Source organism: Castor canadensis, chromosome 12 (genome assembly GCF_047511655.1).
Source record: "Castor canadensis chromosome 12, mCasCan1.hap1v2, whole genome shotgun sequence".
In the NCBI taxonomy this organism is placed as follows: domain Eukaryota; kingdom Metazoa; phylum Chordata; class Mammalia; order Rodentia; family Castoridae; genus Castor; species Castor canadensis.
In genome coordinates this window covers 60,205,376-60,493,733 of record NC_133397.1, presented here as the reverse complement: position 1 = coordinate 60,493,733, position 288,358 = coordinate 60,205,376, and the positions used below count along the sequence as shown (strand labels likewise).

The following is a 288,358-nucleotide window of genomic DNA, read 5'->3' as shown; positions in this document are numbered from 1 at the left end:
GCCAACAGCACTAACCCCAGTTGTGCAAGAGTATCTCCAGACATTGCCAAAGATGTCCTGGGGGTGGGGCAACAAGATCTCCCATTGAGAACCATTGCTCTATGCTATTCCCTACTCTCATGATCATTATTTTAAAAATAATTTGTCAGAGGCAAATGTGGTGATGCATGCCTGCAATCCCAGTCCTCAGGAGGCAGAGACAAGAGGATCTTGAGTTCAAGGACAGCCTAAGAAACATAGTGAAACCCTGTCTCAATAAATAAATAAATAAATAAACATCAAATAATCAGGAATAAATCAATGGAAGTTGTTCAAGACAACTATTTGACAGCTGTAAAACATTGAAGGAAATAAAGAGGATCTAATTAAATGGAGGGATATACTATGATCATAACTGGAAATTTAATATTATAAATGAGTAATGCTCCCAAATTGATCCATAAACTCAACACAATCCAAGTCATCTCACCAGAGTTTGTATGTATGTGGAAACTGACAAACTGATCCTAAAATATTGACCAAAATGCAAAGGACCCAAGATGTCCAAGTCTATCTCAAGGAAAAAGATCAATCTACAGATAAAAAAAAAACTGTCAAGACTTAATACTATGGTGCTTGAGTCATATCTCATATCATTTGTGTGAGTCATATCTCATATCATTTGTGTGAGTCATATCATTTGTGTGATATCTACACAAAGACTGACTAGAGTAGACAAATGGAACAGAAGACAGAAGGCAGAGACAAACCCTCACTTACATGGTAACCTGATTTATAAGTGGGCAAACAAACTGAACAGACAGTTCTCAAAAGAAGTACAAATGGCAATAAACACATGAAGAAATGTCCAACCTCCTTCGCTACAAAGGAACTCCAAATCAAAATGACATTGAGATTCCACCTCACCTCTGTCAGAATGGCTATTGTCAACAACACAAACAACAACAAATGCTGGAGAGGATGTGAGGGAAAGAAACACTTTTATACTGTTGGTGGGAATGTAAATCAATGCAACTACTACAGAAAGCAGTACAGAGGTTCCGCAAAAAAAAAATAAATAAAATTACCATACAATCATGCTGTACTACTCCTGGGCATTTATCTGAAGAAATGTGAGTCAACACATAGTCAAGATACCTGAACACCCACGTTTATTTTAGCACTATTCACAATAGCCAAGTTATGTAATCAGCCTAGGTGCCCTTCAGATGGATGGATAAGGATAATGTTGTGTATGTACATAATGGAGTATTATTCAGCCATAAAGAAGAATGAAATTATGCCGTTTGCAGGAGAACGATGGATGGAACTGGAAATCATCATGTTGAGTCAAATTAGGCCGACTTATAAAGATAAAAGCAGCGTGTTCTCTCTCATATGTGGATTCTAGATCCTTAAATATAAACAAACCAACAAACAAAAAGGCATGAACCTAAATGGAGGACTATTATGGGAGGCACAGAGGACAAGGGTCAATTACGTGGACATGAATAAGATCAATGTACACCACATGCCTGTGTGGAAATGTCACAATGAAAGACATAGGTAAATAGCTTCATGACCTTGTAGTGGGTCTTTCTTCTCCTCCTTCTCTTCCTCCTCCTCCTCTTCCTCCTCTTCTTCCTTCTCCTCCTCCTCCCCCTCCTTCTTCTTCTTCTTCTTCTTCTGACAAGTTCTCATGATGTGCCTAGGCTGGCTTCAAACTCGTGATCCTCCTGCCTCAGCCTTCCCAGTGCTGGGATCACAGGCTTGTGCCACTAACCTAACTTAGGTGAAGATTTCTTAAACAGGACACAAAACATAGTAGCCACATGTAAATTTAATTATATTAAGCTTAACTACTTCAGTTCATCAAAAGACATGAAGAGAAGTGAAAAGCAAGACCTAGAATGGAGAAGATATTTAAAATACATGTATCAAAAAGGACTAACAATAAGGATATATAAAGAATCCTATAAATTAAAAACATAGCTCAAGCCAGCCACCAATGGCTCACACCTGTAATTCTAGCTAGCTACTCAAGAGGCAGCAATCAGGAGGATCGAGGTTGGAGGCCAGCCCAGGCAAACAGTTTGCAAGACCCTGTCTTGAAAATACCCAACACACACACACACACATGGCTGGCAGAGTGGCTCAGTGGTAGAGTGCCTGCCTAGCAAGTGTGGGACCCTGAGTTCAAAACCCAGTACCAGAAAAAAGCAAAACAAAATAAAACAAACAAAAAAACATAGCTCAGTAGTAGAAGGCTTGCTTAGCACGCACAAGGTCCTGGGTTCCATCAGCAATGCTAAAAAACAAAAATAAAACAACAACAACAAAAGCCACTGTAGAGCAAAGTATGATGAGAAACAGGTATTTATGTACTGCTGTTTGTATTTATTAACTACAAAGAGCAACTTCACAGTGGAGACAGAACCTTAAACCGAGTGATCAAACCAGTCACCACTGACACGACAGTATGGTCATATTCCCTCCGGCACCATGCACTGAGAAGGACACTTCTTGAAAAGATGTATTTAGTCTTGAGCGTTTCCTTTAGATAAAACCAAATTGAAGGCATGTTACAAAATAACTGGTGTGCTCGCTTCTGCAACACGTACAAAAATTGGAACAATACAGAGATTTGCATGGCCCTTGAGTAAGGATGGCATGCAAATTTGTGAAGTGTTCCATAACTTTCTCAATCGTAAAGAAGAATGAAATTTTGTCCTTTGCAGGTAAATGGGTGGAACTGAAATCATTATCTTAAGTGAAGTTAGCCAGGTGCAGAAAGTCAAAGGCCACATGTTCTCTCTTATATGTGGAATATAGGCCCAATACAAATGCAAGCAATATTATGAAAAGCAGACCACATTAAGGGGAGTCACAAATGGAAAAAGGAGGGTAAAAGAAGGAAGTTAAGGGGTGAATATGGAGCCGCTGCCAGTGGCTCATGCCTATAATCCTAGACTCAGGAGGCAGAGATCAGGAGGATTGCAGTTTGAAGCCAGCCCTGGGGAACAGTTCAAGAGACCCTATCTCAAAAAACACCATAAGAAGGAGACTAAGGTAGAAAGGAGAAAAATAGAAATGAACCAACTCGGGGTATAATACATAATATACATGGAAATGTCTCAATGAAACACTCTGCATAGCTATCTTAAACAAACAAAAGTGTTGTTTTATTTATTTTTTTTAAAAAACCTGAGAATAGGAAGGCAAAACAAGTACTGTCTGGGGGGAGGTACCAGTGGGAAGAGGGAAGATGTAGGAAGGGGTGTGGGAGTGTGAATATAGTGGAAATACTATGTACACATGTGTGTAAATGGAAAAATGAGACCTGTTGAAACTATTCCAGGAATGGGGTAAGGGGAATAAAAGAGAGTGATAGAGGCGGTGAATTCAGCTATGATACATTGTAAGAATTTTTGTAAATGTCACAATGTAACCTCAGTACAACAATAATAAAAATAAACTTAAAAGACATTAAAAAATAACTGATAGTACTCTTTAAAAGTGTTAAGGTTACAAAAGACAGACTGCAGAACTATCTCAGGTTAGTGGACACTGAAGAGACGACATGACAATTAAATACAATGTGTGATTGGAATTGAATCCTGGTCCAGAAAAAGACATCGGTGAGACACTGGTGGAATTTTAGTAAGATCTGCAAATGAGCATCAGTGATTTCTTTTCTGTTTTTTTCTTTCATTTGGCAGCAGTGGGGTTTGAACTCAGGACGTGCGCCTGCTAGGCAGATGTTCTGCTGCTTGAGCCACAGTCCTAGCCCTCAGTGACAATTTCTTGATTTTAAAAATTAGATGACAATTATGTAAGATATCAAAATGGGTAAAGAGAATATGGGATTTTTTTGTATTCTGTTTGTTAAAGTCTGAGTTATTTCAAAATGAAAAGTTAAAGAGAAAAAAAGATAAATTTTTATTAACTGCAGTAATTTAAGTAGTTTGCAGAGAATAAGCAAAGGGCATGAATAGGCATGCTGTAAAAGAAGATTTAGAGATAGCCAAAACAGTATGTGAAAAATGCACAACTTTATTATCACCAGGGAAATGCAAGTTAAAGCACTTCCAGTAAGATAGCAGTGCACACCCCAGGATGTCTACAGTGAAAAAGAACAGTTCCTCATTAAGGCAACGCTACTTTCACACACTGCTGGTGGGAGTGAAAATGGGTACACCATCCTGGGAAAGAGTTTGGCAGCATCAATTTAAGCTAAACAATCACATGTCCCATGACCCAGTAGTGTATGTAATATTCCTCAAAATACATTCGCAAGCTGGGTGTGTTGACCCACTCTTGTAATCCCAACACTCAGGAGGCTGAGGCATGAGGATCTTGAGTTCCAAGCCAGTGTGGGCTACCTAGTGAGATCCTGTCTCAAAATATAATACTTTTTTTCAAAAATTTTATAGCAGCATTATTTGTAATAGCCAATAACTAGAAACAATTTATATGTCCACTAAAGCCAAGCGTGGTAGTGCACACCTGTAATCAGGGTTACTTGGGAAGCTGAAGGAGAAGCACTTGAATACAGGAGTTCAAGGCCAATTTGAGCAACATAGTGAGAGCCTGTCTTCTTAAAAAAAGTTCATACTAGCATTATAACTAGAAACAATTTATGTGTCCATCCACAAGACAATAAATAAATTATATAGTTATATGCTAGAAAACTGCATGGTGAGACACATTTAAACTACAAGTACAGAACATGATGTCTTTTCCAAATAAAACATTGGACAATGGAAGCCAGGCACAAAATAGTTCCTGTTACGTAATTTTATTTACAGACTGTGAAATTAATCTATGCTTTGAAAGGTCAAGATAATGGTTACCTTGGAGCAAATTGAGGGTTTCTGGGGGTGCTGGTGACATTCTGTTATCTGACACCTGGCACTGGTTACTAGGATGTCACTGTGCTCTTCCCTGACTCTGTGTTAGGCTGCTGTAAGACTTTCCTTTAAAGCTGGGCATGGTGGTGCACACCTCTAATCCCAGCACTCTGGAGACTCTTGAGGAACCTGTGTTCTAGGCCAGCTCAACATACATAGTGAGAACCCACCTCAAAGCAAACAAACAAACAAATCTTTTCATTAAGCAACTCATTTCTTAGCAGAAATCTGTGTTTCTCTAGTGCAGTAATGCAGAGCTAGAGCAAGCTGACAATTGGATCCAGCTCCTGGGTTGAAGAATGCTTGGGTCTTCAGGAAGAATTATTTTCAAAACAAATAGCTGGTCTTACTGAACAGTTTGGATCCTTTTGAGCCTCACTGCATAGGAAAAGAACCTCGTTAGAGTCAAACCAGGAAGCCCCACGAAGCAGATTTCAATGTGTGGAGGTCAACGATTCTACTAAAATGCTAGGTCAAATGAACTGATTCTTAAAACACCATTTCTTTCTTCCTTCCTTCCTTTCTTTCTTTTTTTTTTTTTTGCAGTACTGGGATTTGAACTCAGGGCTTACACCTTGAGCCACTCTGTCAGCCTTTTTTTGTGTTGGGTATTTTCAAGATAGAGTCTTGAGAACTATTTGCCTGGGCTGGCTTCAAGTTGTGATCCTCCTGATCTCTGCCTCCTGAGTAGCTAGGAATACAGGCATAAGCCACTGGTGCCTGGCTGCCATTTCTTTCTTTACAAGAAATGATTGCTTGGTTTTACCGGTAAAATGCAAAGCATAAGGCTTGAATAAGTAAGGGTTGAATTCGGCCTTTTGTAGTACATGTTATCCTTTTGGCCTTGTTCTGTGTCCTGCCCACCCCCTCTCCTCTGGCTTCCAGCCTCTTCTGGTCATCGGAAGTGACTCTGAAGGTGGACAAGATGGTACAGATGTGATGGAAACTGTCTGTGTTCTAATTGGGGTGGTGGTTGTATTGACAGCACGGTGGAGTCTGTGATCAAAAGACTTCCAAATTCCTTGCGTCTGGAGGAGAAGAATCCATCGCAGGACACCTGGGTGTAAATGGAGTTTATTAAAAGTTAGGGAAGGGAAATACAAAGGGGAGGATGGTGGGGCCCAGGTGGAATCTGGAGGCAGAGGGGCCGTGCTTCTCTTCTGCAGGTGCTTTGAAAACCTACACTAACCTATGGGAAGGTGGGACCCAGGTAATTCCCATCCAACAATTAATAAATGGGGAGGGGCATGGGTGGTCACCAGGTCAGGTGAGGGCAGTCCCTGAGCCAGGGCATGGTCAATCTGAGATGTAATATTAAGTTTCTATGAGTCCCGAACTTTCCCTAATTTTAGCCTGCCTGTTATACCCTTGTATACATTTATTAAAACTCACTGATCTGTACTCTAAAAATCTGTGACTCTAAATGTTCCTCCAATTATGCTCTTATTTAAAACAAAAAAAAAAAAAAGAGGAAGAGTGGGATACTGGTGACTCACGTGTATAATCCTAGCCACTCAGAAGGCAGAGATCAGGAGGATCAGGGTTCAAGGCTAGCCTGAGCGAATAGTTTTCCAGCCCCTCCATCTTCAAAATAACCAGAGCAAAATGAATTGGAGATGTGGTTTAAGCGTTAGAGCTCCTCCGTCACACGCATAAGGTCCTGAGTTCGAACTCCAGTCCTACAGAATAGTAAGAGAAAGAATGCTAAAATAATTAATGGGTATCTGTCACCTGGAATCAGATTCATATAAGCGGCATCCATCATGTCATCAGTAAGGCCTTCTAGCATTTCCCAGACGGAGTCTCTTGCCGTGGGTCTCCTGGTGTAGACACTGGCAGAAGCCCTGCCTGCACTGGATGAGTGCTGAGAAGTGTGGTGGCGGGATGACAAGCACCTCCAAATCCCATAGCACTCAACTCTGCAAACCCCCACCCCAACCTCCTCTGCCGGGTTCAGCCTTAGTAAATTGCAACCAGCACCGGGGCGACGCTGCCATCTAGTGGCCGGAGAGGTAACCACAGGTTGAGAGCCGCGTGGAGGAAAGCTCTTCGCCTTTTTTGCAGAACTCGGGGCTGCGAGAACCAGAGCCCTGCAGATGTGCATCGCCCTGCGGCTAGTTACCGTCAAAGGACTTGAGGTGGTCTTTGAAAAGATGCTTTGAAACTGAAGAGGAATGAGCCAGTTCCCTCCAAGTCAACTTCCTCACGCATTTGTGCCAATTAGAGAACAATCGTTCCCGTGGGTGGCTGAAGTACATCTTGGTAGCTAACACAGGCTGAATTTCAGCTCCCTTCCCCCAACTCTGCCGGAAGAAGATACTGTTGCTGCATCAACACATTTTGAGGGTACAATTCAATGACATTAATCAAATCCACAATGTTGTACCACTATTTCCAAAGTTTTTCAGCGTCCCAAATAGAAACTATATAGCCATTAAGCGGTAAATCCCCAGTCCTGCCTCCCAGCAGCTGGGACCCACTAATCTACTTTCCGTCTCTATGAATTTGCCTATTCTAGATATTTCATACAATTAGAATCACACAATATTTGTCCTTTTGGATATGGCTTATTTCACCCAGCATGTTTTAAAGGTCCGTCCATGCATATGTTAAAATCGTATTCCCTTGCATGGCTAAGTAATATTTCTCTGCATGTGCATACCATACTTTAAATGTCCATCTATCTGTTGATAGACCCTTGGATTTTTCCACTTTTGGGCTGCTGTGAATAACACTGCTGTGAGCAGAGACAGACAAGCATGTGTTGAATCTGTGGTTTTAATTATTTCAGGTATGTGTCTATAATTACTCCTTTACATCACTACTGCTTCTGGCAGACCATAGACCACTAGGGGCTCCCCTTCTTCTCCTTTCCCCTGCCCTCTTTCCTCTCTTCTCCTCCTCCTCCTTCTTCATCTTTTCTTCTCCTCTTCCTCATTCTTCTCCTTCTTTGACAGGTCCTGCCATGTAGCCCAGGCTAGCCTCAAACTTTTAATCTTCTGCCTCAGCCTCTTGAGTGGTGGGATTACCATGTACCGCCATACGTGGTCATTTCCTTCTTTTTTTTATATCTCCAAGCTTAGCACAGGCCAAACACACAGTAGGAATATGAATTTGGTAAGTTAATACATAAGGATCTTTTGCATCTATGAGCCACTTTGCAGTTTATAAAGCATTGATTGTATCCTTTTTTGGGGGGGGTACTGGGAATTTGAAATCAGGGCCTTGAAATTGCTAGGTAGGTGCTCTACCACTTAAGCATCCCCAGTGCAGTCATATGCTCTTATTTGATCTTCACCTGTGAGGTACTTGAAAGAGTGACATTATTTCAGACAAAGGTAAAGGGACCACTTTCAAAGTCCCTTAGGACTCAAATCACAATCTTTCACCTTATAGTTCAGTTCAATTTTTATCCTATCTTGCTGTTTCTCCTCTTATTTCTGACAAATTATTGGTGAAAATAGCCATTCTAAGTGAAAATGGATTATAGGAAATGCAATAAAGATTTTCCTGAGAAAGAGCTGGAGGAGGTTGGAGAGGGGGTCTTGATTTGGCCTCCTTATTTAGTAAAATAGTTCCTGTACTTGGAATTTAAACAATGCAGTGATCCTTTTCTTTTTTCTTTTCTTTCTGCTTCTTCTTCTTCTTCTTTTTTTTTTTTTTTTGTGGAACTCTGCTTCACACTTGAGCCACACCTCCAGCCCACTTTCCTATTCTTTTTTCTTTCCTCCCTCCCTCCCTTCCTTCCTTCCTCCCTTTCTTCCTCCTTCCCTCCCTCCCTTGCATTGTGAGTCAGGGGTCTCACTAAGTTGTCCAGGCTGGCCTTTACCTCCTGGGTTCAAGTGATCCTTCTGCCTGGCACAGAGATTTTTTTAACGTCACAGATTGATCATATTACTTATATGTGAAACCTTCCAATGGCATTGGAGTGTTCCCAGGATAAAAAGAAAATCCCACAGGTTGCGTTGTAGGGGCAGGCAGCCCACAGGACCCAGCAGTGTCTGTCCACCCAACGCGCACTCCCCCCACGGGGTTCGCAGAGAACACTCGTGGAGATTCCTATGTCTTGTGGTTTCCCTGATTTCCTTCCAGGGGAGGCAGCCTTAAAACCACAATTCACTTTTCCTTTCTCCCCTCCCCCCTTCTCCCTTCTCTCTTCTCCCTCTCTGACCCCCAGACCCATGTAGCCATGTGGCCCAGGAAGGCCATCAGGACCACCCTAGGGCCCTGGGCCATGCTAGCCACACTGGCACCAGCCATGGCAGCCGTCTTCCCAGGCACTCAGGCTGGATTCCTCTCTGCTCATCCCTCACCTCCTAACCTGTCCCATGCTATGGGCCGCAGGCAGGGTCCTGGAGGGTGAGTGAGGGGCACGACCCTCCTGACCTGTCCTAGGCCTTAAACTGCCTTAAGAGGTGCTACAAGAAAAATAGCCTTAAAAATTGACCTGGTTCTTGCATCCAGCAGAAGATTCAGTGAAAGTAATAGAAAAGTTTATTAGAAAAAGAACAGGCATTCAACAGGCTGAAAGAAAGCTGGTTGTCTCTAGAGTGAGAACAATGGGGTAAGGTTTTAAGGTTGAAATATTACTAAGAAACTCTTAACTTTGGGTCCTTTTGGCCCCTTGGGTAATTTCTTGGATTTAGGTCATTGTCTTGTTAAGAGAGACATTAAGTAACCCACTAGTTCCTTCTCTAATTGATAATTTCTGTTTGACATTCCTAACTTTTGCTCTGTGTGACTCCTAGGTCTGTGTATTTGTATTGTTACATTCACCTGTGAAAGTCTCCCTGCTACAGAGCTAGCTGACCTTTAGGATGGGGATTAGTCTTGGATAGAGAGTGAATTAAGCTTTAGCGTAGTGGCTAACTTAATCCTGAGATAGCCTCTGGGCTCTGGCTACCTGATCTTACATAGAGATTAGTAGAGTTGGAAAGTGAAATTAAAAGGATTTCTTCCTGTCTTCTCATATCCACCACTTATGCCTACCTGCTACCTATCAAAGGGACTGGAGACATGTGCCGGCGTCTGCCTGTCAGCACCAGCCTGAGAACATCAGTTCAGTGGCCAGGACGCTTGCAGTGCCTGGAGCAGGCAGGAAGGGCTTGGAGGCTGGGATGCTTGTGGCACTAGGGGTGAGGAGACTGATAGCCCGGATCCCACCAGCAGCAGCAGCAACAGCACCCATGCACCTGCACCAAGGTAAGCCTGGGAGCTCCTGCCACTGTTGGGAACCACGCACCCTAGCAGGTGCAAACAAAAAGCAGCACCAGCACTGGGTGCACCCCAAGACCTGCCACCCACATAGCCCAGGCTCCATGGCCGCTATTTTACCTCTGCCTCCGCAAGCACCCGGGGAAGCTAATAAAGACACCAGCTCTGGTGGTTTCAGGCCTTAGGTCGAAAACAGTTTTCCTGCGGCTGCCTTGTGTCCACACCATTGCTCCCCTGACGCATACCATTGCTGTCTTGCCTGCCATACCTCTGTTTGCCCTGGGCGCACCATCCCAACTATCACTCATGCTCTCCTTGTCCCATGGCCTGCAGGGGTCACGGAAGCACTCACCCTGAAGTCACGTTCCCCTGTCCCAGGGACGCATGCCCCAGGTCCACAAGGAAGCAGCTGGTGCCTTTCACTGATGGGATTAATGGGATTATTTGCCAGATTCTAAAGATAGTTTCTACATTTCCTTTCTTTAGGGAAGCTAACAAGGACTCACAGAATTGCTCAAGTGGTAAAATGCCTACCTAGCAAGTGTGAGGTCATGAGTTCAAATCCCACCTTAGTTTGCTTCGATTATTTGGTTAGCACTCAGGATCAGCATCCCATTTAGGAACCTTCATGCAGGCATATAAGACACTGATCCTTTGGAGAATGGTGGGAAGTCAGAATACCCTGCCATCTGTTCACACAGAGACGTTTGCTGAGGGCTTTTAGGGCAAGCCAGGTCAGAGGGAACTGCAACTGAGACTTCCTTGATATAAGAGGGATGCCTTGAGGATCTTGGAAAGATCTCATTCTCTCACAAAGGTCAATTTTCCTTCTTCCCTTTCCTTTTCTCTCTTTCTCTACCAGACAGTACAGGGAATTCCACTCAGAAGCCCTCATGCAATGGTTGAGGGATTACCCTTAGAACATTTCTCTCTCTTCAAGGGTAGTCTCCCCCTTCCCTTCCCTCTCTCTTTCTCCACCAGCCAGCATAAGGGAAGCCAACATATTCACTTGGCTGTATCCTTAAATACTGGGAGTGCTTTGATCCTGTTAGTCTAAAAAAGATGACTAACTGACATGGGCAGTAACACCTGTCTCTCAGGGGGAGCTGTATCTTATTCCTATAACAGATTGCTATTTTGAGCCTCTGTGTTGCATGTAACATATCTTTGTGCTCCCTTTGAGAGGCCCTTTGGAGAGACCATATGGTCACAGAGAATGATCCCACCATGATGAAGCCACCATGTGTGTCCAGCACCATTTTGCCACTCCCTAGGGATAGGAAACCTATGAGTAACACCATCTTGCCATTCTCTAGAAAATTTTTAAGTAACTTGTGATTAAAATTCTCTAAATTAATATAATTACTAGTACATTAATCTGTTAAGCATTGAACAAAGAATAGGGTATTTGTGTTAAAGATCTATTTTAAACTAAGAATCTACCTGGCTAACCTACTAAAAATAATGACAAGAAATGATTTGTGTAAGAGTGCACTCTAAATTAATGCGATTGTTTTGTGTGTCAATGTGTACGTTTCCTGTATATGTCTTTGTCTCCTACCAATTGTGGCCACTGAATTTTTACTTTTTTGAGCTCATACATGCACATTTTTTGGCATGCCTAGGTCAAAACATCTGTATGTGTGTGTGTAGATGTCTTTGGGATGGTTCTTAAGGTACTTTTATAAAGTTAATATGTAAAACTTGCTTAAAAGTTTATCTAAAGTTCTAATTCCAATTAGGTTAGTCAGACCTAGAAAGAAAATTTATGGACAATAGTCAGTTTCATTCTATTGTAAGTATAATTTATATTTAACTCTTTTATAATTAGGTTTATTAACCTATATGTTCTTCTAGATTACTATTACAAAAAATAGTTTAGTTTTCTTCCTGAGTCTTTCAAGATATAAGGTTGCTAAAAGTTTTATTAAAAACAGTGTTATCCTAGAAGGTAACACCCACGCACAGGAAATCAATGTGAGTCAATGCCCTGTATAGCTATCCTTATCTCAACCAGCAAAAACCCTTGTCCCTTCCTGTTATTGCTTATACTCTCTCTACAACAAAATTAGAGATAAGGGCAAAATAGTTTCTGCTGGGTATTGGGGGGGGAGAGGGAGGGGGCGGAGTGGGTGGTAAATGAGGGGGTGGGGGCCGGGGGGAGAAATGAACCAAGCCTTGTATGCACATATGAATAATAAAAGAAAAAGGAAAAACAAAAACAGTGTTATCTAAATTGAATTTTACAAAGGTTGTTTCAAGATACAAGTTAAGGTCTTAAAACTTACAAGGTGGCTATAGTTTAAAGTTTGCCTAAAAAGTTTTCTGAGGTTAAAATTTAAGGTACTAATGCATATTTAAGAATGGATTTCTATTCTATCAAAATGAATGTCAGGGATTTTTGGTGTTATAGGCTGATATAAAATTTTACCAAAACCATATAAAGGCTCGCCCTCCTGATAGGATGATGAAACCTAAAGTTTTTATTGGGGTCTACAAAAAGATGATTAATCCTAAAATACTGGGTTGTACATGTCATTAGCTCTCCATGACTGAGCCTGTTGGAATCTAGGGGTTACATTCAGGTCAACAACAGCCCTGCTGTGTGTCCCAAGCCATTCTGCTAACATCAGCCATCTAGGATGTGATTTCTAATCAATATCCAAGCCACTACTCTCAGTCATTGGGTTTCCTAACTTTATGATTACTCCTTTATCTCTGTTTCTGTATCTAACCACTTGAGACATTAATCTTGTTGGTTTATTGTCTTTTTAAAAAATGTTCTTGTTCCCTCAAAAGGATTTTCTATTATTACTTGTACTAATGCTCCAAAACTATTCAGTTTTTTTACACTGAGAAACTGTTTCCCCATTATTGACTTCTAACTTCCATCAGCCAAACTTACTTGGTATAATTTGGATATGATAATTAATTCTGTGCTCGTTACAAAAGTTCATATTAAGATGTATCCTTTTCAACACTCAACAGATTGTCTTCCTTTATGTGGCTATCTTTTTCATTTTACGGGTTGTTTTTGGTATCAGCCTCTTTGCCCAGTATATGCTACTTTTGATGTTTTATTGTTCATTAGTAAACATACCTTAAAAGTTTTTTTCTTTTAAAAATCATCAAACCCAATGAGTAAGTTCTCTTCATAGCCCATTTCAAATTATTTATATTTTTTGCATCCTGCCTATATTAGTCTCTTGCCAGTTTTTTTCTGATAAAACTGAGGAAACTAAGTTTAAACTAATTAAAAATTCTTCTAAATGGTTCTAATACTACTAGTGCCTAGAATGTGTATTTAAATGTTTTAAATCATTTATAAAGTTAAAAGTGTATACATGTAAACAACTAAGGTACATTCTATCTAATAAGGTTATTGACATTTCTGCTGTTTATGACAAATGCTAAAAGTTCTGCCATTTAGGCCTGACATCTGTTTGTCAGATTAACATTGATTTATCTGACATTGGCTAGATAAACATTGTTTTATCTATAGAATATGCAAATGAGCATCAAAACAGGAGCTATTTGAAATTACTGACACTGCCTTCCCCTAACCATTGGAAAATTTAGTTGTTGTTTTTTTTTTTTTAATTGTCAGTACTGTATTGACAGTACTGAGAACCACTAACTTGCTACTTTACCTAACCAAAATTCAAGCTTTAACTGTGATTCTGCTACCAGGTCCTTTATATGTTAGATGTCTTTATGTTCTTCAAGTATAAGCCCTCTAAAGTAGAGTTATAAAAAGACATTATACCCAGCTAGTGTCTTAGTCTCTTTTCCAAATCATAATAAGAGGTATAATAATACTATATACAATTGTAAGTAATTAAACTATTATCTTAATTGCTAAACTGTTAATCATTGTTACTTTAAGTTTTGTTATTACAGTTCTTATCCTTCTAAAATATTTACAGACAAGCCCATGAAAAATGACTCTGACAAGTGCTTATCTGTCCACGAGGACAGACATTCTTAAGTACTGGAGTCATTTTACATTTTCTTTATAAAAACTATAGCTGTTGTCTGCTGATACTTCATAGCAATTTAAGGTGTCAGTACATCTCCGATGGGACAATTAGACTTAGTGAAGCCCAGCCCAAGAGTCATTTTTAAATAAATCTCTGTTGCTTAATTTGGTCAAAAAGGTTGTATTGGCACTGACTTCTGATCTGTTTGATGCATTACCCTTTCCCCGCCTCTGTGGGACAAATCTGACTTTCTGCAAGAAACTATCACTTTCCAGGAGAAGATAATCCTGGCTCTAGGGGACAAAACTGCCTAATTGACAGAATCTTCAGAGATGGCTGGTCTCGAAGCAGTCTGAGAGGATGTGAGCCTCAAGTGGTCTGCATCCTCCAACTTCTTAGAGGGACAAGTGGCATTCAGCCACCTGAGACGGTTCAAAAAGAGACTACACAAATGAGGGGACTTCTCCAGATCTAGATGGAGTCAATTATGCCAGACCTCTAAAAGGAACCAAAGCCAAGAGATTTCAGAAAAGAGGCTCTTACACATGTGCTCTAATAGTTAAGCCTTCCTGGCTTTGGCAAAAGACAAAGTCAAAGTCATGTCTGTGGCCAATGCCCTTTGTTTAAGCAAAGGCAATATAACTTTCAATGGTATCTAACTTCTGCTTAGGGACATTGTGAGTTTTCTTTCTGTACAGAACTGACTCATTGATGTTTACTCTCTAATCAGACTGGCACTTGCTTCCTGGTACACATATCTACAATATGTAGATGTTGCCCCAAACAATCAGTCCTTATCTGCCCATTACAGTGGCAGTCCAAATACAGGGCCATCTAAGGTTTAAAAGTAGCTATAGATATAAATACCTGTGGACAAAGTAACCATGGGATTCTCTGTCACTCTTCAAAATGAAAAGTTAGATTCGTTATCTTTCTTGCTACACCTGACAGGGCCTCTTGGGATTCTTCTATCATTGTTAATATACAGGTCAGGCCTTCTAAACCAGATTTATCTCTTCCAGAATAAAACCTTTAGGACCCAAATCATGAGGTAACAGGGCTACTGATCTCTCAGATGAATGAGATCTCCAAGAGCAACCCAGGCCTCCATGAGGAACCTTAGTTGTATTGGAGAATAACTCAGACACCTTGTGTCTAAATGAGCCCCAGGAGAGCCCCAGTAGGAGGGACAATTTCCCCTTGTAGGTAGGGTCTGCTGCCCATTGCCAACTCAAAGCAGATTCAGAAGGAAAGGGAACTCCAGCTCCTCAGTAACCTCAAAAAGATTTTTTTGGAATTTTATCTCTTGGGGGAACCTGAGGCAGGCTAAAATTAGGGAAAGAATTTGGAAGTCTTCTGATCACAGACTCCACTGCAGCTGCCAACACGACAGTGGTCACCAGGGCTCTGCTAGAGCCACAGGAAGGTCATAGGGAGTGGGAAACAGTTGCCAAAACTAGTATTACCCTCAAAGGAAGGCCAGTTCCATGTAAGACAAGCTAATGAAGGGAAAGTTCAGGACTCAGAGATAAACAATATTAATGTTAATTAATGTTAATCTTAGATTAATCATACTTTGGCTCACAAACCACCCTCACTTGGCCAGGAACTACCCATGCCTCTCCCCACTCATTGATTATTGGATGAGAATCACCTGGTTCTCCCCTTCCCATAGTGCGTCATAGGTTTTGAAAGCACCTGAAGAACAGAAACACACGCTCTTGGCTTCTGGCTTCCACCTAGGCCCCACCATGCTTCCCTTTGTATTTCTCTTCCCTAACTTTTAATAAACTCCCTTTACACCTACGTGTCCTGCCATGGATTCTTCCTGGTGGGATACAAAGACTTTGGGAGTCTTCTGATCACAGACTGCACAAGCACCGTTAACATTTTTGGCGAGCCAGCCAGGAGTTAAAAAGGTAAACTGCTATGTTTATTGATTTATTTTCTTCTAAGCCATTCCTCCCTGCTTCTTATGCATCAGCATCTCGCCCCAGAGCATTATGCTGGGAGATGCTGGGATGTGCTTTCTTAGCCCAGCCCCATGTGACACAAGGCATGCGGGGCCTACGCACACCCACAGGCCGCTGTTGCCATGTCCTGATAGACATGCAGCTGGGAAGGGTGGAATTACAGAAGTGGCCCGTGCCGCAGGGCACAAGTTCCCCACCTGGCCCAGGTGGGGAAGGTGGTAAGGACTGCCCATAAGGCCTTAAGTTATCATCCTTGGTAATTGCTGCCTCTTTGCTGTGGCTGCCATGTATCTGCACCCTTCCCTCTCCCTCCCCTTTCTATCTTCTCTCTGCTTCCTTTCTAGTTCCCAGGCCCAGGCATCCACATGGCCCATGAAGCATGCGAGCCATGGCAGGCCTCAGCTATGGTGGCCATGCCAGCGAGTGAGAGAGCATGCCCCACCCAAGAAGCCTCGGGACTTGTCTCTAAAGTGAGAACAATGGGGTCAGATTTTAAGAGAAACTCTTAGCTTTGTATTCTTTTGGCCCTGGGTGGTTTTCTGAGTTTGGGTCATTGTCTTGTTAAGAGAGACACTGAGTAATCTACTAGTTCCTCCTATAATCAATGTAGAATTTCTGTTTGAAATTCCTAGCATTTGCTCTGCCTAGCTCCTTGATTTGGATCTTTTAAAATTCATTTGTAAAAACCTCCCTGCTCCAAATATAGTTGTTTAAGATGTGGATTGCTCTGGGTAAAAAGAGAATTAGAGTGAATTTAGGCTCACTTTAGAATTTCCTGTGATGACGGCTGGGCTCTGGCTACTTGATCTTGAATGGAGATTAGTGGAGTTGGAAAGTTGAACTGGAGTGATGCCTTCTTGTAGCTGCCGTTTTACCCACTGCCTATCCGAGGAACCGGGGACATGCCTGCACCCCAAGTATCTGGCCCCACCTATAAGTGCAAGCCTGGGAGCATCAGCTTGGAGGAGAAAGGCTAGTGCATGCAGAGGCATGCCCGGAAGCCGGCTCCACCCTTCAGCGTGGGCTGACACTCCAGCCCTGCCTAGCTAGCCTATACAGCCTGGTGCTGCCCCACACTTCAAGCCATACAGCTGTTTGTTGCTGTAAATGTAGTTAAATTCTTTAAGTAAAAACAGTGACTAAAGGCAAAATTAAAATGGGTGATTAATTCTATTAATAAGATGTCATTTTTTACACTAGAATATGAGTTGTAAATATATTCTTGAGATAAGGAACATATAATGGTACTAATTATTCATTGGTTTTGTTTTGTATTTTCCTTACAAAACTTTAACTGTTCTCTGTTGATCAAGTTAGGCTTACTTACAGCCAAGAGGTTAAAAAAAAAAATGGGTCCTTATGTACAGGTATTTTAAGTAGGCAATTTCTTTGGTCTTTTCATTAGCATGCCTATCTCATATGGACCCCTCTCTCTTGGGAGGAAATGTCTCTTATTCCTATAACAGACTGCTATTTTGAGTCTGTATGTTGCATGTAACGTGTCTTTGTGTTCCATTTGAGAGACCCTTTGGAGAGACCATGTGGTCACAGGGAATGCTGCCACCATGATGAAGCCACCACATGTCCAGTGTCATCTTGCCACTCCCTAGGAATAGGAAACTCATGGGTGACACCATCTTGTCATCCTCTAGGAAAATTATAACTAACTTATGATTAAAATTCTGTAAACTGATGTAGTTTTTATGAATGTTGTCTTTGATACATTAATCTGTTAAGGATTGGACCAAGGATAGAGTATTTATGTTAAAGATCTGTCATAAACTACTTAGGAATCTAGCTGACTAATCTTCTAAAGAATGACAAAGAAATGGTTCAAGAGTGCACTCTGGAGCAGAGTAAGGGGTGGGGCAGGATACGCCACTTGCATTTTAGAAACCACTGGTGGCAACAAGTTCCCTGTCAGACCACACTTACCCTGGTAAGGTAAGTGTGGAAGAGACACTTCCAAGGTGTGGAAGAGACATTTAAACCTCTAGGAAAAAGGCTTTAAGTTACTATGCAGAGAGATTCCAAGATGGCAGCTAGAGGGAGGAAGCAGAAAGTGTGCCTCCTAAAGTAAAATCTTGAAGAGACACTGGATATACACCTTACAGACAAAACCACCAAGAAGAGGCAAAACTTTGACCCTTCCACACCTCCAGGCTGCGCAGAGCATCTCCACTTCACGTTAAATGGAGAAACCAGGAGGGCCCCTGGGCCACTGCCAGACACCAGCACCCAGATGGCTTGGGAAGATGTGGACTACAAGGTGAGCTAAGCGGTATGAGGTACTCCCACAGACAACCCTGGGCCAGATCAGCACAGCCCCCTGGACAGACCAACCCCCACCAAGGGAAAAAAAGAGAAACTGAGTAATAATAAATAAGAACAATAAAGACACGTAGCAAAGAGGGTGGGGCAACCTGAGCGCCAAAGTGGGGGGAGAGGAATCCCTCACAGAACTGTAAATAAACAACCTGGGCCGGAGAAGGCAGGAGCGGTGGCACATGCCCAGCAACCAGGAGCAGGAAAGCTTGTAAAAGTGGCGGTGGGAGGAAAACTCCACAGGAGAGGTGGGAAGACCCCTTTCCACGAGAACTGTAAATAAACACTCATGCCTGAGAAAGCAGGTGCAGTGTCACCTCCCTCAGTGTGCTTGGAAAGGGTAAAGCTTGTAGCAGAAGCTCGCACACAGGAGAACTGAGTAAACAAAGCCTGAGGGGCCAGTTGAGTGCTAAGCTCATCCCAGAGATCTGCATAAATAACGCCTCCAGCAACAGCAGGCTGACAGCAGCGGGCAGGTGAGCTGTAGCCTCAGATACCCATTCACAGACCTGTCTCCAGACTTTTTTTTCCTCTCTCCCTACCTTTGATGAGAAAGCAACTGAACTACACCTGCATGCTGAAAAAATTACTGAAACTGTATTGCATTTGAACTTGGGACACTTTGTGGGGTTTTTTGTTTTGTTTTGGGCATTTTTGTTTTATTTTATTTTTCCGCTTTGATGAGACAACTACAGAACAACCTCTGAGACACATCCCCAGGATTGGAGGCTGAGGGATGAATACCAAAATTGCATTGGAACTGGGAGGTTTTTTTTTTTTTTTTTGACTTTATTTATTTATTTATTTATTTTTATATATTTTTCTTTCATTTTTTTATTTTTATTTTTATTTATTTTATTTTTTGTTTTCAATCCTCTCTCTGTCTCTCTAATGCCTTTTCAGCTTATGGTTGAATAGTACACTGTCTCTCCCTGTTTATATCTTTGAAACTTTTTTTGTTTGTTTCTTTGCTTTGTTTTTTTTCTACTTGTTCATTTGTTTTTCCCTTTTCCTTTAACTTCTTTGCTTTCGAATTCCTCTCACCCTTCCATTCTAAATATCACTAGTGCTATTATTACAAGCCAGAAAATACTTAATTGCACACAGTACAGGGACAATAACAACAACAAGGGCAATGATGGGAAGACAGAAAAAACAGGGAAACCAGTTTCCCCACAGCAAAAAATTAATATAGGAACCAGAGGGAAATGAAGAAAATAGATACTCAGATCCAGACTCCAACAAAATGAAGATAAACTATGCCAAAGAACACAATGAAGCCCACAAGAATAATCTAAAAGAAGAAATACTACAGGTAATCAATGAGAATTTTATAGAGATGATACTGGATATGGTCAACCAAAATGTACAGAAAACACTCAAGAAATTCCAAGACAACAGAAATAGAGAAATTGAAAAAGCAAAAGAAGAAATAAAGGAAACCATAGAAGCACTGTATAAACACCAAAGTGAAACAGAGAACACAATTAATAAAGAGATAAATGAACTCAGGACAAAAATAGACAACATTAAAGAGGAAGCGACCCAGGATATGGAAAACCTCAGAAAAAAGAACAAAACAGAATTGCAAAACAAAACGGAAGGCCAATCCAGCAGAATAGAACAAACAGAAGACAGAATCTCAGAACTCAAAGATGAAATGGTAATTAAAGGAAAGACCAAAGAACTATTAAACAACTCAAGACCTGTGAAAAGAAAATGCAAGAGCTCACCGACTACATCATAAGACCAAACCTGAGAATCATGGGCATTGAAGAAGGAGAAGACATGCAAGCAAAGGGAATGCATAATATATTCAACAAACTAATAACAGAAAACTCCCCAAATCTAGAGAAATCTATTCCCATACAGATGCAAGAGGCCTCCAGGACACCAAACAGACCAGATCAAAATAGAACTACCCCACGACATATCATCATTAAAACAACAAGTTCAGAAACTAGGGAAAAATATTGAAGGCTGTAAGAGAGAAAAATAACATACAAAGGCAAACCCATCAAAATCACAGCAGACTTTTCAACAGAAACATTAAAAAAAGAAGAGCTTGGGGAGAGATCTTTCAGGCACTGAATGAAAATAACTTCAACCCCAGGATACTCTACCCAGCAAAACTATCATTCAAAATAGATGGAGCAATAAAAGTCTTCCATGATAAGCAGAAACTAAAACAATATGTGACCACAAAGCCATCACTACAAAAGATTCTTCAAGGGATCCTGCACACAAAAAGTGAAACCCAACATAACCATGAAAGGACAGGCAGCACCAAACCACAGGAAAAGAAAAAGCAAGAAAGTAGAGAGTAACCTTGATTTAGGTACACACAATCAAACCTTCAAACAAGACAACTAAATGACAGGAATCACCACATACCTATCAGTACTAACATTTAATGTTAATGGACTTAATTCACCCATCAAAAGGCACCATTTAATGAAATGGATTAAAAAGGAAGATCCAACAATTTGTTGCTTACAGGAGACCTATCTCACTGACAGAAATAAGCATAGGCTTAGGATGAAAGGCTGGAAGAAGATTTACCAAGCCAATGGCCCCTGAGAACAGGCAGGAGTAGCAATACTTGTCTCTGACAAAGTAGATTTCAAACCTACATTGATCAAATGAGATAAAGAAGGACATTTCATACTAATAAAAGGAGAAATAGACCAAAAGGAAATAATAATTTTCAACCTGTATGCACCCAATGTCAATGGACCCAATTTCATCAAACATACCCTGAAAGACCTAAAAGCACATATTAACTCCAACACAGTGGTCGTGGGAGACTTTAACACCCCATTACCATCAATAGATAGGTCATCCAAACAAAAAAAATCAATAAAGAAATCCAAGATCTAAAATATGCAATAGATCAAATGGACCTAGTTGATGTCTACAGAACATTTCATCCAACTTCTACACAATACACATTCTTCTCAGCAGCCCATGGAACTTTCTCCAAAATAGATCATATCCTAGGCCACAAAGCAAGCCTCAGTGAATGTAAGAAAAAGAAATTATACCGTGCATACTATGTGATCACAATGCAATAAAACTAGAACTCAACAACAAAAGTAAAGACAAAAAACATGCAAACATGATATTCAGCTGGAAACTGAATATCTCATTACTTAATGAACAATGGGTCATTCATGAAATAAAAGAGGAAATTAAAAAGTTCCTGGAAGTCAATGAAAATGAAAACACAACCTACCAGAACCTATGGGACACAGCAAAGGCAGTCCTGAGAGGAAAGTTTATAGCCATGAGTGCATATATTAAAAAGACTGAAAGATCCCAAATCAATAGCCTAATGATACATCTCAAACTCCTAGAAAAACAAGACAAAGCAAATCTCAAAACAAAAAGGAGAGAAATAATAAAAATAAGAGCTGAAATCAATGAAATAGAAACCAAAAAAAACCATACAAATAATTAATGAAACAAAAAGTTGGTTCTTTGAAAAAATAAACAAGATGGACAGACCCCTGGCAAACCTGACTAAAATGAGGAGAGAAAAAACCCAAATTAGTAGTATCAGGAATGCAAAAGGGGAGATAACAACAAACACCATGGAAGCCCAGGAAATCATCAGAGACTACTTCAAGAACTTATATTCAAATAAATTTGAAAATCTTAAAGAAATGGACAGATTTCTAGATACATATGATCATCCAAAACTGAACCAAGAGGAAATTAATCACCTGAATAGATCTATAACACAAAATGAAATTGAAGCAGCAATCATCTCCCCAAAAAGAAAAGTCCAGGACCTGATGGATTCTCTGCTGAATTCTATCAGACCTTTAAAGAAGAACTGATACCAACCCTCCTTAAACTGTTCCACGAAATAGAAAGGGAAGGAAAACTGCCTAACACATTTTATGAAGCCAGTATTACGCTTATCCCCAAACCAGGCAAAGACACCTCCTAAAAGGATAACTATAGGCCAATCTCCTTAATGAACATTGATGCAAAAATCCTCAACAAAATAATGGCAAACTGAAATTAATGTGAGTCAACTCCTTGTATAGCTATCCTTACCTCAACTAGCAAAAACCCTTGTTTCTTCCTATTATTGCTTATACTCTCTCTACAACAAAATTAGAAATAAGGGCAAAATAGTTTCTGCTGGGTATTGAGGGGGTGAGGGGGAGAGGGAGGGGGCAGAGTGGGTGGTAAGGGAGGGGGTGGGGGCGGGGGGGGAGAAATGACCCAAGCCTTGCATGCACATATGAATAAAGAAAGAAAGAAAAGAAAATGAGGAGAGAAAAAACCCAAATTAGTAGAATCAGGAATGCAAAAGGGGAGATAACAACAAACACCATGGAAGTCTAGGAAATCATCAGAGACTACTTCAAGAACCTATATTCAAATAAATTTGAAAATCTTAAAGAAATGGACAGATTTCTAGATACATATGATCATCCAAAACTGAACCAAGAGGAAATTAATCACCTGAATAGATCTATAACACAAAATGAAATTGAAGCAGCAATCAAGAGTCTCCCCAAAAAGAAAAGTCCAGGACCTGATGGATTCTCTGCTGAATTCTATCAGATCTTTAAAAAAGAACTGATACCAACCCTCCTTAAACTGTTCCATGAAATAGAAAGGGAAGGAAAACTGCCTAACACATTTTATGAAGCCAGTATTACACTTATCCCAAAACCAGGCAAAGACACCTCCTAAAAGGATAACTATAGGCCAATCTCCTTAATGAACATTGACGCAAAAATCCTCAACAAAATAATGGCAAACTGAATTCAACAACACATCAAAAAGATTATTCACCATGACCAAGTAGGCTTCATCCCAGGGATGCAGGGGTGGTTCAACATACGAAAATCAATAAACGTAATAAACCACATTAACAGAAGCAGACAAAAACCACTTGATCATCTCAATAGATGCAGAAAAAGCCTTTGATAAGATCCAACACTATTTCATGATAAAAGCTCTAAGAAAACTAGGAATAGAAGGAAAGTACCTCAACAGTATAAAAGCTATATATGACAAACCTACAGGCAGCATTATACTTAACGGAGAAAAATTGAAACCATTCCCTCTAAAATCAGGAACCAGACAAGGATGCCCACTATCTCCACTCCTATTCAACATAGTACTGGAATTCCTAGCCAGAGCAATTAGGCAAGAAGAAGGAATAAAAGGAATACAAATAGGTAAAGAAACTGTCAAAATATCCCTATTTGCAGACGACATGATCCTATACCTTAAAGACCCAAGAAACTCTACTCAGAAGCTCCTAGACATCATCAATAGCTACAGCAAGGGGCAGGGGGGAGAAATGACCTAAGCATTGTATGCACATATGAATAATAAAAAAATTACAAAAAAAAAAAAAGAGTGCACTCTGAATTAATGTGATCGTTTGTGTGTCATTGTGTGTGTTTTCTGTGTATATCTTTGTCTCCTACCAAATGTGGCCACTTAATTTCTACTTTTTTGAGCCATTATGCACACTTATATTCTTATGGATGCATAGGTCATAACATCTGTGTGTGTGTGTATGTTTGTGTAGATATCTTTAGGATAGTTATTAAGCTACTTTGATAAAGTTAATGTACACAACTGTCTCAAAAGCTATCTAAAGTTCTAATCCCAAGTGGGTCTAATTGTCCTCTGCCTTAGGACTAAAAGAAAATTTATGGACAATAGTGTGTTTCAGTCTATTATGAGTGTAATTTACATTTAACTCTTTTATAATTAGGTTTATCGACCATGTGTTCTTGTAGATTGCTATTATTTTCTTCCTAAGTCTTTTAAGGTATAAGGTTACTAAGTTTTATTTAAAACAATGTTATCTAAATTTGGGTTTTTACAAAGGTTGTTTCAAGATACAAATTAAGGTCTTAAAGATTATAAGTTTATATGTGTGATTGGATTGTTTATAGTTTAAAGTTTGCCTAGAAAGTTTTCTGAGGCCAAAATTTAAGGTACTGATGTGTGTTTAAAAATGGGTTTCTGTTTTATCAAAATAACTCTCAGGGATTTTTGTTGCTATACTCTCAATCAAAATTTTACCAAAACCAGACAAAAGTTCACCCTCCAGATGGGATATTAGGGTTTATTTCCTATCAATATCCAAGCCATGACTCTCAGTCATTGGGCTTCCTAAATTTATGCTTACTCCCTTATCTCTGTTTCTGTATTTAATTATTTGAGACATTAATCTTATTGGTTTGTCATTATCTTTTTAGAAAACTTACCTGTCTCCTTATTCTTCTCAGTTTACAAGGTGACTACAACCCCATGTCTGGTGTGAAAACTGACCACAAGTAATGGGTTTGTATCAGTCAAGCCAAACTTGGTGCAATTTGAACTCTGTACTGGTTACAAAAGCTCATATTAAGATGTTTTCCCTTTTAACAATCAACAGTTTGTCCTCCTTTATATTGTTATTTTTTCATTTTACATATTGTTTTTATATCAGCCTCTTTGCCCAGTGTATAATAATTCTGATGTTTTAATAGTTGGCATTCAGGATCAGCATCCCATTTAGGAACCTTCATGCAGGAGTGCAAGAGACTGGTCCTTTGGAGCAATAGGAAAGGGGGACCCTCACAGAGACGTCTGCTGAGGGCCTTTAAGGCAAACCAGGTCTAGAGGACCTGCAACCAAGACTTTCAAGATATAAGGGGGATGCCCCAAAGATCTTGGAATTGATCTTGCTCTCTACCAAAGGGCAACTTTCTCCTTTCCTTTTTCTCTCTCTCACCAGCCAGCATAGGGAATTCCAGTCAGGAGCCCTTGTGCAGTGGTGGGAGGGTGAATGGATTTCCCCCTTCCCTTCCCTCTCTCTTTCCACCAGTCAACATAGGGGAAACCAACATATTCACTTGGCTGTATCCTTAAGTACTGGGAGGTGTTTTGATCCTGCTTAACCAAAAATAAGATAACAAGTTCTCTTCTTAGCCCATTTGAAATTATTTATCTAAATGTCATAAAATTATTGATAGAGTTAGAAGTGTATACATGTAAACACATATAGTTCTTTTATCTAAGGTACATTTGATCTAATAAGGTCTTTGACATTTCTGCTCTTTATGACAAATGCTAAAAGTTCTGCCATTTAGGCCTGATGTCTGTTCATAAGCTAAACATTGGTTTATCTGACATCGGCTAGATAAACATTGTTTTATATATATATATGCAATTGAGCATCAAAATAAGGGCTATTTGAAATTACTGGCATTGCCTTCCCCTAACCATTGGAAAATTTAGAGGTTTTTTTTTTTTAACTGTCAGTACTGAGAACCACTAAATTGTTACTTTACCTAATCAAAATTCAAGGTTTAAACAGTGGTGCTGCTACTGGCTCCTTTATATGTAAGATGTCTTTGTCTTCTTCAAGTATATAAGCCTTATAAAATGGTTAAAAAAAAGGCCCTGTACCAAGTTGATGTCTTAAGTCCTTTTACAAGTTTTTCCTAATTGTAGTAAGATAGGTTTAGAAGTACTGTACTATTATATTAATTGCTAAACTTTTAACCACAGTTACTTTAAATTTTGTCATTACACTTCCAATCCTATTGGAACATTTATAGACAAGCCCACGAAAAATGACTCTGACAAGTGCTTATCTATCAACCAGAACAGACATTCTTAAACATTGGGGTCATTTTGTATTTTCTTTGTAACTGCTGTCTGCTGACACTTTAAAGGTGTCAGCACATCTCTTATGGGACAGACAATTAGATTTAATTAGGCCCAGCCTAAGAGCCATTTTAAAAAATAAATCTCTTTGTTGCTTAATTTGACCAAAAAGGTTGCATTGGCACTGACTTCTGATCTGTTCAATGTGTTACTCCCCCTCCTCTGTGGGACAAAAATCTGACTTTCTGGACTTTCCATGAAAAGCCACTCCTGCTCCGAGGGACAAAACTGCCAAATTGTCAGAATCTTTAGAGACAACTGTTCAGAGAAAGAGTGTAAGAGGACACAAACCCCTGAGCAGTCAGTGCCCTCCACCTTCTTAGAGGAACAAGTGGCATTCAGCCAACTGAGACAGTTCAAAAGGACTCACAAATGAAGGGACTGTTCCAGATCTGATGGAGTCAATTATGCCAGACCTCTAAAAGTAAACAAAGCCAAGAGATTTTAAAAAGGGTCTCTTACACATGTGCTCTAATAGTTAAACTTTATAGGCTTTTGGCAAAAGACAAACTTATTGTTAGGAAAAACGCCACAAAAGAAAACTCATGAGAAAACTCAAGTCCAAGCGCAGGGTTTAATGGCAGGTACAAGGTAGTGCAGGAAGAAGAAAGGACAAAAGGGAAGGGGTTCAGGCCAGGCATGGCCTTTTTATAGGAGAGGGAGGGTAAGGGGTTGGCGCATACGCGGGGGTCCCTGATGGAGGTGGAGCTTGTTTTTGGGAGCACAGGAAACTTTGTTAAGGGGAGGGAATGGCTCCATTTTCCATGAGGTGCTGCTAATTTATAAAATGGCGGCATTATTGTTCTATCATTCCCCCATTTTTCTTTAATAATAATGAAGATAGGGGCTGAGGATCAGGAATTGGGGCGAAGCATCGATCTCTTTAACTGCTTCCTGCTGGCAGGGGGCATTGTATGGGGTGGGATCCTCAGGCTCCTCTGGCGTCCTGGATGGGGCCTTCACAGTAGTTTTCTGGACGGTTTTGGAGAGGTTGGTATCCCTGGAGGTACAACTGGTTAAATTTTTGGTTAGCAATAGCAGACATACGGTCTAAAAGAAATCCTTGTATTGTTCTTATGATACAGGGAGGAAGCTTAGGAATATGAGAGCAAGAAATACAGGCATTAGGATGGGCATTAGCCAGGAGAACCACTGCAAAATGTTGTTCCCTAGAGGATTCCAAGAGTCCTCCAACTCCCTTCTCCGTTTTTCTAGTTGTTCTTGGAGTTGCCTAATTTTATTTTTTACTTCTCCTGACTGGTTAACATAGAAGCAGCACTCCTCTTGTAAAAATAGGCAGAGACCACCCTTTTCTGCAGTGAGCAGGTCAAGGCCTTGTTGGTTTTGGAGTACAACTGAGGCTAGGGAGTCAAGTTGTTTTTGTAGGGTTAGGATAGATTCGGCCACCGTTTATAGATCACTTATCAATTGATTAGAGAGTTTTGTGTAGTAGTGGATAGAAGTCCCTATTCCTGCAGCCCCCGTTCCCATGGCAGCCATTATTCCCAGGGTGGCTAAAAAGGGAATGGCCTGGATTGCCCGTTTTGATCGAATATGAGCGGTGAGGGGGATGGGTAGGTCCTTATCTTCTGTAATAATGTCCATGTCAGGGACCAAAAATACCAGAGTGCAGATGCCCTTCCAGGCTTGGGGTAAACAGGGATATACACTCTGACCGCATAAAAAGAGAGTCCCGGGAATGGGGGGGCAACAGATATTGTTCCCGGTTTTGTTGGCTGCCCTAGTAGTGTGACATTTTTTTGTCACCAGGGAACCTACCTCGACTATCCCTGAGGAACTCTGTAGGCAGAGAGGGGCTGGCTGGAAGAGGGGAACTGGGGAAAGGGTGGAGGCGGTGGGCCTTTTGGTGAAAGAACAGTTTAAGGTAAGAGGTATGGAAATATTTATGGGGCTGGCGATGACCTGAGAAGGGCCGGTTCGCTGACACATCCAACAACCACGGGCTAGAGTAGGATTAGTGTGGTTGAGTAGTTGATGAGTGGTATTTATGACCTGGAGGAGAAGGGTTTCAGAAAGGGACAGTATTTGTAAAGGAATTTTGAGAGGCTTTCTGGTGGGAAAGAATAGGTTGTCAAGAACCTGAGGTACCTGGGTGCAGAGGACCTTCTTGTATGCCTGATCCTGGACTCCTCCTCTGTCAGACATACCATAATGTGTGAGCTCAGTCCAGCACACTTGTTACCCACGATTTCCAAAGCAAGTATAGCCTGCATTGCTGCCTTTACTCCTTGCAGTCCAGTGCGGTTTGCCCCACATTGTACATGGAGTAGCTGTATCGTAGCAAGCCCTGTGCTGGTATGAATAAGATGAGGTGCACAGGCAGGGGGGAAGTTTGGGGCTCACAAGGGTACAGGTCATAAGAAAGAAGAGATCACAAAGAGTAAGGCACACAGGGCGAGGTATCCAAAACAGAGAGCTGCGCGATGGGGCCATCTCCACTCGGGGAGAAGTTACCCACAGGCCAATACTCAGGAGGGAAGGGACAGGGACAAGAATTACCCACAGGAAGGGATGGAGTGGAAGCATAGGTGGAGTGGTTTACAGTAGAGCTTAGAGTATGTTGGAAAATGAGTAGATTTCTTCAGGTGTAAAGTCTGAGAGAGTACCTTGGAGAGGTAGATAGGCTATCCACTCTATGAAGTAAGGGAGACGAAGGTATGAAAAGGAGGGAGGCTGATTATACTGGGGGGTGGGAAATCTAAAGCCTCAGAGTAGAGTGTATATAGGAAAGAGTAAAAGCATGGGCAGGCACTGACAGGAAAGAATGGGAGGGGGAAGTATAAAGAGTGAGTAGGTGAGATGCCAGGTCCCCAGGCATAGAGCTCCTGCTTATGCTCTGGGAGTCTCCTTGAGTGTGTCTCTGTCTTCTGGGATCTTGGGAAGGCAGGAGATCTTTTATTTTTGTTGGTCCTGTAAGAAGAGATTGGTAGGTCTTTTGTGGGGCTGCCAATTTTAGATTTTGAACATGTACCCAGGAGGGAAGTCCTGTTAGCTTAGCAGCCATGGGTGTAGTGAGGACGACCTTAAATGGGCCTTTCCACTTTTCCTGCATGTGGCCAGGTGTGGCTGTACTTTTCAGATAAACCAGATCTCCCATTTGGAGGGTGGGAGTTATTTTGGTGGTGTCAGAGGGCTGTGGTAACTGATCATGAGCATGCGACCAAAGGAGAGAGTGAAGAAAAGTGAGGAGAGGATTGAGGAGAGTGGGGGGAATGTTAGGGGCTTTGGCTGAACCGTGATAGGGAGGAGTGGACAGCCATAGAGGAGCTCAAAGGGGCTGAGCATGAGCGGTCTTTTAGGGAGGGCCTGGAGGCGGAGAAGAACTAGGGGTAGGAGCTTTGTCCAGTCTAGATGGAGCTCAAGGGAGAGTTTGGTGAGAGTATTTTTTAGTGTGCAATTGGCACGTTTGACTTTACCTGAAGATTGGGGGTGATAGGGAATGTGAAACCGCCAGTGAATATTTAAGAATTGTGCCAATTTTTGGGAAATAGAGGAAACAAACTCAGGCCCGTTGTCTGACTGGATAGAGGCTGGGAGACCAAACCGTGGAATGATGTCTGTGACTAAAATTGTTGTTACTGTGGAGGCCTTTTTATTGGTTGTAGGGAAGGCCTCCACCCATCCCATGAAGGTGTCTACCAATACCAGGAGGTACTTCATCCTCTTTATTGGAGGCATATGTGTGAAGTCCACCTGCCAATCCACAGCAGGGAGACATCCCCTGGCTTGGTGGGTAGGAAAGGGAGTGGGCCTAATATTGGAGTTGGGGTTTGTGAGCTGGCAAATTGAGCAGGATTGGGTAATCTGTTTAAGGTATTGTATGTCTCCTGGAGATAGGGAAAGGGATTGGCAGAGAAAGGTGTAAAGAGCATGAAGGTTAGGATGAAAAAGCGTATGTAAATAGGAGATAAGGGTTTTAACCTCAGAAGGGGGGAGAGAAAGTTTAGTGAGAGGAGGGGAGGAAGCTGGGGCAAGGGGGTACATAGCCAATTGGGGTGCAGTTTGGAGGGCTGCTCGCTTGGCCTCTGTATCTGCTCGGTTATTTCCTCTGGTAATTATGGAGGAGTCAGTCTGGTGGGCTTTGCAATGAGTAATACCCACCTGGGAAGGAAGGCGTGAAGCCTCTAGGACTTGGGCTATTAAGGCAGCATTGATAATGGGAGTTCCCCTTGTAGTTAGGAATCCCCTTTCCTTCTAGATAGCGGGATAGTAAAGTGTGAAATGCATACTTAAGAGTCAGTATAAATGTTGACAGTTTTGTCTTTTGCCAGAGTTAGAGCTCTGGCCAGGGCAGTCAGTTCTGCCTTCTGGGAAGTAGTGCCCAAAGGGAGAGGGCATGCCTCAATGACGGCAGACTCAGACACGATGGCATATCCAGCTCTTCGCTGTCCATTGTGAATGAAGGAGCTGCCATCAATGAACCAAGTGTAGTCAGCCTGAGAAAGGGTGCCCTCCTGAATGTGGTCTGGGCAGGGAAGGAGCTCTTCAAGGATCTCAGGGCAGGAGTGAACTAGGGGTGTTGAAGAGAGAGGAAGAAGAGTAGCTGGGTTAAGTGGGGGACATGAAACAAAAGTTAGAGTGGGATCCTCGACCAAGGCCACCTGGAGGGATAGGATATGAGAAGGGGGCATGGAATAAAGTCCCTTATATGTGAGGAGTTCCGAGAGGCTATGGGGGGAGTAAACAGTAAGGGGGGACCCAAAGGTAAGTTTTTTGCTTTCCTGGATTAAGAGAGAAGCAGCAGCCAGGGCCCTGAGGCATGGGGCCCATCCCCTGGTTGTGGGTCTAACTGTTTGGAGAGGTATGCTACTGGAGCAAAGGAGGGCCCTATGTTGTGTCCCAGAACTCCTAGGGCAAACCCTTGCCTCTCAGAAACATAAAGGACGAAGGGATGAGTGAGGTCTGGCAAGCAAAGTGCGGGGGCTTGTAATAGGGCTTGTAAGAGGGTTTTAAAATGACTTGACACAGGCTGAGAGGGGTCCAGGGGCTCTTGAATGGAACCCTTGGATGCCTCATATAGAGGTTTGGCCATTAGACTGAAGTTGGATACCCAGGCTCTGAGATAGCCGGCCAGGCCAAGAAAGGAGAGAACTTCAGCCTTAGTGGTGGGGGCAGGAGAGAGGCTAGCAAGGCCTTACGATCTGTGGTGATAGCCTTATGAGTAGGGGAGATAGATAGGCCCAGGTTAAGTTACCTGGGTGAGAGACAGTTGAGCCTTGTTAGGGGACACCCGGTATCCCTTTTTTCCCAGAAAATTAAGCAGGAGGGCAGTGTGTTGTTGGCTATCCTCGAGCGAGGGGCTGCAGAGCAGGAGATCATCTACATACTGGAGGAGTTTACTTGGGGAGAGATGGAGGGTAAGCAGGTCCCTAGCCAGAGCTTGGCCAAAGAGGTGGGGACTGTCCCAGACCCCTGAGGCAGAACAGTCCAGGTCAGTTGTTGGGAAGTATGAGAATCTGGATCAGTCCAGGTGAAGGCAAACAGGTTTTGGGACTGTGGGTGGACAGGGATAGTGAAGAAAGCATCTTTTAGGTCCAGGACTGTGAAATGGGTGGTGGTACCGGGGATGAGAGACAGGAGAGTATAGGGGTTGGGTACCACCGGTGTATAGGAGTCACTGCCGCATTGATTAAGCGGAGGTCCTGTACCAGCCGATAAGACCCATTGGGCTTTTTTACAGGCAGAATAGGAGTGTTATAGGGGGAGTGGGTTGGGCGAAGAAGGCCTTTAGAGAGAAGCTCTGAGATGATAGGCTTTAATCCCTGTAAATGGATTAGAGAGATGTGATATTGAGGTTGGTTTGGGAAAACAGAGGGGTCCTTGAGAGTAATAAAGATTGGCTCATGATGGGTAGTGACTGCAGGGTTCTGGAGGTCCCACACAATGGGATCTACCAGTGTAGCAGGTAAGGGCAAGGGGTCGGGAGGGGCTTGTGGAAGCAGAGCGCCCATGATGGCAAGGAGGGGCTGAGAGGATGGAGACAAGGGGTTAATAGGTCGCGGCTTAAGAGGAGGTGGGTGTAAGGTGAGAGTGGCCTGGAATTTTGACAAAATGTCCCTTCCCAAGAGTGGAGTGGGGCAATTAGGGAGGACTAGGAAGGAGTGAGTAAAAAGTGTATCTCCCAGTATGCAGATTAGAGGAAAAGTCATTAAGGGCTGGGTAGGAGTTCCCTCCACCCCGACTATGGAGATTAAAGAAGGCTTGGTAGGTCCCCAGAACTCCAGCAAGGCAGAAAAAGTGGCGCCAGTGTCCAGGAGGAGAGAGATAGGCCTACCATCAATAATGGCATTACCCTGGGCTCCCATGAAGTTATGGTCGTCAGGCCTGGGAGTCCTGGGCTCCATCAGTCCTCAGCCGCAGTCTCCAGTCCTAGAAGATCAGTTAGGGAGGAGGGATGGTGGGGGGGGCTTAGACCCTCCGCCTTGAGGGGAGGAGGGGCAGTCCATTGCCCAGTGGCCCTCCTGTTTGCACTTAGGACATGGCCCCGGTGGGCGGCGTGGTTTAGGACAAGCACGGGCCCAGTGTCCCTAAAGGCCACACTGAAAACATGGGCCAGGAGGTGTTCGGGATTTTCCCTGGCCTCGAGATCGGAGGCTTTTTGCCAGAGGGCTTGTGCCAACATCTGGAATTTAGCCTTATCTCTCCTCTCCTTATCAGCCCTTTGTTGTTCTTCTCGGTAATTATAGACTTTGAAGGACACGTTTAAAATTTCAGCCTGTGGAGTCTGAGGGCCATTTTCTAGCATTTTGAGCTTTTTTCTGATATCTGGAGCTGACTGGGAGATAAAATGGGTCATAAGGATAATTGTCCCATCCTTAGTTTCAGGGTCAACTTTTGTATGGCGTCATAGCGCCTCTGTGAGCCGGGACAAGAAACTAGCTGGATTTTCCTCTTTTTCTTGTTGGATTTCTCTAAGCTTATCAAAATTAACAACCTTTTGGGCCGACTTCTTTAATCCCACCACTAAACAGGTAACCATCTGATCCCTAAGCGTTCTGTCACCGGTTTGGTAATTCCAATGAAGCTCCTCAGTAGGGACCGCTGTAGCTCCTACAGGATGGGTGGGGGTGGTGCGATGGACCTCATCTGCATGTGCCCTACCTGCGTCCCAGACCCGTTGTTTCTCCTCTGGGAGGAGGGTGGAGGAAAGAATGAGATAGATGTCATGCCAAGTAAGGTCATAGGATTGAGCCAAGTATTGAAATTCCTTAACATAAGAATCAGGGTTAGTGGTGAAGGAGCCAAGGCGCTTTTCTATCTGAGAGAGGTCAGCAAGAGAAAAGGGAACGTGGACCCTCACAATGCCTTCCACTCCAGCCACTTCCCAGAGAGGGTAGATGGAAACCGGCTGACTGGGGGGTCCATGAGAGAGAGTGTGGGGGGGGGGCTCATGGGATCCTGTGGTCTCGGGTGAGTGGAAGGGCGGGTGGAAGGAGGGGCAGGAGGAGGAGCAGGAGGAGGAGTGGGAGGAGAAGTGGGAGGAGGGGCGGGAGCCGATGGCTGAACAATGGAAGCCCGTCTTTGTTAAGGTGGAGGCTCGTTAGCAGGGTCGAAAGAAGGGAAAGCTTCAGAGTCAGGAGGGGATTCAGAGAAGGATTTGGCTGGTTTTGAGACTGGTTTAGAAGCTAATAGGACCTGTGCAGGGGAACAGGAGGTACAGAGGGAAGGTTTGGTGCGGAGATAAGAAAAGGATTGGACGTAGAGAAGTTCCTTCCATTTGCCAGTGCGCTCACAGAAATTGTATAGATCCCTTAAAATATTGGGATCAAAAGTGCCATTAAGTGGCCATTTGGAGGCATTGTCCAAAGGATATTGGGGCCAGGCCCAATTACAGAGAAAAATGAGCTTTCGTGGCTTAAGATCAGGTGTGAGGCATAGGGGCCCAAGGTTGGCCAGGAGACATCCCAATGGGGAGTCTGAGGGAATTTTGGAAGGTCCAACTCCCATGGTGAGGCCTGACCTGAGGAGAGATATGGCGGGTGTCCCCGAAATATCAGGTTCTCAGGAGAGAGAGAGAGATGTGGAACACAACACCCAGAGGGAACGTCTTCACCACAGGGTGGGCCACAGTCCCTAGTGGGGAACCTGGTTCCTGGGACAAAAGAGAGCTGAGAAAGAGAGAGAGAGAGAGAGAGAGAGAGAGAGAGAGAGAGAGAGAGAGAGAGATCACAGCTCTGCGTGCGAGGAGGACTCACCGAGGGAGAGAGGACCTTGAGGGAAGATTGGCCGGTGGTGGATGGCAGTTGGAGGCGCGCTGGGGCGAGGAACTTCCCTGTGAGCTAGTGAGAGAGTGGTGCTTTCTAGGATCGGGGGTCCTGGTAAAGCAGCTCAGATCCCAGAGGAAAGCTGAGAGAGCAAGTTCAGTGCCGGGAACTCAACCCGATCCCGGGTTTCGGCACCAAATGTTAGGAAAAACGCCACACAAAGAAAACTCACGTCCAAGGGCAGGGTTTAATGGCAGGTACGAGGTAGTGCAGGAAGAAGAAAGGACAAAAGGGAAGGGGTTCAGGCCAGGCATGGCCTTTTTATAGGAGAGGGAGGGTAAGGGGTTGGCGCATACACCGGGGGGTCCCTGATGGAGGTGGAGCTTGTTTTTGGGAGCACGGGAAACCTTGTTAAGGGGAGGAATGGCTCCATTTTCCGTGAGGTGCTGCTAATTTATAAAATGGCGGCATTATTGTTCTATCATTTATGTCTTTGGGCAAGGCCTTCTGTTTATGCAAAGGCAATATAAATTTCAATGGTAGCTAACTTCTGCTTCGGGACATTGTGAGTTTTCTTTCTGTACAGAACTGACTCATTGATGTTTACTCTCTAATTGGACTAATGCCTGCTCCCTGGTACACCTGGCCCCTAATGTAGTCAGCTCTTAAATGCCCACTATAGCAACAGTCCAAAATAGAGAGCCATTTAAGAGCTATAAAAATAGCTACAGATATAAACACCTATAGGCAAAGTAACCATAAGACTTTGTCACTTTTCGAAGTGAAAAGTTAGATTCGCTATCCTTCCTGCCAGGTGATGCTCCTATCATTGTTAATGATTATATCATGACTTCTAAACCAAATTTATCTCTTCTAGAATGAAAGTCTTTATGACCCAAATCATGAAGCAACAAGGCTACGCATCTCTACAAGATCTCCATGAGAATCCTTAATTGTAATAAACAATAACCAGACGCTTTGTGTCCAAATGAGCCCCAAGGGAAAGAAATAGGAAAGACAATTTCCCCTTGTAGGTAGGGTCTGCTGCCCCTTGTTAGCTTGAAGCAGATACTGAAGATGGACTGCCTTCCTTCAGCAACCCCCTCACCCCCAAATTTTTTTTGTTTGGAATATTGTCTCTTAGGGGGAATTTGAGGCAGGCTAAAGCAGGGAAAGTTCAGGACTCATAAAAAAAAATTACATCTTATATTAACCATGCTTTGGTTCAGGAACCATCCTTACCTGGCTGGGAACTGCCCATGCCCTCCCCACTCATTGATTTAAGAGGAGTGAGTTCTCCCCTTCCCACAGGTTATCATAGGTTTAAAAGCACCTGAAGAACAGAAACACACCCTCTTGGCTTCTGGCTTCTACCTGGGCCCCACCACGCTTTCCTTTGTATTTCTCTTCCCTAACTTTTAATAAACTCCCTTTATAACCATGTTTCCTGCCATGGATTCTTTCTGGTGGGCACAAAGAATTTGGAAGTCTTCTGATCACAGACTGCACCAGTGCTGTTAACACATGGAGGCAAAGACTATAAGTTGCATTGCTTGTCTCATTCTCCCCGCTGCCCCCAAAGACCAAGTCTTGAGCATACAAAACAAATTCTGAATGAAATGGAAATTACATTTCTCAGGAAATAGTTTCTAGCATGCTCCACTATTTTGAGAAGGAGTTCATTCCTACTTGAATGATAGAGTACAACAGTAACACTAACAATCTTGTCATTAAACTACACTAATATTTACTAACCACTGAGTGCCTGACACATGGAGACTATAATGACAACCAGAGAGCTTGCTGCTAATTGGTAAAGACTGGAAAATAGCAATGATTAGAAAAGTGTAGGGCTGGGGACAAAACTCAGTGGTAGAGCCTTGCATGTGGGAGGCCCTGGGCTCCATCCCCAGCATAAAAAACAAAAACAAAAAACTGTTTCAAAAAAGGGGGGAGAGTAATGGGAGGTTGTATGAGAAAGGGTAGCCAGCTGAGATTTGGAATATGAGAAGACTTAAGGAAGAGAATCCCCAAAGACAAGCCGAATCCACCCAGCTGTGCATGTATGTCTTCTTTGTGGATAGGGCTGGGAGAGGGAAAGGAATTCCAAGTAAAGGAAGCCCCAGGTCAAAAGAAGGAGTGGCAATTCCTGGAAAGAACAAGTCATTCTACAGAGCTAAACCTGAGTGGTTCTATGACAGCCTCCTGTGACCTTCAATTCTGACTAAGTGTTTCCCAAACATAGCTGGAACAGTATCTAATTCAGAAAGTTGAATATAACTTAGTTCCTGGCTAATACATTACATCCCACCCAAGAATCTTCTTTGAAGAGAAGAAAGAGTGGTGGGGAGACATTTATATTGCAAATATATGTTTACATAAAAATTCAAAATATAAAAATATAAACATTTATGTTGCAATTAAAAAAAAATCCAGAGGATGGAGTGACATTTATACTGCACAAGATCTTCCAATGGTAGCCTTCCTCAGGAACTCTGAGTAGCTGGGAGGACCTCTGCCTGCCTACCGTAGCTGGGGGTTGGGGGAGGTTGACCTTGCTTCTGTCATGTAGATAGCAAGCAAGGTTCTCTTAGGGTCACACAGCAGGAGCTTGATATTCATGGAATGTGACTGATGAGTTCGGTCTTCCCACAGAGGAGTCCCATAGTGAGAGAAGACTAGAAGGCAAACAGTCCAGGGACTTTCCAAGGCAAACATCTGCCGTGAAATGCAGAACTCTGTGAATTATACACCACCCAACAGCACTGTGATTCTTGAGAGAGCAACTCCTGGCCAGATTTTCCACCATTCAGGCTCCTTTTAGTTCTTCTTGCCTAGAAGACTCCTGTTAAAATAGCCCAGAAGGCAGGGATCAAATAGGTTGTATAAGTTTCTTAGCCATTTGTCACCTGGTAGGAAGCCAAGCCCCAGAACAAGCACTTTAGGGACCCAGGCAGCTGCAGAGTTTAGCCACTGCCAGAGGCCAGCAGACTGGATGGGGACCAGTTCAGGGCATTAGAGGCCCAGGAATCTGGTGCTGAGGAGGTAGAGTCACAGGGAACAAGACACCTGAAAGGCACCTAGCCTCCTGTACAATTTTCTCTCAGACTGTCCAATGCTTCAGGGTCATTATGAAATCCATTGTCTTTGTGCCTCCCCTGCTCTCCTTTTAGGACTCCATAGAAAAAAATATTGCCATAGATAGCTTGTAGTTCTCAGTCCCCCAACTCTCTATCACCATTAGTAGGTATGAATGTTGGGCAGAAGGCTAGATTCAATCACTAGTGAAGTATGATCACTCACCACAGAACGACTTTTCAGTCCATGTTAAACCACAAACATGACGGTGGCCGATGATAATGGAGCTGAAAAGATCCTGTCACCTAGTGACACATTGTCTTAGGGCAACTCTTTACTGGAGTTGTGGTCATGCTGGTGTAAAAAACCTACTGTACTAGTAGGCATAAAAAGGTATAGCATATACAATTATGGACAGTACATAATACTTGATAAGAAATGACTATGTACTATTGTCTACTTTTTTATCATATTTTATTTTATTGCAGTTCTGGTGACCCAGGGCCTTCTGCAAGCACTCTAACCCTGAACTACACTCCCAGCCCCTTTCATTTTGTTTCGTTTGGTGGGACTGGGATTTAAACTCAGGACTTTGAGCTTGCAAAGCAAGTACTCTATCACTTGAGCCACACCTCTAGTCAATTTTGCTCTAGTTATTTTAGAGATGGGGTTTGGCCTTGAACTGTGATCCTCCTGATCTCAGCCTCCCAAGTAGCAAGGATTACAGGTATGAGTCACCAGCATCTGGCTTACTCTTTTCATTTTTTGTGTACCTCTTCTACACATATATAAACTTCATATATCATGTGCATATAGAGCTATATAACAATATGTTACATTAATGTGTATTACATGAATATGATATGTTACTTGTGTGTGAATATATATATATTTAAGTTCATGGTGAACGACATGCTGTTATGCCAGCAGCAGCCTCTATGATGCATGGATGACATGTGCAGGAATTTCAGGTGCTCAGGGTTCTTGAGCCTGCTCTGAGAATGAAAGCACAGGCAGACTCCAGCAGCAGAGGTCGGAAAGATTTTATTTGTAGAGAAGAGAAGGGAAAGACTGCATATTGGAGAATGCAGGGGACCAGGAAACTGGTGATCCCGTGGGCCAGGCAGGGTAGTGCCTGGGATTGGGGTTTTATAGCCTATTTTTGCATTGCCTGATGGCTGGAGATGCCTTTCAGATGCAAACAGGCATTTCCTAGGGAGGAGAAGTGTCTCCTTGACCACTTACCACCTTTTGGGACCTCCTGCAGTCCATCCTTCAGTCATTCATCTACATCTCATTTTACCATTTCTCTCTGTCTGTCTGTCTGTCTCTCTTTCTCCCATACTTGAGATTAAACCCAGGGCTTCATGTTCGCTAAGAAGACGCTCTACCACTTGAGCCACCCTCCAGCCCTTCCAGTCTGTTGACTGCATTGTTTTCTTTTATGTTTGATTTAATCTGTGTTTTCTTTACCACAGCCTCCAAACATACAAAACATACAAACTCCAAGTTGCTGTTGGCAGGAAGAGGCCATGCTGTGTAACGAACCTAAAAACAAGATTAAAGTAGAAAATCTAATGGTTGTTGCTCACCAATCAACAGTGCCCCAACCCACCATGCCTATGATCTTACATAAGAAGAGGGTGACAGCAGCTATGAAAGGGTCTGCTCCCCTGAAAGTGTGGAGACGAGCAGAAATTCCAGAAGAACCAGTATCAGATATGGAGAAACCTGCATTGAAGACAAGCTGCAGAAGTGCATCCCTCTCGGCTGAATGACAGCCTAAGCAGAGAGTTTGTGACATTGAAAGAAAAGCCTGGACACAACTATCATGTTGAATTTACTGCTAGTTCTGGGTGGTCCAAACAAGCCAAGAACCATTTTTTCATTACACAATGTGAAGGTGAAGGGTACATCTGAGAGGGCTGATCTGAAGGCAGGTGATGGATTTTTGGAAACTCTAGATAGGCTGATGGTAGAGAAAAAGTACTTGCCAGAGCAAATTCTCAATATGGTTGAAATCCTATTCTGGAAATGGATGTCTGAGAGGATTTGGCAAAGAAGCCAAATCAATGCCAGTTTTCAAGGTTTTTAAGGTCAGGATAATGGTCTATCACTAAGCACACACTGCTGGTGTCCTAAAGGAGCAGTAAGAAGTCATGAGTGACCCAGCTCCTCTTCCAAGATCCCTCCTGAATTGCTGTGCCCATGGAAGGGAGAAGTACTATTTGGAGAAAAGTGACATAATTAGTAAGATTCATGTATTTGGAAAATAAAAAGGCAGCAGCTTTCACCATAGATGCTGGATTCTCTCCCTCTCTCTTTAGCATCAACCCCAGGGGGGAAACTGTGCTGGGAGGCAGGCAGCCCTGTGGAGAACTTCACATGGTAAGGAAATGAGGGAGGCCTCCAGACACCAGCCACAGGATCTGAGCCTCCCCACTACCATGTGGGACAGGTTGGAGGCAGGTTCTCCTAGTTGAGCAATCAGATGAGATCACAGCCCTGGCCAATGGCTCAACTCCATCCTCGAGAAACATTGAGTCAGATCCACTTTCCTGGATTCCTGCGACACAGAGACTGGGAGACAATTAATGTTTATTGTGTTGAACTCTTTTGCTTTGGAGTAATTCATTCCACAGCTGTAGATAACTAACACAGCTTACATTCCCATTGTTCATTTCCAAAGGTCTAAGCATTTTGTCAATAATAAATATTTCTCCATTTGTTTTCTGCCTCTAGTCAATTTCTAGAACCCTGACTTGTTTTTTTCTTTTTACAATTTTATCCAGTTTAATACTCGTAGTTTGCCAAGAGGATTCACCAACCTCTTCAGTCAACCATAGACAGAAGTCCCTAAGGATGTCTGATTTTTATCTCATGCATAAATTCAGTTTGGAATAACTCCATGTCAATCATCTTTGGTTCATGTAAGTGCTTTGTGAGAGGATGTGGTTTTGATTACACCATCTGGGCTTCCAACATGACACCCTCACTCTCTCATGGCCCATATTGTTATCTTCCCAATGGCAACCTGATCTTTCCCTAGTCTTTGAGGAGACCAGCCCTGTCCTAGAAAAGCAAAACTATGCAGAAAACTTCCTCCTGGGCACCTAAAAATACAAGATTCATCTAACTACGTTAGGAAGTCTATACCATGATACCAGGGCCCCTAAAAAAGGAATACCTTGCACTGTGTAGTTAGAATTTTATTCAGCACTTCAACTAGAAGAGTGTTCTGACGGGTAACATTGAATGGCTTGGGCACCAAGCCTGGGGCAGGTGGGCTAAAGCTACATGAATTCAGCATCCTTGAAGAAAACCAAAGCTTCCAGAAAGAAACATGGAGGGAAGAAGAAACAGCTGGAACAGAATGATGCCAGCACCTGGTGATTCCAGAAAAGAAAAGGACAGGACATTCTGACTCAACACAAAGTCAGATCGCTGGAGTCACACAATAACACGGGCTGATGCCCTGTAAACCGAGGCCTTTGTCTCCCTTATTTATGATGCAGGGATAATGATCAAATGCTGCCCACTTGGGTTGGTGAGCCAGGCCTGAGGATGAAAGGGTAGATGCCAGGAAGGGCTTTGGGAACGCAGGATGAAAGGCACTGGCTGAGAACAAAGCAGCCTCGTGGGAGTCTCCCAGACACTAGCCTCAAGGGCAGAGCCAGGCAAAGAGGGCAAAGAAGCCAACTTTACAGCTTTCAGGGCTTCAGCTCCTACCAATCAATCACTTAAATAATGGAGCCGCAGCCCCCCCTCCCCCAATCACATTTGGTTACTTTATTGCCTCCCAGGCACTTACACTGTTTCTATCTTTAATTGGTTGTTTAGTGTCTGTTTTGTCTTTGCCACAGTGTAGTCCCAGGTTTGACTGCATTCTTACCCACTTGGTAGGTGGCCTGTAGTGGACATGCAGTAAATAGTTGAATTAGTGACTCAAAATAACTTTAAAGAATTTCTAACTCAGACATCTCTTTTAATATACCAACTGGACAATTCCAGTTAAGTGTCTCCCACGTACTTACCTTCCATGTGACCAAACTGCAACTCTTTTTGTCTCTGTCCTCCCTTCTACCCAATAACCAAGTCAAGAACTGGGGAGTCATTTTCCACCTCGATTTCTCGCTGGATGCTGGGGCGGCCTTTCCCGGTTATACTGCCTCCTGTCATGTTCTCATTCAGATCTGTACTTCTGAATGGCCTTCTGAAACACAAGTTATATCAGGTCATGCCACTGCTTTCAACTCTTTGGTGGCTCCCCATTGCCCTCAGATAAAGATCAAATGTGCCAGCCTGGCCAATAAGACCTTCTCTATTGGCATCTTGCCCATCTCTCCAGCCTGGTCAGGCTGAGCTACTTGCAGGTCCTCAGACTCTGCTTCCCTTCTCATCTTGTCTCTCTGGAAAGTCCTGACTTTCCTGGTTCCCCTCATCTAAAAAACTCTTTTCATCAGCATTGTGTTTCTTGGAACTCTTGACTTTAAGGGACAGAAACCCAATGCAAACTAGCTTTAGTTAAGAGGGGACTGTATTAACTCACATAAGAAAGGACTAGGGTCAGCCTCAGGAATGGCTGGATTCAGACACTGATGATGCTTCTCTCTCTCTCTCTCTCTCTCTCCCTCCCTCCATACACACACATCCATGCACATATTGTGACTTCTTGTTATAGGTGATCTCATGCTGTCTTGCTGGGGAAAATGGGCCACAGGGAGCTCCAGGCTTACATGCAGTTTCGTTGCCCCTGGGAATGGATGGTGGGAGTGATTAAGTTTCAGCTTATCAAAATTATGCGAAAGCTACAATCAGCCTGGCTGGAGACATGTGCCTGGCACCCAGCCTGTGACTGGAAGGATAGCATTGCTCAGCAGGCTATGGCCTATCTTCGTTTACCTGGGAAGGGAGGCTGAGCATTCTGTTTATCTCAGATTAAACAAACAAACAAAAAAACTGGTGCTGCTATCAGGAAAAAAGACCACTGATGTCTGCCACAGCTATCTTCCTACCTCTCCCCCACTGCCATTCTTATTCCCATCGGCACAGAGGGGACAAAACAGATTCTGGAGTCAGACATAGATTTAGTTATTGGCTTTATAGTAACTATGCACCCTTGAGAAAGTTTGAAAATCCTCTTTGCTTTTATATCTGTACAGTCTATCTATCTATCTATCTATCTATCTATCTATCTATCTATCTATCTAATTTTGAACTTGGAGCCTTGTGATTGCTAGGCAAGTCTGTACCACTTCTGCCACACACACTCCCCAATCCCTTTTGCTTGAGGTATTTTTCGAATAGAGTCTCACATTTAATCCTTGATCGGCCCATCATGATCCTTCTATTTACACCTCCTGTGTAGTTGGCATGACAGGTGCACATTACCACATCCAGATTTTATTGGTTGAGATGGAGTTTTACAAACATTTAGACTACGCTAGCCTTGAACCACTATCCTCCCAATCTCTGCCTGCAGAGTAGCTAGGATTACAGGAGTAAGCCACTGTACCTGGCTTATCTGTACAATCTTTTAGATTGTTTTGAGGATTAAAGACATAGACAAAGTATCTGAAGCAAAACAGATGCATTATTATTACTATTATTATTTCATCATTATTGGCAGTACTGGGGAGTGAACTCAGAGCTTCACACTTGCTATCACTTGAGACTTGCTCAGTCCATTTTAATTTTTAGTTTATTTTTCAAGAAAGGGCTTGCACTTTTGTCTGAGCTGCTTTGGACCATGATCTTCCTACCTCCAACTCCCGAGTAGCTGGGATTACAGATGTGCACCACCATGTCTGGCCCTGTAGGGGCTATTATTGCAGCACTTACAACACTTAATCATATTTGTCTACCTTCCCTCCTAAACCATGAGGCACTTGAGGCAGGGCTTTAGGCACAATTAAATAGTGTTCTTTTTTAAGTTTTCCAAAGCCTCTCCACAACTGTCAATTGATTTCACTGTGTCACCCTGAAGGGAGGACCTTGTGTCTAGCTAGGCCAACCCAGTCGATCCATACCATGTAAGGTTAACAAAAAAAGGGCAGCAGGGGGCGCTGTAGGCAAGCTCCAAAAAAATCCAAGAAAAAAAAGAACACAGTTCTGGTTCTGAACCTGACCAAGAGCAAGCCCAGCATCCTACCTAACTACCCAGGCACCTCTGGACCTGGGTTCCTGGCTGTTGATTGGGCTCACGCTGACACATGGCTGTCTCCAGGGCACCTCACCATAAATTGGCCCCAGTGCAAACATTCTGCATGCATAGGAGCTGGTGGACAACACAGGAAGTTGGGGGGGGGGTCTCAGCTCTGAAAGTAAAGCCTGTGTGCACAGGGTTGGCAGTGGGGGCAGCTTTGGACACACAGTGGGCAGCAAGCTGGTGGACCTGAGCTCATACTCTGATGCTGGCACTGGGGGAGGCTCAGGTATGAGGTGTGGTATCAGTGTGCCCCCAAACTGAAGCTCCTATGTCCTATCATGTTAGGTTTCCCTCTGCTTTGGTTGTCAGGAGGATGAGCTTGTATGCTGTTGGTTCATTGTATGGGAAGTCCTTCAGTGGGTCCCTTTGGTCTTCACAGCACCCTCTCTGTCTTCAGGAAACAGTACACTCCTTTTCTTTGGAGATCAGTTCTTCAACATATGAAGTTCTGATGGGGCTGTCAGCCACAATGCTCTCACATGTCCACACTGACCCCCTGACCCAGGCCTAGCCCACCACCGAGGCAGGAAAGAGCCAGGTCCTGTAGGAAGGCCAACAGAGAAGAAGTGCTTCCCATCATGGAAAGAGAGGAATGTGCTCAAAATCCAGGCTCAATAGTCTTCAAAAGCCTGGGGGAAGATGTCACCCACCAGGCACTGCTGTCATTGGAAGCTCATTTGGAATGGAGATACAGACTAAGACTGTCCCTGCTTCTGTCTCTGAGGGAGAATGGAGAGTGAAGTTCTTTCTATATTAGAATTGTCCTTTCCCCTATCCAAGGAAGGCAGTCAGGCCTTTGTGTTTCTTCATCATTTATCCCAAAATGGAAAAAATCTAGAGTGTGACTAGCAGAGCACTTGACCCTATGTGGGTGTCAGTGTTGCTGGAGCCAGTACGTAACAGATTGCAGGAGCAGAATGGTAGGTTTTCAGGAATTTTGCAAACTGGTTGACTACTTAGGGAGCTCAAAAGCTGCTCTGGTGGGATGTTCACACCTTGGAAAGTGGCACAGGCAGGGTTCCTTCCCTTGCTCCAAAGCTGACTGCTAAACATTTACCAGTCCACCACTGAAAATTAGTGACCTTTCACCGAATCTTATCATTCAGATAAATGGCAGTTGCCTGGGAGAGAATGAGTAACAGGGTGGGAGAGAAGACCAGAACGTGTGCTCCCCACTAGAAAGCTGAGCAGAGGCTCTTCATAAAATAAATGGCAATGGAAATAGAGGGGCTCCCCTACATTCTCTCCTTCCTTCCTTTTTCTTTTCTCTATTTAAATCTCATAATGATGGTCATACTGAAGATTTTAGAGAAGAATAGGGAACTGCAGGATATGATGGTTGAGAGCAAGGCTTGGCTTTGGAATCACATCAATGGGTTTCCACTCTGCTCTGCTGCTTTCTATCTATGTGATGTTGTGTGAAGTGGAGACGCTCTGTTCATCAGCTCTGTTAAGGTTCTTTATTCTTTCCTTTTTTTTTTCTTCTTGGTTGGACCGGAGTTTGAACTCACAGCTTTGCCCTTGCGAAGTAGGTGGCTCTACTTGAGCCACACCTCTAGCCCATTTTGCTCTGGTTATTGTGAAAATGGGGTCTCTAGAATTATTTGCTCAGGCTGGCCTTGAACTCAATCCTCCCAATCTCAGTTTCCCAAGTAGTTGGGATTACAGGCGTGAGCCATCGGTGCCTGGCTTCTGTCAAGGTTCTTGCTTGGTCCAAAAATGTCTCTCCTTGTCTTCTCTGAGCCACTGCACAAAGCTGGCACACAGAATGCAGGTAGGGTTTACATAGTATCTTGAGAACTCACAGGAATCCAGGCTTCCACAGTCCAAGAAGCTGGTGTCTCCTTCTAGGCACATCCAAAACCAAGGTGCTGAACTGGAGTTCCTGTCCCTACCATTGGTCCTTTGGGTCTTCTTATGAGAAAATGGATAAATCCCATGGCTTTTCTGAATTTCCCCACTCACTGACCAGAAATGACCATGCAGCCTTGTTACCTTTTGTGGATATATCTTAAAAGGCTCAGAATCATTGCAAAGTTATTACTAAAAGTTTCTGGAATGTCCTAGTTATATACAATTAGATCATGACTGGTGTGGTTGCATCCCTAAGATTGAAAAAAAAAACAAAAAAAAAGTGTCACCATTTACCTTTGATTAGTCACACACAACAAACCCAAAGGAAAAGTTCTTGGCTCAGGTTCTAATGGTGCTATTGAGGCTATTTTCCTGCCCAGTTGTTTAAACGCAGGTTGAATAACCTCCTGATTTTCTGCGGCTTCCTTCCACAGAGGTCAAGGGTCATGAGTGAACGCTCTACAAATGCACTTGAGACATGCACGCATGCAGCACTTGTACACACCCTATGTATAAAACAGCCTTTCCTTTTCTCAGTTTCCTGCTCTTATTTTCCTGGCCCCCCATTTCTATATGTCTCTTTTCTCTCTTTGTGCCCTCATTAATTCAACCTCATTTAACACTTCTAAAACAAGAAGTCATTTTCCTGACACCGTCCCCCACACCCCTCAGGTACTATTTCTTTTTCTGAATTCCCCAGTCTGTTTTCACATTCTACTTCAGGTCAGCTGCCTGAGCGTACCCTCCACCCCCAAATCTAGAACTTATTCTATATTTTCAAAATTAGTTTTATTGAGGTATAATGTACATAGTAAAAATGCATTTGGTTTAGTTCATTTTAACAAATCTGTATAGTCAGATAAACACGAACCACAATTAAGACTCAGCATTTCTTTCATTCTAAAAGGTGTCCTCTGCCCTTTCGCAATCACATTCTTAGCCCTCCTTCCAGCACCTCAGAACCACTGAGAACCACTGGTCTACTTCTGGTCACTGGAATTTTGCCTTTTCTAGAATGGCATGGGAGTGGAGTCAAATGGTAGATTGTCCTTTAGGTCTGGTCTTTCCCACAAAGACACTTCTGAGAGTTGGCCTTGCTGTTGTCAGTAGCTTGCTCATCTTCACTGCAGAAAAATGTCATATTATTTATACATGTCCCAGTTGTTTGTTCGCTAATGGATATTTGGATTGCTTTTGATTTGGGGTTATTATGAATTAAATGCTATGAATATTCACATACAGGTCTTTGAATGGACATATTTTTACTTCTTTTGGGAATAGAATTGCATTTCTAGGAGGAGAGTGGCTGGGTTGGTTGAACTTTATAAAATACTGCTAATCTGTTTTTCAAAGGGACTGGTATCATTTTCATTCCTACAAACAATGTCCCTCCTCCTCCTTTATACGGGGCTTGAACTCAGGGCCTCCTGCTCACTTGGCAAGCACTCTACCACTTGAGCCATTCCACCAGCTCTTTTATTTGTTGAGTATTTTTGAGATAGGTTCTCACTTTTTTCGTGGACTGGCCTCGAACTGTGATTCTCCTGATCTTTGCCTCCCAAGTAGCTAGGATTTTAAACATGAGTCATTGGCCCCTGACCTCGTTGTTCTTTTAATTGTATTTCCCAGATGACTAATGTTGACCATGTTTTATTTCTACATATTATTTACAATTATGATATTGGAAATAACTTACAATCTAGTAAAAAGAAAACTGTTCACTTTTTGTGATTCAAAAGGAATATTTTATGTCACTTAATGATATTAAAAATGTATTCACCTTGTGGCTGGCTTGTTGGAACTGGTACACTTTGCCAGGCATGGATGTCTCAAGCCTGTAATCTCAGATACTTGGGAGGCTGAGATAGGGAGGATTTTGGATAGAGACCAGCCTGGGCAAATAGTTCGTGAGACCCTTATCTCCAAAATAACCAGAGCAAAAGGGACTAGAGGTGTGGCTCAAGTGGTATAGTGCCTGCCTGCTTTGCAAGTTCAAAGCCCTGAGTCCCACCCCCCCCCAAAAAAAAAAAAACAAAGTAAAAACATGGAAACCTGCTCTTGATATAACTTCAAGCAGAAAATTAAAAAAAAAATACATATAATATCAACAAAAAAGGCCTGGAAGTGAATGCCAAAATAATAAGAGTAATAACATCTAAGTGTAAGATTATGGCTGGTATTTAAATTATCTGTATTTTTAAAAACTTATACAGCAACCATGTTTTAGTTAAAAAAGGAAAAAGGTCATAAAGAAGTAAATGCTTACAGCCATTTTGGTACTTCCTTTACAAGCACACCTAGACTGTGGCATGACTTATAATGCCATTAATTACACAGTAAGTTTGCTAATTGCATAACAGACCACCACTTGCACCCTTGAACTCCAGGCAGATTGTCTGAAATGGGATTCAGAACTTCTAAGTAGTTGCATGGTTGCCAGGTAGCCATGTGGGGGACTGTTTCCCGGGGGTGCACTCTAACCTGTGCAAAAGCTTGATGATGTGGGAAAATCATCTTCAGTCAAGCGTGCCTTTAATTGTGCTTCTGCTGATGGAAAACAAAGACCAAAAAGAAAGCAGACTCTTTGGGTGGAAAGCAACGTGGCGGGAAGCAATGTGGCGGGAAGCCATGTGGGCAGTTATAGAGACAAGCCTCAGTTTGAAGCAAATATTGGAACTGAGAAGAAAATTAAGAACGGAAAAAGAAAACAGAAGGAAGAACAAAAAGTCTAAGAACGCAGGCCAAACGTTGAGGAAGTGAAGTTTGTAGGTATGTTTTGCACCTGTAAAGTCTTATTCTGTAAATAAATAACTAATTTGTATCCTTTTAGTCTTAATTTTTTTTGGCAATACTGGGCTTTGAACTCAGGATCTTGTACTTGCTATGCAAACACTCTATCACTTGAGCTACACCCTCAGCCTTTTTTTGCTTTAGTTATTTTTCAGGTAGCACCTCAAGTGTTTTGTTTGGGCTGGCTTCAGACCTTGATCTACCTATGCCTCCTGTGTAGCTAGGATTACAGTAATGAGCCACGAGGCCTGGCTTGTTTGATAAGATGAGGTCTCACAAATTTTTTTGCTTGGACTGGCCTTGAACCTCAATTATCCAGATCTCCACCTCTCATGTAGCAGAGATTAAAGACATGAGCCACCACGCCTGGCTTATTAATTTTCATTTTTATTCTAAAGTAATTTCTGTTCCCCTCTGAAGACTAGCAAGAGAGTCCAATTACCATTGGGCTTATTGAGAGGAAGAAATTTAAGGAGTTTAAGATGCTTTTACAGAGATTATTCTCATAAGAAGGCAATGCTCTAAAACGTGCTTTTTGTGTGGGTCAGTGATTTGGCTCCTATCAAAAGTATCATTGACCTAGCAACTCAGGAGGGAGAGATCAGGAGGATGCTATTCTAAGCCAGCCCACCCAAATAGTTTGCAAGACCCAATCTCAAAAAAACCCTTCACAAAAAAAGGGCTGGTGGAGTGGCTCAAGGTGTAGGCACTGAGTTCCAGCCCCAGTACCACAAAAAAAAAAAAAAAGTATCATTGAACCTAATCAGTTACTTTACTTAACATGGGCATGCTATATGTATTTGTTGTTGAGTGACCTATGAAACCAAGAAATAATATGGAAATTAGCATTCAAGATCTAGTAGGGGTTTTTTGTTTTGTTTTGTTTGTTTTTTTAGTTAGGTAGCCAACTAAATTTGTTCCTTGAAACTTGATAAGATGGAAATGCAAAAGACAGAGAATAACTAACACAATCTTGAAGAAGAAAGTGTGAAGACTTTCCCTACCATATATTTAAATGTATTGTAAATAATTTTGGCACAATGATAGACAAATGATGAAATGAGAAAGAAAGTCCATAGAGAGATCCATGCATATATGGATATTTTATTTATCACAAAGGAGGCACTATTAAGCAGTAAAGAAAAGATGACCTATTTTTTTCCAGAACTAATAAGTAGTTCTGGGAAAACTGGATAATTAGAGAGAGGTGCAAACTTGGCCTCTACCTCACACCATACATAAAAATTCATTTTAGATGTATCATAGATTTAAATGTAATGCAAAACAATAAAGAGTCTAGAAGAAAATATAGAAGAGCTTCATGACTTCAAGGAAGGGAAAGACTAATCATAAATGAAAAACCAATACATCAAAACTTAAAACTATAATCCCAGCACCCTAGAAAATGAGGCAGGACAATTGAGGGTTTGAAGCCAGCTGGGCTACACAGTGAGTTCAAGTCCAGTCTGTACTACAGAGTAAGTCTCTGTCTCAAAAAACAAAACAAAACTTTAAACCTTGTTGTAGGTAAGGAGAGACTTCTTAAATAGTAGACAACTCATAAAGAAAAAGATTCAGCTACTCAGGATGGGGAGAAAGGTTACTAAGACCCCCATCTTTACCAACAAGCTGGTGTGGTGGTACACATCTATAATTCCCAGCTATTTGGAAGATGTATACAGGAGGATAGCAGTCTGAGGCCAGTCCTGGGCAAAAAGGGAAGACCCTCTCTGAGAAATAACTAAAGCAAAAAGGGCTGGGAGTATGGCTCAAGTGGTAGAATGCTCACATAACAAGTAAGAGGCCCTGAATTCAAACACTAGTACCACTAAAAAGAAAAATAAAAGAAAGATGAGCAAATTGAAATTACTTTAACATTTAAATTTAATAAATTCTCCTATTAAAATATACAGAATGGGGAGAAGATATTTACAATACCTGCAGTCTATGAAGAGCTTGTGTATGGAATACAGAAAGAAGTGCTGCACACGGATAAGATAAGGCAGCGAACTAAAAAAATGGACAAAGACTCAAGTTGACCTTTGTGGGAAGAAAGGATCTCCAATGGAGAATAAGAAAATGAAAAATATTGAACTTCAGGATGCGAATAGTCAGGAAAATAAAGGTAAAAAACATAGCTGGACTTCATCAGTTGGCTAAGTGATTAAAATTAAGGTCAGTATCCCAAGCACTGGGGAGGATGTAGACATCAGATACTCTGATATGTTGCTGAAGGAGTGTGTATTGGCACAACACTTTGGGCAGTTTCTTACAGTCTTTGCCAAAGTTGAAATTACACATAGTTCATGATCCAGCAATACTTCTCACAGGAATATGCCCAACAGAAATGCATGTACGTTTTCTCTAAAAGGCATAAACAAAAAGAATGTTAGCAGTAGCTCTATTTATTTACTTATTTTTGGTGGTGGTGGTAGTGGGGTTTGAACTCTGCCAGCTAGTAGCTCTATTTGTAATGATCCCAAACTTGAAACATCCTATACTCTATCAAAAGAAGAATGACAGAGTAATGTAGAAACAAAAAGTAACATAGTTATAAACTAAAATACTGCATAGTAAAGTAAAAGAATAGCAATAACTGCACGAAACAACTTGGGTGAGTCAGTGTACTGTGAAGTGGAAGAAGCAAGACAAGATCCATGATCTCATTTATATAAAATTTAAACACAATTCCCCCAATCCCATAGTTTAGGGGTCCATGCTTAGAAGGTAAAACTAGAAAAAAAAGCAAGAAGATAATTACCACAGAAATGAAGGAAATAAAAACCTTTGCAAAGAAAAGAGGGAACAATAACTATCAGGAATCACTGGGGATTCAATGTTCCTGTGCTGACATAATCCTTGTACAAAAACTAAATGAGGAAAGCAAAAGAAATTAAATATACAGGCTAAGTTCATTTGGAAAAAGATACCAGCGTTCTAAGTGAAATCGCAGACCAAACTTAGCAATTCATTAAAATAATAATGATGATCAAGTTAGATTCATCTCAGGAGGGAAAGGGGATCTCCACACTACAGTATCTAGAATGTAATCCACTAGAGAAGTAAAATAAAGAAGGAGGATGTCTGAACACCAATTTGTTAGACACTACAAAGGCATTTATGTGTGTTATAACCACACAGTGGGATATTATTCAGCCATGAAAAGGAGTGATGTATGTGGCACAAGATAGAAGAAACTTGTGAACATTGTACTAAGAGAAAGAAGCCAAACAAAAGGCCACATACTGTGTGATTCCATGTTTATGAAAGGTCCAAAATAGGCAGATTCAGAGACCTAATTCTTGTATGCCAGAAATAACAAAAAATACCTTTCCCCAGCTGAGCACCTGTGGCTCCCTCCTGTAATCCTAGCTACTTGGAAGGCTGAGATCAGGAGGATCATGCTTCCAGGCCACTTTTCCAAGAAAATGTTTTCAAGACCTATCTCAATGGAAAAAAGCTAGGCATGGTGGTATGTACCTGTCATCCCAGCAACTGTGGGAAGCTTGAAATAGGAGTATCACAGTCTAGGCCAGCCTGGGCAAAAGTGAGATGCTTTCTCCAAAATAACCAAAGCAAAAAGGGGTGGAGGAGTGACTTTAGTGGTAGAGCACTTGCCTAACAAGTGTGAAGTCCTGAGTTTGAACCCCAGTCCCCCCCACCAAAAAACAAAAACAAACAAACAAAAATCACCATCAATTGATTGAGGCTGATTCCAGGGATGCAAGTATGGTTCATTGTTAGGACTTGTATTAGTACTAATGGGTCAATGAAGAAAAACAATATTAATCATCTCAATAGAGCCAAAATACTGGTTAGCATCATTGACCATCCATTCTGATTCAACAAACAAACCAAAAATCAAAGAAACCCCAGGAAGTCCTAATTTCTTAGGAATGGTTACATTTTGGGTTTCACCATTGCAAAAAACCAGGACAACACTTTAATTTCATACATTGACCTTTAATTATGTTCTGGAAATCCAAGCCAGTATATAAAGTAAGAAAATAATTTGAAAGATAAAATTACCTTTTAAGGTAAGGAAGACTAATTAGAATTCTGTCAGAGAATAACTAGAAACTCTGAGGCTCGAGTATGGTCACTGATAGATTGCTTGTCTAGCGTGTGCAGGCTCTGACCAAAACAATGTCAAGAAGCTGAGGAAACTACAAAAGCAGCTAAAATATTTTGCAGCTCTTCTCAGAGACAGAATATGTTTCTTCACATTTTGAATTTGAGTTCAGCCTTGTGACTGTCTTTAGAACAATGGAACATTATCAAATGTGAAGAGAATCAAAATTGAACAGTGTTTATTCAAGGGAACTTGCCCTCTTTGACTGTTTCTAGAAACTTCAAGAGCCTTGCTTTGTGAATCAAGTACTTAGCCTGCGGGATGGTGAGAAACATGTGGCCAGGTCATCACTGTTGTTCCAGCTGACACAGAACCAGACATAAAAGGGAGGCTTTCTCATCTGTTAAGGCCAGTGAAGTGAGTTTTCTGTAGAAATAAACAGATTTGGCACAGCCTGGAAGAGCCATTCATCAACTCACAGACTTGACCACACAATTATTTATATTTTAAGTCATTAAGGCTGGGGTTAGTTTGCTATGCGACAAAAGCTAACAGAAATTATAAGAGAATTTAGTAAAGTGGTCAGTACTTTATATACTTAGTGCACAAAATTGACAAATACTTTAAAAATACAAAGAAAGTAAAGATTCCATGTAAATAACAACACTACCACCAATTAATTTGAAAATAAATTTAATCAGAAAGAGACAGGACCCATACAAAAAGGTGTAAAGTCTCCATAAGGAGTATTGATTCTTGCTAAATTGACTCCATAAACCCAGTGTGGTCCCAATAGAAATATAAATAAATTTCTTTTTCACATTTTGCAAGATAACATTGGATTCATCTGTAGAAATAAAGAAAAAAGATACCCAAGAAGAAAATCTAGCCCAGGCAACATAATAAGACTGTCTCAAAAATATATTTTTAGATAGATCAATAATAAAATAGAGAATTCAGAAATAGGCCAAGGATTTAGTATATGATAATGGTGACATTTCCAATCCATACTAGGAAAAATGGGTTACTCAAAAAACTGTGTTGAGACAATGAGACCACTGGGGATGGAGGAGGGGAAACAGTACAATGACACTTGCTTTATCAAAGTAAATTCCAGAAGGAATGTGATGTAAAATGTTAAAATGAAACTGTGAAAATATTGTACTAGCAATAAAAAAGCCAAACACACAAAAGACCACATATTGTATTATTCCATTTCTAGGAAATGCTCTGGAATACATTGAAAGAGAAAGGTTGGTGGTTGTCAGGACTGGGGGAAAAGGGAAAAGAGTATGAGATTTTTTCCTTTTTTTTGGTGGCACACTCACGTTTGAACTCAGGGCCTCATGCCTCCTAGGCAGCACTCTACTACTTGAGTGACTCTGCCAGCCCATTTTTGTGTTGGGTATTTTTGAGATGGGTCTCTAGAACTTTTCCCCCCGGCTGGCTTTGAACCACAATCTTCCTGATCTCTGCCTATTGAGTAGCTAGGATTATAGGTGTGAGCCACCGGAGCCCTGAGATTTCTTTTTGGGGTGATGAAGAAGTTCTAAAACTAGATATTAGATAAACTTAGATATCAGTGATGATTAGACAACTATGAAAATACTAAAAACCACTGAATTGTATATTTAAACATGCAAATTTTATGATATGGGAATTTTATCTCAATAATACATTGGGGAGAGAGGGGAAGAAAACCAGAGATTAGGGAATTCGAGGGAGGCTCTGATCCGCATTGTGAGGCCAAGAAAGGCCACCCACACAGAGAAGAGTGGAACTGGGCCAGGAAGGGTGTTTCTTGGAAGATGTTTTATAGTAGAGAAGGGGGGCAGAGGAGTTCATCTCTCTGCTCCGATTACCTTGTCGCTCTGCCTCTGCCCAGGACTGGAAAACTCTGACACCATAGATAATAATTTTAAACTTACAAAATGGTTTTTGAGTTAAAAAAAAAATACTAGAAGAAAACAAGGATGAGTTCATTTATAATCTTATAATGAAGACGTTGCTAAGCATGACAAAACCCTGAAGCAATGTAGAAAAAGATTGGCATCTTTACACAGATAACAGCAGTTGCCATGCTAAAAAATGCCGCATACCGGGCTGGGATGTGGCTGGTAGAATGGTCGCCAGCGTGTGTGAGGTCCTGGGTTTGCCCCCAGCACCACAACAAGGAAAACAGTCCCACACACATGTGACAATAGTGCTATGATTTCTTTCACTTGTCTGTGGAAATACATGCTGAAACACTCGTAGATGAAATAATGGTGTCTGTGATCTGCTTCCAATAACTTGGGTAAGGTCAAAATGAAGCATGGTAATGAGTATTATGGGGTGTTTTTCTCTCTTCTTATTCATGAATTTTATTCATATATCTTATATGTTTGATTTTCCATAATAAAAAGTGAAAACAAACATCAGAAAAATCTATGTCCAAAGTAAAATGATAAATAAATTGAGAACAAATATTTGCAACGGTACTGTAAAGACAGTGTTAAAGGTTAATTTCAGGGCCAAGGCTGTAGCTCAGTGGTAGAAGACTTGTCTAGTATGTGTGAGGCCCTAGGTTTAATCTCAACACTGGAAAAAAGTCGGGAGGAGGGGACTAGATCCTCAGTTGATAAAGACTTCATACAAATCACTGAGAAAAAGACAATCCTGAAAGAAAACAGGGTGAAGATATCAGCAGGTAGAATAATGAAGCAAAGTAGCCAAGAAACCTATGAATCCTAAGGTGACCAGCCTTACTCACACATGCAAAGGAAAACAAGAATGAGACACCATCCCTTCTCCCTCCCCCCAGCAAACTGGCAAACATGAAGAGGTGTGATAATAAGTAGTACTGATGCGGGTGGGGGAGCACTTGGACCTGTGTACCATGGCAGGAATGCACGTGGGTACTACCTTTTAACAAGACAATTTCAAACTGTCAACATGTTAAAAATACATGCTCCTCTATATTCAAAATAATATCACTCGTCTTACAAGGAAGGAAATTCTGACAAATGCTGCAAAATGGATGACTCTTGGGGACAATATGGGAGGAGAAATAAAACCAGTCAGAAAAACGCTGTATGGTTCCACTCATATGAGTTACTTTGAGCAACAGAATCATAGAGATAGAAAGTAGTATGGTGCATGTAGACCGGTGGAACAAAATAGAGGACCCAGAAAATAAACCCATGCAGCTATGGCCATCTGTGTGTGTGTGTGTGTGTGTGATAAATTATAAGTAATTTTGCATGGTCATAACATACTTTTCTACAGTCATAAATAGATTGTTAAGAGCAAGAAGAGAAGTAGAGATGGTGGTGGTGAGAGTAAGACTTAATTTTATACCCTTTTGTGGTGCTTGGACATTTTTTTCTGTGTTTTAATGTATTTGGTCTTAATTCTTAAATTCTCTATGTCTCCATGCTGGCCTTGAACTCATGATCCTCCCACCTAAGCTTCCTGAGTAGCTGGGGCCACAGGTACACACCACCATACCCTACCACTGTTTTTATTTTTTTGTTTGTTTTGAGACAGTCTTACTATGTAGCCCACACTGTTCTGGATCTCACCATGTAGCCCAGGCTTGCCTCACACACTAACTCCTCCTGCCTCTGTCTTCTGAGTGCTGGGATTACAGGTGTAAGCCTCCATTCCTAGCCCAACTTTTTTAAGTTTAAAGGAAAAGTGACATTTTTGTGCTCAGAGGCTGTGACTCTTGACATATGGTTTACAAGATGTACTTCCATTTGGATGTTAACACCTTTTTATTTTTTATTTTTTTTTGGCAGTACTACGGTTTGAATTTAGGGCTTCGTGCTTGCAAGGCAGGTGCTCTACTGCTTGAACCACACCTCCAGTCTTTTTTGCTCCGGTTAATTTGGAGATAGGGTCTCACTTTTTGTCCAGGCCAGCCAAAACAAACCCAGATTGTCCTATTTTACTCTTCCCAAGGTCACTGGGATGACAAGTGTGTGTCACTGCTCCCAGCTATTGGTCTAGGATTACAGGCGTGAGCCACCATCACCCGGCTTATCACCATTTTTAACAAGTCAAATTTCAAACTAATAGCGTTACACATTATTTTACTTTCTTCAGTTTTCACTTCTCTCCTTCCACTCTGCCTGGATGCTCACTTTTCTGTCTAAGCTCCATTTCCACTGTCCTGTGGCTGCTAAACACTCCAGTGGGATATCTTAGAGCTGCTGACCTTCTTCCCACTGAAGCTATTAAATTCCCCCAAGGCTACCATCCTCAAACTTTTTGTAATACCCCTTGCACCTGATAGATACACAGCAAGCACTGAAATCTCATGCATTCTGAAGAATAACTTTTTCTTGGCTGTGGTGGATGTGCCTCCTCTGAAAGCCTCAAAGCTACAATCTTGGGTTCTTCATTCCCAGAGCCTCAACCCTTCACCTGTTTTCTCTCAGAGACCCTGTGTTTCTAAGAGTACCAACCTGCCACAAGTGCCAATTCTAAATTTCTGATGTCACGAGTGTTGCCATATGGCTTTCCTTATGTCTGATTCTGTATATCTCTTCTTAGGATGGGCAAAGTAGAGACAAGAGCTCTGAAGACGAAAAAACCCTAGCTCAGCCACCAGCTTACTGAGTGACTCCAGCTCCAGTATCCTTTAGGATGTGAAAATAAACTCTAGACCCTGTCCTGCTGCCGGTGCTGGCACTTGGTAAAGAACATCACACCCTCCTCTTCACCCACGATCTATAGCCATAGTTGCCCCTGCTATAGTTTGGGTATTAAATGTCCCCCAAAGCCCACGGCCTCTCCCCAGGGGACACCACCTCTCTCCAAGGATGGCTTCTTCACCTATTTGCTTGCATCCAAACACATTGAAGAAAAGCATGTAGGTGGTGTTTTATTTCTCTCCCATGATCCACTGTTCTATGTTGTTTATTGCAACACTTTCCACAACTTTCTCTATCTTCTTCATCTCTAAAAATAGCAAATAACATCACTCACCCAGATTTTCCACCTGAGGTTGTTTTTCATGTTCCAGAGCAATCTGCACAGCTTCTGAGCACCAAATAAATACTGGTATTTAACCCCAGGACAAAGTCAAAGGATCCACTTTCCTGCAGGGCAGCTGCAAGTCTGCCCTTATTCTCAGCAGGAGAAAAGCGGGTGTGGTTTGTGGTGTGAGAAGCATACATAGAATGGCTTGGCTGGGACTGGATTTTTGCATTAAGCATGTTTCTGAAATTCACTGTGTGCTCACATTTATCTTATGATAAAGTCCAGCTTACTCAGGATGACTGGTGGCTTAGCCTGTTCAGGTTGCTGTGGCAAAACTATCAGACTGGGTCATTTATAAGCCACAGTTCTGTATCAAGATCAAGGCAATCTAACAGATTGGGTGTCTGGTGAGGGCTCACTCAGCTTTACAGGCTGCCTTCTCCTGCTTCTCATATGGAAGAAGGTGCAAACAAGCTCCCACTGGTCTGTTTTAGATGGGCACTAATCCCATTTTACCCCATGCAGTACAGGATCTGGTCACTTCGCAGAGGCTGCATCTCTCAGTACTGGTGCATTGGGCATTAGGTTTCAACATATGAATATTGCAGGAGACACAAACGTTCAGATCATAGCAACTGGTGAGCAGAGTTTTCATAAGGATTGGGTGTCTTGGAAGAGGGAGGCCTATCTTTTATGTATTACATGGATAACCTGGTTCCTCCAGGCCACCTTAGCCAGGAGGTTTAAAAACAAGCAAGAGCAGTCTGGCAGGGCTGGTTTCATGGGCTGTGCACTCAGAAGGCCAGCATTGGTTTAATGCCCTGCTTTTGCAATCATGAAATTTTTAATTTTACAACAGAGAGCCCATACTTCCATTTTGCACTGAGCCCTGCAAATTTTGTCTTCCAGTGCTACTGCCCCTTGATAAACGTACCACCAATCATGTCTGGGAGCCCCTCGGAAGTAGTTTTTCCCAATGTTGATGAAATCACTCAGTCATGTACTTCGTGACTGCTTCATTTCCTTCCTCTCCAGCCCCCTAAACATTGTGGCCGGGATATATGGCAGCCTAGGGGGGAGCTCAGGCGGAGTGCTGCGTCCCCTGGAGTCCCCTGAGAGCTGAAGCCCAGCTGCATGTTGCCTTAGATGTGCTTTCCTCTCTTTCTGTGAAGCATTTTATCACTTGCCCCAAATCCCTCTGCATGGGCCCCAGATGTCTCACAGTGGTTAACATGAAAACTGCTTCTCAAACATCTGCACATGGCCCCTTTTCCCCCCAAATCTTCTCCTCCCCTACTTCCCCTTCTCCAAAGCTTCCCTTCTCCCCTCCCAGCCACTTTCTTCCTCCCTACCTGTAGAGATTCCTCCCTATAGTGTTTTCCTTTGAAGCCCCCACTACACATGAATGAGCACTTTTCAAAGAAGAATTGTGTGGACCACCTCTGTGCGTTTTAGCACCCCATCCCTGGAGTACATTAACAGAGGCAACAGAAGGAGGGAGTGTCCTCTAGTGAAAAGAATTTAGGAAACATTGCATACGACATGCTCTTCTTGGCAATTAAATTTCTGTTATGTTGAAAGTTCAGGGAAGAAACTAACTTAATATAACTCCGTGTTTCTTAAATTGAGCATTCAACACTTCCACCCTATGTCTACCCACATCCTGCTCCTACATACACACACACACACACACACACACACACACACACACACACACACATATTGGTATTCTGCAGAGAGCATTCACTTAGAATGGAACACAATAAACTAATATCAATAAATTCTAAGCATAACTTAAAATTTCCTTGATGAGTCATAAGATGTTGATCTTTATATCTTTTGACCTGTGGACAATAGAAATTAGTCAACTCTGAATCATACTTCAAATACTTGAAATGCATTTAGAGATACAGACTCAGGCATATATTAAATGCTCAGTTTATACTTGCTGAATTACTGAATTTACAGAAATTCTTGGGCCTCAGTTTTGTATACTTAGAAGGGTTGGATTAGTCTCTGAGCTCACTTAACAAATGAGTTTCTTTGATGCCAGGCACTACTGAGAAGAATGGACTTTTCTTCCCAGCTCACAATTTAGTAGAACACAGGCAGTGAACAAGTGATCTTGATACAACATGATATTTTTGCAGGATATTATTAAGTATTATGGATGTATATAGGAGGAATTAACGTTGAATTGAGTCTTAGAAAATGGGTAGGAATTCATTAGAATGGGAGGATACAGGGAAAGGGAATCCCAGGCTAAGTGTCGGCATGTACAATAAACGGAGGCTCTAGAGCACTAACATTTTCAGAGACACTTCTAGACTAAGTCCTTTGGCTTTGTAAGTGCTTTGGCAAATTGCTTACTGCAAGTCATTATGCACAAATTTTTATTTCCTAATTCACAATTTCATATCTCCTTACAATGGTTCCACGTGAGGTAATAGTCTGGACTTTTCTTAAGAAAATCAGGGGTTAATTTATAGTAGTAATGAGCCCGGCTGTCATTCAAGACAAAAGCCAGGAAGCCCAGCTACAGTGGCTGAGTAGCTCTCATTCTGCCAATAGCCCCTAACAGACTCACTTCTGTCCTTGTAGTGCAAGGTGTGGACAGCCCAGGAGAGTCACTACATACCTTCCAGTCTTAGGTGTGCCTGTGTGTGTGTGCACGTGCATGTATATGTGTGTGCACACGTGTGCGTGCATGTATGTGTGCATGTGCATGCGTGCATGTGTGAGCATGTGTGTGGTGCTGGGGTGGAACCCAGGGCCTTGTGCATGCTAAGCTTGTGCTCTACCACTGAGCTACGCCCCCAACCCCTCATTGGCTTCCACAGCTCTCCAGGTTTTGATGGCAGCTTCTAGGGTTCTCTGACCAGTTTCCATGAAATGGTCTATTGGTGTGTGCATGTGCTTGCATGGAGAGAGAGAGAGAGAGACTTCTGAGGGAGAGTTTTCAGCACAAACCGTGCATCAGGAAGTTGGATGTACAAGTGGGGGTTCTCCCAGGCAAAGTGTCTGTAAACTTTGTATTTCTGCTACCCATATAAGGAATATTAAAAGGCAAGAAACCACACTGGCACACCTCCCCTCCATCCCTGTCGGCATATGACATGTCGTTTGCTACTGTTGTTATTTATGGGTTATTGCAGAATGTCTCTTCCCAATGAGCTCCTCAGATGAGTTCTCATTATTAGTCGCTTTGTTTTATAAACAGTGCTAAAACATTAAAACATGAAGCTTAATACTAAATGCAAATAACGTGGTGCTTAATAAGGCAACTGGTGATTCCCTGATATGTGTGCAATTTGAGGTCAAGGCCTCATGTCACCCAGTACAGGTGAGTCATTAGGTGGTTAAGGCTTTGGCAGGAATTATTTTTAAATGACTTCCTCAGCATGTGCTGTCACCTAAAAGAGAACAGACTGTAAGGGGGTGTACCCCCAAACGGGCTCATCTTAGATGCCTGAGAACTGTTTGAAAAATGTAGGCTATTTGCTCAGGGGGTGCCTGGGGTGAGGATGAGGGAACAGTACAAGCAGGGCAGAACCAGTGAACAGGTGGCAGAGAGGAGCTGAGGACAAACTTTGAGGGGCACATAAATTTTATCTCGGCTCATCAAACTAACAGTTCTAACTCCTTAAATATTTATTTTGGTTAAATGTATCTAATAGCTAAATAACATTATGTACAATCCACACAATAGAGTATTACACAGTTGTAAAAAACAATGAGGAATGTGCAGAGTGATTCTTAAAACATATGCTTAGTAAAAACAAAACAAGGTAGAAAAAGTAGAGTATGCTACTGTTTTACCTAAAAGGGACAATTCAATGTATGAAAATGTTTGCTGATTTTTTAAGTGAAATAATAAAACAGAAAACCTTTTTGGGTGCATGGGGGTAGTGGGGACTGAACCTAGGGCCTTGCTCATGCTAGGCAAGCGTAACACCATGTAAGCTATGCCCCCAACCAAAACATAGAAGAAAGGTTTTGTCAGGGAGAGAGGACAGGATAGAAGAACAGGATAGAAGACACACTCTAGTGAACATGCCTGATGTAGATCTAACTTTGGAATGCTGTAAATATTTTATATAGTTACAGTTTTTAATTAAAAGGCAATCCCTAAAAACACAAAACAAAAACGATACAAATAAACTAAATGTATATTCTGAGTTAGTGGAAAAAACTACTTAAAGTGATTTCAATTTTAATTTTTATGGTATCCCTAAAACCCATAAGAACTATGTCACAGCAGGAGGCGTGACTCAGATCTAGCAAGTGCAAAGCCCTGAGTTCAAACTCCAGTATTGCAAAAACAAAAATGACAAAAACAAACAAAAACAACATAACGACATTACCTGGATTCCAATAATCGTATTATGGTTGGTAGTGTTAGAATTGTTGTCACTTTTTATGTGTGGTGCTGGAGACTGGACTGAAGATCTCACACATGCTATGAAAGCACTCTACCACTGAGCTGTATCCCAGCCCTGAAACAGTTATTCTAAGACTGCTAATTGCATATTTATTGTGCAATAAAACACATAAGAAACTGTATCTATGTCTTTGAACACAGAAATTTTTGATAAGGGAGAAAGAAAATGTAAATGTGAGATTGATGAAGTTAAGAAAACATCTTGTAGTTCTGTTTGAAAATGTCATATGAACCCACAAGGTATTTTCTAAAAAGAAGGTAGATCAGGAGAAGGAGGAAGATGAAGAAGAAAAAAGAAGAAGGAAGAAGAAAGAAGAAGAAGAAGAAGAAGAAGAAGAAGAAGAAGAAGAAGAAGAAGAAGAAGAAGAAGAAGAAGAAGAAGAAGAAGAAAAGAAGATTTCTTAACTCTTTTTCCTGAAAAGGCCCAGATACTGAACCACCTTGAAGCCTGACAACCCCAGAATCCAGTGTGTGATCGCCAATCTCATTAATTTATTAAAAGGAACCAGGACTCCTTGGGAAAATGGCTGACTTTTGATCTGGGGTAGAAAATACGTGAGTTGAATTTGGAATATAAGGAAACTTGTCATACTGGAAATCAAGGACATTACTGCTCCCACTAAAGCATGTACTGAAAACTTATTCCCCAATGTAACAGTTTTGAGAGATGGGGTCAAACAGAAGGTGTTTAAGTCATAAAGTCTCTGTCTTCCTGAATAGATTAATGCTGGGTATAACAGCAGCAAGTTCCATGTGCTGCTCATTCTTGTGTGTGCTCTCTTGCCCTTGAATGTTCTGCCATGGTATGATGCAAGAGGGCCCTCCCTAGATGCAGATCCCTTGACCTTGGATTTCTCCGCTTCTAGAACTTGTGAGAAATAAATCTCTGTTCTTTATAAATTATCCAGTCTCAGGATTTCTGTTACAGCAGAACCAAACAGAGTAAGGTTCTCTGTTTGTGGGGTAAGTGAATGGAGGGGCTCGATGATATAAGATTAGACAAAAAAAACCCTGATACTTCTAGACACTTGGTGATATACAGAGTTTCTCTACATAGGCCAGGCTGGCCTCAAACTTTTGATCCTCCTCCCTCAGACTCCCAAATGCTGGGATTACAAGTGTATGCTACCATGGCCTGGCTAAGTTTTTTTTTTTTTTTAATTTCTTTTCTTTTTTGGCAGTACTGGGGTTTGAACTCAGGACTTTGCTCTTGCTACACAGGTGTTTGAGCCACTCTTCCAGCATATTTTTGAGCCAACTACTCTTCTGAGATGAGCCAAGCAAATGTGTGAGTAAGGATTCCTCTTTGCATGTGCCTAGAAAGAGCAATAGATGAAAATGATGAAGCCATAGACTTGAGGGAGATCTTTAAGATCATCTCCTCAGCCTCTCTTCTGATGTGAGAGCCACCTCTCCACTGTCTGCAAAGGCTGTTGTTCATATTCTGCGTGGTTACTTCCAGCCCATTCTATTTGTGATAGCTTTGTTTATAAGAAACTTATTTCTTTTTGTTTGTTTGTTTGTTTGTTTCTTAATGGTGGTACTGGGGTTTGAAATTAGGGTCTTGCAATTGCTAGGCAGGTGGTCTACCACTTGAGCCATGCCCCCAGCCCAAGATACTTCTTTCTTATTTGAAGCAGAAATCTGTTTCCCTGTATTCTTTTCTACTCATATGTCAGAGCCCTATTCCTTCCTACATAACAGTCCCTCTCCCCTCCATCCCGCATACCATCTTTTTTTTTTGCGGCACTGTTGTTTGAACTCAGGGCCTACACCTTGAGTCACTCCAGCAGCCCCTTTTTCGTTTTTAGAGATAGGGTCTTCCAAACTATTTGCCCAGGATGGCTTCGAACCTTGATCCTCCTGATCTCTGCCTCCTGAGTAGCTAGGATTACAGGTGTGAGCTCCAAGTACAGTCTTGAGCTGTAGCCTAAAGAGCCCCAATTCAGTCTACTGTTGAACACACTCATGGCTTTGGGTCTCTGTCATCCTGGCCACTCTGCTCCAATTTCAGGACAGGTTTACTTCAAGTTATAAAGTGATCTGGCTGTGGCCTGACAACTGCAGAGAACAGCAGGGTTGAATTCCGTGAGCTTGGGTGGGGAGTGTAGCTAAGGGGGAGAGCACTTGCCTTGCCTAGCATGTATAAGAACCTGGGATGGATCCCCCAACACTGCAAAACAATAATAATAATAATAATAATAATTCTGAGCCATTCAGTGCAGTCCTAATTGAAAGGTAAATTACAAAAACATACCATTAGACATATTAAAAATGAAGGTAAGTGGAAAAGTGCTTGTCTTGTAAGGTCCTGAGTTTGATCCTTATACCACAAAAAGAAAGACGACAATACTTAAAACTCATCCTTTTTTGGCTGGGGTATTGGAGTTTGAAGTCAGAGTCTTGCACTTGCTGGGCAGGCACTCTTCATCCAGTCTTAATAATTTTATTCCATTTTATTGTTATTTTTTTCTTCTGATGTCTACACCTATGGTACGTATGTGGTAGAAATACCACAGCATGGTACCCCACTGTGCATCTCTTCCAAATGCTACATTCAGTGGCATCAAATTGGCAGTGTGAAATTGACTAAGGTGGGAGTATTTACACTGCAGAAATTGGCAAGCGGGTCCAGGTACAGTGACTCACGCCTGTAATCTCAGCTCCTCCAGAGGCAGAGATCCAGAAGATGGCAGTTCCAGGCCATCCCAGGCAAAAAATTTCTTGAGACCCATCTCAACCAATAAAAGCTGGGTGTGGTGACACATATGTATCATCCCAGCTACAACGGAAGCATAGATAGGAGAATCACAGTTCAGGCCTGCCTGGACATAAACGTAATACCCTATCTCAAAAATTAACCAAACCAAAAAGGACTGGAGGTATGGCTCAAGTGGTAGAGCACCTGTCTAGCAAGCACAAGGCCCTGAGTTTAACTTCCAGTACCACCAAAAAAAAAAAAAAAGAAAGAAAGAAATTGTCAAGTGCTATGATTAACCCCCCTCCCCTACTTCAATCAGTCATGGAACACTTACCACCATGTTATTTGAACACAGCCTCAAATCTGTGCGGGGGTGGGGATTGGGGGTGAGGGTGGTGTAGAGGATTGGGGAGGTTTAGGCAAGTACGTTGTACTTGTGATTCAAATTAGGCTAAGGCTCTCAGCTACTGCTAAAACAAGTATAACCTACTCTTACTTGTGTATTTAATTCCTTAGCCCTCTTATTAATCACTTTTTAAAATTTCACCCTGTTAGATTAAACCCACCGATTTTCATTCTGTCTTCCAACTTCGGGTTACCTGTGAATTTGATGAGCACGCCTTGTGCATATTTATTCTTACAGTATTTGTGAGGTCAGATGAAAGACAAAGCCTCAGGCCTCATGATCCGCTGTGTACTTCCTTGTTATCAACTCTTCAGACAGCACCTATGTCTATAATTGACTGTTTACTAATTCATCCGAGGTGCTAGAATCCAGTTCCTATTTCTCCGTCTTGCCCCAAAGAATACCATGAGAAGATATATTACATGTTTAACTGATGACAGAATGATCTAGATGTATGGGCATTTCCTAAACTCTGAGCTGACAACCCAGGAAAAGAGGTGAAAAGTCAGCACTCGCTGCTTCTTAGTAAACTCACCTGGGTCTTACTCGTTGCTTCCCCTAGTGCCTGCAACTACTCCTGCAGTGACACGCTGCACAGTCCTCCCTCAGGGGGAGGTTACAAACAACTATCTACAAATTTTCTGGCTCTGCCTTCTTTCTCTTTCTGAAAATCAGACTATTCCACTGTCACCAGTCTTCTGGTATCTCTCCTATGCTCAGTAATGCCCCAAATGTCAACAAGCTCTCTAGAGACCTCAAGACAGCATTTGCTTGGGCCCTCAAGCCACTGTTGCTCAAAGCTGGGGAAGTGAACTAACTTGGAGTTCTGGGCTCTTTCACAGGCTCTTATTCCACCTTGGGCTTCCATCTTCCTGTAGCAACATTTATTCTTGTTCTCTATTCCTCTTAGCTTCCTCACGTCATGTGGAGGAGAAATAACCTTGCCCTGAAGGTCAGAAACAACAGAGCTCTGTTTTCTTTATGTTCACCATTAATATGCTCCTTTATATTATCCCTCAAACCAGAATGGAGCCCCCGAATGCTATCTACAACAATCCAGAATCACTTTAGTCTCGTGATACTTACACCTGTGTCCCGTGTGTATTCGCCATTCCAGTACAGGTAATGGCGATTCGACAGTAGAATAGCTATTTGGTGACAGGTTCCTGACCTTTCAGGAGTTGGAACAACATATCTTCATTTGAATTTGCAATAAGCTCCTTATCTCCTAAAGTGTTGTCTGGTATAGTCTTTAAAATTTCAATTTATGTAAATAAAGTTTAATTAATTTTGAGAATTTTTCATCTTGAAGCTTTAAAAAAAAAACCTATCTGCTTTTGAGATTATGCAATCACAGAGGATCCACGTAAACAAAAGAATTCAGTATATTTAGGAGATATTTCTCTTTTATTTCAACTTAGGTGATCTTTAACATAAAACGACTTCTTCATATTGTCACCTCTTGTTATGCGGCATTCTTTTACCTGTAACTCTCTAAGTTACCTTTATGCACAGTCCCAAAAAACGCTAACAATGTTTATGGGTTTTAACCCTGTGGGCCTGAACTAGGAGAGGTAAAACTATTTTCTACTTTGCTCTACCATAAGCAGCTGTTTGTCCAAATCTTGGCCAAATCCCCTTGTCTCTTTCATTCACATCCAAATACTGTTCTAAATTCCTTGCAAATCCAAGAGACACGGCAATATAAAACTGTGGGTTCTCAGCTGCCTCCCTCCATTCCCTGGAGAGGTGGGAGTGTGCAGGTCTGGAAGAAAGAGCAGGAAAGAAGGGGCTGAACTGGGGATCTTAGTAATGAGGAGAGGCAAAGGAACAAAAGACATCCCCCACTATTTCTCCTGGGTTTCTAATCAGTGATAATTTCAAAACAAAACAAAGTCAATCTATCAAAACAAGATAATGCCAAAGAGAAAGTAAAGGTTTGGGGCCAAATCCATCACGCCATCATTCTTCCTGCCCCCACAAAGCTATCTGAATTAAGATCTTACTAGTGACCTCCATTTCCAGTAAACATCACTCAGAACAAAAACGGGAAGCTCCCACTTGTAGCCACTGGAAAGAGTCCCAGAGCCAGAAGAGGTCAGAATGACGTCATGCAGAAAGTCATGCAGTAGGAAGGTCTGCAGATGGGAATAGCTCACCTAAGAATTCTTCTCACTTGGAACTTGGGCCCAGCATTTAGCAGGCCCATGTTTCTTAGAAAATGCAGTTCTTCGTAAGTGTGTGGATATTTGACCCAAATATGGAAGTGTATACACATCTTGGAAATCGTTCAAATGCTAAGGAAAATGTTATATGTGTCTTTCTGTGTGCAAACAATTAAAAGACAACAAAAAAATATAAGCACATACTTTTTCCCCTGTGTAAGTGAAAATTTTTATTTTTTCTTTTTAATTCATTTATTCATATGTGCATACATTGTTTGGGCCAATTCTCCCCTCTTCCCCCCCACCTCCAGGCAGAACCTGTTCTGCCCTTTTCTCCAATTTTGTTGAAGAGAAGACATAAGCAATGATAAGAAAGACAAAGCATTTTTGCTAGTTGAGATAAGGATAGCTATAGAGAGAGATTCCTAGCATTGCTTCCATGTACAAGTGTATTTCAACCCAAATTGATCCATTCCTACCAGACCTCTTCACTACTTCCCAGTCACCTTCCCATATTGACCTCTGTTGCTTTAAGGTTACTGTATTAGCTCCTCTGCAGTGGGGACATCAAACACTTTCAAGTTTTGGGTTTCCTACCTATCCCCATACCCCCCGTATGTGTTCTTCCCTTGTCATGTGACCCAAGTCCAACAACATTGCTGTATTTGCCCTAGATCTAAAGTCCGCATATGAGGGAGAACATACGATTTTTGGTCTTCTGAGCCTGGCTAACCTCACTCAGGATGATGTTCTCCAGTTCCATCCATTTACTTGTGAATGATAGGATTTCATTCTTCTTCATGGCTGCGTAAAATTCCATTGTGTATAAATACCACATTTTCTTATCCATTCGTCAGTAGTGGGGCATCTTGGCTGTTTCCATAATTTGGCTACTGTGAATAGCGCTGCAATAAACATGGGTGTGCAGGTGCTTATGGAGTAACCTGAGTCTCATTCCTTTGGGTATATCCCTAGGAGTAGGATTGCTGGGTCATATGGCAGATCTAGGTTTAGGTTTTTAAGATGCCTCCATATTTTTTTCCAGAGTAGTTGAACTTTGTTGCTTTAGCAAAAATGATACATGCTTACTGTAAAATACTGAAACAATCATAAAAGCACAGAGAAGACAATACAATTACCTTAAGTCTTATGGCCCAGAAACAAATCCTGATAGAATTTTGGTAAGATTTTCTTCAGATGTTGTTTTAGCCATGAGTATGTTTAGTTTTACACAGCGGTATGTTCTTTATTTGTTGCTTTGTATTTCTCCTTCTTTAATAATGCCATTTCTGTCTTTAAATGTCACAAAAAATGAGCATATAAAATAACTCTTAAGGACTTCATAGTTTTTCCAATTATTTGGTTGCATATACTTAGTTAATCCCATATGGATTAAAATATAGGTTGTTGAGAAAGAAATTTTTAAGCTTCAGAGAAATGTTATGTAAAGAATGTAAAATTATGAAAAGCTACTGATTTGCACAAGAGTCTGGTTTATTTGTTCCTACTATAAAAACTTGAGATATGCCTAAGAATGGAAATATGAAGTAAGCAAAGAGTCAGGTTTTATACACCTTTTATTCACTTAAGACATATCTTTATTATTAATAAGCTGTTAAGTAAAATTAAATATTTTTAAAAGCTGGAATGAATTACAAAGTAAAACTCAATAGATTTGACAACAGAGAAATGTAAAAATGCCATTCCCTGGCTTTGATCCCCAGCACTGGAGCGAGGGAGGAGGTATTCTCATTCTTTCTCTAGAGATGACCCACTTTTGGTCTATTGAAAGTATATTCCTGGGTTGGAGATGTAGCTCAGTGGTTTGTTTTTCACCTACTATGCACAAGGCCCTGGGTTTGATCCCTAGTACCATGAAAAAAAAAGTGTATTCCTTTCCTAATAAACTATACTATAATTTTCACTACATAAAAAAGTAAAATGTCATAAAGAAAATTAAAAAAAACAAGAAACGACTTATAAACTAGCTATAGCAGGTGTGACAAAAAGTTAATACACTAATCATAAAGAACTTGCATAAGACTGAGAAAGACAGTTACAAGAGAAAAATAGTCAACTAATGATTTGCTAGTAATACAAATGGTGTAATTAAATAGAGCTCAATTTCATTATTAGCCAAAATATGAGATTAAAATAGCACACAACTTTTTTTCCACCCACAATATGAAAGATTTTAATGTTGAGCTAACACATGGAGTAATTAGTTCAGTACTTGGTGAAAACTGAGTGTCTCAGGAATACTATTAATGTTCTTACTCAGTGGTGACAAAACAGTTTTAAGCACAAACTTGGAGTGCCTATCTGAAAAGCAATTTCGCAATATGAACTAAGTCTTAAATATTTATAATCTCTGCCTTTTTTACTTTTTTTTTTTGTTTTGATAGTACTGGTTTGAACTCTTAGTCTCATGTTCATTAGGCAGGTGCTCTTACTGCTTAAGCCACTGCCCCAGCCCTGTACCTAGTAATTCTACTTCTAGAACTCTCTCCTAAATAATAATTTGAAATGCAGATAAAGCCTTTATATATGAAAAAGCAGATCCCCACACTATTCATTTATTTATTTGTTTGTTTATTGTTGGCAGTGCAGTGCTGGGGTTTGAACGCAGCATCTCATGCTTGCTAGGCAGGTGCCCTACCACAAAGTCACGCTCTCAGCATCATCAAATTATTGAAAACAAACATTTTAAATGGCTTAAATGTCATAGGCCCAAAAGGCCCATAGCAATAGTCGTATACCAAAGACAAGCTAACAAGAGAAAAACATAACAAATTTATCTAATCAAAGTGTTACATGATTAACACTGGAGGTGTAGCTCAGGGGTAGAGCTTTTGCCTAGTTTACATAAGGCCCTGAGTTTGATCCCCAATACCACACACAAAAAAGTTTTACATGGCATGGGAGCCTTTAGAAATAAAGCCCCTAAGCCCAAGGGAAAATGATATTTTTCTGCTTTGGTTGGACGAAGAATGGACGGCCGTGGAGAAATGATTGGGCAAAGGGTCTGATCTAACCGAGGGTGAACTCTACTAGGTCTGTTTGTTCATAGTCATAGTCTTCTTGGCATCTCTGTATATCACTCCTTTCTCCAAGTATAGGTCAGGAAGGGCACCTGTCACGTGAGGGTCCTCGGGGGAGAAGAGAAAAAGTCAGTGACATTTTGGGTTTGATGGCTTGCTGTGGGGGAGAGGAATTCTAGTTTTTTAGTTCCTATGGTCTGCTTTAGGGTAGAAACGGGAAGGAGAGAGTAAGAGAGCGAGAGAACCTCTTATTTCTGAGGCCCTTCCAATCTCCTTCAGTTCAGAGTATTTACCATGTTGGCTGTGTGTGGTGGCACACACCTATGGCCTTAACTACTTGAGAGGCTGAGACAGGAGGACCACTTGAGCTCAGGAGTTCAAGGCCAGGCTAGCTAGCCCACCAATAAGGTGATACTCTGTCCCAAGCAAAACAAAGTACACAGCATGTGGTGGCTGTGAGGTGGGATAAGTGGCCCTGGCATATGCACCATGGCTATGACTAGTGTCACTTTGCTCACCTGTGATTTAAGAAAGCTAGCTGCCTGGAGTGAACTCTAGGTTGTGCTTCAAGAGACACTTTCATACAAATTCTGTGTTTCCTGGAATCAATGCTTATATTTTTCTACTACCAAGTTCAATGCATCAAATTATAAAATACTTTTTTCTCTCTGACACTCCCAGGCCTTTCTGTAGCTCCAGAATTATTTTTCCATAAGACTAAAAGATACTATAAGCAGCCAGGTTAGTGGCTCACATCTGTAATCCCAGCTACTTGGGAGGAAGAGATTGGGAGAAGGGAGAATGGAAGTCAACCTGGGCAAAAAGTCTGGGAGACTCCATCTCAACTTCTGACTGGGTGGTAGTGCTCACCTGTCATTCCAGCTAGGCAGGAAGTATAAAATAGGATTGGGGTCCAAGTCAGCCCAGACATAAGCAAAACCCTAGTGCCAGGGGTTGGCAGAGTAGCTCAAGTGGTAGAGCTACTGCTTACCAACCATGAGGTCCTGAGTTAAAACCCCAGTACCACCAAATAAATGAATACAATGAAAAGAAGACTCTATATCCAAAAGAAACAGAGCAATAAGGACTGAGGGTGTAGATGAACTGGTACAGTGTCTGAGCACAAAACCGAGTTCAAACCCAGTACTGCCAAAAAGTAAAACCAATTTAAGTTCTTAAAAAAAAAAAGTCAGCAGAAAGAAGATGCAGAGGACTCTATTGAGGATGGTGCTCATAATGAGAGGATTGAAGAGGAAGAGGATCTTGAAGCTGACCCCAGTGTGGCCAAGGGCTACAAACCCACCAGGCCAAAGACATACTGAATGTCGAGGCAGGCCTGAATGCTGGGAGAAACGAAATGGAAGATGCATCCTGGAAAGGTGAACTCTGACTGAACGGGGAGAAATTGTGGCAGAAGATCCCTGGGGAGCGCTCATAGGAGAGGACAAATGAGCGGAGAAGGCCAGGGGGGCCCTTCTGTTGAGAAAAAAGCAAAGGCTGAAAGTGAAAAATACCCATTGCTGTTAGGTCTGTGGAGGAAGTGAAAGTTGCCTAAATAAACGGATTGCTTTTTATCTAAGAAGCTGCTTTCTAGTGTAAGGGGAAGCAACATAGAAAGAAGTCAATTTTACTAAAATAAAGTCCTCTTACCATTTGTGGAAACAACAAATAATTACTCAGTGTGCCCAGGTGCCATACTTTGAGATATTTAGTTCTGAGGTCTGACAATGTCTATCCACAAAGGAATGATTAAGCAAATTTTGATGTGGCCATGAAACAGAATCTTCTGGCAGCATTTTAAATTATAAAGCATGTGTATGTGACTCAAACTAGAGTTTTGGACCTAAGGCCCAAACTCCTGAAATACCACATGCCAGGTCTGGCCACCCATCCCTAAACACCAAATAAAGAGGGGTGGTGAAGGTAGAGAAAGGAGGTTTGTTACATGGCTGGGGACATGCTGCAGGAAGAGGCAGAGTGAGCTCATCTTCAGCCATCTTCAGGGTACAGACATGGGCTTAAGTAAACAAAAGAACTGGGGGCAGGGGACAAAGGTATACATAGTTAAACAGTCCCAGTCACAGGTGTGTTCTGGTTGACCATTATCTCAGTCCAAGTGTTCTGGTCTGGAGCCAGGCAGGAGGTCCATCCAAAGTAGAGTCTACTGTTGGGGCTAGCTTTGGTTCCTTGTCATAAAGATGTTATCATCATTCCTGTCCTTCCTGATTCCTAGGTGGTTGCAAGGTAACTGCAGACAGAGTGGCTTAGAGCAAAGTCACACACAAAATGGAGGAGAGATGCCAAGCTTCTCCACTTTTGAGTTAATTCATGGGCCTGAGTAAGCAGTCATACTTTTCAGCTAAAGCAGTTTGAGTGCCTCTTTCAAGATGAGGGATTGAACTCAGGGCCTCTGGAGTGCTCTACTACTTGAGGCACTCCTGGGACCCATGAAGTACTTTTAATGACATAGTTAAAGATATGACATAGAGTGAGGGATGTAGCTCAGTGGTAAAGTGGTTTCCTAGCATGCCCAGGACCCTGGGTTCGATCCCCAGCTCAGCACTGAAACAAAAAACCAACAAAACACAATATTAAAGGAAGACAGGAGAACACAAAATTTTATATGAGAATTTCAACTATGCAATAAGAAATAGTTTGGAAAAAGATACACCAAAATACTAATAAACTTATCTATTAAATATGGAATATTATATGGGTGATTTTTAATTTTTATATAATTTTATCTTCAAAATTTTCTACAAAGATCACATGTAACAAGAACATTTTAAAGTAGAAACTTAATTCATATTTAATGAATTAAAAAACAAACTTAAGCACATCATAACCTTTAAAAGTTCAAATTCATGAGTGAATTAAAAACCTAAATCATTTTTAGTACCTGGTAGAAACTTCCATGTGTCTCCATCCCTTATTAGGTACGTATCTTTGAACTAGTTAACTGATTGTCAGTCCTGGGCTTCCTATGATGTCAGACTCCTTCATCTGTCATAAATCTAGAAACTTCATCTGTGAAGCTTAATTTGTACTTTCCTTTTAAGATGAAGTTCGTTTATTCACTTGTTTCTGAATCTGTTATTCTGAAATTTAGTACATTTAGCATTAATTATTATGTACATATTCTCACATTTCAAAGAAAGTAAGGCAGCAGATGTTACTTTTACTTAATAATTAATATTGTTTTCCTTTTTGGGCAGTACTGGAGTTTGAACTCTGCCTACTGCACAACTTGAGCCGTGCCCCGCCCCCCCCACTTTTGCTTTAGCTGTTTTTCAGGTAGGGTCTGGAGTTTTTGCCTTAGGGCCCATCCTCAGGCCATGATCCTCCTACCTCCATCTGGTACATAGCTGGAATTACAGACTTGTAACCACCAGGCCCAGCCCAGTAATGAACTTTAAAAAAAAACAAAACAAAACTTTTAAAAAATTGCGATAAATTGCAATATACATAACATAAAAGCCATCATTTTAACCCTTCTAAGTGAACTGTTCTGGGGCATTGAGTGCATTCATGAATCTTGCCGACTAGCTGAAGAATGTTTTCAGCTCCAACTGAAACTATTTAAGCAAGACCTGCCCACCCACCCCAGTCCCTGCAACCACCATTTACTTTCTGACATTGACTCTTCTAGGTACCTGTAAATAAATATCTGTCTTGGTTGAGACCTCTGCCAATGTGAAAGATCCAACTTTAAGGCTGGCAGAGTGGCTCAAGTGGTAGAGCACCTAGGCTGGCAAGCATGAAGCCCTGAGTTCAAACCCCAGTACCACCTAAAAAAAATTTAGAGGAATAAAAATCTGACTTAAAAAAGTTAGAGTGCTTTTAACATTGAGGTGACAGTTATATACAGTAAAATGCATACAGATTCTTTAAAACATATAAATTTTCATCCATGTTTATGTGAATGTATGTGTGATGGACTGTTATCAGCCTGACTATTAAGTCCTTAAGATTCATGTGCCATTTTATTTTGAAGTCACATTGTACACCTTAGTGAAATAGCAGAACAGAAAACTATATGGAAAAAAAGAAAACTATATGGTGTGATTCCACTACATACAATATCTTTGTGAACTGGAGGTGTGGCTCAAGTGGTAGAAGGCCTGCAGGGAAAGAAAGTTCAAATGCTAGTACCACAAAAAGGAAGAAAGAGAGAGAGAAACAAAGAAAAAAAGAAAGAGAGAGAGAAAGAAAAAAGAAAGAGAGAAAGGATGGAGGGAGGGAAGAAAGAGAGAATACATTTGTTTTAGAAGAGGACAGGCAAAAAAACAGAAAATAAAAATGCCTTATTTATTAGAGTGGTACAATTTTTGAAATGAGATTAAAAAGATCAATAAGTTATCAAGTTGGAGAACGGATTATTATTATTATTATTATTATTATTATTACCATTTTATTTTTTTTCACTTGGGGTCTTACTGTATTGCCCAGGCTGACCTGGAACTCCTGGGCTCAGGTGATATGCCTGCCTCAGCTTCCCACGTAGCTGGGACTACAGGGGTGCTATTGTATCTGGCAACAGATTATTTTTTACTATAAGAGAATGGCAGAGACTAGGTATTAAATTCACGAGTTACTAATTTACAGGAGAAAAGGTTTCTGCTTGTATCTTATATTTTAGTATTTCTAGAAAACCCACCATTTGGCAAACTTTCCCCAAGCCTAACCAATTTGAATCTTGAAAGCATTTTTTTTTCTCTCTGAAAACAAACACAGAAATCACTGTAGAAAGGTGAACCCATAAAATGGTCATTACATTCCTACACACGATGTATGTTCCTTTGCTAGTTTGCACAGGAGCAAAAGCAAATGTCAATCGTTTGTCTTATCTATTCAGATTCTCCATTTTGGTCACAGTATGTTCCCATTGATTACACACAGGGATAAAAATACAGTACTCCAGACACTGTTTTTGCCAGTTGTGCATGTGACTTTCTAAACAAGAAAGGTTTATATGAGTGGAGGGGTGTAAGAATTTGGTTTGGAATGTTTAAAAGACAGCCAAATCCATTTCTGATTGGAGTGGAACTATCTGACATGAAGCCCAAATCCTAAAAAGTCTCAGTACCTGCTGTCAGCCTATTGCAAATGGGCCTTGTTTCCCTGGGCTAGTGTGCTTCCAGAGGTGGGGACATGACCCACACTGGCAAATGCCACCTCACTGTTCATCCAGCTGCCCATTGAAGTGCTGATGACAATGGTGTGGGTTAATTCAAGGAGCACATCTTGGTCATCTCCTTTGTGCCAACAGTGTTTGCTGAGGGGACACAGAGAATGGAGGCATAAGCCACACTGTGGGAAGCCAGCTGGGAAGATGAGAGGGGCCCATTTTGCATGTCCCTACACCCTTCACCCCACAGCCCTCCTGGCTGCACTAGGGGACTATGCAGGGCAAGGAACAAGGTGGGACAGATCAGTTCAGCCCATGTTTCCCTGGTTCCTTGGTGTCTAAGGGAGGTGTAATCCCAAAGGGGCTGGCACAGCCTAGGCTCAAGGACCGGATGAGGGAGATGGTGCAAGGTAGGCAGGAGGTCAGCACTTTCCACCTTTACATTTTTTGTCTTTAAAAAATAAGTTATTTTTTACGTATATTGATTGTATAGAATGAAGAAAATAATTTACTAAGTTCCATATATTCACCATCAGTCTCATCAAATCTTAGCATGCTTCCCTAACCTTTTCAGATTTTTTTTTTTTTTTGTGGGACTGGAGTTTGAACTCAAGGGTTCGTGCAGGCACCTTACCACTTGTGCCACACCTCCAGTTCATTTTGCTCTGGTTATTTTGAAGATGGGAGTCTCAAGAACTATTTGCTGGCCTTGAACCATGATCCTCCTGATCTCAGCTTCCCAGGTAGTTAGGATAATAGGTGTGAGCCACTAGCCAGGCAGTCTTCCTCAGATATTGAAAAAAGGAATAAAGTGATACTACCATGAGACCATTTATTAAATTCTTCCCAAATTTGTTTTTTAACCCATGGCTAATCATTATTCTGAATGTGGCATTTATTATTCACAGTGTTTTTATGTTACTGATATACATGAGGATATACACAAACATATTGTTTGGTCTCATTGTTTTTGAAACGTATATGTTAATGTTAACAATTTATACTGTATGTTTTTTTCACTCAGTATTGATTTTGACACAGGGCTTCTCTATGCAGCTGGCCTCAGCCTCCTGAGGGCTGGGATTACAAATGTATGCTAGCATTCCTGGCTTCTTATTTTTTTTCTTAAACAGCAGACATTTATTTTCTGATAGTTTTGGAAGTTGGAAGTTTAAAATCAAGATGTTGGCAATGCAAGCTCCTCCCTAGATCTCTTTCCTGAATTGGAGGTGGTCCCACCTTGTTTCCTCTTCACAAGGCTATCCCTTTGTGCCTCAGCGGTATGTTTTATATTCAACAGTATTGGTCCATGTAACTGCAGTTCATGTGTATTTAAAGTTAATCTTCAATCTACAAATGATAGGTTGTTTCCAATGTTGTTTTTTGTATTAAGAGTGCTTTAAAATCATTTCTCATACCTCCCAGTATACATGCATGAGTTTCTCTAGGGTATGTGTACATAAGAATTGCATCACTGACTCAAAAGGGTTGTGCATAGACAATCACAGCTGTTTTACAGACTAGTTGTATGAATTATACTCTGTGCAGCAGATAACAGAGTTCTAATTGCTCCATTTTTTCATCACCACTGAATGGTTTTTGACATTTTAGCTATGATAGAATGCCTCATAGTGGTTTTCTGTTGCATTTCCCTGGCTATGAACAAGGTCAATCATCTTTTTGTGTATTTATAGCCAATTCATTTTTTTTTGGTTCTGTTTAATGTCTTGTCATGTCTTTCTCTTTCCTTCCTTCCTCCCTCCCTCCCTCCCTCTCTTCCTCCCTCTCTTCCTCCCTCCCACCACCCCGCCCCACATTCCCCCCCCATCCCCACCACAAGCGCTCTCTCTCTCTGGTACTGAAATTTTGGACTGAGGGCCTCCTACCTGCTCTACCATTTGAACCATGTCTCCAGCCCTTTGTTTAGCTACTTTTCAGCTTTTAGATACTTTTGTTTGGGCCAGCCTAGACTGAGATCCTCCTATTTATGCCACCTTCAGAACTAGGATGACAGGCATGAAACTCCACACACAGCTTTTTTGTTGAGATGGGGACCTCCCTAACTTTTTGCTGGGGCTAGCCTTGAGCCACCAGCTCACAGTACCGGAGATTATAGGCATGAGCCACTGTGTGTGGTCTGTTTAATAATTTCTATTATTAGAAAAACAAAACAGAACAAAACAGAAGTATGTGCTAGCTGGTAGATCAATTCGTTTTTAGCAGTTTGTCTTTCTCTTTTATCAAACATACAAGGGATGGTTGAATGTGATAGGCAAACAATTAATGGTGGCTAGTTCCAATTTTCACAATATTCCCATGTAAATATTCTAAAAAATCAAATACTGATGTTTGCCACACATATTTAACAAAAGCAGATGATGGTTTTTATCATACTCCTCACTTGAGAGATGACTTAGTTGTATGTAACTTTATTGACACATTTCAGTGCATAATTTAAAAATAAAGAAATAGCATATTCTTTTCATCTTGTTTTATGACAGAATGGAAAAGCCAATTACATAAGGGCTATATAATTTTTAATCTTATCTTTAAGAATGTTCCTAGATGCTATCTATAATTTATTTGTCAATGGTTTATAGTCTTTCTTGAAACATATATGAACACATATTTGGACTGAAAAGGAAGTCTAACTTTTTTCTTTTCACAAAGTAAGCTTGATTTGCCTGGTTGGTTTGATTTTTCTAATACTACAGACATTTACATAAATTAACTGAGTAAAACCTTCATCTCCTGAGTTTTGACAAAAATACATTTAAATCATCATCATAACAGCATTTTACCAAGAAATATTGTACTGGCAGAAGTGTTATGAAATTCACATTATCTCTACTTTCTTAACCTCTTTTGAGAATTGGATCAAACAAGGTACGTCTGAGGGAAATAATAGCAGTTAGTTGCTAAATAGCAGTTAGTTGATACATTTCCCAGAAACTGAGGAAATGAATGACTTTGATGACTGGATTTCTGTAAGCAGTGGCTTCCATTTTTTTGACATAATTTTTAAAAGATCAATCAAGTTGATACATTATTACAAATTGTCTTAGAATAAAACTTTGAATTTTTTGCTTGTATCCCAGGAGTACAAAGAAATAAGATTTCCACAAGCCCCATCCACTTACTGAACAAGTTTTTCCAATGCTTATGTTTATAGAAATTTTAAAAAGAGGCACAGAATAGACGAAATTATGAACGATTTTTTTTTTCCTGTACTGGGGATTAAACTCATGTATGCTAGGCAGGTGCTCTTACCACTTGAGCCACACCTCCAGAAATTTCAATCCTTCTCCCAAGTAGCTGGAATTATGAAAGTGTACCACCATGCTCAGCTTACAACTAAGTTCTTTTTGTTAATGGTGATACTGTGGGTTGGACTCACCGCCCCACGCTTGGCAGGCGCTCTACCACTTAAGCCTCTCCTCCTGTCTCTTTTTTGCTTTGGCTATTTTTTTTTTTTTCATTTTTCTTTTATTAGTCATATGTGCATACAAGGCTTGGTTCATTTCTCCCCCCTGCCCCCTGCTTTGGCTATTTTTAAGCTAAGGTCTCACTTTCTGCCTGGACTGGCATGGTCTGGCATGGTCTGTATCTCCCCTTGTTGCTGGGATGACAGGTGCATGCCTCTGTGCCATTGGTTGAAATGGCGAGGGAGGGGTCTTGCTGTCTTTTTGCCCATGCCAGACTCCAACTGTGATCCTAACAATTTCTTCCCAAATAGCTATGATTACAGGCTTGAGCCACCATGTCTGGATAGAACGAAATTCTTAAAAGGGTCATTTATCTCACAAAGAAATAACTTCCAACATATTTTTACTTTCTGTCAAATTTTCAAATTTATATTAAATTATGTTGTTCTAACAAATTGTATAAGATTAACAACAATTATCATTAAGTCAATCCAGAGAATTTTTTTAATACTAAACACTCACGGGAAACTAAAATATCAAAAATTTTCATGTTTATTCCTATTTCATTATAAAGACTTATGATGGTACAATCAATGAAAGTATTTCCAGCACGAAATTATATTATTTTAGAATAAAATCTTAGAGGCAGCAAAAATATGTGTTCCAGGAGAAAAAGGAATAATATGAAATTTGTAACTGTTAGAGAAGAATTTAAGTATTCTTAAATGAATTATAATGAATATATCCTAACACATTATATGGTATTTAGTCTCCATTACATACATTAGATAAGTGATATGTTTCATAATGACAATATTTATAAAATACAAGAAATTATATACTTTGCAATTATTTAGAATCACGATGAAAATTTCTGTATGTCAACTTTAAAAATGTATGAGAAGATAATTTAATGATGATAGCAAAAACATTTGACAATCATTCACAAGAAATGTGTGATATTTCCCAGTTGGTTCCAGTTGAGAAACTAGATTTCTGCTATGGTCTAACCTCAGCCCTCTTGTTCTACAAATCCACCAGCAAAATGAATGGTTTAGAAAATATTTGCAGAGAGGCACTGAACACTGGAGTTTGTAATGAACTGGGGTTTATGCTGCATTCAGCAGCTCAATGGTTATGACCATCCATCATATTTTTAATTTATTAGCATATAATATTTGTACAGGGGGATATATCGTGATATTTACATATGCATTTATGATATATCTTAGTAAGCTTTATCCCCTCCATCTTTCTCCCCTTCACTCCCTTCTGAGAACAACTTTAACCACTCCATTCTTCTATTTTCATATATGAGCACAAAATATACCCATCATATTCACCCTCATTCCTCCTTTTCTTAGGCCCACCCACCTCCCACTGGTACCCATCCCCAGAAGAGACCTATTTTACCCTTCTGTCTTTCACTTTTTAAAAAGTGTATATTGATAGTTCAAGGGGATTTCACCTTGGTACTTCAGGCCTGTATATATCCTGCTTTAATCAAATTAACCTTCCCATTCATCATATTTTAAGATTCCTCATGGAGGCACAGCTAAGAACCTAGCACCTGGCCCTCCAAAAAAACATCTAATGGAGAGCTAGTCACTGGCAGAAGCTTCAGCTTGAGCAAGAAGAAAGATGTGGTATTCAACTATTGGTCAATTTCCAGGGACAGTTTGGGAAATGGTCGGTACAAGGTGACAGGTTAAATTGCAGGGCTATCCTAAGAAGTGTGTGAGGCTTGACACTTGGGAGTAGGGTATATTATACTTAGGAACGGTCACTTGGTAGACATGTCCATCGAGCTCCATCACTGGTAAATTGATAGGGTGAAGTGACCATATGTTCTAGGCAAACTGAGTAGTCCACTTAATGTTTATTGTCATGGCCTAATTATTAACAGTCCTCTTTTTCACTCTCAAAGTATTTCAATTGGATTTAAAATCTACATAATTTACATACTGTAATGAGAGTCTAGGAGGACATCCATACTCTGGTGTTTATGATCGTTTGCTCAAGAAAACAGCCCTGCACTCCTGAGGCCAGAGTCCTCCATCAGGTTCCTGAGAGGATGAGCTATAGTTTCCTAAAACACAGATCACACCTCTAAAGTAAAAATGTGTTCTGTGATCACAGGGGCACCCAACTTAGACTTATAAACTAATGGAAAAAAGATCTCAAGAATATATGCCTGGGGGGAGGGTTGGTACCAGTGTGTGGGGGCTGGCAGGGAAAGGGGGTAGGAAGGTGAATATGGTGCAAAAAATGTGTACACATGTATATGTATGCAAAAATGATACCTGTTGAAATTATACCAGGAATTGGGGGGGGATATAAAGGAGAGCAGTGGAAGGGGTGAATTCAAGTATGATATATTTGATATATTGTAAGAACCTTTGTAAATGCTACAATGTACCCCCACCCAGCACAACAACAAAGGAAAAAAAAAAAGAATATATGCCTCACTAAGGGTGGAACAGGAACATTCATACCATTGTTCCTGACCGTTTCAAGAAGCCCCAGTCTGTATTTTATGTCAATTTTAATAAGTATATCTTAGTTCAATTTTTTTTTGCTCCCAAACCAGTAAATACAGCAGATTTTCAACATGAAAGGCCTGAGTCCCAGCTTAAGAAGGCACTGGCTTCCTAACTTCTCCCTTCCACCCATTAAAATTCCTTAAATGACTCAGAAAAATTAAGACTCATAACAACACTGCTCATTTAAGGATGAACTAAACAGACAACAAATCCCTCATAGGTTTTTGGAAAGATTCCACAGCATACAAAAGGAAAACACAGTACTTAAGCTGCAGAAGAAGGCTACTCTTTTGAATAAGGTTTACTGAAGGCAAATCCTGAAAAACCACATCTACTTTATGTTTGAAATAAAAATTAGAGAAAAGCAAATAGTAAGACAGATAATAGGTACAAATACAGACTGAGCTGAATGGAGGAAGCTGGCAACGAGGGTAGCAGAATCAAAGGGACCTAGATAAGGAACTGGATAGGTAAGGAAACTAAAATGAAGAGTTTAAAATTGCATTACACAATGAAATGAGTATCTCCCAGTATTTTGAATAGATTCTACTTTTGTAAATAAGTATTATAATTTATATTTAAAATAATAAAATTGAACCAGAAGTGGTGGATGGTGTGGAGAGTGAACTGTTTTTTCTTCTGAAATGGGGCTTGAACTCAGGGCCTACACTTTGAGCCACTCCATCAGCCCTTTTTTTGTGAAGAATTTTTTTTGAGGTAGGGTCTCATGAACTATTTCCCTGGGCTGGCTTCGAGCCTCAATCCTCCTGATCTCTGCCTCCTGAGTAGTTAGGATTATAGGAATGAGCCACAGGCACCCAGTAAAGAGTGAATTTTTGAAGCTCTCTCAAACCTGAGAAAGGGCTGAGGTGTGCTTAGCATGCATGAGGGCCTAGGCTCAGGGGATGTTTTGCCTTGTAATATGTGCTTAATAAGACAACTCATGAATAAATAAGTTAACACAAGGGGTTCAACCTCACTAATTTAAACAATGACAACAGGGCTGGCAGAGTGGCTCAAATGATAGAGGTTCTACATAGTAAATGTCAGGCCCTAAGTTCAAACCTCAGTATGTCAAAAAACAAAAATAAAATAAGCAATGGCGCAAAGCACCATCTTTACCTAACAAAAATGGGATGTAATTTTTTTTTAATGCACAAATTCAGTGTTGGTCAGGTATAGATGTTAGGATTTAATGTTTTAAGATCAAAACCTCCTCCAGAGCAGGGAATGTATCTATTATGCTAATTATAATAATCTTTCTAGTATCTAACTCATGGACGGTGCTTAATAAATATTTGTTGTCTAAATTAGTGACTGGATAACAAATCAGTGCATCTTTCCTGGAGGGTATTTTGGCTTTCTAGTGTAAAAAAAAAAATCATACCTTTTGACTCAGTTATTCCATTTATAAAAATATAGCCTTAGGGGCGGGGAAACAAAAAAGCACACAAGTATGCATTCTAATCATATATATAACAGAAACAAATTTAAAATGAATCAAAAAAATATTGGGCAGCTGAGGACTGAGTACTAACCAGCCATTAAAACGATGTTTTGTAGTGAAGCTATGAAATAAAAATATAATAGAATGTACAAAATATACAACACAATCCAGCATTTAAAATAAATTTATATATGGAAAAATGCTAAAAGGAAATTGATCGAAATGTCACTTGTAGTTTTTTCCAGTAGAGTTACAGTTAATTTCTTTCTTCAGACTTTTTTCCTCAATGAATATACAATTCCTTTTCTGATCAGAAATAACTGTTAGCAGTTCCCTTCTGCTAAACAGTGATTCTTAAACTAGGATGTGTGTTAGAATTAACTGGCTGGTTTGTAAAAAGTGATTGCTGTCTCTTTCCCTCCCTCTTAATTTAGTAGGTCTGGGTGGAGCTCAGTATTTGCAATTCTAACAAGTTCTACTGCACTATAAGATGGCAAGATAGAATGGAACAAGAGAAATGCCAACAAAGAAAATGATTGGGTTTTGAGGTCAGTCTGGTTACGATTTTGGGTTTGCCCTCTGGGTTGTGTGTAGCAATAGTTGACATACTTTAATACCACACAGGCTATTTCCACATTGATAAAATGAACACACATCTCATAGGTGTATTGCTAAGATTAAAAAGATGGTTACATACACAATGTGGTTCTTGATTCAGTTAAAATCTTTAATGTTGGTCTTCTCTTTGGTTTTCTTTAAAGATGCGGCATATATTTTCCATAACTGAGTTTTCCATAACATGATTTAGCCACACCACAGGTCAAATAATGTAAGACATACATACATGTCCATCTGCTACTAACAAAATCTCCACTGTTCACCTATAAAATTGGGGATAATAGTATAACTGTATTTACTTTGATATAATAGATAATTGCATCCATTTTACAGGGATGCAGCCAGGCAGAATATGCAAGATAATATATTAGATGCTTAGTACAGTACCTGACATATGGAAGATAAATAAGAAATGTGTTTCTTTTCCTATTCCCTTTCATTGGGAATTTATTCACAGTACCTCTAGACCTACCTCAAAAGTTTACCATCTTTGTACCTCAGATTGCTCTCCTTTTTTGTCACAGCTAACTTGAGGTTAATTACTTAGTTTAAGTATTGGTAAGAATACACTGTGTATAAATTATTGTATTGGACATCCACAGAGATAAAGAAAAGACTATTCCCTCACTTTGAAGTACTTGAGGTGACAATATATATGAAAAGTTGAATAGGAATGCAAGGCAAGGTGGGACATATTATACATAAAGTGTGTAGAAGTTTTGAGATTAATAGTGGCTGATCTGCAATTATTTTGTACTCAAGTACTAGAGAATTACTCAGAGTTGTAAGAGAGTTCTGGTTCTATGGCTGAGAAAGTAAGTACCAGTATCCAAGTGGTCTAAGGTCATAGCTATGGAGCAGCAGGTGCAGGTATGTTTCTAAGAATTCTCAAATCTTTTTTTTCAGTACTGGGGTTTGAACTTAGGGCCTTGCATTTGCCAGGCAGGTATTTTACCACTTGAGCCATGTCCCCAACACTTCGTGCTTTAGTTCTTTTTCAGATAGAGTCTCATGTTTCTGCCAAGGCAGCCTCAGAATGAGATCTTCCTACCTAAGTTCTCCTACATAGCTGGAATGTCAAGTGTGGAACATCACACCCAGCTTTTTTGTTGAGATGGGGTATTGCTAACTTTTTGTGTTCACTGTCATTAAACTGTGATCCTACTGATCACCACCTCCCAAGTAGCTGGGATTATAGAAGTGAATTATGGCACCAGACTTTGTTCTAAGTAGAAAATTTAGGGTAGCTAGCTAAGGACTGAGTTCAAAAGTCAAAATGTTTGGGTTTGAATCTTGGCTTGCCAGTTGCTATCACTGTGACTTTGGGCAAGTCATTTATACCTGGGCTTTGTTCTCCACCTCTGAGTATAATAATAGTACTCTATTTCATAGGGTTGTTGTAGGATTAAATAGCATAATTGCTGTTAGTATCTGAGAGAATGGAATGCAAGGAACCTAGCATTAAGATTTTTGCTGTTTTATTATTTTTTTAAAAGCATCCTTCCTTAGATACTGATCAAAGCATCTATGTGGGTGTTCAACAAATACATGTCACCTACCTTAATCCTATTGGAAGTTTTGGATTTCTGAAGTGAGACTTGAGATTTGTGTAAACCTAGCCTTGATCTGGTACCAGGAAAGTCAAGAAAGGTAAATCTGACATAGCAACAGGACCTAACTAACTAACAGAGCTTCTTTTTAAAAAGCAAGTGAAGACTAATTAGGAGCTGGGAAGGATGGGGTCAATGAGCCTAATTCCAAGTGAGCTTCCCATCTATTTCAAGATCTATTCCAAGCTTCTTTGGACAAAAATCTAGCCTTTTAAGGAAGGTGCAGGGAACAGGCCTCCGTGGGCTTGCTCTGAGGGAACGTTTTAGCAAGTGCAGCATTTCACCTGGAGGGGGCTGCATGAATTAGTGAACTGAGGCGGCAACATTGGCTCTATCTGGAAGAAGAAAAGATGCTATCTCTACACAAGCACTACTTGAAACAAGAAGCCGCAGCAGCCACCACCACCTCTAGCCCAGCCCAGCCAGCTCAGTATAGATCAGAGAAAGCAACAACCGTTTCTCCCCTCCCCCGGGGGCACCCTTCTTGCTTGTTGAAGAAATGTGGGACAAACTGCAAGCCAAGAGGGCTGTCGCACCATTAGAAAGAGGGGAGAGGGTGGAGGTGAGAAATAACCTATATTCTGGGATTAGCGCAATCATGGATTTCTTGGGATTGGGAAGGCAGGAATTTGGCACTACGTTCAGCATCACCTATGGGAAATCTAGGGATGGAGAAGGGTAGTAACCGCCTTCCATATCTTACGCCATTTGGCAGGTGCAAATCACACAGTCCACCCCCACCGCGGGCACTCAGGCGACATCAGAGTAAAATAAGCATCACTGGAAGAATCTTGAAGTGAAAAAATAACAGATCTGCCTAGAGGTTCCGTGTGGAAGGGGGGTGGGGTGGTTCCTAAGGATCAGGTCCACCCTCAGCGTCAGTAAAGGTGGGCGAACTAAGGGGCAGCTTCAGCCCCAAAGTTTGGGGTGGAGTCAACGAGCTGGGTCTCCGGGTCCCCGAGGATCTACACTACGCAGCCTGCACAGGGCGTGGGTCTCAACCTCGCCCGTGGACTTCGAGGAGACCCGGTCTTATGAGGCGCACCGCGCCTAGCTCAGAGCCGCTCTCCCAGCCGCTCAGTTCACCCGGGACCAAAAGATGCTGTCGAGGCTGGGGGCCGAAAGGCACCAGTCTAATTTCTTTTAGGGCTAGTGCCGGTGTGACCTGAACCAAGCCCACACAATGCTCTCATCATCCTCTCTCCTCCACCTCTGCCCAGGTGACGTCGAGAGGACCAGCTAGGGGCTAAGCGGTTAAGCCGCGTCCTTCAGGTGTCAGTCTCGGTCCGTTCGGAAACCACAAGCCCCAGAGTTCCTTGTGCCAGGAGGCCAGGCCGCAAATAAGATGGCTCCAAGGGTGGGACTTGCAGCAGCGGGGGGAAAACTAGTCTCTGGCAGTTTCTTTACCGGATGTGTTTAAATAACTGAATCCCCACACACTCACTACCCGCCTAACCACCTTCGAGGCCGCGGAGGCCACTGCTAACGCCGCGCCCGTTCCGCCCGGAGCATCTTGGGAGTTGTAGTCCAGTCGCCGGGCTGTGACGAACTACATTTCCCAGGGTGCCTTGCGGCAGGGAGATTTCAACGTTCTTTTCCAAGACGGTCTCTACACTGAGACCCCCCCCCCTTCTCTCCACCTTCCCGGATCCCTTTCTCGCCATCAACTCCTTTCGGTTTGTCGCGACAGAGCGGCGGTCGGGGGAGCGGCCCCGATTTCGGGACGCGCCGCCCCCGAGAGGCACTTCCGGCGGCGGTTCACTTCCTGGTTGGGTGGATGGAGCCGGGCGGGAGCGCGCGCGGGGGAGGGGCGGCGGGTCAGTCTCCGCCAGGCGCTCGGGGGATCAGCTGGCTGGCAGGCGGGCGCCGAACGCGGCCCCGGCTCTGGATGCAGCGCCGCCTCCTCTCCGCGTCGCAGTCTGGCCCGGCGGCCGTGACAATGTTGCGGGGCTGGTAACTGGGCTCCGGCCGCCGAGCCGTCTCAAGTGGGTGCCGTGGGGATGCTGCCTCGCGGGGCGGCGGGGATCCGGGTCGTCGGGGAAGTCATTGCCCCGCAGGGTCGGCGCTGTCCAGGCCGGCCCGAAGCCCTCCTTTCTCTCAGCCCCGGGCACGGAGATCCGGTGTTCTGGGGCCAGGGATGCGTGTTCAGCCTTAGGGCTTTTCTCAGCAGGAAAATGCATGAAGCGTTTCCCCAGGCTGATGGCTTTTGCTCCCCCTAGGACTCAGCAGTTGAATTTTTAAGTGTGTTACTGATTCATCCGCTCTCTCTCCCTCTGTCATCACAGGTTTAAACTTACACGAATCGCTCTCTGGAGGAGGAGGGGACCCACCGCGCGACTGACACGCATATTCCTATAGGCATCCTCCTCAGCCCCCACCCCCACGACCGGATTCGGGTGTCTCCTGTACGAGCTGAAATCTGACAAGAAATCCTTAGATCTCTTTTCTTAAAAACAGACAAACAAAAAATCTAGAAACCATCGGTATTTTGCTTTGCTGCTTCCTATTTGCAAGATGAAGAAGTTTTTCGACTCCCGGCGAGAACAGGGCGGTTCTGGCCTGGGCTCGGGTTCCAGTGGAGGAGGGGGCAGCACCTCGGGCCTGGGCAGTGGCTACATCGGAAGGGTCTTTGGCATCGGGCGACAGCAGGTCACTGTGGACGAGGTGCTGGCGGAAGGTACGGTGGAACTGAGTGCGCCGTAAATTAAAATCGTGTGCTGATGTGGCAAGACACTGCTTTCTAGTTGTTGAATGTATGAATGGGTTTTGACCAACTGACCCTCCCTTCCCGCTGCACTTTCCCTCGGGAGTCATTGTCCTTGAGAGATTGGAAAGTGACAGGGTTTAAAGAGGTGGTAGTAGTTGGGGGGGTGGGGGTGGGGGCCCGCTGGCCGCAATTGTTTACCTCAGTGGCCTTTTATTTTAGAAAAGAGAGAGAGAAAGAAAAAAAGCCTTGAGAAGCCACCCTCATTTCCTCATCGAATCATGCGGATCAGGGGAGGAGACTTAGGTGTGAAAGTGTGAAGCTTGACATCAAATGCAGAGTGGTGGACTTGTCATCCCCTAAAACTTGAAATGTTGATGTGAAGGCTAAAGATTGGGGATGAGGAGGATTTTAAGGAGAGAGAGTGTGGTTTCTCCTACCCAACTTTCCTACTTCTGTAAGGAGGCATTGAAAGGAAGACAAGATTTTCTGGGAATGGAAATTCATTTCTCCTGATCAAGGCTCTTGGTAGATTTGACTAGGTTTGTTTCCTGATCCAACTGTAATCAGGTTCCCCAGCATGTAGGCAAGATAACAGAAATTATATGAAATGAATGTAATTGTTTTGAACTTAGTCTCTTAGGCCCCTCTTCCTCCTGTTTTAGTTTTTATTATGAATCATTGGAGAGTGGCTCTGATTTTGTCTTTTCACTGTTGGAGGATGTTATTTAGATCTGTTGTGTACATTCCCTGTGTGTGTTCATTTGTGTATCTATACTTGTGTAGATACATATCTTTATCCCCCAGACTTTCTGGAAATCTTTGGTGTCCTTTTTGGTAACCTTAACCTTGACCTTCATAATCATGCCAGACTCATACTTTTCACACCTCATTGCCTGCTTAGTGTGTTTTTATTTTTAATAAAAGCAGCAATTTTCTTGGCACAAAGCAATTCAAACTAATTGAATGGGGCCAACGTGCTGTAGGTTGTTATAGACTGTGAGGGGTTGGGGAAAGGGGAGGCCTCTACTGCTGTAACATGGTGGTAGGGAACAGTTTATTAGCCAGGGAAGAGAGAAAGAAAGCTAAGAGGCTCCTTTAAAAAGAAGACTTTTGCCAGGCAAGGTTGAAGCAAGGATCCCTACCTGGGCCTAGGAAATGCCTGTCATGGTGATTGTGCAGGCTGGTGGGTGGGTTGGGAAGAGGGAGAAGCTGTGTTTGCTTCTCAGCTCGTGTAAGCCCTGGATTCAACAGGGCCTAGTTTCTGGAGGTAGGGTTGAAGAATGTACTTGAAAAATAACTATTTTTTTAAAAAAAGATACCTGACAATTAATATCCATGTGAAATTATTGCTCTTTTTTTCATTCTTAGTACTGTTGTAGCTGGACTTAATCTGGATCCTGAGTCACTCTCTGGATTCTTCCTTGTGGTCTTTTGGTGCAGGATGGGAGATGCTTTGTGCCCGCTGCCAGATCGGTACCCTTGAGTCTGATCTGTCTCTCTTTTATCCCTGTGCCAAAGCCCTTGACTGCAGTGGGGTGGAGAAATGGAGAAGTGTGTAAGAGAGACCAGGAGAATGAGGGGGTACAGAGCTCTTTCCTCCCCCTCTGAGTGGCCTCTGCTGACTTCATAGCCCTGGAGAATTTTGTTTAGCTGTGATATTGTCTCATCGTGGATGTTGTTGCCTTTAGCAGTGCCTGTTCTCTCAGTCTGCAAACTGCTGGGGAAGAGAAAGGGCAAAATTGGTCTTTGTTTTCTGGGCTGCCCTCTGCTTCCCTGGACTTCATCCCTGAGAACTGCGCATCGTTGCAGTGTGACATTTCAAAGTGGAATGTAGCGCTTGCAGCTTTGTGTTCATTCACTTATTAATTTGTTCAACAAATAGTTAGGAAGTACTCGGGATGTGGCAGGCACTGTGGTAGGCTCTGGGGACGTGATGTTAAATTAGATGCTAGAGTCTACAAACTGCGGTAAGGGATGGAAAATGCATAGTTATAACAGAATAATTAGTGCTGTCGTGAACATAAGGTTAGGGGTCAGCAGCTGCCAATTTTATTTATTGGGGGACCAACAGTTTTAGGGGGGAAATAGCTGAATGATGAGTAGGAGGTAGCCAGTGTGTGTGGTAGAATGGGCAAAGACTCAGGGTAGCAAGTGAGTGTCATGTAATGCTGACTTTATGTTCCTTAGCTGTAACTGACTTTGAATTTGTGGCCTTAGAAGTATGTAGATATGTTAGAGTCAGTATGCAAAATATTTATGTAGCATCTACTAAGCTCAAAGGAATGAGCGAGCTTTAAAGTATGATGTCTGCTTATTATTTATTTATTTATTTATTTATTATTTTTGTGGTGTGGGGGATTGAACCCAGGGCCTTGTACAGGGTAGGCAAATGTTTTACCACTGAACTACATCCCTAGCTTTGATGTCTGCTTTTAAGGAGCCTTGGGAAGACAAGACATACATTCACACATACAGTAGTGTGGTTGTCAGCTCTCTCTGTGGGGTCAGACTGATCTATGTTCAAATTCTGGCTCTGTTCTTTACCTGTTGTGGAATTTAGTCAAGACATCCCAAACCTCTTTTGAATCTCTGTTTCTTCAAGTGTGGAGCCTGAATCTGAATGCAGATTCTCAGGCCCTACTCCATGGACTATGGGTGTGGGGCTTTGACAACTTCCGGGGAGATTCTGATGCAAGTTAAAATCTTCGAGGACCACTGTCCTTATAGGGTGGTCTTGAGGACTTACTAAGGTATGTAAAGTATAAGTATGTAAAGCATTTGGCATATCTTTTAGGTATTCAATAAGTGGTAGCCATTATTTACCAATAATTATATATATATATGTATATATATACATATATATATATACACACACACATATATCCATGTATGTATGTGTATATATATATATATATATATATATATATATATACACACACACACATACATATATTTAAAGGGGAGTGGAGAACAATGTGAAGGCTGGTTTGACTGTAGCAATCTGAAGCAATCCCTTCCCCCCACTGTGTTTGGGCTGTGGGCTGAGCCAGATGTTCTTTGCAGAGGCCTTACTGGCTCCTTAACAGGTCAACAGATGGCTCTTCTTCCTTTGCTGGCCTCTCTTTAAGTCCCCAGGTGCTGAGCTGTCCACCAGTCTCACAGTCTCAGCCAGAGTTGTCTCAATACAATGAGAGTTGTATACTAAATGACCTTGGCTGTGGCCGGGCAGTTTTGGGAGGGTGATTTTGTGTGTGTGTGTGTGTATGTGTGTGTGTGTGTGTGTGTGTGTGTGTGTGTAACACAGACCTGATTATCACCATATCCTGTTGATTATTTCTTTTTCTCTATTGTGGGTATTGGTCTGTGCTTCATAATGAGGAATTGTAAGAACCCTAAGAAACAGGTGATGGGTAAGACAGGAGAATGCTGTGTGGCCATTTCTCTATCCTCAGCATCAGCCTTTCTGAACTGGTTGGCTAACTGGTCCTGGAGGAACTTGGTTGTCTGGGGGAAGTGAAGGTTCTAAGTCTTGAGTTAGAGACACGTGGCTATCACTAAGGCTGGATGCTGAGGAGGATACTTTTCTCTTTTGGTTTTTCAGGGAGAATGCCATTAAGAGATGCTAAATCATGTCTGAGTTACCAGGCATGTGATATAAGGGGAAGATTTGGTTTAAGCTTCCACTGAACTCATTGGGAGAATTAGAGAAATGCTTAAAGAAGGACTGAAAAGCAAGGCTTTTGTCACCTTTTTAGTTATATAAGGCCTTATATCTAAGCTTTAAACAATAAGTAAATGTTGAATATTTGCTGTGTCCACGACAGCATTATAGAGCTGTATCATTTCTGTACAAGGCGAACCAGCTGGCTCAGAACACTTTTCTCACTTCCATGAAAGGAATCTAGGTCCAGGGCTAATGAGAACTTATGACTCCATATTGGAAAACTTTGGTAATTTTTTGTGCCTCAGAACAAGGTACTGAGGCTTAAAAATGTGTGTGAAATCACCAAAAAAGAAAAAAAAATCCACATATGGCATATAACTTAAAAATCTTGATGGTATCAATACGAGGCATTCATCTAATGAGCATTTATTAGTGCTTTCTAGGGTAGGCACTGTATTAGGTAACAAATACGTTGGAGGGGACATAGACTAGTAAAGAACAAATGACTCAGAGACAAATAGTCAACACTTAGCATGAGCCCTGGTATGTGTAGTAGATGGTAAAAGATGTTAAGAGATGATAAAGAGAAAGGGCCTAGGGGTGAGGGTTTCTAGATGACAGGAAGGTTTGAATAGGAATGGCAGTTACCCAGCAGATTTTCCAGCTGCTGGTCACCCAAGGTCTTCCAGCAAGAGGGGATGGCCTATGCAAAAGTGTAGAGTGGCCAGACACAATGATGACTTTCAGGAATACTGTCTAATGTTAATTATTTTGGTTAATGCAAGTTTCTTCTCTAGAATCAAGGAAAGAAGAGTAGTGTGAGAGTGTGTGTGTGTGTGTATATGTGCTGTCATTCTTTTATATTTGCTCCCAAATATACATTTGGATATGTTTGCTGCTCACTGTCTTCAGTGGCCCTGGGTTTTCTGAAGAACTTTCAAACAGCTTCACATATGTTCTTGCTTCCCTACTGGCCTCAGTAGATTTGGGGAAGACATGTCCCAGAAAGGTCACACAAGAAGCTTGAAGCAAAGGCACGTATTATGAGTGAATAGGGGAGACAGTGAGGATATTTGACTAGAGCAGATGGTGTGTTGGTGAGAAAAGGAAGAAATAAGTTTATGGAGACCCTTGAGCTTCAGGCAGAGATTACTTGTAAGCACCTGAGGCCTTCTCTTGACGCAAATACCAGTTTGATCCCTCCTACTTCAGATGTCTTTGCCTGCTGGGAAGTCTGGTTTTTAGAGGCAACTGCAGATTTTCAGGGGGTGGTTTGTGAATGGTGTCTTCCTGGTTTCATGCATGATGACGGTTATAGCTTTGCTAAATATAGCCAAATCCAGAATTCAGAAATGAAGTCCAGAATAAGCAATTGCTATGTCCAGAGCCTTTCTTTTGGTCTTTCTAACAAAGTCAAGCAATTTTAATCAGTGATGATGAAGCGAGAATACATGGGTTTTGAGTGGGAGAATGTGTGGGAAGGTATATGCTTGTACCTTGATAGTTAAAATGGCATGTAGATTACACAAGAAAGGCTTGATAAACATTAATAAAACTTCTGAAAACGATATCAGAGTTGTCATTTTAACTTGCAATATTCAAGAGTTGACACTTCAGTAAGGGGACTAATTCTACCATCCACCTTTATCTTGTACTCTTAGAAGGATGGATTCCTTCTGAGCCTACTTGAGAAATAACTGGGACATCTGTGTCTGACAGAGTCAAAGAAATTATATTAATAGAAATGGTGTTATCTATTGAAGTGGCATCTGGCCTGTGAGGTAGCAAAGACTCACTTGCACTTTACTTTTCTGGGGTCATATTTTGATGTGGCTGGAAGAGCACTGCATTATGAATTAGAAGATCAGGGTTTGTCATTTCATTTACTGCCTTCTCAGTAAATGCTATTAAGCACTCCCCATGTGCCAGAAGTCATGCAGAGATGGGAAGCTATGGCTCTTCCTTCAGGAACTCCCAAACATGGATCTTGAGACATGGGAGAAAAGAGCTGTATTTGCTAGAAGGGAAGGATATAAGAGGGCAAAAACAACAGATCTTGGATAGCACTTAATTTTGTAGGGTGGAGAGTAGTTAGGGGAAGCTAAATGAGGTGACATTTGAGGTGTGTCTTCAAAAACAAGAACTTTATAAAGGCTGGGGAAGTGACTGAAGTTGTAGAGTGGTTGCTTAGCAAGCACAAGGCCCTGAGTTCAAACTCCAGTACAGCTGCCCTCCCCCATGTATTGCTCCAGACCCCTAAAACAAAGAACTTACTGTTAGAGGGACAAGATCTGGAAAATATTATAGGTAGAGGGGATAACATGGCCAAAGACATAAAAGCAGGAAAGTTCATTCTTTGCTGGGGAGCTGTATGTTTTGAGATAGAAATAATAATATATTAGTGGTCCAGGGCTGTGCTGCCCAATAAAGTAGTCACAAGCCACATGTGGCTAAATTATCTAAAACTAAATTAAACTAAATAAAGTAGCAATTTAATTCTCAGACATGCTAGCCATATTCCAATTGCTTAATAGCCACCTATGGCTGGTGCTCACAATTTTGGATGGGACAAATAAGACTAGTTTCTCAAATCACAAAAGGTTTTATTGGGCAATGTGGCTATTATCAGTTGTCTACACGAATAGCATTATCGTTAAAGAGCATGCCGTCTCCTCATCTGTGTAGGCTTATTTAAGGTGTATTCATGGCCTGCTGTCATTAGCTCATCTCTGTGGGCAGTGTATTCTTAGGATGAAGTCCATCATGAATGGTAGTGGGTGCAAATCCCTATTTTTCATGATCTCACCAAGGTTTTGAGATGTTTGAGATTACTTGTCATGTTTTATTAAACTGTGATTGTTTCTACATTGTATCGTGCCTGATGAAGAGTATACCAGGAATAGAAATGATAGCTCTGCCATTTTCTTGTTCATTTATGCTTGCATTATTTTTAATCCAGAGTTTCTTTACAGGAATCTCTTTAAGCCTCTTGTTTGTTTTATGAGGGTTAATTCATTTAAAACAATGCAATTAGTAAATCCACTTACCCAAGCCTACATGAAGAGCAGTATTTCTCAGTGGCTTGAAAAGCTATCATCATTAGCTTTCTAGTCTGAGACACTATATTGAATGGGAGCACTGGTGTTAGGCTATATTATTATATATTACTAAAGGTAAATCTTATTTTCCCTGGTTTTTAATTGTGGTATACAAATACAGATAACCTAAAGTTTACATCATAGCCATTTTAAGCGTACAGTTGAGTTGTGTTAATTGCACTCACAGTGTGCAACCATCACCATAACTCTTTTCATCTTGTAAAACTGAAATTCTGTACCCATTAAACCATCCTTTCCTTTCCTCACATTCTCTAGTCTCTGGCAACTACCATTCCACTCTCCTATCTCTTATGATCCAAGTGATAATAGCTATCCTAGTGAGTGTTATATGGTATTTTATTATAGTTTTGATTGCGTTTCTCTAATGACTAGTGATGTTGAACATCTTTTGATGTGTTTTGATGTGTTTATTAGCCATTTGTATATCTTCTTAGTAGAAGTGTCTCTAAGTCCTTTGCCCGTTCTGAATCAGATTGTTTATTAGTTGTTAAAGTGTAGGAATTCTCTGTGTATTCTGGATATTGATCCTTTTAAAAAGTATGTTTTTCAATATTGTCTCCCATTGTTTGGGTTGCCTTTTTTTTTACTCTGAAAGTATTATTTTTTAAGATGAAAATAAATATAAATAGGGAGTATTACATTTCATTTCTCTATCCTAGTGGATTGTCTTGGGTGGAGCAGTGGTTGTCATCCACTTTTTGTTCCTCAAAAATGACTGAAAGTACTTGCTTTTACTTTACCAAGAAAAGACTAGAACATATGCAAACATGCTGAACCAGAGATGTTTACTAAAGCAAGATTCCTCAAAAGAGGGATTCCAGAGAAAAGATTGGAACAGTTCATCTTCACAAATCTTTTGTAACATTTCAGTTCTCACTGATCTCTTTCCCCTCAACCCCTCCAAAATCTAGAGACTGTACCCATACCCCAGCTTTGAAATAGATGCTGTTACTTGTTTCTTGGTATTGATCATATCATGTTAACTAGCAAGTTAGGAGCCAACTCTTCCATTGCCTCTCTATTGCCATAGCATCTTAGGTATTGCTGAGAATATATGATGCTTAGCAAGCCGTGCTTTTTTGTTTGTTGTTTGTTTTTTGTTAAAACAAACTCAGGGTTGAACTCAGGGTTTCATTCTTGCAAACCAGATGCTCTGGCCACGTGCCAGTGGCTCATGTCTGTAATCTTAGCTACTCAAAAGGCAGAAATCAGGAGGATTGAGGTTCGAAGCCAGCCCAGGCAAATAGTCCGTGAGACTCTATCTCGAAAATACCTAACACAAAAATGGGCTTGTGGAGTGGCTCAACGTGTAGGCCCTGAGTTCAAGCCCTGGTACTACAAAACAAAAACAAAAACAAAAACAAAACAACAACAACAAAAAAGCCAGACACTCTGCTGCTTGAGCCACACCTCCAGTGCATTTTGTTCTGGTTATTTTGGAGATGGGGTCTCGTGAACTATTTGCCTGGGCTGACCTTGCACTGAGATTCTCCTGATCTCAGCCTCTCAAGTAGCTAGGATTATAGGCAAACATTGCTGGCTCTTATACATAATAACATTATACCCATATCCCTTCATTTCATGCTCACCACATCCCTAAGAGGCAGAAAGAGCAGTTATTACTGTATAGATGAGGAAGCAGTGGCTGATACAGATTAAATGACTCCCCTAAGCTGTATTGATAAATGTAGCTATGAAATAATTTGAATTCATGGCACCTAGTTGCAAGTACAGAATTCTTTTTAAAAATTCTCCCTTGTACAAATGTCTTTTCTCATAGCACTCTTTTTTTTTTTCTTTTTGTGGTGCTGGGTTTGGAATTCAAGTCCTTTCATATGTTAGGCAAATAGTTTATCACTGGGCTACATCTCTGGCTCCACATAACACTTTTGACCTTTGATAGCCCTTCCTAATTGAATCTTTATGAGTTTTCCAAGTCAGGAAATTCTTTCCATAACATTTTGAGGTTGCTCATTATAGTGTCTTAGTTCATTTAGACTGCTATAATAAAATACTATAAGTGGGGTAGCTTATAAATAACAGAAAATTTATTTCCTACAGTCCTGGAGGCTGGAATTTTGAGTGCCAACATGGTTGGGTTTTGGTGAAGACCTTCTGGGTTGCAGTCTGCCTGCTCCTAGGTGTGCCCTCATAAGGAGGAAGAGGCAAGACAGTTTTCTGGGGCTTCTTTTTATAAGGGAATTAATCTCATTTATGAGGGCTCCTCCCTCTCTCACGACCTAGCATCATCATCCTGGTGACTGGAATTTAACAAGCCTGGAATACAACCTTTGGAGAAACACAAACATTTAAACCACAGCCTTCAGATAGGAGAATGGGGGAGGAATTTTTAAAGTTCAAAATCCATGTGCAATAAATGGTAGAGTACTCTTTCAGCTGTCCTTAGGGAAGGCCTACCAAGATTTGCTCTCTTGCTTTCTTTGATTTACTGCCTTATTTCTGTAAGTAGCTATTTTATGCAAAAAACGTGAAGATTTTTAAAAGATTGCTAGTTTATTGATTCTAAGAAAATGAATTTACATAGTGAATGATTTGCCTAAAGTTATATGGCAGGTACATTACGTCCATCTATTGCCCACATTGGTCACCACATCAACAGTGCCCCTCTGGCACTATTAACATTTTGGGCTGGATAATTCTTTGTTGAGAGGGTAGTTATGTGCACTGTAGGGTGTTCATAGTATCCTTGCCCTCTACCCAATAGATGACAGAATCACACACCTGCTTTGTTGTGACAGTGAAAAATTTCTAAATGATAATCTGGGGGCAAAAATCACCTGTTTTAGGGAACATCTGTTTTAGTGTGTTTGCATATCTTGTAGTTTTTTAGTAAAGTTGAAGTAAGTATTGCAGTATTTTTGGTCATTTTTGAGGAACAAAATTACCTATATAAATAACTCAGATGTTTTGTGTTTATACCCAAACCAAAAAAGCCTTTTCATTCTTTGTGAATTTGAATCACTCAGGAATAGTGAGTATTAGTGAATTAAGGTAATAGAAGTATCTTGTACCTCCTTTTTAATTATTACTTTATTAATATTATTGTTTTATTATTATTAATGTATTTCATTTCTTGTTACTTAGTATATTATGTATATTTTATTATACATAACATGTATAATATTATGTGTATGTATCTTCTATTTAGTCAGATAATTGTTACAAAAGAGGAGTACTTTTGAGTAAAATTTCCACCTTGGAGAGGACACGTTCCAGAATTGAAACAAAGTTGAAAGAGTAAAAACTTGGGAGTTTCATTTGAGGTCCACTGTGGTTGAATCAGCTTGAACTGTCAGTATTCTTCTTGGGCTCTGAGTTAACCTTGGCAAACAATGGATGGTAGTGCCAATCAAGGCTTTGTTTTTTATGATTTCTGAAAAGCTGAGAGATTATTGGACCAAAGAGCTTATGGCATCCCTATATTATTATAATAAAAGGCTAAGTATAGCCTTGATGCTAGGTTATCATTTGTAATTATAATGATCTTGAATAATTATGTCTTTCATCTAAGACTTGAATTTTGGAGAAAGCAGTCTAATGCCATGTAGTTTGGTGCTTGTTTTCAAGGTCATTTGCAGCAATTGTATTGGGACCTTTGGGTGAAGGAAAGATTATTGTCATTTTTGTGCTGAGGATGAATCTGAGAACAAAATTGGAACTTTATTGACTAAGGGCACATGAAGAAGGAATGGGATCAGGTATTACCTGATTGGGGCCTGAGCAAGCATTTGTAGAGGTGGCTATCTCCTGGTATGTACCTTGACTCATCATTTTCCCTGATTAGGGAATCTGGCCTGCTCAGGAAGTGCTGGTTATCTCACTGGTTTGGTAGACTGTTTAGTTTTCCCTGGGGGTAGCCCAACCCTGTTCCTCTCAGGGCTTTTTCCTCTGTTCTTTTTTAGAATTCTGGAAATCTTGGTGGTGGGGGGGTATTGGATTGCAGGGGACTGACTGCATTGGAAAACATAATTCCACTGGGCCTGTAGACTGTGGAAGAATCTTTGCTTCACCAGAAAGTGTAGCTCAGTAATGATTGGGGGAAAACCTAATACCTAGTGCTGTCTTTCCTCCCCCGCCCTCTTGGAATAGAGGGCGTGCTTCCACATTTTCCTCAGGAGCCTTTGAAGGTTAGCACCTTGTATGTGGTTTAGAAGAATGAGCGTTGCAGGGAAGCAGTCCTTGGGTTGGATCTTGGACCTTTTCCTGTTATGGCCAACTCACTAGAATCCAGTCTTCTCATTTTTAAAATGAAAAAGCATGGATTGTTGTAAGATTAGATGAAAAGATACATGCAAATCATTTAGCATAGTGCCTGGCATATAATTAGTTAGCAGTCTGGAAATGGTAATTCTTAGTATTTGGGTGTATGAATTTTGTTTTCATGAGGAAGTAGTTGTGCTGTGTGTCTAACCTAGTGGAGCTGGAGTTTTGTACACACACACACACACACACACACACACACACACACACACACACACACACACGAGTGTCTACAAACCCCCAGATAAGAAATAGAAGAGAGAGAAATATTCTCGTTTTCCCCCCTCCTTTTGGAAAGCCATCTGTGTGCTAGAAAATTTTTCCTAACCTATCAAGTCACTGTTAAGATGATGTGTTTCTTCACCTAGGCCCTTGCTTTCGTCACCCCCTTATAACATGGATTTAGCTCTTTCCAATGCTTCTTTACAATGCTCCCTGTACCCTTCCCACCCACCTTCCTTAATCATATAGTATTTAACTACAGCTGTCTGGATGCCTTTCATTCTTGATAACTGTCTTGACTGTTTTGGGCCAGTAATCTGAGTTTTATTTTGCTATTTATTTATTTCATTTGTATCTACTTTGCAGATAATCACTTCTTTGCGGGCAAGGTGTAGGCCTTATTTGTATCTAATTCAGAGCTCTTTAAATTTGAACAATGTAACAGTGGATGCTAGAGAATAAATTAACTGAATGAATGTTACTATGAGTTAGTACTACTTCTAATTCACTGGATGGGCAGGCGAGACTAGACAGATTTAAGATGTACAGACCTCCCTTACCCTTATTGTAGTAATGTAATTGATTTATGTTGGAACTTCACATAGCTTATTACATTAATAAGAACTATTGAATCATTTAGGGTTTCAGTAAAGTTGAGAAATAACAAATCCATAGTATAACATCTTCCAGAAAGTCACATGAGTCCCTCCATTGATTGGATTAAATTATGGGTACCTGATACTACTGATCTCAAGAGTAGAGGTGTAAGTATTTTGACTATATAAAAGAACTCAAACATGTTTATTTGAATGCTATAATGTAAGCTTGGAGATTAGGTTGAGTATCCAAATTTCATATATTGCTAAAATCTAACTTTAAGCAAGGCATACATTCATTTTTCTAGTTTATGATAGATATTGGCCTGCAGTTTATTAGAAAAGCAATTCTCAATGTGTCTTTGAGGTAGCAAGCATGAGGATATTTGGACAAATAAGAAAGGACTAGTAATTTGAAAAGGTATAGGTTGAGCTGGGCACTGTGGCTCACTGTAATTCTAGCTGTTTGGGAGGTGAAGATTGGGAGAAATGAGGTTTGAAGCTATCCCAGGCAAAGAGTTTGAGAGACCCCCATCTTAATTAATAAAAGTTGGGCACAGTGTTGAGCGTTTGTCATTCAGCTGTGTGAGAGGCATAAATGGGAAAATCGCAGTCTGGGCTGTCCTGGGCATAAATGTGAAACCCTATACGAAAAAATACCCAAAGCAAAAAGGGCTGGGGGTGTGGCTCAACTAGAGCCACAGGTAGAGTATCTGCATGGCAATTGCACGGCCCTGAGTTCAAATCCTAGTACTGCCAAGATATAGCTGGTTAGAGAGGAGAAGCCTCATAGCAAGCGAATGGGGCTTGGTGGTGTACCCTCCTAAAAGTTGCATTTTGATGTAAGGGGTTGGAGTTTAGAGAGCTGGGTGGATTTTCCGATTTATCGAAAAGCTGCTTAGTTATGAAATGAGGTTAGAGAGGTAGTACCTAAAACTGATACTGAATGTAGCCCTTAGAACATAGACAGGTACTTACTGCTCGTTTGTGCTAGTCTGAGAGAGGAGGATTGGGATCAGCAGCAAGTCTGGCCTCATGTTTTGCCCCGTGAGCTTCATGACCTTGTTGAAACATCAGCTCTAGGTGGCCCTCTGAGCAGTGAGGAGAGTTCACTAGAAAAAGGTTAATAGAGGCATTCTCAGAAAATTAAATATTTCTTTCTCTTTTAAAATCATAGTATAAGCCAGTTGAGATGAGTCACTGCTGTAATCCTAGCTACCTGGGAAGGGGAGTTGGGAAGATCAAGGTTCAAGGCTGGCCCGGGCAAAAAGTTTGAGAAACCCTCTTCTCAACCAGTAAAAACAAGCTGGGTGTGCTCATCTGTACTTGTCATCTGAGCTACTTGGAAAGCGTAAGTGGGAAGATTGCGGTTCAGGCTTGTCCAGGCATTCACATGAGACCCTACTGAAAAATAACACAAAAAGTGCTGGTAGTGTGGCTCAAGAGGTAAAGTGCTTACCTAGCAAGCGCAAGGCCTTGAGTTCAAACCTTAGTATTGCCTAAGTAAATAAATAAAATCATAGTTCAGAATAAATATTACACAAAATGCCTTATTCAGTGTCTGTGCACTCACCTAGCAGTTATAGGGGGATTTTTAGCATGATGGATGATGTCCAAGTCTACACTCAAGTTTGCTTCTAGTTTTTACTATATGAAGGAAGGAGGTCATCTGGTCTCATTCTTAACAGTCTTAGGCACATCACTTCTCCCTCTGAGCTTGTCTTTCCTCATATAATAAGGTAATCACTGACAGATCTTGAGGTTTCTTCTAACCCAGACATGGTTTTTAAATTCTGTGATTTCTGTTGAGACTGTTTGAGTGGGAGGCTGGGTGGGGTTGATTGGATTGAAGTGTTAGACCTGTGTAGCTGGGACTAAGACGACATTCCTGAAATGGAGTATTAACCTTAGCCTGCCTATGTATGAGCCATGTGGGGAGGTATTCTTAGAGGAGGTGAAGGAGCCCATTCTTTTTGTTCTACTTTCCTTCTTTCTGCATCTTTTCCTGAAGCTTAGAAAAATCATTTTGTGAATTATTAGATGTAAGAGGTGAGAGAAAGCTCAGATGGATCTTGGGCTTCTGGTTTATGTAGATAATAGTATCAATAAGAAGAGAAGAAGAAAAAAGAATTATTAGATGTCAGAGGTGAGAGAAAGCTCAGATGGATCTTGGGCTTCTGGTTTATGTAGATAATAGTATCAATAAGAAGAGAAGAAGAAAAAAGTGTTCAAAGGAAAAAGAATGCCTTTTGTTTGGGACTTTTTAGTATGAAGTGCCAATGAAGCTGCCATGTATGGATGTAGTTTAGGATGCTGTTGGATAGGGCTGTGTGCATTTTAGAGAAGAGATTGGGTGGGAGTTTTTATACAACCATGTGCTAGAAAGAAAACTGGAATGAAATGAGACCTCACAAGGTACCTGTGTAGAGCACACCTTGAATACAACCCAGACTCCTCTCTGACTGGTGAGCCCTGGCATGAGCTGTCTCTTCTCTTGTAAACCAGTGTGTTTTTTGTTTGTTTAAAGCAGGGTTTCACTGTGCAACCCAATCTGGACTCAAACTCACTATTGTATCCCAGGTTGGGTTCGAACTCACTACCCTCCTTCAGACTTCCAAGTGCTGGGATTACAGGCATGTACCACCACCTGTTGCTCAACCAGTGTCCTTTACAGTCACAGTGATTCTTCTTTACCTTATTTTAGCAAATAACATTGTTTCTTTCTTAGTGTCTCTGGCCTGCCCAATCCCTTTACCTGGAGTGTTCTTCCCCTTGAGTTTCTGTGGCTGATTTCTTATCATTCAGCTCTTACTCTCACTTCAGGGGGGCCTTCCTTGACCATCCAACATGAGGAATCAATCTTGTCTTATTATGTATCTTGTCTGATACATAGCATGTATCAGCTAACTTTCCTCTCCTCCCCTCCCCTCCCCTCCCTTCTTCTCTCCTCTCCTCTCCTCCATTCTCAGACCACAGCTGATTTTCTTGATTATTATTTATCTCTTCCCTCTAGAATTCCAGCTGTATAAAGCAAGGAGATCTTGTCTGACTTGTTCATTGCTATATTTTTGATGCCTAGAATAGTGCCTGGTACATCCTCAGAGCTCAGGGAAAGCCAATGGAATGAATGTTGCAGGCATAAGAAGGAGAAGCAGGAGTGATTGAAGGTACAGAAGTAGAATCGAGAGAGCAAGGCAATGAAAATTAACGTGAAGTAAAATTTAAAAATGGAAGGTGGATACTTAAGGGTATTAATACATCACAAAGGGCTGTATAAGGATGGATGAATATTCATCAGGTTTGGAAATATGGAGATCATATAGTTAGAGCTGTTTAAGTGAATCAGTGGAGTTGGAGTCTAGGTGGCAGTGAAATGATGACTGAATGGGAAGCAAAGCAGATACTGAGTCAGGTGGAATTTGTTATTATTGTCATTTGTTAACATTAATTTTTTCTTAATAATGATTTATCATTTTTGTAATGTGGAGAGGTCTTGAATATATTAAACAGAAAGCAAGAAAGGAAGGAAACGTTTAATCATAAACAAGATGGAAGTGATGCATGTAGGTTTAGTCTTTAGTCTTCCTGAAGGCTAGTTTGTTTTTGAGACAGGGTCTTGCCATGTTCCTGCTCCTCAGCCTCTCAAGTGTTGGTGATAGGTGTGTGCCACCTTTCCTAGCTTAAATATGCATATCTTTTGATAAGCCACCAGAGGAAGTAACAGAGCAAGTGCTAAAGGCTTAAAAAATACTCATCACAGTAGAAAGAGTTTGGGGATTATTGATGGAATAGGTCTGAGGTGAAGGGAGGTAATGGAAGAGGTCATGAACTCACATAGAAGAGATGACCTTGGGCAAGAGAAAGGGCACTTCATTTCCTGACTGAAGGAAAAGGAGACAAAGGGTACAGAGGGAAGGAAAAGTTGAGTGAGATTTGGGAAGTTGAAGAAGTGCTTGCCTTATAGTTTCTGTTTTCTGTTGAGTAGTGTGGATGGGAGATAAATCAGGGATTTAAGAAGAGTGGAGAAAGGATGTAAAGAAGTTTCTTATGACAAAGAGTAAATCCTGGCTCCTGGGAGAGAGCGGTAGAAAAATTGAGTTCAAGGCCAGCTTGGATGACAAAGTGAGTTTGAGGACAGCCTGCACTATAGTGAGACCCTGATTCAAAAAGACAAAAAAGGGCTGCGGACATGTCTCAAGTGGTAGAGTACCTGCCTAGCAAGCACAAGGTTCTGAGTTCAAACCCTAGTACCATTAAAAAAAAAAAAAAGGAGAAAAGAATGGGCTGGTCATGTGGTGAGCCCATTTGAGGTGACTTGTTGCTAGGAAACAGGTTTTCCTGGCCTATCAGTTTTTAAAGTTTTACTATTTTGGAAAGAAGTTTTTTCGAAATACAAAATGTATTTCCCAGCTTCTAGAGTCTATACTGCATCATGTGGGTAGAAAGTACTAGTTTGAGCCTGTCTAGTGACAGCCACACCCTGTGCTCTGTGAAAATGGCATCCCAACTCCCTACCAGGTTCCTTGTGTGTAAAATCAGGACTAGATGAGGGTACAGTCAGTTTCTGCCTCTGCCATCTTTCTAGTTCTTTCATTTTGCTAATGCATTGTTACTAGAATGTTGCTGTTTAGTTACAGATCTAGGATATAGAATGTTTGCTAATTATCAGTAAAATACTTAGTTTGCTCCTGAGTGAAATAGCCCTGGTTGCTGTTCTTTTTAATTTCATGTTTGTGCTTAATAGTGTTTTCAGGTTGCTTTCTTATGAGACTCCCAGCTGTCACTTCTTGCTGCTATCTGCGTACCTTCCTGAATTAGCACCACACCTCTAATTCGCTGCCTCTAATCTGCTGTGGACGTGAACACTGGATGACTAAGCTTGTTAGGACTGTGTGCAATAAGAAAGAGACTTAGTGAAGGTTTGAGGGTCTGGTCTGTGATTAAGGCACATGGGCTCACGTGGATGATCTTGGAAAAGTTGAGTGTAAGTGCTTAGAGCCTTAACCTCTTGTTCCCATTTTCCTTTTTTGCCTATTTGCCCTTCCTCTCTTCCAGCCTGCCTTCACCAGGCAACCTGCCTTCTCCACACATTTGAAGTAAGGCCATGCTGTAGGCACTGTTACAATATTGTTTTACTCAATTCCTTCCCTTCCCTTCCCCATCCCTTTCTCCCTTTCCACTTCCCCTTCTCCCTTTTCATTTCCCTTTCTCCTTCCCTTTTCCTTTTCCTCCACTGTCTGTCCCTCTTTTTTTTTTCTGCCCTCCTTCCTTCCCCACCCCCTTTTTTTTTTCGTGTTGGGGATTAAACCCAGGTATATGCTAAACACGTGCTCTGCTACTGAGTTGTACCCCCAGGCCCCCAGTTACTCAGTTTCTATTTACTGAAACAACAGAGAGGTTTCCAGGGTTATAATTCGCCGTTCAGTGTTAGATATGTTTTATCTCAATAGGGGCTCAGCTGGAGACTTTCAAATGGTTTGTGGTATTTGGGACTGAAAGACTTAAAACAATGAAATAAATTCTAGTTCCATATGTAATTTTTGGCTGAATGAGGCATAGTGGCACATGTCTATAATCCCAGTGCTTAGGAAGCTGAGACAGGATTGAGAGTTTGAGGTCAGCCTGGGCTACATAGTGAGATCCTGTTTAAAAAAAACCCAAAAGACAAAAACCAAAAAAACTTTGGTTGTTATGGAGGGAAGCAATCAAGTCTTAAATGTTTCTTTTGGTATACAAATTAATCCTTAGTTATAGTGTAATGGTAAGACTGAGCAAAAAGAAAAAATATTACTCGCAGTTCCTTAGATCATCATCGTTTCTACTTTGTACACTTCAAGACTGAGGTATTTTTATTTTTTTCTGTTGAGACAAGAGTCTCACTATAGAGCCCAGACTGGCCTTGAACTTTCAATTTCACCTCAGCCTCCTGAGTGCTCACATTATAGGTATGCACCACCATGACCAGCTGGGAGTGTGTATTTTTGTAAAAATAAGAATATACTTCTACATATTTCTTCTATAATCTGCCTTCTCACATAGCATTATATCTCTGTATTAAGTGTTTGCCCCATCAGTTTTAGACCACTGTTTGGATTTATTGCAATTTATTTAACCAGTCTTCTATTCTTAGATATTTAGATTAATTTTATAAGTATTATAACAGAGCTGTAGAGAATATTTTCTTAAGCTTTTGAGGATTCATTTTGTTACTTCCTTAGAATAAATTTCTGGATGTGAAATGGCTAACTCAACAGATATGTATATTTTAGTTTTTAATACAAACTACAAGCTAGCCTCTAGAAAGATTAACCCTATATACACTTCTGTTTTGATTATAAGGTTGAACAAATTTCCTTCCTTCTACTTCCTTGCCTCTCTGTCATTTACATTTCTTCTGTGGCGAATTTTTTGTTTATATTCCTTTGTTCATATTCCTGTTAGACCATTCATTTCTTAATAAATTTATAGAAGTTCTTTTCATATTTAACATCTTTTTTTTTTTTTTTTGTAGTACTGGGTTTGAACTTAGGGCCTCACACTTGCTAGGCACGTGCTCTACCACTTAAGCTACTCTGCCATCTCTTTTCATATTTAAGATACTAATCCTTTGTTGTATGCATCACACTTTTTTTTTCTGTTTTGTCATTTATCTTTTGTTATTGGTGGAGTTTTTTGTAGATACTTTAAATTTTGGGCAATCAAACAAGTCTATCTTTGCTGGAGGTGTGGCTCAAGTGGTAGAAGTACCTGCTTCGCAAGTGAGGCCCAGAGTTCAAACCCTAGAACTGCCAAACAAACCAAACCAAAAAAACAAAACAAAAAATATTAAAACAACTCGTCACTGCAGAAAACCATGACCATCTTTTCCTTAATGATCTTTGTTAATGTTTGCACAGTTAGAAAGGTCTGAGGAAGGGCAGGTGTAGACTGCAGAGAGCTGTCTGCACGTTATCTCCAGCAAGCTAGGAGCTATTCCAAGTTTTTCAGAGGGAATAGCATGGTAAAGAGAAACAGTGTATTTAGATTAGAGGAGGATGACTTGAGGGAGCTGTCTGGAGGCAGAGCATTTAGAAGGCTGTTGACATGGTCCAGGTTACAGACTATGAGGATTTGAGTGGCAGAGTGGTAACAGGAACAGAGAGGAGTGTACTCAAGGAATGTTTAGGGGCTCACAGCTCAGGACTTGATGCATGATTGGATTTGGAGAGTGAAGGAGAAGTGTGGAAGGAGAGCCATTCCAGGTTTCTGGTTGAGTGCCTAGGTAGGGGAGATGGACATGATGCTGACTGAGCTGTGTCTTACAGGAAGAAGGGGAAGATGGAAGAAATTTAATGAGGGAAGATGATGAATCTATTGTTGATCATGATTAGTCTATAGTGTGCTTCCGGTGTGTTTTGGTAATTTGTTGCTATCTAAAATAACCACTCTAAAAGCTTGTAGTCCAAATCAACTATAGTTTATTGTTTCTCAAGATTCCGTAGGTTGTCTGAGGTCTCATTTGGAATCCTGCTAGGTTTTTGCTTATCTTATTTGAGGTCTGTCAAAACTTTACTCTTACCACCCAACTCTAAAGTATACCTGAATTTAGAATATTCCAGCATGGACCAAAGTGGTATGTTTTTTAACAACATGTTTCATCCATAACAGAAATATGTATCAGAGAAATACAGGAAACTGAATTTATATCCAGTGTGAGGGTATTTTTTAGATGCATCTCAGTGAGATTGGGTGAAGGGGTGTGCCTTTTTACATTTTTGTTTTATTAAAGTGGGCTAAGGGTTTTGAGCAAATTATTTTTAGGAAAGAGTACCTTGGGAAGTTCAGTGTCATGAAATTGACTTGTTTGAAACTGTCCGTGCAGGAATAGTTTGAAAATTACTAGTCAAGTGCCAGAAGAGCAATGGACTGATTAGGGAATTGAGGGTGAGCAACACATAAAGGATAGTTTAGTACCAAAAGCTCCTAAAGGAGACAGATAAGTAGTCTCCAGAGAGACGTGAGGAGATGCAGTAGACTTCAGAGTCTTGTAGACATGGGACCCTAGAGTTACAAAAAGTAAGATAGGATAAATCTTTTGCATTGGGAAATAGTGTGGCATTGGCCTTCACAAGAGCAGTTTCAGAGGAGTGATGGAAGTGGAATAATAAATGCTATGAGTTGATGACTGGGAGCACCAAGTCTAGACTACTTCTTCAATAAGTTTGATTAGGAAAGAAAGAAAGATAGCATGTGATAGCATCAGGAAAAGGAGAGAGAGAGGAAGTTGATATTGATTAAAACAAGAATGAGAGCAGTTTCTGATGGAGTAAGGTTCTAGAGGAGATAATAGGAAACGATCTTTGTTTTTTAAATTTGCAAGTCTGTCTTTCAGATATTTAGGCCAAACACCACTTTCCAGACCTCCAGTTGGGTCCTTCTGTGTTCTCAGGCCAAAAGCTTCTTAGTTCTCATGTATGAATCAGAAAATCCTCTTTGCTCTACATTCACAGCACATCCAAAATCCAACTACTTCCTATTGCTTCTGCTGTTGTCTTCCTGGGCCCAGCTACAGATAGCCTGGGTTATGGCAGCTGTTTGTTCACTTCTGCTGGAGCTTCCCGGCCTTCTCTTAACATAGTAACTAGAGCAGTACTTTAAAATGCAGATTGTTTCCTGTTAACACCTCTGCTCAGAACCATCCAGTGATTCCCATTTCACTCAAACTGAAACGGCAAGTCTTTTTTTTTTTTCATTTTTCTTTTATTATTCATATGTGCATACAAGGCTTGGTTCATTTCTCCCCCCTGCCCCCACCCCCTCCCTTACCACCCACTCCGCCCCCTCCCTCTCCCCCCGCCTCAATACCCAGCAGAAACTATTTTGCCCTTATTTCTAATTTTGTTGTAGAGAGAGTATAAGCAATAACAGGAAGGGACAAGGGTTTTTGCTGGTTGAGATAAGGATAGCTATACAGGGCATTGACTCACATTGATTTCCTGTGCGTGGGTGTTACCTTCTAGGTTAATTCTTTTTGATCTAACCTTTTCTCTAGTACCTGTTCCCCTTTTCCTATTGGCCTCAGTTGCTTTAAGGTATCTGCTTTAGTTTCTCTGCGTTAAGGGCAACAAATGCTAGCTAGTTTTTTAGGTGTCTTACCTATCCTCACCCCTCCCTTGTGTGCTCTCGCTTTTAGCATGTGCTCATAGTCCAATCCCCTTGTTGTGTTTGCCCTTGATCTAATGTCCACATATGAGGGAGAACATATGATTTTTGGTCTTTTGGGCCAGGCTAACCTCACTCAGAATGATGTTCTCCAATTCCATCCATTTACCAGCGAATGATAACATTTCGTTCTTCTTCATGGCTGCATAAAATTCCATTGTGTATAGATACCACATTTTCTTAATCCATTCGTCAGTGGTGGGGCATCTTGGCTGTTTCCATAACTTGGCTATTGTGAATAGTGCCGCAATAAACATGGATGTGCAGGTGCCTCTGGAGTAACAGTCTTTTGGGTATATCCCCAAGAGTGGTATTGCTGGATCAAATGGTAGATCGATGTCCAGCTTTTTAAGTAGCCTCCAAATTTTTTTCCAGAGTGGTTGTACTAGTCTACATTCCCACCAGCAGTGTAAGAGGGTTCCTTTTTCCCGCATGCTCGCCAACACCTGTTGTTGGTGGTGTTGCTGATGATGGCTATTCTAACAGGGGTGAGGTGGAATCTTAGCGTGGTTTTAATTTGCATTTCCTTTATTGCTAGAGATGGTGAGCATTTTTTCATGTGTTTTCTGGCTATTTGAATTTCTTCTTTTGAGAAAGTTCTATTTAGTTCACGTGCCCATTTCTTTATTGGTTCATTAGTTTTGGGAGAATTTAGTTTTTTAAGTTCCCTGTATATTCTGGTTATCAGTCCTTTGTCTGATGTATAGTTGGCAAATATTTTCTCCCACTCTGTAGGTGTTCTCTTCAGTTTAGAGACCATTTCTTTTGATGAACAGAAGCTTTTTAGTTTTATGAGGTCCCATTTATCTATGCTATCTCTTATTTGCTGTGCTGCTGGGGTTTCATTGAGAAAGTTCTTACCTATACCTACTAACTCCAGAGTATTTCCTACTCTTTCTTGTATCAACTTAAGAGTTTGGGCTCTAATATTAAGATCCTTGATCCATTTTGAGTTAATCTTGGTATAGGGTGATATACATGGATCTAGTTTCAGTTTTTTGCAGACTGCTAACCAGTTTTCCCAGCAGTTTTTGTTGAAGAGGCTGCTATTTCTCCATCGTATATTTTTAGCTCCTTTGTCAAAGATAAGTTGCTTATAGTTGTGTGGCTTCATATCTGGGTCCTCTATTCTGTTCCACTGGTCTTCATGTCTGTTTTTGTGCCAGTACCATGCTGTTTTTATTGTTATTGCTTTGTAATATAGTTTGAAGTCAGGTATTGTGATACCTCCAGCATTGTTCTTTTGACTGAGTATTGCCTTGGCTATTCGTGGCCTCTTGTGTTTCCATATAAATTTCACAGTAGATTTTTCAATCTCTTTAGTGAATGTCATTGAAATTTTGATGGGAATTGCATTAAACATGTAGATTACTTTTGGGAGTATAGACATTTTTACTATGTTGATTCTACCAATCTATGAGCATGGGAGATCTCTCCACTTTCTATAGTCTTCCTCAATCTCTTTCTTCAGAAGTGTATAGTTTTCCTTGTAGAGGTCTTTCACATCTTTTGTTAGGTTTACACCTAGGTATTTGATTTTTTTGAGGCTATTGTAAATGGATTGTTTTCATACATTCTTTTTCTGTTTGCTCATTGTTAGTGTATAGAAATGCTAATGATTTTTCTATGTTGATTTTATATCCTGCTACCTTGCTATAGCTATTGATGATGTCTAGAAGCTTCTGAGTAGAGTTTCTTGGGTCTTTAAGGTATAGGATCATGTCGTCTGCAAATAGGAATATTTTGACAGTTTCTTTACCTATTTGTATTCCTTTTATTCCTTCTTCTTGCCTAATTGCTCTGGCTAGGAATTCCAGTACTATGTTGAATAGGAGTGGAGATAGTGGGCATCCTTGTCTGGTTCCTGATTTTAGAGGGAATGGTTTTAGTTTTTCTCCGTTAAGTATAATGCTGGCTGTAGGTTTGTCATATATAGCTTTTATAATGTTGAGGAACTTTCCTTCTATTCCTAGTTTTCTTAGAGCTTTTATCATGAAATGATGTTGGATCTTATCAAAGGCTTTTTCTGCATCTATTGAGATGATCAAGTGGTTTTTGTCTTTGCTTCAGTTAATGTGGTTTATTATGTTTATTGATTTTCGTATGTTGAACCACCCCTGCATCCCTGGGATGAAGCCTACTTGGTCGTGGTGAATAATCTTTTTGATGTGTTGCTGAATTCGGTTTGCCATTATTTTGTTGAGGATTTTTGCATCAATGTTCATTGGAGATTGGCCTATAGTTCTCCTTTTTGGAGGTGTCTTTGCCTGGTTTTGGGATAAGTGTAATACTGGCTTCATAAAATGTGTTTGGCAGTTTTCCTTCCCTTTCTATTTCGTGGAACAGTTTAAGGAGGGTTGGTATCAGTTCTTCTTTAAAGGTCTGATAGAATTCAGCAGAGAATCCATCAGGTCCTGGACTTTTCTTTTTGGGGAGACTCTTGATTGCTGCTTCAATTTCATTTTGTGTTATAGGTCTATTCAGGTGATTAATTTCCTCTTGGTTCAGTTTTGGATGATCATATGTATCTAGAAATCTGTCCATTTCTTTTAGATTTTCAAATTTATTTGAATATAGGTTCTCGAAGTAGTCTCTGATGATTTCCTGGACTTCCATGGTGTTTGTTGTTATCTCCCCTTTTGCATTCCTAATTCTACTAATTTGGGTTTTTTCTCTCCTCATTTTAGTCAGGTTTGCCAGGGGTCTATCGATCTTGTTTATTTTTTCAAAGAACCAACTTTTTGTTTCATTAATTCTTTGTATGGTTTTTTTGGTTTCTATTTCATTGATTTCAGCTCTTATTTTTATTATTTCTCTCCTTCTATTTGTTTTGGGATTTGCTTGTTCTTGTTTTTCTAGGAGTTTGAGATGTATCATTAGGTCATTGATTTGGGATCTTTCAGTCTTTTTAATATATGCACTCATGGCTATAAACTTTCCTCTCAGGACTGCCTTAGCTGTGTCCCATAGGTTCCGGTAGGTTGTGTTTTCATTTTCATTGACTTCCAGGAACTTTTTAATTTCCTCTTTTATTGCATCGATGATCCATTCTTCATTAAGTAATGAGTTATTTAGTTTCCAGCTGTTTGCATGTTTTTTGTCTTTACTTTTGTTGTTGAGTTCTACTTTTACTGCATTGTGGTCAGATAGTATGCACGGCATTATTTCTATTTTCTTATATTCACTGAGGCTTGCTTTGTGCCCTAGGATATGATCTATTTTGGAGAAGGTTCCATGAGCTGCTGAGAAGAATGTATATTGTGCAGAGGTTGGATGAAATGTTCTGTAGACATCTACTAGGTCCATTTGATCTATTGCATATTTTAGATCTTGGATTTCTTTATTGAGAAACTGCAAGTCTTGATGTGGCCCAGGAGGGCTGTGTGCTAGCCCTTGGCTACCTCCCTGTGCTCCTATTTTACTGTTCACTTCCTTCTTTGGTTATTGCACTCTGTCCACACTGCCTTCCTTGGAGTTCCTTAAAGCAAGGTATGTTTATGGCTCCCCCTCAGGGCTTTTGTACTTGTTTCTTCCACCTGGGGAATGCAGTTCCTTTAGTTAGCCCCAAAGCTTACCTGTTCTGCTTAAATATCACCTTCTCCAAGAATCAGTCCTGACCATTCTAGTAAAAATTGCAATTTCTCCCTTCTGTTAATGCTCTGTATTCCTCTTCCCTTCTTCTCCTGTGCTGCATAATTTACTTCTTTATTTATTGTCTTTCCTCTTTTGAATGAAACTTCATGAGCTTTTTTGTTTTGTTCACCAGCCTAGGACCCTGGCTGTCACAGAGTAGGTACCTAGTAAATATTTTTTGATTGAATGGGTGAATGGTATCAAGGCTGATCCCAGGAAAAGAAAAGAAATGTCACCTTTTAGAACAGTAAGAGATAGGTAAATCTGAATGGCTAAAGATAAGTTTGTAAAGAGAGCTGGCAGAGGCTGAGGGGAGATCTGGGAAGACTGGAGTTTGAAGGCAATCATGGTTGATGCCTTCAGTTTTCTGGAATAAGGAGGCAAGGTTGTCTGCTGAGGGTGGGGATGAGAGTGGGTCTGAGGGAAACTCCTGAGGGCTTGGGTTAGTCATTGAGGGGAATGGAAGAAGGAGCCAGGCTAGGATGAGACCATATGATGGTGATAAAGTTCTGCAAAGCTGTGAGGCTTTTCACTGGTAGATCTCAGGAACCTGGGATTGAGAATACATGAGGTAGATTTAGCATTGATCAAAGTTGTTAGGTAGATGTGATAGGAGGCCAGGGGTGTACAGGAACCAAAGAAGCTGTCTACATCCAGAAGGTCAACCATGGGGGTCTGAGTGGGGAGACAGACTAGCCAAGGAGTGGGAGAAATAGAAGTCAGAACATGGAGGACTGGATGAGTCTGAAGAACAAATCACGTCAAAGTGAAAGTGGTAGAGACTGGAAGGCTTGGAGGGTATGTCAGAAATAGAAAGATTGATGTATAAGATTTCTGTTGACAAGGTCTAGGTGTGGCCATGGAGGAGGTGGAGAGCACCAAAGATCATTGTAGTGAAGAAATTTAGAGACTGCAGTATAGGAACAGATCATCTTAACAAACTGAGAAAGAATATATGAAAACAATTCCATTTACAGTAGCCTCAAAAAAAGGCTATTCCCTAGGTGTAAACCTAACAAAGGATGTGAAAGACCTCTACAAGGAAAACTATGAACTTCTGAAGAAAGAGATTGAGGAAGACTATAGAAAGTGGAGAGATCTCCCATGCTTATGGATTGGTAGAATCAACATAGTAAAAATGTCTATACTCCCAAAAGTAATCTACATGTTTAATGCAATTCCCATCAAAATTTCAATGACATTCATTAAAGAGATTGAAAAAATCTACCATTAAACTTATATGGAAACACAAGAGGCCACGAATAGCCAAGGCAATACTCAGTCAAAAGAACAATGCTGGAGGTATCACAATACCTGACTTCAAACTATATTACAAAGCAATAACAATAAAAACAGCATGGTACTGGCACAAAAACAGACATGAAGACCAGTGGAACAGAATAGAGGACCCAGATATGAAACCACACAGCTATAACCAACTTGTCTTTGACAAAGGAGCTAAAAATATACGATGGAGAAATAGCAGCCTCTTCAACAAAAACTGCTGGGAAAACTGGTTAGCAGTCTGCAAAAAACTGAAACTAGATCCATGTATATCACCCTACGCCAATATTAACTCAAAATGGATCAAGGATCTTAATATCAGACCCCAAACTCTAAAGTTGGTACAGGAAAGAGTAGGAAATACTCTGGAGTTAGTAGGTATAGGCAAGAACTTTCTCAATGGAACCCCAGCAGCACAGCAACTAAGAGATAGCATAGATAAATGGGACTTCATAAAACTAAAAAGCTTCTGTTCAACAAAAGAAATGGTCTCTAAACTGAAGAGAACACCCATAGAGTGGGAGAAAATATTTGTCAGCTACACATCAGACATAGGACTGATAACCAGAATATATAGGGAACTTAAAAAACTAAATTCTCCCAAAATTAATGAACCAATAAAGAAATGGGCAAGTGAACTAGATAGAACTGTCTCAAAAGAAGAAATTCAAGTGGCCAAAAAACCCATGAAAAAATGCTCACCATTTCTAGCAATAAAGGAAATGCAAATTAAAAGCACACTAAGATTCCACCTCACCCCTGTTAGAATAGCCATCATTAGCAATACCACTAACAACAGGTGTTGGTGAGGATGTGGGAACACCTCTTACACTGCTGATGGGAATGTAAACTAGTACAACCACTGTGGAAAAAAATTTGGAGGCTACTTAAAAAGCTAAACATTGATCTACATATGATCCAGCAATACCACTCTTGGGGATATACCCAAAAGACTGTGACACAGGTTACTCCAGAGGCACCTGCACATCCATGTTTAATGCAGCACTATTCACAATAGCTAAGCCAAGATGCCCCACCACTGACGAATGGATTAAGAAAATGTGGTATCTATACACAATGGAATTTTATGCAGCCATGAAGATGAACGAAATGTTATCATTCGCTGGTAAATGGATGGAATTAGAGAACATCATTCTGAGTGAGGTTAGCCTGGCCCAAAAGACCAAAAATCATATGTTCTTCCTCATATGTGGACATTAGATCAAGGGCAAACACAACAAGGGGATTGGACTTGATGACATGATAAAAGCGAGAGCACACAAGGGAAGTATGAGGACAGGTAAGACACCTAAAAAACTAGATAGCATTTGTTACCCTCAGTGCAGAGAAACTAAAGCAGATACTTTAAAGCAACTGAGGCCAATAGGAGAAGAGGACCAGGAACTAGAGAAAAGGTTAGTTCAAGAAGAATTAACTTAGAAGGTAACACACATGCACAGGAAATCAGTGGGAGCCGACTCTGTATAGCTATCCTTATCTCAACTAGCAAAAACCCTTGGTCCTTCCTATTATTGCTTATACTCTCTTTTCAACAAAATTAGAGATAAGTGCAAAATAGTTTCTGCTGGGTATCGAGAGGGTGGGGGGGAGAGGTAGGGGGCGGGGTGGAAAGGGATGGGGGGGGGAATGACCCAAACATTGTATGCACATATGAATAAAATAAAAATTAAAAAAAAAGAACAGATAATCTTGAGGATTTGAAATCATCTAGGATGGTGGCAGGAATTGTGGTGGAGAGTCAGGATGACAAAGGCTTCAGTGCTGTTGGAGAGTGAGTGGGAGTGCAGAGGCATATAGGCAAGCCAGGGTGGAAGCCAGAGGAGCCAGGTGGCATGAGCTCAAAGGAACAAGAATTTTTACATGAGGGTGGAGGAGTTATGGTTTGGAATCAACTCAGGGGAGCAAGGAAAATTCTGACCTTCTGCCCTGAGGTACTGAAGTGTAGGAAAATATGGCATCAGAAGGCAGATGATACAAGTGATGTGGGTTGGAACAGGAGCAGCGCAGAACAATTTGGCTGATTTATCTTTGGGGTCGATTACAGAGCTAAGTTGTTTTTATTGTTGTGTAGATATCATTTATGACATTTATTAGACAGCTTTGTGCTTCTTATTAAAAAGTTTATTTTTGGGTCAACAATGTAAGTACATGTGAATAAATGAATAAAAAAAGTTTGTTTTCTTTTTATTTGTTAAAAATTATATATATTTACTTTTATATGCATACATAATTTTTTTATCCTTTAAGTTTAGCTTTTTTGTTTTTAGTGGTACTGGGTTTTGAACTCAGGGCTTTGACCTTGCTAGGCAGGTGCTCTACTGCTTGAGCCATGCCTCCAGCCCTGGGTTTGGCTTTGAAAAGAAGATTTTGCATGATCACTATAGAGGCATCCTCAATACTTGGTTTTGAATTTTATTTTTTACTTGGTTTTGTGTTTTATTGCTTTGAGTTTCTATTCACCTTTAACTTTTAGGCCCTCCTGGTCAGGTTAGTAGCCTCTTGGTTCTTTTATGTCACCTGGACTAATAGTCAGCTCTTATGGAAGCCCTTCACCTTAGGAGTTGCTGAGTGGTGAAGGACCACTTCCCAGAATCTTTGTTCTGCAGTCTCTAAATAAAGAAGAAGGTCTGACTTTGTCAGCAAAAAAGGCTTAATTAAAGCCTTTTTAGAAATGGTATTCTATATATTCCTTCCAGTTGTTTATGAACCAAAATGGTTAGCCCTAAAGTCTTCATTAACATCCCTGATATAGCTACCACAAAGGGTTGTTCCAGTACCTCCCTAGACACCAAAAGCCACTGATGCTCAACTCCCTTAGCATAAGAGCTGACTGTTAGTCTAGTGTGACATAAAAGAACCAAGAGGCTACTAACCTGACCAAGAGGGCCTAAAAGTTAAAGGTGAATAGAAACTCACAGCAATAAAACACAAAACCAAGTAAAAAATAAAATTCAAAACCAAGTATTGAGGATGCCTCTATAGTGGTCATATAACTCATGCACATTCTCCCATATACTTTAAGTTATCTCTAGATTATAATACCTAATATAAAAGTTCATTATTGGTATAGATACTCCTTTCCCAACCCCTGGAATGGTTTGCACTGATGGCTGGTTTAATTCAAGGATGTGGAACCCTCCATATTTGAAGGGCCAACTCTTCACTTCACTCCTGTATAAATAGAGGGTGTTACTGGGACTATCTGTTGACTGTTTATGTGTGATTAGTTTTTCCTGATGTTTGTACTCTCATACACTTGAGGGCACTTGCCACATACCTCTTTAAGAATTTGTTGTATCTTACTATATTGATTTATTTATCTCTTTGTCTTTTAAGCTGTTCCCTACCAACCCCTGATCTAACTTGAACTCCTTGAGGGTATGGTTAAGTTCTCACTCATCTTTTTTATATGCTGTTAGTAAGTAGATGCTTAGTTCATAGGTATTTAATTAATGCATTAAACTTAGAATTCAAAGAGGCAAACTCATACTCTTGCAAAGGAGAAAAATAATGTCCAAGGCTATACAATTAGGTTCAAATGGGATTAGACTCCATTTCTCCTCTCAAGGTTTTGGGACTTTCTAAAACATTACTGTCAAAAGCAACTAGACCAGAATTGATTGTGTTCCCTAAAGTTAGAACAAATTAAATTCCTTGAAAAATTCAGTTATATTTCCTAGGGACAGGGATTCAATCTCTCATTTCACCTGTTTCCCAGTTTAGGGGTGGGATGATGTTTCTGATTTTGTTGTTCTCTATTTGAGACTGGGGAATGAGGGCTAGGCACAGGGAGGCTGTGTTCTGCTTGCAAAACTGGTAGATTTGCTTTTTCCTTGACCTGTACCTTAAAGACCTGCTTCTGTCTCATGAGTGCTAATGGAGGTGCCATGCTCTGGAGACAGGATGAGGTTATTGAGTAATCTGTGGTTGGTCAGAATAAGCAGAAAGCAGAATGTCCAGGGCACTGTGGGTGGTTTGGGGGAGCTGGGGATTTGAAAGAAAGGACATTACATTCCTTCGTGGCTGGTGAGGTTGTCAGGATAAAGTGAGTCACATCAGCAGATTGATAAGGGATTGAAAGAGAACAAATCCTTAGTAATTACCGGGAGCCCCTTTTCTTCATTTAGATCAGTGGATCTCATTAGGGGGCTGTTTTGTCCCCAGGGGATATTTGGCAATGTCTGAAGACATTTTTGGTTATTACAACTGGGGGAGGAGTGCTACTGTCATAAAATGGGTAGGGACCAGAGTTACTGCTAAGCACCCTGCCATGCACAGACCAATCCCTTGTAATGGATTCTCTAGCCCAAAGTCAGTAGTGCCCAGTTTGGGACCCTGGTTAGACCCTGGGTTCATCAGCACTACCCTGGTGATTACTTAAGTCATTAAAAGAGTGCTTTTATATTTATACTTTATATATTTATATAAAGTATATTTATACTTTTGAATTCTATGGGTAGTGGCAAAATTGAGTGTATTTCACTTTTTTTTTTCTTTTAAGTGGAGGTGAATCTGGGTGCATTTTTGTAATCCTAACATTCAGGAGGCTGAGGCAGGAGGATTGTGAGTTTGAGGCCAGCCTGGGCTACATAACGAGCCTCTATCTGAACCCTTCCCTCCAATCCCTCTCCTCAAAAAAAAAAAATGAGGCAAATTCATATAACATAGCCATTTTAAAGCAAGTAGTTCAACAATAATGTTGTTTAGCCACCATCTTAATCTAGTTCTGAAACATTTTCCTCATCCCAAAAGGAAACCAGTCCTGTTACGCATGCTCTACCCCTTCTTCTTTACCCAGCCCCTGCAGCCACCAATCTATCTTCTTTCTCTGTCAGTTTACCTGTTCTGGATATTTCATATGTAGACTTATACAATAGATGATCATGCAACATCTGACTTCTTTCACCTAGCATAGTGCTTTTGAGGTTCATCCATGTTGTAGCACGAGTCAGTACTTAATCCCTTTTTTAACAGCAGAATACAGAATACTATTCCATTGTCCAGATAGGCCATACTTTCTGTGTAAGTTTTTATTTGGAAACCTGTTTTCAACCAAGAGGTGTAATTGCAAGGTCATATGGTAACTCTCTGTTCAGTTTTTTGAGCAATCACTAGAATGTTTTTCTTTTTGGTGGTACTAGGGCTTGAACTCAAGGCTTTCATCTTAAGCCACTCCACCAGCCCTATTTTTGTGAAGGGTTTTTTGAGATAGGATCTCGTGAACTATTTGCCTGGGCTGGCTTTGAACCACAATCCTTCTGATCTCTGTCTCCTGTGTAGCTAGGATTATAGGCATGTGCCACCAGCGCCCAGCCACCAGACTGCTTTTCATTGTATCTGAACCATTTCACATTCCCTTCAACAAAGTTTTTTTTCTTGTGGTACTGGGCCTATACTTTGAACCCCTCCACCAGCCCATTTTTGTGATTTACAAGATTTTTTTTTTTGAGATAGGGTCTCTCAAACTGTTTGTCCAGGCTGGCTTTGAATCTTGATCCTCCTGATCTCTGCCTCCTGAGTAGCTAGGATTACAGGCGTGAGCCACTAGTGCCTGGTTCCCAACAAAGTTTGAGTTTCCAATTTATCCACATCCTCATTAACATTTATTTTATTTTGATAATAGCATTCTAATAGATGTAAAGTGTGCTTATCTAGTTTTTCACCTTTGATACACACTGGTCAGTCACCAAATATATTTGAGCCCCTACTTATGAGGCATTGTTGAAAGTACAGCAAACGTTATGATGGGCAAAACAAGTGTTGAACCTGCTTTCCTGGGGCTTCTAGTCTAGTGAGGAGGCAGATATTATTGAGTTATCAATAAGTGTTTGAGTTCTGGAAAGCAAGTTTAACTGAAAGTATGGGAGATGTGGCCAGTGTGGTTGGGTTGAATCTCACAGCTTCTTGGTTTCCACTTTCTTTGTGTGTGAGTGTAGTTCCTTTTATATAAGAACAAATTGATAGTTTAAAAGAAAAAGGAAAAAAAAATGAAAGGAAAGACAAGACCCAGAAGTGAGGAGGAGGAGGGCTGGTGCAGAGGCATTTATCCCTACCTTGTACATAGCCTACTGAGGGAGATCCTTTTCATGTTTTTCTAGAAACATCTTCCATTGTGGTGTGTCTTTGTGGTGTTTTGAGTCATGGATGGGACAATGGCATTTTCTCCTGATTTAGTTAAAAAAACAAACTTGCATACCCTGCCTCCTATCCTCTGGGTCTCCTGTAAGGCTCAGAGCCCATATGAGTTGAAGTGTGGATATCTAGCAGGACTGAAGTCCCTGAGAAGTAGGCTATGCTGAGGTAAAAGTCCACATGGGAAGCACAATACCATTGAATATGAAATTTCTTTGGAGTCTGTGTAAGTGAAGATTTCCCAGAAAGAATATATATATTTTTTTATGGTAATGGGTTTTGAACTTAGAGCCTTGTATTTGCTAGGCAGGTGTTCTACAACTTGAGGCAAACCCCTAGTCCTTTTTGCTTTGGTTATGTTTTGAGTAGGGTCTTGCATTTATGTCTAGGCCAGTCTGGACTGTGATCCTCCTGTTTATGCTTTCTGCATAGTTGGGATGACAGGTGTGAGCCACCACACCTAGCTATTTTTTTTTTTAAATTCTTGGTGGTACTGGGGTTTGAACTCAGGGCTTTATGCTTGTTAGGCAGGTGCTCTTCCACTTGAGTCACTCTGCCAGCCCCCTGCCCAGATTTTTATTGGTTAAGAGTAGATTTTGCAAACTGTTTGCCCCTGATGGCCTTAAACTGAGGCCTGTTGAGTAGGTAGGATTGCAGGTGTGAGCCACTGCACCTGGAAGAAGATAGAAGATTTTGGCAATGGTACCCATGAAGAAGGAGTTCTGCTTTTCCTTGTAGTTGGGATCATATTAGTTTACTAGGGCCACAGCAACAATATAAATTTATCTTTTCACAGTTCTGGAAGCAAGAAATCTAAAATCAAGGTGTTGACAGGGTTGTGTTTCCTCAAAACACAGTAAAGAATTTTTCCTTGCCTCTTCCCACTTCTGGTTGCCCCAGGAGTTCCTTGGCTTTTGACTATATCACTCCAGTCCTCATTTTTCTCCTCTGAATATCTCTTCTCAGAATACTTACCATTAGATTTAGGGCCTGCCAAGATAATCTAGTATAATCCCATTTCAAGAACCTTCACTTAATTACGTTACAAAGACTGTTTTTCCAAATAAGATCACAGTTGCAGATTTGTGGTGATAGGATGTGGGCATCTCTTTTTGGGGACCACCATTCAACCCTCGATAGTGGTGTAGGAGACAAGGTACTGTGCAGAGGGAATGGCTAAATCCTGCATCTGGCATCTACATTATTCTGGCTCCTCCAGGAAATGCTCAGCTTGCAATGCCAACTCCACAGGGAAGGACTGTAGAGGCCTGACCAGGTCATGCTTTATCAGAGTTAGTTTTCTTGGCTTTACGTCATACCTGCTGAACCTATTGCTTTATCACTCCTTTTCTCTCTTCCTTCCTGAGTGCTTCCTCTTTGCTTTCTCCTTCCTTGCCTTAAGTTTTCCATCTGTGCTCTTTTCACTGTTTTACTTTCCTTTGGTGTTTTTCTCTCCCCATGATGGACAGCAAATGAAACAAGTATGTATTTTAGAAATTTTGACATTTATTAAGTAAACTCTTTGTTGTTTGTCTTCTGGGCTGACTCAGTTGATGATGGTGCTTAAAAGGAATACTGTTTTCTCTATTTAAAGCATTTCTGTGGGATGTTTTTCCATGTCAACAACCAATTCTCCACCTCTCTGGACACCACCAGCTGGTTATCCTATGGTTCAGCTTAATTCTGACACTGTCTGTCTGGAGTTAGAGTTAGACTTCACAGGTTGATGACTGAGTTCTCCAAGACTGTACCCCGCTTCAGATGCCGCTTGTAGGTCCTGGGCCTTTGGTACTTCTGACCAACTTGGCTATAAATCAGGAGTTTCCATGATCTCTTCCTTAGGTTTGGTGTTTGCTAGAATGACTTGTAGCATTCAGGAAAATAACTTCATTTGCATTTCCTGGTTTATTATAATGGATACAAATGAACAGCCAAATGAAGAGATACATAAATGAAGGTATGAGGAAACACTTGGAGCTTCCATACCCTCTCTGGGCATATTATGCTCCCAGCACCTCCATGAATTAACAATCCTGGGAGCTCTCTGAACCTGTCATTATGTTTTAGAGGAGTTTTTTTTTTTTGTGATACTGGGGTTTGAACTCATGGCTTCACGCTTGCTAGGCAGGCGTTTTACCACTTGAGCTACTTCATGAGCTCTTTTTTGTGTGTGTTGGGTATTTTTGAGATAGGTTCTCTTGAACTATTTGCCTGGGCTGGCCTTGAACTGCAATCCTTCTGATTTCTGCCTCCTGAGCAGTTAGGATTATAGGTGTGAGGCTCTGGGGCCCAACATTAATGGAGGTTTTATTACACTGGCATGATTGATGAAATCATTAGCCATTAGTGGTTAGTTCAATCTGTCTCCCCTCTTTACTCCCTGGAAATGTTAGGGCTGAATGTTTCAATCCTCTAATCACATGATTGATGCTCCCATCCTGAAGCTAGCTAGGGACCCTAGCCATCAGCTATTTCATTAGCACAGGAAAAGATTTTACCACTCTGGAGAGTTTAATTGTTTTGGAAGCTCTTATATCTGGAACCAGAGACTAAGACCAAATATAATGACAAAATATTCTTCTGTTTTACTAGTCACTCAGGAAATTGCAGCGGTTTTAGGAGCTTTGTGTCATGAACTGGGGACAGAGAACAAATATATATTTTTTATTATGTAGTCTTGACATGACTTTCCCTTTTCCTAGGTTCTTGGTCTTGCTCACGTCATTGGAGCTATGATTCTAAGAATTGTTGAGATTGCAAAAACATGCCTTCAAAGCTTGTATCTTACCTGCCTTGACAAGGTACCTGCCTTAGAGTGTGCTGTTGGACTGACAGACATGTCAGGCCTCCTGAGATATCAAAAATTACCCATGCAGGCTGGGTCTTCCTTATCTCCCTCAGATCTAGAGCTCTAGCCATCATACATGGTTAAATTACTCTGCCAAAATGCTTCCTGGAAGAATAACACTTTTAAAGGTCCAGAAGCCTGATGAATACTTCTCCAGATGGTGCTTTAACATTGATCAAAACTTTGGCAGTCTACTACTAATATGGTAGTAGAGTGAAGAACAAAGTCTTGGGAGTTCTTGATGAGCCTGGAGATCATCATTGAGTTGCTTTTTATAAACCATACATCTATTCCACTTTTAGTGCCAGTTTTTCAATTTCCAAGGAATAGCATGTCTTCTTAGGCCACATTGAGACTTGCTGGGTAAAAATTATGTGCCACATAGTTCAGGGTTGAATGGTAAAGGGACAAGACAATTAAAAGAGACAATAGACAGGACTTTTTATCAAAATATAATTAACATGAAAGCTTCTATAGATAATGTTTCAAAAATACATTGTGGTCTTTTTCTTGTGAAACTCCTGGAATCTGTTGTGCCATCCTCGTAATCATCATCATCACCATTTTTATCATAAGAGCTCATTCTTAGTGCTTATGTACTAAGCGTTACTGGAATTATCTCATTTATCCCAACAGCCCTATGAGGTAAGTAGTATTATTACCTTATTTTGCTTTCAAGAGAGATTAAGTATCTTGCCTGAGGCCACAAAGTTGTCTACACCTAGGTAGTACTGTTGAGTCTAAGCCCAAGACTGGTTTTTTTTTTGTTTTTTTTTTTGTGGCACTAGGTTTGATAGAACTCAGGGCCTCCCATGCTTGCAAGCAGGTGCTCTGCTGCTTGAGCCACTCCACCAGCCCTTGTTTTTTTAAATTATTATGGTAATTGAATTTTAATTATTATGGTAAAAAATACATAAAATTTGCCATTTTAACATACTGTTGTGTAGCATTAACTGCATTCACATTGGGCAGCCACCATCACCATTGATCTCCAGTTCTTTTCATTTCCTGCAACTGAAATTCTATTCATTAAGCAGTACTCCCCATCACCCTTTCTTTTTTAAAAAAAACTGACTTTTTTTTTTTTTTTTTGGCAGTACTGAAGTTTGAACTTAGGACTTTGTACTTGCTAGGCAGGCTCTCTACTGCTTGAGCCATACACCTAGCCCTGACAGACTTTTTTAAAGATTATTAAGGCCAAGCTTTTTTATGGGGGGGGGGGGGGGGGCTTCTCAAAATATAATTTAAAACTATTTTGTACCAGTACAATATATTAATTTTGCAAGTATAAAATTTTATGAGCTGTAAAAGCATTTGCAAAACCCACACATTCTTCTTCAGCTTTATTGCACAATATCTATAAAAATATTAATTTTTAAATTAGAAAACATAAAAATACTTTCAATATAGAAGAGAAAATCTGATTTTAAAGACAATACTCTATAAGAATGTCTACCCAAAAAATAACAAACTCTCATAGGATACCAAGCTGGACAGAGGCTTTGGCATATCTAGTACAAAGCTCTGTTTATAATCAGTCCAAGATACTTAATCCAAACTCCATCATCAGTCTTCATTAGCGTTCTAGACACCACTCAGGGTGGTTTCTTATTCTTTAAAAAGTTGAGGCATTTTTCAGTGTCAGCATTCTCAGTATCTTTTATATATTAAAAACAATACTTCAAACTTAATAGCCATTTGCAGGTTGGTTTATTTTCCTTCATGTGGATTATCTCTGGCAACTATTTTTATTGATTTATTTTTATTCATTTATTCATATGTGCATACATTGTTTGGGCCATTTCTCCCCCCACCCCAACTATTTTTAATAACTGCTAGTGAGCCATTTTAATTTATCCTGATAGAAAAACAAGTTAAATACATTTAAAAAACCTCATCCTTTACAAAAAAATCAGTTTATAAATTTGCATAACAAAAATTAGTGTCAAGACCATCAAGATGGCCTTTGTTTGTATGGTTGTATATTAGTTGGTTTTCCCAGAGTTGGGATGGCAGATGTCCCACCTTTCTATGTAGTGTAATCAGGAAATAAACCCAAGCACTTGGAATCCCAAGACAGTTTAGTTAGTAAGACTGTGTAATAGATTTTTAGACCAAGCTTTTAACTTTCTGTGCTCTTTATCCCGTACCATTAAAATTAATCCCTACTTCATTTTTGTCTTCTGATACTTCTCTGAGTTTTTGAAGAATTTGATTTTAACTTTACTAATTTGATTTTATAGTCCTTAATTTGCTACTGTTTTCTTCCAATACTATTTAAATTAGTATTCAGAATTTTAATTTATATTTAACCTATCCTAATTCAGAAACTCTTTTAAATAGTTTTTTACATTGCCTCCTTAAATCTTATTCTATGTGTACTGTTACAGAGTTTTATTCCCCCTTGGGCAGTACTAGGATTTGAGCTCGGGGGCTTTATGGTTGCTAGGTAGACACTCTACCACTTGAGCCACTTCACTAGCCCTGTTTTGTGTTGGATTTTTTTGGGATAGGGTCGTGCAAACTTTGCCTGTGCTGGCTTTGAATCACGATCCTCCAGATCTCTGCCTCCCAAGTGGCTAGGATTATAGGCATAAGCCACTGGTGTCCAGTACTTGAGTTTTACAACCATCCCTAAATCTCATGGGAGATGAATTCTTACATAGATAATTATGAGTCTGTCTTTCTCTCACTTCTTCATGTTCAAGGCAAAGAACAAGGGGAAATTTTAAGTTGACTGAGTTTGCATTGTGGCTGCCCAAGCCAGAGCTGAGCCCTTCAGTGCCAGCCTCTCTACAAGGCATGGTGACCTAGACAAGTTTCTGGGTGGGGTAATTTCTACTTAGGGCTCTGCAGGAGGCCTTTTGATGTGGGCCTTGGCCCTATTGTAGCAGTTTTGTGCCTGCTGCCCCAGCCCTCTTTCATATTCTGCTGGTGCTGCCTGCATTTATTGTCGGAATACATTGCTTCTCTGTAGAAAGCCTGCTGGGCCTGCTTTGGTCCTGCTCCATCTTGACTAGGTGTAGTAAAAATTCCTCAAAGTTCTAGGCAGGTGGAATAGCATCCTTTCTAGTTTCTAGCTCAAATGCAGGCTTTTCTGTATTTTTGCATTTATTAGTTTATTTTAAAAGGATCTGTGGGCAGGAGACACCTGTCCTTCTGTTATTTTATTACCCAGATGTCCTGTAAAATAGTTTTTCTTAACTGACTCCACCTTGTGAGATTATTGGCCTCTTTCCCATTCCTGCTATAAAGCATATGACTGCTCACAGCAAGCTGAGTGTTCATGGCTAATTTCTTTTACATCCATGCCCTTCGTGATTCTAGCCACTGATCTGATTAATTGTGTTGGAGGAGAGAGAATTTTTCTTCTATCACTCCTTTGATTCATGGGGAAATCAATTAAAAAAATAACTGAGTTAGAAGTGGGTTGATTTAGTATAAATGTAATCTAGAAGTCTTTCAGTGATGTTTTCCCACCTTTTTTTATGGCCATGTCTGGTAAGTTTTGCATCTTGGTAGTTAGCAGTGGTCATTATCTACATTTGACAAATTATTTTATCTATGAGGGCCATTTTGGGGGCTTGTGGGAATGGAAGAGAGTCATCAAATAATAGGAAAGAGAGCAAAAAGGATAAAGCATTAAAATGTTGTTAGTAATTAAGGCAGAATACTTACTGGGTCCTATAATGCGCTACGTGACTCCCCTCCCCCATAACATCTTTATGAGTCATTTCCTAGTATTCACCTGCTCCAGACTTTTTTTTTTTTTTTTTTGTCTTACTGTGTAGCCCAGGAGGTTGGCCTCAAACTTGTGATACTCCTGCCTCAATCTTCCTGGTAGTGGGATTATAGCTTGCACCACCATACCCCAAGAAAAGCAGCTTCGGCTTTTTATTTTTTGGTGGTGGTCGTGGGGTTTGAACTCAGGGCCTCATGCTTGTAGGCAGGTGCTCTCCCACTTGAGCTACTTTGCCAGCTCTGCTTCAGCCTTTTGTTAGTCCTTGAATATGCCATATATGCTCCTGCCTGCTCTGCTATCTGCCAGAGACAGTCTTCCTCCAAATAGCCGCCTGGTATGCTCCCTCTCCTCCTTCATGGTTTTGTTCATATGAATGCTTCCCTAACCATTGATTTAAAATTGTCTACCCTCTGCCTTCACATACTCTCAGCTACCCTTCTTGCTTTGGTTTTCTTCATAGCACTTATCACAATCTACCCTATATTTAAATTTATGTATGTATTTTATGGTCTGTCTCCCTATTTGCATGCAGGCTCTGAGAGGGCAGGGATTTTTGTCAGTTTTGTTTTCTGCTGTGTCCCTAGTGCTTAGAAAAACACCTGACATGTGGTAGTCACTCAGTAAGCATTTGCTGACTGATCAGTGATAGGTATTTCTAGTGCCACTCCGCAGCATCAGGAATATGGATGGTGTATGTCTACTCTAAGTCACTGAGTCTTAAAATGTTTTTAAGTGACCTTCAGACTTTTAGAATTCATTTGTTCATTTATTCAGAAAGTTTCTACTGTGTTCCTCAGTGACCAGGCCCTGAAGTATGGGCTGTGATTCCCTCCAGAGCATGTTTATCTTTGTGTCTCTAGCACTAAGAGCAGCTAGTGATAGGTAACACAAAGGAAGGATTTGTGAAGATCTGTTGAACCAAACTGCTGGGACTTGTGAAGACAGAAATACACTTTCCTCTGCTCAGTTAGATTATGGTTCAAGTGGGGAAGACACGGACACACAATAATTCTGTGGTTTGAGTGCTGTAAGAGAAGGATTACAGAGCAGTGGGAAAAAAATCAATGGTTTGGGGTTGGTAGAAATCAGGAAACAGCTTTTTATAAATATAACATTTGAGCTGAGCGAAAGAGTTGTTAGGTTTTTTTTTCTTCCCAGTACTGTGTATTGAACCCAGGACTTCATGCATGCTAGGCAAGTACTCTACCTCTTAAATACATCCCCAGCCCAAGATAGTTTTTTCTGAGTGAATAAACAGGAGAGAATGTAACAGACATTGGAACAACATGAATAAAGATATAGAGACTGGACGTTCAGTGCGTGTTCTTAAGGCACTGAGTTGTCCTGTGTAGCTGGAGCCGTGAGTTCATCAGGGTGGAGGCAAGGGATGGGCTGGAACAATAGACCTAAATCACATCCTGAAAGATACTCAATGCCACAGAATGAGACCTGTGAACTTTTAAAGTGTCTGTTCCAGAGATGGAAAACGTGTTAGTGGTTGCCAGGAATTAGACTGTGGAGGTTGGTGAATAGGAAGGAGAAGAGGATGAGCGTGACAGTAAAGAGGCAGGATAAAGGTCTTTGTGGTAACAAAACAACTCTGGATCTTGATTGTGGTGACGGTTGTAAGAATCTGTGTTGTGATAAATCTGCATGGAACTGTACCCTACGTACATTTACGAGCATATGTAATACTGGTGAAATCTGAGCAAGCTCTGTGGATTGTACCAGTGCCAATTTCCTGGTTTTAATATTGTACTATACCAGGTTCAGAAGGCCAAAGGCCACATGTTTTCTCTAATCTGTGGAATATAGAACCAATTCAAATATAAGCAGTGCTATGAAAAACAGGTCATGCTAAGCGGTAGTCTCTTATGGGAGAGATTGGGAAAAGAAGGAAGTAAAGAAGGTGAATATGGTTGATGTACTTTCTATACATGAATGAATATAGAACTTTTAAACCTATTGAAATTATTAAAAGAAGGGGACTAAGGTAGAAAGAAGAAAAATAGAGGGATGAACCAATTCAGGTTATAATACATATATATATATGAAAATTTCACAACGAAATTCTTGTATAGCTATCTTAAACAAACAAAAATATCTTTTTTAAAAAATGGAAGTCAGGCAGGTAAAACAGGTTCTGCCTGGGGTTGGTACCAGTGAGAGGGGGGAGGATATAAAGAAAGGGTATGAAAATGGAAAAATGAGACCTGTTGAAACTATACCAGAAATGGGGGAAGGGGGATAAGGGGGAATGATGGAGGGAATGAATTCAACTATGGTATATTATAAGAACTTTTGTTAATGTCACAATGTGCCCCCAGTACAATAGTAAAAGCTTCTTAGTGAGTCTTAATTAATTCAAAAAATGTTATAAAAGAAGCCCAAGAAGGAAAACTTGGTGAAAGGAGTTGGAGTATGGAAAAAGGTTAAGGGTTTTCATTTTTAAATCAATATTTTATTGTGAAATACTATGTTCACATAAGCATATTTGGGAAATTACAAAACAAGGTGCCTATCCTTGAGAGATCTGTTATGAAGTGGAGGAGATTGACATATTTTAAATAATTATCATTTTGTGTGTTTTTTTTTTTTTAATTAACTAGGAAAACAGGGTCAAAGCAGTATGAAAGCAAGGGTGGTGGAGACACAAACATGTGGGGGTGATGCCATCCTGGGCTGACTCTCAGGGAAGAGTGAGCATTTGTGTTTTAATTGCTGGGCTTCTGTAAAAGTTTAGGTGAGAGGCTGAAATTAGTGGTAGTGGAAATTAAGAATAGGGAATGGATGTAAGACTGTTTTGGAGTAGCATTACTGCAGATTGTTGAAGTGCTATTTGTTTGGACAGAGCAGGAAGAGTCTGGAATGATTGAGGTTCTGAACTTGACTGACTGAATATATAGTGGCTTTTTTGGCCAAAATTTAGAGTAAAGGAAGAGCAAGGTTTAGTCCAGAATGTTTAGTCTTAGGTATCTGAAGGGCACCATGTGGAGAGATTGGTGTACAGTTGGAGGATTGAGCTTGGAAGAGGCAGAGCTGATTGGACCTTAAACTGCCTCCATACTGGAGCGCTTGCTACTTGCTCAGTCATTCTTAGCGAGGAATGTTCTTCTTTTCCTTCTCTATTTAGTAAAATACCATTTTTATGTCAGTTAGTGTGCCCTCATTGTGTATTTCACAATAGGGGTGATGGCTGGAACCTTGCCATCAAAAGTGTGACTTTTGCCCATGTATGCTATCCTGCAAGAAGATGAGATGACAATTCAGCAATCTGCATCTGGAGGTGGCAAGTCCTGGAGGAGGGAAAGAGCAGTTGGAGAGAGGAACCATAAAGGCAGTGAGGCTGAATGAAGCTGTGTTGTCTGGCTGCAGCAGAACTGATCCACCAGAATGAGACTGGACCAGGAGAAGGAATGGACCATGATCTAAACTGTAAAAATTTGTGACAACACACAAGATCAGTGTTTACTCTGGGTTCACCCAGAGCTGCATCTCATGTAGAGCTGCCTGCTATTGAATAGTGCATTGGCAGTCTATTAATTTTTAATGTTTGATTCTTTGGTGAGGTGGCTGGCCATTGAAGTGCAGCAAAAGCAGCTTTTGTTTTTATGAAGTTGGTCAAAATAATACTGTTGAGTCAGGTGACTGTAACCTTGAGCTCTGGTTGTTCTGAACGGATGTGATCATCCTCCCTTAGCGTTCCCTGTTTCAGAATGATTTTTTCAGGGTGGGTTATTTAGAACCGGGAGTGGGTATGCTTCCTGTTGTTTCTGTGCCTTTTATTATTGGAAAATGCCTTATTTTTTTGCCACACATACAAAACAGCCTTAGTGAAAGAGGTCTCAATTCTGCCCATGATTTGAATGATATCTGTTTTCTGAGTTTTGAAAACCCACTGCCAACCCCAGCAAGTTCAGAGAATTTAGACAAAATCAGACACCAAATAATGTGCTTTTTACACAGTGCAGAGTTCTCAAAGTGGATGACAGGTGAGGATGATTTTAGTCTGGATTCTTCTCTACTTTGGTTTCCTCATCTTTTTAATTTTATATCCAATGCTCTGTCTTTTAAAACCTTTAAAAAATCCTCCTATTTTTCTAGTCAGAGCCCTTGATAGTTGAAGATGTATAGTGTCTATGTGGTGAAGACCTACATGTGATGAGAGTTTTCTGAAGTGACACCCATGCACATTTGCTGTCTTCTGGATTGGTGGCTAGGCAGGAAGGGAGTATATAAGAGGAATGAGAAACTGTCTTTTGGACTTCATTTTGTCAGTGGGGTGCTGTGTTAGCCCCCAATCCTAACACAGTAATCAGAGTTCTCAGAATGGTTTTTTTCTTTCGCCTCTGTATTTTGCTTGCTGGCTCACTACGTACCTATATTTAAAAAAAATTTTTTTTTTTGGCGCTGGGGTTTGAACCCAGGGCTGTGTGCCTGCTAAACAAGTTTGTACCATTGAGCTACACCCCCCCCACCCCGTCTAAGTATAAATATGCGTCTGTAAATTGGAAAGTTTCCATATCATTATAGACTTCAGGAAACTTTCTGTTCTACCCACTTTTGTGTTATTTGAAAAATTTTTACAATAATCATGATTACTTTTATAATCAGAAATACTACATCTGGGTGCTGGTGGCTCATGCCTATATTTCTAGCGACTTAGGAGGCCACGATCAGGAGGATCATGGTTTGAAGCAAAGCCAGCCCAGGCAAACAGTTTGTGAGACCCTATTTCGAAAAACCCTTCACAAAAAAAATAGGGCTGGTGGAGTGGCTTAAGGTGAAGGCCCTGAGTTCAAACCCCAGTACCGCGATAAAGAAAGAAAGAAATAGTACAAATGTTCCCAATTGAAAAATAAACATTTAAAAACTAGGAAGGGATACTTAAATATTGAAAATGCATCTTGATTAAATTTCCAAGCCTTTTTTTTATTTCCATAACTAGGGAATTACTAGAATGAATTTTTTGACATTCATCCATTCATGCATCATCTATTCTTACCTTCCTGAACCAGCTTGTTTTTTTTGCCATGTATAGTCTATTATACTTTCAATACACTGCAACACTCAATTTGTTGGTATTTTGTTGAGTATCTCTGAGTCTTTGTTTGTAAATAGGATAATCTGTAGTTTTTTCCTTTTAAACTTTTCTGTTTTTTTAATTTTTATTTTATTCATATGTGCATACAACGTTTGGGTCATTCCTCCCCACTTCCCTCACCCCCTCCCTTACCGCCTCGCTACCTGGCAGAAACTATTTGCCCTTGTCTCTAATTTTGTTGAAGAGAGAGTATAAGCAATAATAGGAAGGACCAAGGGTTTTTGCTAGTTGAGATAAGGATAGCTATACAGGGAGTTGACTCGCATTGATTTCCTGTGCTTGTGTGTTACCTTCTAAGTTAATTCTTCTTGAACTAATTCTTTTCTCCTTTATTGCATGTTGGAATTTTGATTATTATGGTTGTACATTTTGTTTGGTAAAAAAAAATGGGGATGCCTTCCATATTTCTGTTATTTTAAAATTTGAAGTCATAAATGTCACCTGTTTGTGGAGCTTAGCTTTTGAAAGTACAGTGGTTAGAAACCAGATCTGCACAGCTGCAGAGTCCTTGCTCATCATTGTAGCCTACCTCAACAAGGAAGGCCAGCCTTTGAACCTGTGTCTCTGTGGTGAGAAGGACTTAGAGGCTGGTCTTCCACTCAAGTTGTCTTTTTTTTTTTAAACTAAGCTTTTTATTTTGCAATAATTCCTGAACAGTTAAAAATAATACAAAAGCTGTTCAACATGATAAATGTATTGGATTTTACATGTCAGTTAAAAAACTTTTGAAGGCTGGGCCCAGTGGCTCACACTTGTAATCCTGCTTACTTGGAAGGCAGAGATTGGGAGCATCGTGGTTTGAGGACAGCCCTGGCAAAAGTTTTATGAGGTCCCATTTCAACTGTTGGGTGTAATGATGCATGCCTATGTTCTCTGTTTATGAGGAAAGCATAAATAGGAGGTTTGCTGTCTAGACCTACCCAGGCAAAAATGGGAGACCCCCCATTCCCAAAACAACTGAAGCATAAAAAGTACTGGGGACATGGCTCAAGTGGTAGAGAACAGCCTAGCAAGCTTGAGGCCCTGAGTTTCAGAACTGACAAAAAGCAAAGCAAAACAAAAATTCCCATTTACTCTTTACCCAGATTTACCAAAACCTAGTATTTTGCTACATTTGGTTTATCATTAAGCTGTAGTCACATATTTTTGGATGGCCAATTGAAAGCAAATTATATGATATCCTTTTATCCTGAAATACTTCAGTGTGTATTTCCTAAAAACACACACAGTATAGTTGATAAAACCAGGATGTTAACTTTCACATAAAACTGTCCATTCCAGTTTTACTGGAATTAGTAAGTTGTTTTACTAATCCCTTTTATAGCAGAAGAAATCCATTTTCCCCTAGTCTGGAATCTAATGCAGTATCAAACATCGTATTTAGTTGTCATGTTTCTTAAATCTCCTTTAATCTGAAAGAGCTCTGTAATCTTGCTTTGTCTTTCATGACCTTGACATTTTTTTGGAGTATAAGCCAGTTCTTTTTTTTTTATTGGATGTCCCTTAATTTGACTGAGTCTGAGGTTTCCTGTGCTTACATTGAGGTTATATGCTTTTGACTGGAATACCACAGTGATGTGTTTTCAGTGCATCTTACTAAAAGCACATGGTTCTGTCCCATCAGACTAATCACTTGGTTAAGTGTTATCTGCCCACCTTCTCTACTGTAAAATTACTGTTTTTTACTTTGTAAATAATAAGTATTTTGTTGAGTGATACTCTTGAGACTATATAAATATACTATTCCTCATCAAACCTTAACTCACTAATGTTAGAATGAATCATATCTTTTAAGGTAGGGAACTGGAATGCCCTTAGTGGATATACACTCTATCCTTTGGAGCTAAAGTGAAGCCAATAGAAAAATGAGTCATTTGGTCTATCAGGCAGATTGTGTGTTTGTGCATGCATGCCTGTGTATTAACTATTGCTTTTGTAGTTTGAGTTTTTTCTTTGTGTGTGTTAATTTAATTTTAGGCACAGTCTTGACACTAGAAATTACTTCCTTTAAGCTTGTGATTTGGTCACCCCGGGCCTAAAATGGATCCAAACAGTTTATTATGGTCATAAGAACGCATTGGGTCTGTTCTGTCTTTGACCCTTTGACCCCTTGTCTTTGTTTCTAAGATGCTGTCAGTTGGAGTCTGGAGTAGACTGCGTCTGTGTTGAATCACTTGTGAAGCAAGCATTGCTGTGGTTATGAGGCGCATCTAATCAGACAACTTCCTGTTATACATAACCTGTATGTGCCAAGGCCTCCCTGTGTGAGTCACAGAAACTAGTTTTTAATATGTTGGAGAGTCTAGAGCTTTGTATAATATGAAGAAAGTTTAAAAATAACCAAATGGTATATAATTAGTTGCCAGTTTTGATAATTAGATGCTGTAGAAATTAACAAAGGGATAAATGGGTGAAGTAAAGAATAATCAAGGAAAATTCTGAGAGAAATGAGCCTTGGATGATAGTTTGGTAGGGATATTATTAGAAAAGACAAACAGGTGAGTATGTGCAGGCTCCACACAAGGGTAGGAGTCCATTTTTCCAGCATATTGCTCAACCAAAAGCTGGAATAGTGAGTTAAGGCACAGTGGTAGGACAACCCTTTGGCCTACTTGTAGCACCTGAACGTTAGCTTAGGTAAGCCACATGCTACCTGACTCTGTGCTGATTTGCTAGAATTCACTGGTCACAGTTCCTTCCGGCATTTTAGTTCAGTTAGAGGTTGGATAGCGTATTGAAATAATGAAAGTTGATCTCATAGTCAGTACTAGTGTAGATAAGATGTTCTCCTCTGCTCCCCTCACCCCTTACTTAACAAGTTGCCTTGTCTTCTTTAGAGCTCAGTTTCTCAGCGTTTCTGAGTTGCTGGCTTTACTAGGAAGCTTTTGAAAAGGCTGGTGACTTCTATCATGAGCTATCAATGAGGTGAGGTGCCATAGTAACTGGACATGTAGTGTCCCACTTCTTTAGTTGTCATACTGCCTGGCAGTAGTAACTCTGAAAGCATGCCTCTCCACTATTGTTTTACCATATACCTGTATCATGTTGTTAAGTATAAAGCACTGAATTTTAAATAATTTGTTTTAAAATATATTCATATAAATAAACACATAAATAAATTCAAGGCTATCCCTCTAATAACATTCTGCATCCTCAAATTTTGATAGATTTTCCTGCTTGCCCAAGAATGATGTGGAGGTATAGCTCTTACCTTAGGAATTATACACAACCTGCAGGATTCTCCTGTTTGAGTTCTTCCCTGAGCCTCCTGAATGTCCATGGGTGTATGTCTCATTGATGAAAAGTATTGGACATGGAGGGTAGTTGAATCTCTTTGCTCTAAAACATAGCTTTTAATTTAGAAATGTAGCACTGTACCCTTTCCCATACAAAAATCTCTCACGAGAGCCCATTCTTACCTGTACCTTAGGAGAGATGCTATGCTGTCCCTCAGTCTTTTTGTTCCTTCTCTTTTTTTATTATTGAAGTTTTTTAAAGGGAAAAAAGATTTATTTTGGCTCATAGCTTCAGAGTGTTCGGTTCATGATTGTTTGGCCCCTTGCACTTTGGCAGAACATCATGGCAGCAGCATGAGGAAGGTGCCAAAATGGTGGACCTTCTTTATCACATGGTGGACCTTCTTTACCGCATGGTGGATAGGAGGTAGAGTATTAATGAGTTCTTATACTTTGAGTTCACTACTAAGTGAAAATCTATACATTAAAATAGAATGATGCCATTCTGGCAGTAGTGGAAAATGACAAGAGCCACTGAGGTAAAAGAAGTGTAAGAGCTAACAGAGGAGCTGGAAGCACTGCAGTCTAGAGTACTTAATGGGTGAGGGAAGTAGACTACACACTCTGGGAGCTTCTGAGAATTTCTTGGTGTTGAGTAAGTACAGCACAGGTAATTTATATTTCTAATCATTCTTCTAGTTAATGATAAAAGGTGGAATTTGGAACATCAGGATGTGACTAAGAGCTTATCCTGATAATCACCCTAACTAATTCACATTAATTGTAAATACTCAGAACATAAAGGACAATCAGCCCATTTTCTTGTTAAATTACTTTTAGCAAACTAATATTTAGCTCTCTGACCTTTTAATGTACGTGTATAAATATAATATGTAATAAATTTACATGTTATATGTGGTATGTTTATATTATATTTATGTGTTTTGTGATACCTAAGTTAAAATGTCAGTGAATTTAGAGTTTGCTTTGATGATTTTGGGTGATACAGGAATTGACTTGAATTTTTCCTAAATGATTATTGAACAGTCCCAACTATTTTTATTATACATCTTTCTTTTTCTTTTTTTTTTGGCAGTACTGGGGTTTGAGTCAGGACCTCATACTTACTAGTGGTAAGGCAGGCACTCTTATCACTTGAGCCACTCCACCAGCCCCCCCAACAATTTATATTGAATAATTTCTACATATATTAATTACTTACATATTTTTGAGGTCTTTACATTTTTCTTTGTTCTTATACCAATGACATTTTGCCATTTTGTATCTACATTATATACTTAAGATTTTTAATGTCTGGTAGGACAGCTTCCCCTATATTCCTTATTTTTCCACCTCTACCCCCTCATCTTGACTATTCCAATATTCCAGTGCATCTTCTTTATCCTATTGCAATTTTAGTGGCTTGTCATATTGTCATTCAGTTCAAAATACTTTCTAGTCCCCCGCCGTTTTTTTTTTTTTTTTTATACAAGACAAGATGTAGCTATTTTGCCTAGCCTGGCCTTGAACTTCTGGGCTCAAGCAGTCCTTTTCCTAGGCCTCCTGAGTAGTTGGGATTACAGGTACCCATGCCACCGTGCCTGGCTCTAATTTCTCTTTTGATTTCATCCATCATGGGTTATTTAGAAGTATGGGCATTTTCCCATAGTTCTTTCTGCTAATTTCTAATTTAATTCTATTTAAAAATCATTATAGTCAGAGACATGCTTTGTAGGATTTAAGTCCTTTTAAATTTATTCAGAATTGTATTATGGCCTAGAATATGGCATCTTCTCTGGGCATTTGAAAAGAATGTGTATTTTGCTGGTAAGTGGGGTGTTGTATAAATGTCAGTTGGATCAAGTTGGGTTGATAGTACTGGTTCAGGTCTTTTATATTGTTACTTATTTTCTGTTTATTTGTTCTATCAATTATTAGGAGAGGAGTATTGAAATCTTCAACTGTCACTATAGATTTGTCTAGTTCTCCTTATAGTTCTACTAGTTTTTGCTTCATGTATTTTGAAGCTCTGTTATATGCATAGACATTTAGGCTTGTTAGGTCCTCTTGATGAAGTGACCCCTTTACCATTATGAAGTGACCATGTAATAGTCATTGAGACTTTGTTCTTCATCCAGTCTGACAGTGTCTACCTTTAAGTTGGGATATGTGGTGTATACTAGCATGATTTCTGACTTCTTTTATATATTATGTTTCTGAGATTCCTTCATGTTGACTTTATGAGTTTGAAATCAATCCATACTTTCTTATTGTTGGGTAGTATTCCATTGTAGATATTCCATAATTTGTTTATCTTTTCATCTTTTGAAAGGCAGTTGAATTTTTCCAGTTTTGGCTGTGAATATTCTTTTGCACAGATGTTTGTTTCATTTCTCTAGGAGCAGAATTGCCTAGAGATAGTGTGTATTAAGCTTTGGAAAAACAGTATCTTACAAAGTTGTACAATTTTACATCCCTGCTACCAGTGGAAATTTCACTTGAACATTTTTAGTATTTCTCACTTTTATTTTGTTTTCTGTCTGAATTTCATTGGTGTAAACTTCTGGAATAGGTCTAATATATTTGAAAAAAAAAATCACCAAAATAATTACAATCAAGATATTTTGGCATTCTTTGAGAGAATTGAGAAACTAAAAATAATCTGCCCAATAAAATCACCTCATTATGCATTGATGTACTGTGAATAAGCTATTGCTATTAGCACATTAAAAATCTGTACATTCGTCAAGTAGTGTCACAATTTATTTATATTTTTTGTTGTAGACGCAGTTGACAATCTTTTCTCATACACAGCACTTTAAGAACCCAATGTTTCAGCTCTTTCTTTTGAGATCCGTAGAGTGAAGGCTGAGCAGATTCTGTCAGATCTGTCTGCATGAAGTGCCTATAGTCCTTAAAACTGTTTCAGTGTTCCTATTTATATCATGTGTTGTAGAAATTCTGAGATGGAATTTTTAAAAAGGTATATGTTTAGCTTTTGTAAATAAGTTAGTATCTGCCTATCATAGTCATTGTCAACATTTCTGATTTAGCAGATAATACTTTATATGATTCTGGGATATATATAATATAGGTCATTGTCTGCAGTGGGGTTTCCCACCTCTAACACTATTGACACTTCTTTATTGTGGGGTGCTGTCTTGTGTATTGTAGGTATACTAGACCCCAGCGTAGATTTAAGCACTTCCCAGTAAGGAACACTGGAGACAGGAGACTAGTTCATTGACTAAGTGGAATAACCTGGTAGAACCAAGAATTTATTCTAGTCTAGACTGGAGAAACTGGAAATGTAAAGAGGTAGTCTAACTTTCACTGCAGTTTGTGGATTTCTTAGGTGCCTTGATTCCTCTGCCTCCCTTCCCCATCTTCTCCTATCAACTCCTCTGTGAACTAGGAGAATCATGAGAAGGTAACTTGGAGTTATTAATAAAAATGTTAGGAAAATTGCCAGCAGATACATTGATGACATCCTGCTCCAATTTTCCAACCTAAGTTCCATAAGACTGGCTATGGTCTTTGTGGTTTAAAGTATAAAACCAATTGTAACCCTCTTGACTCAAGAATAAAATGATTTTTAAGTCATTTATGGAGACTTCTTGAAATACAGCTTTACTTTTCCTGCTCTGGATAGATCACTGCGGGTTGTGGGAATGACTTTGCCATGCCTTGGGCACATGGTAAATCTCCTAGGTGGCATCAAAGTGGTGTTGTGGATAACCAGCAGACCTTACTGGTTTTGACTGATTCCATTACTTCATGGTCCAATTGAGCTGAACTGGGCTTTATCTTTTTATTTTGCTGCTGTGAACTTTTGAATTGAGTCCTTTATTCAATTTTTGCCTTATATCTATGTGCTTCTCAAAATGACTGAGAGTAACTACTGTGGTATTTATGTTAACTCCTTGATAGTAGACATTCTAACTACAGTTTAAGTAAATGCTCCATAAAATCTAGGAATATAAAATCTTAGCTTTTGAAGTCTTACCAGTTTTCAGAGTCATCTGAAATCTGTTCCAAGAAACTTTTCCTTACAAATTCCAGGTGACAATCATTGTTCCATAGCAAGTAATAAATAAATAAATAAATAAATAAACCCACACACATATATTACCTCTTTGTTTCATGTCTTAGTTCTCCAGCAAAGTTGTATATGGGGGAAGTGGAATGGGGGCTGGAGTGAGCACCACATTTCTGTTCTACATTAAATCCCTTTTAAATTTTATCTCATTTGATCTTTCTACTAACTTTAAGATTGTTGGGATAGATATAATGATTCCCATTTTACAACTGTGAAAATGGAACTTTAGAGAAGTTGAGGTGCTTCTAGTTAGTAGGGTGCTAAGCCAAGGCTAGTACTGGCTAGGTAGTGGGTTTTAACTAGAGAGATTGTGCAAGCCTAAAGACAGTTTTTAAGTTATCCTATCTGCAATGTGCAGAATCTTAGTGTTGCCAGTGATAGATTGAGACATCTAAGCCTGCTATATTAAGTAGACTGTGTACAAGGTGAGTGAGGATGGCTTCTGCTGAATCACTGCTGCCCTGGCTGTGTCCTCTGGGAAGGAAAGGCACTGCGGAATGGCAGTCTGGGGGTGGACATACAGATGCTGATCTATATCGCTTATCTACATGCCTTCTTAGGATGTGTTCTCTCTTCTGTTCTCAAGCACCTTTGCTGCCCAAAGTCCCTGGTGTCCTCTGCTTTTGTCCTTAATAGTCTGTGGCCACTGACAGAGCTGTGAGGTAATACTAGCTAAAACTGGGTGTTTCTGGAGCAGGTCCCAGTCTGCCTTTTCACCTGTGCAGTATGTGCTGAAGTAACCAGGAAGCCTTCCTCAGCATGGACACTGCAGAGAATGGATTGTGCCTGGTTTTCATCTCATAGAATAGGAGATGAAACTCCTAGTTTGTCCTCATGTTGCCTTCTATTGTGGGTTGTCTGCATGGAACAGAACCAAAAAGAGTTCTTTTGACCTATTCCCTTGGCCTGGCAGAGATGTCTTCTGTAGATTATTTCATGAGAACCAGTTGGATGATGTTTTCTTTTTAGCTTTTGTTTGGCTTTTTTCTTTTGGAGATAAAATGGAAGCTTCCTTGTGTCTGAATTTCCCTGTGTCTGAATGCTTGTGGCAGGTCTGTCTAGGGATTGCTCTTAGCTTTTAGGACACTCATCTTGATTTCTCAGACCCCAAACTCCTTTACCTTCTTTTAGCTGGAGTTTTGTATCAGTTCTGGTCAAAGCTCCCAGATCTTTCTAGGTCTTAACTCTATGCCACTGCTTACCCACTACCTAGTTTCAGAGTCTGTTACATTTATTCTCAACCTTTGTCTAGTATACATTGCTGCTTCTCTGACTGTACTTGTTTTATTTCCTGACTTTGACACATCTCTGTTGATGTTAATGAATTGTCTGGTTTGAAGACTGTTCAACTCTTCCAGTCAGGTACATCTCTACCTCCACTCTGAAAGTTAAGCCTGACCAACTAGTAATGGCTTTGTGATCAGGCTGTGAAAGACTGACTTCATGTGGACCATATGAACATACTGTTTATATGTCTCTCATAAAAACAGGCATCTAAACACACTGTGGAAGTTCTTTTGAAAATCAGAGCCTGCCTTTTTGGTAGCAGTTCTTTCATTTACTCTGTTGGAGGATCCAGATTGAGCTCTTTATAAAATATTTTCCCACATAATGTACTGAGATAGTCCTAACAATAGTAAACCTTGATCCACGGATCTGTGCCATTTGATAAAAATAAATAATGCAGAAGAACTCAATAAGACCAGCCTGTTAAATGGAAGCATCATAAAAACCTGCAAGGGGTGGGGAGCATGTGTCTGTGGTAGCAAGTATAAGATAAATGTAAGAACCAAGGAATAATAAAATTACACAGCTAACTTAGCACCCAGAGATGTTGCAGATGCACTCAGGATGAGGCCTGCTTTGACTGTTCAGAGAGGAGGATTTCTGGATAGTTGGAGCATAGGAAGCCATTGAGGGGTTTTTTTTTTTTAAACGTTGTAACATTACTTAAGAAGAAGATGGAGAACCTGATCCCATAACATATATTGAAAGTGGAACATATTGAATCAGCAAAAGTTCCTTTAAAGAGTTTTTCTGAAGGTGCAGGTGATGTTAAATATCCGCCTGGTGGCTGTTACTGAGGAACGAGGGGCGTGGAGGGAGTGGGGATCAACATTTGAGTTCATCGGCATTTGGACATCAGTCAGGTGCTTTCTGACACTTCTCATGTAATCTTCACCACACCCCTATGAAGTAGGTGATGGTTGCTCATTTCATAAGTGAGCCCAGGTCACACTACCTGGTGTTTGTTCTGGGATTTGAACCCTGCTTTAATTTCAAAACCTTGTTTCTTACAAGAAAGGTGGGTTTGTTTTAGGAAATGAAGGCTGCAGATTGTGACAGAAAGGCAAGAAATGTAGAAGGACTTAGCCTCGCTACCTTGTTTCACCAAGTTTGCTGCAGTTGAAAGCGTGGTGCATTGGTTTTCACCTCTGACTTGCTGTCTAGCTATTAGAATCACATATGGAGATTTTTAAAAAAACCAATCCTACCACCTGCTGAATCTCAACAGGTTCCTGATGGGAAACTGGGACAGTAATCTATTTAAACTTGCTGTGATGCTTAAGAGTAAGAAACTGTGGACAGGAAAGGAGCAATGGAATGAACCTTGGAGTCACCCTAGTGATATGATTTCCAAAGCTTTTGTGAGATAGGGGAGGAAACTGAGGCCCAGGGAGCTCAGGAGCCAGGTGCTCTTTCATTCGGTACTTATCCAGGATTGACTATTGGTTATTGTAGGTGATTTAGAAAATGCAAAGAAAAAGTACTTTTCAACTACCTTTGAAGAGTTTTTTAGCCTTAGGTTACACAGCTGGTTAAAGCCACAATTGGAGCCTTGATTTCCCAACTTCTTTTGTGTTGTTAAGCCTTTCGAATATTATTGCCAGGCCCTCTTTGAGATCCAAGCTGTGCAAGCGGTTCCTGTTAACACTGTGGTAAGTCTCCTCCAAAGCCCATGACTTCCCCGAGTCAGAAGTCTCCTGCCTGGCTTTCTGCCTCATTACCAGCCTGGTATTCAACCACCCACTTTGCCTTGGGTTCACAGGCCTTCAGCTTTGCAGTTGACTTCTTTGTTCTCAATTCATTTTTAACCATCTCACCTGGAAAAGACTTGAAAAACTGCACAAATAATTGTTTTAGAAATGCAGTGCTTAGACAAAATCTGCCCCACTGGCGGTTACCCTGATCCTCCTTGCCATGCTTACTAATGAGTTCACAATCCTAGGGTCCATCCCACAGTGTTTTTGTGTACTGCACTACATATTTCTCTGAGTTTTTCCTAGGCCTCTCAGGGTAGTGATGTGATGTGCAGAGGGCAGGAGCACTTCTACTAGTCAGGCTGGGAATGGGGCTGGGAGGGAAGTGTTTGGCCAGCACTGTACCTTGCCCTTTTTCATATTTTTTCTTTAGTGATTCTTAATAGCCTAAGTGGAGAAAGTTTCCACATCAGTGAAATATGGATAATAACTGAGGTTTAGAGAAGTTAAGTAACTTTTTCAAGGTTACATAAACAAGTAAGTTTTGTTGCTAGAAATCACACCCTTGAACCTTCTGATCTAAAAGTCATCCTCTTTTCCTTGTACACACATGCTATATCATATGTAAAGTTTTTAGTCTAACTCAAACATACTTTTTGGGTAAGTGACTCTTAAGTTTAATTTATGATATTTTCAATGGATTTTAGAGCTCAAGGCTTGGTACTACCAATGCAGGAGAGATATAAGACTTGGGACAGGACTTTAGCTAGAGAGGGTAGCTTTGGGTATTACAGCCTGAGAATTGCAGTGAGGGCAGGCATGAACCTCTAGGCCAGCCCATTTGAATCAGAGGCCCACACTGTCCCTATCCTAGGTCAGTATCAGAAGGTGGGAAACTCAGGAAGGCTGAAGCATAAAGGTTAAGCCAAGGTCCCTGGGGAGCAAGAAGTGGCATGTAGGCATGGCCTCCAGCTCAGGAGTATGTCCCATTTTGTAGTGTACCAGTTGGAGATCACTAATCTCCTCTTTTAATCTAAATTATAGCTTGAATTCTATGTACCTTTTTGTTGTAACAGTTATGAGGGCCTTGGTTTTGAATGTACAAAATGATAATTCAGGTTCATTGTAATGACAAAATGAGAACATATATTTGAACAGTTTTTGTAAACTGCTCATAAAGTACATAGATACCAGGAATGAAAACCTGAATTCCCTAAAAATTAACAGATAGGTAAGAATAGCAGTTTTGATGAAGGGAATAATGATTTTTAGAGTCTGAATAGTTCCAGGAGAAGTAAGACCAGAGTGGGGAGCCTGCTTTGGGAGTGGGTGGAAGACTTTAGATTTCTTAGGAGCTACATGAGGTCTCTTAAGTGCCTGGGAGATCTAAGATGGAGCCTGATTTGATGTTGATATGGGTTCTGATGAGAGCAGCAATGGCCTGTGTGCATAGGGGCACACCTTGTGTGATGAGTTACTGAGAGTCTGACATGTCACTGAGTGTGATGTAGCATCTCTTAGAAGTCAGATCATGTGATGTAACATTTACACCTGAACCCTGTGATGGAGCCAGTGCAGCCGGGGTTGGCTTGAATCTCTGTGACAAGTTGAGAGACCAAGGCACCAAGAGAAGTACTTATAAGTCTGGACTACTCAAAACTGATGGTAAAAGCAATCTGATTCTTACTTCTCTGTACTTGCACCATGTTTCTTTTCTTTTATCAAAACATGGTATTACTGTGTTCCCAAGAGTGAATTATAATTAAAGTAACCACAGTGTAAAGCTCATCAACCCAGAGTTTCAGAATGAAGTATAGAGAAGCTGGTTAGAGAAGAGGTATTATGTAATGACCTAATTATGAGGGCTGCCATCTGCTTAGGAGTCACGCCTGCCTGGTTAGGCACCCCTGATTGTGGTTTTTTCAAGGAGGAGCTTAGGTCAGTCATTAAGGGGAAGAGGTGTGTATGTGTGTATGTGTGAAACTGTACTAGACACAGGAGTCCCTTTCTTGAGAAGGTTGGTAGGTTGTGGGGGAGAGGAAGATGGAGCAGCTTTTGAGGACTCCTGAGCAGATGTTCCCTATTAATATGGACAACATTGCCGGAAGGTTCATTACGCTTTAGAAGGCATTGGTGTTAGGGAGGGAAAGTGGCTGGCAGCATGTGACTGCACATATACCAAAAGAACCAACTGAGACTTTTTTTTTTTTCCATTCAAGAGAAAGAGTGAAGCCAGGTGAAAGGTATAAAAGAGACCAAAAATTCTGTGGCCAATATAATGAGATTGTTAACAAACTGTAGGGATTTTAGAATTCTGAAATCCTTGCATTTTGCGTTTTTTTATTGTAGTGACCCAGGGATCTGCTATTCTGAGGTGCCAATAAAGGCAGGAGAGGGTGTTTTCTACTACTAATGAAAACCCGTATTTTGAAAAACAGTGAAACTAAATCAAATTAGACTTGAAAAAAGAAACCACTATGTTCAGAGCACCTGATGAGTTGCTTCTGACAGTCTTGGGACCAGGAATTGAATGGAAAAATCCTAGGATGTCAGGGAAGTGACCAGTAAAGGGATGACGTCTTTAGACCTATTGCTGCCTATTGCATTCAGGCTGAAAGAGGTCTTTAGACTGTCATTCTTGCAGCTGAGCCTTAGGAGGATATTGGCCACTGCCTGCACAGTAAGCACAGGGAGTAATTTGCAAGGAAATTCTCCAACTTTCTGAATACTCTTTAAGAGACCCTTTATCAGAAAATTTTCTTTGCCTTAAAGATTTGAAAATGTGCTGGTGCCAAGAAAATCAGAAAGTGATTGCAGCAGTGGAGTGAACTCCCCAATGAAAGGAATGTTCTGCAGTTCCTGCCCCTACTGCTCAGCTGTCAGAGAGCTGCTTGTAATTTATTTCCTTCTGCTGCTCACTCCCACCCCAGCATGAAAGCTGCATTGTCTTTTAAAGAACTGATCATTCAGATTCCTGTGTAGAATTTAGGAGGTTGTGCTGTGTATTTCATATCCCTGAAGAATCACCAAAATATGGCAAATACCCAGCTCTGAAGGTCAGAGATTTTTCTCTTTCTAATCCAGTGCCACACTTTTATTTTACAGATATGAAAACTCAGGCCCAGAAAAGTGTTGACTTGCTCAAGGATAGCTTGTCATTTGTGGAACTTGGATCAGAGTGAGGTCTCCTGACCCCTGACCCATTGTTCTTTCTGTTACCGCTTGGTATCTCTCACATGGAGATGTGTTTGAAGTATTGCCAGGAGTTCTGGGCAGTGGCAGTCACACATGATTATGGGGGTGTGTGTGATTGCAGTCATGACCAGAACCCTGGAGGCTGCTGTGGAACTCCTACTGGTATCTTACTTCCAGCACCTGACTCCTCAGAGTCCCTGGGAAGTTTTGACACATTAGATATCAGCATTCTTTTCTTTATGTTTGCAAAGATTTGGGACAGAAAATTTTCTTTCCACACTGACACTTATTCTTCTCTTCACGTTGACCTTCACTTCTTGTTGAGTTCCTTTTGTAGGACAACCTACTCTTTCACCTTGCCTGACATTCAAACTAGTTTGAGCAGACATCTGGCAAAGAGATTTCTACTCTGTAAGATCTTGAGTAGCCATTTAAAATGTGGATTATTATATCATCCCCAACCCTTCCCACCATGGCAAGTCTTTTCAGGAGAATAGGAATTTGCAAAGTCATTAGCTTCCTTCCCTAGATCCAGAGAGTCAGCACGGTCAGACTTCCTCACCCCTTCTCCCACCCCCAGCACTGGTGGGGTTTATTTGCTTTAGTCAAACACATATTCAGTCACTCATTCATTCTGTCTCTCTCTCAAAGGTTTTTAACATAAAGAGATACTCTGATTCTATTCTAATTGTTCTCAGTATACTGTGGTTTTTACTTTTTATTTCAAAGGTTATTGAAATGTCTCCTGATCCTGGGGCAGTGGTTCCCCAAATGGGCAGATGATCTTTGTGTCTAAAAAAACATAGATCCCAGGGCCCCACTCAGACCTGCTGAATCAGATCCTTTATCAGCATTTAGCTATTTACCAAGTGCTTAGTCAGTAATGTAATATGTACTTTGTATGTTGGATATTTAAGAAGTGGCTTATGATTTTATGTAGAAACTGTTAAGAGAATGAAAGGGATTTTTTTTAATGCATTACTTCCTATGTGGTGTTATAAAGCGAATCTGTTCTTCTGCAATAATGAAAGAATGAATAATTAAAAACATTTTTCAAATACATGTTGAAAATGGACTGGCCCACCTGCAGTGCCAAATGAGGTCTACTAGATTGCAGAGAAATGTTTTAATTCAGGTCTTTTTAAAAAAGTAGTACATAAAAATGTATATTTATGGTAAATGGTTTGAAAATTGACATAAAAAACACTTTCTTTGGGTTAAAGATAGATTGTTTTTATTTGCTTAAACTCAGTATCTTTTAAAAACTTGGTTATTAAAAAATGCAACTCTAAAATATGCATCTGACTGTCCTTAGGTAAAAAGTGAGCATTCATTTTTCACATAGACTAAATAGAGAAAAAAACCACACAACTCTGCTTGAAAAATATTGTATGTTATTCTACATTGTAAGAAGTTTGTGAATGACTGGGAGGTGGAATATGGAGATGGAGGAAGGAAGGGGAGAGGGAGAGAGAAAAGGTTATTTAAAATGTCTTTGAAGAGAGGAAAGAGGGTTTTGTTTATTTTTTCCCTCTTCATTTTTAAGTCAGAGTGACTTAGAATATGTTTAAATACTAGTGAGAGAGAGGCAGTAGAGAGGAGTAATTAAAAATATGAGAGCGGGGTAGTTTCTGGAGTGAAGTCCCTTAAGGGAGTGATGAGTACTAGAGACAGGCTGGGGAATGGAAGTGAGGATGGGGTTGATAGCCGGGAACTTGGAAAAAAGGAGGGGCATGAAAGTTGAGGGAACACTGGGTGCACTCAGGACTCTTTTAGGGCTTAAGAACAGTTGTGGTTTGGGGTAGTGGAAGGCCCCTTTGATGTTGAGATTTTTTTTTCGAGATTTTTTAACATGATGTTTTTGACCCTGAAAATAATTTTAGACATGAAAGTGGGTGGCTGTGTTGTATAGATCAGTAGAGTAGAGAAAAAGGTGGTGTACGCAGGGAGCAATATCTCATTGCATTTGAACTGTAGTCTGAGCCAGGTCGTGGATGTGCTCAGCATTGGCCTCTCCGGTTTCCTTAGGATTGACTCATTAATTCCAATGAAGCAGGCTCTGATGCAGTCAGTGTCTCTTAATATTCAGCATTTAGAGAAAAGCCTAAAGGCATCTTTTTGTTCTAAGTTTCACAGAAAATAGTTCCCACAACCACCCCACCCTCCATCACATACTCTTCCTAATGTAACCCTATTGGGCTGGGTGCATGATCTGATTTTGTCTAATGCCAACTGTTTTTTACTTCATCAGAAACCCTTAACATGCAGCGATTAATTACTGCTTGAAAGCTGAGAGGTGAGGTGGCTGTGTTCCTTTTTATTGTCCTGGGGAGAGGGGGGTAAGGGATATAATAAGTTCTGCTCCTTCCTCCTCCCCAGTGCTGGCCTCTCCTACATCCCCAACTCAGACCATGTTTTCCTGGGATCCTGAATTTCTTAGGATGCCTTAGTGAAGATGAAGGAATGTTGAATTTAAGAATAAGGACCTCATTTTTTTTTTTTCACATCAGAAGGGTAATATGCTTATGTCATGTAACAAGGTTTGAGGGCGACATAGGTCACCTAAAGGCGTGAACACCCAGTCATCACGCTTTTGAACCCCAGAACGATCCAAGGACCTCATCTTTACCTCCCTACCCCTCCGTGACCTTAGAGTGCAGGCTCCATTGGAATGTGCCACTTCTTGGTCTGGGTCCTTCCTGCCTCCTGTGGAAGCAATAAAGAGAGATATTGGCAAAATCTGGGCTCCTTTTTTACATGTAGATTTTAACATATAGATTGCATCCTGCCTCCCCATTAGAGCTAATACAAAGGACAAGAGAGGAGGCTTGGGGCCAGGAGAGAAGGCATGTCACTCAGGCTTTGCAGCTGAAATCCCTCCTGCAGTGTGGTCTGGGAAATGATCTCCAAGATGCTGGAAGGTAGAGGAGGATGTGCTGAAAGCCAGTGCACCAATAGTTACTTAGCCCTCTTCAATGTCGCCACTAAGCTCTCCCTGTCCTGGGGGTTGGGGTTTAACTTAGAATGAACGCAATAGGAGGAGTGTCAGAACCACATTTCTCCCTCACGTTGGGGTAGTAAGTTCTACTTAGTAGCCTAGCTCCTCAGGACTGCACCATGGTCCACTGTAAGTATGCAGGGCCAGAGGTTGGACATAGAAAGTTCAGTGAATTCCTTGCCTCATGTCTCAGTTTGTGGAGCTTGAGTTTCTGATGGATGTTGGATAACTTGAGAAAAATCATAGTTGAATGTGCTGGAGGATCCTTGGGAAGCACATTTTGTGGGTAGGCTTTAGGAAATGAGCATTGTAGCATAGGCCAAGAGCACTGAACACACCTAGGTTTGGGGTAGAATATTGAAGTTCTGCTGCTCTTAGTGAACCTGCAGTTGGTCCCCATTGGCAAGACGGGTATAATACTTGCCTCACAGGGCTGTCATGAGGATGCAATTAGATAATGCATGTGAAAGTGCTCGGCACAGAGCAGAATCTCAACAGTGCTATTATTGGATGTGTCTTAAACAGATGTGCTGTAAAGTAGCTGGAGATGAGATGGTCTGATGGGGACTAGGCCATGAGGCCTTATCACCATGGAGTATTATATCGCATGCTTCTTCCTCCTTATATTGAGATATACTTGTGTTATTATCAGAACAGTTTTTCACAAGGGTGCTCATGCTTCTGTGGTCATTGACTTGATCTTATAAAAATTAGGCTCTAGAGGTAATTTTTAGGTGTGTGTAGAAACATCACCGGGTAGATCTAGGCCCTGATAAACTTCTCCTAGGTATGCCTGATTGAGCTAATTATTATATTCATTTTCTTTCACTTGCTTTTTGAGTGTTTATGTGTATGTATGTCTCCATTAAAACTTGAGCATAATTGTTAACATATAAATATTTTAGAATAGTATTCTGTTAAAGACCAATGCTTATCTTGTAGTTGGGGAAGGAGTGTTGTGTATATCTTTTGAATGGAAAGGGTTTTTCTATTTTAATTCCAGAAAGTCCCTGGGAAGGGAGGCTGGGTAGTAGAGGGTGAGGATCTTGTAGGAGTTGTGGTCTGGTGGAACCTGGAAGAGTGTACAAGGCTCTCTAAGCCATGCTACTCCCCTCCCAGCCTGTTTTTATTCTTTTATTCCTGTTCAATGCCTCCAGCAGACCAGATAGATATTGGTCCCCCTCACTGCCTTGACCATGATGGAGGGGCGGAAGTGTTTTCCACAAGTTAGCCAATTAGGATTACCATAAGCACAGAAACAAATTGATGCGGAGACTCCATGATAAATAAAATACCTGAATTTAAAATCAAGTCAGGGTCAGTAACAAAGCTGTGCTCACGTTGGAGCCTTAAACCAAAGAAAAAAAAATCAGTATCAATCCTGTCTTTATTTAAAAAATTGAAATTTGTTTTTCCTGGATTTTTTGCCCTAATTTTGGTTTTCAAAAGTTGAAGTAAAATATCGTTTACATTGAGTACTATGTGTTTTGGCAATCCTCTGAATCTTGTACTTTGGTCAAGTGCCTCATTGCCCTTACCCTAGTTTTGGCCCTTGTTTACACCAAAGGCAAGGGAAGTTTTCTCTGGAATAATTCAGCTCCTTAATAGATGCCAATGTGCTTCTGGTCCTATTTGGAGATTTATAACAAGTCCTCCTAGAACTGAAGGGCAGGTTTTTCTTTTAAAACAAACAGCCAAAAAAGTTTTTTACAGTTTAAAAAAGATAATATATACCTCTAATCCCAGATACTTAAAGGAGGGTTTGGGAGGATCACAGTTCAAGGCCATCCTGGGCTAAAAGTTAGCCAGACCCCATCTCAGTGAATCAGCTCTGCTGGTGTTGCATCTGTCATCCCAGCTATGTAGGAGGCATAAGTAGGAAGATGCTGGTTCAGGAATGATGCCTCAGCAAAAAAATATGAGACCCCACCTGAAAAACAGCTAAAGCAAAACTAGTTGAGGGGCATGACTCAAGTAGAGTGCCTGCCTAGTAAGTGCAAGGTCCCGAGTTAAAACCCAAATACCACCCCCCAAAAAGGATAATATAAAGATGATGCATGGTTGTTATAGAAAATTTGGCAAGTAGAGGAAAGGTTAAGGGAGAACGCAAACATCTACAATCCTGTCATCTACAGGTAAATCAGGTTAGAAATTTTTAGTGTGTTTCAATCACAGCATTTTGTTGTGTTTTTGAATGGTCTTTTTGCCACACATACATATTTTTATGTATTTGTTAATAAACTTAGAGTTTTGTATTTTCTTTTTATTTAATGTATTGTAAGCATGTGAATGTATTTAAAATGTTGAATATTACTGGTTGTATAATGTACTTTTGTATGGAAAAACTTTTTTTTAACCAGATTTCTTTATTGACACTGAGCATTTTCCATTTTTCAATCGTAAATATCATGTTTGTGTGTGTATGTGCCTTGAGTATTTTTTAATATATCTTGTGGATATTTCAGGTTATCTCCTTAAGAGAGATTCCTAGAAGTGAAATTTTGGAATTGTGCTTTTTATACGTAATGCATGTTGATTTCCTTATAGAGAAAATAATTGACTTTCCTTCCAGAAGTCCCGACTACATTCTCAGATTGCTTGCTGATGGAGCAGCACATGTGTGGAATTCTCAGCTCTCCTTTCCCTCTCCTCAACTTGATTTGACTCTTAACAATGGCATTAGATACTCTGGTAGTATGTCTTCCTCGTCCTTCAAGTCCAGTGGGATTTTCTGATCTTCAGACTGACTTCTCTTTCTTGTTTTCCCTAAACTTCTAAATCTAGTGGCATCTTAGTTTTTCCTGTCCTGGCTCCTGATAAAGCTTGAGATATTTTTTTCCTAGTCTTTTGGTTGCTCCACACTGATCTTGTGTCCTTCTTCTTCAACTCTTTGTTGGAGCCCCCAAGACTGGTTTTTGGAAGATTTACCTTCTTCCTAACCACATTCCATCTCTGTTGTTTTAATTGGTGTTTATTGTTAGTGTGTAGATGAGGTTATGCTTACTTGGTTTGTAGGCTGTTAATACTGGGTCTCTGCTTCAGTGAAGGTTGGGTTCTTTATGTTTGCTTTGGAGCTTGAGTCAAGCCCAATCTCAGCTGTGCCCAAGAGGGCTTGGGGGTAGGCCATTCTTGGAGCTTTACTGCATGGCTAGAGGTCCAACTGAGAGCCAGAACATGACTCCACAGGACTATTTCTCTTCCTGTTTCCAGCCCCTACTCATTTGGAGTCACTCTGAGTTTCTGTTTCCTGCTGAGGAGTGTCTTGACCTCTCAGGGCTTCTGTGGAGCAGAGCAGAAGGACCACATAGAGGCTGGTACCTGGATCTACTTCTGTATTGCGCAGATAGCAGGTTCACATGGGGTCAGGACTAGGGAGGAGCCACTTGCCTTTTGTGGAATTGAAAGGGACACCCAAAATTCAGTAATCAAGAGAAAGGAATTTGTGTGCATTATTTTAAACAAAAATCAATGTAGAAAATTATGATGAACAAAATACAAGAATTTAAAATAATGACAGGATCAATAACAGTGCTGTGCCCAGCTGTCCCACATCCTGAGATGAAAGGAAAAGTCAGTTAATACTGACACTGTCATTTTGTGTCTCAGGCAAGTGCCTCACTCCTCTCACCCTTAGTCCTGGTCCTAGTTTTATACCAAAGACAGAAAGTTCCTCCTGATGTGATTCAGTTCATCATTGGGGCTGCTATGCTCCTGGTCCTTTTTGAAGACAACCTCTTGACAGTTGTGTCCCTGGCGGAGCACTTATTTCATCTGATATGAAAGACTACAACCTGTGTTTCCTGCTACTGGAGGGTTAAATCCTCTGATTGCCTTCTGATAATCCCAGATCAGAACCATCTCCTCAGCATCCCCGGATAATGAATGCTGTGAGTGGGATCTTTTTTGTTGTTGTTGCAATTATATTTATTTTTAATTGAAATTATGGGGTACAGTGTGAAATTTTGATACATGTATAAATTGTGTACCGATCAGATCAGGGTAATTGTATATCCACCCCTGAAACATTTATCATTTCTTTGTGTTGGGAGCGTTCAAAATCAACCCTCCTAGCTATTTTGAACTGAATGATAGGGATCTTCTCTCCTCTGCTTCCCAGTCCTGATCAATAAGCTCAAGAAAGGTAATAATGCAGACCATGTGCCCTTGTTCAATTTCTCATGATTGTCACTTCCCAAATAGGTTTTGACCATTTTTCTTTTTACACTAATGCAAGATCTATTTTATATAAATCTAGCCCTTAACTTGAAATTTCTAACTCAAGTGCAATTTTTTTTTTTTTTTTTTTTTGTGAAAAAAAAAACTCAGGGCCTAACACTCGCTAGGTAGGTGCTCTACCACTTGAGCCACTCCACCAGTCCTTTTTTTGTGCTGGGCATTTTTGAGATAGGGTCTCAAGAGGTATTTTTCTGGGCTGGCTTCAAACTGCAGTCCTCCTGATCTCTGCCTCCTGAGTAGCTAGGATTATAGGTGTAAGCCACCAGTGCCTGGTTTCAATTGCAATTTTCAGTGTTCTGTTTTAATACTCTGTTCTGGATGCTTTCTGTTAAAGCAGTTGATTAATATAATTAACACTAGGTCATATCAGAGCTCATATATTCTACACTGTGTGCAAGAAACAGAATTTTTAAAAACATTTTTATTAGCATATAATAGTTGTATGGGGGAAGGAACAGAAATTTAATTCTGTTAAATTAGATTAAGTGAAAGGAATTTATTGGATAAATACAGGAGAGCCTTCTAGAACCCAATAGCAAGAAGTGAAGCTGGATTTGTGGGTTTTGGGAAGTTACCAGATGGCTCTTCTTTCTGTCTGTTTGTCTCTCCATTTGAATCCTTATAGTTTCAGAATGTATCTTCTTCCAGTGTCAACTTCATTTTCTTGCTCCTCCACCTTTTTTTTTTTTTTTTTAAAACAAAATACTCTCTGTGCTTACTTGTGACACACACACCAATGGCTTTATCTAACATAGTTCCTGGGTCATTACTTCAGATTAAAATGTGAGAATGTGAGCCAACTATCCCTTACTGGGTCAGGTAGCTGTGGCCAGGGAAAGGGAGGGTCACTTGATATACTATATCTAGTCATTATCTCAGCATAGGGTGAAGAATATGGCAAACCAGATAAATGTGTTTCCTACAATAGATTAAAATAAAATATCCTTGTGCTCTGAGAGAGTATAGTCCTAGTAAGAGATTGGTGTGCAGAGAAGTGGAATATGATCAATGTAAGAAAGTCATTGTTCTCCAAAGAAACAGAAGCAATAACATATATTAGCTATTACATGGAGGGGATTTATTATATTAGCTTGCAGGGTCACAGAGGTTGAAAAGTTCCAACATGTCCATCTGCAGCAAGGCTGGAAAGCTTCTCTGGAAGTCAGGAGTAGCTCAGTCCAAGAAGCTGGAAGGCTCAAAACTATAGAGACCAGTGATGTATCCTCTAGTTTGAGGCCAAAGACCTGAGAACACTTCCTGAGAGGCACTGGTGCAAATCTGAGTCTAAAGATCTAAGAACCTGGAACCTGACATCCATGGGGAACAGCAATAGAAAACACATCTGCTGAGAAAGGGAAAGTGAGAGAACCAAAGAAAATGAATTTCTCCCCTTTTTTCACTTTTTTGTTCCATTTGGTCCCCTAGCCTATTGGATTGTGCTGCCCACATTCAGGGAGGGTCTTCCCCACTCAGTCTGCTGACCCACACATAAGTATTCTGTGTAAATATCCACACAGTATGCTTTATTAATTCTTTACACCCAGAAATGTACTTTACTAATTTTCTAGACATCCCTTAATCCCTCTAAGGGTTCAGGTGTAGCTTAGTGGTAGAGTGCTTGAGGTCCTGGGTTTCTCCAACATCAAAAGGTGAAAAAAAAGTTTATATCTAAAAACCCTGAACACTAGAAATACGTATGCTGAAGTATTTAAAGGGAAATGCACTAAGGTCTCCACTGTCTTGGACACTCAACAAAAATAAGATGAATTGATATTTGGATAAATGGGTAGTAAATAGGTGGTAAAGCAAGTTTAGCAAAATACTAATTATAGCTTATAGGTGGTGGATATGTGGATGTCTGCAGTATGATCTTTTCAACTTTACTGCATGTTTGAAATTTTTTATGATAAGATCAGAAAATATATAAAGGTTTTCCTATACTGCTGCATTAAGGAATTTGGGTTTTACTGTGGCTTAAGTGGACTAATGAATGCTTTTAAGAGGAGTTATTAATTAGATATGTATCTTTGAAGAGAAGGGATCTAAGATGCAAAAACTTAGAACTCTTAGTTCTTCTGGAAAAAAAGATGTGGCAGGAGCTATAGAAGGAACATCAGAATAGAGAGGAAGGGATAGATTCTGGGCTTAGGGAATAGAATGGTCAAAACTTGGAGAAATCCACTTGGGTTGGGATGGGGAGGAGATTGTGATCTGGTGCACAGTCCTGAGTAAAGGTCCATGACCTAGGGGTCATTGGATGAGGGTGATGGGTAGCATGGTCAGGTGACCTGAACATTAATAAAAAGGTTTTAACATGGAGTTAAATTGGAATACTCTGGAATGAACATTTGGGAGCTGAGAAAATGGCAGCCTGCTTTCCAAAATGAGAGCTAGGAGAGCAGGGACAGAATAGGATGACCTGAATGAAGTATTTGTGTCTGGAGACCAGTTCTAATGAAACCCAGAGTTGAAAACTTTTATATCATGTATCTTTGATGCTAGTGTATGCCCCATAACCTGGCTACTGAATTCAAATCAGCACTTGAAAGTGCTCTTTCTGGAACAGGATTCAAAGCTCTACATAACCAGATCTTATTACAAAAGCAATAAGTGTGGAAAAGTAAGAAAGTTTTGAAGCATGGTGTTAAACTTGAATGCTCTGGGATTAACAGTCAGGAGCTTACAGAATGTCAAGCAAAATTTTACCTTTGCTGAATCCCCTGTTCTCCTTTGGTGAATGTGGACCAATAACACATGTGAGGTTGTGGGATCTCTCCATTATGGGGGAGGGCTGATGCATTTGAGCACTGATGGAGCTCCCTCAGCCACCTCAGCCCCACTGTTGGCACACAACTTATTGGAAGATAGCAGCCAGTGCTTTGGGGCCAGCACAGCTCCTGCCTGAGAGGATCCTGGCTTCTCTAGCTGAGGGATGGTGTGGGATTGAGCATGGGGCTGTTTAATTTCTTTTCCTTCTCAGCTGAAGTGAGTTTTCATTTCCAGCACAAGTGTTATTTTTGAAAGAAGGGATCATGCGTAGGACAAGTGTTTGCTATTGTGATAGCACAGAAATTTCTCCCATAAAGTTGCACCTTGGGCATTTGCCCAAGGATGCAGGACTCAGGTAGCTGTTGACTCACACTGCTCTCAGGTGTGCCAGGCTGAGAAGCACAGGGTTTCCCTGTGGGCGTAGACGACCTTATCATCCAGATGGGGCTCTCTCAATGTATGGCCCTTCTTCCCCAAACCGGATTCCAGCCTTCTAAAAGGCTGTGACTGTGTAGGGTTTGTTGTTACTATCATTGTTGCTTTGTTTTGGTGTCCTTTATAATGCTAGGCAAATAAGTTGTGTAACAAAACATGTGAGTTGTAGCAGGCACTGGGCTGGGTGACAGAAATGCCACAGTGAATCAGTCACCATCCCTGCCCTTATGCAGTGTACAGGGAAAGAAGGCATTGAACTAGGAATTACTCATGTAAGTATTTAATTAAACTTATGATGCATCCTGAAGGAAAATAAAGGATGCTCTGCATATCAAGGCACTCAATCTGATCTGAATGGACTGGGGGGTCAGGGACAATCAAGGGAGTCATAGCCCAAGGAAACAACATTTGGCCCGAAAACTAAGAGATGATTAGTAGGAGACAGTCAGGCTAATGATGGGGTGATAAGATCAGAGAGAAGCACTTGCAGAGAGCCTTGCACAGGTTGGAGTGCTAGCAACTTTGAAGAAGCAAGAAGGCTCTTGTGGATGGAACAGGGAGCAGTAAAAGGCTGCATTGTATGAAGGATACTTGACAAATCATATCCCTCAGGACTTGCATTCTGTGGCAGCATGGGTGAAAAGATTCTGAGGAGTTTCAAATAGGTGAATTACATTCAATTTCTGTTTCAAAGGATGACCCTGACTGCAGTTCTGAGAATAGAAAATGGCTCAGCCTGACCTCAGGAAGCTGATGTATGAATTTCAGTGAACAAAGAATATGGCCCTACTGATGTCTCATCATTTCTTTCTGCATTTGCCAGATAGCTAATCCCATAGCAACAGTGCAGTGAAAGTGGGACTAGGTAGCTTGGGAAGGCCTTCTTTTGGTCAGTCTAAGCTGTTTGCAGGCCAGCTTAATGTGCTCTGGTTCTGCACACAGTAATTTACAAACTTCTGATGTCTGTAACCAACTTGATTTCTTAAACTCTTCCCTTTTATTTTGGCAGGCAGGTGCCTTTCCCGGAAAAAAAATTGTGTGCATGTGTGTACGTGTGTGCATACACACCCCTAAAGAGAACCTCTTGATCAGGAGATGGTCCCCTGTCACTGCAGTCCTGGAGAGGAAGAACCAATTGCCAGGGTTTGGTGTTCAACCTGGACTATGGCTTTGGTTGGGTTCTTTTGATATTTCTGTGTCACTGCCAACATTTGCCAGTTTCTGGTTTTGTGCCCGCAGCTCTGCTGGGGAGAGGAGTTGAATACCTCAAGCCATCTCCATCTGAGTGTTCTATCTGCCTAGGGAAAGAGCTGCTTTGACATGTTCCCCAGAAGGAGCTGGCACATGGTGATTTTTAATTTGAGGCAAGTGGGGAGAGATTGATGCTAAAAAACAACCCCCAACCCCCCATTGCAGTCAGTGTTGACACATGCTTCAGCTTGACCTTTTCTCCTGTACAAGCTTTGCTGTCCTCCTTGCCATCTGTTCTAGAGTTTTGGAAATTGTCACTCCTTCTGAAACTTTTGGCATAGTTGTCTTCAGTGTGAATCAATTGTGGATGGTGTTTGTCAGCTTCTTGGTCATCACCACAGGAGCTCAGAAAACACTGTGGTTGGTACACCCAGTTTCCCACCCTAGAGTGCTCTGTCACTAGAGGGCAGTACTGGGGAGGCCACCTAGGTTTTTTTCTGTGCCTCAGTTTCCCAGTTGATCAGGAGGAAGTTGTAATACATGATCTGCTTACTTCAAAGACTCTTAGAAAGATTGTCCCATGGCCTAGGCATATTTTCCTTAACCTCTATAGAATTTAGGAGATTTTAAACATCAGATGACGTCACCTAAGAATCCATCTTTTGGAGATCAGATGACTTGGCCTCCATAGCAGCCATTGACTGGCCTTGAGGAGTGGCTGTCTCAGGAGTGGGGCTTGCACTTCTTGCTTTGCTGACATATGCCCCTCCCCTTGATCTCCCTGACAGTGAGTGTGACATTGACCACTGTGCATTTAGCAAGAGGTAAGCTGTTGTCTTCTTTATGTGATCTGGCTGGCTCCATTAGAGCCATTTGGGCTTATGCCTTGATCTCAAGATGTTCCAGATTTAGAACTTTATGATAAGTAAGGTTTCCTGCAGTACAAAGGAGTTTTAGGGAAGGAGGAAGCGCCTTTATTCTCCTCTGCCTCCTGTGTGCTGGATGCTTTTTTGCCTGTTCTTTAATCTCCAAAAGGCCCTGACAGGTGTGAAGATGGGCTCAGGGAGATGTGGCTGCCCGAGCCAGGGTGGGGACCTAAGCTGTTGGCCTCTGAGGGCATACCACATTGTGTCAAGGGAAGGTGACTGTAGTGGCGCAGCACCTCCCAGAAGCCAGCTCTGTGCATTTATCCTTATGGTGGACAAGTAAGTAAGGGCTTGCAGTGATGATTTGCAATGGTGTCATCTTTTTGTCCTCATAAAGTACTTTTACACATAGATACAGAATATTTTGGTTGTATTTTTTACTCCTTTAAACAGAGTTGTCTGATTTGCTTAGCATCATTTCCAGAATTATTATTAAACAGGTAAAAGTGGGACTGCTGTGTTAGAAGTTGAGAAGAAAGCGGTGTGCAGAGTCCTACCCATAAGTGGACTCATGCGGTCACTGTAGTGACTTGTAATCCTAACTCAGTTTAAAAACTATTCTATAATCTTAGGGTTCAGAAGAAATCTAGTTTTATTTCTGTAGATGAGGAGGCAGAGGCCAACAAGACGTAATATACCCAGGGTCACCTTCATCTAGATCCTGACTCTGTCCCACTTTAGCTGGGTTTTCTGATCCTTTAGTAAAGCTTCAAAATTTTTCTTTATGCTTATCTTCTCTTCTTCAGGTAATTTAAAGAGAAATTATTAAGTAAGCAGTATTCATTGTGTAGGGCAGGAAAGATGAAATGTTTGTCATTTGGCATCCTCTGCCTCCTTTGACTTGTCTTTTTTTTTTTTTTTTTTGACTTGTGTCTTTTTTGGATTTAAGGTGGATGCCATTGCCATTCCCAAAGATATAGATAGGACTTATGTTAGGAAGTGAGGTTTTCTTTTACCTGCAAGAAATAAACAGGTGCCAGATCTTTAATGTCTAGAATTGTGGCCTGATTTAAAAATATTCAGCAAAACCTCTTTGGCAGCAAATCCAAAAACCCTGCCTCAGCATCATGATGGTTTTCTTTGTCTCATATTCCTGGTCTAATCATTCTCATTGTTTGCCCAGCTGTTTTCCATCACTACTCAGATAATCAGTTTGGAGTTTTTCTTCTCTGTCTGCTCACCTTACTTCCCCCAGTCCTCACTTTTCCTTGCTTAATGGAAGTCCCTGGTGTCCTACTTCATTCAGAACAGCGCCTGGGCCTGGTACATCCTGCCTGATTCAGTATTTGACCCAGAGAGATACTGTGTACTTCTAAGGTCCATTGCAGATGTTGAATATCATGATGAGACCTCTAAGGAAGTTTTGTCTTTTAAAAGATTCCATTGAAGATTATGATCTCTTGTTTATGTCAGAACTAAAAGAGATTTCAGAGGTTATGTAATCCCCTAATCAGTTAATACATGACCTGCTAACTTCACAGATTTAACAGTGATTGGAGCAGGGCTGTCTGGTTTAGTCCTAGCCTGTATAAGACTAATAACTTGCATTATAAATTCTCACTCAACTTCTTCTGTCAGAGAACTAGATACTTCTACCATCTTTGCTTATTTGAGAGATAAAGGTCCAAGTTATGTCATTAATTTCATTGGTGACTCCACAATCCTATATTTATTAAAGCCCCTTTTTTCAGGAAAGTGGTGGGAAGCAGCTAATCCTATAAATTTATATGTTGAAGGATCTATAGGGAAATGCAAATTAAAAACATAATGAAACATCAGTATACACTAAAATGAATGACCAAAGCAATAATTAAAAAAACCCTCCTATAATACCAAGTATATAGAACCAAGGATATAGAACAACCAGAACCCTTATATGTGGTTATTTGGAAAACATTTGCCATATGCCACAAGAATTCTATTCCTAGGTATTTATATAAGAGAAATAATTACCTGTGCATCTAAATGAAGACTGTAGAAATGTTTAATTCGGTATAGCCAAAAGCTAGAAACAACTCACATGTCCTTTAGTGTGTGAATGGATAAGCTATTTATGTAATATTTATACAAGGAATAGTAGTTGGCAAAAACAAGAATGGCTGATCTATATAATGATGAGGATAAATCTCAGAAATATGCTGCATGAAAGAAGCCAGACACAAAGAGTATATGTTGTATGATTCCATTTATTCTAGGATAAGCAAAACTAATCTCTGGAGATGGAAAGTAGAGCTGAATGTTCAGGGGTGGTGTGAGAGAGGGGGGGATTGTCTATAAAGGGATGTAAGGAACTATGTGCAGTGATGGATCGATGTGATGAGCACAAGAATGTGTAAAGTTGTGAAAACTCATCAAACTATACATTAAAATAGGTGTTTTATGTTGTATGTAAAGTTGTTTTAAAAAGAAAAATACAGCCGGGCACCAGTGGCTCACACCTGTAATCCTAGCTACTGAGGAGGCAGAGATCAGGAGGATCAATGTTTGAAGCCAGCCTGGGCAAATAGTTTGCAAAAGACCCTATCTAGAAAATACCCATCACAAAAAAGGGAAAGGGCTAGTGAAGTGGCTGAAGGTGAAGGCCCTGAGTTCAAGCCCCAGTACTGCAAAGAAAAAAAAAAAAAAAGAAGGAAAAAGAAAAATACAAAAAATGAGGGATCTTGGGATCTTATCTGAATTTTGTTGCTAACTAGTTTTGTGTGTGTGTGTGAGTGTGTATGTGGTACTTGGGTTTGAACTCCAGGACCTCACACTTGCTAGGAAATCTGTTGTGTTCTTGTGTAAGGAATATCTGTACTTCTTTCCTATCAGGAAAACGGGAACATTTCCCCTTACATACCACATTCAGTTATTGTTAAAATATAAATGAAATAATTAATTTGAACTTCCTTTGAAATACTCATATGCAGATGTCATGGGGGAGGATATTCTACCAACTCTTCAGGCAAGAAAGGCAAGAACTATGATAACCAATGTATGAGTTAATGTGTATATTTTGGAATTTATTTGCAAGTCATCCTTTAACTTTGTGAAACATGGGCTATGTTACTTCCTGTCCTTGACCATCAGTAAAATGAAGGGTTACACTAGATCAGAGGAAAAATACCAAAAGCTCAGAGACTCTAAAGCTTTCCAGGTGGTGTGTGTGTGTGTGTTTTACCTCTTAAGTGTTGGCCGGTTCTGCATTAATTGAAAATGCGGCTTTTTGCCAGTGTTAAATTTGGAGCTTTACAGATACTTTAAAGCAACTGAGGCCAATAGGAGAAGGGGACCAGGAACTAGAGAAAAGGTTAGTTTGAGAAGAATTAACTTAGAAGGTAACACACATGCACAGGAAATCAATGCGAGTCAACTCCCTGAATAGCTATCCTTATCTCAACTAGCAAAAACTCTTGGTCCTTCCTATTATTGCTTATACTCTCTCTTCAACAAAACTAGAGATAAGGGCAAAATAGTTTCTGCCTGGTAGTGAGGGGTTGGGGGGTAAGGGAGGGAGAGGGGGAGTAAGGGAAGGGGCAGGGGGAAAGGGGGAGAAATAACCCAAACATTGTCTGTACATATGAATATAATAAAAAAAGAAAAATAAAAAATAAATAAATTTGGAGCTTTCACATAAAATTTTGGGTTCCTAGCTTCTGCTTAGGAATTAACATTGCTGACAAAACCAAGTCCATGTTCCTACATGACAACAGGTCTTTGCTAAATGCACATTAGGCATGCTCACTAGTTTCCCATAGTCTCTACTACACTCTGTCCTCTTTTCTGTTCTCTGTAGTAGTAATTAAGAGGAAATTTAGGTTGGTTGTAGATGTGTTGACTTCAAGGTTACTTCTCAGAGCCAGAGCATTGACTGCACAGGCCCTGAGGCCCATGGTCTCAATGGGTGATCCATGGCTTCTGGAGGTGGTATTCCAACTAATGCAGGGCACTGGGCTGCAAAGGGAGACTGTGATTGCTGCACAGAAGGGTCTGCACCCATACAAAATGCTGTCCTCAAAGGTAGCTTCAGGTACCAAGGCATCTAATTTAGTCCCATCCATTACCAACAAGAGAATAATGGGCTATATTTGTAAAGAGGACAGCTGTACTGTCATCTGGTTCTGGCAGTACAAAGGCAAGATTCAGTGACGCCCAAATTGTGGAACCCATTGCAAGCTGGTGCCCTACCAGTTGGCCCATTGAACCCCCTAACTAACTTATTCAGAATGTGCTGTAAAGTTTCTTCTTTCCAATAGACTAGCCATTGTTGGCCACTCCCATTAAAAAAAGGAGGAAATTTAATTCATTATTGAATTCATACTATATGTGAGGCACAGTTCTAGGACATGATGACCCAGAGGAGAACCATTCCTGGTGAATTGTAATCATTTGTATTTCTACCAAAAAATAGAAAGGCCAGGCAAGGTGACTCATGTCTATAATCCCAGCTGGTCAAGAGACAGACGTCTATCAGGAAGATCAAGGCCAGCTGAGCAAAAAAAAAGGTAGTGGGAGTCTATCTCAACCAATAACCTGGGTGTGGTATCACGCACCTGCGAATTGCAGTCCAAGACCAACTCCAGGCAAAAATGCAAGACCCTATCTGAAAAATAAAGTGAAAAGGGCTAGGGGTGTGCTCGTGTGGTAGAGTGCCTTCCCAGCAAGTGCAAGAAGCCACAGTGATGCCTGGTGCCTTCTCCCCACAAAAAAATTAGAAAATTAGGTAAAGAATTAGGGAAAATGGGAGAAAGCATGTTTCTTTGTGTAAGTTAAAAAAAAAAAAACCTACATATTTAATAGGCAAAGTGTGGCTGTGTCAAAATTATCCCGCCTGCCTCATTTGCTCTCTTTACTTAGTAGACTATATCCCTTTTCTCTTTGTGATTTAGTAAATTTGTGGATGAGATTTTCTTAGTGTTTCAGAAAATGTCATTAAGGCAGAGAGACTGGCTCAGGTCATTTAGATTTTCTTATCTCTGGTCAAGCCATCCTCAACTCAGCTTTGGATTTTTCCACTTACTTAAGATCTTGGGGTACAATTCATTCTGCAATAAGCATCTTTGTTGACAGTCTTCTCTTCTGACAGCTTCTTCTGTAATAGCCTGAACCTTGTATAGCTCTAATTGAGAGTCATTACCCCAACTGGTGTGGTAGACATGGGACCTGTGCTCCAGAGGTGGCTTGGGTGCTGCTATCTCTCCTCTTTCTTCTGACCTACTAGTTTACATCTCCATTTGGTCAACTGCACAGTGATAGCAATTGGCAGCTTTAGAAAGTCAAATCCTTCTAGGCTTCAGTTTTGATCTCATGGTTTAATCCTTACCTAGATAAGCCCTTTACAGGCGTAGGTGCTTAATAACGTGGCTCTGACTATGTTAGGCACAAGAACTCATTGCTTTGCTTTTAGATTTATCGTGCTTGTATGCTTTGAGAATCTGAGCTGGCTTCCTAACCAGTGTACTCGCTGAATTGTGTGCTAGGCCCGCCATTTTTTCAGTTCTGCTTGGAAAGGTCATCTTGCTACTGCGCTGCTCCATCTGGTGGCAGTTATCTGACATTGCAGCAGCATCACCCTTGCGTGGTGCCAGCCGCCACATAATGACCTGCCTTTAAAATATGTCATATGCAAACGCCGGGTAGGGGATATTCATTAACTTCTCTTCGGGCAAGAAGGACAAGAACTGTGATAACCTACATAGGAGTTAATATGTGTATTTTGGAGTTATTCGTAAGTCATCTTTTTAACTTTGTGGAACATGGATTGTGTCACTTCCTGTGGTTAACCATAAGTAAAATGAAGGGTTACTCATTTCCAATGAAGGAAATACCCACTCCCAGCTTTTGTTCTGAAGCATTATCACATATCTCCTTATTTTGTAAAGGGTTATCACATGCTTTTTCTCCAATGGACAAATTGGAAAGAACATTTTTTGGACAGTTTGGAGAATGAAACCTTTCCAGGTTCTGCCCATAACTAGCCATGGGACACCTAAGCCTCTCTTGAGTTTTCCACCCATATAGGAAAATTCTTGGACTTAATGCTGTCTAGCTTTACTGGTCCAAAGTCTATAGCTCTATGAATTTTTACTATATCCAGAATATTCATAAAATGAATACTCACTTGGACTATGTACAAAACAATTATGAATATAAATGGAAAATTTGTAATTTATACCACCGTTTTCCCCAGTTCTAACTAATTATAATATCCATTATGGTTTTAATAACTTTTTTGGGGAAAAAAAGAAGATAAATACCACTACATTAATTGGACGTATTTATTAGAAGGCAAATTCTGATATGCTAAAACTTAAAATATAAAATGTGCATTTTAGATTTTAGGAATTGTGTGTTTGTGTGTGCATATGTATGTATGTGAGAGACATACACCAACAGACTAATGTTCAATGCTAGAGTTTTTTTAAAAAGGTAAATACTCAAAATTCTACAATTAAAATTGATAATGGAGCCATTTGATATTTTATAAGGAAAAGAAAAAATTATTGATAAAAAGATTAGAGACGTGATTAATATTAAAGATTGGGTGGTAAATTTTAGTGTTTATCTGAATATAGAAGAACAGTGACAGAAAATATAAAAGCTTGTTGTCTCTGGCAAATCATTATTAGATGCCCACTTGGACCATTTTGAGTCCATTAAAATATTTTTTACAAAATTATGTATGTATTTTATGAAAACATGAAACAACACTTTATGGTTAAGATTCCTTTTAGTTGCAAGGAGTAGATTCCTATTCAAGTTAATTTGGAAAAGTATGATTGCTACAAAGCTAATAAGAAATGCCATGGAGATCAGCAAAATAGGTTCTGATATGCTTTTGAGCCTCAATGGAGTTGGAATGGCACTGTTGGAACCCGAGTCTTATTACTTAGAGGCCTGAGGTCTCTGCTTACTGGCTATTTCAGTTTTTCAGGTGCCTGCCTGCCCCAATACTGTATGATAATTTCAGCTTAAGTTCCCATACTGCTGACTTCCCTCTGTGTTCACTTCTAATTAATCACCTCTGTGCATAGGGTAGCCTAGTGATATTTTGCTGTCAATAGACAGGATATTCAAGCTAACTGATGAAGGTGTACAAAGAAACAGATGGGCTGAGTGTTCAGTATAAATGCTTTTTCCAAAGCTTTGCCACACCTTTCTTATCTAATCCTCTTAATAAGGGCATGGAACACCAGATACAGTGCTTTGGGAGTGGGGTTGAGGTTAGGAGTTCTAAAAATTTGTTGAGCATTTGAGAATTCCTGTTAGAATTATATAAATATCTATTAATGAATTGTGAACTATCTTTTAGAGAAAGGTTAGTGAGGATGTTAAAGAGTCTACCCAATAATTGAGTCCTGTTGTCTGCAGTGTAGAACAGCACTCTCATACCTGTATATTGTATCTTCTTGATAGCCTATGAGGTAGAGAGCAGGGGGAGTCCTCCATGTCTACTGTTAGACTTGAATTGGGAGGTGGAGTGAGGAAGAATGAGAAGAAAAGGAAAGGGGATTCTTGTAACAAATTGACAACAATTTATGATAGCAATTATTGAGATAATTTTCTGCCTCTGTGATATGAGGGAAAGAGTACTGGAGTCACGTTAAAAATAATCTTGGTTTGAATGGAATCTTTGAGCCATTATTTTCTTCAACTAGGACCTGTTTTAATAGGAAGAATAATACTAGCCTTACAGGATTATGGTAAAGATTAAATAAGAGCATCAGAGTACCTAGGACAGTGGTTATAATGTAGTTGGGTCTTTTTTCTTCTTCTGTTTATTTGTAATTTCTTTGGAAGATAATTACTATCTTTTCTTCACCAGGAGATACATGTTTAAGAGCATTTCTCTTGATTCTTACTCCTGGTCCCACCAGTAATATCTCCAAGTTCCAAGAATCTAAGAAAGCCTTCCGGGCCCACCCATCCTTAAGGGCTGGCCAACAGTGGCATCAGCACATTAACAGTGACAGCAATAACACGCAGCTGCTGTAGTTGTCTGACTGACTTTTTGAACATGACTCAAAGGAGCTTATATGTATGTTTCTTTCACAGGTGGATTTGCTCTGGTGTTTCTGGTGAGGACAAGCAATGGGATAAAATGTGCCTTGAAACGCATGTTTGTCAACAATGAGCATGATCTCCAGGTGTGCAAGAGGGAAATCCAGATCATGGTAAGGCTGCCCCTGGACCTGGGACAACTTGCTTTAAATGGAGGTAGAGAGGCTGGGCACGTGGCTCATGCCTACAGTTCTAGCTACTCAGGAGGCAGAGATTGGGAGGATTGCAAGTTGAGGCAAGCCAGGAGAAATGATTAGCAAGAACTGTCTCAACAACTAAAGTGGGTGTGGTAGGGCACATATGTAATCTTAGGGATGTGTAGGTAGGAAGTTGGGGTTCAAGACTGGCCCTAGGCCAAAAAACCCTCAAAACCCAACAGACCTTATCTGAAGAGTAACTAAAGGAAAAAGGACTTGTGGAGTGGCTCAAGTGGCAGAGCACCTGCCTAGCAAGCACAAGGCCTAGTTTCAAAGCCCAGTGCCACCAAAACAAACTAAAAGAAATGAGGGTAGAGATTGTGCTTTCCTGAGAAAGCCATGGCAGTGGTGGTGGTGGTGAGGTTGTTTCTTTCTCTGAGATGACAGAAAGCACTCTGCACAAGGTGAGAGCAAATAGCTAGAGGAAATAGGACACTATTCCTGCCTTGATCATTCTCAGCTGGAGATTGAGGAGAAAGGAGCATACTGAGAGAACTGACCAATTTTTAGATCAGAGAAACAGTTTGGGGCATTAGGGAAAACTTATTTAATAATTTGTTTCCCAGAGATTATCTGTGGTGTTTAATCTGGAAACCTTAATTTTCCAGGGAGCTTTCTCTTCTAGTGTTGTCTTCTGTCGGTTACCAAACCCCAATCCCAGTCTTCAACCACCCTGAGCCCTTCAGCATTCCACAATCATGTCCTTATACAACTTTATATTTTGTGCATGAGTAATTCTTTCCACCTGGAATGCCTGCCTCCTATTTAGACCAAAACCTAAAAACTTTATAATCTTTGATTCCATTTATAAAAATCCATGTACAAAGAAAGAAAAAAAAAAAGAAAAAAAAATCCACGTACAGTCAAAGTTAGCTATGGAGCTAGAAGTCAAAAAGTGGTTATCTGGGTTTGGAAATGGGCCAGAAAGGGGCATATTGGAATTTTCTGGGTCATGGAAATACGTTATTTTGGCTAGTGGTCACACAGGGGTATATAATTGTCAGAAGTCAAGCACATTAAGATCTGTGCTTTTAATTTGGGTGGGGCTGGGGTTTGAACTCAGAGCTTCACACTTGCAAAGCAGGCACTCTACCACTTGAGCCACATCTCCAGCCTAAGATCTGTGCATTTTATCATATGCTAATTATACCTCAGTTTAAAAAATTACTCCCTTTTAAAGATTCAGATTTATATTATGCTTAAGAAAGAGTATGTATTACAGATACATGCTGAAATATTTGTGGATGAAATATTGTGATATCTTGAAAACAATAAGTGGATTTAAACAAAAAAACAAGATTGGCCATGAGTTGATAATGATCAAAGCAGAGCGATAGCCCTATGGAAGTCTGTTAGTCTGTTTTACTTCTGTTGACATTGTTTGTAATAAAGACTTTAAATATATAATCTTTTATTCCTTAGTGCTTCCACAGTACTTTTGTTTATACCAATTATAGTGCTTAGCCTGTTGTTTTATGTAGTCTGCCATCAGAAAACAAGTTACTTAAAAGCAGAAACTTTATACTCCCTCACATGGCTTGACATAGAGTAAATGACTTAATCACCTTTGGATGAAATAAATGTATGTATAAATAAATATATGGTAATAGCAGATGCATATATTCACTTAGAGATGATGATTCCTTTGTGCCCTGGATTTTAATGCTTTGGTAAAGAGCAGAGAAAGATAAAAAAAAAACTAGGTGAGGATGCCATTGTGGGGATTGCACCAGGCTCTGCTTGCTCTTGTGGGATCACCCTTTCAGTAGCTGTAACTGCAGCTGAGCTACTGAAAGAACTGTGGCCTTTAGAAAGCTTGGTACTACTTTGGATTCCACAAAGCTGAAACTTTTTGGGAAGGAACCATCTTCATTGTGAGACCAACCAACCAACCAACCAACCACGAGGCTCAAGACCATGTGGATTGCCTGCAAAGCATCAATATCTTCCCACTCTCTTGCTGAGCAGCTCTGAGCTTTCCTTGTAGCTCCAAGCTTCCCATTTTGCTCTGTCTCCCTTCTACAACCAGTGAGTTTTCTAGGTGCTTTCTCATTACTCCTCCTCCTTCCCCTTTTTTGCTCCATGCTTGTTTAGCTCTCACACACTTTGTTTCCTATCTTTGCTTCTGTTTCCTCTGCCTGTAATGTTCTTCTCATTCATTTACTTTTGTGAGAAAAGCAATCCCAAGCTTTCACTTTCTCTCATTCATTTCAAAACATGTTTAAGGGTTTATTTTGTGCTAGGCAGGCACGGAGTGGAGGAATTAATGGAGGAACTAAGAAGTGCAGGCCCATGGAGCTGACAAATTAATGGACCTGACTAGGGTTCAAGTCTGGCCTACTCTGGCATTAGCTGCGAGAAGTTTCTTTTGTTTTTAATGTAGTTTATATTTTTTCATAGTCGGGGTGAACTAAGCTTGTTGCAAAACCATCAAACAGCCCCCCCTGCCCCAAGGGTTTTCCTATGCCATTTCAGGATCCTAAAGGCAACCACTCTAGTTGATTCCTTTAATATGCTTCTGAATAATATTCCAATGCTGCCAGTTCTTGATTTTCCTTCATTTTAGGCCTTATCTCCTATGGAAGTAAAGATTTAGCTCTTTTATCTTTCCTTTTACTTGCATCGTTCTCATCCTCCATTCTTCCAAAATACCAACCAATAAGTTTTTAGCAGTGTTTGGTTATGTTAGTATTAGTTTTTACTTTATTATGTAAGAAAACTATTCCTGCCGAATCACCTAATAGACTATAATTACTATGGCTTTTAAATACAACTTTATTTCCACTAGTATTAATAATCATCTTGTTTTTCCTCTTTTGGTTTCAGTTTCTGTATACTTTTCAACAGTGTAATCCAAGCCCTTCCTGTTATGTAAATGATTTTTTGAATATTTAGATGCATTTACTCTCCTGTCTGTTTTATCTTCTTGAAGGTTTCTTAGTCTTCTGAACTGATGGACTCTGGGCTGGTTGTTCTCTAGAACTTAGTCTGGGCTTGGAATTTCCCTAGGTATTCCCTTTTCCTCATTAAAAACAACAATAACAAAACCAAAAAACAAACTTTTGTTTTTCTTTACTTCCTCATTTTGATGGAGGTGATCCTTCAATAATTCATTCCTTCCTTGCTTCCTTCCTTCCTTCCCTCCTTCCTCCCTCCTTCCCTCCCTCCCCCCCTTTTCTTTTAAGGTAGGCCTTTGCTTTGTCGCCCAGGCTGCCCTCGAACTCACAATTCTCCTACCTCAGACTCCAGAGTGCTGATATTACACCCAGCTTCTCAGTAGCTTCTTGATATGGATTGTGCTTTTGGTGTCAAAGCTAAGAATTTTTTGCCTAGCCCTCAATTCTGAAAAATTTCCCATACTCTTTTTCTAAAATTTTTATAGTTTTACATTTAAATTCATGATCTAAGGTACATTGTTTATTTGTTTTGCTTATGGTATCTAATTGTTCTAGCACCAATGTTGAAAAGGCCATCTTTTTTTCTCTTTTTTTTTTTGTGGGACTGGGATTTGAACTCAGGGCTTCATGCTTGCAAAGCAGAGCCTCGACCAGTTGAGCTACCACAGCCCCACCTTTTTCTTTTCATTCCTTTTTTTAAAAAATCAGTTGGGGTTTAAACTGTAGCTCAGTGGTAGAACCTACTTTACACACACACACACACACACACACACACATTTTGATTGAACCTAGAACCTGACTCATGCATGCTTGGCAAGTACTCTGTACCACTGAGCTATACTCCCAGCCCCTGCTACTGTATTTAAAAATTTTTGTGTCTATGTGTTTAGTCCTAGTATTTAGAAATATAATTAATTTTTATATGCTTATTTTGTGTTCTGTCACCTTGATAACTTGCCTACTGGTTCTGCTACTTTTTGTAGATTCCTTAGGAATTTTTTACATAAACTATCACATCTCAATGAGGGTGATTTTGTTCTTTTCTTTCTGGTCTGTGTTTCTTTTATATCCTTTTCTAACCTTATTGCACTGGTTGGAACTTGCAGTGCTATGATGAGTAAGAATGGTAAGTAAACATCCTTGCTTTGTTCCCAATCTTAGCAGGAAAGCATTCAGCCTTTTACTACTAAGTACAAAGTTAGCTTTGGTATTTTACACATCAGAAATAATCAATTTGAGGACATTTCCTCTGTCTTCCTGTTTTTCTTATGATGAATGAGTGTTGAAGTTTGTCATGCTTTTTTTCTGTATTGATTGATATGATCATGTGGTCTTTCATCTTCAGCCTGTTAAAGAATGGTGATTATATTGACTGACTTTTCAAACATTGAACAAGTTTTGCCTCTCTGTAATAATCCATTTGATCATGGTCTGTATTCTGATATATTATTTAATTCTATATGCTTATATTTGGGTAAGGATCTTTGCATTTATGTTCACCAGGGAAAATGGTTTATATTAAACTGGCTTTGATGTCAGGGTAGTAATGACTTCATACTCTGAATTGAGGGGTGTTCCCTTCTCTTCTGTGTCTCTGCAAGAGAGCTGGTAGAATTGCTGCTGATAGGAATCTTTTGCATTTGGTAGAATTCTTCAGTGAAACCATCTGGGCATGGTGATTTCTTTTTTGGGAGTTTCCTTAATTGTTCCAGGGCTGTTCAGATTATTTATTTCATGTTGACTGAGTTGTATATTTTGTATTTGTGAGGAATTGGTCCATTCACTTAAGTTGTTAAATTTATGCTTATGGAGGTATTTTTTCCCTTTGTTTTACTTTTCTACCAGTTTTAATTTGAAGCCCTATGTGTTTTTACCCCTTATGGGGTGGGGGGGAGGGCTCTGCCTTCTTTCAGATAGAACCATGTAGAGTCCCAGCTCTCTCCAAGATGTGAAGGGAATTAGAAAATGTAATATGCTTTCTAACATGCTAAGGCTTGTGTGTTAGTAATCACAGAAGCAGATTCCTCTGTGTACTTACATTGGAGGAAGGACATTATGCCCAAACGCAAGGGGAGTCATCAGTGGTTTCACTAGAGTAGTTTCACATTTTATTTTGACAATACTAGGGTTTGAACTCAGAACCTTGTACTTGTTAGGCAGGTGCTGTACTACTTGAGCCATGCCCCTAGCCCTCACATTTTATTTTTATAAATGCTAGCTACCACTCACTAGAGGCTGGTGTGAGTCCTTCCATACACCTGAGATTTGCGCTCTGCTAGAATCAAAAGAATTCTGATTTCTGTTGGACAATTGAAAGGTGGGACTTCTGATCCCTTTGCCTGAAGGCAAGAAAGATAAAGGGGTGAGAACATTGATAGGAAACATTTAAAGCTTAAGATATGTTCAGCCCTGTTCAGTGTCCACATCTCCTGGCCCAGATGGATTATATCCTTACTGAGCTGCCACCAGTGAGGTTTGGAGACTGATTTGGAACAGAAGATTCAAGGCAGACAAATGTGTTCATATTCCAAAAAAGGGTGGAAGGTAGATTCAGGATAGTAGGGAGCTCAGGTTTGATATGAGACAAGAATCTGGAGCAAATTATCTTAAAAGATGTTTTGATAAAATCTTTAGTATAACAAAGTCGGTGTGTCACTTGGATAAGTAAGCAGGGATCCAAAGAGTCTTCTGGTTCAGTGAATGTACAAGCCATGTCATATTGATATTGTTTTGTGCTTCTTTAGGGAGCTGGGGGTAGGGATGTGGATATAGTAAATCCAGTATCTGTGGTTGTTCAGTTGTTGATTAGGACACTCACTAGAGATCTGGGAGCAAGATAGTCTAGGCTGGCTGTTAATGCAGTTAGGTGTAATTGCTATCATTTATAAAGATTTCTGATCAGTGATTTGATCATTTGATTATTTCTGTTGGAAGCTTTCTGAAAAAAAGACACTATAGCTTACTACTAGCTTTATGTTATTTTACATTTAATGAATAACTTGGTTATAGAACGAGAAGATACACTTACCAATTATGTAACTAATAAAAAGTTGGAAGATGTAACAACTACCTTAGGTGATAGGATGATCATTATATTTTGGAAAAATGGACTGGCTCTAATGAGATGAAATAACAAGGTAAGGTCATATACTTAGATTGTTATTTATTTTAATCAACTTTACCAGCATAGTTCAGGAGAGGCAGAGATTAAAAGCAGCATGAATGGAAAAAGACTTAAGTATTCAAGTGGTCAATTAACTCAATATGAATGTGTAGTGTGATGTGGCTGCCAAACCGAAAAAGAATGTAATTTTTAGTTACACTAATAGAATTGTAGAAGGTAGTAGTGCTGGTTTACTCTGCATGAGTCAGACCAGGTCTAGAGTATTTCATTCATTTTTCTGGGGCCATTCTTATAAAGAAAAATAGTGAAGCAATTCACATAAATGTCGGAACAGCCAAAATGGTCTTTAAAATCATGTAGGAATTATCAAATTGCTGGACACTTTTTTTTTTTTTTTTTGGCAATACTGGTGCTTGAACTTAAGGCCTCACGCTTGCTAGGCAGGTGCTCTACCACTTGAGCCACTCTGCCAGCCCAAGAATATTAAAAAAAAAAAGAAATCACTCCAAAGGAAATCCTCTACCTGTTAGTAGTCATTCCCCTTACTTTCCCTCCCTAGCCTCTGGTAACCATTAATCTACTATCCATTTCTGTTTCTTGTTTTGGAAGCTGCACCATTTTATATCCCTACCAGTAATACATGAGTGGTGTAATCTCTACATGCTCACCAACATTTTTTATTTTTTACATTTTTTATTATTGTCCTTCTTGTGAGTGTGAAGAGCTATTTCATTGTGGTTTTGATTTGCTTTTTTTGTTTGGTGGGCCTGGGGTTTGAACTCAGAGCTTCCCACTTGCAAAGCAGGTTTTCTACTACTTGAACTACAACTCCAGTCCATTTTACTCTGGTTATTTTGGAGATGGGGGGGTGGTCTCATGAACTATTTGCCCTGGCTGGCCTTGAACATTGATTCTCCCAATCTCAGCCTCCCAAGTAGCTAGGATTACAGGGGTGAGCCACTGTAACTTGCATTATTTGTAATGATTGATAGTTCTAAGCATTTTTTTCATGTGTTTATTTGCCATTTTTGCATATGTTCTTTGGAAAAATGTTCATAGTGTTTGTCTTTAATCTTAACTTATAAGAGTTCTGTTTTTGAGACAGGCTCTCAATGAGTAACTCATGCTGGCCTTGAACTTGCTACATAGCCCAGGCTGTCCTCAAACTTATGAGCCTCCTGCCTTCTTGTAAGGGTTCTTTGCATATTGTAGACACTAAATCCTTATTACATATGATTTACACGCTTTCTTCCATTCTGTGTGTGTTGTCTTTGACTTTTGCTTTCTTAGAGTTGTTTGAAACACAAAAGTTTTTAATTCTGATGAAATGCAATTTATTTAGGTATCATACCTAAAAACCTATTTCCTAACCTATTTGGTACCAGTGTCAAAAATCAATTGGATCTGAAGGTATGAGTGCTTTTTGACGGATCTTATGGCAGAATGTAAAACAACCAACTGCTTCCTCACAAGTAAATACTCAGTAGGGGGAATAGTACCTAGTCAGAAAATCAGAAAACTTTAGATGTTTGAATAGAGAGTCAAAGCAGGTAAAGGTACTCCTTTGGAAGCTTACTATCTGCAAATGCAAGTACTATTAACATTAGGAATTTGTAGGTATAAGGCTGAAATTCCAAGGAAGGGGTTACCTAGCAAATTAAGTATGTGTGTGTGTAAACTAGTTATACACAGCTCATTTTCTCTATTTTGTGGATGGTGACATGTGTTTTAATTTTTTTTATTTTAGATTTTTGTTTGTTTAGATTTTGTTTGAGATGGGATCTTTGACCTAGAACTCACTTTATACAGTCCAGGCTGCCTTAAACTCTTCCTGCCTCAGCCTCCAGTGCAGGAATTCAGGCATGCACCACAACACCTGGCTGGTGACATTTTGTTGATACATTGTTTAGGATGCTGTCTTTGTTTTATGATCCTAAGTATCAAGGTTTCCATAGATATATTTAGGAATTGAGTCCTCAGTTTTCTTATAAGGCCTTGGAAATTCTGTGGCAGGAATTTTGGGGCTCGGGATAGAATACTATCCTATGCTATGAGCATCATTAATCAAGACCCGAGGTAAACTTGGCATTTGTGATAATCTGTGACATCCAGGTTAAAGACCTAGTTTTCAAGTGGTAGCTTTTACATGTGTTTATGAAACAGGTTTCTCAGTACTTCAAGCAGTTAAACACGCAATTTAATAAGCAAATGTAAGCCACTTAAAATATCAGTTTAATAAAGCAAATCTAATAATAGTTTGTCAGCACTTTATTAATGCTATTTAATGCTACTTAAAACATGAAGTTTAAAATGATAACACAAACTCTTTAAACTTATGCCTCCTTAAATCACATAGTAGGAACTGGCCCAATCTACAGTCTAACTGAACATTAATTCCTCACTCTCCTGAAATCACATTGGATTTCTATTCCTCATGTAGACGTCTGTCCTAGTACTCTGAATAGTTTAGTTCAGGGCTGTTGGCAATAATGGCGCCGATAGGTTTCAGTTCTTACTGCACCCTTAAGCTCCTGTTTTCCAAGGTCACAGTCCTGCCTCCCAGGGTCACAGTCCTGCCTCAAGTCTAGCTTGAATCCTCCTTCTGCCCCAACCTCCAGTGAGCATGAACCATAAGATCCTAGCCAATCAGATCATGCTGAGTCTCACTGAGGGGTATTTAAGCCCCTGCCCCTGTCTCTCTCTTTCTCTTGGCTCTCTCTGCTCTCTCCCTCTCCCTCCCGGCAATAAAGAATCTCTTGGCCAGATCACTTCTCTCCACGTGGTCACTTTGGGGCCTATATTTCCTTACATTTGGTGCCATGACTCGGGCCTATATTTCCTTACAAGGGCAGCAAGGCTTCTCCCACACATCCTGCCTCTTCCTATGTAAGCAGGTGGTGTGAAATCTTTCTGGGTGGCTTCCACTCCATGCATCACGTCCATTTTGTGTTCTGCAAGCCTGGGCTGGTCTTTTAACCAAAGCCAGAAGAAAGCTTGGACATCTTCTGACATTTTGCTGCTGAGAGCTGGACAGTATACCTTAAATAAGAGTTGATTTCAATTTGTAGTAAGACTTGCTACCTTTCACAGCCATTCAAACAGATTTTTTCCCTCAGAGTTATAAACTAGTGGGACTTGACTCTGAAATCTGAGCTGGTGCTACATCTTGAATCATTAAAGGTAAATACCATTGTCTCCCTCCAAAAGGGGTTTTTATTTGCTTGAATATATCTTAGGATCTCTGCAGATGACAAAAAGAATAGCAGTTTGGGGAACTGAGCATATGTCATGGCAAACTGTAAGGGCCAGCTGCAGATGTTAATTATTTAGTTTTTAACCTCGAATCATTTTTTTTTTTTACTTCCTCTTGGCTTGTCAGAATCTATTCATGCTGCTATAACAAAATACCTGGGACTGGGTAACTTATAAAGAACAGAAATGTATGTTCTCACAGTTTTGGAGACTGGAAGTTCAAGATCAAGGTACCGGCAGGTTTGGTTTCTGGTAAGGGCCTGGTCTTCTTTCTAAGATGGGACCTTAAACACTGCATCCTCTGGAGAGAACAATACTTTTGTCACTAGGCCAGAAGGCAGAATGGGCAAAGGGCCTAGCTAGTTCCCTGCAGCTCTTTTATAAAGTTGTTAGTCCCATTCACAAGGGCTCTGCCTTTGTGACTTAATCACCTCCTAAACGTTCCACGTGTTAATACAGTTGCATTTCGGATATAAGTTCCAGTATGAATTTTGAAGGGGACACAAATGTTCAAACCATAGCATGGCTCTGCCAGCTTTTTTTCTTCCAGATGCTTTATTAATCCTTTTGTTATTAGAAATTATCTTATAGGCAGTATCCCTGATTCTTTTAAAAATAAAGACACTTGGAGGATGCTTCTCAACTCCCATTCTTTGCAAGTCCAGGCCTGTGCTTACCTCCATTCGTCCCTTCTCTGAAACTATGCTCACATATGTCTGCAGAGGCTTCTCATATTCATGTTTCTACCTTTGTCTGCACTGGGGGGTCGTTCTTAATTCTTCACTTAGAGAAGGGCTCATGAGTTGTAACTTTGAAGCTCAGAGTGCAAGGGCATTCATTTGACACTGTTGGGTTTCCTCTTGCTTTGTTGTGCAATTTCAGATAAAAGAGATTTCATTTGTCACTTTAAACAGCTGAATCTCCAGTTAGGGTAGTAGCAGTTTCTGTTCTCACAGTCCAGCTTGATGAGTTTGTATGGTGGCTTTCATAGAAGCACATACTTTACATTCCCTCCTCCTAAGCTTTTAAAAACAAAAGTAAAATAATTCATGAAAACTAATTTTTTGTTATTTTTTAAATTTAGGATTCATTAATACTAAAAGGGGGTTGCATGTGAAATTCCACATATGTGTACAGTGTATTTTGAGCAAGTTCACCCCTCTATGATATTCCTTTAACCCCTTCCTTCCTCCCACCCTTTTAAAAACAATATTTGGTATGTTTCTTTATGTTATTGCCACACATACATATATGTAATATACTTTGATCCTCTTCACCCCCATACCCTCTCTATTTCTCTTCTCTCTGTTGTTCACCCACCCCCAAAATGTCCCTTTTGCACTCAAGCCCCATTATTATTGTTATTTTAGCATTTTAGACCTAGATTCCACATATGAGTGAAAATATGTGATATTTACTCTTTGAGCTTCGCTTATTTTGCTCAATATCATGACCTCCAATTGCTCCATTTTCCTGCAAATGGCATTATTTCATTATTCTTTATGGATGAATAATACTTCATTGTGTATATATATCACATTTTCTTTATCCATTTATTAGTTGTTGGGCACCTAGGCTGATTCCAGTACTTGGCTATTGTGAATAATGCTGCAGTAAACATAGGCGTGCAGGTGTCCTTCTTATTTGTTGAATGAAAACTACATTTTAACAAAATCTTACCTTGCATTTGTATAAAAAAATCATTTTGTCTGGTGTGTTCACTTTGTCTTTCCTCAACTTAGTTTCTAATGACTATGAATTTTAACATCATCATCACAAAGATCTGCCTTTTTGGTCCTTGAAATGACCATGTGAGACGTGAGTTGACTTTCAGTGCCTAAATGGGTCCTGACTTGTAGGGGTTCTCCATAAATGTTTGGTGGGTGAATGAAGTCCATGTGACGCTCTGACAGATTGTTGCAGTTCCAGCTGATGGCCAGCATCCCAGTTGGTTGGCTTGAAAAGGTTAATTATGAGCAAAATGCTTAGGTCTGGATGCTAGCATAGGCCCTTCAAAACTTTGTAAAACAGTTATTCTGTTCATGTTTTCTAAATGAAGAATAATAATATGAACTTTTAAACAGTCAAATTGAATTCACTTTGCCCTTACAACCAGGAGAAGCATAAGTTTTTTGTTTTCTGTTTTCAAAATTTATGTATTTAGGCTGTGCACAGTGGCTCACACCTATACTACTAGATTCTTGGGAGGCAGAGATTGGGAGGATTTCAGTTTGAGGCTAGTCCTGGCAAAAAGTTCACAAAGCACCCATCTCAATCAATGGCTAGATGTGGTGGTTTCATGCCTGTCATCCCAGCTATGGGGGGAAGCACAAATAGGAGAATCTGGTCCAGGCTGACTGGGACATAAAGTGAGACCCTGTCTTCAAAATAACCCATGCAAAAAGGACTGGGGGTGTGGCTTAGGTGGTAGCTATTGCAAGGTCCTGAGTTTAATTCCCAGTACAGCATCCTCCCAATTTACATATTTAAATACTTACACTGTGTCTCTCCTCTAATTCCTCTGCAGTATTTCTGGAGATGGAAGTCTTTGCTTCTGGTTTACATGGAACTCTGATTTAGTGAGCAAGTAGGCACTGTCTGTGAATGTGATGCTTGAGCTTAGGTTCTGGGGAGTTATTATGGCTCATTAGGACAATGGAATTGCTATTGAACATCTGGCCATGAATTTCAGAGGCCACTGGAAACCTGTACTTGGCTCTGTTCCTTAATCTTACCTATCAACACTGTTAGTGTTGTCTATGTGTATTTAAACTATCTGTGCTAATGAAACTTAGTGGCTAATTCTGTCCCTATTGGTCTGTAACTAATGACATATTTTTCAACTTTTGTTCACAGAGGGATCTGTCAGGGCACAAGAACATTGTGGGTTACATTGACTCTAGTATCAACAATGTGAGTAGCGGCGATGTATGGGAAGTTCTCATTCTGATGGACTTCTGTAGAGGTATGTATATGAACTGTATCCTCAAATTCTCATTTCTCTAGCATTTTGATTGTCAAGGGAACAGGGATAATTTTACTTAATGTGCATTGTACCCTAAAGTATATCATTCTGGTTTTATAGGTAGGAGGACTAAGAGATTTAAAAGATACAGCCTGTTGTAAACTCCTAGTTACTCTTGCAATGGCAAGGAGCAGTGGCATAAGCAATTGAAAACCATGGATAATACAAAATCTCATTTTTGTCAGGTTTTGGAAGGTTTGGTCATGTATATAAATGAGACCATATGAGAATGAGAATGAATATATTCTTTGTGATGCTTTAAAATGAATGATGAGGCACATAATAAAGGCCCAACTCCAAATGGACTAAAGAAACAGTGCAGCTTCCTTACCCCCCCACTCACACCATCACCCACGTATTATGGGATAAAAGAATCTCCCTTCTCCTTGCTCTGGAATTGTGATTCTTAGCAAGGATACTTTCATGTAATACTGCTCTTAACAGTAGAGTTAAATTGTTGAAAGCTTTGAAGTTTCAAACAACATTTATCTTGAGAAATCCAAGCTGTAGCGTGAATTCAGACTTGACTGCTTTCTTTACAACCACTGTTGGGAGATTTGATTTTTAGTTTAAGCAGCTTAAATTATTGTCTTACTGTTTGGTGCCCTGTTTTGTAATTTGCCCTCAGTTTCACTAAACATTTCACTAACATTTTCCTGTCTCTAAAGAACCTGTCTATAAATTAAATATATTTCTTATCTCAAAAATGTGATTTATTTTTGCGGGTCTGGAGATTGAGCCTAGGACCTTGTGCATGCTAGACGGATGCTCTACTGCTGAGCTGCCTCCCTAGCCTTGAAAATGTTATGCTAACTAGTAATTTCAGCCTTCATTAGATTAACTATGAACCTGATTTTGTAAAACACTACCAAATTTGAACCTGACAGTTTATTTCTTCCTGATCATTCCTTTTTGGACAATATACTATTTAGAGACCAGGCAGTAGAAGGATGTAGGGATCTGGATAATGTAAGAGATGTCATCAGTCTTTTGGTCCTGGAGATGAAATGCTGGTGTAGTAACTTGTGAAGCCAGAGAGACCAAGTTATTCCTAAAGTATAGATTATAATGATGTCCTACCTCCTAGGTTTTTGTGAATTCTGATTCTTACTAAAAGATAGGACAGTTTGAAGATATGGTCTCATCCACATGCAGTAGGGACAGGCAACTGTATAGTAGGGTCATATTGTCAGTTCTGTTACTAATCTTAAAGACATAATGAGGACAGCTCATATCTGGGGTGCTTTTTTAAAAATTCTGGTTTTGACTCATTAGAGGAGGCATGGATTGTAAGAAACACCTGGGATTTAGTTCTGGCTCTGCTGGTGATCAGCTCTGTTTCTTCAGTCTGCCTTGCTCCTCTTTGGACAACCGTTTACACTCCTGGTCTAAGTGACAAGTCTCCTTTGCTTTGTGTCCTTCTCAGGAGGCCAGGTAGTAAACCTGATGAACCAGCGCCTGCAAACAGGCTTTACAGAGAATGAAGTGCTCCAGATATTCTGTGATACCTGTGAAGCTGTTGCCCGCCTGCATCAATGCAAAACTCCTATTATCCACCGTGACTTGAAGGTAAAAGACCACTCTGATTTTGCAGAGTATTTTCTATCTGCTCCAGGGATGGGGTAGACACTGTGGGGATGTGACAGACATTCATGGCATGGTCCCTAACTGTAAACTTACACTGTGCTTGGGAAGAGAAAATACAAAGGAAGAAGTACAATGTGGTTATCAATTTTGTTACTTAAATAGCCTCCAGAAATTTTTTTAAATTACCAAATTCCTGAATCCATGTTATTTTTATTTTTCTTGCTATAGTCCCAAGTATACTTTTTCAAGGTCATGAAAATTAATATATTAATTTAAATAGTTTATAAATAACATTAATTTTAAGTCTATTTTGTAAGAACCATTAATTTTAAAAATTGGTCCTCTTGATTACCATCACTTTGCACTGTGGCTTTCATATTGTAATCACTTGACAATATTTGTTGAATGGAATTAAAAATCTACTGGGAGTACATTGTGACATTTACCAAAGTCCAAGTTCTCACATTGTATAATAGTTGAATTAATTCTAACTTTCATTCATGAAAGTTAGGGTTCTTCCTAACTTTCTTTTGCCCAGACTGGCTCCAAATTGTGATCCTCTCTGCCTCCTGTGTAGCTGGGATCACAGGTATGTGCCACCATGTCCAGCCCCTAGTCCTGTGTTTTAAAACAAAGTCTCCCTTTATTTTAACTTCTTAAACATTTGTTGGATTAGTCTGAAAGGCAATCATTTTTTGCCAGAAATAGCTATCCAGTTTGTGTTTTTCCAGGATGGTAATGCCCCGTGTTATGGCAGTGCTGCTATTAGGAATGGATTGGCACCACCTGGGATTGGGAGCCTGTGGTGCAGAGCTGAGGTTGCAGAGTAGGTCCATGAAGAGCTGAGGCAGCAGGGTTGCAGACTCTTCCTTCACTGGCTGAGCAGACTGTGAGATATTTCACTGGAATCAGAGGGCAAGGCAGCAGCAGGAGCAAGCTGCTGCCATGTTCTATTCCCCAGCACTTTATCCTGCATCTCAGAGGAGCAGCACAGTGTGGGGACACAGTAGTAGGCTCTGCAGTTGTCTTTCCATTGATATTGATGACCTCAGATATGCTGTGGTTTGCTTGCCATGGTTCAGGAGGCCTTGGAAATAAGGAGTGTAAGCAGGACTGTGGGAGGAGGCCTGAACTCTTAACTGTCACAGAGAAGCCCTGTGATTGCTGTTTGGATTCGGTTGTTTTGACTGAAACATTCTAAAATACCCTAAACTCAACACTGGGTGCCATCTTGATGCTCTCATTAGTGCTCATTTCTACTAGTATGTGCATGGTAGCAATGGCATTTGCCTGCTACAGCTCCAATTTCCCAAGGTCTGAGAGGAAAGTCCCCATATACCTCCTGCCTTGGTTAGTCCATTGCAGAGCTTCAGCCACTCTCAGCTCCTTATCATTACTAGAAACAGCCACCACTGTCCTGGTGATAGCCAGAGCCAAGAAGTTCCTGATTTCTTGAGTTGGCCTGAGAAAGTGCTGGCTGCTGCTATGTGAGCAGGATTTCCATCTGGAGGAGATGCCACTATGAGTACAAATTAGTGGGACACAAGAAAGGACCCAGGCTAAGTCTGTGGTTGACCTGTGTGAGCCAGTGCTCATTCACAGGCAGAACTGAGGAAGGCCTCTCTTGCCTTTCCACATGTATGGTCTTTCTTTCCAATTCCGTATAGGACATGAACTGCAAGTCATCTCTGTCCTTAGCTTATGTTCTAAAAATAACTATGGGAATACTGTTCTTTAGCTCTCTCTTCAAACACATTACTGTAACCCTTTAGTTATTTTCTCTCATTTTTAATTTTCATTTCTCTGAGAGAGAGAAAGGTCATTATTGCAGATCATGGGGCATTGATCTAGGAATTTTGCTTAAACTAGCCAAAAAGGCTGTGACTGTCCTGTACAGCCAATTAAGTAATCAAACCAGAACAAAGAGGTTCTTCACTCCCATTTCCAGGTTTTTCATTGTTTTGTCTTGTTGTGTTATGCTGTGCTAGTTGTGCACTTAAGTTATACTGTGTTAGTTGTGCACTTAAGAAAGGGGAAGAAAGGGTGAATACTTAATATGTTCAGGTTGAAAAGTCATAGGTATTACCTTTTCTGTCAGAAAGATGATTTTGGTCTCATGACATAATAGAATGAAGATTTGAACATTTTCAGAAACACAGGTTGGAAAACCTGCATTCATCTAGCCTGCCAAATTTTCCAGTGAATAATAAGTTCTCTGAAATGCCTCAGTGCTATGCCTGTTTGGAGTAACATTGAGATAAAGAGGTCAGGAGGATGTAGCTTTGCAGGACTTTACGCTAAGGCTAGAGCAGTGTTTGAGAGTGACACCTTTAATAGGGCTCTTTAAACTGATAGGTTGGAAAATAAGGTCAGCAGCATTGAACTCTCAAAGAGCTGAAATATTTGAGCAATTGTAAGCAGTGGTAACCCACCTTAGGCTTACATCCTTAAGGGGCTTTGTCAAAAACAACATCACTATGCACATTCTCAGAAGTTTTCAGAGGATGGTGTATGAACATCAGTTGGCTCTCTACCTTCCTAATCTCATTTAATCTGTCCCCTCTTACTTCCTATCTTACCCTTCTCCATTGCTATTGGCCCTAGCCTTAGTCACTCATGTCTGGACCATTTGCACCTGTCCTCGTTGTCTACTTTCTCTTATTCTTCCTCCTTTTGCCAAGCTGATTTTTCTATAATGGCTGTTTGCTTGTATGGATGATCTGTTAAAAATGCTGAATGCCTCCTGAGTGGCCTTCTCCAGTCTTCCCCCTGTTTGTTTCTTTGGTCTTCTCTCCTTTGTTCCCGTCTCTAAACTGCCCATGAACATTAACTGCATAGTGCACATCAGTATGGTAGGTGAGGGTGAGGTCCCAGCAGACAGGCAGCCTGACTCCACATCCTACTTCTCTAGTCCCTCTTTTCTGATAAGGGGGTCAATAAGATTTTGTAAGGGTTATATGAACTACTATAAATAAAAGTTCACTGGGCTTTGTCTGAGACACAGTAAATGCTATTAGCTGCTGATACCATTATTACTAGTTTTATTAATCCTTTACTTCCTCCAATATTCTGCATTATCCTATCTCCTCGTCAATGGCAGCCCTGACTACAGTATGTCCTGCCCCATGTTTTTGGCCTCCTTTGCAGTGCCAGTGCCATGCGCAGTGCTGATCCAGCCACATTGTCTTGCCTGCATGCCTCAGACACCTCAAGTGCACATCCACCTTAGGGCCTCAGTGCTGACTGTTACTGCTCAGAATGTTCTTCCCCCAGATGGTCCATGACTTCTTTCCTTATTCAGCTCTCTTCTCTTTTCATCAGAGACCTTCCCTAATTGCTCTTTAAAGTGGTTTCCCCCTTCACCTTACATGTATTTAACCTGCTGGGATTTTTTCATGACGTTCATCACTACCAGGTGATAATAATTATTTTCTTATTCCCAGTTGGACTCTAAGTTCCATGAGATGCTGGACCTTGTTTTTTCACAGGCTTTTCCCTAGAATCTAAAAAACACTTGGCATGTTGTAGAAATCAAAGATATTTCTTTCACAAATTGGTGGTAATAGTATTTTACATTTATGTAGGGAGATTTATAGTTTACTTTGATACATATTCTCTTATTTGCTCTGTAACATCTGTGATGGAAATATCAGCTTTACTTTGCAGATGAGAAACAAGCCCAAAGAGGCTTAAAGACTTGGCCAAGGTCAAACATCAGAAATAGGCTTTGGGGACTTCTGCCCCCTAAGTCCTATATTGTTACCATAGACCATATTCTGTGCTTAGTGTTTTGTGGGTGGTGGTGATGGAGGGCAGCAACAGTGGCCAGCATGGCCTTGGAGGTTTTTGCAGAAGCTACAAGTCATAGGACACACAGAGTAGATGAAGAATGCAGCAATAAGAGAGGTGGCCGCTGCCAAGTGATTTCACCTTCATAATCTTGCTTGATCCTCCCCACATAATGCACAAAAGTAGCTAGAGCAGGGATTATTGTTTTCATCAGTTCAACAGTGTGCCTCATCTTTATTCTGTCCTTTGTCTGCTTAGTCCTCCCCTCTTCCCCAGCAGAGATTTTGGTCCCGCAGCTACCTTGTTTGTGTTTTGAAATGAATTAACTTTTCAGATTCCAGCATTAGAAGTGTAGAAGCTGACACACATACAATAGGAAAAGCATGACTTCACAGAAGTCTTGTAAGGTACATGAAGCTAGGTAGGAAGATTGTTTGTGAATGATGCTGAGTAAGTGGTTTCATTAGCAACATTTAAAGATACCTGGTAGGTATACAATACTGGGCTAGGTGCTATGGGAGATACACAAGCATAATACATTTTCTGACCCCAAAGGTTTAGTACTGGAAGACAAATATAAATATATAAGAATTTAAATATGAATTCATAGGAGAAGAATTTTAAGCGATACTGAGTGATTATGACAGACCAAAGGGTGGCAAACCTTTTCTATAGAGGGCTAGGTAGTAAATATTTTAGGCTTGTTGGCCAAACTGTCTCTGTCATAATTATTCAATTCTGCCTTTGGAGAAACGCAACCAAAGTGTACTACTTAGACTTTTTTGTTGCTGTGACAAATGCCTGAGAGAAACAACTTAAAGGAGGAAAGACTTATTTTGGCTCACAGTTTCATACTTGGTTGGAGTCATTGCTTTGGACCTGAGTCAAGGCATAATATGATGTTGTGCACGTGGCAGAGGAGGCTGTTCAACTCATGGTGGCCAGAAAGTCTAGTGAAACAGGATGGGACCAGGGACCAGGTATAACCTTCAAGGGCATGCCCCCAGTGACCCACCCCCGCCAATAAGGCTCTACTTCCTAATACTCCATTCAGCCATGAACTCATGAATGGATTAACTCATTGATGAGGTTAGCACCCTCATGATCCAATCACATCTCAATGATTGGAACCACCAACTGGGAACCAAGACTTTAATGCATAAACCTTTTGGGAGACACTTCATATCAAAGCACAGCACATAGACTATAGAATAATCAATAGGCATGACTTGATTTGGCTTGAAGCCTTTCTGACCTCCTCCTGTCAACAGTAAGTTCTGTGTTATTATGTAGGGTAGTCATGGAAAGTTTTATTGAGGGGTTCACCTTGATCAAGGTTTTGAAGAATAACTGGGACTTGACTACTGGAGAGTGAACAGTTGAACAAAGGACATACTCAGTTATAAAAGAAATGCTTAAGAGTTCTTGAACAAATCATCCTGCCTACTGTAGACACTTGGCTCCTTATTGACTAGATTTCTATTATAGAGGCATTTCTGGATGTAAAGAATTAAGAAGACCCTTTCCATAAGCCCATTCCAGTATGCTGGGCAGGTATAAAGTCATCATTACCCCTACCGTAGGGTGGGGATGGGGGTCTTAAATAATTATTTCTGCTTCTAATCTGCTTCTTGTCCTGGCAGTAATGTAATTGACTGTCCTTTTCTAGAATTAGATTGCTTCAGTTCACTTCCCAACTTCACTACTTATTAGCTGTGTGACATTTAGCAAGTGACTTAATCATTCTGGGCCTCACTTTTCTTTATCTGTGTGATTGGGATCATAATAACATTGTCATTATGAGGATTTAGTGGAATAATCCATGTAAAGTGCTGAGCACAGTAGTGCTGGCAATAATAAAAGCTCATGAAATGATGGCTGTTACTTTATAATTTCTAAATCAGATTGAAGGCATTAGTGTTGCTCTGTTGGAATTGTTTTAGATTCGTAACGTGAGGATATGCCCAGCATAACTTGACTGTTTCTCTTTGTGTGAATAGATTTAACTGAGGAACTTTATAAGGGCTGTAAATGGTAGAAATTTTTGTGTGCCTCAGCATTATCTCAAGGAAATAAATCTGTCGCTTTTTTGTTTGTTTGTTTTTGTGGTACAGGGGGTTAAACTCAGGGCCTTGTGCTTGCCAGGCAGGTGCTCTACCACTTGAGCCATTCCACCAATCCTGTCTCAACCATTCTGAATACATAATTCTGTAATGAAGACTTCTTCATAAGAGCATATCTGCTTAGACTCATAGCCATTGTTTTCTGCCTCAGCGACTGATACCAAGGTCAGGTTGCTAGTGCCCCTAAGTGTACTAGCCCCAGTCCTTCCATTATTCTCTGGCAGAACAGTAGACTTTAGACCTGAGGCTGAAAGAGTTCCTACTGAAGTTCCAAGGAATGTAAGTTAAAATAAAACCCTTTACAACAATAGTACCAAAAGTGAAGTTCAGTAGGAATAAGAAACCATAAACTTCAGAATCAGTTTGCAGCAAAGACTTCAGATAATTTGCATTAATGGATAGAGACTAAAGAATATACTTAATTCAATTTTTAGAAGAATTAAAAAAATAAAATAAAGAGCCAGTTGCTGGTGGCTCATGCCTGTGATCCTAGCTACTTGGGTGGTTGAGATTGAGAGGATCACAATTTGAAGCCAGCCCAGGCAAATAGTTCACTAACACCATGTCCAAAGTAACATAGAGTAAAATAGACTGGAGGTGTGTCTCAAGCAATAGAGCACCTGCTTTGCAAGTGTGAAGACCTGAATTCAAACCCTGCTCCCATCAAAAACCAAACCAAAACAAAACGAATTTAAAAAGTTTAGAAAGTAGCATGGGAACAAGAGAATATTGTAATCAACCAGGTATTTTTTGACAAAGGTAATATATGTCACCTTTTGTTTTCTTGTTTTGAACTCAGGGCTTTACATTTGCTAGGCAGATGCTCTATCACTTGATTAACCAGGTATTTTAAAAAGAACCAGTAGCAATAGTATTTAGTGGCTCCTATCTTGCTTCTGACAGACTGGGTTCATGCATGGTGATTGCATGTGCACACACACAAATACAGTGTTATGTGTGTTTGGTTGTTTCTTTCTTTTTTTCTTTTCCTCTCCCCCTCCCCTCCCTTCCCTTCCCCTCTCCTCTCCTCTCTTTTATTTATTTCATTTGATGGACATTTTCTGTACCAAGCATATGGTAGGCACTAAGTAGAGAAGACAGATGTGATTGAGAGATGATGACTTGTCTTTGAGGAGCTTATAGTCTAACCTTCCTTTGTTTTCTAAAGGCGATCCATCTTTGGAAGGCTGAAAACAAAAGATAGTGGAGATTACATTCTTACTAGCCTAACAAGATTTTTTTTTGCTGCTATTTTACTGTTCATGCATAGCCAGGTTTGTTTTCCAGCATGCAGTCAGCTTAGTTCCTCATACCAAGAATTAATCAGTGCATCTTGAGAATATAGTGTCCACTATTTTTGGAGTTGTCTTTATTACGAGAGCCCTTTGATACCAGGGATTTCTCTAGGTTTTGGTCCTTATAAGCTTCTTAGAATTCCTAACTCACTACCCAAAGACTTCATTTATAAAAACAAAACAAAACAAAAAAACCTATGGCAATATTTTAATAGAGAAACTGCCCATTTTAACAGGGAAAATTTCCACACATTTATTCACTTTGAGAAGTATCTAAAATATAAAAAATATCGATTCTGAACATCCTAACCTATTGTAAAGACATAGGTACATGTACTTAAAAGATGCAAGTGGAGTAACTGATGTCATGGAAGAATGAAATACTGAAGGGAAATAGGGAAGGAGTGACAGTTTTCTGAGTGGGGGCCTGAGGAGGGTTTCTGAAAGGAGGTGATCTTTTGAATTTGAGATTGAAAGATGAATGATTATTTGATAGCTGGACTGGGAGGTGGGTATCGTTGAGCACATTCTAAACTGAAAGAAGAGCAAGAGCTTAAAAGTATGGGGATTGTTTCTGCAAAGATGAGAATTGTGGCTGGGAATCTGGAAAAGTAGTACTCTGGATTCCCCTACTGTAGAGTCTCCTCTTTCTGCCTTTTCTGCCCTCATTTGATTCTGTTATTGTGCATCTCCTTTTGTTCCACTTGGGACGACTCCTGTTGAGATACTTTACAAGAAATACTTTCCTGTATGCACTAATGAGATTGCCAGAAATAATACATTTTACCTATGTGATTATGAAGCCAAATTTCCACATGCATTGCTAAATGATATCTTGGAATGAGTGGTTGGGGAATGTCTTTCAGGTTGAGAATATCCTCTTGCATGACAGAGGCCACTATGTCCTGTGTGACTTTGGAAGTGCTACAAACAAATTTCAGAATCCACAAACTGAGGGAGTGAATGCAGTAGAAGATGAGATTAAGAAGTAAGCCCTTTCTACTTTCTTAGACTTGTGTCCATTATCAGATAAGCAATTTTACTTTCTGCTTATACATGAAATAGAATGGGAAGAAAATGGTGCCAGTTATCCTTGTCCTGGACCATCCTCTTCATAGATTTTAAATGAAGGATGAGGAGGGAGTCACAAGCATTGATCAGTGGAGTAAAAGAAGGAATCTTGTAACACTTTTTCAATGGTTCTGTGGTCATTGTGCACACATATGTTGATTTACAGTGTCACTGACCCATAAAAAGTTGAATGGTTCACACAATGCTAAAGTACTCTGATGTTGCCAAGTGATCACAATAACTGTGACATTATCAATAAGACACACGTGCTTTTTACTGAACTGTAAATTGCTGCTTCCTTCCTGTTCATGAGGAGCTCACCTAAAGTCTAATGGAATTGGTGGTGAGTAGGTCTGTTGAAGTCTTTACAGATATTAAATCAGTGACTTCTTCAGAAAAACTCTTTAGATTTGTGACTCCAGTAAGAAGCTGACCTATTTTCCCCTCTTACCCACAGTGTTGGGTTCTTCATAGGCAACAGCACTCATTATTGCTGCTAGTAAATCAGCTGTTTAACATGCATATATAGCTCTTTTTTCTTTCTTCGCTTTCATGTATCACCCCATGCATCTGGTCCAAGGCCCTGGGACACACCTAAACCAGTCCCATCTGGGGTTTAGAGACTGGAGCAGCACAGTTCATGTGCTTGGTAATACCAAGATATTCACTCTGAGGGTGAGCTTACACTACTCTTTTCTTGATTCAGAGATAAAAAACACTGTTGTTTTAGGCTTGTTCCAGGAGCAAAGATCAAGAGCACTTGATCCCATCACCCCCACCCCAGCCAGGGCTCACTTTCTGCTATTCTCTACAGTATTGTAGATAGCATTGCATCTCCCATGAGCAACATTTGAAGGGTATACTATTTTAAAAAAAATAGCAAAATATAGTGTTATACAACAGAGATTTAGAGGAGAATATGTTGTCATTTGACAACCCCAAACAAGTTGTTCTTAGAACATGTTTAGTTTATTAGTGTCTGGGTGCCCACACATTCTTAGATTAGAGGGTCTGTTGCTAGAGGACCATGGTATGGTGATATTATTGTACCAAGGACAACCTTTCATCTTATTGTACTAATATTTCATACTCTCTTCTGCAGATTGCTCCCAGGGAACTGTATTCTATTAATGTTTTTTAAAAAGTTCTGCCTCTCCTGGTTTTGAATAATAGCTTGATATATTTAACAAAACATGAATCTCTTGATTATAGATACACAACACTATCCTATCGAGCACCAGAAATGGTCAACTTGTACAGTGGCAAAATCATCACTACGAAGGCAGACATTTGGGTAGGTGTCAACTAAGCTATTCATATCCAGATATCAGCAGTCATTGATGTCAACTCCCGAGTTTAATGCAGGCAGTGCATTAGCATGTAGCACCAATACCACAGAACTATCTACTTCTTGTGATGTGAGGGGACCAGCTACTGCCTCTTAGAACATGACAAAGAAAATGACTTCAGAATTATAAAATTATTCTGGTGTTTTCACTTATATGTTACTAGTTCTTGAGAGCAAACCATGTAAAATATTTGTTCTTTGCTGGAGCACAGTTTGGTAATAATAGTGTAAATATGTAACTCAGCTGCTAAATAATAATGTTGAGCTGTAAATTCAGGTTTCTAATAAATAAATAATGTACAGATTTTAGATCTGTAGTAAATGTGGATGGTACCAGTATCTCTCTGTAGATCCATCTAGAGTTATGGTAAATAAATTACTAATAGCAATCTGCTTTCTTCATTTTTTAGGCTCTTGGATGCTTGTTGTATAAATTATGCTACTTTACTTTGCCATTTGGGGAGAGTCAGGTGGCAATTTGTGATGGAAACTTCACAATTCCTGATAACTCTCGATATTCTCAAGACATGCACTGCCTTATTAGTAAGTGTTTCAAGTTTCTAGTTTCACATTTTTATTTCTAATAACAGGAATGAATTGAAAGATAAAGGGATTAGGTTCCAGTACTAATGGATTGGATACAGAGATAAATCAGTTGAAGGGCTGGCAAAGTGGCTCAAATGGTAGAGCACCTACCTAGCAAGTGTGAGGCCCCGAGTTCAAGCCCCAGAAAAATTTAAAAAAGAAACAAATCAGATGATAATAGTTGGGAATGCAAAGATAATGTAACAATTCCTCATTAGAGAGGTGGGTCTTTTTGCTGGACACTTGTTTCATACCTGAGCCAGCCGCACACGTAGAAATGCTAATTGGGCTTTGAGCATTACAGTACTGCTGTTTTTTGTTGCAATCTGTATGAAAGCTCTGATACCAAGAGAGTCCAGCTGACTCATATCAAGTGATAAGACATTCATCTTTGCAAACTGGAAGCAACTCAAATGAGAATGATTGCAGTGCCTTCATTGAAATGAATACATAATTAAGACTACATAACTCCACGAAACCAGGTTTTTCTTCTCATTTAGGTTAATCACTGGGTTTTTATAACAGCCAAACTGAATAGTTTATTTAAAATAGTCTTAAGATTCCTCACTTTTTTATGTCTTCATAGCAAGCATATGTACTAACATCTATTAACCAGATGGTGGAATAAGTAATCTTTAGACAAGACCCTGCACTAAATGCTAAAGAAACAGATTTTTTAAATCTTCTTTCAAAATATTGGTCAGGCATTTAGCATCTGAGTTTTAACTATTATGAATTATAAATTCTAAGCAACCCAGTTTAGATCCTGCGGGGATGCACTGAAAAACAGAAGCAGCAGATGTGAAGGGGAGACATGTGTTGAATGCTTACTTGTATCTCATCTAATTCTTTCTTCTGTTTTCTTTTTGCTGGGAGAACTCAGGACTTCACACTTGCAAAGCAGGCACTCCACTGAGCCACACTTCCAGTACATTTTGCTGTGGTTATTTTGGAGATGGGGTCTCACAAAGTATTTGCCTGGGCTGGCTTAGAACTGCTTTCCTCCTGATCTCAGCCTCCCAAGTAGTTAGGATTACAGGCTTGAGCCACCAGCACCCGGTTAATTCTTAAAATGCTCTAAATTTTAAGTATAATTATCCTTGTTTTGCACGAGAGGATACTAAGAATGTATAGGTAACTTACTGAAGTTAGTATTGTTGTAGCTTTTAAGTGACTACCCTTTCCATTGTGCCAGTTTTATCAATCAGTCTCTTCTATTATTAATGAAAAAGAGGGGAGGTATTTAAAGGAATAGGATATGGCATTTAATGATTGTTAAATTATTTTCAGAGGTAAAGCATTGCATCTATACTAGAATTGCAGATACGTAAATAAGATTGGGAAGACATATGAGAAAGTAGCCAAATTTGATATAACTAGGATCATTTTGGGACATTTTTGTCTTTTAACATTTGTAGAGTAAATTCATATAGGGAAACACAGCTCTTTATGAATGTCTATAGCACTGACATCTTTCCCAAAGTATACTTTGCAAACTATTTAAAGATTTCGTTATCACCTTGAACTCACGAGCCTAAAATTCAGTTTATCATTGTACCCCTTCTTTTTAACCAAAGTATAAGATTCCCCTCTCTTCAGTTTCTCATTGGATCTCCATTCTAGCTTCGATGAATGAAATTTAAATTTTTCTTTGGATCTGGCTAGCAAGATGGAGGGAAGAATTAGTAATCACCCAATTTTTTTTTTTTTGAGTTACTGTTATTTTCACTGATTCTCTTGATTCTCATTGTCACCATAGTATGTACAGACTCTGTCAGTATAGGCTCATGCCTATACTGGTAAATTGGAGTTTCCCTCCTCTCTCTTCAATCTATTTAATGCAACCTTGCCAGAAGATTGCTCTTAGCAAACATCAGCCTCTCATGCCCTGTTCAGTAAATTTGAGTGGCTGCCAATGGGCCCACAGTGGGACCCAGATCCTTAATGTGACCTTTAAGATCCTTCATGTTCTGGTTCCATCCACTCAGAGAGAACCTTTCTCTCTACCCTGACCTTTGGGCTCCTCCGTTTCCATTCAGCAGAGTGTTCATTCTCTTGCTTTTATCCAAGTTCTCCTTTGCCCACACTGTTCTCTCACCTCAACTGTCTTTTTCTCTGCTTTACCCCACCACCCCTGCTTTCCATCCTGCCTCTATGCAAGGCCTTCCAAGGCTGCCTAGAGCTTGCCAAGAGAATTTCTGAGCTTAGTGTCCAAAGCATCCACTTAATACTTAAGCAGTAAACTGCCTTGCATTGTTGTTTGTATATTTATGATGTGTGTGCTCGTATCTTCACCAAGACTTTTTCTGAGAGGTTTTCCAGCTTCAGAGAGAGCAGAATCTCAAAGGACCTGGAAATAGGTGATCTCTGGATTACAGTTAAAGTAGCTTTGTATATTATTTTCCTTAAATTGGACACCAGCTAATATCTCCAACAAAAGAATAGTGAATAAATTCATGATGTTTGGGTTTTGGCTATACTTATCTAGAGTAATCATTTGTTGGACTGGGCTCAAATGGAGGCCCTGAGTTCAGACTTTACAGAATATGAACTTCAACTATCTTTGTTATAATTCAAATACTTTACTTTCTTTTGTATATTAAATATCTTAGAAAAGTTAGAGCTTCCTTTTCTAGGAAAAGGGTTAATTGTACTGTCTGATTTTTATGAGAAATGAAAATTAAAAAAAACAATAGTTTAGTAATAGAAATATTATGCTTCCTAGCTAATGTCATGACTGTTAGAATATTATGGAATAAGTTCACATGTGTTTGTCTTAGGGTATATGTTGGAGCCAGACCCTGACAAGAGGCCAGATATTTACCAGGTCTCCTACTTCTCCTTTAAACTACTCAAGAAAGAATGCCCAATTCCGAATGTACAGGTATGTGAATGGTGCTTTTTAAGGAAAGTATCATTTTGAGTTCCTGGGGTGTTAATTTTCTGCTTAAATGAATGTAGATGTCCCTTTCTGTATGTTCTAGGGGGCATTTGAGCAAAGCTAACTATGAAGCAGTTGCTGTAAGAGGTTTTCCAGTTTTCCCATGGAATTTAATTATAAATATGGAACAAAACAAATGCCCTAGGGATTGAGTTGTGTACTTTGTGTGAAGGGTGATCGCTGTATGTCTTATGGACTTGCACAGCTCACTGGGAACCGTGTTTGTTGTGTTTCCCTAGAGCGATTAGGCATGCTGCTTTCCTGAAGCAAGACCTGAACTTTCCCAGCTACTGCAGCTCAGTCCCTCCTGTCTGTCCTCCTTCCTTGCGACAGAACATTCTTGATTTTGCTTCTGCCATTGTCCTTCTATGATTCACACTTGTTTTCCTCTGCCCTCCCCACACATCAGTCCTTGAGCACATTTTCTACACTTAGTAGTCCTAAACACTGTGCTCAGTTTTCAGAGTAAAATGCTTTGCAAACACCCTTTTTATAATCTTGGAATATTTTCCATTATATACTATGACCAGTACTCTTGAATATTTTACTAATGGATGCTATAATAAATAGAAAATTTCCTGCTCATTTCTCTAGTAGTGAACTTTGGACACTGCTAACAGGGCTTGAGGGCACTGATAAGTAATACTCCTCACTCACTGCCGCATTTGGAATCAGCTGTGAGACTCATGCAGATGGCATTCAGAATATTGGCTTTATTACTAAAAGGTTGAGTCAGAGGACAGAGCTTGACCAGCCAGGCTCCCTAACATTTGACCACATGACGGAGGCAGAAATGCTTGACTCCTGAGAAACAGGTTCTTCTAGAAAGGAAGGAGGGCAAGGGTGAAACACATGAGCTTATTTCTTTCTGCTAGTCTTACCAGTCAGATACTTTGTTCTTCTCCCTTGGGGAATGCTTGACATGTGGAGGAGAAGCTACAAGTTTTGTAGCAGAAATTCCCCCTTCCTGGAAACATGAGGAAATGAGAGAACCTCCTAAAAAGCCAGCATTTTCGCCAGTATTCTGTGTCAAGTTTCCCAGTTTGATGTGAGGGGTATGGTATAGTAATTTTTCATTAGCAGCCCCACTTTCCCATTCATAAATTAGTTAGCAAGAAATATAATTAGAAGCATTCAGACTGGTTACTAGTTTTTAAAAAGTAAACCTCACATGTGTCATGTCATTTGGTACTCACTTAGGAGTAGTGAGCTCTTACTTGGTGGTCAGGAAACTAGCTAGTGCCCCCTCAAGAAGTAATATTGGGTTGTGTAGAATCTAAGTAGAGGAACTTTGGTTGGCTTGTGGGTTGGGAAGGGGTGCTGGCTCAGCAACCAAAGGCACTGGGTAGCTGTGTGTTCTCCTAGCATTCTCACTGGAATTCCAGGTGCACCCTGACTGGCACCTGAGTCATTGCTGAGTTCTCTAAGATATAGTTGGGAGCTTGAATAATACAGTCTCTTTTCCATTCCTCTCATACCATCACTTCTAAGCTTTGTTAGTAGGAGACAGTGTGCCCCAGTGAGCTCAGTCTGGTGCAGGAGGGGGAGAACATGCTGCATGGGGGCTGCTCTCCTCTTCTCAGGTACCTTGCTTCCCCCACTGAGTCTGATATGCGTTTGATTAACTTCCCTCTTACAGGGAGACCAGGGCCTAGAAATCATACTGAAGACCCCAAATGTAAAGTATTTTCATCAGCCCTAGTCAGGCTGTTTGTTCTGTTAGGAAGAAATCGGTGATGTCCTTTTTTTTTTTCAACCTTTTCAATTGTTTAGAACTCTCCTATTCCTGCAAAACTTCCTGAACCAGTGAAAGCCAGTGAGGCAGCTGCAAAAAAGACTCAGCCAAAGGCCAGGTAAGAAACACTTTCTAGGGCCATCCTGCTTGGGGTACTGGACACAGGGAGATGCCTGTGTTTTTTGATTCCTAGGTTGCCATGACCAGAAGCTGCACAGGATCAGGAAAACAAGCCCTGTCTTTCCTAGGCAGAAGCTGTTCTTTGGAAAGCCAAGAGAAATATAATGAACTAATGAAATTCTGGTATCTACATTTGAAAGACAGTGAAGCACCTGCAGCTGTTTCCTTGCATAGGAATAGGCACAAGGACATCTAGAGACTTTTACAAGTTGCTAAGAGTAGCCTAATATGTGTTCTGGCTTGTGGTTAGCCATGCTCACCATCCCAATCCTCTACTGTTCTTTCCTTCTTACTTCCATGGCACTATCCATGGTAGGAAAGTGAAGGTGAAACTCATGGAAACTGAGTCCATGAGTAGTAAAGGACCCCATGAGTCTTAACTAATGTCACCCAGGGTCTTCTAAGAAACAGGGAGCAAGAGAGGATAGGACAAGCAAAGATACGATTTGGGGAAATGCCCAAGTGAGCGAAAATATGGAGGGAGCCAGGAAAGGCTAGGAGAATCAAGAGAAGATACAAGTCTGATACAGAGAGGGGAATGAGAGGGGTGGGTAAAAGTGACTCAGACTGCCACACAATTTAAGGAAGTTTCACCAGAGATGCTGGGGAATCCTTACATCAAAGTCAGCTTGGGCAGAGGAATCTTCTTTCTTCCGGGAGTTCCTAAAGTTAAGACATTAGGTTGGGAGCAGCCTATGGAAAGCAGGGACTCAGGGCATACTTGGCATTGGATTTCTGGAGCACATCTGCTGGAGTATTGGTCTTTTGCATCCCCAGTAGCTGAAGGTCTTCTGGGCACATTCACATGACTGCCACACCTTCCAAATGGCAAATTCTGGGGGTGGCCTGGGAAATGTTTGTTTCTCTCTTCTTTCTACCATCCTCCTATGGCAAGGAAAAGTTAGTGAACATTGTCAACAAAGGATCTAGATGGGAATAAGTGAATTTTAATAGAATAAGACTAGATTACTTTTGTATTTAAAAAAAATTCTTGAATGTTTATAGAATGCTTACTGTGTGCCTAGAATTAGTCTAAATGCAGCTCTAAAATAATAAGGCTTTGGTTTTTAATAAACTTAGCAAACTTGCTTAACAAGCAGGCAAAATTTGTTACTTTGTAGTCTGTCAATTTCTTATAGTAATTCTTCCATGCTCACTTCTTTGGGTATGATTTTGGGGGCCAATTTAATTAGTTCAGTCTTTTGGGTCATCTTGTACAAGGCCCAAACATGCTATATACAAAGGCTAACAAGGCTGTCTTTCTCCATTCCTGCAAAGCACACACATCGACACTAACTAAAGCACTAACATGTTGGACATTCTGTAGTTTATAAAAATGATTTCACCGTTGTCAATATATATGCACATTTCCACATTTTACATAGAAGAAACTCAGGAGCTCCTGCCTTGCATGCACAAAGCCCTGAGCTCAAACCCTAGTACCACACAAAAAAGAAATAAAGAAGCCCAAAACTGAAAGAGGTTAAACAACATGTCCATTATCACATAGTTAGTGGGACGCTAGAACCCACATAGCTTCTTTGACTCCAAATTCCATGTTTCTTAGATGTTCCCCTCAAGAGAAGACCAATGTGGAATTTCCCATATTTGAGTTTCCGCAGAAATCTGTTCACCAATCTGGGCTTTGTCTTTCTTCTCTTCTAACATCTGTCCCATCTTCTCCTCCCACCTTCCTTTCCCAAGTGTGATAGCTTTTTTTTTTTTTTTTTTTTTTGGTGGCACTTTAGTTGAACTCAGGGCCTCACACTGGTAGGCAGGCACTGTACCACTTAATCCACTCTCTCAGTTCTTTTTGCTTTAGTTATTATTTTAAGAGGGTTTCACATTTATGCCCAGGCAGCCTAATTGCAAGCCTCTTTTTTATGCTTCCCACGTAGCTGGAATTATAGGTACATACTACCACACCCTGCTTTGTTTGGTTGAGATAGGGTCTTGTGAACTTTTTGCCAGGGCTGTCCTTAAACCATGATCCTCCTGAGAACCTAGGATCACAGGTCTGAGCCACTGTGTCTAGCTAATAGCTTTTATATGACTAGTCCACTGCCTTGCATAAAAGCATCTTCTAACAGGATGCCAATGATAAACTTCTGAGTCAAGGAGGGACTTACCTTGAAGTTATGTCATGGAGAAGGATGAGGCCAGTTCCTTTACTTCCTGTTTTACATGGAGGCTGTGCCAGACATGTTTTGTAAATATTCATGAAGCATGAAGTTTTTTTTGGCCTTAACCTCAGTTATACCCCCTAAAGTACATTTCAAATTATGGTTGGCTCTGATCTGTGTTAGGTAGTAGCCCACTGCCTAGACTACTGTGAGTGGGAATTAGCACCTGGGCTTCAGCAAGTGAGCCACACAGCAATTTTTCCTATATTAGTTTGGATTAGACTTGACTGATACATAAAGTTCAAAATGATTGTGGATTATAGAAGATAGATCTTATTTTTTACCCCACAAGTAAACAAAATTTGGAGGCAAATAGGGCAGGACTAATATGGCTTTTCTATATCACCTTCAGGGACCCAGAATTCTTGAAGCCCATCACTCTACCATTGTTATAGTGTAGCCATGATCTTGTGGATCAATATGACAACATCTGTATTCAAAGCAGCAGAATCAAGGAATGCCCAAAGGGAAAAAAAACAAAAACAAAGAACACACACCAAATTACTTCTTAAGGCTTCTAGAAACTGCCATCTATTTTCATCCCATGCAAGGAAGGCCATGGCCATCCCATATAAATGCGTGGTCACATCTGGTTGCAGAAGAGGCTGTGCTGTGTGATTTTTTAACTCTGGGTGGCCCTGTGCCCAGTTGAAAATTTATTAGTATGGAGAAAAGGAAATATGTGTATTTGAGGACATGATGTTCCTGCCACACACCCCAAATTAAAATCTTTTATCTTGGATTATTTACTTATTCCTTCTAGTTGCCATGCTGGGTTTGCCCATTTGCATGCTTTTCATTGTAAAGAGACCATTGTGACAGCTAACTCTAACCAAGTTTAAGTTCTCTTTGTATCTGAAAACTACCTGCCTTAAACCCCTATTTTCATCATTACCCAAAGCAGATTCAGGTAAATCCTAGTAGGTGTTCCCAAAAAATGAAATAAGCTTGAGAAACTACTCAATCTCATTGAGATTCACCATGCACATTTACACATAAAAAGTTCTGCTGGAAAGAAATCTGCCTCATACATTTTGGTTGTTGTACTTAAAACTTTATTTGCCCACCAAGCATTTTTGTTTGTTTGTTTTGGTGTCATTTTGAAGACATTTAGTAACACTGTACCATGCTGTGTATCACTCTTTGGAAAGTGTTGATCCTGTTCTGGAAAGTCTGGAGGAGTGTTGAGGGGAAAACATCGTGTACTCTGCCTATCCTTCTTTCACTTTCCTACACTTTAACTAGAATCTTTATTTTTCCTTTTCCAGACTGACAGATCCCATTCCCACCACAGAGACTTCGATTGCACCCCGCCAGAGGCCTAAAGCTGGGCAAACTCAGCCGAACCCAGGAATTCTTCCCATTCAACCCGCCCTGACACCTCGGAAGAGGGCCACAGTTCAGCCCCTACCTCAGGCTACAGGTCAGTACCTAGATTGGTTTGCAGCTCACTCTACCTCTTGATTATGGAAGTGTTGGAAAGCCTAGTTTTGTTTTAGAAATGCAATCTAGAGACATATCAAGAACAATGAGGTGAGCTGCTGTTGAATTTGTATGGTAAGTGGCTGCAGAATGGGAGACCTCTGATTCTATACTTAGGTGGATCTCGAGGGCCACAGAAGCCTGTCATTTCTGTTTTTCTTCTCTTGGCCCTGATTCTGATTCTGTGGTCTAGTTCGTTTATCCCATACCTACTTCTTTATTTCATAAACTTCTCCATACCTTTAAAGAAATAAAACTCACCTCTTTTTAACATTCACAGAACATTATTTTTTTAAAGCTCTCAATGATAGTACAATGTGGGGTTTCATTGTGATATTTCCATACATCCATATAATATACTTTGATCATATTCACCTCCTTAGTACTTTCTTATTTCTCCTCCTACCAGCTCTCTTTTAAAAATCTTTCTTGCAGTTTATTTAAATGGGTTTCATTATGACTTTTTCATGCATGAATGCAATGTACTTCGATTATATTTTCCTTTCCCTTGTCCTCTCTTCCCCTCAGCCAACCTCCGGTTGTCCTCCCAATAGTCCCCCATTTATGTTCATGTCCTTTTTTTCCCTTTAGATCTAGGTTCCACATATGAGAGGAAACATGTAGTACTTGTCTTTCTGAGGCTGTCGTATTTTACTTAACATGATCTCCACTTCCATTCATTTTCTTACAAATGACATAATTTCATTCTTTATGACTGAATAGTACTCCATGTATATATACACTACATTTTCTTTATCCATTCATTGGTTGATGAGCACCTATGCTGATATTATGACTTGGTGATTGCGACTAGTGCTGCAATAAACATGGATGTGCAAGTATCTCTATCTCCCTTGAATATATGCTCAAGTGTGTTATAACAAGATCATATGATAGATCTAATTTTAGTTTTTATTTGAGGAATCTTCATATTGATTTCCATAGTGGCTACACAAACTTATATTCCCATCAACAGTGTGTAAGGGTTCCTTTTCCTTTACATTCCTGCTAGTGTTTGTTATTGTTTGTTTTCCTGGTGATACTCACTCTGAATGTGGTGAGATGGAATCCAATATTGTTTTGATTTGCATTTTCTTGATGACTAAGGATGTTGAACATTTATTCATGTATTTATTGTCCATTTGTACTTCTTTTCACAGTGTCTGTCCATTCATTTGCCCATTTATTAATTGAATTATTTGTTCTTTTGGTGTTTGATTTTTGGTATTATTTATAGATTCTAGATATTAATCCCTTGTCCAATGTCCAGTGGCAAAGATTTTCTCCCATTCTGTACACTGTCTCTTCATCCTGCTAATTATTTCCTTTGATGTTCAGAAGCCTTTTAACTTGATACAATTCCATTTGTGAATTTTTGCTTCTATTTCCTGAGCAATTTGGAGCCCTGTTTAGAAAGTTGTTGTCTGTGCCTATATCTTCAAGTATTCTTCCTATATTTTTCTGACGTAGTTCCAAAGTTTGAGGTCTTTAATCCATTTTGGATTGACTTTAATACAGAGTAAAAAATGGGGATCTAGTATTAGTCTTGTAGATGTAGATATCCCATTTTCCTAACACCATTTGTTGAAAAATACGTCTATTCTCTGATGTATGTTTTTGGCATCTTTGTGGAAAATCAAATGTCTGTAGTTGTGTGGGCTTATTTCTGGATCTTCTATTCTATTCCATTGGTCTACATATCTGTTTTTGTGCCAGTGCATGCTGTTTTTGTTACTATGACTATGAAGTATAATTTCAAGTCAGCTATTGGGATACATTCAGCATTGCTTTTTTTCACTCAGGATTGCTTTTACCATTTGTGGTCTTTTGTGTTTCCATATGAATTTTAGGATTGATTTTTCTATTTCTGTGAAGAATGACATTGGAATTTTGATGGAGATTGCAATGAACCTATAGATTGCTTTCAGTAGCATAGCCATTTTAACAATATTAATTCTGTCATTTCATACGCACGGAAGGTCTTTCCATCCAGTGTCTTCTATTTCTTTCCTCAGTGTTTTGTAGTTTTCATTGTAGAGGTCTTTCACCTCATTAGTTAAGTTTATTCCTAGGTATTTAATTTTTTGAAGCTATTATGACTGGAATTGTTTTCCTGATTTCTTTCTCAGCCTGTTCATTATTGGTATATAGAGAAGCCTACTTATTTTTATGTGTTGATTTTTTTTATCCTGCTCTTTTACTGAAAGTGTTTATCAGATCTAAGAGTTTTTTTGGTAGAATCTTTAGGATCTTTAAAGTATAGGATCATATCATCTGAAAATAGGGATAATTTAAGAAGAATATTGTTTCTTTAATCCTTTGTCTCTTTGAAGTATCTCTCACCCCTCCATGCTCTGCTATATTGTTTCTAACAAGATGAGTGAACTCTGCTTTATAACGTAGATTAATCCAAAATATCAAGTCACTGAACACAACCATCACTTCTCTTACCAGGAAGCTTCTTTTAGTGAATTTGTTGACCATGGCCAGACATACAGGTGGGGGCTGTATAAACAACACATAAAGTTTTAAAGAATGCTTTTTTGCCATGTGGCATGCCATCTGGTGCAAAGATTATGTTTATGTACAATAGGTCAGTTCACTATAGATATGCTGAAGGAGACAAGTATTAAATCTTGTTATTTGAATTCTGTTTTGAAAAATGTGAAGCGCATAATCTAGCAAAAAGATAGACATTCCAGGTAGAACAGAGCATGCTTTGGCATATCAGAAAGGCAGTTTTGTCTGGAAGAATTTTAAGCCTTTACACAGAGTTTGTTTTCCTTACAGGACCCAGCAGTCAGCCTGGCCTTTTGGCCAGTGTTCCCCAGTCAAAACCTCAAACCCCATCCAGTCAGCCTTTGCCACAAACTCAGCCCAAGCAGCCACAAGCTCCACCCACCCCACAGCAGATGCCTTCCACCCAGGCCCAGGGTCTGCCTACTCAGGCCCAGGCCACACCCCAGCACCAGCAGCAGCTCTTCCTCAAGCAGCAACAACAGCAGCAGCAGCAGCAGCCTCAGCCGCAGCAGCAGCCACCACCACAGCAGCCAGCAGGCACATTTTTCCAGCAGCAACAGCAACAGCAGCAGCAGCAGCATCCACAGCAGGCCCAAACTCAGCAGGTAAGGTGGTCCAGGTGTGGCCCTTGTTTGCATAGTTGAATCAAGACTGTGAAAAGGCCCGCTAGCAATAGGTATCTTCCTTGGGAAGTGCTGGGATGACAAAGCCACTAACCATTACCTCATTGTTTCTCATGGATGTTGATTCGAAGGCATTGAGAAGTGCATTGGTAACTCACACCCCTTTCAGTGTTCTCAGGCCACGGAGAAGTCATCCCGTGCTTGAAGAACTTCATTGAAGGAGCTGCTTTCTAAGTATATGCTGGGGGGAAATGACAATAATTAGTATCAAATATCCAAGTGCTTAAATTATTTCTGAAGCCTCATAATTTAACTTGGCTTATGTGGATCGGGATCCAAACAAGGTATGCACATTGTATTTAGTTAGAATATGTTGTTTTTCCATTATCTTTTCATATATTTGCACATTTTTTACTATGAATGCAATCATTTTATAATGATCAGTATATCTTTACATCCCTTTTTTCCATAGGTTCCCTTTCCCTTTTTGGGGGCGATACTGGGGTTTGAACTTGCTAAGCAAGTGCTCTGCCACTTGAGCCACACCTCCATCCTTCCCTCTCCCTGTTTTTGTCCCTTTTACCATCTATTTGTTTTGAAGAAGCTGTATATTTGTTCTGTGGAATTTTCCACATTCCTGATTTGGCTTAATTGCCCCATGGTGTCCTTTGGCTTGTTCCTGCATTCTCTCTGTAAATTGGTAATTTCATGAGGCCTTTCAGTATTCAATTCAGTCTGGCAGTCCTTTGTCCTTCCTGCTTTATCACAGCAAAAGGTCTGTCATGTCTGCTTGTCCTCCCTTTTATTGACATCAAGACCATTCATTGTTTTTAGGTATGGTCTGTCTTGTCTGCCTCATTAATTTAGCAGTCATTGCTGAGCATTTCCCAGTCCATTCATTCACTAGGAATGGAAAAATGGTATTCTAGTTATCTCTGTTCATTCAGGGGCTGGAATTTTTCTATGAAAATTTTGTCATCAACTATTTGGGTAAGTTGAAATACTGCTTGTACAGAAAAAGGCAAGAAAATGCTTGATATTTTCCCTTTGTTTACCACTTTTCAGAATAATGAATTTGTTCACTGTATCATCTGAAGGTGACAATGAGGTTTTGTTTTATATCATTATGAATTTGTGGATTTTAACATTTGGTGTCTTTTAATATATCACAGTTTCTATAAATTTATTTTGTTGCTCAAATTGTCCTAACTGTAGTCACTGGAAATCCCTCCAAATTGCCTTCTGGGTCCCTTGGATGTAATTTCAACAGTCTTTAATGATTTCCTTGCAGTCAGCAGTGACGAGCTGTTCCAGGATCATCCTGTCCTCACCCTGGAATTATCTGTTTCTCTAAGGAGCTGTTTATTTTTAATTGAAATGATATTTAGAAATCATAGTTTGGTACTGGAGATACTTACTTGTCAGTGGGTTGGTAATTGTTTCTAGACTTTTTCAGTGGACAGTTAGAAAATGTGTTTTGTTAGAACATATACATTGTGAATTCAGATTTATATTCCTAGTTCAGGTTTGTAATTACAGAATTTTTGTTTAACTTCTTGGATTTTGTTGTGTTTTTCTCATCTGAAAGTCTGGATTCCTAATTGCATTAATATAGTTAGCTTATATTTCAGGATGATAATACCAATATGATTACTGAAAAACAATTTAGGATTTCTTTGACCTTTTTCCTGTAGAATATTTTTAGCACATTATTTCTGGGGAGTTTAGCCACCAGTTTGATGCATAGATTTATGCTTTTGCTTTCTTAGTTATTGCTTTTTAAATTTTGTTTTATGAATATGTAAAACATTTATATAGTTTAAAAGTTAAATCTATAAAATTCTGTTTCATTTAATCCTTAGAGATAGGTCTCCCTCTTGTTTGAGGGTGACCATTTGATACCCTTCAGGACATACCATAGTCCATCTCAGAAATTTGGGTTATTTCCAGCATACTGCTGTTTTAAACAAGTAGCTATATTTTAATACCTACTTTTTTTGGCTAATCCTTTAACTTTACCCTAATAAATTATCAGTAGCCTACCAATTGACTCTATAAATAACAGAATTTGAGTTTTTCTAAGACAAGATCTTGACTTTTGTTTATTAGCAGGCCCTTATTTTGAGCTTTGTTGTGCATCTAGCATACAGTCCCCAGTCGTGGGGATTAGAAAGACACCCAGAAGTGTCATAAGCTGGGTGTAGAGTGCATATGTAGTCTCAGCTACCTGCAAGGCTTGAGGTAGGAGGACTGCTTGAGCCCACAAGTTTGAGACTAGCATTGGCAACATAGTGACATCCTTATCTCAGGAAAAAATTGTTATAGGATATACTGAATATTTTAAATGGTTAAAGATGACAGAGTTTCATAAAAACAGAGCTGTTGGGAAATAATCTTTAAAAAGGCTTGAAGTGAGTCTTAGTAGCTGAGTTAACATTTAAGTTATTCTTAAGGAAGGAGGGAGGGAGGGAGGGAAGGAGAGAGGAAAGAAGGAAGGAAGGAAGGAGAGGAAGGAAAAGAAGGAAGGAAGAAAAGGAAAGAAAGGAAGGAAAGAGAGGAAGAAAAGAAAGGAAAGAAGGAAGGCCAGTTTAGTATAGTGGTTAAGGCATAGCAGTATAAGGTGCTTCTGGGTTCATTTTAATGCCCTGAGATTCCTGTCATAAGTGCTCAGGCCTAGCTAAAAAGACGCCTGCCTTCTCTTTCCTTTGGTTTCAGCACTGGTCTTTGTAGTTGCTGAGACATCTGTCTTTTGTGAATGTGGTACTGTGCAGGCTCTTATCACCTCCTCACTTCTTGCTGCTCTTTCCTGCTCAGTTTCAGACAGTACACCCAGCAACCCCGCAGCCAGCGATCTCTCAGTTCCCTGTGGCAACCCAGGGAGGCTCTCAACAGCAGCTGATACAGAACTTCTACCAGCAGCAGCAGCAGCAGCAACTGACCACAGCGCTGCATCCCCAGCAGTTGATGACTCAGCAGGCGGCCCTGCAGCAGAAGACCGCTGTGGTGGCACCGCAGCCCCAATCACAGCCAGCTGCAGCTGCACAACCGGCCCCTGCCCAGGAGCCCATGGTAAGAATCAGCCAAGACTCAGTGCAAAGGCAGAAGAGAAGAAAGCAGTGAGGCAAGGTAGAGGATAGGAAGAAGGTGGCAGCAGCTGTGACAGGCCTTTGAATTAGGGGTAGGTTGCTTTCCAACCCTACTGGTTAAAATATTCTGTCTTTTCTTGATACATACAAGAATAGTGTAGGGTATTCTGAAGAAGGCGGATTTTTTTTTTTTTTAATGTTTTTAGGCTACTGATGAGGAAGAACCTTCTTATTTATCACTTGAAATTAGACTGGCAGAAAAGCTGTTCATTGCCTCTGTCACTGCCACTATTGAGCAGTCAAGGACCTAGGATTAGAGCTAATCCCTTTCCCTTCTTCACAGATCAGTTTGGTCCTTTGTGCACTTTCCAGTCTGTAGAGGTTTTTGAGGGCTTCCACCTTCACCCTGAGTCCTGACAGTGTTGTGTTTATTCTTTGTCGTGAATGACCTTACTAGCCACATCACTTGAGTCTGCCATGCAGCACCCTTCAAAGGCCTGCTTGCCTGGGACCATTTACCATGACATAACCCCTCTGGGCCCAAGAAAATCTGCATATCTAGTCATTGGAACTATCCTGTCAGTTTAGAAATTAGGCGAATCCACTTTTAGATGTTGGCAAAATATAGCATCAGACCCTTCTCCTGATCAACCTCTACAGTTTCAGCAAACTCAGGCACTCTTGCTTTGATCTTTAATGAGTGACCTGTGCTCTGTACTAAGAGTTTTCTAAATGATAGTGATAGAAAATTTTATAGTGATAGAAGGCATTTTGCATACCTAGTAGATAGAGTGTCACAGTTACTCTCTTATTCCCAGGGAAGTCCAGCTTCTATATGAATGAAAGAAAAGTAAGAAACCATCTTTCTGAGGATTGATTTCTAGTAGAGTTTTGTTGCCCATCTTAAACCAGAAAACCTCCATCCCTTCGAAAGGAAGCAGTAATTAGAGTGTCTTCTTTCAGTGTCAGCTAAATGTATGTTCAGTGTCTTTACACCTTTGTTTCTGAAACAACTCAGTTTTCCTGCAGGCATGTGGTAGACAGTTACTCTTTGTATTTTTGACAAGAGATAATGTTCTTGTTAATGGAGAAAGAGTTTAAAAATATATGATGTATCTAGAAGGGATCTTAATTATCCAGTTCAGTCTCCTAATTTTATAGAATTGGAAACTGAGGCCTGGACTAGAAAGTGATTACCCAAGATGCACCAAATGACAGTAGCAGAGATGCAACAAGTATCAAAGAATCCTGGTGTTGGTTTAGGGATAATAACAAATGCTCATCAAGGGTGATGAAATGACCAACTACTACTGACTACAAAGAAGTGTAGTCAAAGTGTGCACTGTCTTGGGAATGAATTACAAACCATCTTCATGTTCCCTAGGTGAAAAAATACTTGGAACACTGCTCTGAGATAGTTGATTTAGGGGATGCAAGATCTAGGAGAAGATTGTGCTTCAGCCAGGAGCCATAGAGCTGCCCAGCTTTGACTCACCCCCATCTCTCTCACTTGTAGCAGGGCTTGTCTATAGAAGCAAGTGAGTGAATGGAAAGGATATCCTACAACCATCTTAAAACAATATTCAGCAAGGGGAAGTGGCCATATATCCTAGATGTTCATTGAAGTCTTATTAATTATAGCCCGAAGAATGGAAGCAACCTAGACTGTTCAGGAACGTAACTGTACAGCCATTAAAAATTTTGATTATAAAGTCTGCACTAAAATGCTCAAGAATAGTGAAATTAGAAAATGTGCCAGAAAAGAGACTTACATTTAAGGTACCTCAAGAATAGTATTAGAGTGGTGCAATAGAACACTTTTGTCTATAGTCTTACATTTCTTGATATGATTATATTCCTTTTATAGTTTCATATTTTACATTTTAAAAAGTACTCAGCAAGATAGTCATTGGAGTCTACCTTTTTTTGTTTCACCTGTGGTCTGTCTCTCCTTTGTCCCCCTCTCTAAAGACAGTTGTCCTATCTTTCGATGAGGAAGCATAGTGGTACAGCAGAACACTGAGCCATAGTAAGGAGTCATGGATTTTACCTCCAGGTCACCTTGTGACCTTGGGTGACCGCTTAGCCTCAGTGGACTGTGGTACCCTCTCCCCTAAAGTGAGGGCATCTGTTCTCTGAGGTTCCTTTCAGCTCACTTTCTTTGATTCTAAGTATTTATAAACTACTTGCTTGAGCAGGTTGGCAGCTGCTTTGTATTACATGTTGAATGTTCTTGTCCCAAATGATTAGGCCTAAAAATTGTTTCAGATTTTGGAATATTTGTGTATGCATGAGATATCTTGGGGATGGAACCCAAGTCTGAACACAAAATTCATGTTCATGTAAGTCTTATACATATAACCTGAAGGTAACTGCATACATTTTTAGTTGCACCTGTTTGACTGCACCTTGTCACGTGAAGTCAGAGATGAAATTTTTCCACACATGGCATCATGTTGGTGCACAAAAGTGTCCAGATTTTGAAGCATTTGAGATTTCAGAGTTTTGGGTCAGAGATGTTCAACCTGTTGTTGGATCAAGGATGTAGTTCAGTGGTTGAGGGCTTACCTGGCATGGAGGAGGCCTTGGGTTCAGTCTCCAGCACTTTAAAAAAAAGTAAGCTATCCTCCCAAATACAAGTATCTGTTCTTCAGCCTGCTACATATGGAAAATAGGTAAAAGGAAGAAAAATGTTCTCCAAGTAGTATGGAGTCTTCATCATAAAGGGACTCAAGAGTGACACACCCTTTTCATAGTAGTGAATGTCTTATGAAATAACCCATTCAAAGCCCTCTGGCTCCTGAGAATGCTGGCATTCAGCTGGCTGTTTTAAGTTATGGAGCTGGAGCTCTGGCCTTCACAGAGCACTCTGCTTCTCCCCCAGTGGGGTGACTGTGTTACCCTTCACATGTTAGTTTGATTGATAATAGAAACTTAGATTGTATCATTCAGCTTATTGGTAAAGTGATTGGTATACTGGCACAGGGTCTGCCTCAGGAAGTGTTCCAAGTCATTGGTATACTGGTACAGGGTCTGCCTCAGGAAGTGTTCCAAGTCCTTAGGACAATATGAGGATAGTCAGTAGCCCATCTATAAGCATCCTGAGTCAAATAGCCTGATACTCTGGATTTCTAAACTCTCTCAAAACCTTCCTTCAGACACAGAATGTGAAAGCTGAGGCACTTAGTGGAGAGGCAGCTCTAATCTGAGAGGAGAGACTGGAGGAAAGACATAATTAAATCCCCTGGGGCATTGAACACCCTAAGTCATTTTTATCTCTAGATTGACAGAATTAAGGAAAGGAAGGAAAGGAATTAGGGGGCTGTCTGAACATTTTTTTGTTCATTTTCCTTGATAAAGGTGGCTGATGTGTAAGACCCACTCATGTGGTCACAGGGACGTTCCCACCTGTTTATTGTTCTGTGGTGGCAGTTTGACCCTTATTTTGAAAATGACCCATGTCTCAAGAGTCCTTGTGTTATTTATTACTGAGTTGTCATTATGAATTTTTTTCATTACGTTTTATATTTTTCATTGGTTCTTCAATGCCATTTCTGAACTGAAGGTTGGAACAATGGAATTCCACTAAAACAATTCTGTACATTTTCTCGGGGGTTGCTACAGAAATAGGATTTGGTGCATCCACCCCATCAATGAAATGAAGAACCTTATTAACAAAACAATAAAAGTACTCTCATTCTACACTCACAGTAGAAATCTGACTGACTCATTCCTGACTGGAAGCCTCAGCTATGGCAGAGTGTCAGAGACCTTTTAGTAGAAATCATTTAGCTTAAGTGCATTTTAGCTGGACATGTATCTTCTTTAGCTTCTAACTGTGCCCTGTGGAAGCATTCTGAAGGAGTTGCTTTCCAAGCCCAGAATAGAACAAGGTCCTTTAAGATACATTACAGGTTTACAGCTAGGAATAGCTTCTGCAGTCTTATGTTCTAGGCTGAATTACATATAGTTGCCCTGTATATTACTGTCGATGAAGATTGAATTTGTGTTAGTACTAGGCAAATACCATGTTGTTAATCAGTATTAAAAGTTGCAGCTCAGATTGTTGAAGGCTTTTTTTTTTTTTTTTCCTTTTTGGGTGTTTTTGATAAACTTAGCCATTTTAGTCCTGTGTTAGCTCTCATGTGGCATTATTTGTCATGCTTAGTTATTTGTTACCCCTTTTTCCTTTTCCTCCACCTTTTTTTTTTTTTTCTGTAATGAAACACTTTGCATCTCTCTCCCCAGCAGATTCAAGCCCCAGTAAGACAACAGCCAAAGGTTCAGACAACCCCACCTCCTACCCTCCAGGGGCAGAAAGTTGGATCTCTCACTCCTCCATCATCCCCCAAAACCCAGCGTACTGGACACAGGCGGATTCTCAGTGATGTAACCCACAGTGCAGTCTTTGGGGTCCCTGCCAGCAAATCAACCCAGCTGCTCCAGGCAGCTGCAGCTGAGGCCAGTCTCAATAAGTCCAAGTATGTATTAGTTCCTTTTTGTTCTTCTTACCTTGTGGGAAGGTCTGCCCTGGGCTGTACTGTGTTATTCTTCGCATAAGTTCATGGATGTGTATAGATGTATATGTAGTAGTGCATGTGTGTGTTTAATATGAAACCATTAACTTGACTGAAATTCATGTGCTGTACTGATCAAAAGAAATAATTTCCAAGTTGGCCCACTGTTGCTATTCTTTTAACCATTTCATGCTGAAAATCTTTCATTGGCCCCCACTGCCTGTAGGCTGCTATCTGAACCCACAGGTTACCTCAGCAAGGCCTTTTGTACATGTGAATGGACCCACTATTCTCCACCTTTGTGAGCCTTGGCTCATCCTGGGCATCTAGGAACTGCTGCTTTCCTTCTTGTCTCCTAGGAGATGCACATTTATTCTTCAAATTCCATGTCAGGAATTACCCTGATCCTCTGATACAACATTTTGTCTGCGCCTTTTATTGAGCATGTAACACATTGTTTTGTCATTAATTATTTGTATGTTTGTCTCACCTGGCCTGTGAGTTCTCCAAGACAACAATCATGTCTTAGCCAATCTTGGTAAACTCATGACTAGTTATGTGCCTGCTGTAAAGTCAATTTTGATGAGTTGAATAAATGCAATTTTAGACCATTGGCTTTCTTGGAACTGTGCACTGTAAAGTTAAAAATCTTAAACATCAAGAGAGACTGAAAGAAAATTAGGTGATACCTAGACACTCAAAGTAGTGGTATGTGTTTTTATTTCTCTTCAGTTGTGGTGGTGTGTGTCTGTTTTGGGGATGGAGCTCAGGGCCTCAGGTGTGTTAGGCACGTGCCTGTGATATTGGCTTTTAGCAATTTGCATATTAAAAGTAGATTCTAAAAGATGGGAGGCAGTCTAAATAGGCCTCTGTCCCAGCTTCTGCAGGAGATGGTTGTGGTAGATGTTATGGTGGTCTCCACAGGATATATAACTCTGGGGACTGCTTTCAGATTCTAAACAGAAAGACCTTGCAGGCAAGACTGGAAAACTAAACAAGAGATTAAGTAAGTAGTGAGACCTAGTGAGTCCTCAAGGTGAGGAGGCATTCATTCCACGGAGTGGAAACTGTCAGTTGCTGTGGAAAACACTACTAAAAATGATAGTTTGACTCAGAGAAGAATTCGATCCTAGAACAAAGAGAAAATAGTTTGAGCATTTTTGATTTTTCAACTTTTATATGTTATTTTATTTCATGGGGGTGGGAACCTACCTAGGTCTGCAACCACCACCCCATCAGGTTCTCCTCGGACCTCCCAACAAAATGTCTATAATCCTTCAGAAGGTTCTACATGGAATCCCTTTGATGATGACAATTTCTCCAAACTCACAGCCGAAGAACTCCTAAACAAGGACTTTGCCAAGCTGGGGGAAGGTGAGGAAGTTAATTTTTTGTGATTCTTGGTTATAAATTATCTGTGCTGAGAAATAAGCAGGAGTTAGCTTTAGAGGGATGTGCTTGTGAAGATGTTGACTTGGGCCTGTCCTTCAAAGGCTTGATTTTGACTTTTATTTTATCAAAACACTAAAGTCTTCTCATCTTCAGGAAATCCTAACCTATTATAGGAGGCAGCAAGAAGTATGTGAACATTAGGGAAGAAACTTCTAGGAAAGACTCGAGCATAAGTCAGGACATTGGCATCAAGCATCTTTACTCCTTGAAAGGTGGTGGTAGTCCTCCTCCTCATAAGTGGTATTATTGTCCCGGAAAGTAGTGACTGCTTGTCCATGAGAGTGTGCCTTCACTGTGATCACAGTTCCGTCATTATGGGCTGACCACAGAAAGGAGGTTTTAGAAATAAAAGATAATGGTGGACACTGGTGGCTCACACCTGTGATCCTAGCTACTCAGGAGGCAGAGATCAGGAGGATCTCTGAAGCCAGTCTGGGCAAGTAGTTTGAGAGACCCTATCTCAAAAAACCCTTTACAAAAATAGGACTGGTGGAGTGGCTCAAGGTGAAGCCCCTGAGTTCAAGCCCCAGAGTACCACAAAAAAAGAAAAAAAGGAAAGAAAGAAAAGATAAAATTCTGCCAAAAACATTTTTCATATTCTAATTTAGAAGGCAGGACACACACATATACTTTGGAATAATAGAAAATCCTCAGGCTGGTAGAATAGCTCAAGTGGTATAGCACCTGCCTAGCAAGTGTAAGGCCCTGAGTTCAAACCCTAATAGTGCAAAAAAAAAAAAAAAAACAAAAAAAAAGGAAATCTTTTGCAGTTGGGAAAGATTGTCCTCTTTGTGCACAAGTGTGCCGGGTAAAGCAATGATCAGAGCCAAGTGAGTGACGTGAACTGTTTACCAAACAATTTAGCTTTAAGTTTTTTTTTTTTTAGCAATTTTTTTTTTTTTTTTGGTGATACGAGGGTTTGAACTCAGGGTTTCCACTTGAGCCACAGTGCTAGCCTTTATGTGTGTGTGTGTGTGTGTGTGTGTGTGTGTGTGTAGGGTGGTTTTTTTTTTTTCTTTTATTATTCATATGTGCATACAAGGCTTGGGTCATTTTGTAGGGTGTTTTTGAGGTACGGTCTTGCGAGCTATTTGCTTGGATTGGCTTAGAACTGCAATCCTCCTGATCTCCTGAGGACTGCAATGACTCCCGAGTAGCTAGAATTATAGGTGTGAGCCACTGGTGCCCATCAATGGCAGTGTTTTGAAAACCTACATTACTTTTGTGCTTTTGTAAATAGAAGATAGGACATGGGGTTTCACTTTCTTTGACAGTTCATTTTCATTGTTATTTGTGCCAGTTATTGTTCTGGATTGTAAAACAGAAATACCTTCATGATTTATTGAAAACTGTTGGATCTTTGTGCCTACTTAACTAGCTCCTGAGTTTTTTTTTAAAATAATTCTTCTGTCTATTTTTGATATCTTCTCTATCTGTCCTCGTTTAATTGTCACCTTTCACATATGGGTGCTGTCGTTATACTTGTCCTTACTAGCATCTCACTATTGCCTTTCCCACCACTCCCTCTTCTCAGTTCCTAAACGGTTTCTAACATGGAAAGCAGGTCATGAACACATGGGAGTTATAACTAGATTCCAAGTGAGGATTGGAGGCATTCTGCCTGGAGGAGTATGCTTAAGCTTTAGGACTTTAGCCCTATGTTCTCTGTTTTCTTCTTCTTTTTTTTTTTAAATTTGTTTACTTAAAAAATTTTAATTGTGGTAAGATACACATAGCATAATTTTTCCATTTCAACCATTGTTAAGTGACAACTTCCTTCCTTTTCCTAGTTATTTCAATGATTAGACAAGGGCCTTTGAGTAGCCAAGATGTTGCCATAATGCCATAAAACGAGTCAGGTCTAGAAGGCAGAGGGTGCCCTTCACCTACTCTACGTGTGAATGCATCATGGGACTCTGATAAAATGAACCAAGTGATGTTTTGTCCCTCCAGGCAAACATCCTGAAAAGCTTGGTGGCTCAGCAGAGAGTTTGATCCCAGGCTTCCAGTCAGCCCAAGGTGATGCCTTTGCCACTTCCTCATTTTCTACTGGAACTGGTGAGTATGGCACATCTGAGACACAAAGCTCACTGTTGTCTCCTTTGCACATTTTCTTCTCTGCAAATACCTCTAGCATGCCAGTGGACCCCAGATCCCAGCAATAACTGATATTTTTCTTCATTCAGAAGCAGTCCACAATCAAAAAGGGATAGAGGATGATCTGGAACTACTTTGAGTTAAGGCTGTTGAATGATCTGGCGGTAATGTGCAGGCCTTATTCCTCTTAATTCAGGAGATGTCTTAAGCAAATGTTTCTGAATTTAAGGAGTATCACTCTGGTAATCTCTTGCCATTGCTTAGGTTCTTTAGGATGGATTGAAGAATTCTAAGAATTAGATGTTCTTTCTGATATCTGATATTCTACTAAGCTGTATTTGTGCTTTAGTGAGTTTTGTTAAGTTATAGAAGTAATAATGAGACTTCTTTCCTTTTATTTATAAAAATTATATGTATTTATTATATAAAAGCTAGCAATTTATAGAGAAGAAAGTTAGTCTCCCATGATCTCATCACTAAGAGCTAGCACAGGAGTATCATCTCAGTGTCTGTTGAGCATGTAACCTTTTTAGGGTCACAGGTATCTTAGTAATCTTTTGAAAGTTATAGATCTTCCTCACCCAAGTATACGGGGGCCTCAATTTTGTACAACTGTAAGCCTCAGCATAAGACTCTGATGTGCATCTTTATAGTCAGCTTTATATTTTAAAGCCTGATTTTTTTTTTTTTACTTAAGAAATCTGGCACATTTCCCCTTTATCTTAAAGAAGCTCTTAAAACACAGTTTTTAAAATATGTGCATTAAATTCCTATATGTGGATAGATACTAATGTATTTAACCACATACCTTGATTTCCTTGTTTTTCTATTGTAAATGCTTAAGTAAGGGATGTGAATTTATGAATATGTTTTTATAGGATGTAAAATTACACATGCTTAGTTTTCCTAACCTCATATGTTTATTTCTGATTAGAACTTTGGTTGCTGTGGAACAGTATATAATGTGTAGTGCTCTCTTTCTCTTACGGTTTTCTGGCTGTTTTAAAGTTAAAGTTTCTATTTCTTCTTTTAAAAAGAGGTACTGCATTGTGACCAATATGCTGTAAGGTTTTACTGAAGGGTTGTCTGTGCCCAGTTTGTTAGTCGTTTTATCAATATTCTATGGAACTTTATAGCTTTCCATGTCAATAAACATTAATATATAATATGATTTAAGTGGAAGAGTAGTAATATTTATTGAACATCCCCTTTTCTGAATATTAAGTTGTTACCAACTTTTTACATATAAACATTCTTAAAGCTAAACTTTTTTTTGTAGTACTGAGGATTAAACCCAGGGGCTCACTCATGCTGGGCAAATGCTTTACCACTTGAGCCATGCCCTGGTCATTTTGTTTTAAGATAGGGTCTTGCTAACTTTGCCTGGGTTGGCCTTAAGCCCACAATTCTCCTATGTCCACCTCCCAGGTAACTTGAATTACAGGCATGCATTACCATACCTGGCTTGAAGGTTAATTTTTATATTTGTTTTTATAATTTTTTGAAAATAACTTCTATGAGATTATATGCTGGTAAAGAGATACACTTAAGGTTTTGATATGTATTTCCAAATTGCTCTCTGACAAGGCTATACAAATTTTCTTTTGGTCAACAGTGAATGAACCAGACATGGTGGCTCATGCCTATAATCCTAGCTACTTGGGAGGCAGAGATTGGGAATATTGTGGTTTGAGGTCAGCCAGGCAAAAAGTTCATGAGACCATATCCCAACCAATAGAAAGCTGGGAGTAAAAAACAAAGCCAAACAAAAAACTTGGGTGTGGTGGCACACACCTGTTATTCCAGCTGTGTTGGAAGCATAATTACGAGGGTCACAGTCCAGGCCGTCTCAGGAATAAATGCAAGACCCTATTTGAAAACTAACTAAAGCAAAAAGGGCCAGGGGGGCGTGGCCCAAGTTCAAACCCCAGTACTGCCAAAAACCAACCATGAATGAGAATGATTTTCCCCACTATTGTCTCACCTAGCCCTGCCTAGAGGCTTTAGACAAAGAACATTGTTTACTAGCCATTTTTATTTGTTGGTGGGATTTGTCTTTTTTAGTGCTCTGTGTTTATTTTTTTCTTATTAATTTGTAAGAACTCTTTTTTTTTTTTTTAATAGGTTTTTAGGATAGGATCTCACATATTTGCCTGGAGCAGGCTTCCAACCAAAACCTCCCATGTAGCTGGGATTACAGATGTTCACCACTGTGCTTGGCTTATTTGTTAATATTGGGTCTCACTAACTTTTTGCCTGGGCTGGTATTGAACAGTGATCCTCCCAAGTAGCTGGTAGTAGAGGCGTGAGTCACCACGCCTGGCTTAGGCTCTCCTCTTATCTAGTGTATTATAAACATTTCTCCCTCTGAGGGTGCTCTTATATGACCTTCTCAACAACTTTTGAGGTTGGTATACTATCCCCAACTGCCACAACTCAGGGGACTCTGGCACAGATAGCCTCTTTCCCAGAGTTATGTGCTAGCAGGTGGCAGCACTGGGACATTGACTTTCTGGCTTCAAAGTCATTTCTCTTAGGTTTTCTGCCTTTTAATGAGGAAAATTTAGTAACTGTTTTTCCTAGGAAATCATCTGCAGGGTTTTTTTTTGTTGTTGTTGCTGTTTTTTTCTGGGGCTTGAACTCAGGGCCTTCACCTTGAACCACTCCACCAGTCCTATTTTTGTGAAGGGTTTTTCGAGATAGGTCTCGTGAACTATTTGCCTGGGCTGGCTTCGAACTGAGATCCTCCTGATCTCTGCCTCCTGAGTAGCTAGGATTATAGGTGTGAGCCACCGGTTGTTGTTTTGTTGTTGGTGGTGGTCCTGGGGTTTGAACTCAGGACCTCATGCCCACAAGGCAGTCGCTGTACCACTTGAGCCACTCTAGCAGCCCCCATTTGCAGTTTTAAGATTTTAAAATTAAGATAGAACTTTACATGTTAATCTTTTATAACATTTTCTTTGTATATATCAGTTTTAGTTGAATGGATTGTGTTTTTCTTGGTAATTCTAACCAGACGCTTGCTATTTTGTTATCTTTTTTTAAACTCTTACATTTACAAAAACTTTCTTATTCTTTAAATTTTGCCTTTATCTTTTGAGTACCTTTTCCCACTTTTCTTGGTTTTGCTTTGGCAACATAAAGAGAATACATAGTAAAGTTTTTAAAAATTCTTTTTTAAAAAATAAAAATTTAAGGTTATGAGTTTTTCTCTCAATAAAATAGTCACTTTTGGTTGGCGTGGCTGTGGGGAGAGAGACTAGTTGTCTCTAAGAAAGTTCTCCACATGCCAGGGTTCCTCTGTCCTCCTTCCTCCTTCTCCCTCCAGTTCCCCATCTCAGCCTGTGAGAATTAATTATGCTATTTATTGAGAGTGCCTCCTCATGGGTGTGTGTTTCCCTGGTAAGAAAGAACAGGAATTTTGTGGGGTTTTAACTATTTCTCTTAAGTGTTCATAGAGTATTCCCATTGTTGTTATTTTGGAGTTGAGCTATGCTTTGTAATATTGAGTAATTAAACTATTTTGTTATTTTTTCCTTTTAGCTTTTTTGTCTGCTCTGTGTGAATTTTTTTATTATAAATTTTTATTAGAATATATTCATTATATGGGGAGGATTCCTAGTGACAGTTCTGATCAGATTTATATTGTACATTATTTACATCGCCCCCATCATCTCTCCCCCTTCACCCCCTCCCCACCCCACTCAAAGCAATTGCAAGAGGTTTCTTAGTTCTGCTCCACATGGGTACACGAAGTCCATCAACCATATACCATCAACCTCAATCTTCTCTGTGTGACTTTTAAATTTTTGATGCAGTTTAAAAATACTCCAAGGGCAGTTCAGGGTGCTTAATGTTTGATGTGTGGCTTGGTTAGGCAGATGTAGCAAATGTGGAAAGCACCAACCTTGTCCTTGAGCTGGAACAGTAGAGTGATTGCAGCCATGGCCCTGGGTGGGTTGAGTCTCCTTGGGAAAGACTTCTTTTCTGCTGCATCTCAGCATTTAGCACCATATAGCTCAGTGTAGTTGACAAATGAATAGAAACTATAACTTTTCGCCAGTATTCAGTTCTTGGCGGTACTGGGGTTTGAATTCAGAGCCGTATGCTTGCTAGGCATGGATTCTGCCACTTGAGCTATGCCTTTCAGTGTTTTTGCTTTTAATTACTTTTTCAGGTAGGGTCTCATGGTTTTGACCATGATCTGCCTACCTTATGGCCTCCCGAGTTGCTGGGATGACAGGCACGTGCCATCACACCCACTTTATTGGTTGAAATAGGGTCTCACTAAGTTTTTGCCAAGGCTGGCCTTGAACTATGATCCTGATTTCTACCTCCTAAATCCTGGGATTACAGGTGTGAAGCTACTGCACCCTGCTTCCCTTCTTTCTTATTTGTAGGTTTGAGCATTTATTTTTCTGTAACACCTTCATTCTTTACTAATGAAAAGTAAATCTAGATCCCAAACTCGTTTTCCCTTGCCTATGTGATGGCCCCATGTTCTGACAAAGTTTAAAATCAATCCAAAGGAGAAGCAGCTAAGCAAGAAATTTGGTAATGGGTTAGGGAGGGTTGCACAGGGGGATTTTAAACATTTTTCTGGCAAAAGTTACAAAATGTTGGTGTGCTGTACCTATATGTTGGAGGTGGAACAGGTAAAATGTTTAAAATTTGACATTGTGTCTATTTAAAATAAATTATACATCCTTACTTGTAAAGATTTTGGGAAATGGATAAAAACCCAAAGAAGCAAATAAAAAGAACTTACAGCCCCACTCCAAGAGAAAAACATTTGCTGACAGTGTACAGTATTTGTATGTAGGATTTTATTTCTACATGCATACTTTTTCATAAAAGATCAGTACTATATATTCTTTTGTAATTTGTTTTTCTCTTTCAGACATGTTTCGTTATGTCTCATTTTAAAACATTTCAGACTTAACCCCTCTGTTCCTCCTTCTATCTACAGAAGAACCTGTTTAAAACCCACTGTAAAAATTCAGCTGCAGATACTGAGAGCAGAAGAGTGGTTTGAAGGGACAGTAACAGGAAGAAGGCACATGGGAGCTCTTCCCTTGGTATACAGTTCTGTCCTGATGGTGTACTGCTCAGAATAATCAGTGCATACACCAAAGGACCATCCACAACATGTGGACGAAGTGAAGTCATGGTCAGAGGGCACTGGGCTCCAAGGAGGGATTGGTTCAGAGATTGCAAAATAGTGTGTGAGGAGGAGTGAAGGGGGCCACAATGGGGAAAGTTGAAGGTGCAAGGGGAAGTTGAGCGTCTGAGGGGAGTTTAAGTATTAGAAGAACATTCAGAATCATAGGAGATGGTGGGTCTCTGAGGAAGTGGTGAGGGTCAGAAGGTAGGAAGGTGGAATCCCAGTAAGGGAGGAGGAATTGGGGTGTCCCAAGTGGTCAGAGGTGAGCTTCCCTCCACTCCCCTCTTCCCAGGGCAGCCCTGGAGGGGGGAATACTCATTGTGACTGGTGTGCCAGTCACTGAGCTGGGTGTGCTGGCAGCTGCTGACACCCTGAGGTGGTTGCACTAGATGGGGCATGGCTGTGCCAGTGGGGAGGGAATGGTGAGCAGGTAGACTCAAAGTGCCCCTAGAGTGCTGCACCCTTGCTACCCTTCCCTCAGCCAGGCTGTCTGGGTGGGGCTGCCCTTCCCTTCTCCTCTGTCACATCTGGGCATCTGCACCTCCTGACTTTCCTTGTTGCTGCTGTCTCCTGCACATCTGGGTGATCATGGAATGGGGAGCTCCTGTGTGCCTGCAGAGGGTCCCTGATACCACTGCCTCTGTAACTGGACTTGGGGCACTGATTTCCTGGTGGTCTTTAGAGTAGAAGTAGCATGGTATGAGGGAGGCAGCCAGACCAGAAACTGAGAAGGTTGCCAGTTTATCCAGTGATCCTACCTATGCCTTTTGCATTTTTGTATGCCTCAAACTGAATCTTGTTGGCTCTGAGAAGGTGGCATAGGGAATGGCAGAGGTGGCTGCTATAACAGAAGTAGAATCTGTCTAAGGGAAACAGGGTACCAGGGAGAGGGGGACAAAACAACTGGGACACCAAAAACTGGGTTTGCAGAGAGCTGGAGAGAAAGAGGCCAGTCAGCCTGCTGACTAGAAGAGACAAGATTTGGGGGTAAAAAAACCACCCTTTTCCTCACAGCTGTCATCTAGTCCCCAGGGGAGTCTCATATCAGAGACACAGCTAGAGAGAAAGATAGAGAGCAAGAGTATGAGACAGGCAATCAGAGAGAAGGGGGCAATTAAATCAGAACCAGATGCCTGTAGAGACGCCTTCAGTAAATGCCTACTTGGGGCCAGCACCTTGACTCCTCTAGAAGCCCATTTCATAAACTGCACACTAAGGCTCAGGTGAAGAGAACTGTCCCATATCTGACAACCCAGGCCAAGGGTGCTAATAGAGTGGGTGCTGGGCCTCAGGACTCCCAAATTTAACCCAGCACCATGCAGGCTAAGAAGAACTTGAGGGGGCATTGAGAAGGATAGAGACATCCAGAGAAATAGACAGTCAGAGGTCTGACAGGAGGCCCTTGTGAATAGGATGGCATGAGGCAGAAGAGAGCAGAGGCTGACCTCAGCATAGGGCTGCAGGATTGGGTCCTCCTACCCATGGGCCTGTGGTTGTGGTGGGAGTGTGTGTGAGGGGGAGGGAAAAGGAGAGGAGGAGAGAGAGAAAGAGAGATAAGAAAAGAGAGACTGGAGTCCCATGATCCCACGATTCCATATACTTCTAGGATTCATCTCTGATGACCTAAAACCTCCCACTTGGCCCCACTTCTCAAAGTTTCCTCTACCTCAGTCACGTCAAGGCATCAAGCTGGAACCAAGCCTTCAACATATAGACCTTTGGAGGACATTCCAAATCTGTAGGAGGGCACGTGTAAAAACTGGCAAAACCCAAATAGTCTAGGTAACAGTATTGCACAGTGTCGGTGATATTGTACTGCAGCTACATAAGGTGTCTTTATTGGGGCAAGATGGATGCAGGTTTTCTAGGACTCTCCCTACAACAACTTCCTGTGATTCTGTAATTATTTAAAAGAAAACTTTGTTTTCGAGATAGCATCTTGCTATGTAGCTCAGGCTAGCCTCAAATCCTCCTGCCTCAACTTTCTAAGTGCTAGAATTACAGCACTAACCCTTTTAAATAAAACATTTTCAAAAAACACACTTTATAGGAAGCAAGATGAGATTTTAATTAATGAATAACCTGAATACTGAAATGCAATGTAAAGAATAATAAAGTAGAAATTTAGGAGATCTGGGTTGTGATCCTAGCTCTACTGGCAAGCACCTGGCTAGTCTCTTAATTTGCTTTACTTTATCTTCTGAAAAATAAGAAAATTGTGCTAGAAAAATTCTAGGATATCTTTAAGCCCTGATATTTCTTAAGAGTATGTAGATTTCTGTAAAATCTGTAACTTACAGAAATTGCAAATATAGAGTGAATGCCAGTAGTATGTTAGATATAGTCTAGAGGTTAGGTTATGTAATCCCAAAGGACACATTAAGATGGTACAATAAGATGTAGTCCCTAAAGGATTTCCAAGGGATACTGAGCACACAGGAAGTAGATATACACATGTGTTAGTGTATATGTGCCAAAATGTATGATATGGCTAATAGTTCCTGTAGGAATATTCTGGTTTGATCATTCATTGCATCTCATAGTTGTTCCAAGGACTCCATTGTATATGTCATAGATTCTTTTTTGTTACACTGGATTATTTCAACTCATTCCCCTTTATTCTGTCAAAGTGTGAACTTAGTCTATAATTTGAGATGTTGGATAGTAGATGGTAAATTCATCTGGATTTACTTGGTATTTTCTGTTTTTCTCATTTTTCTCTCCTGACCCTTTTTCCCCCTCCAACCAACTCCAGCTGAAAAAAGGAAGGGTGGGCAGGCTGTGGATTCTGGCGTGTCACTTCTGAGCGTTTCTGATCCTTTCATTCCTCTTCAAGTACCTGATGCACCAGGTAGGTAAATAGGACTGATCTGAGGTTAAGCAGCTTGATTTTTATGTGCCAGGGCCTCTAGAGAGCTCTATTTTAAACACTCCATGAAAAGGATCTGAATTCCAAGCCCTGGTATGGGGCTGTTATATATTTTTATTGTTTCAAGAAGAGAAACAATTTTATCTTGGAGGTCACCAGCCTTTAGCAAACATAATAAAATCAGTTCAGGCTACATCAAATTATATTCCGTATCAGTGTTCATATTTTTATCATTGATTGAGTTTATGGTAATTTAAGGAGGGCTATGTATTAGAAAGAACATCGGTCTACTATGATTGTAATAAAATGATGATGGGACCAGTATGCATGTGATAAAAAGAACATGATGGGATTGTGGGTGACCTGTCCAGTTCGTATTTTCTAACATGTACTTTTACATTACCACATAAAAATACTTAATAAAAGTTGATAGTGAATATGAATCAGGAGACCTAGATTCCCTTCTAGGTTCTGCTACTACCTAAAACCCTCTGGGTGAAGCCCTCATCAGTAAAGTTAAGTTGAACTGCAGGAGTTCAGATCTCCCTTTCAGTTTGCTGTATTCCTGAGTTTTAGGGAGCAGTATTAAATGTTAGAAATGGTTAGTGTGTTTGATTTAAACAGCTTTGAAATAATAATTACATGCTTTTATCTGGAGTTCACAAATATCAAAGATTTCATAATTTTGGGGATGGGGGTAGGGAGGTGGTGTGAGGAACAGAAGTCTTCATTTCTGAAAAAAACAAGTAAGTCCAGCTCCTTAGAAGCATGTCGAAGTCATTTTGCTTTATTTTTCCTTTTTTCCTCATTCTTACCTCTTCCAAGTCTTGATCTTGAACTGATAGGATTGGATCAGCTTGGTTTTCTTTTCTCTCCCCAAATGCTGAAGGTATTTGATTGGTTGCCTCAGGTGGAAGTGATTGTGATGTTCATATCGTTTACTTGCTAAGTGAAACTGTAGCTAGGATACCAAGACAGTTTTTGCTTCTTTAGGCAATCTATTGATTCTTCTAAGAAGAAGCAGACACTTGGACTTGATCAGGTAGTGATGTGTAACAGTATTGTTGGTTGTTCCTGGATGCAGCTCAAAAATACCTAAAATCAATGATGAATGATTCAGTAGAGTTTGGTTTTAAAAAAGGGAAGAAAGGCATCAAGTAGAGGCCTCTTTCTTTTTTGTGCTGTTCAGGTGTGCTTGGTAGTACTTGGACAAGCCAGTTTTGAACAGAATGTTGGCAAGATGTGAGCTTCAAGCCCAAGCTGGAGCCCACTGGCTCTTTTTTCCCTGTTGTGGCTTCCTGGGATCAGACAAAGGAAAGGGGCTTATGGAAGCATCCTCTCTTTGACACTTCTTACATTGCTGTTGCCCAGATAGCACATGGAGTGCAGAAACTGGGAGAATGGCCGTTTTGCCCAGGGCAGAGGATGAGGGCCCTCAGGCAAGTGGCTATCCACTGCAGCTCCCACAGGAGCCCTTTGGGTCAGGATTGGGGCATCAGGGACACATGCCTGGTGGCTTGGGGAATTGCCTCCAGGTTGTGGGGATAGATCTGGGGGCATCAGAGCCAGCTGTCTGCCATCCTGCCATTAAAGGATGTCATCTTTCCTTTCTCCTGATCCTTCGTACTTCTTTCATTCTGGAGGCTTCTTGTAAGAGTGTTAGTGGTGTACATCTCAATGCCAATTAAGCCATGACCCCTCTTGGGTATTAATGAAAAGCCAGTAAATTTTATCTAATTTGTTTTCTGCAGTATTAGACCAGACTCGTCTGCTAAAAACAAATCAGATATGTAACTCCTCTGTGCTCCTATGAATTCCCATATTACCAAGCATAAAATCCAGACATCTTAACTGTGACCAAGGTCCTTCCTGCTGTGGCCCTTGACTACCCCTCGAACCTCAGCTTATAGCACTCTTTCCCTTAGTCTTATTGTCTTGTTTTCAACAGGGTAAGCTTATTTCCCACCTCAGGGCCTTTGCACGTGCTGGTATTCTATCTGGAAATTTTTAGCTCTATTCCTGTGTATCATTTGGCATTTAAGTCACAGTTTTTTTTTTTAATTGGGGGTGGGAGGCTTGGTACAGAGTTGAGAGAGAGAGAGAAAAAAAAAGAGAGAGAAAGAACACTTTCTGGGACTTGGGAAAACTGCAGAATTATTTTCCACCCCCCAAAAATAGTTTGTGACATGTGCAGCCCACTTTGGGTACCAGATGGGTTTTTTGCTTGGTTGGTTTTGCATACATTGCTGGTCCCACACACACCACAGTCCCAGTGATGAGACTCAGGGGATCTTAGTGTCCTGAAAGCCATGCCTTTTAAGTGACTTCACTTTTAAAAGTTTCCACATCTCATCTGTGATTTCCCTTGACCTTACAGATCCTCCCGAGTGGAAGGTGGTAGATATGCAGTGTCCTTATGTAAGTGAGGCCTCAGTGCTGGTCTCCCTGTGCTGAATGCACCTTCTTTCTCAATGCCCTTGTGCCCCTAGCTGAGGGTGACTCTTTTGTCCTTGGGACACTTCCCAGATCAATAAAGCCTTTGAAAGAGAGCTAAATTTAAGGTTTAGAGAATTACAAAATTGGATTTGACTTTAAGACCTGGGTTCTGGCCAGGTTTTTATTAGCTATCTGACTGTGGTCAAATCACTTAAACTCTATTCTTATTCTTAAAATTGTTTGCATTAAAACCTAACTTATGGAGTAGGAATGAGGTTTGGATATTATATTATATTTGAAGCTGCTGTATAAATTTGAAGCTGCTGTATAAATTTGAAGCAACTATAAAGATGGGGAATGCTGTTACAACTTCAGTTCTGGGCTCTTATTCCCAGTGGGGCAGTCCTAATTATAAAGTAACATTTTTCTCTTGATAAAAGTGAACTTGCTCTTTTAACCTTTAACTTTTATGCAATAGAGAGGCATTAAAATAGATTTCCTGGATACAGTGATTGTTAAACTATGGGTAAAAGGGCACTGGATAATTAGGGTTTGTTTATTTTAAGGACCACTTTTATTTTCCAAAGTACTAAAAAACAAAAATGTTTTGGAAGGTGTGGACTCTTTAATATTAAAGTCTCAGGGCATGAGCGTCTATGTGCTCACCAAGCTGCCGTGGAGCAGGCCTGGCTGGTGAATCCCAAGGTGTTTCACTCGTGCCTGCCCATTTGTTTCGCCATCTCTTTGCCTTAGGGAGCGGATGAGCTATAGGCAGTACTGAAGTTTTATAGTATGATAGGAAAGATTGAATATTGTTTTCTCTGAAAATTGGGGAAAATATTGTTTAATTGATTATTTTAAATAGTTATTTTAAAAATAAAGTATTTTCTAATCATTTTACTTTTAAACTTAAGTAAAACTTACTGTTTTAACCATTTTTAAGTATATAATTCAGTGACATTAAGTGTACTCAAATTGTTTTGAGATCTTCATCATCCACCCACACAACTTTTTTTTTTTTTTTGCAAAACTGAAACTCTGAACCTGGTAAGTAGTAACTTTATTTCCCCTCCTCGCAGCCGCTGGCAACCACCATTTTACATTTTGTCTTTGTGAATTTGGCTGCTCTAGATAACTCATACAAGGGGAATCATAACATACTTGTCCTTTTGTGACTGGCTTATTTCACTTAGCATAATCAGGTTTCATTGTATGTCAGAATTTACTTCCTTTTTTAAGTTTTAATATTTCCTTTTTTGCATTTATTACATTTTGTTCATCCATTTTTCCTTTGATGGACACTAGGGTTGTTTCCATCTTTTGACTATCATGAATAATGCTGCTATGAACATGGGTGTGCAAATATCTCTTTGTGACCTTGTTTTCAGTTCTTACGTATATATACCCAGAAATGGGATTACTGGGTCTTAGGGAAATTGTATTGTAACAGCTCTTTTATTCTGATCTCTTGATATCAGTACTCTACAAGACTAAACAGAAATGGTTTATTTGTCCCATAAGTGCTGCCTCCTAGAATTAGAGATCTTTTTCCTTAAAAAAAAAAAGAAAGAAAGAAAGAAAGAAATGTACCTCTTGATTTTATGGCACTCCATCACGTTTTGAAAAGTTAGGCAAGAGAGGCTATGTTTTCTTAGTGGGTTTTCTAGTCAGAGTGGGCATTTCTTTCATACCTGTTTGCCTGCCATCTCTCTCATTTCACCTGCCATCCTGTGATATTGAAAAGCCCAAGACCAGGCATAGTATGTGCCTTTACTCTAGAAAATTTAATTCTCTAAAGTGAACTGGGAATGACACATAGTATTCAATTTTTACTTCCAACTTGAAAATATCATATATGGTTTAGTGCCTGCTTTCTTAGTAAGGAACAATTTAGAGTGACTATATCCTATATTTTTATTTTTAATTCACAGTAGTTGCATGTATTTATGGGCATTTATGTGGGATTTTGATACATGTATACAATGTTTAATGATCAGATCAGGGTGGTTAGCATATTTGTCACTTCACAGAATGACTAGATTTTAAAAGTAGTGTCTTCATCATAAGACTTCAGGGCTTACAGATCCCACGTCAGATAAAACATAAATTTCCAAAGCCACAAAGCTATAGCAGCTACGTCCTCTTTTTTGATGGGGCTCATACCAAGTTCTTTTATATTTGTTAGTTCAGCTTGTTTTACTGTTCATATTTTGTATTCCTAGCTACAGTCAGAATGGTCCATGAATGAACCAGTGGTTTTATTAGCTGGTATGGAGAGGTATCTACTCTCCCTTTTTATATTTTAAAAGAGAAAAAGGTTACAACTCACAGTATATCCCAGCTTCATGTCAGAAAGTGCTTTTAATTATCTAACCTTAGACTGGTTTGTGAAGAGTGTTAATTTGTCCTGTGGGCAGTGTTGGGAAAATAATGGAAGGGATGAACCAATTCAGGATTTAATACATATGTACGTGGAAATGTCATAATGAAACTCCCTGTATAGCTATCTTAAGTGAACATGAAAATGAAAGACAGGAAGGTAAAAGAGGTCCTTTTTGGGGGGTTAGACCAGTATGAGGGGGGCAGAACATAAGGAGAGGGTGAAGGAGGGCAAATTATGGTGGAAATTTATGTACTCATGTATGAAAATGGAAAAGTGAGACATGCTGGAACTACTATAAGAAGGAGGGAGGATAAAGGAGAGTGATGGAGAGGGTGAATGTAACTAAGATGTATCGTAAGCACTTTTGAAAATGTCACAGTGCACCCTCAGTACATATGCTAAAAAATAAAAACTAAAATATAATGAAAGTGTTTTGACAGCACTCTGCAAAGATAAGTGAAGACCATTGTTATGATGGCCTCTGGGCCAGCACTGAGTTGCGAAGATCCTCCCCTCCTTCTGAGAGTCAAGGGGAGAGTCCACAGAGTCACCGCAGTCCACCTTGCCCAGAAGGTGACCTGTGCTTTCATTGGTTTTCTGCTTGGTGTTACTGCCCTCTCCACCTCTCCACATTTCTAGTATTTGAGGACTCCCACACAGCAGTGATTGTAAAAATTGTCTGTGTGGATAGCCTGTTACTTTCAGATTTGGTCAGAAAATAAGCTTCCCTAAATTTGGCAATTTACTGCATTCTGTGTCACCACTCAACATATGCATACAAGTACATACTCATGTACTTTTGGTAATGCTCTCATATTAACTTTTTTGCTAATGGCTCATAAAAGAATTAGATTCTTATTGAAATGTCTGAGTTTTTCCAGCTAATCTCTTATTTCTCCCCCCACCCCCAACCAAGCCAAAATGCACAAATGTGGTAGGAAGGATGAGGAAGCTAGGAATCGGAGATGCTGGGGCTAATAAGCCACACTCTAAGCCTTTAGTCACACTGTAAGGCTACGAGTATCTTAGAGGATGTAGTACCTGAGTGACCAACACAGAAAACTGAGGAGAATGATCTCCATTTTGCAGATGAGGAGAGATGTAGCCATTTAAGGAACTGCCCCAGGGTCACAAGCCATGATGGGAAGGCTAGAATTCAAACTCTGAAAGAATGCTTGCCTGGGGTTTACACCAAGTATTTGCTCTATTGCTTCACAGGATTGCAAATATATAGGTGCTAAATGAAAGAAACAAATTACATTTTTTAAATGGAATTTTGGGGGTAGGAATTCAATATTGTTGAATAATGGAAAGTTAGATTTTTTTTTTTTAGGAAAACCATCTTATTACCAGTATGGTAAAAAAATTTGTCAAAGATATTTTAAACATTTTTAACATCTTTTCTTAAAATGTCAAGTTTAGTACAAGATTAATGTTGATATAATTGCACTTGTTTAGTTTCCTGTTATTTTATTTCTTTGTTTTTGAGAAGCTTCCTTTTCCTTTGTTCATTTCAAGATAAATGGGTGTAAATAAGAAATGTAGCATATTGTCATGTAACTCAAGATAGCTACATTTTGTGTACTCCAAAGGTGAGTGAGGGGAGGAGGTCTCCAAGAGAGAGGAGGCCTTGGCCTAGCCTTTGGGTACTGAGTTCATAGTGTTGCTGCCAAAAAAAGAATTTTAGGACACCTCAAGGTAGAGAACACGACAGTTTATCAGTAAAGCAAAGCAAAGAAAGAATAGTATACAAGCCAGACATGGTGCAAGCCATCTGGTAATAGGTGGTATGAGTACTCAAACATCAGGGGTATTTATGGTGAAAAAGTGGGCTGGGGATTTGGTTTAAATTTACCCAAGGATGAGTGCTCCCCTTTATTCTGAACACCTAGTATATTTAATCATTCTTGCTGTTTTATCCATTGGCCCCAGCAATGTCAAGATTGGTCCGTTTGTTAAACTTGGGTCATTAAGACATAGATCTTCAAGCATCCCTTTAAACAAAGGATGGGTTCTGCCTGGTGCTCCCTTTAAGATATGTGGCCATCCTAGAAATAAATTTGTTCCTTTGCAAACACTTTTTGTGTCCAGAGGATTTTTTTCCCAAGATAAGTATCTTTCTGTAAGATATCCTTATTCACTTCCCAGAGCATTAATCATTTGGGCAAACATGCAAGGTCAGGGGAAAAGAGCTGCTATTTTTCCTTTTTTCCCCCCCTTTTAGGGTTGCAGCTTATTGAGGGAGTGTAAGGTTTAAAGCAAACAGTGTCTGTGTACCTTTAATCAAGCTGTTCATTCGTATAATGATGTGTGAATTCCTGGCTGTCCTTCCCCATGCCTTGTTTTCACTGATCAATCCTGCCTTAGGTTCACATTAATTAAAAAAAAAAAAATCTCTTTTTTTTTCCCTACAGTTTGTCAATTGTACCAAAGAAAATTATCTTGCCAAGATTCTAAAATCTTTTCATCAATCTGAGTAGTTTTGGATCACCTAAATTACACATCAACTAAAATTTGATTCCTGTCTTTCGATGATTATCAGTTTATTTATTGCTTATCCCAATTCACAATATAACCAGGAGTTGTAGGCCACAGGCCCAAGGCCAGGGCCACTTGCCCCCAACACTCCAAATAAAGAGTAATAGTGAAAGGCATGGGCACACTGCAAGAAGAGGCAGAATGAGCGCTTCAGCCCATCATCAGGGTACATGTGCTTTAGATTTGAATAGAGGGAAAATTGGGGGCAGGAAGTGAGAGGTGCACATAACTATTAAATAGCTCCAGTCACGGTGTGGTTCATGGCCAGTGGTCAGGTGTGTGGTCTAGTTGCTCATTATCTTAGGATTGGTCAAGCAGGCACTAGTTACCAGGAGAAACTCATCATAGTCTGACAGAGGATAGCTTGGACTCCTGTCACAGGAAGTTTATTCATCAGTTCTGTCCCCCCTGGATTCCAAGGTGGCTGCAAAGTGACTGGAGGAGAGAATGGCTTAGCACAATGAAGTCAGAGATGCCAAGCCTTTGTCCTGCTTTTAGTTACCCTTTCAACATTTGAGGCCCAAGTGAGCAGTCAGTGCTTTCTATCAAAAACAGTTTCTAAGTACCTGTATACCAAAGACTTTGAAGACTATAAATTCATCAAATCGTTCTATGCACATGAACTTTAAGTTTTTATTTATTTTTTTTCATTTTTCTTTTATTATTCATATGTGCATACAAGGCTTGGTTCATTTCTCCCCCCTGCCCCCACCCCCTCCCTTACCACCCACTCCACCCCCTCCCACTCCCCCACCTCAATACCCAGCAGAAACTATTTTGCCCTTATCTCTAATTTTGTTGTAGAGAGAGTATAAGCAATAATAGGAAGGAACAAGGGGTTTTGCTGGTTGAGATAAGGATAGCTATACAGGGCATTGACTCACATTGATTTCCTGTTATGCACATGAACTTTAAGCCACATCCTTTTCTCAAATAAATGTTTTAATTTTAGTTTAACTGGGCAAAGTCATAGAATTTATGTGACTTCAGTTTCCCTGTAACCAGAGTATGAGTTCTTACATTCCCTTCTTTCAGTGAGATTCTGTGATTCATTATTTTATTTCAAGTTAATGCTCTACCTTTAATAGGTTAAAGGTGAATAGAATGTTGCTGATAGTTTAGGGTTAAGTGAATTTTGTGAAATGAAGCTGTAACTGAAGTTCCAGGCCAGAGGCCTCCACAAATTCCAGGCACTCACTCCAAAGAAAGCAAACAAAGGTAAAGATGAAAAAGCAGGAAAGGATTTTCATCAAAATGACCACCAAGCAACTCAGCCCATCTGTGGGATACAGACATGCGCTTTGGGTTTAAATAGAGGGAGAAAGACTGAAGATGTTCTCAGTCTGTTGAGTGACTACTTTGCAAGTGCAAAGCCCTGAGCTCAAACCCAGTCCCACAAAAAAAAAAAAAAAAAAAAAAAAAAACTAATAGAGGGAGAATAGGAGCAGGGGTGAGAGGAATGCATAAGTAAGCAGTCTTGGTCAAGCTGTAGTCTGGATCATTATCTTGGCTCTGGTTCTGCATGGTCCTTATTCCTTGAGGGGACAATCCCATTCCAGAGAAGATTGCTTCTATTGGGGTGGGCCAGCCTCAGTTTCAGTCATGGAGTGATTGCTCCCATTTAGGGGTGATCTTACCATGGGCAGTTTTTCTGTGAGGTTCTACTATTCTGGAATCCAAGGTGACTGCATGTTTAAGACAATAACTGGAGACTTTCAGGTGGCCTTTTTTCAGGGGTCTGGAATGGGACTTTGTGAAAACTGATAGTAAAATATCTTAGTTACTCTCATCTTTCAGTTTTGAAAGGGGATGAGATAAGTTAGGTAAACTTGGTGCTAATCAACCTTGTATCACCAGTTTTTAGAAAGAGGCCCCCTGAGTGATTAACATGCCTTCATGCAGAATTGAGTAGGAATCTGACCCAAAATAAAAGAGACAGATATAGAATAAAGGTGAAGATGCCAGACTTTTATCCTGTGTTTAGTTACCTTGCAAGGCCCAAGTGAGGAGTCAGTGCTTTTGAGCAAAAGCAATTTCTAAGTACCTGTTATATAACCATAGAATAAAAATTAAGCATATCACAGGTGCACAGTTGACAGATAGGAAATGATTATTGAAGTTGACTTAGGTGAAGCTGAATTGACTTTCTTGGGACTGTTGCTTTGTGAAAGTTTTTAAAAGATAGATTGAAAAGTAAGTCCAGGAAGGAAAATGAATATACAAAAAGTTATATGCAAATATTTGTGGCAGCATTATTTTTCATAGATATAAAATGGAAACAACCAAATGTTGGACAGTTGGCAAATGGATCGACAAAATGTGATACTTTCATACAATGGAATTCTACTCAAAAATAAATCAAAGCAAGCTACTGATACATGCTACAACATAGCTGACTCTCAAAACTGTATGCTAGATGAAGGAAAACAGACACAAAAGACTATGTACCGTTTGATTCCATGTGAAATGGAAATTCTGGAAAAGGCAAAGCTGTAGGGACAAAAAGCAGGTCTGTTGTTGCCAGGGTCGAAGATGAGAGGTGGCATTTACTATAAAGGGACACAGGGTTTTTTTAGGGTATTGGAGACGATATATATCATTTCAGTGGTGATTATATGAGTGTACAATTGTCGAAATTTACCACATTGTATACTAAAAATCAGTGACATCTATCCTATGTAAATCATACCTCAAATAAGAACAAGCAAATGAAAGCCTAAGGCAGCATCTTGAATGCCTTACAAAGTGACCGTTTCATTTGGGGAAATAGCCATTTTAAAATTTTGAATTTGCTACCAAGATATGAATGGTATTCATTTTGTGGTGAGTTTGTACCAAATGTTGACCCTTAAAGCATGTTTGCATAAAAACAGAGTGATGTACCTACTTTAATATCTCATTTTGGTTTTGCTTTTTTTTTTTTTCTTTTTTAACCTCCCTGCCAACCTAGAAAAACTAATTGAGGGACTCAAATCTCCTGACACTTCTCTTCTGCTTCCTGACCTCTTGCCTATGACAGATCCCTTTGGTAGCACTTCTGAAGCTGTAATTGGTAAAGTCATCATCTGTTTCTTCAGTCTTGCATGATATGTATATGTATTTCACATTGATAAGTGCCTGGTTAACAGATCCTTAGCATATAGCCCTTGAGAGAAGTGGAAGAGCTCCTGAAGCCTCCTGGTACAACACAGGCTATGCCTATGCCAATGAGAAGCCAAGGCTGTCACTCCACGTGAAGTGTTTCTTTCTGCTTTTTATGGGCACAGCACTGTAACTTTTCCCGTTTTTGATGTCCTATGGTTTCTGAAGTGAACTTTTTATGAATGACAAGGAAGGTAGAGAAATTCACATACAAAAACTTGATGAAAAAAAGTTAGTTTCTAACTGGTGCTACCTTCACTGAACTTAATGGAATTTAGCAGATTCTTCTTTAGAAGGTCCAAGTGTCAGTAACAAAATACTTTCCCAATGGTAAAGCTCTGTAAATAGAGTCCAGGGCAGGGGCTTGGTCTGCTTACTCACTTACATTTTCCTGTGCTCCACAACAAGATAGGCAAAGCCTATAAAACATCCAAAGCCACTGTATTCTTGGAGGGCAGTGATAACGGGTTCATAACAGTGCCCTTGGACATAGACTCAGAAATGCCAGACCTACAGAAAGATAGGCTTCCAACTGTGAGATGCTATGTGGTGCAGAATACCTCCTAGCTATATAATGGGATAGAGTTTGGGATGAATAAGAGGCTTTTGCATTAGATTAGAGGATGAATTAAGTGATGTTCACTCCAAATTTGCTCCTTAAGACAAGCAAAATTAATAGAAATAAAAGTGCCTTTCAGCCAGTCTCTTCTGACACGGAGGAGATTCGCTGCTTGAGAATGGCTTGCATTCCACATTTATATATAACACTGATAATCACTGAACTGGCCATGGTGGTTAACTTTGCACATGCTCCATCAGTGAAGCCCAGACACTGAAAGGTCAGTTACTGTGCTTTCCATCTTGCCTGAAACTGGTATTTTAGAGACCTAGTAAGGAAGCATTTACAGAGTTTCCTGGACAACCTTCTGACTTCCTTTCCCTTCCCCTTTCCTCTCCTTTCTTAATGCCCTGTTACAAAAGAAAAAGCTGATGTTGCTGTTGAAAGTCTCATACCGGGACTGGAGCCCCCTGTTGCTCAGCGCCTCCCATCTCAGACGGAGTCTGTGACCTCAAACCGCACAGGTCAGTTCAGGTATCTCTGCACCTGAGGGCCAGTGAGACTGCAGGGCCATACTTTTACCTATGGCAGATGAGCCTGTTTTGCAGCCTGGTTAGTTCCTCCTACAACTGATGTTCTGAATTGTTCTTCTAGCCCTAGCTTCTAGATGTTGAGTGTATTACCTCTTGCTAAAGAACTGAGTTCTTTTTGGAACCATATTCTTAGAGTTACCCTAGGTTTGCCCTGCTTGCAGGATTCTTTATTGAAGAGTTTTTTCCTAGCATATGCCAGGTTTAGCAACACAAAAAACCCAGGGATGGCGAGGGTTGGGAGGTGGGAGGATTCTTTCAACTGGTCGGTGGTTCCCTCCACCTCCTTAAAGAAAGACCTGTTCAGTAGTACTGCTGCTTTAACCTCTCCAGGTTGTTGAGTGGGCTTTCCTACCTGGCAATACCAATGATATCTTGGAGCTCATCAACTGTCTGTTGACATTCCTTTCCCAGCACAGAATTTTCACTAGTTATAGGTGAATTGCTATTAAATTGTAGACAAAATTGAAATCTTCCCTGTATCCAGTATTTCTTTCACCCTATTTTCAAAAGTTACTCTTAGTAAAATTCATTAACTGCCCATAAAAACAGATCTGATAATGTTCATTTTTTGGGGGGAGGAGTCCATAATTACCTTGCTAACAGTGTCTGATTTTCTGGCTTGGAATGGAAACACACATCTAGAAAATGTGACAATAAATTTAGCCAGGTGAAAAAGATTCACCCCAAAAGGTAATATAGTTCCTTTTCTTTGTCCTTATTTGAATGTTTTCTCCTAGAAAATTGTTCCAGTAAACAGTTCCTGCTTAAATGCTTGGACTCTGAGATTTGTCTTCCCTCTGAATTGTTTTTGTGTGTGTATAGGGCGGGGAGGCAGGGGAGGGGGAAGCTTGAACTCAGAGCTTCAGGCTTGCAAAGCATGTGTTTTACCCCTTGAGCCACACCTCCAATCTATTTTACTCGGGGAAATGGGGTCTCCCAAACTATTTGTCCTGTGTGGCTTTGAATTGCAATCCTCCCAATCTCAGTCTCCCAAGTAGCTAGGATTATAGGCATGAACCCCTGACACCCTGCTTCTTCCCTCTAGCTTTAACTGAAAGCAGATTGTTTCCAAAGAAGCGATTAAAATTTAACCAATACTAGTAGAAGCATTTTGAATGGGAACCTGGTAGAGTTTTCAAAGGTACTATTTAATCTCATCACATCCTACTAATATCAAATGAGGGGCCAACCCTCCTAATCAGTTTTGAAACTTCACTGTATAGTAACTTTACTCCTGAGTATTTAGGGAAAGCTTGAGTGAAACTCTAATTACAAAGTCCTCTTTTCTGAGTACTGAGTTGTTAAAGTTTTACTAGTATCTAAATTATAGACTTGTTTAATCGTCAACTTCTGAGCTAAAAATTCTCTTAAATTTGTATGTTAATGTTAATAGAAATCTAGAAGTACATGTTTATGTGAGTAAAACTCCAGAGGGCTTAACATGTTTCTTTTGATTTTCTTCCTCCCACCGTGGGTTGTATGTATAACCTGTAAATGCAATAATCTCATGATACTGTTATGTGTACCATTTAATGCCATCACTGACCTGGGATGCTGTTAACTGGACTCAGATTCTCTCACTGGGGAAGATTCTCTGCTTGACTGCTCTTTGCTTTCTAACCCTACTGCTGACCTTCTGGAAGAGTTTGCCCCCATAGCAATTTCTGCTCCAGCCCACAAAGGTAAATTCTTTCTTCTTCTCAGGCCCACCTGAACCCTTGGAGAAGAGTTGACCAGCTTACAAGTGTTCCCCTTACTTTCCCTTATCAAGAGTGCTCATAAAGCATTTCAACTACCTCTTTATCTGGAAAACTTGAGTTTGTACTCTTAGCCACTGTGTTATAATACCTCTCAGAATATTTAATGAGCCTAAGACCACAGATTGGTGAAGGTGTTACTTTTTGGAAAGAACTGGAGTGTAGATAATCAATGTTACCTTTGAGAGCAATGTACCTTAATAAAGGAGATGGCTGAGCCAACTGTCCAGTGACCAACTGTAATTATTAATTTTATACTTATAGCCTTATAAAGTATAATTATTGCTTCAAATCTGATTTGAGGTTTTTGAATAGAGATGACTGCAATAAAGAAACAGTCCTCAAAAGTCAGTCCTCAAAGATTGAACTTGTGAAATCTTTGCTTACCTTTGAGCTAGAGTCATAACTGATTATTGGGCTTCTCTTTCTAATCTACCATTTTCATCTTTAGCTTTCGACTGATTTGGTTTGAAATTCTGCTGGCAGAGGTAGCTTGAATTAAGTTATATTCAGTGAGAAGTCCGTGGCAGTGACAGGCACAATGCCTGGCTTATAGTGCATGGGCATTTACTAGACTGACTTCTCTGCTGAGTCAGTGAAAGTGGTTTTGTGGAAGGGAAAATGCATAGAAAAGGAACAGCATATGCCCTTTCTGAAGGAAATTCAAGAAGGAGGCCTCCAGAGAGGACTAAAAAGAATTAGCTCATGGTTTGCAGTGGTAATAGCTGGGTTTTGTTTTTACCACTGATACCATTAAAATGATTGTTTTTATAGAGTATGTAAGGAGAAGTTACCTGTTTAAACAATTTTGTCTGTGGGAGTGTCTTAGCAGCGGTGTTCAATTACAGAGAAACATCACTTATGAAATAGGTGCTCAGCTAGCATTTGCTGGGAGGTAGCTTTGGTTAGAATGGAGAAGAATATTCTAACAAACTTCTTCAGGAGGTCTTAGTGCATGTGATCTTGTGTCCCACTATCCCCTAAGGCATCTGAGTAGTTTGAAAGTCTTTCTTCCCATCACTGAACAATGAGTCCAGAAGTATTGTGTTTTCCTCATACATAGTGATTAGTTCTATTATTGTGGTTTGGGAGGGCGGTGTTGAGGATTGAACTCGGAGCCTCACTCATTCTAGGTATGCCATCTTCCACTGAGCTACATCTCCAGCCCGTACAGTTGTTACTGCTTAAAGAACCACTAATTTTCTCTTCTCTTTGTCCAGCCCTGGTTTTGAGTCTTTTGAATGTTGTTATCCAAGCTTCTGTTCACTCAATAAAGAAGATAAATGACCAATTCCAGTGCCTTCATGAGAGTTCACAACAATTACAGTTAATAGTCCTCTATATAGTAGAAAACATTCTCTCAATAACCAAATCATTTATGAAAGTTTTATTATGGCTAAGTCTAAAGCATTCTTTCTATACCCCTGTATTTTCCAGTTTCACTACTTTTATTTCAACTTTAAAAAAATTTGTGCTTTCACCTTTAAGAACAGTGATTGTTTATAGTTGACAACTTTGTGCCTCTTTCCTGGTCTCTCATTTGCTAATCTCTACCTCTGTTGTTTCTGCTTGTGTGCTTGCATTCTATATTAAGCTGCAGAAGATAGTAATCTCATCTCAGGTTTTGATGTCCCTGAGGGCTCGGAAAAGGTGGCAGAAGATGAGTTTGACCCTATTCCTGTATTGATTACCAAAAACCCACAAGGTAAGAGAGAGATTGGGAAAAAGAGAAGAGATTGACACCAGTTCTCTTGAAATGTACCTAACCTGCAAGATAGGGGGAGGAGCATCCCCCATTTAATGGATATTGAGACCAATGACAATCATTGTAGACTGGACCAGAGTAGATAGATAGAGCTAGAGATGCTAACAGAGGTATTTTTAAAGCATGGGTGACCATGGTGTTTGTTTATAAAGAAGTATCAGTAGGTCAGCAAAAAGTTAGGGGTTCTTTTTGTTTTATTTTGTTTTAACAAAGTATGAAGCCAAAATAAAGTGATCTTCAGTTAGTATCTGTAGGTACATACCAAAAGAACTTAACATTTTTTATCATGATTAGAACAATTTGTTATAAATAGTCTTCCCGAAGATTAGCATCTTTTTGGACATTTATGGAGCATCATTTTTTCTCTTTAATGGATTAAAATTATTTGAACATGCTGTAAACCAGTGAACCATCTATTTATTCTTAAAAGCATGTTCATATTGCAGTGTCTTAATAATTTCTCCCTAAACCAAATTGATTTTTACTTATCAGAGAAATGGCTTGATGTTAACAGAGGCTAATGTACAGCCAGTAATTCTTAGGCAAAATACGTATTGGTTTAAAAGCTGTGGTAACTTTGCAAAGTGTCCTGCCTATACTACAGTGTACACAAAGTGCCTGAACTTTTGGTGGGAGGTGGTGGATTGCTAATTTTCATGTTTAAAAATTAACATGTAAGAGTTTGCAAATGTAAAATGTTGCTTCTCTGGGTTTTTTTTTCTCCTTTGCTTGCTCTGCACATCTAGACCTTAACCCTCTGTGTTTTATACTGAATTGCTATCTCTCCACTTTCAGGTGGGCACTCTAGAAACAGCAGTGGGAGCTCTGAGTCCAGTCTTCCCAACCTAGCCAGGTCTTTGCTGCTGGTGGATCAGCTCATAGACCTGTAGCGGTGATCTAGTAGCAGATGGCAGTTCTGTAATCTTCATACCGTAATACTCATTTTCATTACGGAGTTATGAGAAAAATGATTTTTTAAAAAATCTGCAAATAAGGGGCCCTCTAGCCCTTTTTTCCTATCCTTGCCTTCTCCTATAGAAATGATAAGGAAAGAAAATCACTTTGGCCCTCCAGATATATTCCTTGGCCAGTTCCTCCCTGTTAGTTTGCTGCGTTTTCTCATTATCCTTCTTCAGTAGCATTGTCTTTAAATCAAGCACTAGGTGCCATGAGCTTCACCTCTGCTGGAACCAACTCCACCAAAGCTTAACTGTAGCTGAGCCTAGTGGACTGACACCTTGCTCTCATTCTTGCTAGGAATGGCCTCCCAAATCAACCCTCCCAGCCCCTGTCTCCTTGACCAGATGCTGATGAATGTGTTTCCCTGTTTTTGCGTTATATCCTGATGTATTATCAGGAGGACATGGCTCCTTCAGCTGGTTTTAACTCTAAGCAGTAGCCTGCAGATGGGTGTGTGGTTTAATAGAGGGTAAATCTAACTGACTGATAGTATATGTTTGAGAAGAGAAATTGAGCCTAACGCCAGCCGATCAACTTTGACCTTGTTTGATCATAGACTTAGCCAAGGGATTTTACACCCCATACAACCTATCCAGCATTCATCCAGCTTTCTGGCTTCCACTGAATCGTGATTTCTCAGATCTGGAGACATGACTGCAAGTACTTGAGATCCTTGGATAAAATGTGTACGTTATATAAATTCTTAAGTATTACCATTCCTTTTTATGTTACCTGGCTCAAGCCAGGATCTCAGAATTAGACCAAAACAAGACAGTGGTGGTAATATGATACCTTTTATTAGAAGACTTTTCACTGAGGGGGGGTGGATGCGGGAGGGGAAGGAATTGTAGCAGAAACAGATGTATTTTTCTTGTGATTTTTATTTTGAATCAAATATTGTAAATTGTGTATAAATGAAGATGCTGAATAGTTCTGTTTTCACTTGGCGTTTCAAGTCCGATATCAGGTGTCTGTACAGGGTTTTGATCTCTTTCCCATGTATAACCACACAGCAATCCTACAGTGTAACATCCGGAATTATTTTGAGTAGATTGTGTGTCTTGCTATAAGCTTTCAGCAAGTCCTCTGTCTCTGTAGAATAAGCATGTTATTTATTTTCAGATAATCAGAAATAAGTGTGCTGACCAGCTGGGCACAATTCAACTGTGGCTACTTAACTTTCTTTCTCTCTGATGTTTAAATTTGAGACTGCAGCCAATGGAATATGCTCAGTTGGTTTTCCTTGGCTTCCTAGATTAAAACAACAACAACAACAAACAAAACATAGTTCTTCACTAACCTTAGACTATTGTTCATATAGTAAATAAAGGCCCCTGAACTGACATGACAACATGCCTCATGGTCACCTTCTGTATATGTTCTTATTCATTGAAGTGTATTTTATTTCCCTATGTGGAAAGCACTTTTATAAAATCACCCTTTTGAAAAGAAGTGGGCACAGAGAACCCCCTTGTTGTTCTCTTCTTCGAGTGCCATTGTCTGTGACCAAAAGGAAAATTCTTAGTTGATCAGATTTGTACAAATAAAATTCCAAGTCCATTTGCTTGTTCTCTATTAGTACTTTTTTGTTTCTTCTTCCTCACGTTTGCACTTTAAGGTGGGGTGGGGGAGTAAGTTTATCAGGAACAAGAGCCTGTAAACATTGCACTCTGGAGGGCCAGATTTGACCTCAGCAATGTGTGAGCAGCCTGTGAAAAGCATGGGAGGAAAAAGGAAAAGTCCATCTCTCAGTCTTCTTTCTGACTTTAAATACTTCCAGTGCTAGCAAAACTAGATGAACTAAGCAAAGACCTCTGGTAGGAGAACAGGTCATTTACAGAATTGAGAGCACAAGCTTCCTCTTGGAGATAGAAAAGATGTCCAAGAGCTCTCCTTGATAGGTAGCAGTGGAATAGGATTTGGTGTACCACTTTGTGGACAGGAAAATTGCTGCAGATCAGAATTGTGTTCTCTTTCCTGGATATAGAAAGAATGTATAAGCCAATGAAGGAAAGATTTATTTTTAAATAAGAATAATGATTAGATCTATGTTGTCATATTTTTTTCATATCTCCATGTTAGAAAATATAATGAAATATGTGGTTCCTCAATTTAATTGAAACTATGAATACAGTTTAGAAATTAGGTAAGTGAACCAGGTACCAGTGGCTCAAACCTGTAATCCTAGCTACGTGGGAGATTGAGATTGGGAGGATCACAGTTTGAGGCCAGCCTGGGCAAATAGTTTGTGAGACCTCATCTCCAAAATAACCAGAGCAAAATGAACTGGAGGTGTGGCTCACACAGTAGAGTGCCTGTTTTGCAAGTGTGAAGCCCTGAGTTCAAACCCTGTCTTACGGAGGAAAAAAAAGAAAGAAAAAGAAATTAAGTAAGTGTCCCTAAATTGTTCCTTTCATGCATTACCTATAATTACCTTGAGATATATTATCTAGTCATTTGGCTCAGTAAAAGCATAATGGAGACAGTTAATGAAAATGAACCTACCAAAAGCCAGAGGGAATGGTAGAAGAGATGATGAGGAAGATAACAAGAAACTATCTTGGGCTTATTCTTTAGGAGTAAGGTTTCAAAGAGTATAACCGTTTTCCTTTTCAGGAATACATACAAGTGATTTGTAAACAGGGCCTTCCTTAATTTATAGCATCAACCCTGAGCTAATAGAGTTTATTCGAGATGAGCATAGTGTATTAGTAATTAATAGACCTGTGAAACAATAGACTGAGGTACAAGAGAGACCTTGGAGAACATTTGCTAGTCTATTGACTTCATTTTACAGGGTGGGACCTGAGCTGGTTAAGGCAGAGTGATGAGAGAAGAGGCCTGAGCAGGTCAGGCTATCTAGGATCTCATCCGGACCTTGGCTAGACACTGGCCAAGTGACCTTCAGACATTTTGACCCTCAGAGCCACTGTAACTTATTTATACAATGATGGTTTTAGAATAGATGGTCTTTAAGATTATAGAAGCATAGGGTCCTAAGTATATATTACTACATTTAGAAGGACTATGAAGGATTTATATAATCCTGATGTTCTTCAGTTATCTTCTGTGTTCCTGCTATCATTGTAGCATTCTCCAACATTTACATGTGAGAGAATTATAATGGATTTTTACAAACCTCATTGCTCTTTCTTGGTTATCTGAATATAAGCCCAAATCATCACAAAGTTTTGGATATAGATTTTCCTTTTTTAAATACCATACACATACCCCTACCTATTCTAATAGAACAGTATTAGAAGATTTCCATTCCTTTAAAATGTATGATCAGGGATCATTCATATGTACAAATACTACATGCATGTTTTTATTTGCTTTTGTTCCAATTGCATAAAAGTAATATAACTATACCAGAAAACATCACAAATTATTTTTTCCTAGCATTTGAATGAGATAACATGTTTCTAAAAATACAGTCCTCAGAAGATACAAGGTTTAAATGGACAATTCTAAATATGATTATAATTGTTGTAATTAATTATTTCCTTAGCAGATCTCATCAGAACTTTGTCATTTAGTTGAATGTTGTTCTCCCAAAGGCATCTGGTTTTGCTTGGGGAGTTAATACTTATCCTAATGATGCAGCTTAGCATCAGTTAAGTGATTTTTTTAAACTCCTCTCCTTAGACATAGCATCAAGGGAGGCAAAGGTATAAGAAAAATCTATTTTATTATCTCATTAGGATCACTTTCAGTATCTGAAAATATATTCTCTTTCTTGATATACTTTTTTCACCACTTCTGGTTCTGAGTGACATTGAGCTATTTCCAAAAAGCAAAATCACTACAATATAATGAAAGTAGTTATTATTGAAGATAGTTAAAATCCACAGAAAGTTCCCAGAGAGGAGAAGACTGTATAGCAGAAAATGAACATAATCAGTCTTCATTTCTTTGAGTAACTTAAGTTCCTTTAAGTAAAGGAACTTCTGTGAATCCTCAGTCTTTAGTATGGTTTAGAAAATTAAAAGATTGGGTTTTTATTTATTTATTTACTTTTTAATTCATACGTGCATACAATGTTTGGGTCATTTCTCCCCCCTGCCCCCACCCCCTCCCTTACCACCCACCCCACCCGCTCCTTCTCCCCCCTACCCCCTCGATACCTGGCAGAAACTATTTTGCCCTTATCTCTAATTTTGTTGAAGAGAGAGTATAAGCCATAATAGGAAGGGACAAGGGTTTTTGCTGGTTGAGATAAGGATAGCTATACAGGGAGTTGACTCACATTGATTTCCTGTGCATGTGTGTTACCTTCTAGGTTAATTCTTTTTGATCTAACCTTTTCTCTAGTACCTGTTCCCCTTTTCCTATTGGCCTCAGTTGCTTTTAAGGTATCTGCTTTAGTTTCTCTGCGTTGAGGGCAACAAATGCTAGCTAATTTTTTAGGTGTCTTACCTATCCTCATACCTCCCAAGTGTGCTCTTGCTTTTAAAAAGATTGGGTTTTTAATATCTCCAAAAGAGGTTGTCACTTTATTCAGACTCATTTGATGTTGAATTTGGCTGTTCCTGGTTAGAATTACAGAACTTGGCTTGTTAATATTTGGAGAAAACCCCAAGAAAAGAACCTGTTTTTCTCAAGATACTCAATATTTTTGCTTTGTTTATAATACTCATGCCCTACTCTTCTGACAGATAATTGGTCATTTTGAATCAAACCAACATAAGCTTCCCCCAGGTCAGAAATAGTTCTATCTTCAGCACTGCTGTGGAAAGGAAGACCTTTGGGCCCAAGAGCCTAGAGGCACGGAGGGAGTCACGTTCAGCTGAACAAATAAATGCTACAGAAACCTTGGGCCAAAATAGAATCTCTTGTGATGAGGTTTTTCTGTGATCTCCAAGAGTCCTTAACCTTCTCCATCTATAAGATAATCAGGGTCCTGTAGCCCCTAACTTCAGGTTTGGGGACATAATAAAGACTGCCTGGCAGAATAGAAAAGTATCACATGAATGTTTAGAATGAAATTTTTAGTGAAACACTTCAGATATTGCAAAGCTAGCTTGTATTTCTCTCTAGAGACTAATTTTATCAATATAAAATTAGACTTTTGCTTTCCATGCTGGTAATGTTCCTCAAGTTGGATGTGCTTGGGTTTCTTGAGTTGAATGAATCCCAGATGGCCTCCATCTCAGATAATCTGAAACAAGGTCCTATTTAGTTTCTCCTGGGTTTCCTTTCACTAAGGTAAGGGACAGAGGCTGCCTGGGTAATGCAAACCTATGCAAACAAAGTTACCAAATGGTGTAGTTGCTAGAATGGAAGACACTTCCCTGGTTCCCATTCTGATGTAGTGTCCTGAATTTACTCCTTCCCTGTGAGTGTTCTACACTACCCTGTTGCCACCCCTTTGCCATGTGGATATATGTTTACCACAGGTCTGTAATGTGTCCTCCCTAAGAAGACAAAACAAACAGATGCACATGAAGCTATCTTATGCAGTAAAAATGTGAGATCTGAACATTGCTTCACAAGTATTGTATAAATAACAAATCTGTAAACACATTTCTTATGTAAACATAAGGGGAATAAAGACTTTTATCTGTTCAAATGAGACATGATGTGTAGAGATGTAAATAACAAAATAGCTGCTATTTTCCTGAGCTGAAAATCCACTTTTGCAGAAAGAATTTAAACATACTGTTGAGTGGCAGTAAGTACCAGTGCATAAGAAAAATGTGGGCACATGTGAGAGACACACTGAGAATATTTTAATGAGTCATGGCCACTCTAGAGAATAAAATCTCTGTGAGCCTACATTTGTTAGGGCCAGACCCGAGGTTGTTAAATGGGGCACAGATTTGCACCTGCCCTCCTCTAATGTAATCTTTAATAAACTCAGGTCAGTTTAATTAAATATTTTAGGTTGGCAAGAACAATTTTATGCCCAGTGAGAATTTGCTGTCATTTAATTGCCTCATGGGCCTGAGAAGCACAGCATCACTAGCCAGCGCTGGCCCCCATCCAGTTGTGGAGTTTAGTGCAGCTACCCAACATATGATAGAACCAAATGTTTAAGTTAATGATTGAAGCCAAAAGGACATGGAATTTATTAGTGTTTGTGGTGTGGAGAAAAGTAAAATTCTGATATGTTACAGTGAGGAATATCCAGCCTGGAATTTTAGCCTTCAGATTCTGATTCTTTAGCGAGGACTCTGATGATACTCACTGTGTCAGGCAGATGACATTTCTAGGCTCAACCCACCCAACCGCTATCATCAAGCACTTTCAGTTACTTTGGAAGTCAATAGGGAGTAGTGAGGATTGTTGCCAAGTCATCAGGTACCTTTGGAAACTACTCTGCTACTACCTGAGGCACACAAGATCTTACTGAAATCTACATAACTTGGAGTTTCAAAATAGACCAATATGGAATTACCCCTAGAGGAAGTTTCAATAAGTGTGCATTAGCCTGGCAAGCAGTGCTGCATCAGAGTAAGAGAAAGAAGTATGTTTTGACTTGTGGCTTAAATTGATGTGCTAAATCAAAATCAAAAGAAACATGACCCAGTTTAAGAGAATTACAACAAAGTGCTTGCCGTAGGATCCATGATGAGTAACTGTGAGTCCAGTCCCTGGGTTTAAGCCCAGGTAGCTTTATTGGGCTCATGTACACAGGATATCTGCTTTTGAGGTATATTGATACTGAAAGAGAGATGAGAAATAGCTGCAGTCCTTTTAAAGAACAGGAGACTAGTTTTCCCTTCAGACTTGACATTATGGTGTTTTGTGACTATGAACTTTTAAACATTGTTGGTTTTTGAATATGGTTTATCCCATTACTCCCCAGGTGGTCACAGAATATGTTGTGAGTTTGGGAGGGTTTTCCCCCTGAGTTCTTGACCAAAATCCCACTTTTTGACAAAAAGAGCTTTGATGGTTTAGGCATGTTCTTCCTCCTCTGGGCATAGGACCCCTTCCCTTATACTTAGCAGTTCTCAAGGTGTAATGGAGCACTGCAGGCAAAAAAGTGCCCCTGGGTATTAGACAACTGCTTTTAACTGAATTCAACTTAAATTTCCCCCAGTACTGACTCCAGTCACAGTAATGTTCATTTTGATTATTGATCAGTGTAATGGCAGATTGAATCACTGGCTTACATTTTCCATCCTTTCTTGTTTTAAAAGATATTTTGCTCTCTTCAGAACCAGTATATAATGTCACCACTCAGGATAATTTTGGAAGATGAGAAATTATGCTTTAGTTTTGGCAACTGAAAATTTTTTCCAATTTGTTGCTATGCTAAGAAGTGGTTTAAGGAGTTTTACGGGCCTCTCATGTCTCCTTTAAGACTTGGTGAATTTTATTTTGGAAAACTTTTTTGCCCCCTTTTCATTTGATTTCCTCTCAGAAACCATCATCTGGGCATCATCAGGACAGACTTAATATCAGTATTCTTGCCTAAGAAATTAGGATGTGTCTTTCCACACGCATTGCAATGGAGAAGGTGTTCTGTTTTTTCCCTTTCAGCTGACTAATGCTTTCATATCAACATTTAACTACACATATTAAAGTAGTAATGTAATAAAAGACTTATTCTCTTCAAAATCACATTCCTCAGATACTACTGAGAAAGCCATTTGCCACCAGTGCAGAATATAACTTAAAATTCAAATTTGGAGTTCATGGAATGCATTTCAAACTGTTAAAAAGAAACATAAAAAATGGGCAAAAAAACACCCTTTTTTTCCTTCTGAAAACAGTATTTTAAAGCCAGGACTGTATAAAAAAGCACTGCTAAAAAGTTATAGGATTCAGAAAAAAACATAGTATTTTTGTACAGTATCTTATAAAATGTTTAGATCTCTCTCTACATTCTCTTTACAATGTAATGTCTTTAAGTGACTGTTTCCCAATAAACTAATTTTGATGCCTCTTGTCCTGTGTACTGTGTGCTTAATTCAAGCAGAAACGTTAGCAGGGGATAATTTTTAGCAGAAACTTCTGCAAGCTAATGGTTTGCATAGGAGGGGAGAGGGTCTATGTGGGGAGGAGGAAGACTGAATTCCATCTGTACAGAGGTCCAAATCATTGTACTTAATAATCTTATCCCAGTGGGTTGGGAAACTCTAGTGGTCTCTCTCTTGAGCCCATGATGAAATGATACCTTTACCCCCCAATTGCCCTTTCTCTGGATTCTTCTTGCTTAGTTACATATGCCTTTTTCCTACCCTCTTGCTAACATGTGCCCAATGACATACTTCTAACCTGCTAATATTTCTTGGAAGGTAAGCTCTCTTGCATTCTGATAATTGTCTATTTGATTTTAAAGACCAGAGCACCCTGAGGCACCTCTACCTAGATAGCCACAGACTAGTATATTGGACTTTGCTAATATTTCTGTAATTACCTGTGCATTTCACTGCTGCTTAAAGAACTTAATGATGGATTAATTTAAGCAGAGGAAATTTGTGCTAACTTCAAAGACTAAAATCGAAATTCCAGGGCAAGTCTAGCTGAAGGTGATTTTAATTTGATATGATTTGATTCTGTACGCTCCCCTTAGAAAGTACCTTCAGTTTTTGCATTTGGGCACTCTGGTGCTCTGTGAGTAGTACTTGTGATGTAAATCCTCAAGTAAATTTGCATTTATTCAACAGCCATGCCCTGCTTCTTGTCAGAAGGTTTGACCCTTTGCGTGTGGAATAGATGACCACATGCCAGATGCTGAATTGAGTTCATCCCCAGACATTGTTTCTACATAATCCAAAACTGTCATGGTATATGTGGAGATGAGTGACTGGGTTTGTTTTCATTTCCTTATGAGCCCGTGCCAGGTAGAACAGGTGTCCATGGCTGGCCCCCTGAGTAGGACATTGAGTAGTCCCGCTGAATGTCTGTGTGCCTAACATCTTCATCTCCTTTATCGTACATTGTGCCTTTCATGTTTCAAACTGTGAGATAGTGATTGGTTGTGTTCCAGTCTGTGTGCAGTTTCCTTGCTTGAGTTTTTTTTTCCGTTTTTCCTTTTCCATTTTCAACATCTATTATTTGGTTCCATGATGTTTCTGCCGCGGGTTGACCATTAAATGTTCCAAAAAGAGTTGAACTGACCTACACATTAATTCTGCATTTTATGCTTTTCTAGGTCTCCAGAGAGAGCCCAATCCCTGTCCTGTAATTACTGTAGAGCACTTTAAAGAATCAGCGGGTGTTAAAGGCCTTCCCCTGTATCCAGACCCTTCCAGAGAGCCTGATGCAAAGACTCAGAACAACTTAGAATCTGACTACTTGGCCCGAGATGGCCCTTCTAGCAACAGCTCTTTCCACAGCAGTGAAGAGGAAGGGACTGACCTGGAGGGAGACATGCTGGATTGCAGTGGGTCTCGACCTCTCCTTATGGAGTCTGAAGAGGAAGACGAAAGCTGTAGGCCTCCCCAGGGGAAGCTGGGAGGAGCCATTCCATTTGTTCCACTTGAAGTCTCTACTGAGCAAGCAAAAGCAGTGCAAGATGGGAGAAAGAATCAGTTCCAGCCCCTCACACAGCCAGCCACTGATGGTCGCGGTGAACCAGATGTTTTTGCCACAGCTCCCTTCAGGAGCTCAAGGGTTCCAATTGATGACATGGACATTTTCTCCAAAGCTCCATTTGTCTCTAAGGCCAACGTGGTTCCTTCTCAGTCCGAGGAGGTGGACGTGTTCTTGAGAGCTCCTTTTACCAAGAAGAAAAGCATGGAGGAGTTACCAGTTGTTCAGGGTTCCTCCCAGGAGCTGCCTGCACAGGCAGGTCTCCTTGGTCAGACAGGTGATGTCCCTATGCTCTCGGGCCTTGATAGAGCAGCATACACCTCTGTCCAAGCTCAGTATTCCATAGCTGGTTTTGTGCAACAGTCCAACCTCCCTTCCCATTCTGTACAAGCAGCAGACCATCTTGACAGCATCTCTCCCAGAGGATCCTCCATGGAATCAGGGGGCCATCCTAATGACAGAAACAAAGGACCTCAGCCCCAGAAAGAAGCTGTCTCAGGCCCTGTAGCTGGTAAACCATTCCGCCCCCAGTCTTTATCCAAATATTCCCGTCACTATAGCCCAGAAGATGAGCCAAGTTCAGAAGCTCAGCCCATTGCTGCCTACAAAATTGTTTCACAAACCAATAAGCAGTCAATAGCTGGCTCTGTTTCCATCACATCCCTTTCTTCCAGGACTACAGAGCTGCCCACTGCTGATCCTTTTGCTTTAGCACCCTTTCCTTCTAAAACAGGCAAGCAGAAACCTTAGGAACAGTACCTGAGCCTGAGCCCTGACTCCACCCAACCCCACCGGTATCTACCATACCGCTCCCAGCTGAGCCTTCTCAAGAAGAAATAGTATCAATTGTTGTGTTTCAGTCCCCTGCATCAGAGCAGTCTCTTCAAGTCAACAAACTCAGTTGTAGTGATACTTAGTTGAAACCCCTTTTAAGTTATGTTTATTTCTTTTGTTTGTATTGATTTCTGGACTTTTAGGCACTCCCATTTTTTTCCTAGAGGCCTTCCGCCTCCACTCTGCTTTTTTCCTTTTGTCCAGAAACTTTTAATCCAGGAATATTTTACCCCACTTCCCGGGGGCCATATTTTTGGTGGTTTTAATTCCTGAAGCTCCTGTTCAGAGTTATGGCCATTGAAGAGTCAAGATTAATCCTTTGGGACTTGATTTAATACTCTTGAAATGGGGAGATGTCTAGAAAGAAGAGCAAGATAAAATCCTGCACATCAAGAAGTATAATCCTACAGCTACTAATCATTCCTATAGAACCAACAGCTCTGGAAGGGTTCTGTGGATCTGTTTCCAAGTCTGTGTACAAGCCAGGCCAGCCCCTGTGCATGAGTGGCTGTGGGTTTGTGATATGCGTCAGATCCTTTCCTATGTAGAAATGCACACAAAAGGGAGAACTGCACTCATGTCCAATCATGTGGGTAGGGCTTTCCCCACATCCATGCTTTTTAAAATTAGTATGGATGCACAAGTGTGTATGTGTGTATGTGTGTATGTGTGCAGGAAATCATTTTTCCTTTAGGTAAATCCTATCCCACCATGCCTACCTCCACTATTGAATCATTCATTTGTTGACATTTGCCTGCTGACCTAACTGACTTGAACCCTGTTTTTAATCTCATGGCAAAATTGAATTCATTGGAAAGTATAGGGAAATCTTGCTGGATTCAGAGTGATTTTTTTCCCTCAGAATTTGTTCTTTGCTATTAACAAATTCCATTTACCTAATTATGAAAAATTCTCCCCATGTGTTTTTCCCTCAGAAAATAGAAAAAGAATACCTTTTATAATGCCAGCCACTTGGTACTTGGAGTCAGTGCCACCATTTTGAAGTTCATTAACCATGAGACTAGACTAGAGAGTAGGGTTGCTTATTTGTTTTCCCAAATCTTTGCTACATTTCTCTACTGAAGAAATATGAATCCGAGACACATAAAAAACTGGGAGAATGAAAAAGACCTGAGTCAGCTAGCCATGAAAACCCTTAAATTGTGTATCCTCTTTAGATGTTAAAGGAGCAGACAGGTGACTGCCCTGTGTTTTGGAAAGTGTCTTATTTCTGGGAAGATCTGACTCATTCCTAGCTTTTTTCACACTCTTTATTTTTAGTGCCTTAAAATAAAACCTCCATCTCTCTGGGAAGACTTCCGCTGAGGAGGTTCGGTTGCTTGGAAAGTCGCTGCGTAAGTTTCACCCTGACAGCTTCCTGTGACCTGTAGCAGTGTTAGTCCTTTCTCCCAGCTGGAGAGGTTTGGAAAGCTGTGCACCAAACCAGATTAGTGATTTTAAATGATTGGAAATCCACCCAAGAATCAAGCCTAAACACCAAGCTTTACTGCAGTTGATTAGGTGTGCTATTCTTTAAATTTAAAATTCAGGGGGCTCAGGGTATAACTCAGCTATCGAGTACATGCTTAGCATGCATGAGGCCCTGGGTTTAATCCCCATCATCCAAAAATAAAATTCAGGGATCTTGATAGTACAATAAAAGCAGCTGCTTTTCCACACTTTTTGGTTACTCTCCCCCTATTGCAAATGTCCAGTAAATAGGTAAAATTAAATAGTTGGCACTGGGTCAGGGCTACTGCAGTGGTTTTCCAACCGAGGTCTCAGCCATGCCAGAAATCTGTCTTTCATGTAGGTGGATTCTAAATGTTCATTCTAAGAATTGACTTTCTCCTAATATTTTTTATTTTGGGGCAGTACTGGGGTTTGACCTCAGGGTCTCATGTTAGCTAAGCAAGCACTCTACCACTTGATTTTTCTAAGTATCAGTGGATGCAAGATTATCTTTCCATTGAGTGAATAGTTTTGGCTAATGCACATGGAACTTTGCAATCTAGCTCTTCCCAATCTTACCAAGTGAACCCCTCAAAGGCATAAGTGAAGAGGATTAGGAACATTCAGAGAGAGTTCTCACCTGAAATCACAGTGCTTGCAGGCTGATAGCACACAGCTGTATTCCCAGCTACTTGGAAGGCTGAGGCAGGAGGACTGCTTGAACCCAGGATTTTAAGACCAGCTAGACAATGCAGAGAAACCCATCTCTTAAAAAGAGAAGAAACAAAAATAAGAGGTCACCAAGCATGGTGGTGCATACCTGTAATCTCAGCACTGACAGGCTGAGGCAGAAGGAGTTTGAGGTCAGCCTACCCTACTTAGTGAGATCTTGTCTCAAAAAAGAAAAAAAAGAAAGTGGGAGGTCATTCTAATTCTTTTGTGGGGGGCAGTGCTGGGGTTTGAATTCTCGGCTTTGCCCTTAATAAAACATGTGCTTTACTACTTGAACCAATGCCCCAGCTCTGTAATTCATTCTTTCAGATGTTTACAATGACCTCAGTAACAGGTCTGTAAATGTTCTCTTTGCTTATTTGATCACTCCATCCTAATCAAATGGCCATTTTAATTCTCAAGGTTCAAATCAGAATGAAATCATGGTCATTTTATTATGTCGTTGAATCATTTGTGAAGCATGGGCTTAAAACCCTTTTTAAAACTTCACTGAGACCTACTGTGGGTAGAAACTCCATACCTTTTTTGAATAGAGAAATGAATGTAACCAATGTAAATTACTTTTTTGGTTCTTTTCTCAGTGGTGTGTGAAGAAATTTTGACTTGTGTTAATTATTAGCTAATAATTGGTGCATTCTGAAGACTGGTACTATGGTAGAGTTTTACTGCCTTTTTACTGTTTGTCTTCTGATCATTCATACAGGGTAAGTGCATCATTTGAAGATCAGTGTCCTGTGAGGGGCCATCCTGAGTCTGGAAATCCTGACATTTTCATTTTATGGGGAATTAGGAGTGCTTGGGCTGGGATGAATTGGTAACAATTCATGTTTCCAGTAACTATACTGTAACAAATTAATACTAATGAGGAAAAGTAAAATATATAGTTAACAAAATACTGCACTTTCTGTTTTAGTTTGTGTTGTGTATTGATTTATGGGGTTTTTTTCTTTACATATTTGAAAGGAAATACAGGAATTTTTGATTTTTCATTTCAGTGGAAAGCAATGAGCCAGAATTGTGTTTAAATAGTGCATTGAGCCACAACACTCAATGATGAACTCTTAACGAATGTGCTGGGCTGGCGGTGTGGCTTAATGGTAGAGTGCTTACCTAGCATTCGTGAGGCCTTGAGTTTGATCCCCAGTACCTCCAAAAAAAAAAAAAAGTGCCTATTAACTGATTGAATTAATGAAGTTGACATGTAACGAAAAATATTTTACCAATTTCTTGCACTCACATATAGCCCTTTTAGCTTCCAATCAGTGGTTACATTAGAAAATGAAATAAATAGCCAGGCATGGTGGTACTATGATCCCAGCACCCAGGAGACTGAGGCAGGAGGATCATGAGTTTGAGGCCATTCTGGGTAACTTAGACACTGTCTTAAAATAAAAATTTAAAGAGCATTTGGGGATATAGGGGTTTAATCCATAGTACTGGAAAAGGTCGTAGCTCACTTGGTAGAATGCCTGCCTAGCACAAAGTCCTGAGTTCAAACACTACTACCAAAAAAAAAAAAAAAGTGAAATGAACAAAATCTGCTGCTGACACAGATTTCTAAGGGAATCTAGGTCATTAAAAATTATTTTGTTTTCAGCTCACATATTGTTGAGTTAAAAAATCTCCTATGTAGGGTAAGTAGTGTGTATGTATTCACTCACCTGTGTTGTATCTGAGCTTCATCTGGCATCAAAAATCTTTTCCTAAACTTTATCTTACTGGTCCATAATGTATTTAGTGAGCTTTAGGATATGTGCACATCAGTGTTTTCAGCTACTTGGTGGGCATTTCTCTAATGCATTAAGAAAGCAGATCTAAGTATAATTACCAGAGTGAACTGATGATAGAAATTCTGTATTTTTCTTCCATAAAGAAAATAATCAGAAAATACATATTATATGTTTGCATCACATCAAATAGGAGATTTTATTATAGGAAATTAGAGAGTGGCTAGAGCCAGTGCTCTCCCAACTTAAAATGAAATCATTTGAGTTCCTTAAAAAAAAAAAAAGATGTTTTTATTTGCTATGTCTTTGTAATAGCAGAAATGTCTTTGAAATTGGAGAACACATCTCAGTCAATTACAAAATGGCTGCATGTCACAGAGCTGTTTTCTGTGAGAAATTTGGAATCCAAATTATTATTATTATGGTACCAGAGCTTGAACTTAGTACTCCAGCAGCTGTATTTTTGTGAAGGGTTTTTCAAGATAGGGTCTTGAGAACTATTTGTCCGGGATGGCTTCTAACACACGATCCTCCTGATCTCTGCCTCCTGAGTAGCTAGGATTACAGGCGTGAGCCACTGGCACCTGGCTGGAATCCATATTATTTTAATGAAAGGTGGTACACAGGAGAGCTGCAGAAAAGCTGCAGAAGAGCAGAAGAGCACCATGTTGCTCTTCATAGCGACCCTGAATTCTGGCCCTGCAATCCTTGCCTGAAGGAGTAAACATTGAAGGTTTTTAAATGGAATCATATGATTTGAATTCTTAGTTTTCCCATTGCCTTTGTCAATTAATTCTTGTTTTGTTTTGCTTTAATTGCCAGAACACTTGAAAACTTAATGAAAGGTTCACTAAAGGGAGAATTTCAAAATGCTTAAAAATAGAAGATAATACCTAGTGGGAAATTGGTTTTGCATTATCCCTAGAAGTCTTCCTAGTTCACTTCTCTTGTTCTTCCTATTTCATTTCCTCACTCAACATTCCCCTATTTTGATAAGTGAATGGTAAGAAGTATGGATGAACTCTCATGTTAACTTCTAGTTGCCTCCCTTGTTACTGTGTAACAGTTTCTTCAAGATTTCAGTCCAGCCTTGACAATCTCACCAAGTAACAATGAAATGGTTCATCTTCCCCATTTCTATAGGACTAGAAGAAAGGATTAAGGAAGGTGGGCAGAACATACCTTTACCCTGTGGAGACAACCCAGAAGCAGCTCTCCACCTCAATCTAGGCCCAGAGTGCTCTAGAATGCAGGGCCAAGTTTATGTGTGAAGGGACTCTAGAATAGCTAGTAAAAATGAGTAAATGTTAATAACACATGGCTTAGTCCCATATTCCCAAGCCTTGTAACTCCATAAATTTGGTCTAAACTTTAACCCCGTAATCTCTAATTTAAGTATGTGTGACACAGTTTTGAGTTTATAGTAACAATGTTCTTGAAATCAAGTCAGTGTTAACTGCATCTCATTGTGATAGCACTATGCACACATAGTATAGGGATCTGCTTCATACCTTTTGGCAAGGGATTGCAGAAATGATTTTTATCAACATTAATTAAAGTAGGATGAGTTAGGTGAACCTTTGACCTGGACAAATCCCAGGTGAGGGGCAGGTACAACTGCGTCAGGGATAGGGATATAAGGAGGAGCCATGGTCGGCCATTTTGTGCTTGCGTGTTTGCTCAGTTGGAGTGAGCACGTGCTTGCACCCTCTTGATCAAAAGAAATTGCCTTGTCAAGGAAAAAAAAACTAGGATGGGTTAGGGCTGGGGGTGTAGCTCAGTGGTAGAGCGCATGTTTAGCGTGTGTGGAGCCCTGGATTCACTCCCTAGCACCTTCACTTTGAGGGTAAAGGGAAATATGCAACCTTTTCACTCGGAAATGGCAAATTGGTTGAATTCTCTGAGTCTACCAAAGATTCTTGTTGGAGGAGTGTGAATGGAGAGTGTGTGTCTGTGTGCGTTTGTGTCTGTATGTGTGGGCATATGCACCCTCATGCTTTCTTCCATGATGTTAACTCAGCCCTCCTAATAAAAGCATCCAAAGGCTAGAAGTGAACATAGGTATCTGGCATGAGTAAATTCAGTTCCCTTTGCCAAAAACTCTCAAAGTTAGAACTGGAGTTGTTCTCAACAGAGTTGGGAAAAACTAGCGATTCACTGCTTGAGCTCCCTTCCCAAGTAAGGAGTTGAGTCCACAAGGTAAGACTCAGTAGGGCTGGTCCTAAGGACTCACATGTGGCATTGGGAGGGCAGTTGTGATCAGACACCGCCAGACTTACAAGATGTTGCTTTGAATGAGGGAACATTTAATGTCATTTTTTAGAGGATAAAAATCGAATAAAAAAGGCCAAGGACTATGGTCATTCCATGAAGAAAAGGTGAACTCCCGCCACTGGCTGTATTTGGAGTTGACTGAATAAGGAGGTCCACGCTGATGTAAGGAGTATTAAGGTCATCAGGCCTCAGGAAAAGCTAACGTGCAAACAATCTCAAGGCTGTGAACAAGGGAAAGGAAGGGAGGAAAAACAATAAAGTCAATCTTAACCATTTTTGCAATACCTCTTATTTGCAGACTATTGAATTTATGTTATTGCACTCTTGGTGTGATCTGTCTTATGTATCTGATAGTTTTTATGAGTAATTGAGTTGTACTCCTATACACTTTATTAAAATGAACTTAATTGAATGACATCCCTTTGTGTTTTTTTCTTAAATGAAAATTTCCTACAATTGGATGGATCCATAACCATCTTTCCCTAGTACAAAGCTTCATGATACATGTTTAACATTCACTAAAAGACAACAGCATTAACATCAAGAGAGAAGTCTTAGGAAAAAATGACTAGGAATTTTAAAACTCCATCCTGTGAGGGAGAACCTGCCTGCCTATTTCCTCACTACAGAGTGACCCTTAATAGGATTCAGAGAGAGCCAGCAATATACCAAATTCATAAAGATGGGGTTTGAGATCCAGGGTTCCAAAGGGTTCTGATGTAATATGCATGAGTATAACCAAAGTTGCCTACTTTTTCTAGGAATTTGTTTATGATCTAAATATACGCTCCATTTAGTCCTGTAATAGGAAGTCTTCATACTTTTCCTGTTTTGAGGTAGCATTAGCCAAAACTGCAGGTTTCCTTACCTGTGGCTGCAGCTGCTCTGGGAGAGGCCCTGTTAGACTCCCACTGAGCTTTCTGCCAAGGTGTGGGGCAGGGCTCACTTGTGGATGGCTTGTCCCTGCTTTCCACATAGGGAGTGCAGGAGCTACAAGCTCCAGCTCCTACAGATGGGCTCTGTTTGCATTTACACATAAGTGGCTCTTTTGCCCCCTTGATGCTGGTTGGTAAGATACCAGGCAGGGAGGCGGTACTTTTACATTGCCTCCTAATGAGAACCAAATGGGAGGAGCCAGGGAAAAGCCAGGAGCAGGTGGCTTAACCTGCTTCCCTAGATTTGGAAACAGCTTTTTTCTTCTTTCCTTATATATTTTTCCTTGAATTCATCTTTACTTATAATGTAGTAGTAAAATCAACACAGGTTAACATGTCAGCTTACATGGAAGGAGACCAAGTAATTCCTCAACCTGCTCATGTAAGTTTAGCCCATAGGTCCAAAAAGAGTCCACATATTCCCTCTGGAATGCAGCCCAGGTCTCTAATGATAGGGGCTGGGACCAAGACCAGCTAGACAATGGAATTCTAAGTCAGAGATGGTAGTTCAACCAGATCTCCCAAACCTCATCCTGTCTGGGAACAGGAGTTTTTGATCCTAAGCACACACTTTCACTCTTTAGAGAAACTTGAGATTATCTGAGGGGAATTGTTCACAATTTTCTCATAAAGTAACCAAAAGTTAAATGCAAATTGTTAGCTTTTATTTTTTTTATAATGAATGTTCAAGTAAAAATCAAAATAGCTAAAATTACACTTAGTTAAAAATTAATGGAGCGATGAAATCTTGAAAATTTAAGTTGAAATTTTGACTTGGGAAATTTGAATTTAGTTGGTATGCTGACTACAAGAGAACTTGGTGGGAGAAGATATTAACAAAATTGGAAGCAAACCAAAAGTTGACTAATAAATCTCCCCTGTAAAGTGTATATACAAAAAATTTGAGCCCAGAAGGTGCTGGGGGATAACGCTTAAGATCCTAGTTACTTGGGTTGTTGAGATCAGAAGAAACGGGTTTGAGACCAGTCTGGCAAATAGTTCACAAGACTCCATCTTAAAATAACTAGAGCAAAATGGTCTGGAGGTGTGGCTCAAGTGGGTAGAGTGCCTGCTTTGAAAGCAAGAAGCTCTGAGTTTAAACCCCAGTCCCACCCACAAAAAAGATTGGAGTTCGATGAAAATAATTACAATAAATTAGGAAATTGATTGACTTAGTATAGTTGCTTGATATTCACACATCCATATGCTAATCCTCAGATCCTGGGAATATTACCTCACATGGTAAAAGAGATTTACCAGATGTGCTACGATTTTGAGATGAGGAGATTATCCCAGATTATTCAGGTGGGCCCAAGGTAGACATGAGTGCCCTTTAAAAAAGACACAGGAGCCTGGTGCTGGTGGCTCAAGCCTGTAATCCTAGCTACTCCAGAAGCAGAGATCAGTAGGATCGTAATTCAAAGCCAACCCTGTAGTTCGGGTGACCCTATCGTGAAAAAACCAATCACAAAAAAGGGCTTGGTGGAATGGCTTCAAGGTGTAGGCCCTGAGTTCAAGCCCTAGTACTGCCAAAAAAAAAAAAAAAGAATGGTCAGATGTAGGGAAGGCAACAATGTGATGGTAAAAGCGAAGATTGGAGAATACAGTGTGGTTTGTGTTTGTTTTGAGATAGGGTCTCACTGAATCACCCAAAACTCCTGTACTCAAGTGATCCTTCTGCTTCATCCTCACCAGTAGCTGGAACTATGGGTGCATGCCATTGCACCAGGCTGTGAAGATGCACTTTAAAGGTGGAGGAAGCCAAGAAAAACAGGTACGTAGACACTAGACACTGAAAGACTAGGAAACATTCTCCCCTTAGAATCTGTAGAAGGAATGAGACCTGTTGACATTTTGAGCTTAGCCCAGTGAAAATGATGTCAAATTTCTCACCTCCAGATGGTAGCAGAAAAGACTTGTTTTTAAGCCACTATATGGTGTGGTAATTGGCTCCAGCAGCTGTAGGAAACACAATGTTAGCTGGATTTCTCTTTGATTCACCAACTACTGTGGCAGCATTGTGTGGCAATGGCACAATTCCCTCAGTCCACTAACTGAAATTGTGCTTTCCCTGACAAGTTTCAATATTTGCATTTGCTTCATACTTTGCACATGGAGTGGAGACTTAATCTCCTGTGTAACAGCACTTTCAAATTCATCTAAAATGGAGTCATAGTAGAGATTGAACAGAAATGGGAAGAAAACACTAGAGAGCTTGGCAGTGGGGGACATGGAAGAAAAAATGTTAATGAGGGAAACACTTGAGCATGGTTGAATGCTCAGGCAGATGGGCTTCTGGGCGAAGGAGAAACACTGTAGAAGGGAGCAGATGAAAGTGAAGGAATAAAAGTGAAAAGTAAATGGACATTGAGTATACCTTGTCCCCAGTTCTTGGTTTCTTAACACCATTCTCAAGAGGAGGCTGGTCTATAAGGAGAAATGGCTGATTCCAGAGCTAGAGCAGGAGGCAAGATGAACTAGGACCATCTTCTAATCTAGTGCCAGAAAGTAAAAGCATTTCAAGAAAGGAAAATGTCAGCTGGGCATGGTGGTGTGTATGGTCATCTCAGCTACACAAGGAAGCTTAAATAGGATCATGGTCCAGGCAGGCCCTGTGCATAACTGAGAGACCCTATTGCAAAAAATAACTAAAGCAGGAAGGGCTGGCAGCATGGCCCAAATGGTAGAGTGCCTGCCTAGCAAGGCCCTGAGTCCAAACCCAATACAAAAGAGAGTGAGAGAGGGAGGGAAGGAAAGAAGGAAGGAAGGAAGGAAGGAATGTCACAGGGAGTCAAGAGCCAACCTGAAAGAACTCCCAAGCTAGAACAATTTGAACAATAAAATAACAGCAATTATAAAGTAAATATCTGTGAACAAACTCTGAAACAGAAATTATTGAATAAATACACGGGGAAGGAAAGACAAAAATCTCACACAGAATTTCAATTAGTTTATGTAGGCTTTCCTCTAAGCAAATGGAGCTGAAGTCCACACACCTTGAACTTGGGCTGTGCTTTCAAGAGCAGCATATGGAAAGGGGTGGTGGAGTAACTTCACGGCGGAAAAACCTAACAGGCGCCACCTTAGGGTCTGATAGAGGATAACGTCAGGAATGACAGGTCATGCTGACCGTGTGCACCCTTGATAGAATATGGCGAGAAAGACACTTCATTTCTGTAGACATCCTCCCCAAAACCCCTTACCCCATTTTAACCAAAAGAATAACATCGGACAAATCTCCATTGAGGGACATCCTACAAAGTACAGTGCCTGTCCAGCACTCCTCGAAACTATCAGTCATCAAAACCAAGGAAAATCTGTGAAACTGTCACAGGCCAGAAAAGACTAATCCTTCCAGAAGGACTGCGGCGGGTTTGGGGATAGGAACAGTACTCAGCTGCAAGGATAGGAAAGTCCATCTCCGCAGTTGTGTGCAGGAGTGCAGGTTGCCTTCCTGAGGAAGCCTGCGCATGCATAAGCAAAGATTTATCTCTGCCTGGTTCAGGCTGACCCCGTCTTTGCGGTCCTTAGCTGGCAGACTGCCAGATTCAACAACAGCGCCGTCCTTGGTCTGTAGGGGGCGCGCTTCCGAACGCCCGCCCCGGTGCCGGCCCGTCTGCGCCTGCGCGGAGCTTCGGCAGCGCTGCGAAGGCGGTCTGTCCACGGCTGCGCACTCTCGGACTAACACGATGGCGGCCACCGCCTTGCGGGTCTGGGGAGCTGCGGCTACTGCCGCCGGGCTGCGTAGGCGGTAGGTGACGGCCACGGAGCTCCGAAGAGGGGTGCAGCTGGGCGTAGCGGGAGAAGCTCAGGTCGCCGCCCTCTCCAGGGGAGGGGGTCGTGCATCTCATGGAGCCCTGGTCCTTCCCATGTCGCCGCAGTCCGGGCTTGACATGAGGTGGACGGCGGTGGGCGAGGCTTCTCTGCGCGGTGTCCCGGCGCTCCGAGGCCCCAGGTCTGGGTGATGGTGGGGGATGGGAGGGGAGAGCTGTCAGAGACCCCCCTGGCCTTACAGTGTGTGCCCCCCAGCCCCTCACCACTTGCATTCACTGCTCTGAATCAGAGCAGTGACTCAAAATCAGATGTTGCACCGAAGGGAAGAGATACTTTGTCTTATTTCCTCGCTTTCCCAGCGAGGCCCAGAAAGCAGACGTGTTGTGACACGTCCAGGGTCACACAGCTCCTAAGTGATGGGACTCGGAGGAAAAGCTACACCCTTGATTTCCCGGCCACCACTGCCTAGGCCCACTGGGAGAGTCCTCCACCCATCCCTTTCCAGAGCAAGGCCTTTGAGTTTCACTCCCCAAGAGATAGCTGTCAACCTTGTTAGAAGACTTAGGTAGGTAGGTGTCAGACCCTCATTTTACTTCTGGAGAAAAAGACCAAACAGAGATCTTGACATTTTGAGCATTAGAAGTTTCAGTGCGTTCCACAGAAATCGTAAGGTCACAGAAGAACAGAAGAACTCGTTCTACGTGCATTCCTTCGGTCATTCAGCTCACGCTTTCTGTTAGGCTTAATAGATTTATCCTTGCTGTTGCCTTTTCCCTGGGTTTGAAGAGATAGCAAGACTGGTCTTCCAGTGCTTCCAAATTCCAGCTCATTTGTCTGGAGATGTAACTGTGAGCTATAGAGGAAGATGTTTTCATCCCAAATCTTGAACCCCATTCATTGTTGGCCACATATTTACATAATTATAATTTCTAATTATAATTTAGTGCACACTTGGGCCTGCTCTGGCACTGGCTTAAGCATGCCACATGGATAGTATGGATTACCCTCCCAGTGTTTATGAAGTAACTATGAATATTAACCTCATTTTAAAAACGAGGAAGTGAGGCCACCATGCTTGCTGCTGGGTACATAGAAATGAAGACAGTCTGTCCCCTTACTAAGTTTGTAGTCAAGTAAGAAAGGCATGCTAGTTACAGTGCTGTAACTGTGGTGACAGACCTCATGCGACAAGTGTTTGGAGCAGCATGGGGAGTGGCAGTCATTGCTTCACAAATTTCCTTGATTTTCCCAATTTAGTGTTGTTCCACAATGTTACTAATAATTATTTTCTTATTCTCCTGAATCCTGAGTGCCAACTCTATTCGGTCCATTTACTTTGGGTTCGTTTGTTCTTTGTGACAAACAGAAATCAGGTTTTGTAAGAGGAAATGTGCCTGTTTGTTGCTTCCTGCCTATTTGAGGTTGAAAGGACCCAGAGAAATGTTTTTTTGTTTTGTTTTGTTTTGAAGAAGTGATCATGTGTGTGACCACAAAATGAGTCCTGTGCTTGAAATTCTTCCATAGTGCCTATGAAGTGACAGTTGTAATGGATAGCAATATTTCAAAGTAAACTGGACTTTAACTTGTGTCAGGGCCCTAAAATTTTTCACTGCTTGAGCCTCCTTTTATTTCTTTTTCCATTAGTAGTTATTTTTGCTTTCTCCCTTTTTGTGTCAAAGCCATAAAAAAGAACCAGTTAACGTGTCTCTATCAGAGTGAAATTAAGTCTCAACACTGGACTCATGTTTCCAGTGTATAGATTGTTGAATGTTTTAGCAGTTTGGAGGATAGTATAATTTCTGTTAGACTTATTGACTATTGAAATAAAAGTTGAGTATCCCTTATTTGAAATGTTTGGGACCAGAGGTGTTTCAGATCTTGGGTTTTAGAATATTTGCATATATATAATAGGCTATCTTGGGGATAGGACCCAAGTATAAACACAAAATTCATAGATGTTTCATATATATCCTATACATAACCTGAAGGTAATTTCAGTGTGCCTGCTGATCAGGCATGAATTTTCCACTTATGGCATTTTGTCAGTGCTCACAGACTTTCAGATTCAGGAGCATTTCAGATTTTCTGATTAGAGATTCTTGTCCTGTACTTTTTTTTCTCCTCCCCTCTTGGAGCCAGGAGTCAAATCCAGAGCCCCTAAACATGCTACAGAGGCACTCTACCACTGAGCTACACCCCTAGTCTGTACTTTTAAAAACACGTATTGTAGGTTATCTCTAGGTAACATAGTGGTATGGGACAAAAAGGAGAGAGACTTTTCAGTGCATAAAGCTTCTCTCCTTGTCGATTTTCAGCCGTGTTATATTACCTAGTTTTTAAGAAGTAAAAGGCAAGTGGAGTGACTCAAGCAGTAAGTGTGCTGCCTAGCAAGTGTGAGGCTCTGATTTCAAACCCCAGTACTGCCAAAAAATAAAAAAAAAGTAAAAGTCTATGGTTCTTTTCTTCCATTATGCATGGTTGACTCTGGGGCTGTGGATTTAAGTCACTTAATATAGATACATGTATTCTTACACCTGGATGTTATATTATTCTTTGTATTTCCAATTACTGAGTCTATGAATTTGGTTTTTACCTGTTTTTGAAATTTTTGTATTACTTGCCTGAGCAAGTGGAAATAATATTGTAGGTGGAAAAGTCAGCTCTGTAATTATGTTTACATTTTACATGTCTTTTTTTAAACATAAGAAGTAGTAACTGACTTGAAAAGGTTAAATCTCTTAAAACATCATTTGTTATTTATTTTAATATGCAGATTCTGTCATGTGATGAATCCATGCACCACTAAAAAGCAGTCCTTGCATCAATTTTTACGAAGACCACTTTTCCTACCACATGGAGCCTTATGTAACACAGGTAAGATTTGACCTCTTAGAGCAAATCATGTTTCAGACACTAATGGAACTGTACTAGGATTTTATGGAGCATAAAAGACATGAGTCTGTAAATGTTCTAGTCAGAGGATTATAAAAATAGAATAGGGTAGTTTTTTTCTGTCATAACACCATCTTTTATTGTAATTATGTCCTATGAAATCTCAGATATTGTTAACTTATTCCCTGCATGAGTTGCTTAAAAATTATTTCTGAAATGGAAATATTGTAAAAGGAAGTTTATAAATGAATTTGTGTTTCAAAGAATAATATGCTTTTTAAGCTATTGCTTTCCTTATTTTGATTAAAAAAATCTCTAAAATCATTAAATTTGTGCTTTTACCTTCTGACATCAGATTTTGAATGTAGTTTTTCTTTCTTTGTCAAAATTAATTATTGTGGTATTGACAGTCTTGTGGATCTTATTGCCTTGATTTTCTTTCATACTGAAATAGATAGATAGATAGATAGATAGGATTTTAAAATATTTGAAATATGATGGGCTCAAGTTGTAAAGTGCCTGCCTAGCAAGCATGAGTTCAATCCTCAGTACTGCCAAAAGGAAAAAAAAAAAAGAAACATGATCATTGTAATGTTGTTAGGGAATCTTGGGGAGAGGTTTTTGTGTGTGTGTGTGTGTGTGTGTGTGTGTGTGTGTATGTGTGTATGTGTGTGTATAAATGCCTACCTGTATGTTGTTGTTGAGCTATAAGCATAGGGATTCAGCTTGTTTCTCTTTCCATCTCTACGTTGAACACCTTCCTAGTCTGGAATGAGGCTGACAATGGATAAGGGTATGACTTAAGTCAGGGTGGAGATCTTACCTGTTCGGTACACAGAGCAAGAAGTCTGCAGGCTTGCCTGTCTCCTAGAGTCACAAAACTTTAGATGTAAATATTGAGTGACTCAGCAGGTCAGACTACTTTACTTAAACTTACATTTTGTAGGACTGATATGTGTGGTCATCTAGGCTTTTCAAATTGCAAACCCATGGAGTTCAGTCACAGACATTGACTTTAAGCACCACTGACCTAGATTGTGGGGAGCATATGCCTACCTATTTAGGTAGTACCAAGTATAAAAGGAAAAAATATCTTAGTCTCTCATGACACCTTCAGTAACATCTTTCTGGCTACTAAATGTAGGAGTCATTTTTTAAAAATACCTAATTAAACCAAATTTAGACTATAATTGAAATTATTTTATTAAATAGCTATTCAAGTTAGTTTTACAGTGCATGGAGAAAGATAAAGGCAGATTTAAGTCTTCAAATAGTGGTAGAGTGCCTCATGCTTCAGATTTTGGTTACCAATAAATTATTAAGACTGCAAGAAAATGATTGGTTCAGAACTAGGGTTAAAAGAACCTTGCTGTCCTTTATATACAGAAAGTAATGAAGTTTTTTCTTTAATGTTTTATTAAATAAAAAAAATTCCCTTGTAGCAAAGATTTTTCAGAGGAATATCTTGGTTGGAGGCATAATTTTTATTTGATTATTGATTTATTTATTTGGTGGTACGAGGATTTGATCTCAGGGCCTTAGTGCTTGCTAGGGACACTCTACCACTTGAGTCACAACCCGAGCCCTTTGTGCTTTAGTTATTTTTCAGATAGGATCTTGCTTTTTTGCTAGATTGCAGTCTTCCTACTTACAATCCCTGGCAGCTGGGATCACACCACCATCATGCCTGGCTTATTTATTTGAGATGGAGTCTAGCTAAATTTTTGTCTGGGCTGACTTCAAACTGTGATCCTCCTGATCTGTGCCTCCTGAATATCTGGGATGGAGATGTAAGTGTTTTAAATGAAGTGCTTGAACATGGAGGTTTGATCATTTCCTATTTTTCTCTTTTCAGGCTTTGACTTGTGACTAAGTCAGTAATTGATATCTAATTACAGCTGTAACTTAAGCAAAATGTACATCTTGTTTCAATTTCTACTTCATTTAGGAAATGGTTTAAAATCATCTAGGAAATGACTCTCAGCTGTCATAAACTAGAACTTTTTCCCTATTGGTTAAGAAAAGCAGTGCTGGGCTGGGGATGTGGCTCTGTGTATAACAACTTGCCTAACATGATACCAGCCATATGTGTTGCCAAATTAGGTCTCTTGCAAATTTAAAATGAAACTACTGCTTTTGAAAATTTTCATAAAATATGTGGTATGTAGATAATGACAGGATATCAAGCCTGATCTTAAATGTATTATCAGGATGGTTGGCACTAATAGGTAAGGACTGACAATATGCACATAGTCACAAGTTAGCACTAGGGACTGAAGCTGTGGCTCAAGCAACAGAACGCCTACTTTTTTTTGTGGTGGTGGGATTTGAACTCAGATCCCCATGCTTGTTAGGCAGGTGCTCTACCACTTGAGTCACTCTGCCCACCCCAGAACACCTACTTTGCATGCACAAAACCCTGAATTCAAACCCCAATCCCACCAAAAAACAAACAAAGAAAAGAATCAGCACTAGACCATTATCCAGCTTCGAATTTTGGTGCTGTTGCTTACTGAATGACTTTGAGCTTTGCTTTCCTCATTTATGAATAGGATAGGGCTGGGGCCATAGCTCAGCAGTGGAGAGCTTACCTAACATGCACGGAGCCCTCCTGGGTATGATTCTCATCATTACAAAGAAACAAGAAAAAACGAGGATAAACACAGTGCCTCTCCTCTGGGGGTGAATGTGAGGGTTTAAATGATGCGATCCACATAAGGTGCTTAGCACCATGGCCAGCGTGTGATGCATACTCAGTGCATTTTATTTCTTATTTGTCATTGTCACCCTATTCAAATACACTGCTTCAAAGTGCAAAATGGTTTTTGCTCGGGTTTATTTCATAATAAATAGGGTTTGTTTAGTAGGTTTTCTCGTGCTTTTTTTTTTTTTTGGGCAGTACTGGAGTTTGAACTCAGGGCCTCACACTTACCAGGCAGGTGCTCCACTACTTGAGCCATTTGCCAGCCCTGTTGAATCATTTTAAAACCATAAAAAATCTAATGCTATTCTTTTCTCCTGCCAGTTGTTGTAACAACAAGGTAAGAAATTAAAAGATACTTTCTGTTCTCTGTTTATTGCTTTAAGGACTTTATTCTAAATCTAATCATGGTTCTGGAAGAAATATGTAAGAAATGAGCCTTTAGATACTTTTTACATATTCCGGAAAGTAATTCTTTTAGGTTTCCACTGATGTGATATTTTACACTGTTACTAACGGCCCCATGATCAAGTAATTTAACATCTTTTAACCTTGTTTTTTTCACTTGTAAAATGGAAAAAAATGTTCTTATTTTTGTGTGGTTTTTTGTTTTTGAGACAGGGTCTCTATATGTATTCACAGTCTTCCTGCCTCAGCCTTCTGAGTGCTGGGATTACAGATGTGTATCACCATATCCAGCTCAATAGTACCTTCTTTATAGGGTTGTTAAAGCTAGAAGCACATTTTAAAGCACTTCACTTTATCTGACATAATAAGCAAACAAATATCTGTAATTACTGTTATTATAAATGGCTAATTTTATTGTTTTTATTTATTGGTGGCACTGGGGTTTAAACCCAGGGCTTCATGCTTGCTAGACAGGTGCTCTTACCGCTTCAGCCACTTCACCAGCCCAACTCTATTGTCTTTAAAATAATGGCAGCACTTTGGAAAGAAGAGATTATAACATTGTATATTATTAATGTCATGGTGATAATAATCTATGATTAGAGCTATGACAGCCTTTGATACCAAGCCACAAAATAGATATATTTTGTTTAAATAATCATACTATTAATATAAAATCCTTTGCAGTTATCTTAAATATATTCTTTCTTAGTAAATTCTTATTTTTGTCAGCTTTGGAAATAAAGCTTTATGGGTTGGTTTTTTCTTGCAATTTTTCTTCTGGTTCTCTGAATGTAAGTACATCATGGGCCATAAACTTGTTTACTACTATTCTCTTCTGGCATAATGTTCTTTCTTTATCTTTTTCAGTGCGATACATGTTTATTCAAACACAAGATACCCCAAATCCCAACAGCTTAAAATTCATACCAGGAAAGCCGGTTCTGGAGACAAGGACCATGGACTTTCCCACACCGGCTTCAGCGTTTCGCTCCCCTCTGGCTAGGTATGTTACTGTCTGTATTTGCTTTTACCAAGCATCATAAATAACTGACTTTGGGGTTGAGACAGCTTTATTTAGCTATGGCATTTTAGGGGTACTGCATTTTTTTCACTGTCGAGAACACTTTCTTTTTAGGTAAGAAATTAAGAATAACAAGAGTTGTTATTAGAAAACTTTTCTCCTGGGCTGGGGGTGTGGCTCAGTGGTAGGGCACTTGCCTAGCATGTGCAAGGCCTTGAGTCCCATCTGCAGCGCCAGGGGGAGCTTTTCTCCTGAAGTGATGTATTTGAGAACTATGTACCATGAATACATTAGAAAATTATATTTTTATTTAAGAAAAAACCCACCAAATTGATAATCACGGTAAATGACCATTCCAAATCTTTAAAACTCTGATTTTTTAAAAAAAATTATTTTTTGTCTGTCCTGGGATTTGAACTCAGGCCCTGTGGACGGCATCACTTGAGCTTCCCCTAGCCATCAAAAGTTTTGATTTTTAACAACAATGGAAACTTGTTTATTTTGTTTCTTAAGAGTAGCCAACTTTGTAGATGCTTCAAAATGAAGTCGTTTCTAAAATATTTCACTCAGAACTATTAATGATAGCAGTTACCAGATGTAGCATTTTTTTTTTCTTTAACTAGTCTTTGGGGATAGTTTTGAAGTTTATCAAAGACATATTTAAATGTATGTCAGGTGGTAAAGCACAAATGAAAACATTTGTGGATGGACCTCTTTTGAACTGATAGCTGAAGACACTTTATAATAAGAAGTACTGGAGTCAATCTGTCTCAGTTGACTGGGGGTTGGGGGGTGAGGGCTGGAACCCAGAGCCTGTGCATGCTATGCACATACTCTGCCACTGAGCAGCACCCCAGCTTCAAGTAGAATTTTTGGTAACCTGATCCTGATACTCACTCCCAAGGGTATTTGGAGAATAAACCATAGATAAGGATTTCTGAAAGTCATTTCTGTGTCTCACTTAGGGAAGCCAGAGATAAAGCTCAGAAATAAGGTTTTTAGATCTCTAGTTATTAAATATGCATATTTCCTGTGTCTTAACCTACTTCTCAGAATATACCTGAGAGCATTTATTTCTCAGGCTTTTTTTTTTCTTTCTTTGTTTTCTTGGTGATATTGGGGTTTGATCTCAGGGCCCTGAACTTGCTAGGCAGGACTTGAGCCATACCTCCATCCCCCTTTTTTTTAGTTTTAGTAGGAGCTTGAGATTTTGATAGGAGGTAGCTTTGGACCATGATCCTTCTACATATGCCTCCTGTGTAGCTGGGATCATAGTCATGTATACCACTCCTGGATTATTTGTTAAGATGGGGGTGGGGATCTTGCTAATCTTTTTGCCTGGGCTGGCCTCAAACCACAATCTTCCACCTCCTGTAGCTAGAATTATAGGTGTGAGCCACTGTACCTGGGCTTTCACACTTTTTTCATATAAGCCACAATAAGAAATGTCTTACATGGTACTGCAATGCTATGCACATGTGTGTGTGTTTGTAACACTTGATATGATAATTTTTATGTTTACAATAGATAATGCATCCTTATATTTCCTTTTTTTCATTTCCTTTTGTTTCTGTTCAGTTTTTATTTTATTAAATAAAATAATAAAACCGTGGTCACTACATAATTGACTTCACAACTCTATGCCAGATTCCAAAAACATTACCTTAAAGAACATCCACACTTGTACATGAGATATGGTAGGGAAGTTTATTGTAGATTAATTGGTAATGATAGTAAGTGTAAACAACCTGAATATTCATCAATAGGAAGAATTAGGTGAACTTTGTCCATAGCCTGCAAATATTAAAAGGAATGAGGAAGAGCATATTTACTTTCCTAAGACATACATACTGTTAAAGGAAGAAAGCAAGTTATTAAATAGTGAGTACAATGTAGAAATATACACATTGAGACAAAACCCCACAAAACAACAAATGCCTGGACGATGTATACACCGAACTGATACCCAGGATTGTAGGATTTGGGAGGAGTGATTGAATTGTTTGAAATGCTTTCATCAATAATGAGTTCACATATTTTGTATTTTAAAAAATGCAAAGGGCCAGAGCTATAGCTCAGTGACAGACACTTATCTGGCACACGCGAGGCCCTGGGTATAATCCCCAGAATCACAAAAAAAAGAAAGGGAATAAAATAGCCTGTTTCTTGAATTCACAGTTTTGCATCAGTCAAGCAAACAACTTGTTGTTGCTTTAATGTGTTTGTTGCTTTAGGGAATGTTTGCTGTCAACGGAATGTGAGCTCCTGAGAACAGGCCAATCTGTCTTGCTCATCTGTTCTCCCTAGTGCCTCATACAGAGCCAAGCCCCCAGAAGTGTCCAGATACTTGCTGAATGAATGAGTAATTGATTGAATGAATAAAAAAAAGTGCTGGGCACCAGTGGCTCACACCTATATCCTAAATGCTCAGGAGGCAGAGATCAGGAGGGCCGAGGTTCAAGGCCAGCCCGGGAAAATAGCTCATGAGACCTCAAAATACTAAGACATACCTACTGCTACAACACAAAGAAGGGCTGGCAGAGGGCTAAAGTGATAGAGCGCCTGCCTAGCAAGCATGAGGCCTAGAGTTCAAATCCGAATGCCACCAAAAAAAAAGTTTTGTAGCTTACTTCAGGCAGCCTTTTAAGAGCCATCCTCACTTTTGTGTCTATTAACAGTTCATTCTTCTTTATGGTCATGTTGTGCTACATTTTGTGCATGTGCCATAGTCTGTTTATTCTTTTAACAGATGATAGACATTTTCAGGCATTGGTGGGACTATTAAAATTAAAGCTGCTAGGACTGAAGGCATGGCTCAAGTGGTAGAGCGCCTGCCTAGCAAGCATGAAGGCCTGCATTCAAACACCAGTGCCACCAAAAAAATTTGTATGAAATAAATAAAGCTGCTGTAAATATTCACGTGCAAGTCTTTGTGGAGCACCCGATTTCATTTCTTTTAGGTAAATAGCTGGTGGTGGGATTGGAGGGGAAGAAGATGAGACAAAATTGGTCATGAATGAATAATTGTTGTAGCTAGTGACAGGTACATGAAGCTTCCTTACTTTTTGCTCTACTTTTGTGTATGTTTAAGTTTTTCACAACTAAACATTTTATTACCTTTTATTTTTCTATATTCACAGGCAGTTATTTAGGATGAAGGAGTAAAAAGTGTCTTCTTTGGACCAGATTTCATCACTGTCACAAAGGTATATACAGTATTGCATAAAATAAGACTTACACTGCCAGGCACCTGTGGTTCACACCTATAATCCTAGCTACTCAGGAGGCAGAGATCAGGAGGATCCTGGTCCAAAGCCAGCCCAGGCAAATACTTCACAAGACCCTGTCTCGAAAATACAACAGCAAAAAGGGCTGGCAGAGCGGCTCAAGTGGTAGAACGCCTGCCTAGCAAGTGTGAGGCTCTGAGTTCAAACCCCAGTACCACCAATGAACGAACGAATGAATGAATAAATAAATAAAATAGACTTGAAGTACTTGTGGGTTTTTTTGGTCCAATGCCCCTCTCCAACTTTCCATTTTTTTGAAAGGCAGGGTTTCTCTTTCGAGCTCAGGCTGGAACTCTTGATCTTCCTGGCTCAGCACTCATCCTTATTACTTTGATTATAGATGTTCACCACCATGCCCAGCTCAGAATTTCTATTGTTCATATGTTTTACACATACAGTTGTTAAAAATCTCAGATGACATTTATTCTAACATTTAGTCATTTAAGAACATTTTTAAGTTGAAATTAATTGTAGTCCACACGGCTTATTTTTCAGAAGAGAAACCTGAGTCTCAACCTTGGCAGGACTAGTACTAGGCTCCCAAGTACTCCTTTTACTGATTTTTATTCTCAGTTGATAGAATACAAAAGGGAACAAGTCTAATTTTATGAACAAAATATACAAGTACATATTTTATATAAAATAAGTTTATATAAGTGCCCACTCTCAAAGGAGAAATGTCTTCATTCTTCTGATATGTGCGGGTATAATAAATTGCATTTGTATGTGTGTACACACATCTCCCCCATCATGCAATAATACCCCTCAACTCACAGGTAGGAGCAGTGGACTGTAATGACAGCACTTGGTTAACCTCTAAGTGTCACAAAGTCAAGCTGAACTTGCCACTTGTTCCAACAACATAGTTGAGGTAGTATCTGGTAGAAAAAAGATGTTTCATTTTTAAATTTAAGATGTTTCATAGGAAATGAACTATTTAAATCTGAACTATGTGTCCTTTTAAATCTGGTAATTGTTATAAGTACACTGAGCATAAGTCACTACCCTCTATTATGTCAAAATCAAAGCATTTATGAAATTCCCCCTAAGTAGTTTTAAAGGATTACTCTGGGTTCTTGGTGTGCCTTGAAAGTGAGCACACTAGGTTTACAATGTATTACATCTAGCCCAGCAGCATACTTGTGTAACTACTCGTGTGTTTGAAGTGAGACTTTCCTCCTCAGTGGCAATCCTAGTGGCATGGATAGTCTTGTAGATATCCCACTTGTAAAATGGTTTTATTTGCTGTATAAAGTGTTCATTGTTCTGAATTCTCAGAAAGCCCTTTCTTGATCATCTTAAAATAACACTCCCTACTGGAGCTAATTATCCTGTTTTATTCTCTTTGCTAACACCACTCAGTAATATTTTATTTTTATTGCCTGTATTTCCTTTCTTCACTAGAATGTAGACTCTATGAAGATAAAGATTGTCCATCTTGTTAAGGTCACCTACAACACTGACTAGTACATACTAGGTACTAAAAGTTTTTTTTTTTCAGTACTGGAGTTTGAACTCAGGGCCTTGTGCTGGCTAGGTAAGCACTCTACCACTCAAGCCATGCCCCCAGTTTTTTTTCTTTTGGTTTAGGTTATTTTTCAGAGAGGGTCTTGTGTTTTTGCTTGGGCTGGTCTTGGACCTCAGTCCTCCTACTTTTTTCTCCCTTGTAGCTGGGATTATTGTCATGCCAGGTTATATGTTGAGATGAGGGCTTGCTAACTTTTTGCTTGGGCTGCCCTTGAGCCGTAATCCTCCTGAGTAGCTGGGGTTTCAGGTATGAACCACTGCAAGATAATTTTTTTATAAAACATAACAATAATATAAAGTTTTCTAAACTAAAATTTTAGGCTTCTAATAGTTTCCTCCAAATGAAGGGTTATGGTGAACAAATTTATTTTAACTGATCCCTAACTTTCACCAATTTGTACACTCTGGTCAGTCTTTGTTCTTCAGTTCTTTCTTCCTCCCTCTCTCCCTTTCTTCCTTTTCAGTGCTGAGGATCAGGTCCAGGGCCTTGCAAGAATAATAGGCAAGTGCTGTACCACTGAACTATACCCTCTGGCCCTGATCTGCTTTCTCATCATGAACTATTTGATTTACTTGATTTCTACAGTGATCACCTATTTCCCTTTCTGATTTCTAATTGATAATTCATAGGCTTCTTTGTACAAGAGGGATTCATAGCGAAAATTCCTAATATCCTTACATTGTACGTGTTAGATTGCCCCCACCATCTCCTCCTTCCTCCCCTGCTACACTTAAAGCAATTGCAAGAGGTTTCATCATTCTGTTTCATGTATGTATAAGAAACCCATCAACCATGTTTCCTCACCTTCATCTCCCAATTTCACCATCCCCCCCACGCCAATACCCCCCACTCTACTATTTTACAGTCCTATTCTCATTATTAATTCCAAAGTCAATATTAAAGGGGTTTCTCAATGTTTCCCAGCTGTGAGTATACTTTACTTTGGTCAGTTCTCTCCCTTAACCCTGCTTGAGACATCATGTATGTTATTTTTCTAATTCTATATGTGTATTTGCAGTTTATATGCTGCCTTTTTTTTTATTTAGACAACTTCAGAATTTTGTTTCTTTTTATCTTTTTTGGTAGTACTGGGGTTTGAACTCAATGGCTCATGCTTGCTAGGCAAGTGCTGTACCACTTCATCCATTCCTCCAACCCTTTTTTGTATTGGGTATTTTCAAAACAGTGTCTCTGAACTATTTGTCCTGACTAGCCTTGGACCGTGATCCTCCTGATGTCTGTCTCCTGGGTAGCTAGGATTACAGGTGTGAGCCACTAATGCCTGACTTTTTCTTTTTTTTTATTACCAATTTTTCTCTACTCAGTAGAGCCTACTATTTACTGAAGATCTGTGGGAGCATTCTGTTCCATGGTCCAAATAATGTATTAAGATATTGTCTATGGTGGGTGTAGTGGCCAGGCCTGGCAGGAGGATCGCAAGCCTGGCCTACGAAGTGAAACCCTGTTTCAAAAAAGCAAAACGTGTACACACATGTGTTTTGTTGTATATCTGTATATATACACACATGTACATATATATATATATATGTGTATGATATATATATATATATGTGTATGATATATATAATCGGAACTAATTTCTTTTCCCAATCACTAGACATATCAACAGCTTCACGCTTGTATCCATAGCAGTGCCCACTTATCTTACCTTTCATTTACTGTCTCTAAATTGGTTCTTAATTCACAACCAGAAAGTATCCCCTTTAGTCCACGCTGACTCAGTTTTCAACAGTGTTTTTTTTTTTTTTTTTTCTTTTATTATTCATATGTGCATACAAGGCTTGGTTCATTTCTCCCCCCGGCCCCCACCCCCTCCCTTACCACCCACTCCGCCCCCTCCCGCTCCCCCCCTCAATACCCAGCAGAAACTATTTTGCCCTTATCTCTAATTTTGTTGTAGAGAGAGTATAAGCAATAATAGGAAGGAACAAGGGGTTTTGCTGGTTGAGATAAGGATAGCTATACAGGGCATTGACTCACATTGATTTCCTGTGTGTGGGTGTTACCTTCTAGGTTAATTCTTTTTGATCTAACCTTTTCTCTAGTTCCTGGTCCCCTTTTCCTATTGGCCTCAGTTGCTTTAAGGTATCTGCTTTAGTTTCTCTGCGTTAAGGGCAACAAATGTTAGCTAGTTTTTTAGGTGTCTTACCTATCCTCACCCTTCCCTTGTGTGCTCTCGCTTTTATCATGTGCTCATAGTCCAATCCCCTTGTTGTGTTTGCCCTTGATCTAATGTCCACATATGAGGGAGAACATACGATTTTTGGTCTTTTGAGCCAGGCTAACCTCACTCAGAATGATGTTCTCCAATTCCATCAACAGTGTTTTTTTTTTTTTTGCTGATTCCATATCTTAGCTATTTTAAGTATTGCTGCAATAAACATGGACATGCAGGTACCACTTTGGTATGTATGTTCATTTAATTTCCTTTGGTTGTATATCCAGAAGTAAATAGCTAGATCATATGGATGATCTATTTTAGGTTTTTGAGGAGCCTCCATACTGTTCTTCATGATAGCTATACTAATTTACATTCCCACTGACATTGTACAGGAATTCTTTTTCCTCCATATCCTCTCTGGCATTTTTAAAAATAATAGTCATTCTAAGTGGGGTAAGATGATATGTCATTATAGTTCTGATTTTTATTTTCCTGAAGGCTAATGATATTGAGCATTTTTCATGTTTTTTAAAATTTCCTCTTTTGAGATGTGTTTATCCAAACCATCTGCACGTTTTTAATTGGATTACTTATTTTTGTGCTGTTAAATTTTTTATTTCCATATATATATATATATATATATTTTATTATTATTATTATTCATATGTGCATACAATGCTTGGGTCATTTCTCCCCCTGCCCCCACCCCCTCCCTTACCACCCACTCCGCCCCCTCCCTCTCCCCCCCACCCCCTCAATACCCAGCAGAAACTATTTTGCCCTTATCTCTAATTTTGTTGTAGAGAGAGTATAAGCAATAACAGGAAGGGACAAGGGACAAGTGTTTAAGTGTCGATTCTAGTTAGCAGCGTCCTGGGTCTTGGCCATAATTCACAGTTTTTCCTCCTAAAGAACTTTCCTTTGAAAAAAATTAGAACAAAGTATGTTTCTTTGTTTTTCTAGGTATTTCTACTAGTTAAGTATTTCCTAATCCTATCTTTTTATTTATAGAAAGAACTAGTTAGCCAGGCACACAGATCAAACAATATGGAGTCTTCCTTAGTGATGCCAACGTTGCTGACAGCCCATAGATCCTCTAGCAGATTGGTCTTCTTTCTACAGCATCTTTGAATTTTTCAATACTCTTTAAGAAATACATGTAAATTGAATTTTTTGAATAGTTATGAAATGTCCTTTATGTTTGTTATACCCTATTTTCCTTAAGAGAGTGGGATTATCTATATTATCTTCTTTAAAGACAGAGAATCTATTCAATATTTTAACTCCCTTCGTAATATAAAATGTCATTTACTTATTTTAATTATTTTAATGCTAATAGGGCATGATACATACACTTAATAAAAGTTTGAGAGTAAATGAACAAATAACAGAATATTCTGTTGTGTCTCTGAACTCATTTTAAAAAGTCCCTCTTAAAGAGCTGGAACTGCCTTGTGTTTTCCAGAAATGAGTGCTGTGCGTAGTATAGGATGTATGCAGGAAAAGATGCTTGAAAGATACAATGGAGTGTTCTGAATTTGTCCTTGTCCTGGCCAGAAACAGAGCATTTTCCTTTGTGTGTTTCTAGGAAAATGAAGAATTAGACTGGAATTTACTGAAGCCAGATATTTATGCAACAATTATGGACTTCTTTGCATCTGGCTTGCCCCTAATTACTGAGGAGACACCTTCAGGAGAAGCAGGTAACATTGTGTTCAGTAATTAATATCTATCTTTTTTTACACTTTTCTACTTTGTTCACATTTGCATTGATTTCAGAGTGGTAAGGAATATAGATTTTATCATTTAACTTTGGAGTCAATTGCAAAGGAGACAAACTTCAGGTGTACTGTTTTACCCTTTTTGAAAATTTGTACGTAAATTTGTATCTATATAAAACTAAAATTTTCAATTATGAAAAATTATTTTTCTGTGGTGCTGGGGATCAAACCTATGGCTTTGCACATAGTTTGGCAAGTTCTCTGATGCTCAACTACATTCCCAGCCCTCAATTACGGAAATCTTTGAACATGCAGGAGATCATGTGATGGTAATAATTTGTCCTCCCCTCAGATTTACCGGGTGTTGTGTGTGTGTGTGTGTGTGTGTTGCTGAGGATCAGACAAATGCCACTGTTTGTCATAGTTGCTTTAGATCCATTTTTATGTAAATTATTAAAGATACAGCTAATGTATCTACGCTTCTATGCCTTTTTCCTTTCTACACAGATGTGTGTAAGTGTAAACTTGGTTTGTTTTTATACTAACTATGCATGTATGCCTGTAGGGAATGTATACTAATGGTTTTTGTTCTTTTGGTTGTTATTTTGCTTTTTAAGACATGGATTTGCTATGCGGCCCAGGCTGGTCTGGAACTTGCAATCCCTCTGCTTGAGTCTCTCAAGTGCTGGAATTTAGGTGTGCACCACCATGCCCAGCTTTTGGTTTTTGTTTTTAACCTTTAAATAACTTGTATTATATTATAGCTTGCCTTTTTCAGTGAGTATGATATCTTTGAAATATATCCATTTAAAAAATACAGTTCTAGTTTTTTCATTATAAGTGCTGAATAGTATTCCATTATATGAATAAACTGTAGTTAATTTTTTCTTTTATTTTTGGTTCAGTGAACTGTTTGTACTAATTTCTAGTAGATATCCTTATATAAGTCACCTTGTGTATATGTGGAATATATGGAGAGCTTTTGTAGTATACCTTCCTAGAAGTGAAATTACTGTGTCATAAGAACAAATTTACGTGTACATTAGCAGTAGATAAGAATTTCTATTTTCTATACCTTTGTTATCTCTTACTGACTCCCCTCCTCTCTCCTCCCCTCCTCTTCCCTTCCCTTTTTTTGCTGCTGGGAACCCAGGGCCTAATGCATGATCCGTGTATGCTCTGCCATTGAGACACAACCCCCTGCTCCTTTTACTCTTTTCTGTTTTTGAGACAGGGTTTCCCTTTAGCCCTGGCTGTCCTCAATTTCTGAATGTAACTCAGGCTGCCCTTGAACTCTCAATCCTCCTGCTCAGCCTCCCTGGTGCTGGGATTATAGGCAAGAGCCACTGCAACAAGTATATATATATATATATATATATATATATATATATATATATATATATATATATATATATATATATATATATGTATGTGTGTGTGTGTGTGTGTATAAATATATATATATATATCACCAATATATTCTTATACTGGCTGTACAGATAAAGAGGAGGAAAGTAAACCCATTTCATATACACCCATACTCACCTCAATCCTGTGCCTCATCTGTATTGTGAATGGGAAAACATAGGGTGGGAGGAAAAAAATATATGAGGTATAAAATGTTGTCTTGTTTTATTTCACTTCCTTTATTAATGCTGAGTCTCAAGCTTTTTATACAGATTTCATAGTTTCATAAGGTTTGCATAGTTTCCTTTCAATAAATGTCCTGTTCACGTTTGTTGCCAGTTAGAAAAATTGAGTCATGTGTCTTTTTTATATTGAGTTAAGCAGGTTTTTAAAAATGTTCTGGGTATATGGGCTGGTTGAGTAGCTTAAGTGGTAGAGCATCTGCCTAGCAAGCATGAGGCTCTGAGTTCAAACCCCAGTACCACCACCGTGCCCCGCCCCCACCAAGAAAGAAAAAAATTCTGGGTATAAATCCTTTGTTGAATAAATTCATAACACATGACTTCTTCCTAAACTTGGCTAGAGAATATACTTAGCCTGTGAGAGGTGGTTTGTTCCCCAACAAAATACACATAAATCATAACCAAAGTGAAAAAGAAAAGCCATGTTTTGTTTTGCAGTCCTGGGGATCAAACCCAACACTGGGAATCAGACTTTACCATTGAGCTACACCCCTAGCACAACAGTACTAGGGGTGTACTGGGGGTTTTTTTGGCAGTACTGGGGTTTGAACTCAGAGCCTCATACTTGCTAGCCAGGCATTCCACCATTTGAGCTACTCTGTCAGCTCCCACTATGTGTTCTTAATGGATACATACATAAAGTTAGTATCTTTTTCAGATCAATTTGACTACATCTTCCAAAATTAAAAATGTACAGAACTAGGGCTGAGGGTTTAGCTCAGTGGTAGAGCTCTTGCCTAGCAAACACACAGCCCTGGGTTTGATTCTGTGCACCTCACAAGGAAGCAGAGGGAGGAAGGGAGGAGGGAAGGGAAGGAAAGAAGGAGGAGAGGGAGGGAGGGAGGAAAGGAGGAAGAAAAAGGAAGGAAGGAAAGAAAGAAAGAAATGTTTTACAGATATATGCCATGGATATATTTGCAAAAGTGCACTGATGCATGCTTGTATAAGCAAGGGTGCTTGCTCCACAGCATTAGAAATAGCAGCAAACCAAGCAACTGAAATAATCAATAAATTGGCCAAAGACCAATCCATACAAAAATGATAGCGCACCTACTTTAAAAATCTCTAGCCCTCACGTGATTATTAGATCAAGGTACTTTACTCAACTTTATTACTAAGTGTTGAGTTGATCAATATTCCTTAATCCTTAATTTTTCTTTAGAGAATCCTGTGTTTCCCCCAGATCAACTATGTCACATTTCTAACAAAATTCTGTGCTTTATGTTTTAAATGAGCCATGAAGTAAAAATTACTCAGTTTTAATACTTGTGTACATACAAAGTTTTCACTGTTATTTTAAATTTATGATTGTATCTAGGTTCTGAAGAAGATGATGAAGTTGTGGCAATGATTAAAGAATTGTTAGATACTAGAATACGGTATGTTCTCCTCCCTTTACCTCAAATCAAGTGCTTCAGAGGCAGTTTTCATTATAGCAATATACTTTTACTTTCCCATGAGATTATCATAGAGTTCCAAAATAAGCACAAGTTAATATAAACCCCAGTAGGTAACTATAACAATTGAATTTATTTATTTATTTTTTTAGAATTCCAATAGTCTTTTTTAAAAAACAAAACCCCATAAACCAAAACTGCCTACCCCAACCAGCCTAGTTTAATAGGTTAGCCATTAACACAAGAATAAAATGTCACAGCCATATGTATATGTTCTTAACTCAGGATGTCATAGTGGATGGCCCAAAGTAGTGGGAACTAGCTGTAGACTAGGTGCCACACACATCACAGAAAACTGTGAGGCCAAATGCTGGCCACTGGAAATAAATAAACACGGTGCTGATGGTATCCTTTACATTAGTAAGATGTTAGGACAAAACAAAAAAGCAAAGACTTGAACAAAGATTAGACAAGGATTTGCTTTAAAAGAAAACAAACCCCAACAATTGAATTTAAATGCTTTTTGTTTTAAAAACAAAAAAGAACTTTAAACACCTGGTCTAGTTAAATAGTTAAAAAGAAATTTCTTTCACAATTTATTTTTGCTATTTCTATAATACCAAATTATTTTGGTATTTGCAAGGACTGTGAAGGGGGTGCCCGCATGCCAGGCAGCTGCCGTGAAGTGCAAGCCGACATGACTACAGAATAGCAGACTTCTACTTTTGCTTGCAGTGGACCAGGAGTCCATGTTTTAAAAAAATGATGGCATTAGAGACTGCCAGAGCAACCAAGGTTCGAGTGCTAGACCCTGGTGAGAAACAAAGCCCATTACAGCTTCCCTTGGGCCATTTGCTGATTCTTGGCATAAAGCCAGAATATAAGAATTTGGACAGAGGACAGCTGGTAAGAATCACAGAAACCATTCAGCTTTCAGAAAATTTGTTTCGATGGGCAGACATTAAAATTCTGGGTTACCAGCAAAGTCTTAATTTGTAGGGCCCATATCCCAGAAAGCAAGGGAGTTAAGTAAACCTATGTGGTTAATAACAGTGTTACTATAATTTTTATAGTCTTGAAAATTACTGAGAATAGATTTTAAAAGTCCTCACCACAAAATATGGTAAGTATGTGAGGCATATGTTAACTAGCTTGATTTAATAGCCATTTCACAGTGTATATATTTCAAAACATCATGTTGTACATAAGAAACACATATTTTTATTTATTAATAAAAATAACTTAAAAGAAGGAAAAGTAAACCTAACACTCAGAAGTTCTTCTCCTAAGAGACTTGCTTATTTGTAGCTGTGTAGGAGAAAAGGCTAAGTCAAACAAAAAGTAGTTGGAAAGCAAAGCAGTTTGGGCAGTTTTATAGTGCCGGGGTGGGGACAAAAATTGTAGTTTAGGATGTGTCAAGGAGGTTGGACCTCAAGAAACATCCAGGTTCTTGGAAAGCTATACCCTTGAAATGGGGTAAACCAGAGGTAGACCAAGCTTTCAGAACTGTAGTCTAATATTCAGTCACTTAATTCCAGAGTAAATTGAGCTGTTGCTATAAGATAGGCTAAATTCTTTCTGATGTAGTATAATTCTGAGTCTCCTTAGTTTTTTGTATAGTGTCTATCATTCAGTCAAAAATTATAAGGCATACCTTGAAATTGGACCAAGAGAAAATAAAATAGATCCACAGATAACAGATATAATTAGAGCTAAAATGTTCAAGAAAGTAGATGAATTTTATCAGAGAACCAGAATCAATAAGAAAAGAAGTAGTAGTTCTTTATATATATATTTTTTTATTAGGGTATATTCATTGTATAGGGGGATTCATTGTGACAGCTCGGAATAGGTTTACATTGTACATTGGTTAGATTGCCCCCACCATCTAATCCCCCCCAACCTTCTCCCCACCCCTCTTAAAACAATTGAAAGAGATTTCAGTTTTCTATTACATACATGTACATGAAGCCCATCAACCATATTCCCTTACCTTCATCTGTTGCATTTCTTCCCCACTCCGTCCCACAAGTATCCCCACCCCAATGAATCTGTTTTACAGTCCTGTCTTTAGTTGTTCATTCCAAAGTCAGTTTTTCACAGGGGTTTCTGGTTGTATCTCTGCTGTGAATATACTTTACTTTGGTCAGTTCAATGCCTCTATCACTCTCCCTTACCCTTTCCTTCCCACTCCCTATTATTCAACAGCCTTGAATATATATCCTATGTCCTCTACCTGCACAGATGTTACGTATTCCGATATTCTTGACACTCTGTCATTCTCTTTCCCCTTCCCTCCTCCCATGAGTTCCATAGAGAACTTCCACTGTTACAGACATGTTCTGCATAAGTTTGTATATGGTCATGTTTGTTTGTTTTTGTGTATATGTTTATGTTTTGGATACGTCTTCCATATATGAGAAAAAATGTGGCCTTTGTCTTTCTGAAAGGAGTAAATTCTTGAACTAAAAATACAGTAGCTGAATTTAAGAACTCATTTGATTATTTTAACATCAGATTGGATGAAACTGAAGAGTAGATTTGTGTGTCAGAATATAGATCAATAGAAAATGGGAAAGTTGAGGAAAAAAATCAGAGATATAATATAGCAGAAAGGTCTTACACTGTCCTGAGGGATTTGAAATATATCATACTAAAATACATGGCCTGAATATGGGGGTGTAAGTGGAAGTGCTCTAAGGTCTTCTCGTTATTTGGAAAATGATAAAAGTACTAATTTATAATAGAGTCCAAGAAACTAAGTGGGTATCTGGCAGGGAAAAAGTAAGTAGGTAAAAGATTATATAACAAACAACTGAATATAGGGGAGAAATAAAATATAAATCCAAAAGAATGCAGAGAGAAAACAAATGACAAGATCGTAATATGAACCCAAATATCTTGGTAGTTACATTTAAATGTATATAGGTTGTTAACAAAAAATATGGTTAGACTGGGTGTGGAAGAACTAGCAATGTATTACTTACAAGAGATAGATACCTTAAATATAAGGACACAGAATGGTTGAAAATAAAAAGATGGAGTGATGTATAGCATTCAAAGCATGAATAAAAGAAAGTTAATACAGTTGTACAGATATCAGAAAAAGATGTGCCTTACAGCTAAAGACATTACTAGAGATAAAGAGAGCTCTTTAATAAGAAGAGGGCAATTTCTATCAGGAATACATGCTGTTCTGAAACTTACATGTACCTAATAACATAGATTCAAAATGAAGACTGACATAGTTAAGCCATGATTATAATAGGAGACTAACACTTCTCCCTCAATAACATGTAGAACAAGCACATGAAAAAATAATCAGAAAAGATATGAGAGTTTTGAACATATGATTAATAAACGTTTTTTGGGAGGTGGTACTGGGGTTTGAACTCAGGGTCTCATGCTTGCTAGGCAGCCACTCCACCCCTTGAACCACACTACCAGCTCCTTTTTATGTTGCATATTTTTGAGATAGTGTCTCGCTTTTGGCCTAGGCTGGCCTTGAGCCATAATCCTCCTGATCTCTGCTTCCCATGTAGCTAGGATTACAGGTGTGAGCCACCAGCACCTGGCTTAAATTGTTGACATATGTAGAATGTTGTACTTGATAAGAACAAAATATTCTTTACAAGTGTATGTAAAACATGTCCTAAAACAAATTATATTGGATCATAAAGTGGTCCTTAACAAATTTCAGGGATTGAACCATTGAGAACACTGGGGGCTTGGAGGACAGAGGGTGCTGGGGATTGAAACCAGGACCTGGAGCATGCTAAGCAAATCCTCTACTACTAAAATACATCCCCACTCCAAGAATGTTGTTTTCTGACTACCATGGAATTAAGCTAGGTATCAGTAAAAGTTAGTAAAAATCTCCATATATTTAGAAGCTAAGCAGTACTCTTCAAAAAGACTGATGGAGCTAGGCACCATGGGTGGCTCATGCCTGCAATCCTACCTACTTGGGAGGCTGAGATCAGGAGGATCGCTGTTCAAGGCCAGCCCTGGCAAATAGTTCACAAGACTGCATCTCTGAGAAAAATGGACTAGAGGTGTGGCACAAGCAGCAGAATGCCTGCTTTGCAAGTGTGAAGATCTGAGTTCAAATCCCAGTTCCACCAAAAAAAAAAAAAAAAGACCTATGAGTTAGGCTGGGGATGTAGCTCAGTAGTGGTAGAGCATTTACCTAGTATGAGCAAGACCCTGAGTTTAATCTCCAGTACTGCAAAATCTAAAACAAACTAACAAAAAACCCTATTGTTGAAGAAGGAAATTTAAAATAGGGTAATATCTCCATGATCTTTGGCTAGGCAACTTCCCCTTTCCCCCCTCCACTAGGACACAAGAAAACAGATAAGAGAAATCAAGGAAAAGATATAAAGTAGACTGTGGTAAAATTATGACTTCCTCATAGTCAAAAGATGCCATTTATGGTAAAAAGAGAAAACACAGAGTAGAAGATTTTATAGTGTATGTATGGAACTACAAATTGACAATAAAAAGAAAATCTGATAGGGACTGGAGCAAGTACTTTACAAAAGACAGTAGCCAAATGGCCACTAAACATATGAAAAAGTCCTCAGGCGTTTTACTCATTTTGAATATTGTAATTTAAACTACAATGGAATATCATTATAAATCCACTAGAATGGTTAAAATCATTAAGATTGACAATGCTAGTAGTGAGGTTTGTTAAGCAATAGGAACTTTCATCCACATGTAACTTTGGAAAAAATATTTGTCATTGATTACTAAATCTGAATATGTTCATACTCTTGATCCAACAATTTTGCTCTTACGCATATTCCCAGTAGATGTGCATACCTAAAGACTATCACAAGGATCTTCATAGCTACATTCTTTGTAATGGCCAAAAACTGTTGTTAACCCAAATATCTATCCACCAACAGAATGGATAATAAATCCTGGCATTTTAACTTAGGGTGATACCATGTGATAGTGAATGAACTGTAGTCATACTCAACACGAATGAGTCTTAAAAAGAAACCAGATACAGAAGAGTAAATACTGTGTGATTTTAAAACAGGATTTATGTTTATAAATTGTAAAATGAATTTTATAAAGCGGGCAAAGCTAATCAGTGGCAATAGAAATTAGGATATGGGAAGAAATACATTTGTAAGGCTTTGTTGTTTTTAATGCTGATATCTCAAAGTTATTCTTAGAGTAAAATAAAAGGTGTTCCTTGTGTTCAGAAAAAAAGAAATTAGGATAATGGTTACACTTGTTTAGGAGAATGGTTAGATAGAAGTAAAGGGTAACTCTGGGGTGCCACTACTCTGTTTCTCAGTATGAGCGATAATTACAAATGTAATTGTGAAAATATGTATATACAATTTATGCATTTTTCTGTGTTGTTATATTTCAATGAAAAGTTTGCCTGGAAAAAAAAAAAAGAGAGAAGTTATCATTTGTCAGTCTCCCTCTTCCTTTGTCAAATAAGTGAATAAGTATATCTTAGATTGTCAAAGTAATTATTAGCAATTGGAAATTTTAAATGCTTGAAAACATTATTAATAAGCAAGATGAAATATAATAAGTAAATACTTGTATGAATGAATTGTGGCATTTTATTTGAAAGTTAAAAAATTTAAATTACAAACAAGAGCCCAGTTACTGTTCTCTATTGTACTAGTAACTCGATTTTGTGAGTTTATCAATATAAAATCTAAGCTTTGAGCTGTATTAAATTTTTCATTGAAAATTTCTATTGTTTGAAATGTATCCCAAACATTCTGTGGCTACAGGCCGACTGTGCAGGAAGATGGAGGAGATGTAATCTACAAAGGCTTTGAAGATGGCATTGTACAGCTGAAACTCCAAGGTTCTTGTACCAGCTGCCCCAGTTCAATCATTACTCTGAAAAATGGGATTCAGAACATGCTACAGTTTTATATTCCAGAAGTAGAAGGTGTAGAACAGGTATGACAATACTGTGACAGTTTGTATTTAATAGTAAGATAAATGAAAAGAAATTTATGACCTGACTTTTCACCAAGGGAAAGATCTTTGTTTCGTCACTTTATCAGACTTGAAGCCTCTTTATTGTAGAAGTAACTTTAGTGTTGTGACTGCCTAGAATATCTGTCTTTGTGTCTCTCCTGGGAATCTTACCCAGGCCCTCAGATATACTAGGCAAGTGCTCTACCACTGAATATATCCTCAGCCCTTTTTGTCCCTAGTCACATAGGCAAAGAACTCATAGAGGAATCATGCTTTGTTGTACAGCGAAACGGAGAACTTAGTAGGGCTATAGTTTTATTTACAGCATGTCAGATTTTTTTCCTGTCCCAACATATGTAAAGAATACAGCACAGCACTTTCTTACCAGTCATAGTGACTCTCACTGCAGTGATTCTCAGCCATGAGGCATGGCCTAATGAGAGAGGTTGTCAAGGAGGGAAAGGAATATGTAGAAATGAGAAATTTGAGAAAACTCCTTAAGTAATTCTGTACCCTTAAAGAGAGGGCATCTCCTTCCAGCTCCTTTGCAAATCACTTAACGCTGAATAGTATTAAAATCCATCTTTTTGATCCAAAATATACCAATTTCTCTTTGAAGATCTTATCAGTCTTCTGCATGAAAGTAAACTGTACTTTTGTACAAAGCTTATTTTTGTGTGTCTGTTTTAGTGTTATGTTTACTCATAACTCCCTGAAAGACTTGAAATTATATCTAAGCCTTTGTATTTCTCTGTAACAACTAATCCTATGTCTTACAAATATCCTTTACATAGTTTGTATTAAATAAGTATTTGGGGATTCTTATTCCGTATTTAGGAATATTTCTGTATAAAACAGGAGCTCATTTACAAACTTCTTTGAATTGGATGTTGCTGAAATTGGATTTTACATATTAATTCCTTGCAAGTAAAATACCCATTTTTACTCAATCCAAAAGAGAATATATGAGAGAATTCTTTTTCTATTGATTGACTCTGTTCAGAACAAAATTCATCTATATTTTAATAGCCATTTACTTTTTTTTTTTTTTTTTCCAAGATGGGATTTTGCTAAGTCGCCCAGGCTGGTCTTCAATTCTTGGGCTCCAAGTGATCCCTCTGCTTCAGCCTCCCAAATAGCTGGGACTTCTGTGCCACCATGCCTGGCTTATCTAGATTTTTTAAAACTTATTTTTGTTTTATTATCCCCCATATGCCTTTTTAAAAAGATTGCATTAGTTGACACTTCGATGGATTAACAAAAAGGGAAACATTTCTTTTTACTTGTCTAGGGTGGAATAATTAATTTGGACTTTATCTTGTTTACTGTTTTTTTTTTTTTCCCAGCATTGAGGTTTGAACTCAGGGCCCTATGCAAGCACTCTACCACTGAGCCACTCCAGAGGAATAGTGTTCATGATTTTCTCTACTTTCTTTTCTTTTTTGATGGTGCCAGGGTTTGAACTCAGGGCTTCACCCTTGCTAGGCAGGCAATCTACCACTTGAGCCATGCCTCCTGCCCATACTGTTTGATTATAAACATGAATTGCCATTTAATTGTAGTAGTGTGGTGAGGAGAAAAAAACATTCACAGGTTTATATAACTCTTCCTTTGTATAAAAGTATCTGAGTAATATATTAACTCATGGAAAGATTAACCTTTTCTTTTTTTTTTTTTGCAGTACTGGGGTTTGAACTCAGGGCCTATACCTTGAGCCACTCCACCAGCCCTTTTTGTTCAAAACAGGGTCTTGCGAACTATTTGTCCTGGGCTGGTTTCAAACCACAATCCTCCTGATCTCTGCCTCCTGAATAGCTAGGATTACAGGCGTGAGCCATTGGTGCCCAGCTTACCTTTTCATCTTTTTTAAGTATTCATTTTTATTTTTTTCTTCCCTGAAAATCTTCATACTTTTTAAGATTTAAAATTATTTTTTATTTGAATAACACCAAAATAATTAGCTGATAATATGATATTTGGTTTTGATTTAATTTGATTTTTTCTTACTTTTTTTGTTATGTTTTTCTGAGAAAAAATATTTACAGTAGTTTGCTTTACCTGTACAGAATATATTCAAGTAGAATATTGAAAATGCTTTTGAAACAAAAGCATACAAACTTACTCATGTCAGTCTTATGACTAGAGAATAATAGTTACTCATTTATAGTTTTCTTTGCCCAGATGAGATTTGCTACTGGAAGCCTCTTTTGAGACAAGGAACAGAGACCAGACTTCTAATTATTTCGCACATTTTGCTTTTACTTTCTTGGGGCACCAGTTTATAATTCAAACTCGTGCCTTGGGGCTGTTGATAGATTTATTCTTATTGGATTGCCGTGCACTGTTATAGACTATTTCATGTAGGCAAGTAATATTAAAATAAAGAAAAGTGCAGTTTCTAGTCTTTTTCTTGATTTTTAAATTTTCTTTTTTGTTTGTTTGTTTTTTGATTTTAGGTAATGGACGATGAATCAGATGAAAAAGAAGCAAACTCACCTTAAAATAATCTGGAGTTTGAGGTTGTGGGGGGCACAACAGTTGGACTTATTGATAACATATACCAAGCTTTTATTATTAATATACTAAGAAACTTGAAGATTAATAAAATATTTCCTTTCCTCAGAGAATTATATATAAATATTGCATTTTGCTTCACCTCATATGAGTTATTTATAACATCCTGAGTCATCTTCTGTACACATGGATTTTATCCAAGGATATTTTTATTTTTGTTCCTTGTTTCTTCTGGTGTCTTCTTTGCATAGTCTTTAAAGCAATTTACAATATATTTCCCCTATCTAATTTAATTGTTCTTTTTTAAATATAGAAGTAAATAGGGATAATGCTTTTTAAAATATTCTAAAATGGCTTAGTTTTTTGGGAGATAGCTAAAAAATTTTTTTACTAAAGTATTTAGCTTATTTTTTTTTAAAAGTTAAACAGTTCTAGTTTAAAAGTGGTATCTTGCTAAGTAGTACCTAATATAATAGCACAATAACCTTCTCATAGGGAGACAAATAAAAAATGGTTTTTTGAAATAGGGTCTCTCTTCTGTAGCCCAGGCTGTCCTCAAACTCATGATCCTTGTGCCTCAGCCTACTAAGTGCTATGATTACAGGTATGTACCACTGAGCCTGGCCTAGAAAAAATTTTTAAATAAAAAAAATTTTAAGTTGCAATGCTATCTAGGCATGGTGGTACATAGCACTAATCCCAGCATTTGGGTGGCTAAGGCTGGTGTATCAAGAGTTTGAGGCCAGCCTGGGCTACTACTGAGAGAGACCCTGTCTTTAAAAACAGCCATAATTCTATGGTGTGGGGAAATAGCTCAGTGGCAGTGGTAGAGCATTTGCCTACCATGTGCGAGACTCTAGGTTTGATTCTAGCCCCACAAAAAAAGAAAGAAGAAAAATATTTGTAATGCTAAAAACTCAAGGGCTATGTCCAGAATGTGGACACAATTTCAATTGGTTATAAAACAGAGCTGGATTGAGAAAACTGCCTCAGCCTGCTGAAGCATCACCTTGTGAATCAGAATCTCTGAAAAAAAGATGAAAAGCTGCTTTGGTCTTTCTTCCACTGGTTTCTCCTGATTCAGAGATCCATAAATTCAAAAAAATTAAAAGTTGCTTCAGTTGACACTTATTTCTATCATGCCAGAAATTTGAAGCTATCCTTCTACCATAGAGGTACTGCTTTTTCAGATGTCCCAAATAGCATATCAGCCTTCTTTAAATTTTTTCTATGGTAATTCAGAGATAGCAAGTTCACAGAAAATACCAGGAAAGGAAAGATGGAAAAACAGAAGTGATGCCTTGCATCCCTGGAATTCTAGCCCTCAGAAGCACAGAGATAGAGATCGAAATGGGAAGAACTCCAACAGCTGTAAATGTTGGGAATTGAAGTTTTTATTTTTGCCCTTTGGTTCACAGAATCAGGCAGTGGACTGGAGAATTTGTTTCTTAAGCATTTCCCTAGGAATTATTTTGTGAGCTGTCCTATTTAACCTACCCTTTATTTGAGGCTACAGGAAATTGAGATTCTAGAAGAAATGTAATTAGTGAATCTTGTAATTAATGTTCTAAAATAAATGGCTGAGGTAGGTAGAGGATTACACTTTAGAAGAGAAGTAATCATGAAACTGGGAGGCCAAGGTATGGGAAAGATTTCCTACACAAGGGAGCAGCCATGGAAAACAAGGAGGAAAGGTAGGGGAAGCATATTCTAGGCATAAGGGGCAGTGCAGTCACAAAGATAAGAAATGTATTTGGTAGCTGTGAGAAGCTATTTATGGCTGAAGTGCAAAGTGGATGTCTTTAGCTGGAAATGGGCAGATACAGAGTGCTGTAGAAACTCCTGGCTGACTGCTCCCTCACCCTCAACTACCACTTGATAAAAGGCCCTTTTAGTTCCCTTTGTTAGCAGTGAGCTCAGGGAAGGGAGGTCCCACCTCAGTCCCAGGGAGTAATTTATAACTAGTCTAATCTAGTCTTTTTTTACCCATTTCTCCTTGCCAGTCATTAGTCTAGGAGTTGATCTGTGACCCAGCCCTGGCCAGTGAGCCATAAGTTGAGACATTCTGTTGTAGAGTTCTGGGAAATGTTCCTTCCTTAATTGAGAGAGAGTTTATCTCTGGAAAGAAGGCTGTTTTTCTTTCCTTCCTGCTTGGTACAGTGTCCTGTGGGATCCCCAAAGCAATAATGGTCAACTTGTAATCATAACAAACCAAAAACCAGTTCATTAAGAATGGCAAGGAGGAAAGAAAGGGCCTAGATCCTTGAGCCAACCCAGGAACCCTCACCTTCAGAGTTTTTAATCAGGTGAGATAAATGTTTTTCTTGTTTTAACCACTGTTATTAGAGATTCTGTGGTTGATTACATTCTAACAGACTGTTAATCATAGAGGACTTGGTAAATAATTTTACTGTTTATTTTTTTTCGCAAAATGATTATGACAAATTTTGAAATGAAACAAATTAACATGTATTTTTAATTAACTTATAAAGTATAGTTTAATCAAATAATAGTTTTTTATTTTTGGATGTTTAAATTATAATTAATTTCCTCCTATATGATCCCAAAGGAAGAAAATAATTCATTTTTATTGTGTTTAGCTAAAACAAAAATAGAAATTACCCCTCCCCAAAATGTATGTAATATTTTTACATGAAATATTCTTTAAAATGCCTTATAAATGTATGATATTTCTAGGGTGTGGATCTCTGGTAGAGTGCTTGCTCAGCAGGCACAAGGCCCTGGGCTCAATCCCCAGCACTACAAAATAAATAAATAGGTATTTGAAAATAAGATTATTGGTCAAGAGTAAGCCAAGCACTTGGATTTTTCACCTATTAAAGCTAAGATAAAGCCCAATTTAAAATGATAAGGTCATATGGGAGCAAAATATTTAAAATAGCATACTTTCACTGAGTATTGGCTGTGTGACAAACAGTATTCTAAGCACTTTATATTTATGAAATTATTTAATACTAAGGTAGGTAACTGCTTTTGTCCTTATTTCTATAGATGGAATGGTAGAGGTACATTTTCCACTGCCATGTATCTTAAGTGGAAAAGCCAGGAACAGGAACCCTGGCATTCCGACTGCAGGCAGGGCCTGTGCACGTTGCTCCCACAATCCTTACATTGTGG

At 40.0% G+C, this 288,358-nt stretch overlaps 2 protein-coding genes and 2 non-coding genes across 14 annotated transcripts; 3 read left to right on the top strand and 1 right to left on the bottom strand.

The window, feature by feature from the left end:
- Nucleotides 1-2,577: 2,577 nt before the first annotated feature.
- LOC141415201 (U6 spliceosomal RNA) lies at nt 2,578-2,679 on the top strand. Its single transcript, XR_012440214.1, has one exon. It is a non-coding gene; the product is annotated as a U6 spliceosomal RNA (small nuclear RNA).
- An 83,713-nt stretch (nt 2,680-86,392) lies between these two features.
- Aak1 (AP2 associated kinase 1) lies at nt 86,393-253,658 on the top strand. 11 transcript variants are annotated; one of them, XM_074049880.1, is made up of 22 exons: nt 86,393-86,475; nt 87,085-87,476; nt 165,454-165,572; nt 177,786-177,894; nt 179,381-179,523; nt 187,615-187,736; nt 189,032-189,113; nt 189,578-189,710; nt 192,533-192,636; nt 194,467-194,546; nt 198,060-198,214; nt 201,064-201,398; nt 204,231-204,485; nt 208,751-208,983; nt 210,236-210,393; nt 212,425-212,529; nt 220,488-220,583; nt 230,909-231,010; nt 232,081-232,182; nt 233,823-233,933; nt 235,603-235,713; nt 245,843-253,658. In XM_074049880.1, exons 2-22 carry the CDS (start codon nt 87,314-87,316, stop codon nt 246,970-246,972), a joined length of 3,948 nt encoding a protein of 1,315 aa, XP_073905981.1. In that variant the 5' UTR covers nt 86,393-86,475; nt 87,085-87,313; the 3' UTR covers nt 246,973-253,658. The 11 variants fall into 11 exon arrangements, with proteins under 11 accessions (XP_073905981.1, XP_073905982.1, XP_073905990.1 ...); XM_074049881.1 differs by lacking the exon at nt 86,393-86,475 and having other exon boundaries at nt 87,264-87,476; nt 208,754-208,983; XM_074049889.1 differs by lacking the exons at nt 86,393-86,475; nt 245,843-253,658 and adding an exon at nt 236,569-244,632 and having other exon boundaries at nt 87,264-87,476; nt 208,754-208,983.
- On the bottom strand, nt 147,369-147,474 carry LOC141415339 (small nucleolar RNA U13). The gene has a single exon (XR_012440313.1). It is a non-coding gene; the product is annotated as a small nucleolar RNA U13 (small nucleolar RNA).
- A 4,132-nt stretch (nt 253,659-257,790) lies between the features above and the next one.
- Nfu1 (NFU1 iron-sulfur cluster scaffold) lies at nt 257,791-285,333 on the top strand. Its single transcript, XM_020177433.2, is given in 9 exon segments — nt 257,791-257,927; nt 260,724-260,824; nt 264,822-264,957; nt 268,116-268,126; nt 268,129-268,181; nt 273,561-273,675; nt 276,661-276,721; nt 282,511-282,685; nt 285,163-285,333. Coding segments are annotated over 9 exon segments (759 nt in total). The 5' UTR covers nt 257,791-257,865; the 3' UTR covers nt 285,208-285,333.
- The last annotated feature ends 3,025 nt before the right edge of the window (nt 285,334-288,358 follow it).

Coding starts and splice junctions, on each gene's coding strand:
- Aak1 (XM_074049880.1), top strand. CDS start 87,314: ATGAAGAAGTTTTTCGACTCCCGGCGAGAACAGGGCGGTTCTGGCCTG. Junction 212,530..220,487: donor CTCATTTTCTACTGGAACTG/GTGAGTATGGCA, acceptor AACCAACTCCAG/CTGAAAAAAGGAAGGGTGGG. Junction 220,584..230,908: donor TCAAGTACCTGATGCACCAG/GTAGGTAAATAG, acceptor CTGCCAACCTAG/AAAAACTAATTGAGGGACTC.